General features: G+C 41.1%; 1 protein-coding gene across 13 annotated transcripts; it reads left to right on the forward strand.

Annotated features, from left to right (window-relative positions):
* Window positions 1-16,045: 16,045 nt before the first annotated feature.
* On the forward strand, window positions 16,046-230,003 carry HERC1 (HECT and RLD domain containing E3 ubiquitin protein ligase family member 1). 13 transcript variants are annotated; one of them, XM_037911292.2, is made up of 78 exons: window positions 16,046-16,268; window positions 60,979-61,934; window positions 63,539-63,634; window positions 64,130-64,324; window positions 66,966-67,277; window positions 68,686-68,782; window positions 70,648-70,791; window positions 79,854-79,981; window positions 81,493-81,637; window positions 81,733-81,904; window positions 83,330-83,464; window positions 90,102-90,267; window positions 93,490-93,615; window positions 96,549-96,770; window positions 98,066-98,218; window positions 98,399-98,531; window positions 99,971-100,162; window positions 101,483-101,704; window positions 103,976-104,149; window positions 108,558-108,672; window positions 108,766-108,886; window positions 109,544-109,715; window positions 113,075-113,381; window positions 117,576-117,696; window positions 118,611-118,662; window positions 134,017-134,288; window positions 135,175-135,390; window positions 137,641-137,761; window positions 138,039-138,276; window positions 139,462-139,664; window positions 146,247-146,402; window positions 146,600-146,706; window positions 146,962-147,072; window positions 147,155-147,331; window positions 150,284-150,523; window positions 150,744-150,827; window positions 151,386-151,906; window positions 154,260-155,035; window positions 156,208-156,406; window positions 157,518-157,678; window positions 159,433-159,549; window positions 159,741-159,972; window positions 161,294-161,418; window positions 161,677-161,897; window positions 163,754-164,022; window positions 164,640-164,692; window positions 174,597-174,797; window positions 175,556-175,730; window positions 176,542-176,812; window positions 177,863-178,076; window positions 179,534-179,793; window positions 180,767-180,894; window positions 183,238-183,365; window positions 184,379-184,579; window positions 191,286-191,416; window positions 198,803-199,002; window positions 199,988-200,102; window positions 201,260-201,406; window positions 202,208-202,309; window positions 207,313-207,486; window positions 210,524-210,817; window positions 212,315-212,380; window positions 212,463-212,588; window positions 213,356-213,494; window positions 214,028-214,209; window positions 218,532-218,687; window positions 219,324-219,446; window positions 220,153-220,255; window positions 221,109-221,278; window positions 222,711-222,849; window positions 223,162-223,331; window positions 223,767-223,936; window positions 224,311-224,476; window positions 225,045-225,121; window positions 225,932-226,184; window positions 226,453-226,605; window positions 227,730-228,035; window positions 229,359-230,003. In XM_037911292.2, the coding sequence occupies exons 2-78, from the start codon at window positions 61,005-61,007 to the stop codon at window positions 229,542-229,544; spliced, it is 14,655 nt and encodes a 4,884-aa protein (XP_037767220.1). In that variant the 5' UTR covers window positions 16,046-16,268; window positions 60,979-61,004; the 3' UTR covers window positions 229,545-230,003. The 13 variants fall into 13 exon arrangements, with proteins under 13 accessions (XP_037767220.1, XP_037767225.1, XP_037767221.1 ...); XM_037911297.2 differs by having other exon boundaries at window positions 113,099-113,381; XM_037911293.2 differs by having other exon boundaries at window positions 16,105-16,268; window positions 179,537-179,793.
* Window positions 230,004-243,596: the final 13,593 nt, after the last annotated feature.

Genomic DNA, 243,596 nt, shown 5'->3' on the forward strand with positions numbered 1-243,596 from the left:
TCCTCCAACTGGAGGCACAGGTTAAAAGGGAGCTGAAAAGCACGGGCAGAGGGTGGAGAGGCTGCAGGAAACCAGACAGAAGGTTGAGACTGAGAGGGCCCAACAAGGCAGAGTCTTCTCCAACCACTATCCCCTTTGAAATCCTGCAGAGCCCTGCTCATCTTTTGGTTGAGTGACTCTCTGTTTGGACTATAGGTGCCACACCCCAAATTGAAGGGACAATGGCAAGTAGCCCAGGAAAGTGAATGTGAACTTGAGTAGGGAAGACCCTGCTGGGGTTGCTTCCTACCGGGCCGTGGACTGGGACCCCGCCACCAGACCCTTAAGGGCTGACGCACAGAGGCAGGTGGAAAGCCAAAAACTCCTGGCTTAAGGTCCAAAACAGGCACTTCTACCACCCTGAGAGAGGAACAATGGGCTGGAAGTCAGGTGCGCTAACCCCTAAGCAGCCCAGCCCTCCAAGCCCCATATTACACCATCTTTTTTTTTGTTTTCTCTACCCTCCAGCACCGTCCACCACCACTATGAGTAGGGCCCTACCAAATCCATTGCCGTGAAAAACATGTCACAAACCGTGAAATCTGGTCTTTTGTGTAACTTTATCCTATACTATACAGATTTCACGGGGGAGACCAGTGTTTCTTTCAGACTGGGGATCCTGACCCTAAAAGTGGTCATGGGAGGGGTCGCAGTATTGCCACCCTTACTTCTGCACTGCCTTCAAAGCTTGGTGGCTGGAGAGCGGCGGCTGCTGGCCAGGCACCCAGCTCTGAAAGCAGCACCCCACCAGCAGCAGCGCAGAAGTAAGGGTGGCAATACCATACCATGCCATCCTTACTTCTGCGCTGCTGCTGGTGGCAGCTCTGCCTTCAGGGCTGGGCTACCAGCCAGCAGCCACCATCCTCTAGCCGCCCAGTTCCGAAGGCAGTGCCACCACCAGCAGTAGCGCAGAAGTAAGGGTGGCAATACTGCAACCCCCCTACTATAACTTTGCATCCACCCACAATCAGGACCCCATCAGTTACAACACCGTGAAATTTCAGATTTAAATATCTGAAATCATGACATTTATGATTTTTAAAATCTTATGACCATGAAATTGACCAAAATGTAGCATGTATTTGGTAGGGCCCTATCAATGAGCCTCAGATAAAGGGCTACGTCATAGCACAGGGATGAGTAGTAGGAGGAGTTGCTTCAAGTGCCTTAGGATATTTTCAAACATCAACATACAGGCCCCTCATCTTAATTCCTGATCTTTGCTCGGCTGGCTGGTTATTCAGGCTTGCTACTCTTATTTTGCCTGGACAGGGAAGGACCATTAAGAAATGGCTCACAAGCCCCCCTTTTAAAAAATTAGGCTCTTCCCTTTAATTTCTGAAAGATATTCCGGACGCATCGTAGGGTTTGTTACACTTAAATGTTTTGTCGCTTTAACAAGACATAGCTAAAATGGCAAAAAACCCTAGTGTAGATGCGGTTATACCAGTACAAAGGTGTCTCATACCACCAGTATAGCTTATTTGGTTCCCAAATCAAAATAAGCTATATTGGTATAAGGCATCTTTATACTGGAGTAAATGCATCTGGACTAGGACTCTCCCAGTATAACTATGTTGGCAAACATAATCAACCCTACCCAACAGAGTTATGCTGGCAAGTAAAACTTTTTAAATGTAGGTCAGTCCTTAAACAGGTTGGTATGTCTGAGAGAGTTTGGACTTCACAGCAGGAATATTCTGGTTCACCTTCAATCATGAGTGCAGATTTCAGGGTGCTTTGGGGACAGGGCAGGCATAACAAGGAGAAAAATTGCATTGCTCCATGAATTTGCCTGACAAGCATGTGGTCCCATGGCACATATAAATCCCTGTATCTAAAGGAGACAGTGGAGCCTAATGGAGAAAGTAATACACTTGGATTTAGGAGACCTGGGTTTTTTTTCCCAGCTCTGCTACTGCTGGCCTTCTGGGTGACTTTGGGCAAGTCAATTCCCCTCTCTGTGCCTCAGTTTATCTATCTGCAAAATGATAAAGATTTGTGAAGTACTTTTTCAAGTATTGATTTTTAAAAGGTGGTCATATTTCTGTGTATGTTTTGTGGTTGCTGCAGGGATATATGTCTGTTTAACAGGTACTTCATAGCACTCAATCTGTTACTACGGTGACAAGCATGATACGTGAATTTATATAGCATAGAATACAGGCCATCTCAAATTTACTTGGAATTAGGGAGGGGGTTTCTGGGCCATCTTTAGTACTTTTCTCTTTGTTATACTCTTTTGTATAAATTGGTGTTGTATTGTATGGGCAATGCAGCCTATGGGATAGAGCCCTGGACTGGGACTCAGGAGACCTGGATTAGACCTGCAAGTTACTTTGCCTTTGTGCCTCGGTTTCCCCATCTATAAAATGGAGATCATGATACTACCCTCCTTTTGTAAAGTGCTTTGAGATCTACTGATGAAAAGTGCCCTCTAAGAGCTAGGTATTGTTGTTGTTGGTGTGCATGGCACTTTACAGTCAAGTAAAGAATAACATCGGATAAAAGGGAATGAGGGGAGGGGAAAACAACTCCTTGCTTCCATGATGTGATGCTTCTGCTGTATATACAAACCAAAAGTAAATAGTTCGGCACTAGTCAGTTTGAGACAACAGTTAGAATATAGTGTTCACTTCTAGAGAAGTACCAGAAAGATATTCATGAATTTGAGAGAAGAGAGCAGCAACCAAAATCATTACGGGGCTTGAAGGATCGGGGAAAAAAATAAGTAGAACTTAAAGAAACAGTAGCTGTGGAGCATGAGGGAGCATGACATGACTGTTAACAAATACTTGGTGGATGTAATCACCAAGGACGGAGATGAAGTGTTGCAGGTGTCTCAGGCCTTGAATGGGGTGAATATTTAGGATGAGTATTTAGAAAAACTCTCAAGGGAAATGGAAGAAGCCATACTACTTGGGGCATTTAAGATAGACTGGACAAAGCACTAGAGAATACTGTATGCCCTAAGGTCTAGAAAGCATATGGACTAGATAGTTTAGCAAATCTCTTGTGTCCCTGATTCATGTTGGGTAAGTACCTGGCTGTTGCTGTATAAACTGCTGCTAGTCCCATTCTGAGGAAAGCCTTACATGAAAACTGCATTATCTTGTTCTGCAAAGAAAAAAAAAATCAAGATTACATGAAGATTACTTTTTCTAGTCTAACAAATATTATAATTCATTTTATAAATTGATTTCCACACCATTAAATTCTGACACAGTTGCCTGTATTCTTTCTCTTGATGAAAGAAATTATCCACAGCAACAGGAGCTGGCATGGAAAATTATACATTATATATTAATTTATAAGAAGCTATTAATGTAAAAATCTCAACGCAATTTACAAATGTTAAATGTGAAAACACGCCTCTGAGGCTAGTAGCATTGTACTCGTTTCACTGATGGATAAATGGAGGTACAGAAAGGGCGGCTAACTTGTCCAAGCTCACATAGCATTTCAGTGAAGAGAGAGCCCAGTCCCCTGATTAATACAGGCACAGCAGATCAAAATAATCCAAGATATTCCTTCCCTGCTCTCTGGGGAAAATGAGAACTAGGCCTACTGTGGGACATGCCTGATTACTTTCTTCATTCTTCACTAAACTTCTCACCTCTCTTTAGAATTTTCTTCAGACAAAGTTCAGACAAAATCTAATACGAGAGCTTCTTAGACACTGTCCAAATTCCTCCTTGTTCTTTTGTCCAGTTTCTAAACTCTTCCTTGGTATATTACCATCCTCACTTCTGATCTCACTCTGTGAATCCTTCATTTGTGGCATCACCGTTACTTGGGTTTGAGTATTTGCTAAAACAGACCGTGAAGCATAGAGTGCAAACCTGGATCCAATTCACATTTAATTATTTTGACATCAGTGGGAGTTGTCTCAGGCCTGCAATTATATAGTATTGCCAACACTTGGAGTTTTATCATGAGTCTCATGATATTTGGTTTTTCTTAATGCTCCCACTCCTGGAGCTGGGTGAATATGTGAAAATCTCAGTTTTAATTTAAAAATAAATAAGTAAATAAAACAGTCAACTTCTAGCCATGCTAGTTGCAAAAGAGAAGCTTGAAGACATGACCCAGAGACACTCTGAAGGCTCAAAATCCAGAAGGCAAATAAAAAGTACCTAATGTTTTGAAATTTCATAATTTTTAAACAAACCTTATGACATTTTGGGGGCTGAGTCATGATTTATGCGTGTTTGGGGTTGACAATACTAGTTACTGCAGCTGTGGTTACTGTGCTAATTGGAAAACCAGTTGGGTATGGATCAAGTCAGACTACAGAAATACAGTGAGTGGTATTCTGCTTGCCAGCCTCCCTTGCCAAGCCCAGAGTCCCATCCTTCCCCACTTCCTGTGCCCATCCAGTAAGGGCCTCCTATATTTCATAGATCTATAAGTAGGTAAAATGTTGCATTCAAAATGTGTATTAATATTAAGTATATACTTGCAATTGTTTAATTTCAGTAACTTTCACTCTTATAATTTGGTAAATTTGTCATTTATTTGTATTTAAAAACTAATACTGTAGCTATTTCTCTTTAAATTTCTTGTGCATTGGGTAGAAGAAAATTTTAGGATTAATATTGAAGAAAAACTTCCTATCCGTGAGTTAGTTCTTTGTGTAAAATGATATGTATGTAACAGATCTATCACCGGAATAAGTATTTCACACTGTAGTTGGTTTGTAGGTCTTTTAAACATGCTCAGCATTAGGAGGTGCTGGACGTTGGCAAAAGCTATCATTCTGTACCCAGAACTGCATGCTGGTATGAATTTACTCTGTGCACAAATATCATGGATGGCTACAATGGCCTTGCTCATGAACAGTTCACCTTACTGTGAAATACATCCTGTTGTCTTAGAGTCAGGAGAATGAGTCAGAAGATCAAACTAGTGAGTGATGCAGATGCAGATACATTAGTGCTCCCACTCTTAGCATCCCTGTAAAGGCAGAACTTTATTCCAATGACAGCAATGCTCATTTACCTTAGAGCTACAGGAAGGCAGCTACTGTTTTGATGAGTAATATATTGAAGCTGTAAGTGCTTGGTATTTTTAGCATAGCAACATAATTTTCAGTCAAAGTTTTATAAAGGTATTCAGGCTGGCTATGGTATTATCACTTGGTGCTTACCCTTGCTACTATCCCTTCCAAACCAATCCTGAGATGATGGATTGGCACATCTTCCACATAATACTTCATTCTCTATGCTCCTTGAAATGTTGTCTTATTTCTGTTGTTTAATATAAACTGTAAACTATTTGGCCAGGGAATGTATCTTGCTGTGTTTTTTTTGAAAGTGCCCCATAAACTAACAGCAATGATATTTTCAAAGGTATTTCTTTATTGAAATGAACATACGTTTTCCCAGCATATTCCTGCTACAGCTAGGAGAGTGTTTATTCATACAAATCTAGGCCCTCTTCTTTCAAATGGAGCCATGCAGGGAGACAATTGTGATTTTGATAGGGCTCCAAGAAGATATAAAGATCTGCCCATACTGATCTGATTGCCTGAGTGGGACCACAAACAGTGTGGTACCATGATAACACTCATCCATTTTATGCCACTGTATCAAGGTAAAGAGCAGAAATTTTAGTCATCTTTTTTTCCAGCCTGTAAACCGGTTAGTCATGTATGACACTCTATGGAACTTCCAAAGTCCATTCATGGGGACAGACTGGAGAGAGAATCCAGAGGAGAGCAACAAAAATTATGAACGGTTTAGAAAATGTGACCTGTAAGGAAAGATTTAAAAAACGTGGTATAATTATTCTTAAGCAAAGAAGACTGAGGAGGGACCTGATAACAGAATTCAAAATATGTTGTTCAAGGTTCTTATAAAGAGAACAGTGACCAATTGTTCTCTGTCCACTGAAGACAGGACAAGAAGTAATCAGCTTAATATGCCGCAAGGGTGATCTAGATTAGATATTAGGAAAAACATTCTAATTATAAGGATAGTGACTTATTCCTGTAGGTAACTAATAAGGGAGGTTGTGAAATCCCTATCAATGGATGTTTTAAAAAACAGGTTGAACAAACACATGTCAGGGATGGTCTGGGTTTACTTGTTCCTACGTCAGTGCAAGGGGCTGGACTGGATGACCTCTCAAGGTCCCTTCCAGCCCTATGTTTCTATGATTCAATGTATCATTGGGACCTTTTTTGATTTCCATTCTTTAAAAGTGATTTCTTAGTAATGTCCAATACAATATAATTCCTTTTTATTGCTTTGACATCACTGGGATGTGACAATATGAGCAAAGTTTGCTGGAAAAATAATGCTAGCAAAATCAAAACACACATTTAAATTATTTAAGATCAAAATCGAAAAACTTGTTTATGGTCTCTAATCATGCCTCAGCATGGAGCAGTGGAGAAACACAAAACAGAAACACACACAAGATGTTAAATTCTCTCTCCCTATCTTAATACAATCTAAATTCTATTGTATAAATGTACTATTATTCATCTTCCCTTTGAATACTATATCAGAAAGCATATAACAAAAATCAGAAAGGCCTAAGAATGGGCAATGAAAATGATCAGAGACATGGAAAAATTTCTGTCTGAGAAGAGACTAAAAGGATTAAGGCTGGGTAATTTAAAGAGGTGATGTAATAAGGTTAAAAAAAGCAATTGTATGTTACAGAGCAGGTCACTTCTGTTATCTCACCATTTGTCATTATTACACCAGATTAAGAGGACACCCAATTAAATTAAGAGTACACTTAAAATTGATGGAAATTATAATTTGTATAAAATATGTTGTGGAACTCACTGCCACAAGAGATCTGCCTGGGACCATGGGAAGGGAGGAGGTAGGACTTGGGGTACATGCATTGGTCTAACAGGAATGTTTCCACATGTTAGGGAGTCTCAAGTAGTGGAGTAACAGAGCAGAGTCAAGCTGATGGAAACCAGTCTCTACAATCTCTTTTCCCTTGAAACTTGCATTATTTTACCTTTATAGCCAGGAAATTGGATGGATGGTCTAGGATATCCATGGATAGCCCCAAATGTGTGGGATTTACCTGCTGACACCTGCAGGTTTTAAAGAGTCATACCCCACAGCCATTCTGGAGGAGGATAGGGAAGAAAGCAAATGGCATTGCCCATTCAGCTGTTGAAATTCAGAATTTCCTTGCCCTTATCTGGGATTCTGACATAGAAGAAATTAATTGCCTCTAATCCTTCTATTATTTTTGCTGTGATGTTAATTGGTAGATGAAGGTAGCTAGAGCACTAATCATTTCAATCGTTTTGCCTTTAGGGGACAGAGTATGGCTGTCCAAAAAATATCCTCAAATCACTTGTGGCAAATATGTTGTGTATTATAAATAAATCATTTCTGAAGGAACAAAAGTACAACATTTTCTTTCACTTTAGAATCAGATATTGCTAAAATAAAGTGGCTGATCTTCAAAGACTATTGTGGGTGATGTCAGGGAAAATAAAGAACTTATTCCCCTTATTTACAAAGCTGATTTTAGATTACTAATAATTGGTATTAAATTCTGGAGCTCCCTTTCAAGGACTTGTTTAAAAATACATTTTTATAAATGAGGATGAGGTTTTTCTTTGTCTTGGATTCAAAGTGTTTTTCTCTCTCTCAAAAGTGGCAGTAAAACCTTTGGTTTACAATATTTTGCTCTACCATTGTTCTATTTTGTATTATCTTCATTTTAGTTTCATAACCTTCTAACAATAGATCAATTGTCCCTACTATAAAATGAAGGTAATTTATTTTCCAGGAGAGATTGCAGTCAGAAGTTTCCACATTTTAACAGGCACTGATTGATACTAATTCTGCCTCTGCCCTCTTACTCTGAACAAATATATTAGCCTGCACTATACAGCGTGTGTATATGGCTTCCATGAAAAATCCATGCCTAGATTTGGCAGTGCCTAATTCTCTCCCACCTTTGACTGTTCTCATATCCCAGCAGAAGCTAAATGCAAATCTCTTTTCTCTCTCCAATCTTCCATATTAATCCTGACACTTGGATTATATTTCCTTCCAGCCAGTGTCACACTATATTCAACCATCAAATAGAGGCAGAACACTAAACCTTTGCATGACAGCATCCCACACAAATAAGGATTTAGATATCTGACATGCTGCTGTTCTTCAGGTTTCAGTTACTGTCTCTAGCAAGTGGAGGACCTATATAGCAGATAAATAGCTAGAAGGAGAGGGCCTACAATCCCTTTAATACATGTGTGCACAACTGCAGTTGCAGCTTGCATGAGACACAGGCAACCATGGGCCTTTCATCCCATGTGCTCTGAGATCCCACCACCACTTCCCAGGAGCACAGCTGACCTTGTCAAGGGGCTCAAGGCCAAATTGTGCTGGCAGACTACAACGAAAGGATTAGCAGGATAGGTCTTTCTTCAGAGAGTGCCTCCAAGGTAAGTGGGATGGACTCTCTGGCCATGCTAAAGCGCTTTGAACTGGTGTATGTATTCTTTCTCACCCTGACCAGAGTCCATCCAAAGATTGTCAAGTCAATGAAAACATTGATTCAATTAGTTCTGGAGTGCCTGAGGACGCCCATGGTAGCTTGAGTTAGTGAACAGGCCTATGGACAGTCCAATGTGACTATCAAGGATAGAAGGCTTCTAATTTACGATATGAGCTTTCAGGCTTAGGGCTGGAACTCATGAGCCTGAAGAAGAGCAGCATGTCAGATATTTACTGTGCTGCAATCTAGAAAACTAAGTGGAGTACTCACGAGGGTACTCAGGAATTTGTAAAGCATTCTCTGCTTAGTGTGATAAGATGAAGATAGACCCACTCACAGCTGCAGTCCCTGCCATCTTCAGGATGGATTGTACATGGGTCTGAGCATCTGCTGCATAAAGTACAATCCACAGTAATGGCGTGTTTAGAGGTACCATAGATGCCATCTCCATAGGTGGCCACCCACATATTTCCTGAAGCCATGGACAACATGTGATCACTAAAGTAACCCCTGTTTAGGATTGGAATACTGAATATTCTCGCATGTTGTATCAACCAGGGAAGGTACTAACAAGCTTCAACAGGACTTTATTTTCAAAGTGGAAACCTCTTTACCAAGCTGCTGCTGCACCCTCTGTAGCTTTCTCCCAGCCTCTCAACTCCTGCCCCCTCCTTCCTGTTTCCTGTCCTTTCAGACTCCCAACAGCCAGTGCTCCCAATTCTAATAATTACAAGCAACATCTAAACACCACACACAGTTTCCCCTTTCACCTGATGAGGAGGATTTTGCTATGGTTATTGTCATTAAAGGTTCCATTGTTCAGGGCAGTGCTGTCTTGCAGGGAAACCTACACGACTTTCCCCAGGATGAAGTTGTGCTCAGAACCCTACAAAATTCAAACCAAAAATAACATTTGCTAACTGTCGGAATCAGGAAATTGCCTTTCTTGCTTTTTACCTGAACCATAATCCACTGAAAGCAGAGTAAGCGTTGTTGCCTGGTCATCCACAAAGGACTGTGGGTTATACTGGAAAGAGAGGCAGAATTTAGAGGCTTGAAGAGACAGTTTGTTCTGCACATGGGACCAAGCAAAAGCCAAACAGCATTCCAATTGACCGCCTCTGAGTGCATTAAATAACTGACAAGTGAAAAAGTGGTACCAAAGCCATTTTTAAGGCACATTGAATTTGATGAATGGGATCATCATGGGCAGAAAGAGAAGAAGAGTCTTTGCTAGAGACTTGTGAGGCAGCCAGCTGGATGTTGAGCACATTTCCTCCAAGCAATGCAGAATTGATGTACAAGCCTTGGTTTTTTAGCAGAGATGTATTGCAGGTAGTTATCAGTGCCTGCTGAACTCATGTGCTTTAACTGCTTTGAGAGGTCCCAAATGACTGGTCTGGTATGGAAGGTTGAAAAGAGAGAGGAAAATTTTCCTATTAGATTTGTTTCCTTTGAGATCTTCAATGCCACTCCAATTTCTGTCCCTGTGTAAATTGACAACTCTGTTTACATCATTTTTTCATAGGAATGTTCATGGCATTATTAAAGTCTATTAGCAAAAATCTTTGAGCCCAGTCTTTGAGTACTGCTTTCATAATATTCAACTGAATGCTGAGAAACAATTAGACTATTGTGGAAAGAATTAAGTCATCAAAAAACTTAGTGTCCTGTCTTCATCTGCTGTTTCAGAGGAACTATAGCTCAAATGTCTGGATGGATACCAAAGATCTTGAAGAAAGTAAAATTTCCCTACCTGAATTTTCACTTTTGAAAGCATAAACCCAATGGATTTGCCTCAGTTACTTGAACTGAGACACTTGTATATCAACCAAGATAATCTGTAGCAGCTATTGAAAAAAGAAAAAAAAGGTAACATTGGTTTTTATTTAATTTGGAAGAAAGGATTTTAAATGTGAGCATAAAAATGAGCACACACAGTGCTCTCAGCTGTATAAACAGTTGAGATAAATTAGTCTCTTAGCAGGTAGCTGTTGTAATTGCCACTAACTGTAATAATTTGATTGTACTTTTCACCCCATATATTTCCAAAATGATACATATAGGTTGAAAAATATACAAGAAGTTTTACTCTCTCCCGAAGTGCAGCTACCTCAGATATCAGAGTAACAGCCGTGTTAGTCTGTATTCGCAAAAAGAAAAGGAGGACTTGTGGCACCTTAGAGACTAACCAATTTATTTGAGCATGAGCTTTCGTGAGCTACAGCTCACTTCATCGGATGCATGCTGTGGAAATCGCACAAGACATTTTATACACAGACACCATGAAACAATGCCTCCTCCCACCCCACTCTCCTGCTGGTAATAGCTTATCTAAAGTGATCATCAAGTTGGGCCATTTCCAGCACAAATCCAGGTTTTCTCACCCTCCGCCCTCCCACAAACAAACTCACTCTCTTGCTGGTAATAGCCCATCCAAAGTGACCACTGTCTTCACAATGCATATGATAATCAATGTGGGCCATTTCCTGCAGAAATCCAGGTTCTCTCACCCCCCTCCAAAAACCACACACACAAACTCACTCTCCTGCTGGTAATAGCCTATCCAAAGTGACCACTCTCCCTACAACCTATTTCCCCTTGTTTTTTCCTCCCCCCCCCCGACGTTCTGGTTAAACTTGGATTTATGCTGGAAGTGGCCCACCTTGATTGCCATGCACAGTGTGGGGAGAGTGGTCGGTTTGGATGAGCTATTGCCAGCAGGAGAGTGAGTTTGTGTGTGTGTGTGGTGGGGGGAGGGGGTGAGAAAACCTGGATTTGTGCTGGAAATGGCCCACCTTGATTATCATGCACATTGTAGGGGGAGTGGTCACTTCGGATGAGCTATTACCAGCAGGAGAGTGAGTTTGTGTGAGTATGGGGGTGGGGGAGTGAGAAAACCTGGATTTGTGCTGGAAATGGCCCACTTTGATTTTCATGCAGGTTGTAGGGAGAGTGGTCACTTTGGATAGGCTATTACCAGCAGGAGAGTGAGTTTGTGTGTGTGGTTTTTGGAGGGGGGTGAGAGAACCTGGATTTCTGCAGGAAATGGCCCACATTGATTATCATATGCATTGTGAAGACAGTGGTCACTTTGGATGGGCTATTACCAGCAAGAGAGTGAGTTTGTTTGTGGGAGGGCGGAGGGTGAGAAAACCTGGATTTGTGCTGGAAATGGCCCAACTTGATGATCACTTTAGATAAGCTATTACCAGCAGGAGAGTGGGGTGGGAGGAGGCATTGTTTCATGGTGTCTGTGTATAAAATGTCTTGTGCAATTTCCACAGCATGCATCCGATGAAGTGAGCTGTAGCTCATGAAAGCTCATGCTCAAATAAATTGGTTAGTCTCTAAGGTGCCACAAGTCCTCCTTTTCTTTTTACCTCAGATATGGAATGCAGCAGCTGTTTAACAGTGAACAGCAACACTACACCACAGTGTAGGACTGGAAGTGATGAAGAATAATACATCCAATTGAAACTGTAGGAAGAACATAGCTATATTCTGCCTTCCTCCCCCATAGGAATTTGAGCAGCATACTGGTGGATGCTATGCTTGCAGTTATAAACTGGGCACAATAACCTAGATTTTTTCCTTTGTTTTCCTTGGTCCACAGACTGGTATCTGACAGCAGGAATCTTGGATGGGATTTTTAAAGGAACTGAAGGGAGTTAGATACCTCTGAAAATCCCAGACTACATATTATGTATCTTTTTTTAAATGTATATGCTGAAGCTATAGGAAGAAGCATTTTGAGTTAAGACCAGTGATGTGTTTCCAATTGATTCTTTTCAAATAGCCTTCTTTACTATTAGTTTCTGTATACTTGCTTCCTTCCCTCTCTACCCTTCATATGTTGCTTACCTTCTTAGGCCCCATTTGAGATTGACTTGTATTTCTGCAGATTTTGAAATCAATGGGGGCTCCACGCAGATGCAGTTGTATTCCCATATACACTAAATTGCAGGATTGGAGCCTTAGATTGTAAGTGCTTCAGGGTACGGACTGTGACCTTTTTATGTGCCTTTTGACTGGGGCTTCTGGTGCTACTGCTATATGGGGAGGTGGGTGATGCATTAGCAACTTGTCAGAAGCTTGAGAGTTTGACCAACTTGCTATGTAAGTTTTCGTAGTTTGAAAATATTAAATGTGCACAAGTCTAAATTCCTTGAGAGTTAAAAGGACACTTGGGAACTTAATTTATAGTAATTCACTCATCTGCTAAAAAAGTGTAGCTTCTGACATAGCACTTTTAAATAAAAGAAAAGGAGTACTTGTGGCACCTTAGAGACTAACCAGTTTATTTGAGCATGAGCTTTCGTGAGCTACAGCTCACTTCATCGGATGCATAGCATATCGTGGAAACTGCAGAAGTCTTCTGCAGTTTCCACGATATGCTATGCATCCGATGAAGTGAGCTGTAGCTCACGAAAGCTCATGCTCAAATAAACTGGTTAGTCTCTAAGGTGCCACAAGTACTCCTTTTCTTTTTACGAATACAGACTAACACGGCTGTTACTCTGAAACCTGTCACTTTTAAATAGTATGTCCTGAATGTTTAAAAATGATGTATTTTATCATTTTTCTCTTCTCCCCCTTCCTGCCCCCCCCCACTCCTCTGTTTATGCTTGCTTGGAAAGGTCTTTTCAACTAGAGAGAAACTGATAATGCATGGGGAACAGTGAAGGTGACTACACAAAAAGCTGTCCAGCGCACCAAGGTGCTACTTGTAACTAAAGTGGTTGCAAAAATTTCAAACAGAAATGAGTCTTCTAGTTGATGGCATCTCTTTAACACTATCCTCTGTGGCTGCAATCTGTGGGAGAGTAGTATAATACTAACTATTGCTAATGGAGATTATCGTTCATCCTGAATGAATCAAGAACTGGAGGTTTTTGAGCAGAACATTATGGATTCTATTCCCCCTGCAGACAGACAATCTCATGAAACCAGGGTTAGATTTTAGGATGTAGTAAAGTACTGTAGACTGAATAGGGCATGGGAGCAATGAATTCCTGTGGTTTTTAATCCCAGATTTGCCTCTGGCCCTTAGTTCAGCCTTGCTTTGTCACTTGAAGTGGAACTGTCCCCTGAGGTTAGGAAATGTCCTGCAAAATTTGGGATGGGTGACAACCCTACACCAGACTTGCTTTGTGACCAGTAGTAAGTCCCTTAACCACTCTGTACACCAGTTTTCCCCATCTATGGAAAAGGGGTAGCAGTGAAATTTGTTAATGTGTATAAAGAGCTATGACCATTGTGTGAACATTATATTGAGGGTGAGCAGAGGTGCAGGGGGACACGTGCTGAAGGGAGATGTGCAGCGCACTGAGGTAGGGCAAAGACTTGTGGTGTTTGGGGAGCCTGGAAGGGGTATATGTCACAGTATGATGAGGGTATGAGACCCACGTTATAGTACGTGGAGGGGTCACTGGGGTGAGCATTTTGATGGCTATGGCTGGGGGTGCTGTGACTGAGGCGCTGACTAGCTTTTTGTCTCTGAGGAACTGATTTGGGCCTGCCTTTCTAACTCTGAAACATGTTACAGCAATGTTATACAGTGGAATCTTATAACTTTAACAATGTTGCCATACATATGTTACCAAGACAATAATGTTCAGCAGATTATGAGTTTTCAAAAGATGCCTCACAAGGCATACTTTGTACAAAATGCATCATAGTTTTGTAAAAAGGCTGAACATAGGGGTACATTCTGATCACAGGAGCATAGTGCACATAACAGTAGGGTGCACGATGCATCGTGTGGCAAGGGATGCAGTGGGGAGGAGTGAAGGGGTGCATGTCCACAGTGCAAAGCATAGGTGTAAGGTGCACACTGTGGTGGTGGGGATGTGGCAGGCCACATCGAACAGCAAGGCAAAAGGTGCACACCATGCATGGGGGTCATGGTGGGGTGTGGTGCACATTGTGCTACTGAGCTCCAGGGATGTGACAGATGACATGGGTGCCCGGCGCACACTGTGCATGGGTCGTGTGGGGGGATGTGACAGAGAGCATGACATAGCAGGGCGCGAGGGCCACACTACATGGGGCATAGGGCGGGGTGCCAGGTGCACTGTGCAGTGGGGTGTAGGGGGATGTGGCAGAGGGCATGACACAGCGGGGTACCAGGGACACACTACATGGGGCATAGGGCGGGGTGCCAGGTGCACACTGTGCAGGGGGCATAGGGGGACATGGCAGAGGGCATGGCACAGCGCGGTGCCAGGGACACACTACATGGGGCATAGGGCAGGGTGCCAGGTGCACTGTGCAGTGGGGTGTAGGGGGATGTGGCAGAGGGCACGGCACAGCGCGGTGCCAGGGACACACTACATGGGGCATAGGGCGGGGTGCCAGGTGCACACTGTGCAGGGGGCGTAGGGGGACATGGCAGAGGGCATGGCACAGCGCGGTGCCAGGGACACACTACATGGGGCATAGGGCGGGGTGCCAGGTGCACACTGTGCAGGGGGTGTAGGGGGACATGGCAGAGGGCATGGCACAGCGCGGTGCCAGGGACACACTACATGGGGCATAGGGCAGGGTGCCAGGTGCACACTGTGCTGGGGGGTGTAGGGGGACATGGCAGAGGGCACGGCACAGCGCGGTGCCAGGGACACACTACATGGGGCATAGGGCGGGGTGCCAGGTGCACACTGTGCTGGGGGGTGTAGGGGGACATGGCAGAGGGCATGGCACAGCGCGGTGCCAGGGACACACTACATGGGGCATAGGGCGGGGTGCCAGGTGCACACTGTGCAGGGGGCGTAGGGGGACATGGCAGAGGGCATGGCACAGCGCGGTGCCAGGGACACACTACATGGGGCATAGGGCGGGGTGCCAGGTGCACACTGTGCTGGGGGGTGTAGGGGGACATGGCAGAGGGCACGGCACAGCGCGGTGCCAGGGACACACTACATGGGGCATAGGGCGGGGTGCCAGGTGCACACTGTGCAGGGGGCGTAGGGGGACATGGCAGAGGGCACGGCACAGCGCGGTGCCAGGGACACACTACATGGGGCATAGGGCGGGGTGCCAGGTGCACACTGTGCAGGGGGCGTAGGGGGACATGGCAGAGGGCACGGCACAGCGCGGTGCCAGGGACACACTACATGGGGCATAGGGCGGGGTGCCAGGTGCACTGTGCAGGGGGCGTAGGGGGACATGGCAGAGGGCACGGCACAGCGCGGTGCCAGGGACACACTACATGGGGCATAGGGCGGGGTGCCAGGTGCACTGTGCAGTGGGGTGTAGGGGGATGTGGCAGAGGGCATGACACAGCGCGGTGCCAGGGACACACTACATGGGGCATAGGGCGGGGTGCCAGGTGCACACTGTGCTGGGGGGTCTAGGGGGCTGTGGTGACTGTGGGGCGCTTCGCACAGCGGGAAACAAGCTGCACCTTGCCCTCTGCCGCTCGGCTCGTGGGGGTGTGGCCGGAGCACGTGGAGGCGGAGCGCAGCCTCGGTGCCTGCTACGCGCGGTCCCGCCCAGCAGGCTCAGCGCCGACGCAGAAAGGGTGGGACTGCTAGAGCTGCCCCGCCCCCTGAACTCGAGCAGAGGGAAAGCCGCGACCGGATCTCGCGAGAGTTGTCCGGTAGCCCCGCGAGATCTCACCGCCTCCCTCCCACGTCATGTTTTCTCTTTGACAAGCTGCCGCCGCTGCGGAAAGAACGCGGCTCTGGGCCGGGACTCGCCACCCCCGGACCCCGACCAGCTGCCGCTCCGCCTGGACCCCGGTAACTGACTCCCTCCGCCCCGAGTGCGAGCGGCGCGCGTCCCCGGCCTCGGCGCGTCCCCAGCCGGCAGCAGCGGGGTCGGGAGGGCCGAACCCGGCGAGGCGGGCTGGGAGGGTCGGGGCTCCTCGGCGCCGCTTCCGCAGCAGGGTTCAAAGCCCAACTGACTGCTGCCCCCTGGTCCGGCGGGGGCGGGGTTGCGCCCCCATGGCGCTGTGGGGGGCGCGAGCTGAGCCCCCTTTGGGCGGGGCGGGGCAGGGCAGGGCAGAAGGGTTAAGCTGTGTATGGGGTGGAGTGAAGGGCAGAAAATGAAGCGAAGCCAGATATTCCCCCTTCCGCTCCCCAGTTCCTGGGCCTTAGGGAGGGAAGTTTTCCCTTCAGGACTGGAGGTCTCGTCAAGTCTCTTCTTTTAGACAGTATTAAATATAAGGTACCTTTTTGCTGTATGTTGGAATGAGCTCCACAATTCCTCTAAGTGTGCGCTCATCTCATGGTAACTATGAAATGATTGTAGCATGTGCATTGCCTGTCACATGTATGTAATTCTGTGTTCTGGGCTGTTCTGGCTGTTGTCATAAAATGAAGGCAGAAATTAATCGTGCAGCCTTTTGTTAATGACATGTACGACCTTAAGTGTTGTACACATCTCCCGACCTGTTGTCTGAGTTGTGTAGCACCCTGTGGCTTGTTGGCTGGTTTCCAACTGCAGTAGAGAGAAAGTATTCACATACTTTTATTTCCAAATTATTTTTTTCATGACCTTAGTTGAATGGTGCCCTAATGGCTCATTTTGGCCTGCATGCAGCTTTTTCTATGTTCTCTAAATAGACTGCTTTTGGGGTGTGTTCTAGACATATTTGTCCTCATCTTGCACCCAACTTAGGGGGGAGCAGGGTGTTGAGGTGTAGAGCCTCCTTATCCCTGTTTGACCTGTTCTTTCCTGTGTTGATAATAACATACCTGAGCAGGTTTTCTTTTGCTGGACTGCGTAACTCATGAGTAGGGATATGATTTTGTCTCATAAATTTTGGTTAAATTTCATAGTAGAGGTGCAGGGGAAAAAAATCAAGGAAAGGGTGGAGATTGGGGGCTAGGAGAGAAGAACACTTCCACAGGCAGCTCCTGTATTGCGAGGCTGGGCCAGGTTTCCCCCCTCTGGATGTCCCAATTGGTTGCAGTGTTTATCCTTGAATCCAGTGGCTGTGGAGGTTACCAATCAATAGCAAGGGCTACTCAGTGCCTGGGAACTTGCCCAGTGTAACCTCTGGTCACAACTGCCTCTTGTGATTGACCTTCTCATCAAGCCAGTTTAAATGCCTCTATGTGGCTATAGTAGTATTCCCTGTTAGAAGGTGGGAAATGATTTACTATATTTACAAAGAGCCTACTGTGCATGAGGGTTTTTTTTTTTTTAATACTAGTGATAGGGTACATTGTCTGTGAAGATCTTTCATCCTGAAGGACCTCAGTTCTTTAGGACTCTCTCTATATCATGGAAGTTAGTGTATAAACATAGTTGTAGTATGAAATATTTGAGGCTGGAAATGCAAAAGTTAAGGTTCACAGTAACCTTAACTTGTCTACATTGTACAAACAGTACCTAATCTATCTCTCAAATACACTTGTTCCACACTGAAGTGAATAGGAATAGTGCATATAGGAGGACAGAACTGGAACCCACTGGATCTTAAAGTACAATTAATTACTATTCTAAAATACTGTTTTGGTGTAATGTAGGTGAGTAATGATTGCTATAAAATCTTATTTTTACTTCCTGACTCTGGAGCTGTTTAAAAGTGTGACTGACATTAGCTTATATTTTCATGCATTTCGGGTTTTAGAAGGAGGAAGGAGACTATCTACTGTTTTCTCTGCATACTGCCGTAGTTGGACTACGCAGCTGTAGAAACCCACAATGAAACGGGCACAAAAGCGTACAGTTCTAAACTTAGTAGCAGTTTCATGCTGCACATGAATATTAGTTTGTCAGCCAGTTATAATTGTTAAAAAATTATCACTCTTATGTAACTTAACGTTCCAAAAAAACTCTTACCTTTGGGATAATGGATGAAAAGTTTCAGCAAAAAAGAACCTTTTTTTGTTAGAAAACTCTCAACAGGATTTGAAAATTGATAACTCTACTTGCTGCAGGCTGATAAAAGATAAGGGGGTGGGAGGAACCAGTGAATTGTAGTGTGTCTGATTTGATTAAAAGACCAGTTCCCCTGCTTCCAGTGACTGGATAGAGCAAGGGTAATACAATTCTTACCACGGTTTTGTCCTGGGATCCTGCTTAGGGGCTTCATCTTTTGTGTTGGCTTCTGGTTAGTATGTGTCTGATAAACTTGAAGCCCTTTCTAGCTGTTGGCAGGGAACCCCTTGCTTCGCTTTCCCCAGACTTGGGGTGTGTGTGTATGGCAGGTGTCTCTACTGCTCAACTCTTCTCCTATTCTTTTTGCTGCTACCTTTGGATTTCTGCTACTCCTTTCTGAGTTTCAGTTCTTTGGGTAGCTCCACTACTTTTAGCTTTTCTCAAAAGCAGCAGATTACTTTGACCTCACTTCCTCCAGTTTTATGTGGGCAGATGGGTGTTTCAAGCCTTGATTATGAGCAGGTGAAAACAAGAGATTGGGTGGGGTTTAATATATTAATGATTTGTAAAAGAGGAGTGAACTTGAAGACGACACCAAGTTATTTAGGTTAGTCAAGACTAAAGAACTCCAGAGGGACCTGGAAAACTTAGGTGATGGGCCTTGTGAAGACAGATGAAATCTTATATTGGTAAGTGGAAGGAATATCTTGAATCAGGATGTCAGTAATTCACCCAACATGTACTGGTCTGTGGACTAAACCTACTAGCTGCTGTGAAAAATACTTGGCATTATGCCTTAAGGGTACACCCCCTGCAATTTAAACAAATAAAAAACTCTGTGTAAGCCTGAAAACTTGTCTTTCTTACCAACAGAAGTTGGTCCAATAAAAGATATTACCTCACCCATCTTGTCTCTCTAATATGATCAATACGGCTACAACAGTACTGCATACAAATAAAACAATTGTATATTATCACTAGGGGTGTCAAGCGATTAAAAAAATTAATCACAATTGTGCGATTAATCGCACTGTAAAACAATAATAGAATACCATTTATTTAAATATTTGTGGATGTTTTCTACATTTTCAAATATATTGATTTCAGTTACAACACAGAATACAAAGTGTACAGTGCTCGCTTTATATTTTTTGATTACATGTATTTGCACTGTAGAAAAAACAAAAATATTATTTTTCAATTAACCTAATACAAGTACTGTAGTGCAATCTCTTTATGATAAAAAGTTGAAATTACAAATGTAGAATTATGTACCAAAAAAAAACTGCACTCAAAAACAAAACAGTATAAAACTTTAGAGCCTACAAGTCCAGTCAGTCCTACTTCTTCAGCCAATCGCTCAGACAAACAAGTTTGTTAACATTTTCAGGAGTAAATGTTGCCCACCTCTTGTTTACAATAGTCACCCGAAAGCGAGAACAGGCATTCGCATGGCACTGTAGTAGCTGGCATTGTAAGATATTTACGTGCCAGATGTGTTAAAGATTCATATGTCCCTTCGTACTTCAGCCATCATTCCAGGGGACATGCATCCATGCTGATGATGGGTTCTGCTCAATAACGATTCAGAACAGTGCGGACTGGCACATGTCCATTTTCATTATCTGAGTCAGATGCCACCAGCAGAAGGTTGAGTTTCTTTTCTGATGGTTCAGATTCTGTAGTTTCCGCATCAGAGTGTTGCTCTTTTAAGACTTCTGAAAGTATGCACCACACCTTGTCCCTCTCAGATTTTGGAAGGCACTTCAGATTCTTAAACCTTGGGTTAAGTGCTGTAGCTATCTTTAGAAATCTCACATTGGTACCTTCTTTGTATTTTGTCAAATCTGCAGTGAAAGTGTTCTTAAAATAAACAACATGTGCTTGGTCATCATCCAAGACTGCTATAACAGGAAATATATGGCAGAATGCAGGTAAAACAGAGCAGGGGACATACAATTCTCCTGCAAGGAGTTCAGTCACAAATTTAATGCGTGCTTTCTTTTTTTAACGAGTGCCATCAGCATGGAAGCATATCCTCTGGAATGGTGGCCGAAGCGTAAAGGGGCATATGAATGTTTGGCATAACTGACGCGTAAATACCTTGCAATGCCGGCTACAAAAGTGCCATGTAAGTGCCTGTTCTCACTTTCTGATGACACTGGAAATAAGAAGAGGGCAGCATTATCTCCTGTAAATGTAAACAAATTTGTTTGTTTTAGCTATTGGCTGAATAAAAAGTAGGACTGAGTGAACTTTGTTTTGTGTTTGAGTGCAGTTATGTAACAAATCTACATTTGTAAGTTGCACTTTCATGACAGAGATTGCACTACAGTACTTGTATGAGGTGAATTAAAAAGTACTATTTTATCATTTTTACAGTGCAAGATCTGTCATAAAAATAATATACACTTTGATTTGAATTACAACACAGAATATCTATATCTATCTATATATATGAAAATGTAGAAAAACATCCGAAATATTTAATGAATTTCATTTGGTATTCTATTTAACTGTGATTAAAACCATGATTAATTTTTTTGAGTTAATCGCAAGAGTTATCTGCGATCAATCGACAGCCCTAATTATCACATATTCAGTTATAACATTATCAACTTTGTCTCCTCTTTGTATCTTTCTTCTTCTCCCCCATAATTTCTCCGCTGTACTAATGTTTTCTAACATTTTGGAATCAATTGCTCCCTCTTTTGCCCATCCAGTTGCCCCTCCAGACTCCCATTACCCCACATTTTACCAGACATCTAATATAGAACTAAAATGATATGTAATAAGAAAAATGTTGAGGGGAATGCCTGGGAAAGAAGCCAGAAGCCCAGCAACTGGTAGCAGGTAGGAATCTACTAGGGCAGTGGTTCTCAACGAGGTTACAGGTACCCCTGGAGATACGCAGAGATCTTTCATGGGGTACATCACATCATCTAGATATTTGCCTAATTTTACAACAGGCTAAATAAAAAGCACTAGCAAAGTCAGTACAAACTAAAATTTCATAGAGACAGTGACTTGTTTATACTGCTCTATATACCATACACTGAAATGTAAGTAAGATATTAATATTCCAATTGATTGCTTACTTTCTCATTTTTACCAGATTATAAAATAAATTTTTTTCAGTAATAGTGTGCTTTGACACTTCTGTATTTTTATTTGTGATTTTGTAAGTAAGTTTTAAATTAGGTGTAACTTGGGGTATGCAAGACAAATAAGACTTCTGAAAGGGGTACAGTAGTCTGGAAAGGTTGAGAGACTCTGTACTAGGGTGCTGTCCCTAGACTGTAAATGGTGCTCCTATCACATGCATCAGCCTCTAGGTCAGTTTTCAAACTTTTTGAGCTGAGCCCCCTCTTTGAGTTATGCCCCCCAACCTAAACAAAAAAAGACACATGCAAAAATGTGCTTGATAGCCCATTTATAAACCTAACAGAGACCTTGACACAACTTTAATTGAATTATGTACACTTGTAAATTTTAAATACACAGATACCAGGGTGGATAAAAATCAATTTTTTTAGAAACAAAAAAAATTAGATTTTTTTAAAGGTTTCTTCCTCAAAAAGCATTTATCTAAAGATCGTTTTAATTACGATACATTATAGCTTAAAGATCTCATCATGGAATAGGGATTATAAATTCTAATTCTATTGTATGAGACAATATATTCATGTAATGTTTAAGAAAGGTTTTGTAAATGAGTTCCAATAGTTCATGGATTAGAGACCCAATTTTATGGAGTTCCATGGTCTTCTGTATAGATTATTTAGGTTAATCATTCTACCCAATGGGACTCAGTGCTCGGTCTAGAAGATACCATCAGAGATGCTTAATTTTGCAGTTCTCAAACTGTGGATTTGTGTCTCCAGAGATAACATGCTTGTTAACAGCAAAAATGTTTTTAAATAAAATAGAGAGGTGAGAAATAAGACCTCAACCCTATTGTCCCTCTGCAAATTTGTGTACACAGATTCAATCCCTAACCTCTCTCTAAAAGTGCAAAGTTTCAAAAAGTTCAATGACTAGAAGATTTTGTTGGGGGTGGAATAGATCTGGACAAGGAGAAGAAGTCTGGAGATAAATGTGAGAAGGGACAGGCAGTAGAAACAAAAGTGAAACTGTTTGAGCAGCACATTCCAGAAGTCCTGAGGTCTTTCTGAGTGTAGCCTTCATTGATTTGAGATCTACCATACTATTCTCTCACTAGAATGGAAAACCTATAATGGCAGCAGGCCATAAGAGACCCAGTTTGGGAATATTTTAATGAAGTTCCTCTACCTGCGGTAAGACAGGCATGCGTGAAAAATGCAAACAGTGCAACAAAGAAATGCAAGGCTTGGTTGCCCAAATGAAACAACATCATGAGAAGTGTTCCTTCTCAGGAGGAAGCTGCTTTGAAGATGATGAAAGGAACATGTCTGAACATGCAGGATCTTCAGGTTGGTAAACGTTTTTATTTCATACATTCTTAAGGACTGCCTGTCTTCCTTTCTGGACTATTCTTGAATTCTCATGTTTGAGCAAAAAATATAGTTGTTACTCAATGGTACTGTGGCGGGTTCGGTCACAGAGACCCCCTTGGGACTGTCATCTGACGTGCTGAAACTACCTCTGAGCCCGTTTTCCCTGCCAGCTGGTGACTCCAGAACCCTGTCTTGTTGAGCCAGACATGCTACTCCACTGCAACACAGACCCAGGGTCTGAACCACGCCCCCAAACCTGCAGACGTTAACCAAAACTGCTCAGCAGGTTTCCTATCTCCAGCACCCAACTCCCAATGGGATCCAAACCCCAAATAAATCTGTTTTACTCTGTATAAAGCTTATATAGGGTAAACTCATAAATTGTCCGCCTTCTATAACACTGATAGAGAGAGATGCACAGCTGTTTTCTCCCCCAGGTATTAATCACTTACTCTGGGTTAATTAATAAACAAAAGTGATCTTATTAAGTATATAAAAAAGTATGATTTAAGTGGTGTTAAGTAATAACAGACAGAACAAAGTAAGTTACCAAGCAAAATAAAACAAAACATGCAAGTCTAAGCCTAATACATTAAGAAACTGAATACAGGTAAATCTCAGTCTTAGAGATGTTCCAATAAGCTTCTTTGACAGACTAGACACCTTTCTAGTCTGGGCACAATTCTTTTCCCCTGGTACAGTTCTTGTTAGTTCCAGCTCAGGTGGTAACTAGGGGATTTCTCATGACTGGCAATCTCCTTTGTTCTGTTCCACCCCCTCTTACAGCTTTGGCCCAAGGCGGGAATCTTTTGTCTCTCTGCATCCCCACCCCTCCTTCTAAATGGAAAAACACCAGGTTTAAAATGGATTTCAGTACCAGGTGACATGGTCACACGTCCTGTTAGACCCCAAGCTGCCATTCTTTCCGGCCTAACTCACATAGACACAGGAAGGCTTACAAGTAAACCGAGCCATTTACAACCAATTGTCCTGGTTAATGGGAGCCATCATTAATGGCCCACACTTAGAATAGTTACATTAGGACTTTAGAGTAATACATCATATTTCCAGCTTCAGATACAAGAATGATACATTCATACAAATAGGATGAACACACTCAGTAAACTATAAGCTTTGTATGATACCTTACAAGAGACCTTTTGCATGAAGCATATTCCAGTTACATTATATTCACGCTCATTAGCATATTTTCATAAAACATGTAGTGCAGCATCACAGGTACTATCATTTTAGATCCAGTTGAGATAAAAAAATAAATAGCTGAAATAGGCAGATCTTCCTTTTACAATTTCACCTTTAAAGTAGTACTGAGTGTCAGTGAATGCAATGAGGCATACTAAATGCGCAGTATGGTAATAATAATTAAATAACTGCATTGATTTACTTTGTTTAGGAGAATCCATCCTCAACATACAGGATTCTGAAGACTATCCACCTTCAAGATCACCATTTATTTTCTATAGTTTGAGTTATCTGTCAATGATAGTGTTTCAGTCACATCATATGTGTCACATAGCTACAGTATATCACCTGCAGAAAAAAGAAAAAAAAATCTCCATCATCCAGAAACAATCATAGATAAGTTTGTGATAAGAACCAGCAGATTAGAAAAAGAGGTAATTGATGAAAAAATTGCCTGGTTTGTTTATGCAACAAACTCTCCTTTCCGTATGATTGAGAACCCACACTTAATTAACATGGTTCAGTCATTAAGACCAGGATGCAGTCCACCCAGCAGAGCAGAAGTCGCAGGCAAATTGCTGGATAAAGTGTATGAAAGAGAAATTGAGCAGTGTGCCAAAGGACTAGAAAAATTGTTAACCTGAGTCTTGATGGGTGGAGTAATGTCCACAATGATCCTCTTGTGTGTGCTTGTGTGACAACAGAAGAAGGGAATGTCTTCCTTATAGAAACAATTGATATATCAGGAAATGCACACACAGCAGAATATTTACAAGAAGTAGCAGTAAAAGCTATAACAAACCTTGAAAAAAAATTCAAATGTCTAGTATGCAGCTTGGTCACAGACAATGCTGCAAATGTATCCAAGATGAGAAGAAATTATTTAGAAGAGAGAGAAGAGAGTCACAAGCTAATAACATACAGTTGCAGTGTTCATTTGATGCACCTCCTAGCCAAAGACTTCAGTGTTCCAGAAATAAAGACTAATGTTGAAATTGCAAAATACTTCCGTAACAACCACTTTGCAGCAGCTGCTCTGAAAAAAGAGGGAGGAACCAAGCTAACTCTTTCACAAGACGTGCGATGGAACTCAGTAGTGGACTGTTTTGAGCACTATATCAAGAACTGGCCTAATCTGATGACAGTTTGTGAACAAAATCATGAAAAAATAGATGGCACTGTCACAGCCAAAGTTCTCAAAATTGGGCTTAAGAGAAAGGTTGAACACATACTGAGTACCCTGAAGCCTATTTCTGTAGCCTTGAACAAAATGCAGGGAAATAGCTGTTTTATTGCTGATGCTGTTGAAATTTGGAAGGAACTGAATGCGATCTTAAAAAGAGAAATATGCAATGATGGAGTTAAATTACAAGCATTAAAAAAACAAATGGGACAAGCACCATCTGCAGCTCACTTTCTTGCAGGTATTCTCAATACTTGGTACCAGGGTCAAACCTTCTCCTCTTCAGCTACTGGATGTCGATGTCATAGCCAACTCAACTATCATCCCTCCATAATGCCAACTATAATAAACTTCAGAGCTAAGGGTGAGCCATTCAAGAAATATGTTTGTTGATGATTTAAAGAAAGTCACACCAGTGAACTGGTGGAAGTCACTTAAGCGCTTGGATTCAGAGACTGTTGAAGTGATAATCTCACTTTTAACAGCAGTAGCTTCTTCTGCTGGTGTAGAAATAATATTTTCTTCCTTTGGACTAATTCATTCCAAATTGAGAAATTGTTTGGGACCTGAAAAAGCAGGAAAGCTTGTTTTCCTTTTCCAGGTTATGAACAAACAGGAAAATGAAGGTGAAGATGACTGTTAGCTGTGGAAGCCAATATTTTAAGTTTCTTGTGTTGAGCTGGCTGATGTAGTCGATTTAACTTTTTTAAATATTTCATTTAACTATTTTAGTTCAAAACAATTTTAACAAAAACAAACCTGATTTTAAAAAACTTGAATGTTTAACTCAATTCAAAAAATTATATGCTTGTTTTGTTAAAATGTTATGTTTGCTGTTGAAGAAAAAAATCCAGAACACACAACATTGTTGTTTTAGTTAAATAAAACAGTTTAAATCTCTGTCTGGTGATGTTCTCCTAATACAGCATGCCAAGAAAATCCTCCCAATATTAATGATTAACCTGTTGAATTGGAGATAGTTCACCTCCCAATGACTTCATAAATATCTGTTTCAGTTACCTTTGGTCAGTGGTCCCCAACCTTTCTGTGGGAATAACATATTGCTATTGCATATTGCTATTCCCAGAGGACTGTGGCGGGTGCTGGACACAATGCCGCCGAGAAGCGGCAGTGGCAAGAAGCACTGCCGCCGAAATGCCGGCGAGAAATGGCAACGTTTCTTGGTGGCATTTCGGCGGGCGGTGTCCTGTGGGCGCCCAAAAATGCCCCGGCAGGCGCCATGGCACCCATGGGCACTGTGTTGGGTACCACTGCCTTTGGTAAATGAAATAACGAAACAATCATTCATTTTCTGGTATAGCTGTAAAACTAATCTGAAAAGTTTTCAAAATACTATACATTTTTAAAGTGATTTATGTACCTTCTAAAAATGAAACCTACATCTATCTCTGAGTTGTGAAGAATATGTATTAAGGTTATAACAACCAGCAAGAATGCACTTTTATGTAGAAATCTATGATTAAATTGAGTCTTCCTAACTAGTGATTTAAATCAATCAATTTGATTTAAATCAAATCCACCGTGACAGATATTTACCAATTAATGTGAAGAGTGTGCCTGTTTCTCGGCAGACAGTTTATAAATTTGTGGGGAGATTTTTGAAACTGACACTCTGAGGTTGTCCTCCACTTCCAGGCTCAAACAGTACTTTGTCTTTAGCGCAGCAAGTGCAGAGAGTCTGATTTCGCACAAATAAGATGAACCAAACGGTAAAAGAATTTTGATCGTGCCCTTTTTGACAAAGCTGGATATTTTGAACCAACTTTCAACCCAAAGTCCCCCAAATACTGTTTTTTAAATTAAATGTCCAGTGTCCTATCACTCTGAAGAGCAGTCAGCTTCTCCTGAATGCCATTTGAGAGATGGGACAGGGTCTATGCCTCAGCTAGAAAAGGTTGGAAAATCCAGTCATTCAGGGGTGCATTTCCTTTGGGAAAATATCCAAACTGGCTCTGAGACAAGTCAAGTGATTCTTGATTGGGTTCTCAACACTCAATAGTTCAGATTCTGTTTAGTTAATAGTGTCAGGTAACAACAGGAATGGAACACTTAAACCAGTTTCAATCTTCGTTTTCCAGCGAATGTTTCTCTTGAATGCTGATATCTTGTTGTGCAGGTCAAAAATAGTACTTTCCGCTCCTTGTGATGAGAAATTTAGAGAATTCAGTTTGTCAAAAATATCAGCAAGGTAAACCAAAAGCACAAAACAGTGGGGATCATACAGTGTCTGTGTTGCTGAAATTCAAATCTACTAGAAAAAAATCGGACTTCGTTTCAAGTTCATAAACATGTTGCAACACTTTCCATCCGGGTAGACAACTGACTTCAATGTGAAACAAAAAAAAATCACTTCACTATATCAATATAGTAGAAACAGTACAACCTCCCTCACACTCCCCAGTGTCGGTGCAGTTATATTAGTGTCAAGATTCATTAGACTGACATAGCTTATTCCCCTTCCTGTCTATCAATAAGGGTTTGTCCACATGTGAAAGCTTTTTTTTTTTCCTGTATAAGTTTGTTTCCACACAAGATTTTAAAATTTACCTGTCATCTTATCTATCTTCTTCTTTCCAAGTGACAGAACTATTTTGGAATGAGTTATGCTGGTATAAGGTTCATGTGGACGCATCCCTATTTTGGATTAACTATATACTTCTGGCAATTGTCCCCCTTCTCTACCACGGGACATTGCTTCACATCTGGATCAGTCTCCGTTTACATGTGTGCTCTTTGCTGCGCCAGGGTCACCTTGACTGGATGTTGCCTCTCTGTTTAAATGTTGACACACACCCAGGTTTACCCCTTTTGAGATTCCAGTTTATGGTGAGTTCATACCCCCAGAATCACATACTCATTATAGCAGCCAGGCCCTGTGCCTCTATGTGGTCCTGTTGGGAGGTCTGAGCTTTCTTGCCCTTTTAGGAGAGGGGCATGTCCAGTCGTATCTTAACAGCAGTCACCAGAATATCAAGAGAGGAGTGGCTATTTGAGCAAAGGTGGGAGATGGGTCACTCCTGGGACAAGTCCCAAAGCAAAGGAACTCTAGCAGAATTCTAAAAAATCAGACCAAAACAAAACCTCCAGTAATGCTCTCACTACCTCCACTTATTCTGAGGAACTGGACTAGATTTTTGCTACAGTGGACACAACCAAACCTTGGCATGGTGTTCTGGATAGTTTGGTCACAGCACCAGAAGGCCACATTAAGGAATCATGGACCCCAACTGGGAGATTTCCCCAGATAGCCAAGACCTCTAGCACGCCAAACTCAGAAGCAGCAACGGTGCCAGAGATGTCTCCCAAAACTCAGGCAGAGAGACAGCCTGAAAGTGCTGTGGAGGGGACGACTTCTAATTAGTAGTAGTTGCTGTATTACAATACAACTATATGGAGGAACTAAACAATTTTTGTTCTGGGTACTGGCTGGCCACTGTCTTGTTGGGTGTGCTCCACTTGCTTGGGTTTTATTCTTCCGCCCTGTGTGCTCAAAATGACATGTATGCCAGAGACTTTAAGATTCAAAGTATTGTTTTTCTGAAATATCAAATCTCACACCCACTGACTGAATGTGGTGACCTTCAGATGGCAGTTGTCACGTGCTCTACATATTTTGGGGAACTCTCATGTTGGTAGTCCACCACTGCAACTCCAGGTGAAATCTGTACAGATTTTTAGGAAAGTAGCTAAACCACTGTTGGTTATCCCAGTTCTGCATCAGTGTCCAGTCACAGCACTCAGTGCTAATTGGCTGAGCCCAGACACAGTATTCCAGTGAGTGAAGCTGCTCCAGGAAAATGTCATTCAGAAATAACTGTTCTCTCATCCTACTTCTCCTTTAACAGTTTCCTTGCGATGTTACTATGGCTGTCTCTTAACTCCTCCATAGCAATCCAGCTGTGTAACTGCCAATATATTTAGAGCAGCCTGTTCATATTAATGATTATCAGGATCGACGCATCCAGGAGTTTGAATATAGTGCTGGCTTGCAAAAGCCAGATGAATGATTGGATGACATGAGGAATGAATAATGGGGGTCAAAGAGAGGCCCAAGTCCTGGAATTCCAGCAGGTTCTGGTAGATATCCCAAAACAAACCATGAGAAAAATCCCAGCATGCATAGATCCTGGTGGTGAAACATTACATCATAGGATATCTACCCAGAATGCTGTGTGCATATTTCAGAAAAATGTGGAGTTGTGTGGACTCAGTGATTCAACAGGGAAGTAGCTTATGCTGGCCTAAACAAATCAGTGTGGATGCACTCTTTTGTGATGATACCTATATTGTTAAAGTGGAAAAACACATACCTGTGTATACAGCCCTTAAGCGATACTGGTATAAGGCATCTTTTATGCTGATGTAACTAGCTCCGTGCTGGAGGGGATTGTACTGGTAGAACTATTTTGGTTTTTAAAAAGAATCACATCCCTAATCAAAATTGTTATAATGATACAAAATCTGTGTGTGGACCAGGCCTTAAATCCTCAGCCTGTTTTCCTTTTGGAAGGGGTTGGGGGAGAAGCAGCATTTGCTTTGCTCTCCCCCTCCCCCCTTCCCCCCATTCAGATCTCTGGACTGCTAGAAGTGTAGAGTACACTGTTTTGTCCTTCCTCCTTTCTCATCCTCCTGGCTGCTGCAGGAGGATGTCTTTTTGTTGATCTATCGCTTTTCCAGTCTGTTTTTAAATCTGCTCATAGTTTTAGCAACAAGCGTCAGTGTGAAATTGACCTCATTCTTGTTGTTTTCACTGCTGCTACTGTGGTTCTGAAGGGTAGCACAGAAAACAGATATGATTATTCAGTTTTCAGTTTGCTGTAGCTTGGCAAAACTATGAGCAGCAGTGACGGCACTGGAGCTGTCTGAAGACTATATTTTGCAAAATAGTATTAATCAGTTTACTCTTGGTTCACATTTGGAAAATTATTTTAAGAAAGTTTTTTTTAATGAAAGCATAGGCCTTAGGTATGTGAGAAGTACAACTTTTCTGTGTAGACGTGGCCTTAGATTTTACACAGTTTTTTGACACTTGTAAGGGAAAGATTGCTGCTACTCAAGGGCAAATTGGAGGATGAATTCTTCAGTACTTGATTTGAACTAATCGAACATGTTGTTGGGTTCTGTACTAACAACCATTCAGGAAAAAGACCTGGGTGTCATTCTGGATAGCTAACTACAAACATCTGCTCAAAAATAAGAAATCAGTCCATTAATAATGGCTGGTTGGAGGGGTATATGAGTATGGAACACTCTGCAGCTTTTTTTATAGATAAATATATAACAAATTCCATAACTGATCATATCAGTGTCCTCTGTGTGTCATTTGTCATCTTAGATTGAAAATCCTTGGAGCAGGGACTGCATAACTTTCCATATTGCCACAGGGAGGCCCAAATTCTGATTGGGGGCATTTATGCACTACTGCAGTTTAAAAGTATGTAATTAGGTAGTATAAAGATTAGGATAGAAAATAGCTTTGAAAATATTATACCATCATAAAAACCACTGCTTATTCTCAATGGAATGCTGTATTCAGTTTTTTATACTATCTTAAATATAACATGTAGCATAAAAAGGAGCCCAGAGAGGGCAACCTAAATGATCAGAGGCTTGGAAAGAATTCCATATGAAGAGAATAATAAGATTTTGGACTGTTTAGAGAGAGGAGATTAATAAGAGGGGACATGATTTAAATATATAAAATAATGGTGCCGAAAAAATAAATGGTGTGCTCCCATTTGTCTTGTCTCATCATATAAAAGCAAGCGAATGTTGAATGAAGTGAAAAAGCAACAAATGTAAAACTGACAAAAGGAGCTACTTACAACATAACTAGCTGGTGGAACTTGTTTTGCCACAAGATAGCAATTAGGCCAAGAATTTAGTAAAATCCTAGATAAGGCTTATACGCTCATTGGATAATGGAATCATCCATGGTTATGTTAGTTAAGGTAAGAATATTTTATAAGGAATATAAACTCATGCTTCAGGGCATAAGACAACTATTGACTGAGGTGGGGTGTCAGGAAATTTATTTTCCTTGTGGGCAGGTTATTCCATAATTGTTCACTTTAAGGGTTCTTGCACCTTCTTACCTCTCAGGTACTGGCCATTGTCAGACATGATATTAAATTAAATGAATAACTGGCCTGATCCAATATGGCAGTCTTTGTATTTCACTATCATTAGATGTTACTATTGTATGAAAAAGCTCCTCCAAACCCTGTTAATGTATTAAGATTTCACAGTAAAAATCAGTGGGGGAAATGTTAAAATTTGGGTTTCTATTAGAGCATTTCTGTAGGAATGTTAATATGTCATGTTACACATCTGTATGCTTTTGGGGACGTGAAAGGTGGTAATATGTTCCTTGTTTTTTCCGATTAAATGTATATAGAAATATTATTATAGTCAGAAAAGTGACTACAATTGGCACTTTGTTTTACTCCAGAGAAACTCTGAATTTTGTGCACTTAATGTGATTGTTTGCTTTAGGGATGAAAAAGCAGCTTTTACCAACTTTTACTCCTGTTAGTACTGTAGGGTCACTACAGCTTTGGAAGAATGAGTTGGATTGTTAGTGAATTAACTACATTCTGACTGCAAAATCTTTTACTTGTGATGCAATAGCCAGAAAGAGCCCAGCTTGACTTTCAGGCCCCATCTGCAAAAAATATTTCTCGCTGTTTCAGATACAAATTAAATTCTACTCTTAGCAACAATAAGTGCTGTTATGCACCCTGGCTGCTGCCTGTTTTAAATAAAATGTCCTCTAATCTTGCTCAGAGCATGACTAATGGACATAGCACTTAAAATACTGGCAACGTGGTCTGCACTAGGTAGGACTGCTAATGTTGCCAACACTGATGGAGCTGAACTGATGTGAACTGGAAAAAACTGCATCAATAAATTCACACTGAAGAATTAAACTTTTGAAGAATTTATCTGCTATAGACAAACTCTGATTATAGGTTACAATGCTGGATGTTAGGAAAAATTTCTTATAATGGAACAAAGTTGATACAGACTTCCAGAAGACAACCATAGAATTTAGTCATGCATTTTTCACAGCCACTTTTCAGCATGCATAATTATGCTTTCATGTTAGTATTTCCGGCCTTTGATTTTAACTATACAGCTTTTAATGCTATTACATTAGCAGTTTTTTGCATTTTTATCAAAAATAACTTTAAATGTAGGCAATCTTTTTTATTTTAATCATGTAGCTGTTTGTAGGCTTTGTAATTATCTCACTGAGATGAGATGGTGTGGGAGGGACTCTTCTGTTTGGAAGTGTTCTGCTGGCTTACATTGATGGCTATATTTTGCAATGAAGGGTGTTTGTGTGTGTTTAAGGAAAGCTTAGATTTTGTAACAATGCTGTAGAGAATCTAAAATTGCAGGATCTGTAGTTTTTATAAATTTGTGCAATTCTACTATTTTTTAAAGCAGTTTTTAAAGTTTCCCTTTATCAGGGACTCTTAATAGTTGTATGGAGGCTATCCCAACAGCAGTGCTTGTCCTTGCTTGACCCCTGCGTTGGTCAGACTGGGTTAGAATGAATGTGTAGTGATGTGGGGCTTCATTAAATTATAGCTCTGTTTAAAATCTTAGTAGTTGTCCACTGAGCATACCAGATATTCCGTCCCCAAGTCAAGCAAAGGTGCTACTATTCAGTTTATTTACTTCGGTTCCCAGCCATTGTCTGGTCACATGGTGCTGCCTTCTCCTTGTTTGCAGCTGCCAGATCAATATAAATGAAAGTAAAGATACTTTTATATCTGTTTGCTTTTTCCCTGAACTACTCCTGTAGTTGCCACATGAATGTTATGTCATGTGGAGAGAAGGGAAGTGGCTGTGTTATGAATGAGGGGAGTGTCCTGGGTAGCAACAGATGGAAGGGGAAATGGCCCGCAAAAACACTCTCAGAAACATGGCCCACTCTCTGAAGACATTTGACAATCCCTGTCTTAAAAAATAGAATAAAATGAATAAATTAGAATAAAAGGGAAAGGTAATTAGTGTTGTTCACAAGACAGCACCTGATGGCTTGCATCCACCGTCTCAGAGAAGCAAAATACCTAGGCTGAGCTACAGCAGGCCAGGGAGGGGAAGTTAAGGAACAGCTCCTGTTATGTCTTCACCTCACTCCCTTGGTGCATCTAATCTAGTCACATCAGGGCTTCTCTTTCCACCAATCCCATGTCCATCTCTGGGTCAGGGCAAGAGCTGTAGTTGCACAGGTATAACTCCGTGTGGATACTTAAATTCCTGAATAAGACTGTCGTCTTCTGGTTTGTTTGTTCTGTATTGCTTCTGAAGTGAAGGGACATTCAGGAATGTGTGTGTCCACATAGAGTTATACAAGTATAACTATACTGGCAGAACTATACCAGTATATGTATGCTACTAATGTCCCCTGTGTACACAAGCCCTCAGAGTTCATTTGTCGAGCAGTCTTTCAGTTTTTCATAGACTGTGGTTTAGTGTACACAGCAGTCCTTAAAAATACTTTGCATTATTCCTTTTCCTTGGCTTGTACCCTCCTTGTTTATATGGGCTTTATCCCTTAACATTACTATTTTAGACACAAAGGCATATTTTGTATCAGTACAGAGATAATGATTTTTCAATTACATCTTTGAGAATAGTCATACAAAACTGTCGTGAAAAATTACATGACTACCCTTTGCCTTGATTGATTGGTTGGGGGGAAGTGGGATTTTACTTTCCTGTCAAAAAGTTACTTTTGGAAAGTGAAACTCTGCAAGTCTGGACCAGTTTTAGATACATCTTTTACATTGAACCTGATATTTAACGAAGTTTGGTATTGCTTAATTTCTTTTTGTAAAAATCAACATAACAGACTCCAGAGGGCTTAGAATTTTCTAGTGTGTAACTGTGCTTAACATGAACTGGACAATGACTTTGTTAGACGTATGCAAAACAGTCTTTAGCCTCATACTTGAAAGCAGCTTGCTTGTTTTTTCAGGCTGAATGATGGCTTCATATTTTCCAGACACACACACAAATTTGTCATCTTTCTGTAATATTCAGTTTATATTCTGCAATAAAGATGTCGGCACTGTCTTTGTTAAGGAAGTTTTCACCAGTCTGATTGTCACTATAATTATGATGATGCAAAGGCCTAATGTAGATGCACTGGTGCATGCTTATCTTACTGTATTAAGCTACATGGGTGCAAGTCTGATTTTGGGGCAGTTACACTAATGTGAATTTCCTTAATGTGTGCAAGGCTTTAGAATGAACTCACTCTTCACTTTTCTTTTTCAATGTTTTTTTGTCTTTTTTAGGACCAGAAGAATTATTAGATATAATTTAAAGTCTCTGTGTATTATAACTAGCTGCAGAAGAACTTAGTGTTGTCCTCTGAGAATAACCATTTTACCATTACTAGAAAAATAAGGTTAGCGGTAGAAGAATGCCTGTGTTTTACTATTTGCATACAACTTTTTAAGCAGGGAATCTAGGTTAGTGTTATGTGATTTGTCACAGCTTCGGGGTGACTGCACCTCTTTTCCCCCATATAGTCCACCAAGGACACCCACTCTAGCTGGCACTTCTCTTGAGCAGAGACTGGCATCATACTCCCTCTTGACCCCAGAGTTTTTTCAGACTGCACAGTTCCCTAACTACACTGATATTTCCCAGAAAGCCAGACTGCCTAAAAGGCCAGTGTCTGGGTATAGTCTCTGGAGAGAAAGTAAAGTGCAGTGTATTGCCTGCTTGATAAATTACCATACAGCTCTATAATCAAGCACATTTATTCTTAAGGTGAAAGTATTACAGCGAAAACATATTAAAAACAATAAAAGAACCTAATGCATGCTGGAAAACTTATCAAAGATAACCTCTCATAGGTGTTGATTCTTCAAAACCTGTACTGGGTTTTCACTGTGGTTACAAGTTCATAACTTTGTCAGATTCAGAACCAGAACCCTGGCTGGACAGTTGAGTGTTTTCTTTATACAGCTCTGGCCTTTGATTTCCAGTTTCTGGGAACAGTAACACACAAGACCAACTCCTTGGGGCATAGTTTAAAAAAAGATTGAGCTTTTGCACAACGCAGCAGTTTGTATTAACCTCTCCTTGAGTGAGTGTTCCCCAGGAAATCCACTTCATACTTATTGTTCCAGAAGCCCATTCTTGTCTGGAACATTTTCAGTATAGTCCTTTGAACTCCCAGGCCTCACATCACATCTCTGCCTTAGAGAGGTTACATACAATCCTGGCCCACAATAATATATAATTTTTTTTTTTCATTTAATACAAGGTACCCCAAAGATGATTAAACTTAATTCAATAATGTCTCCCAGTGATATTGCAGGAAATCGTCATATCTGTCGCAGTGATTATCTTAGTTGTAGCACATTATGCTATATCATTATTTTAGCACCTTCCATTCTAGAGGAAAATCACTTCACCTATCAGAAATCCAGCCGCTCCTGGGTAGAATGATGCAGCTATCTTTACATGTGCACAGGGACACGACTTAACAATTTATACAGGAAATGTGAGGTGGTCTTCGGGTATCTGTAAGCTTGAAAGCTTGTCTCTTTCACCAAAAGAATTGGTCCAATAGAACGTATTACCTCCCCCACCTTGTCTCACTCATATTCTGGGAGAGCTGCAACAACATTGCATACTTTATTCAGTTAACACTGTAAAGCTGTGATACTCATTGGATCTATCTGTGGGCTGATTCGAGAATTTTATGACAAGAGGCGGCCTATTTGCATAGAAGGCTGACCAAAAAAAACCCAGAAAACATTCAGCTGTGAATAAAGACCTTGACTGCAAGATAAGTATTAGTGTTTCTGTTTCTTAACAAAGGTTATAAATCAAAATTATTACCCGTGTTTGTGTCAGTCTCTAATGGGAGAGGTGACATCAACCATTTCTGGCAGTGCCCAGGTGAGAAGCTGAACTTCTCTCCCTGTTTTAAAGTTGTAACGACCCAAGAGGGCCTGATGGTTTGCCACCTGAAACTGTAAACTGGGTTGGAATAAATTTTCCTTCCAGACAAGACCAGATGATGCCTCTGTAAGTTTGAGTCCCTCCCGCAGGATTTGGCCCAAGAGTTTAATACTCTGGTACAGGAAGGCAATATGGCGGCTCGGTGCTCCCTGTAAATGGCATGGAATGTGGCGGACTTGGGAGCCAGGGTGGTAGTGTCCGTTGTGATAATGAGGCGCAGCTCCTGGCTTCAAACCACTGGACTCTCCCAGGAGATGCAGACATCCATCCAAATCCTCCCATATAATGGGAACGGTCTGTTCTCTGACCAAACCGATGCGAGGCTGCATGGGCTGAAAGACCAGAGCCACCCTTTGCTCACTGGGCATGCACATGCTTCGGTCGGCGCGTAAGCAGTTCCGGCCGCCTCCACTGCCAAGGACATGGCAGCCTCGTCCAGGATCCACTGGAAGAAGGGACAGAGACACTGACAGGTACCCTTCTCACGAGCAACTCATTCAGGAGGTTGAGAACCTTCTGCGCCTGGGGGAGGTAGAGATGGTCCCTTGGAACATGAAAGGGAAGGGGTTCTACTCATAGATTCATAGATTCATAGATATTTAGGTCAGAAGGGACCATTATGATCATCTAGTCTGACCTCCTGCACAACGCAGGCCACAGAATTTCACCCACCACTCCTACAAAAAAACCTCACACCTATATCTGTGCTATTGAAGTCCTCAAATTGTAGTTTAAAGACCTCAAGGAGCAGAGAATCCTCCAGCAAGTGACCCGTGCCCCATGCTACAGAGGAAGGCGAAAAACCTCCAGGGCCTCTTCCAATCTGCCCTGGAGGAAAATTCCTTCCCGACCCCAAATATGGCGATCAGCTAAACCCTGAGCATATGGGCAAGATTCATCAGCCAGATACTACAGAAAATTCTTTCCCAGGTAACTCAGATCCTACCCCATCTAATATCCCATCACAGGCCATTGGGCCTATTTACCATGAATATTTAATTACCAAAACCATGTTATCCCATCATACCATCTCCTCCATAAACTTATCGAGTTTAATCTTAAAGCAAGATAGATCTTTTGCCCCCACTACTTCCCTCGGAAGGCTATTCCAAAACTTCACTCCTCTGATGGTTAGAAACCTTCGTCTAATTTCTAATCTAAATTTCCTAGTGGCCAGTTTATATCCATTTGTTCTTGTGTCCACATTGGTACTGAGTTTAAATAATTCCTCTCCCTCTCTGGTATTTATCCCTCTGATATATTTATAGAGAGCAATCATATCTCCCCTCAGCCTTCTTTTAGTTAGGCTAAACAAGCCAAGCTCCCTGAGTCTCCTTTCATAAGACAAGTTTTCCATTCCTCGGATCATCCTAGTAGCCCTTCTCTGTACCTGTTCCAGTTTGAATTCATCCTTCTTAAACATGGGAGACCAGAACTGCACACAGTACTCCAAGTGAGGTCTCACCAGTGCCTTATATAACGGTACTAAAACCTCCTTATCCCTACTGGAAATACCTCTCCTGATGCATCCCAAGATGACATTAGCTTTTTTCACAGCCATATCACATTGGCAGCTCATAGTCATCCTATGATCAACCAATACTCCAAGGTCCTTTTCCTCCTCCGTTACTTCTAGTTGATGCGTCCCTAGCTTATAACTAAAATTCTTGTTATTAATCCCTAAATGCATGACCTTACACTTCTCACTATTAAATTTCATCCTATTCCTATTACTCCAGTTTACAAGGTCATCCAGATCCTCCTGTAGGGTATCCCTGTCCTTCTCTAAATTAGCAATACCTCCCAGCTTTGTATCATCTGCAAACTTTATTAGCACACTCCCACTTTTTGTGCCCAGGTCAGTAATAAAAAGATTAAATAAGATTGGTCCCAAAACCGATCCCTGAGGAACTCCACTGGTAACCTCCCTCCAACTTGACAGTTCACCTTTCAGTAGGACCCGTTGTAGTCTCCCCTTTAACCAATTCCCTATCCACCTTTCAATATTCCTATTGATGCCCATCTTATCCAATTTAACTAATAATTCCCCATGTGGCACCGTATCAAACGCCTTACTAAAATCTAAGTAAATTAGATCCACTGCGTTTCCTTTATCTAAAAAATCTGTTACTTTCTCAAAGAAGGAGATCAGGTTGGTTTGGCACGATCTACCTTTTGTAAAACCATGTTGTATTTTGTCCCATTTACCATTGACTTCAATGTCCTTAACTACCTTCTCCTTCAAAATTTTTTCCAAGACCTTGCATACTACAGATGTCAAACTAACAGGCCTATAATTACTTGGATCACTTTTTTTCCCTTTCTTAAAAATAGGAACTATGTTAGCAATCCTCCAATCATACGGTACAACCCCTGAGTTTACAGATTCATTAAAAATTCTTGCTAATGGGCTTGCAATTTCTTGTGCCAATTCTTTTAATATTCTTGGATGAAGATTATCTGGGCCCCCCGATTTAGTCCCATTAAGCTGTTTGAGTTTCGCTTCTACCTCAGATATGGTGATGTCTACCTCCATATCCTCATTCCCATTTATCATGCTACCATTATCCCTAAGATCCTCTTTAGTCTTATTAAAGACTGAGGCAAAGTATTTGTTTAGATATTGGGCCATGCCTAGATTATCCTTGACCTCCACTCCATCCTCAGTTTTTAGCGGTCCCACTTCTTCTTTCTTTGTTTTCTTCCTATTTATATGACTATAGAACCTTTTACTATTGGTTTTAATTCCCTTTGCAAGGTCCAACTCTACTTGACTTTTAGCCTGTCTCACTTTATCCCTACATATTCTCCTGGTACTTCCTAATCCTAAAAGCAAAAGGAGGCCTCAGACCCATTCTGGACCTGCGTCGCCTCAATAAGTCTCTCAAGAAGTTGAAGTTTTGCATGGTTTCACTGGCCTCCATCATCCCCTCCCTGGATTCGGGAGCCTGGTATGCCGCTCTTGACTTACATGATGCTTATTTCCACATTTCCGTATTCCCAAGTCACAGGCATTTCCTCCACTTTATAGTGGGCGGGTGCCATATTCAGTTCACAGTGCTGCCCTTTGGCCTGTCTTTGGCCCCAAGGGTGTTCACAAAATGCATGGTGCCAGTGGCGGCTTGTGACCTGGGGTGCCCAGGGCAGCCCTTACTGGAAATGCCAAGGTCAGGGCAGGTTGCAAAAGGGAGAGCATATACTCCCAAGACTGGTGGATAACACTGAAGTTATTCTCCTCAACCAGTCACAAACTGCTTCTGATCCCCCACACTGGTTATCAAGAAGTAAAAATGAAATCACGCAGCCCACTTTATTGCATTCGAGTTCTCTGGCTCCCAGTCAGCACCTAGGTCCGGTACAGTGAGAAGTTATTTTAAATTCTGTTCACATACACAAAAACGTTCTTCTGACCCCAAAGGGTCAGCCCCATCGCCAGGTCAGTATAGCTTTGGACCTTACTCAAAATATCACACTGCCAGCCAGTCCTTTAGTATCTAAAACTAAAGGTTTATTATAAAGAGAAAAGAAAGAACAAGAGGAGAGATATTAAATGGTAAAACAGTGACATACATACAGAGACTTCAAAGTCTATATATCAGCAGTATTGGTGAGTTTGCTGGCTTGAAAGTCCCTCTGGAATATATCCACAGCTTGGATGGGTCATTAAGTCCTTTGTTCAGAGCTTCAGTTTGTAGCAAAATTCCTCCAAAGGTGAGAAGCAGGATTGAAGACAAAATGGAGACAGTACAGCTGCCTTTTATATTTTGCCATGTGGCCTGTGCTTCCTTTGTTTCAACCACAAGCTGCCCAGCATGTCTTGAAAGCCTTAGAGTTCTGTCCATAGGCATGCCCCTGAATGCCTTGTTGAGTCATAAGGTGTTTCTGCCTTCTCTCAGTGGGTCATTTGTATAGCTGATGATCCTTAATGGGCCGTCAAGCAGGCCAAGCAGTGCTGATTCCAAACTGTCTGGTGGTGTCACCCAGAAGCATAGCACAAGTTTGAAATAGACATACATACATATCTATAACTCCATAATACAAAGGTGATACAAACACATAAATGAGATTATCATATCTGGCAAATTATAACATTTTTGCAGATATCTTACATGGCGCATCTGGCAGAACTCGTTGCAGTTTTACAATATTAATATTCAAATATCCTCAAGTGTCCCCCAGATTCCATACAGTGTCACACGGCTTACCCGAGATGTTGAAGGGTCCAGATTTTCCCGTATCTCGACTGGCTCATCAAAGGCTGGTCTCGCAAGCAGGTGTAGAGGAGCCTCTATCTGGTGAGTTCGACCTACCCTAATCTGGGCCTGTTAATAAACAAAAAAGTCCATATTAACGCCAGTCCAGCTCATAGAATTCATTGGAGTGGTCCTTGACTCCACGCATTATGCACTGACCCAGCAAGCTTGAGACGATGCTGGCTCTGGCAGAGCTGTGCTGCAAGGCACTGACTCTGAGCCCACCTCTGTTGATACCGCTTGTGAGTCACCTAGAATGGAATCAACACAAGAAAGCACTCGAGGAGAACTCAAGTTACCCACCTTTTGTAACTGTTGTTCTTTGAGATGTGTTGCTCACGTCCATTCCATTACTCCATCCTACCCTCCTACCCCTCTGTTGGAATTGTCTGCAAGAAGGAACCAAGCGGCACCAGATATACCAGCGCATGGGCGTGGCACTCAAGGGAAAGCCACGGCCAGCTCTACGGATATCACTAAGGCAAAAATCTCCGGCCACTCATGTGGGCGCGCACACACCTAGAATGGAATGGACATGAGCAATCCATCTTGAAGAACAGTTATAAATGGTGGGTAACTGTTTTTATTCGAGGCTAATTACCCTGATTTGGAAGCAGATCAGTTATTCTGGAATAAAGTCACTCATTGCAGAATAAAATATCCATACAGAAGCATTTTGGAATAGGAGTGCTGGTGTAGTTTCTCTGTGTAGACAAGTGCTCAGGCATTGGTCATACATTCATGAAACCAGTGACTTGTTTTTGTATCTATGAAATAGACAAGCTGGGGTGAATTGGAAAGATGTTCCTCTTTCTGCATGTATGGACTTGAGAGGCTGTGGTGAGGAGGCAGGAAAAGAAGAAATATTTACAGCTTGTTGTTTTACAGCTTGCTTCTCATACTGTTAAAATAACTTTTAATACCAAATGTGTAGTTTTTCAGTGTCTCTTTTCTATTATGTTTGAAATCATATGCTGTTTTTGCTTGATTTTGTGCAAGTGAAGTTTTCTATTTCTATTTAGTACACGTACTGTTAGTGTGCTATTAAACTTGAACTAGAAAGAACGTTAATTTGCACAGTCTGATGCTGAGTTTAAATGTATGTGAGATGCCTGTTTCAGGTAATCCTGTTGCATGCAGCTTAAACATTAAATTGCACTAATATTTTAGTTAGATCTGAATGTTACTTTTTGAAGTAAATTGTAACTCATACAAATGCCAAATATTTTGAGAGCTAGAAAAATAGGATTACATTACGGTGAATCCTTATTAATTTTTAAGCCAGCAGAACTCTTACTGCTTGATTGCTAAAGCCTGCATGTGTTTGTCTCAAAACATGCTAACCATTCACTTTTTTTGTTTTAACTAAAATTTCAAAATTGAAATAGATGGTTAAAAATGCAGTTTACTTTGTTTTGCAGGCAAACACACCAGCATTTGATCGAAGGTCTGCTTTGTCTTGGATATATTCATGACAGTCTAAAAACAAAACTGTTGCTAAATCATTCTGTAGGATACAAAATAAACATGGTTTGCAGAAATACATGTGAAAAGAGGAAATACTATGAATTGTGAGAGTCTAATGTGATACTTTCTGGTTTATTGGACACAAAATGTCTGTCATTTGTTAACTCTTCAGAATAGTCAAAATGACTGACAGGCACATATTCTAGGAAAGTGCAGTCACATGTCTTCTTCCTTTACACTACCAATAGAAGAAGTCCTTGACAGAGTGTGTATGCGTGTTCCAACTTCAGAAGTACTGTTTATGGTGGACTTCTTAGTATTGCTTTTGCTTCTGAGGATAGCCATTTTTTATTCATTCTTAGTGGAGAAGGCGTGAACTGAACCATATAGGTTGGTTGCTCAGTCCTTGCTCTTTAAAACATATAAACAGGAAAATTTAGGGGGTCACTGTTCAAGGTGGAGCTGGGCTGGTGGCTGCACTGAGATTCACCTTGTGAAGCAGACCTATTTCTGATATCACAGAGACTAAAAAGCTCTTATTTACAGTAAAGGACCGTACTACGTTATTGAAAAAAACTTTACCCCTGCTAAAGTGGCATACAGTTGTTTAACAGAAAATTATATCACTAGTTTCTGAAGATATTTTTTTAGTATTAGGGGTTCTGTCAGGTTAAAAAAAAGATCAAAACACTTTCGATAGAAGTGTTCTGTTTTAAGAATTTACTTTTTTGCTGTTTAGATGGTCTATTTTCTTTTCTCTGAGTGGGCAATGAAAGTAAAAAAAAAAAAGTTTCACTGTTGTTTCTATTCGTTTTTTCTAGTAGGTTTCATTTTGAGATTTTCCTGCACAATCCTAGTCCTGCAATGTTTAGGTTTAAATATTTTGGAGGAATTTTTTAAAAAAGAATTCAGTTGATATTTTAATAACAAGTCCTGGAAACGTTTCTCTTAGGACAAGCATATCTCATTCTTTGAGTGATTTTGTCCATGTGGTTTCAACTTTGGTGCACATGTGCCCCATATCTGCGAGATCAGATTATCTTTGGCTAGCAGCGTCCCTGCCTGTGGCCAAAGTGTCTTTGTGTGGCCCCCTTCTCCCCGAAAATACACACACTCCCCCTAAGGGTGGAGCTGTTCAACTGTCCATCAGTTTCTTAACCCTTGTAAATGTCTGCTTCTCATGTGCACTGTGAGATTTTTGGCGTAGGGCTTGGCTACACTTGCAAGTTAGAGTGCATTAAACCAGCCCATGGCGCCGTAACTCCTGAAATGTTCACACTGGCAAGGCATGTAGAGCGCCTGGACTCTACAGCTGGAGCGCTCCTGGTAATCCACCTCCACGAGAAGCATAAAGCTTGTTGCACCCCGGCTGAAATGCCCAGGCATCAGTGTGGACAAGGTGTTGCATTACTGCACTGTGATTGGTCTCCGGAAACATCCCATAATCCCCTTAAGTCAAGTGGCCAGTCTTCTCATTGTTTTGAAATCAGCTGCAGGCATGCAGATATCCTCTTTCAAAGCTCTGTTTCTGACAGCTGGCATGCTTATCTGCCCCAGGACAAAGCAAGCCATTATTGTGGAATGCTGCTGTTGTGAGTGTGTGTGTGTGTGAGAGAGAGAGAGGGTGGGGGAGGAGGGTCTGCTGCTGTCTGAATTTACAAGACAGCATGCTGATACACTCTCAGCCCCCCAAAACACACTCCCTGTCACACTCCACCTCCACCCCTCCCCCATTTGAAAAGCACGTTGTAGCCAATTGCACACTGGGATATCCACCACAATGCACTGCTCTTTGTGGTGTTGCAAGAGCTGCTAATGTGGTCATGCCAGTGCGCTAGCTGTTGACAGTGTAAACACACGGCAGCGTTTTCCCTGCTGTGGTCTCCTAAAGCTGGTTTAACTCCCAGCGCTCTACATCTCCAAGTGTAGCCATGCCCTTAGTGTAGTGTAATTAGTATTAATTAAGTTGACACTGACACTTAGTACGCCGCAGGCTAGTGCAGGATAGATTAACACTCCAGCTTGTTGTAAACAAAATGTTTGTGTAGAGAAGCCCTGTGACTTGCCGCTTGGTCAGTCAGTGAGAGGTCGTGAGTTAGAGAAGACCCCCTTTTGGTACCTGATACTAAAGTCTAAGGCAGCTCATGGAGTACTGTCGAAATCTAAGGACTGTGCTAAACAGTGCACCAAGTATCTGGAGTCTCTGCAGTGACTGTATCCTCAGCTGTAGCTGTACCCCACACCTCTGCACTAGCTACCTGTATGGTGCTTGATGTATCATGCCAACCACCTTGGCATCCAGAAAGTACATACATGATACCAGATGATCTGTAGGTGGACCCTGTACTGGAGTCATTTCTGCAGGAGAGACTTAGGTAGATCATTGTAAAGTCCTCTTCTGTAGAACCTCCATACAGGGCCAGACAGTTGTCCTATACCAGTATCCCCTATGCATAGACAGGGTACACCTGATAAGACTACATCTCCACAGAAGAGGTATACTTCTCCTCTTTGCCCTGCCTTCCTCTTCTGCTGAGCACAGCAGAGACTCCTCACTTGCTTGTCCTATATCTTCCCCTTCAGTAGTTCAGTGGGAATCAGGGAGAGATTCTAGGGAATGATCAGGATTGCAGAGAGATCACCCCACTAGGTATCCCCAATGTGCCCTCCACCACACAATTCCTATCCATATCAGCCTTGGGCATACTGGATCCCTTGGCTGTTGAGTCTTAGTCTAGGAAGCCAGCCTCATCCCGTATGTCCAGGGGTAAGCCTCCTTTGTGTAGCAGGCACATTCAGCCTCTTCAGGAAACTCAGCTGCTCCAACTGCAGCTACCGGTGAGGCAAGAGTAGGAGGGTGGAGACAAACATCATTCTCCAGCGGGAGAAATCAAGTTCTGGCTGCAGCCTCCTAATTTCCCAGTGAGGTGGTAACTGCACCTACATTACCCTTTCGCGATGAATTCAAGACTTTCCAGGATGTAATAAAGTGCATGGCACAGGCCTTATGTGTTTCTCTCAAGATTGTGCAAGAGGAACAACACAAGCCCTTGGACATATTACATTCCACAACAGCAGGGAGACTAGCCATGCCAATAAAATATTGCCTGCTGAACCTTGCCAAGTCCATCTGGCATACACTTGTTTCTGTCTCTGTCACCTCCAATAGAACATAAAGAGGATACTGACTACCTGCAAAGTGATTTGGGCATTTAAACTCTCATCCTGCACCTGGCTCTTTGGTTGTGCAAGCTGTACAGGAGAAGACAAAACAATGAAGTCCTTTGAAATCTACCCCAGAGAAAAGGATCCCAAAATATTGAATCTTTTCAGCCAAGAGGTCTGTTCATCTAGAAGTCTGTAAATGAAGGTTGCTAACTACCAAGTGCTGGTCTGAAAACATGGTTTCTTAAATTAGGACAAATGATCTAATCTTGTTGATGTTTCCCCAGGAACATAAGGGCTTAAATTACTTATGGCAAAGTCCAGCTGACGGCACTATAGGCTATGTCTGAATGTGTCTGTCTGTGGGGAATGACAATGGCCCCTGCAGTAGTTATGAGGAGATTGACTTGGTTCCAGTCATCTGATGTTCCTAGGGAGGTCAAGGGAACAGTGAAGAACCTCTCATTTGAGAGCGGTGACTCTTTCAGCAGTGGTACTGATGAAACCCATAATGCTAAAAGATTCCAAGGCAACCCTTTGCTCCTTAGGACTCTTTGTCACAACTCCTAAAAGGAAGCAGACACAACAGAAAAAATTTCAGGCAGCGCATCTTGATCTAATACTATAGTCAACCACCAAGGAGCACTGAGGAGTTAGAAATTTCAGCAGAGGTGACCCTTTGCTGCCTCCTAAGCTGCCCTACCGTTCAGGGCTTGGAATAGGCAGCAGATTTGATGCAAACGTTGGAAGCTTGCTTGATTACCACAAGATCTTTTCTATTCTAGGGAAATTCTGCGCCACTGCACAATGCAGAATTTGTGCAGAAATTAATGTTGTACGCACAGAATTTCCTTTCCGCTCATTGCTGGGCGGAAGAGCTGCTGGTTGCCACTAGGGGCTGCTGGACCCAGCAGAGCCCAGCTTGCAAATAGAAGACACTGTCGTGAGGTGTGGGAAGGAGCTGGAGGGTTCCCGGCAGCTGGAGTTCTCAGCACATCCTGAAGGAAGGAGGCAGCATGCAGGAAACTGCATACAAGCCTGGGACCCAGCATCAGGTTGTTTCTCCCTCTGGATCTTTGGGCTCTGGGGGTTAGGGGATGCAGGTGTCTGTGCTGGGGGAGCCCACAGGTGGGCTCTGGGGGTGTGGGTGTCTGGCCTTGGGAGACCCGCTGCTGATTCTGAGGGAGCAGGGGTGTGGGTGTCCGGGTTGGGGACAGCGCCCCATGGCTGGGCTCTGAGAGGGGAGGGGGCAGAGAAACAGGAACTGGGTTGTTGTTGGGGTTTCTTTAATTCTTTATTCCTGGGGCAATGTTTGTGCGCATCTGTATTGTTACAGACATACCTGCTGACAGCTTGATTATATCGTATTGTTTTGACAAATAAAATATGCAAAAGTTTTTGTAGAATTTTAAAATATTGTTCACAGAATTTTTAATTTTTTGGCACAGAATTTGCCCCAGAAGTATTCTGTTCTACACCACTTCTTTCCCTCCCTCCTCTAGAAATTTATTTTTTGGTGTCCCTTTTGATTTTCAAGTTTTGGGCTGGGAATACTTGAGCTCGTGTTTCCTTACGATCATGAGCAAGGATATCCTATTCCAACTCCCTCCCCTTTTCCCTGTCCTTTTTCAGGGAGACTTCTCTCAAGATTCTGAAGAATAGTGACAGTAACTTCAGTAGTATCTTCATTAGAGCCTATGGACTGGTTTGCAGCTCTCCACCTGCAAGATGCTTGTTTTCATATCTCCATATATCTGGATTATAGGAAATAGTTGAGATTTCTGATAGGATGGGCTCTTTATAGCTTCAAGGGTTTTCATGAGGTATCTGTCAGTAGTGGCAGCTCATCCAAGGAGATGAGGAATCCAGGCATATTCTTACATAGACTATTGGCTAATTTGAGGAAGATCACCACAACAGGTGACCAGTTCAGTACACACAATCCTGAAAGTCTCTGCATCACAAGGTCTGAAAGTCAGCAGAGAGAAATCCATGCATACTCCATCTCAGCATAGAGTTCATAGTGTTAGCAAGAACCTACCTTCTACTGCAAAGATTTCAGACAATGTTTGGCCTTATCAATCAACTTTGAGACCAGCAAAGAACACTAGTGAGGACTTGTCCTGGACTTCTGGGACACATGGCTTTGTGTACTTACGACACACAGCATACCAGACTTCACCTTGAATCCAGGTGAGGGTGGTCAAAATCAGTGTAGTTACTCAGCAGACACTGTGTGGACATGATGGTCAAGGTTCACAAGAAGTGGTGGACAGAACCACTTCTGGTGTGCAACAGAGCTTCCTTTTCCACATATCTGCTTACAAAGATATTGGTAACAAACGCCTCCTCTCAGGATCAACTGAAATCTGGATCAACTGAAAATTTAGAGACTGTGGTCTCCTCAGGAAGCCTGCTTACACACAAATCTTATAGTGCTCAGAGCCATCCATCTTTCATACAATGCTTTCGTGTCTGTCTTTAGGGATCATCAAGTCAGGTACTGACAGACAACCCCACAACAATGCAGGTACATCAAGAGAAAGGAGGAGTGCAAGATCATTCCCACTTTGTCAGGTGGCCATGTCTGTAGAAGTGGTGTATCCTACATCAGATCTTGCCAGTAGCTCTACAGCTTCTCAGTTTTCAGCACATCTTGGCAGACCAGCTTAGCAGCGGTTTCTGTGAAAACCACAAGTGGTTCCTCAAAGACTCAGGCATATAGAGGATTTTCTGCAAATACAGATTCCCAGAGGTGGATTTGTAGTTTGTTTCAAACAAGTGTCAGACATTTAGCATAAGCCCAGACTCTGACAAACTGTTTGCTCATCCCTAGGACACTGGGATTGATATATGCCTTTCTTCCTATCTCCATGATTCATAGGGTCCTGAGGAAACTGAGGCAAGATACAGGGTGAATGACCATGATAGCCCCAGAGTGGAGCAGGTAGTTCTGGAACTTAGATCTGGTGAACCTATCAGCACAGCTACCGATCTTCTTCCCGTTCTCCCAAATTAGTGTCCCAGGACAATGGTCTGATCCTCCATCTGGACCCAGCATCTTCACACCTGACAGCCTGGATTCTGGCTGGGTGACCTCCATGAAAGTCTGTTCAGAACATTCTACTCCAGAGCAGGAAAAATTAATGAAGACGGTCTTGCAAAGCTAGAAGGAAGAGATTTTCTATCTTATCAGCACCAATTTTCTCCTCTGATAGCACCAGTTTATTCAGTCCTGGACTGTTTGCTAGCCCTAAAGCAATATGCTCAATAGGAGTCCATCAGCTAGAAGAGATTCAGGCTGTTATGCCTGGTTTTCCAATGAAAGTGTTTCATAAGATCTTTCACTTTCAAAGAAAGTGTTTCACTTAGACCTCACCCTAAGTTCCTGCCTAAGGTGGTCTCGAGTTCCATATAAATCAGTCCATTCACCTGCCAATTTTCTTTCCTAAGCCTTTTGCTAACCTGGTGAAGCAAAGCTTAACACACTAGATATAGTGAGAACATTGTCATTTTATTATGATAGAATATAATTGTTTAGAAATACATCTAGGCTGTTCCTGGCTTTCACTGACAGGATCGGGGGCAACTTATATCAACACGGAGTTTATTCAAATGGGTCTGACTGAATAAGAACTTACGAGTTAGCTAGGAAAGATCATCCTAGCCACAGTGGAACTCAGGCAGATGCTTCTGCCTATTTTGGGGAACACTTCCATTTGACATATGTAGAGAAACTATGTGAAACTATCCACATTTGACACTCACTATTCCCTAGTGTGTGCTTCCAGATTGGGTGCAGATTTTGGTAGTGCTGTCCTGCAATCATCATTCAAGTAGGGCTCCTTATATGCCCCTTCAAAGACAACTGTGAGATGTATTTTCCCTCTTGACAGGGACAGAGGTGCGCACACATCCTCCATGAATTTGAACAACAGATAATGTCTATTCTTCTAGGAGTCCCAAAGCTGAAGGGAAAAGAGTAAAGTTTTTCTGGTCCAATGTCACTTCAGACATGTGCTTTCTAACTATCAAAAAGCATCATGAGTTTGGGAACCTCTGCCTCAGATCTACATAGCAGTGGCGGTCAGTCTACCCTACCTATTTGGAAGAGGACAAGTTTGTCAAAGATCCATTCAAAAAGAAATGAGCCCAGGGGAGGTCATGAGCTCAATACCAAAAGCATCTAGGCTGGCGTTGCTTTAGCTTGATTCTCCAAAACTTTGGCAATCTGTACCTCAGAACTTGGCAGATTAGAGTTCCAAGCAATGCATAGTAGCTATCCTGTTTTAATGGCGAAACACTGGAGAATTTTTGGAGCAGGCAAGACACTACCTCCATGGTGGTGATACTGCCACGGTTTTACAGAGTCTTCTCTTTATCTTCCCTTCCTCCTCACCATGAGGCCCTGGTGTACAGGTTCTAGAAGTCTTATCTGTGCTAACATTTCTAGCAAAAGATTAAAGCCAGTGGCGTCCTCCAGGCCATCCAGGATCTGTTGTGGTGTGTCACTAAATATATTTATACACTGCTAAGCAGGGGGAAGAAGTAGGAATGGGAAAGAGCGGGCATTTCCATGCTACATTTTTTTTCTGATTTTTGGGTCCAATGATCACTGTAATGGTAGAGAGTCAGAGGAGAGTGAAGAGTGGTCTCTTACAAAATTGGATTGACAAATTGGACACGAGCTTTCTGGGAAGGGGCACAATGCTGAAGCCTTGATCAGTCTGGGAAACATTGTTCAGAACAGAGAAACTATTCTAAATCATTTTATTTAAACTTTACTGCAGTGAAACTGGCCCAGTTAGGGTTCCGGTTCAGGGAGCAATATGAATTTGTTCACTCCTAATTCACTCCAATACTTCACTTCATACTCCTGGAACCAGGATTAAGAAGCTGCCTTAGAAGGCAGCAGTCAGCACGAACTGGGGACTGTCACCTTTATTCCCTCAAAGTAAACCATCTATCAGGAGGCTCGCATGTGCCTTTGGCAAGGGGCAGTGTTGTAAGGGGAGTGTCCTTGACTTTGGAATTTACTCCTCTTAACTTCACTCCAGTCCTGATAAAGTCTAACTGTCATGTAGCAAACCTTTGCTATTTGTTTTGGCTTTTCTAAGTGACTGTGCTGGACAGGGAGGATTTTGGGATTTGTGGCCTGTCTTTTTATGTTAACATTGAGTCAACCTGAATTTTGCTTTAATGATGGAACTATTCATGCATCTAGTGTTTAAAATAGGCACATTGTGTAAGATTGAAATAACAAAACTCTGAATCATCTTGCTGTGTGAATCTGTAGCCTTAAGGAAATTTTCTTATCACCAGACAATGTTCAATCTACTATCCTGGTTAAATCCTAACCAGCTTTTTTTTAAACGAACAAGGACTGTCTATGTGCACGATTAAAATGTTTGCTGTGCTCCTAGTTATTTAAACTGGTTGGTTAATGATTTTTACAGTGGAAAGTCTTTTTTATTATTTAGCTATAACTGAAGTAGCTGAAGGGATTTTTCTTATTGAAGCCCAAAAGGTGAAAGTTATAAGCATGTGAATATGGGTCAAAGAAGGGGGTTATAAAGGTAACTCCTTTTTTGCAATCATAACTATAAATTTTTTTACTGGTACTGGTTAAAATACTTTTGTTCTTGGAGTTCAGATTTCATTCAACATTGTCAAAGTACTTTGATAAACATTGTCTTTAATATCCCTGTAATTTAGATTATATATAAACTACAACCCAGACATTTGCTAAAGGCCATACAGCAAATATATAGCATGTTTGGCAACAGAACCTAGGAGTCCTAACCTTCAATTTCCTGGTCTGCTTACTGTTTTGTCTTGTTTCACTTTGTAGCTCTCCATTAAATTGTATTGGCAGATTTGAATGATTTCTCTCTACAGTGGTCTCTTGAGTGCTTTATCCAGTTTAATTAAGTACAGACAAGACTCCAGGAAACATGACATAGTATGCTTTTTTTAATCCTAAAATGTTAAGATTTACTGGTCAGGATGCCCTAAAAGTAGGAAGGATTATTAGTCTCATGAACACCTGTTATGCTATATTACTGATGCCTGTAGCTACTTCTCACCGCGGATGTCAACATCTGGTATAATCCTTGAAATATGGTGTAGTCCAGCCAATATTAAACAAAATGTTTTTCATTGAACTTCAATAATCTGACTTTCACCTGGTTTCAGAGCTTGCTTTCTTGGGTAAGGTCATCAAGAAGACAGCAACAATCTACATCTTACCTCTGCTGGTATTCTGGTCCTCACCCAATAGGTTTAAGGCCTGGCTAGGGTACTGAATCGGCACCAGTCACACTAGTAGATGATTTCATAACTATGGGAAGTGGTAAAACAGCAGTTTTGGATCTGTCTGGTGCTATAAGACTGTTTGCTGGCTCTTGCAGGAGTTGACAAATTTTCCTGTAATAGTTTCTTTCTTTCTTCCTAGAGTCATGATAGGAGAGCAGTCTCACCTATGTTTCAAATTGATTCTCCACCCCATTCCTCCACAAAGTTAAACATATATAAAAAGATAACCTAGGGACATGAGGAGAAGCTGTGGACTCAAATGTCAGTATTCAGATGACATAGCTGTGTAGCTTTCACTTCTGAGGCAGACACTAAGTTGACCATCTTCTCTAGTGTCTGGATGAATAACAGGTTATAAATAACTTAAAGAAGTCAGAGTTGACCATGTGTTTATATGGAAATCTTTTGATATAGTTAGGTCCATGTTTTCCACCTCATGGGAGGGTGTCCGTTCCATAGCTATTAGAGAGGGCTGGAATCTCAAAGTCACTTGAATTCAGCCTTACCACCAGCCTGATCAGATTGTAGCAATGGCCAAGAATGGCCTTTATGCCATCCCAAATGTCAAGAAAATTCTGCCTGCTCCTTGTGATCAAAGGAGTGGCTGTTGATGGCTCTGACACTTGAGGCTGGACTACTGCAGTGCTCTCTACTTAGGACTCACAGTAGCAGCCTCACAGAAGCTGCAACTAGTACCAAATCCAGAGACCATCCCTTACATGGAAATGGTAGCAAACATAGAATCATAGAATATCAGGGTTGGAAGGGACCTCAGGAGGTCATCTAGTCCAACCCCCTGCTCAAAGCAGGACCAATCCCCAATCAAATCATTCCAGCCAGGGCTTTGTCAAGCCTGACCTTAAAAACTTCCAAGGAAGGAGATTCTACCACCTCCCTAGGTAACGCATTCCAGTGTTTCACCACCCTCGTAGTGAAAAAGTTTTTTCTAATATCCAACCTAAACCTCCCCCACTGCAACTTGAGACCATTACTCCTTGTCCTGTCATCTGCCATCACTGAGAATAGTCTAGAACCATCCTCTCTGGAACCACCTCTCAGGTAGTTGAAAGCAGCTATCAAATCCCCCCTCATTCTTCTCTTCTGCAGACTAAACAATCCCAGTTCCCTCAGCCTCTCCTCATAAGTCATGTGTTCCAGACCCCTAATCATTTTTGTTGCCCTTCGCTGGACTCTCTCCAATTTATCCACGTCCTTCTTGTAGTGTGGGGCCCAAAACTGGACACAGTACTCCAGATGAGGCCTCACCAATGTCGAATAGAGGGGAACGATCATGTCCCTCGATCTGCTACATTAGTTTTCCATTGAGTGTCTTACCCAAAAGAAGGTTCTGTTGCTCATAATAATTTCAATGGGATGGACATACTTAAGACCACTTCTCTGCATCGCTCCAAGAATATTGTGAACGATGATTGTGCTGCAACTGAGTTTATCCAGACAAGGTTCATTTGAAAATGAGGCTGCTGGTGGAGACCTTTCAGCAGAAATTAGGATGGAATAAAGATGACTTCTTCAGAGCATAATGCAACTCGCATCTTTTTCCAGAAGCCTTTTTTCAATAAGATATCGGCACAAGAGCAGTTGTAGCCCTATGCTTACAGTTCCCATGATTTTACCTCTCCCAGCTGTTAAGAACATGGCAAATGAAGTGGGAATCTTCTGAGGAATGATAAAGGTCATTAGTTACATCAGTGGTTCTCAAACTTTTGTACTGGTTACACCTTTCACATAGCAAGCCGCTGAGTGTGAACCCCCCTTTATAAATTACCGGTAAAACACTTTTTTATATATTTAACACCATTATAAATGGTGGGTGCAAAGTGGGGTTTGGGATGGAAGCTGACAGTTCGCGACCCCCGAATGTAATACCTTGTGACCCTCTGAGGTGTCCCGACCCCCAGTTGAGAACCCTTGAGTTACACAATTACACAAACAGAAAACTGTGCTTGTAGCTAGTAAGCACCTTCTAATTGCTGTCATATAGTATCTTTCTTCTAGGTAATTCATCTGTCTAGAAAGAAACTTAAACTCAAATCAGGATTTAAATTACCACTGGACACAAACACCGGCCCCAGTACAATTCAAAATACCGTATTAATGTACTCTGTGAATTCATAATATAGTTAAATGTAGGGCTGTTGATTGATCGCAGTTCACTCACGCAATTAACTCAAATTAGTTGCGATTAAAAAAATTAATTGCGGTTTTATCGCACAATAGAATACCAATTGAAATTTATAAAATATTTTGGATGTTTTTCTACATTTTCATACATATTGTATTCTGTGTTGTAATTCAAATCAAAGTGTATATTTTTGAGTACAAATATTTGCACTGTAAAAATGATAAACAAAAGAAATAGTATTTTTCAATTTACGTCCTACAAGAACTGTAGTGTAATCTTTGTCGTGAAAGTGCAACTTACAAATGTAGATTTTTTTGTTTCATAACTGCACTCAAAAACAAAACAGTGTAAAACTTCAGAGCCTACAGTTCACTCAGACCTACTTTTTGTTCAGCCAGTCGCTAAGACAAATAAGTTTGTTTACATTTACAAGGAGATACTGCTGCGTGCTGCTTATTTACAATGTCACCTGAAAGTGAGAACAGGCATTTGCATGGCACTTTTGTAGCCAGCATTGCAAGGTATTTACGTGTCAGTTTTATGCTAAACATTCGTATGCCCCTTTATGCTTCGGCCACCATTCCAGAGGACATGCTTCCATGCTGATGATGCTCGTTAAAAAAAGAATGCATGCGTTAAATTTGTGACTGAACTCCTTGCGGGAGAATTATGTCCCCTGCTCTGTTTTACCTGCATTCTGCCATATATTTCATGTTATAGCAGTCTCAGATGATGACACAGCACATGTTTATTTTAAGAACACTTTCACTGCAGATTTGACAAACGCAAAGAAGGTACCAGTGTTAGATTTCTAAAGATAGCTACTGCATTTGACCCATGGTTTAAGAATCTGAGAGGGAAGAGGTGTGGCATGCTTTCAGAAGTCTTAAAAGAGGAACATTCTGATGCGGAAAATACAGAACCTGAACCATCAAAAAAGAAACTCAACCTTCTGCTGGTGGCATCTGACTCGGATAATGAAAATGAACATGCGCCAGTCTGCACTGCTTTGGATCGTTATTGAGCAGAATCCGTCATCAGCATGTCCCCTGGAATGGCGGTTGAAGCATGAAGGGACATATGAATCTTTAGCACATCTGGCACGTAAATATCTTGCAACACCAGCTACTACAGTGCCATGAGTATGCGAGTTCTCATTTTCAGGTGACGTAAACAAGAAGTGGGCAGCATTATCTCCTGCAAATGTTAACAAGCTTGTTTGAGCAATTGGCTGAACAAGGAGTAGGACTGAGTGGACATGCAGGCTCTAAAATTTTACATTGTTTTATTTTTGAATGCAGTTTTTTGTGCATAATTCTACATTTTGTAAATTCGACTTTCATGATAAAGAGATTGCACTACAGTACTTGTATTAATTAGGTGAATTGAAAAATACTGTTGTCTTTTTTACAGTGCAAATACTTGTAATCAAAAATAAATATAAAGTGAGCACTGTACACTTTGTATTCTATGTTGTAATTGAAAACATCTAAAACATTTAAATAAAAGGTATTCTATTATTGTTTAACAGTGTGATTAATCACGCAATTAATTTTTTTAATTGCTTGACAGCCCTAATTGAATGTTTGTCACCTTGTTGGGCCCCTCATCAAAATTTGGCACAAGTGACTAGAAATTAGTTACCATTCAAAGTCTCTATTGATTTGTCTATGTTTAATGACTTGGTTTCGGAGCCTATTTTGTATAACGATGATAGTTTTTGTGGTATGGACAACACTCATTACAGCAAATCTCATAAGGAAAACTAAGAACTCAATTGGTGCAGACCAAATCACTTTTAAGAGGTGGACTCATCAGGACAAGGTCAGACACATTGTACTGAACCTGTTCTGCAGAACATGTTGTGAACCTTTTTGGGATCCCTAAAAGAAATCCCATTCTGAAGCGTATTTATTACTCATTTGAAATGACACCCATTTTACAAGAATAACAGCAGTGCTTTGAAAACTTCTTCCTTTCATATTCAACTTCATGATTAATTTGAAGTAACAGATCATCAGACCTAAAAACATTTTGAGGAAATTGGAGCCCTGGGTCAGCTGTCTTTCTAAGGGTACATTTACACTGCAAAGGCTCCCTTCTCCCAAAAACAGAACAAACAACCCCAATGGCAGCAAGTCTCAGAGCCTGGATCAACTGACTTGGGCTTGAGGGGCTTGTGCTACAGGGCTAAAAATAGTTCCTGCTTGGGCTGGAGGCTGGCCTTTGAAACCTTTTGAGGGGTGTGGGTCTCAGAGCCTGGGATCCAGCCTGAGTGGGAAAATCTATACTGCTCTTTGTAGACTTGTAGCGCAAGCCACTCAAGTCCAAGTCAGTTGACTTAGGCTGTGAAACTTGCTGCTCTGGTGTGTTTTGGTTTGTTTGTTTGTTTTCTTTTTTTTTTTTGTGGGGGGGCACATGGATGTACCCTGACACATTCTTTCTAGCTAAAGTTTTGTTTTTGTCTAACTTTTTCAGTGTTTATATCATTCACATTTAGAGTTAGATTTAGCCCCATTAACTGCCATCTTTCTACTTTCCTGTTAAGAATTTTTCAAAATCGATATTTTTGTCTCCAGAGCCTGAATGTGTCCTCTAAGTCTCCTTATCAATATTATCAGTTTTACACAAATCAAGTCTTCTCTGAATGAAGCCTAAAGCCTGGTATGAGTTCACTGCTCTACCTTTGTAGAGTTCCTTGCAGGATTGAAGTCTGGTTTGAAGATGGCTCTTTATTCGTCTACCCAGGCATTGTGTAGGAGGCATCTTAATTTTATCCATCTAGAACAAATATTGTCATTTCTGATCAGCAGAAAAATTTAAAGGTGCACTGTACTATATAAACAGAGTAAAAGAATGGACCAAAATGAACATTTGAAAACTTTTTTTTTTTTACCTGTTGGCCGTGCATGTGTTGAACCCCTGTAGTGATTTTAGTGACCCAGAAATACATGTGCAGTGGCTGCTTTTTTTTACTTCTGGTTTCTTTAAAAAAAGTGACATAATTTACATTCTGTGCAATGTTTTATGTTTGGACAAAAATTTGTCTTGTGGTTGGCAGGTAATAGTGAAGAATTAAAGAATCTGTCTCACTGCTTTTTAAGGAATGGAGGATGATAGAGTCCTTAATCTAGCTTTAGGCTGCACAACACAGTGCCCGTTCAAATACCAAAATGTGACTAAAATGCAAGTGAATGAATAAAAATAACAGGACAATAAAGAAAACAATGCCGGTGTGCTGCATGTGGTGTTTTGTTTATTTAATTATATATTTTTATATCTATGTCTATATAGAAAATCTTTTAAGCACAGTTGCTCTACACATCTTTCTTCTCCAGAGCTCAACTAGCCCGACTACACTCATAGCCCGAACAGTGCACCATAGGGCCCTTGTTTTATTTCTAATTAACCACTCCTATGAGAAGGACTTACTTTTAAAAAATATCTTTGCCTTCATTTTGGATTGTTTAATCCCAGTCTCTGACAGAGAGCTAGTAAGTTTTCAACCCCAAAAAGAAAAGGGAATATGGTTAGAAAAAACAGATAGAATGTGCATCTCTTGATCCATCTTTCCTGTTCTCAAAGTTTAAAGGAATGTGAGGGTTTGAAAATGGAAGATACAAAACAGTTAATAATGTGGCCTGAAATGCCCTTAGCCCCTCAAAAATTCCCATGTACTTTACTGCCTTCGCATTGCTTGGGTTGTCAAACCTGTGGTCCAGTCTGGGCGCACTCCCAGATTGTCATGGTTTGCTCCTGCCTTTCATTTATGGGGTTGATGAAAATAGAGACCCTGTGCTAAGCTTGGCATTCTTTTCCTTCATCAAGTGATGCCATTAGTATCCTCTAGTTTATCCTTAGGATGAATTTTTATTTGAGGAGATAATGCTTTTAGATTTCTCGCTCACTTCTAATTGCCAAATATTTGTAATTGACCAGAGCATACGGTACTTGATATCCTGAAGGAAATGGCTTTCAGGGGAGAAAAGTGACTGACTGTTCTTCGCCTGGGCACTACTCCACATCTTACTACTGAGGTATCAGTTCGGTCCTGGATTTGGCTGTTAAAATCCTGTTTAAATAACGATCATCACACAGGCAGTGTGTGAAAATCCTTGATCCCTCTTCACTTTATTAGCCTTTGCTTCTCTGTCCAAATTTAACAGAACCACAGTAATGCTAAAGTGCAGGATAAATTGTCTATACCAATGCCTAAGGAAAACTTTGATCATCTGCTTTATCTTTGGGGCTGGTGTCTGGTTGATGACATTGACTCCATCCACCTGTAGTTCACTCACTACTAGTATGCACTGCCAGCGCTTTTGTATAATGGTACAGCCAAACACACTCCATGTGTGGGAAAATTAGGCAGATTTTTCTCCAGTGCCATCTGCAGATGGATTAGGTACTCCTCCTGTGACTCACTGTAGATGATTCGTCTACTGTGCAATTGACAAATCAGTGCTAGAATGTGACTAAAGCACTGTGCAAATTGAAATGTTTGTACAGTGGAGAATATCTGTGAGCTTCTGTAAGATAGTGTAAATTTTAAATCCTGAGTGCACCGGCTGGTAACCGTCACTAGGATCCAGGGCTGTCCTATGCTTGGTCTATTCAAGGTGCTTAGTCAGTTTGTTGACATGTTCTGAAATGTAATGCAAAAGCATGTCATGTCATATCTCTCATGGATATTAAAATAACTGGATTGAACCACTTAATACTTGAATACTCTTACATATCATGGCCCTTGAATCCATTACAGATCATTGCCTCAACCCCTTCTGTCAGTGCTGGTGTCATTAGTTTAGGGATTTTGTTTGGATACTAGTTTGTAGAAGCTGAGCCTTTCATGGGAAGTATGTGCTATTGATACAAACAAGATATTCCCCCAGGTTCCAACAATACATTTTGGCCTTCCTGTGACTGCTGTTCTCTCATCCAACACATCAGCAATCTAATAAGGACTCATTTGTATTTTCCTAATGAAAGCTTTCTAGAATCTTCTTATTTTATAGGGAATATAGTAGACCTGTTTTGTGGTGCACACTTTTATCTGAAGGTTGTTAATGCTCTGCTGTTAGATTATCTTCTTACCAGAATGCTAATAGGAGCTGAGCCATCTTTCAAATAAATTTGGATTTGGACAATTTCACATTGTATAATCAACACGTGTTCACAAATTCCGGAACCTGTTTTCACTTATCAAGGTCTCTTAACTTCTATTATCCTGTCTATCATTAAAGATGTGCAATTATGCTATGTGTGAAATAGCAATGGCTGATGTTTAGAGGAGCAATAAAGAAGTGATAACAATGTTATATTATCTAATATGAAATTACTCTTCTTTAGTTCTGCTGTGCTGAAGAGGGAAGTTATATAGTAAGGAAACCTCTAGAGTTAGAAACAAAAAGCACCATGTTACTATATTTACATTAAGACCCCTCCCCCCAAAAAGACCCAAAAGCAATCCTGATGGAAACTCTGGGAAGGGTGTGTGTGAGAGAGTTTGAGAGTGGAGGTAGGGGGTGGGTGGGAAAGGTTGGAACACATGTAGCAGAGCATGCACCATTCATGGCAGTAATTATTATAGAAGTTTTTTGGGAATCTACAACAGAAACAGTAAAAATGGCAAGGGACTGAGTGGCACAGTATATATTTTCTCTGACTTAGCTGCCATCAATGCAGATTCACAGGTAATTCCTCCTCTGCTTGTCAGGCAGGTGGCAGCCAGTGGGATAGTGTTTAGTACTCATTAGAGTGGTAAACTTATCTCTGAGCTCCAGGTCACTTCCTGCATTTGAAAAGAGTCCAGAACAAATGTGACTAAATTTTTGTATCTGCTTGGGTTGTTTGCTATTTGTTTCTTTTGACAAGAGTCCTTTGAGTCAGTTATATATGTCTTCTGTAGCCCCAAACAGGTATTTTTCCTGCCTTTAGGGAGTTAGTGTGCAAGCTTTCCCGTACACAAAAGGTGTGTGGGGGGGAAGCTACAGAATTACATGCAGTACATATTTATTTGAATATTTAATTTTATTTAGAGTAATGAATCCAGTAATGTGCCCATTTAATACCGTTGAGGTGCTACTGATAAAATCAAAAATACAATCCAGAGAATAAGGCTATGTACACACTACAGCTTACATCAGTATAAGTTGTATGTTGCTCAGGGGTGTGAGTAAGCCATCCCCTTCAGCGATGTAAGTTACATCCACCTAAATGCCGACAGTGCTATGTCGGCAGGAGAGTTTCTTCCGCCAACATAGCTATTGCTGCTTGCAGGGGCTGGAATAATTAAGTCAACAGGAGAGCTCTCTCTCATGGGCTTAGGGCATCTGCACTAGCATTGCTGCAGTGGCACAGCTAGTAAAACTGTAAGCTCTGCAGTGTAGCCACAGCGTAAGTCTGCAAATATGATGAAAGGGCTCTTTGCTCACCCTTACTAATGCATTCACAGCCATTTTGAAAACATTTCTGCAATGATGCCCAGATTCCCACTCTGAAAGGGGACTATTACTTCTAGTGGGACTGCTCATAATAGTAAAGTTTAAGGACATGTATGTTTGCAGGATCAGACCCTTTGTTGTGGCATAGACTATTAGGGATGTCCTCAAATCTGTTTCTTCATTCATTGTAGTAGTGGATGTTGCCACTGCTACCCTGTTTATTGATACTATTTGATTTCAAGAATGTCAAAGGTTTAAAGAATTGGGAAGTCTTTGTGTTTTGGGGAAAATGAATACAGTTGTCATTAATAGTGCGTGCTTCTATATATTGGACTATGATAATATAAAAACTTCTTGTGCACTAAATGTTTTCATTTTCATGCCTTATCCCCACAGTATACATTTTCAGAGGCAGAATGATTTTGTGAATGTAGCATAGAGTTTGTGTATGATCCCATGCAATTCATAGAACCTCTCTTTGCTTCCGTTTTTATATATGTAAAATGGGGATATATTTGTCTTAGAGGGGGGTAATTACTTTGACTCTAAAGTATCTGGATTAAATTTGTTATAAGAGTGAATAACTTGAGCTATAATGGAGATTCTGGCATTTAATTTTTTGTGCAGATTTCTGCCTTTTTGTTAGGGATTATTGATGTGTATTTTCAAATGAGGATCAAAATTAGTCCGCAGAATTTCTGTATATGTTTTTGTATTGCAATTGGTGGGAACTCTGATGGCTATTTAGGTATCTGAACTTGGGTAGAGGTGCCTAAATTTAGGCACAAACAAATGAAAATCCTTAGCTTCATATATGTGTGTGTGTGTGTTTGGTTTTGTTTTTTGTTTTGTTTTGTGTATATATAATATAAAAATGGAGTTGTGTTTAATTGGAGGAACAAGTAATAAGGATGGTTTTGCATATGCCTATAAATCTTTTTTGCATTTCTAGGACTAATGGCAGAAGAATAAACAAAGATGGCAGCTATGGTGCCACCAGTGAAGCTGAAATGGCTTGAACATCTAAACAGTTCCTGGATCACAGAGGACAGTGAATCTATTGCCACTAGGGAGGGAGTTTCTGTCCTGTACTCTAAATTAGTCAGCAATAAGGAAGTAGTGCCCTTGCCCCAACAGGTTCTGTGCCTCAAAGGACCTCAGTTACCAGATTTTGAACGTGAATCCTTATCCAGTGATGAACAGGACCACTACTTGGATGCCCTTCTTAGCAGCCAGCTGGCACTGGCTAAGATGGTGTGTTCAGATTCTCCATTTGCTGGAGCACTTCGAAAACGTCTGCTTGTGTTGCAGCGTGTCTTCTATGCACTTTCTAATAAATATCATGATAAAGGCAAGGTGAAACAGCAACAGCATTCTCCAGAAAGCAGTTCTGGATCAACAGATGTCCATTCTATCAGTGAGCGTCCCAGGTCAAGTACAGATGCTTTAATAGAAATGGGAGTCCGGACTGGACTAAGCTTGCTATTTGCACTACTAAGACAAAGTTGGATGATGCCTGCTTCAGGACCTGGCCTCAGTCTTTGCAATGATGTCATTCATACTGCAATAGAAGTTGTGAGCTCTTTGCCACCCTTATCTCTAGCAAATGAAAGTAAAATTCCACCAATGGGACTTGACTGTTTATCACAAGTAACGACATTTCTTAAAGGAGTAACTATTCCTAACTCTGGGGCAGATACTTTAGGTCGTAGGCTAGCATCTGAGTTGCTTCTTGGTTTAGCTGCCCAGCGTGGTTCTCTGAGATACCTTCTTGAATGGATAGAGATGGCTCTAGGAGCATCAGCAGTAGTAAATGCTATGGAGAAAAACAAAATACAGCAAAGTCCTGAAGGGATGATCAGTTTTGACTGCTTTATGAATATATTAACACAGATGCGGAGATCTTTGGTATGTATCTAAGACTTCTGTTTGGAATTTGATTTTTATTTTGGTTAAATCTTTCATTGTCATTAATTAACAACTTTAAATAAATTCTTACTAATTTGACTCTAAACATATCACCTCAAAACTGAATGGAATATGTATCCATTTTTAGTAGTAGTATAATTGCTTTGAAGGGGTTAGAAATTGGATAGATTATATTCATTAACATCATCTTGTTTGAATGTCTTGTTGCCTACCACTCTCAACCCCCTAAAAAAGACAACTAAACAAGAAATCTGACACTTCTCATGTGACAGTACAGAGTATGAAGAACGTACGAATAATTATCCACTTGCAAATATGTTTTATTCCAAAATAAATATAGTAAAAAGTACAAAACTGGGTTTTAAAGTTTGCTTTCTGTTGGACTCGCTTAGTGTTCAAAGTTGTGTAATATACTTGGTTCACTGTTCAAATTTGTGTACCATGTGACATCCCCACCCTCCTAATTAACCCAGGCGTCTGCTGCTTGTACCTTTGGGAGAAACAGCAAAATTTACAAGCTGTTGTGTAAGTTCTGAACAAGATTGAAATTGATGCAATTCTTGTAAATTTCATTGTGCTGTTGGCACTTCGGGAGTGAGGTTCCTTTCCCCACTCTGGAATATTCTTTAAAGTCTTGAAATCTCGGGGGGATGTGCAGTCAAAAACCTATCAGGCGTAAGCTTAATATGCACAAACTCAAATGGGGGCAGATTTTTCTCTTAAACTGAAAAACAAAAACCTCTGCCCCGCCCATCTGCTAAAAAACCTAAATTATTAAACCTATTTTGAAAGGGATTAAAAGAATGGGAGAATTGTTTTAATTTTTTTTTGGGTGGGGTGGGGCACAGCACAAAACTAATAAATGTACTGCAGAAAATCACTATTGTATATGCACAGTAATACAGTTGGTCATATGGGTATTTTACAGTTTGTGTCAGTTCTATGTTGAAAGGAGGTGAGCTGACCCAGGGATATATTAGGGACTAGTGCTTTATTTAGGAGGATTTGCATCAGATTCTGAATCAAAGCAGACGCTTTAAAATGCTTGTAATAGTGTTTGTCTTTCAGACCTTAGTTATGTGCGATAAATGTACCAGTGAAAGACCAGTGTTTGCATAGAAAACCTCTGCTTATATAAAATTGAAGCTGTCTAATGTGTCTAACTTGTTTTTATGATTAAATATAAAAACATCATTGAAACCATTGGAGGATTTGCATCATACCAAAATAATAGTGTGTGATCTGTGGTTTAAGAGAAAAAGCATTCACCTTAAAAATGCACACAAACAACTACTTTAAAACAGTATTAAGGAAATCAAAACTCAAACTTAAAAATTAACCCACCACTATTTTTGGAGTGGTTAATTAAAAATTAAAAGTCTTATGAATATATTAATTTCCCATGTTATTGTTTAGTTATTCAAAATTAAAACTTGTTTTGGTTATAGACTGATTTCCGAAAACAAATTTGATTTCACTGCACATAGAAGAATAAATGCATCAAAAATATGTTGTGTAATGTGCCGTTGCTGTGTGTACTTCTCTCTTTCTGACAACATCACCAATGTTTTTTAAATTTGTAGGGATCATCTGCTGATCGAAGTCAGTGGAGGGAACCAACTAGAACGCCTGATGGTTTATGCTCTCTCTATGAGGCAGCTTTGTGTTTGTTTGAGGAGGTATGTCTTTTAATGAACTTTGAGTTTAGAGTGAAACAGTGCAAAATACAATTCACTTATTTGTTTAGCTCACATTTTTTAAAAGTGAAATTATTAACTTTGTGGTCCTTCCAAGGATATCCAAGTGTTTTACAAACATTTTATGAATTAAGCCTCACACCTATCCTGTGAAATGGAGGGTGGGGAGGGGGGAGAAATCCCCATTTTACAGAAGGAAGACTGAAGCTAAGATACTTGGCCAAGATCATAATGCAACAAGTCTGTTGGATGGCTGGGCATACAACCCATATATCTCTTGACACCCAGGCCTGCATTTTAACCACCAGATGACTGCTAAAAGTCAGTACTGTGCATTAGGTAGAAAATTGAATTAATCAGAATGATGGGAATGTAAGAATACACATGTTGGTTGGCCAATAGGAAAATGTGTTGAAAGTCAACTAAAATTCTTGTTTAGTTACCTTGTTAGTGTTGTTTTTTATTTTATTGCATTAGGTTTGTCGAATGGCATCAGATTATTCTAGAACATGTGCCAGCCCTGACAGTATACAAACTGGTGATGCTCCCATTGTTTCTGAGACTTGTGAAGTGTATGTTTGGGGTAGTAACAGCAGCCACCAGCTGGTAGAAGGAACACAAGAGAAAATACTTCAGCCCAAACTAGCACCAAGTTTTTCTGATGCACAAACTGTGAGTGATTTTTGTAGTGGTATCTAATGTACTGTAGTCGTAAACTTAAGAAGATGCATATCATTTTTGAAGTTTTTCCAGTTTTTATACTTTAATAAATAAGATATAAAGAGTTTTTTGTGATTTAGTTTTGACTGTCAAGTCCTAATATTTGAAGAGAGAAAAACATCTGGAAATACATCCTAATTCTTTTTGGGTCTGTGAAGAAACATGATTGTTCTCTATAGTAACACTTAAACATGAATCAGTTTTTTCCTAAATGACTGTGAACAGGTGTATAAGTAAATCCTCTAGTTCATTATAAAAGCTGTTTGAAAAGAAGATTATTCTTTGGGTTACTACATTTTTTGTGCTTCACTCTTTACCCCAAAAAAAAAGAAAAAAAAAGTCGCCCTAAAGACCAAAAGATGTTCTAGCTGTTAATATTTATTCTCCATCAATTACTTTCACATCAAGTTTGCTTAGTTTAAAAGTCAAAGCAGGATCTGTCTAACTGCTGATGCAGCAAGCTTGACTAGCTTTTTGTTCTTTCCGTTTTCAGTCATGGATTCTGCTGGCACAACTTAGCACTTCTGTTGATACGTGACACAAAATAGAAAAGTTTGTTCTTTTGCTGCAGTTCTTTTGCTGCTGTGGCTTTGCAATGTTTGTGTAGGTAAAAGCTTGTTTTGGTCACTAGATAAAGATGTGATTATGGTCCAGATTCTGCAGTCAGTTCTGTTGAAGTCAATGGGAATTTTTATATGCCAAAGGACAGTAGGTTCACATCTCTAATAGGGCAGGCTTATGCATCAACATAACTACATTTCAAGCAAATATAATCTACAAAAGAGTAATGTATGTTCTGTGTGTGGTTATTTAAATAATATAGTAAATACCCACACAACATATTTTGTGTGCTGCACAGTTTGTGTGGAAAAGTTCCTTCTTGTGTTCTCCAGGTAATCTTATTCTGCCCAGGAACATTTAATCCTTGGTCTTATTGCCCTTAAATACATATTTCTTCTGTGTTTTGTGTATTGTTAATAGTGAATTCATAATAGTGTATAGAAGGGACAATTTATCATCAGTTACAGTGAAGCATAACCTACTATAAATCTATTCCATTAAGTTGTTTCTTTGTTTTTTAACCCTGGAAGCAGGGATGGCTGAGGCAGCAAAGAAATCCATGTCCATTCATGAATCTGACAGAGCTAAAGGAGGCCCAAATCACCCTCGCTAAACTCATGCCAGAGAAAGTCCCTAGTACCTATGTGTTATTTTACTATTCCTGCTTGATTTAGTTTTGTGTGTTTAAGGTGAGAATTACAACTTAAACAATATGAGTGAAGAGGTGCAAATTACTAGGTAAAATAACTTTATTGGGGTGTATTTATATTATCTATGTAACAAGAAAATAGCTTTATTTTGGAATTTAAGAATGCTTTTAATTTAAGATTTACAGAAGATCAACTTAACCTGCGTTTCCATAGCTTGTTCAAGTCCAAACTCTCCTTAATTTTTAGTTTGCATTATCGCAAAAAGAATGAGGAGTACCTATGTCACTAACAAATTTATTTGGGCATAAGCTTTCGTGGGCTAAAACCCACTTCATCAGATGTATGCAGTGGAAAATACAGTAGGAAGATAGATAGATACGCGCGCACACACACAGAGAACATGAAAAATGTGTGTTGCCATACCAACTCTAAAGACGCTATTCAATTAAGGTGGGCAATTATCAGCAGGAGGGAAAAAAAAACTTTTGTAGTGATAATCAGGATGGCCCATTTCAAACAGTTGACGAGAAGGTGTGAGTAACAGTAGGGGAAAAAATTAGTATGGGGAAATAGTTTTTACGTTGTGTAATGACCCATCCACTCTGTCTTTATTCAAGCCTAATTTAATGGTGTCCAGTTTGCAAATTAATTCCAGTTCTGCAGTTTCTCGTTGGAGTCTGTTTTTGAAGTTTTTTTTGTTGAAGGATTATGACTTTTAGGTCTGTAATTGAGTGACCAGGGAGGTTGAAGTGTTCTCTGACTGGTTTTTGAATGTTATAGTTCTTGATGTCTGATTTGTGTCCATTTATTCTTTTGCGTACAGACTGTCCGGTTTGGCCAATGTACATGGCAGAGGGGCATTGCTGGCACATGATGGCATATATCACATTGGTAGATGTGCAGGTGAATGAGTCTCTGATGGTGTGGCTGATGTGATTAGGTCCTATGATGGTGTCCCTTGAATAGCTATGTGGTCAGAGTTGGCAACGGGCTTTGTTCCAAGGATAAGTTCCTGGGTTAGTGTGGGTTTTTTTTTTTTTGGTGGTGTGTGGTTGCTGGTGAGTATTTGCTTCAGGTTGGGGGGCTGTCTGTAAGCGAGGACTGACCTCGCTTACCAAGATCTCCCTGGTCAGCCAGTTACAGAACTAAAAGTCGCAGTTCTTCAACAAAAAAACTTCAAAAACAGACTCTCTAAGGTTCCACAAGTACTCCTCGTTCTTTTTGCTGATACAGACTAACACAGCTAACACTCTGAAAATTATCACAAAAGGGATCCATGAAGGAATACAGCATTCTGTTAAAAGTACAAACTTTAAGCTTTGCTCTAATGTATTTATCTAATGCATTTCCTTTTGTAATATTTTTACCTTTTTTGCTTATAGATTGAAGCTGGACAATATTGTACTTTTGTCATTTCCACGGATGGTTCTGTCAGAGCCTGTGGTAAAGGCAGCTATGGGCGGCTAGGACTTGGTGACTCCAATAACCAGTCCACACTGAAAAAATTGACTTTTGAGCCTCACAGGTCTATTAAAAAGGTATCCTCTTCAAAAGGATCTGATGGTCACACTTTAGCATTTACCACAGAGGGGGAAGTCTTCAGCTGGGGTGATGGTGACTATGGAAAACTGGGACATGGAAATAGCTCAACACAGAAATATCCCAAACTTATTCAGGGTCCTTTACAAGGAAAGGTATGTTTTATGTAATGGAATGTCTTTTTGTTTTCATGCCTTTTTGTTTTCATGCCTTTTTAATTCAATGCTGTTATTTCCATAAGGGTTCAAATATTTCAATTTATATGCAAGATTACTCTTTTGGGGAGGCTAGAAGGGTAGAAGTTCCCTGTTTCAGCTAAGCACTTAAACATGCACTCAGCTTTAGTCGTGAGTAGTTCCTTTGGTGGTCAGTGGGTCTAACTCATGTGATTAAGTGCTTTGTTGAACTGGTACCTAATTTCAGAAGATTACTGATCTTTTTAGTTACAAGTAATAATTTTAACACAGAATCCTTAACACTGATAGTGCTTTTCCTTTTCAGAGTTCATTAGTTAATCCTCATAACTCCTCGGTGCAGTTGATTAATACTGTATTATTCCCATTTTTTCTAATGAAGAAACTGAGTGAGAGGCTGAATGACTTGTCAAGGCCACAGACGGAGTCAGTTGTAGAGCCAGGAGTAGCACATGGAAGTTTTTCCTGTCAGTTCTCTCTCAGTATTAAATGGCAATACATACCACTTTAAGTGATTTTTTTTTTAAAGTGACTCTCTTGAGATGATTAAGATGAGCCACTCTTACAACTGCCGTACATGTGGGGGGCAGTGGGGTGGAAAGGAACAGGCCCAGTGGTGAGCTGGAGCCGGTTCGCACCTGTTCGCGTGAACTGGTTGTTAAATTTTGAACCGGTTGTTAAAGGGGTGGGCAAACTCCGGCTTGTGGGCCACATGCGACCCGCGGGACCGTCCTGTCCGTCCCGCTTGAGCTCTCGGCTAGGGAGGCTTCCCTGTGAATTTTTACTCACCCGTCGGCACTCTGAGCCTTCAGCGGCAGGTCCTTCACAGTTCCCAGACCCTGAAACAGATTGGTCCATCCAGAAGAAGGTGGTGCAATATTCATAAGAGGGTCTTACAGGGTGGAAGTGAGCCTTTTCATGCTTTACACTATAATAGCTCTTGGTTTGCACCTGTAGGGAATAAGGCAGATGACAGCTGGGTGTGGGTTTTCCTCCCTTTTCTCATTTACTGCTGCCAGACTAGGTTGCCTTGCAGGCATTATTCAGTTTAAATTACTCCTGTTTAAGCTTGCTTGATAAATAAAAGTTGCGGCCACATGGCCAAATTTCAGATTTCTGTCTTTCTTTGTTTCCCCCCTGCCATTTGCAAATGCCTGTTAAATACTAAAAGAGAGTTTGTAACTATAATTTAATGAACAAGATATATTTTATGGGGGCAAAAAAATGGATCTATAATACACTAGTCCAATGTTCTTACTGAAGGCAAACTTTCATAACCCTGTTCCTTGGTGACTCAAAATTCTGTATGATTCTACTACTTGCAACAGCTTCAGTTTTAGAAATGTCGTTTTCTTTGCATGTAATGTAGGTAGTTGTATGCGTGTCAGCTGGATACAGACACAGTGCTGCTGTTACAGAAGATGGAGAATTGTATACTTGGGGTGAAGGAGACTTTGGAAGACTAGGTAATTTCAAAATTCCTTGTATGAAACTGACATGACCTGTTGCTTTTGAAAAGGGCATATGTTCAGTAGTGATCCTACACATTTATTCAGATTTTTTTCCTTGTATATTAGGGTTTCTAAAGTTTTCATATTTACTTTGCAAAATTAACTATTACATGTCTGATTGTTTTCCAAAAGCATGCTTCTCCCAGTGCTCCAAACTGTCCCCTATGCCTTCGTTGGTAACAAAACCCCCATACTTCAAATACTCCAACTTCCTCAACAACTTCTGTAATAATAAAAACACAGAACAAAAAACCTTTGTAGAACATTGCAAAATTAACATGTAGGTCAAGTTTGTCATAAAGTATTTTGGGTTCTTAAGTGGTAGGATTACATACAGAAAGGACCAACTGGAAGTTAGAAATGTTGTGGCCAACTGTATACATACTCATGGGGGAAATGGAGAGGGAAGAAAAGATTTCTGTTTCTTGAGTGAGGATAAGTGTACTGTAGTCATGTTTCTCTTTCCTTTGGTTTGTCTGATTTTGAATTTTCTACTTTTTTATAGTTATTTGGGCTATAACTAGGTGACTGATTTTTTTTCTATTGAACTGTTAATATTAATGGTTTGCTGTATGTAATTGTTTATGGTAAAGAAATTATTATAGATAAAAGTTTACCTCTACTAATTCTTAAAAGTTAAAACGGTAGCACTCCAGGAGTTACCATTTTAAGAAGGATTAATGGTGATTTTCGCGCTTGGTGAGCAAATTAAAATTTGTATGTTCTATGTTAATTTTGTTAAATGGAAAACATACTTTTCTGTGTTTTGAAATTTCACAGTGTATGCAAATAAGTTATTAAAAAAGATTTTTTTCACTGCAATTTTTATCAGGAAAAAGGTGCTCAAATAACAGTATCACTAGAACCTTATTAATTCACTCTGATTAGAGTGATCCATTATGAATTACTGAACTTTGCAAAATAATAAGTGAGAAAACAATTAAAACCAGTATGCTGCATCTAAAACGTATTTCATTCATTTGACTATTTCAGTTTTTGTCCTGTGCCAGATCAGATCTGGGGTAATGTAGCTTTCCTCCCAGCAGGTAGCAAAAGCAGAACGCAGTTGGTACATTTAAGGTTTATTGGATACCAGGTTTCAGTTGTTCCTGTTTCCAGTAGGTGCTGCTCTGAGGATCAGGTCTTTTTGCTGCTAGATTTTAGAAAATCAGTCTCATGTTCAGTCGTATTGCTCTATTTTCTCCAGATAAGGAAGATCATAGCATCTATTTAGTTTATGCTATAGTCCCACAGTCCTCTTGGCTTTCAAAAGTTTACCTGGACCCGAAGTGGGCCGAACATATTCCTGGATTTGCTGTTCTGATTCAGAGATCAGTGTTTCAGGCTACTCATCTTGGGTAGTTCTCTGTTCAGTGGCTTTCTGTGATGCTTACCTGCACACACTGATTTTTTAAGGTCCACATTCAGGGAAGTCACTTACCCTATGAGACCACTACCTTTTGGGCTAGCTACAACCCAGCATTAGAAAGGGTACGTTATCCCCATCTAGCCTAGTTTTGGTGACACAAATCTAATTAGTGGGTAAGAAATTTCCCTAAATTATGATGCTTCATAATGCACTAGTAAACGTTCTGTAGTACATTTTGTAAAAATATTGAAGGGTTGGTAATTTGAGACCTTACTACAGAACTTTTCTATTAAATCGTTGCTGAGAAGTAAGCAGAAACATAAAATTTTTGTGTCAATTACAAGGTGATGAATTAGCAAAGTTCTATTGTGCATTATAATTACAGATGTATCTTAAAATTCATAAACAGGAGGAAGGAAACATATCAAAATACATTTTTTGTTTTTCCAAGGTCATGGTGACAGCAATAGCCGTAACATTCCAACTTTAGTGAAAGACATTAGCAATGTAGGAGAAGTTTCCTGTGGCAGTTCACACACAATAGCGCTATCCAAAGATGGAAGAACAGTATGGTCATTTGGAGGAGGAGATAATGGTATGTAAAAACTAAAATCTTAATAATAATTAACATGGGTCATTTGTGATCTGAAATATGATGAAGTATTTCTACATTTTTGAAAAATCTGTTGCACATCAAATGGACTGAGTTGTTATCCACAGAGGAGCTAAAACTGAGGATTGGTGAGACGCTGAGGTAAAAGGTTGTTTGTAGATGCAAATATCTTGTGAAATTGTGTAAAGATACAGAAAGGAAGATTGTAATTAAGCAGAAGGACTTGTTCAGGGGTGTAAGAGGAGATTTAAGTTCATGTGATAAGTTGAGGCAAGTCCATGAAGAGTTTAAAAAAAAAAAAAAAAAAAAAAAAAAATTGTATGTATTGATTTTTACCATACATTTCAATTATAATGTCTTTTAGCGTGAGAGATTTGTAAAACTACAAGATCTGCATGATTTTACCTGACCTTACTGAAGTAGCATTGTACAGTGATTATAGCACAGGACTGGGTCTCTGAAGTCATAATCCTGGTTGCTGTGTGATCTTGTATAGAGAAATTAAGTAACATGCCCATCAGTTTCCATATATTTAATATACTTATAATGAGATTCACCCATTTTTTTGGGGAAACACATTGGAATTAAGCTACATAAGTTTTTTCTATTATTTTTATTTTATTTTATTTTTTTATTGCTGTGCATGTCAATATGCCTGTGTATGAAAGGTCAGAATCTAATCTGTGATTTGTAGGTGGAATAATTTCTTGTCAGAAGATATAGGGAAACTAAGATGTATTTCACAATCTTCATTATGGGCTTCAAATCCAATTCATTTTGGTGTAACATTCTTCAGTACAAGTATCCTTTATGCATTTACATCCTATGGAAGTGATCACTATTAGCTCAATTACCATTCCATATGATTCCAGCCAGAGTACAGTCCATGTACTTTGACTTCTTTGTTTTATTTGGTAATTCTTAAGACAAAAATGATATAGTGAAGTCAATACACAAATATAAGAATAAGTTTTAATATTAGAACGTAGACTTTGTATAAAAATGGACTAAAAGTTTATCATGTCTGCAAATATGTAGAATGAAATATTTAAAGGTAGTGTAAAGTTTTTTCAAGTTCGTTCACTTTTTCATCTCATGTGACTCCTGAGCCATGAAGTTCTACTTCTGTTTTATTTGTTTTTGTCAAAACTTTTAATGGTTTTTTTTTATATATATTTGGAATAGTTGCTGTCACTACCACATCTCTCAGGAAAAGCCAGAATAAGAGAGACTCATACTCTGCCATCTCCTGTCTTTACAGCTATTTCAGTGCCAGAAGTGCAAATAGGATTCCTCTCTCTATTAAGCTTTTCTGCTTACTCACTGTCTTCGTTAGAGCAGTTGGATTTGTTAAGATTAAAGCTGTTACTTTGCCACCTCCTAGTGCAGTGTATGTGTGTGGAAGGTGAAAAAGCTCAGAGCAGCAGCTCATATTGCCGTCAGTGATTAATAGAGCTAGTTGGGAACTAGAACTTTCATTACATAGGGAATTCTGACCCCGGGGCGGGGGGAGGGGAGGGGAGGAGGAATTGTTCCAAATTGGAATGAAAACCAAAATGTCCTGTAAAATTCAGGAAATTTTCTATGCAAGACCATTGAAATGTTTCATTTTGACTTTAATATTACATTAAAATATTAAATGATACACAATATACACATTGAATATAATATATACATATATTAAAATATTGATTTTAATATATGTATATATTATATTCAAATATAAGTCCAAACAGAATGAATGAAAATGTTTTGATGATGTTGAAATGAAAGGTTTTGTCTCCTTTTTCCTGTAGAAAACTTTGTCAAAATGAACATGTTCCACAAAACATTTTGGTTTTTGTGAAACTGCATATTTTGATGGAAAACTGTTCCTTCAAAAAATGTTCAGCCACCCCTATTGATTAACACATATTCATGGAATTCTTTATATTGCTCTGATTGGTTGGTGCTGGTTAGTGAGTCATGCCCTCCTTAATGCGGAGGGGGGTTCGTAGGGGAGCCTGGATCCTCTCACTCTACTGGGCTCCAATCCAGATCCCTGCAAGGATTACCAAGGGTCTAGCACCTAGGAGCGCCTTAAGTCTGCACTCCCTGGGCCTTTTCCTTATCACCCACTCTGTATAATCCAAGTTCTTCTTTGAGTGCTCGTTCACGTCCATTCCACATTAGGTGTGCGCGCGCTGCGTGCACGAGTGTCAGAAACTTTTTCCCTTAGCGGCTCCTGTCAGGCCGGTGGGCCCCCTGAGTGGCGCCACTGCGCCCCGCATATATATCCCCGCTGGCCTGACCCCCTCCAGTTCCTTCTTACCGTCCATGGTGGTGTTGGAACAACCCCCCCCACCACCCCCTTTCTCTCTCATAGAAGAGCAGTGCCTTAGCCTGAGAATAGCTGTTTTCAGTTCGTTTACATATAGATTGTGAACACTTAAGTGATTAGGTGTTTGGAGGTCTCCAGCACGGGCCGCGGGGCATAACGCAGGCTCACGGCTTCAAGGCTTGCGCCATGTGCCACAAACCTATGCCAGTTAGTGACCCGCACGACTTGTGTCTACGTTGCCTGAGGGACAGACATCAAACTGAAAGGTGTAGGATTTGCAAGGCGTTCAAGCCAAGGACAAGGAAAGAAATAGACTTTCGCCTAACGCAACTGTTGATGGAGGCTGCATTGCAGCCGCCGGGCCCGGAGCACCAAACACTGGCTCAGGCTTCCTTGGTGCATAGTGCCCTGCAGCCGTCTGGAGACCTGGCCCCGGAGCGCCAGGCTAGGCCCCGGCACCGATGGTCCTCCCCGGTGCGGCCCCTGGTGCAGCCTAAAGGAAGGCGTGGTCATTCCCCGCACAGGAGGCTGGCGCCTCCCAAGGCACCAAGCACTGACCAAGAGCGGGAAGGCCGCGGTACCGGCGCTGACGCAGGCGGTCCCAGTGGCACAAGCCCCACTGAGCCCAGACCTAAGTGAGCTCAGTGCAGACGATGGGCTCGAGGGCATAACGGATCAGCCCTCTATGCCTGGCACCTTTTGAGGCCGCAAAGGACTTCATCGAGCTGTCGGCGGCGAGCCCCCTCCCGTATGTGGAGAACCCTCTGGCACCCATGCCTCGGGCGCTGTCGAGGGGTAAGCCGGCAATGGTGTGCCGCTCAAAGACACCGTTCTGGCACCGCTCCCGGAGTTGGTCCCGGTTGAGCTCCGACTCCGCAGACTCGCACTTGCCAGCGGCCCAGAAGGAGGTTGCGGCACCAACAGCGGGTTGACGCAAAGAAGCACCAGGAAGGGCACATCGCTCTCCAGCACTGCCCAGAGACTGGCACCGGGAGGAGTTGAGACAGCCCTCGCCAGAGGTCTTCCGTAGACGGTCCCGGTTCAGGGAACGCTGGTGCTGGTCCCAGTCCCGCTCAGCCAGGAGCCGCTCATTCTCCCATCAGTGCAGATCCTTGGCACTGCCATGGCCTTCGCGATTGCCGTTGCCGCAGTCCGGCGTCAGCTCCAGCCGCTATAGCTACCCACACCAGGGCCCGGACAGCAGGGACCCTCCGGGGAGCTGGCAACCTCAAAGGGGGCCGCCAGGCCATTGGCCCTTCTGGACCCCCTGGGCCTATCAGGAGTGCCAAGGGGCCCCGTCCAGGTCAGGTTACTCGGTGCAGAGGTCCCAGTCCCCGCACAGACGCCAGACGGTGCCAGAGGCAACAGTATCCAGGCCTCCAGCATCCCCCCAGCTTAGACCGGAGAGTCTGGCACCGAGCCCGGTGCTGTCCCATGGACTCCTGCCCCGGCCTGAGCCGGGGGTCCCTGCCACGGGAGATGGGGAGCAGGAGGACCAACCAGAGGGGATTGAGCAGTAACTAACCTCCTTGTCTTCCCCTGATGAGGCGGTGGTGGGTACAGAGGTATCCGGCCCTCCACCAATAGACCATAGAGCCCACCAGGAACTGCTGCGCAGAGATGCCCAAAATTTGGGGTTGCAGGCTGAGGAGACGGTTGAGCAGGAGGACCCCATGGTGGACATTTTGAGCCCCGAAGGGCCATCCAGAATAGTGCTCTCGCTCATTAAGACCATTCAGTCTAACTATAAGACTATATGGCAGACCCCAGCCTCCAGTGCACCAACGGCTAAAGGAGTGGAGCGTAAATACTTTGCCCCAGCTAAGGGCTATGAGTTCCTATTCTGCCACCCGAGTCCATGCTCCCTAGTGGTTTTGGTGGTGAACGAAAGGGAGCGCCATGGACAGCAGGCCCCGGCCCCTAAGGCCAAGGAAGCAAAACGCCTGGACCTTTTTGCTAGAAAGGTGTACTCATCTGGGGGCCTTCAGTTGAGGATTGCTAACCGGCAGGCCATCCTCAACCGGCACAATTTCAACTCCTGGGTGGCAGTGGGGAAGTTTAAGGACAAGCTCCTGCAAGGTTCCCAACAGAAGTTCACGGCCCGGGTGGACGAGGGCAAGGCAGTAGCCAAGACCTCTCTCCAAGCCTCCTTGGATTTGGCAGACGTGGCAGCTAGAACAGTCGCATCAGGGGTGGTCATGAGGCGCTCGGCGTGGTTCCAGGAGTCAGGGCTGCCCCCCGAGGTCCAGAATACGCTCCAGGACCTCCCCCTTCGAAGGGTCCGGGCTCTTCTTGGATCAGAAAGACGCGAGGCTGCATAGCCTCAAGGACTCGCGGGCTACGCTCAAGTCGCTGGGTATGCACACCCTAGCGACCCAGAGGAAGCCCTTTAAGCCGCAGCCTCCCCCTCAGCTCTAGTACCAGCCTCGCCACAGGCGTGAGCCTTACCGTAGGTGAGGCAGGGATAACAGGCGATGGCGCAACAACAATAATAACAGTAATGCGCCGGGCCAGAATCAAGGCCAGCACAAACCCCAGCTGGGCACTAAGCCAGGCTTTTGAAGGTGCGCTTGAGGACAGCGTACCAGACCAGTCACCGGATCCGTCCCTTTGTTTCCTGAACCGCCTGTCCCGTTTCTCCCGTGCGTGGTCCACCATTACGCCGGATCGTTGGGTCTTACGCACGGTGCGGAACGGGTACGCGCTGCAGTTTGCCTCCCCCCACCCCACCCACCCCCCTTCCCCGTCCCTCTTCAAGGACCCCTCTCACAAGCATCTCCTAGAGGAGGAAGTCCGCTCGCTGCTATGGGGGTGGGGGCGGTAGAGGCGGTGCCTCACAGCCTAAGGGGAAAAGGGATCTACTACCGGTACTTTCTCATCCCCAAGGCCAAAGGGGGCCTTCACCCAATCCTAGATCTGCGCGGGCTCAACAAATTCCTGGTCAAGGCCCGGTTCCGCATGGTCTCTCTGGGCACCATCATCCCTTCCCTGGATCCGGGGGACTGGTACGCCGCCCTCCACATGAAGGACGCGTTCTTTCATATCGCCATTTTCCCAGCACATCGGCAGTTCCTACGCTTCACCTTGGGCCGAGAACATTATCAGTTTGTGGTTCTTCCGTTCGGTCTAGCCACGGCCCCAAGGGTGTTCACGGAGTGCATTGCGGTGGTGGCGGCCTTCTTACGAAGGCAGAGAATCCGGGTGTACCCGTACCTCGACGACTGGCTCCTGGTGGGCCGATCTGAGGCAGAGGTACGGGGCCATGTGGAGGTGGCCCTGAGATTGTTCCACGAGCTGGGGCTCCTGGTCAACGTCCCCAAGTCCACGCTCGTACCCACACGGAGAGTGGAATTCATAGGGGCGATCCTGGACTCGGTGCAGGCCGGGGCAAGCCTTCCGGTATCCCGATTCTGGGCTATCCAACAGGCTGTGGCCTCCCTGCGCCAGTTTCCAACAACAACGGCCAGATGCTGCCTGTGGCTGCCGGGCCACATGGCAGCATGCACGCATGTGGTCAGGCATGCCAGCCTGAGACTCAGGTCTCTGCAGGCGTGGCTCGCTCAGGTGTACCGTCCAGGCAGGGACCCCCTGGACTTGGTAGTGACAGCCCCAAGGGATGTGCTGGACTCCCTGCTGTGGTGGCAGTCCCAGCCTGTGGTTTGCAAAGGCATCCCCTTTGCCGCCCCACTTCCGGACCTGACGCTGATGATGGACGCGTCAGACCCGGATGGGGGGCTCACCTGAGGGACCTCATGACTATGGGGTTGTGGTCCGAGGCAGAGCCGTCGCTCCATATCAACATGAAGGAGCTCAGGGTGGTTTGTCTCGCCTGCCAGACCTTTCATGCCACTCTGAGTGGTTGCAGCATGACAGTTCTCACAGACAACACTACTGCCATGTTTTATATAAACAAGCAGGGCAGGGCTCGTTCCTCGCCACTCTGCTCTCCTTTTCTGGGACCTTAGGATGCCTCGAGGTGAATCGCATGGGCTATGCAGTCTCCCGGGAGTGCGGATCGAGCTGGCGGACTCCCTCAGCAGGTCATACTGCATGCACGAGTGAACGCTCTGGGCGGACGTCATGCTTTCGCTCTTCCGCAGGTGGGGGTTTCCCCGGGTAGATCTGTTTGCCATCAGGGCCAATGCCCAGCGCCCGCGGTTCTGCTTGTTCCGGGCCACAGCCCGGGCTCACTTGCGGACACGTTTGCGATCCCGTGGAGAGGGAGCTTGATGTATGCCTTTCCCCTGCTCCCCTTGGTGCACAAGGTCCGGCTCAAGGTGCGCAGGGACAGGGCGGCGGTGATCCTCATCGCCCCAGCCTAGGTCTGCCAACACTGGTACACATCGCTCCTAGAGCTGTTGGTAGACGCCCCAGTAGTCCTGTCCCTACACTGGGACCTAATTACTCAGGACGGCGGGTGGCTTCTCCACCCCGACCTGCAGTCACTGCACCTGACGGCGTGGAGGGTCTGTGGCTAGACGCCCTGGAGAGCCAGTGCTCCCTTCCTGTGCAGCAGATTCTGCTTGGCAGTAGAAAGCCCTCTACCAGGGCGGCCTATGTGGCCAAGTGGAAAAGGTTCTCGTGTTGGTGTGAACCCCAACAGGTGCGGCCGGGCCAGGCTCCGGTGCAGGCCATTCTGGAATACCTCCTGCACCTCAAGCAGCAAGGGCTAACCCCATCCTCAGTCAGAGTGCACCTGGCGGCCATCTCCGCCTTCCATCCGGGGTTCTTGGGGGCTTGGTTTTTTCCCCCCAGTGGTGGGATGGTTCCTTAAAGGGTTGGAGAGGGTGTTTCCGTATTCCCGCCCTCCAGTCCCTCCATGGAACCTTAACCTGGTCCTTTGTAAACTCATGAGACCCCCTTTCGAGCCCCTCGCTACCTGTTCTCTCCTCCACCTTTCCTGGAAGGTGGCGTTTCTGGTTGCCATTACCTCAGCCAGAAGGGTGTCTGAACTGAGGGCCCTCACCTCTGAGCCACCATACACAGTATTTCACAAGGACAAGGTGCTGCTCCGGCCGCACCCCAAGTTCCTCCCTAAGGTGGTGTCCCAATTCCATCTGGGCCAGGACACTTGTCTGCCGGTGTTTTTCCCGAAACCCCATACGGATCCGAGTCACTGCAGCTTGCACACCTTGGATGTGCGTCGAGTGCTGGCGTTCTATTTGGAGCGCACCAAGCCCTTTCGCAAATCCGCACAGTTGTTTGTGGCTGTGGCCGAGAGGTTAAAAGGCCTCCCAGTGTTGGCGCAGCGGATTTCGTCTTGGATTACAAGCTGCATTGGGGCATGCTATGAGCTCGCAGGTGTTCCCGCCCCGGTGGTGACGGCCCACTCGTCCAGGGCGCAGGCGACTTCCACAGTGTTCCTGGCACAGGTCCCCATCCAAGAGATCTGCAGAGCAGCCACCTGGTCTTTGGTGCACACCTTCACGACCCACTATGCGGTCAACCAGCAGGCCAGAGAGGACGTGGCAGTTGGCAGAGCGGTCCTCCGAGCAGTTGTTCCGTGACTCCTACCCTCCTCCAAAGGTAAGCTTGTAATTCACCTAATGTGGAATGGACGTGAACAAGCACTTGAAGAAGAAAAAACGGATACTTACTTTCTCGTAACTGTTCTTCGAGATGTAGTGTTCACATCCATTCCACCACCCGCCCTCCTACCCCTTTGTCGGAGTCGCCGGCAAGAAGGAACTGGAGGGGGTTGGGACGGCGGGGGTATATATGCGGGGCGCAGTGGCGCCACTCGGGGGGGCCCGCTGGCCCAATGGGAGCCGCTAAGGGAAAAAGTTTCCGACGCTCTTGCATGCGGTGCGTGCACATCTAATGTGGAATGGACGTGAACAACACATCTCGAAAAACAACAGTTACGAGAAAGTAAGTAACTGGGTTTTTTTGCACTCTGTGGTGGACCAGTAAAAGAGAAAGATATGGACTGTCCTGTCCTTCGCTCTGTCTGGACACAGCAGTTAGGCTCCTTTTCTCCAGATGAAAGCTCCTGTAGCACCCCTTTGCAGCAGCTCCCAAGGCAGGTCCTTCTCCCTGCCTGTTCAACCCCCTTCTGAACTGTCTGTTTTCCTTTTAAGTTCCCTCCTCCATCTGAAACATGTTCTGCAGTTGCAGCTGGGCTGGGTCGTTTGGGCCTACGGTTGCGCTTTAACTTCAGGTCTAGTGTGGGGTTTATACACCCCGTCACAGCTGCTCTTTCGCAGAAAATGACGTTATGTGAACTGCTGAGGGCAAAGGGCTGAATTCAAAAGAGAAACTTCGAGGAAGAAAAGACAGAAAACCTTAAAATTATGTGAAGGGCTTAAAAACAGACATATTAACGTATGAAGGACTGTTAGAAAACTTCAGAAAAACTTTTCAGGCCATCCTTTAAGTTAAAAAAATATATATATAGTTGGATTTTTGTTTTACTAAACCTGCGAAGGCTTAAGTAAAAGACAGATCACAAAATGAGGAGCTAAGCAACACACTAGTGAAAAAACTCAGTTTAGTATGCTAGGTGTGTGTTCAGTAAACATCTACTACAACCTCTATGCTTCCTTCTACTGAATAGCAATAAAATAATTTAAAAATAAAGCAAAACACTTACCTACCAAAGAGAAACACTGAGGCAAATGTTTTGAAATCTAAAAGGCTTTTGTTTGGGAAGTTAAATCTTCACATAACTGTCATAACTGCAGTTTACTTTTGTCTAATATTACCTTATGTGTCTGTCTGATAGGTAAACTCGGCCATGGTGATACCAATAGAGTATATAAACCTAAAGTTATAGAAGCTTTACAAGGAATGTTCATTCGCAAAGTATGTGCTGGGAGCCAGTCTTCACTTGCCTTGACATCAACAGGACAGGTGGGCAAAAAGATATTTTCACTTGAACGATAGTCTTGCCGTTTGACAAGATGCCTGAGACTTGTTGTTTAAATGTGTGTGGTTATTATTTTGGTTAAAATTATGAAAAGGAATATACGCCTTTGAGACACTTTAAAACCAAAAACAATCTTAAATGTTATACAACAGGTATGTAAAATTTTACTTAGCATAGATGCTCTGTTTAGAGAAATATAATTTAGAGAAGTATAATTTGTTCCAAGCATAGCTGGAAGAAAGACAAGACACCAGGAGTGTGGTTTAACTAGGCCACAAATTTATTAACATATCTAGGATCTATCCCACCATAACTCATCCAGTGCTGTCATCCTTCCTCAAGATCAAAATTGGTACAAGTGGTAACTAATATCATAGTTTATAATTGTAGTTGTCATACATAACAATTATTTCTGTTTTCCAGTAATATACTATAGCTGTAGTATAATATTCAAGTGCCACATTACTTCTTCAGTCTATAGGGAAAAAAATTCCCAAGATTATAATATATATAGAAAAAGAATATATGTTTATCTTTACAGACTAGAACTACAGTTTATAATTTCTATCTGTATATTTAGTATACATTTCTGTATTATAAATGTAAAACACCAAAGGTCCAGTCTTGCAAAGGTTCTCTTTTAAAGGGTAATACAGAAATGTGGAGCTATTATATAGAGTATTTCATAGTCTTAATGAACATTACAGCATATATAGTAATAGGTTTGAATACATTGTTTATATAAATCCATATATGTACTTGGGCCCGGATTCAGCAGTCCATTCCTGTCCATGTCAGATAGTAAAGAAAAGGTCTGTGGTCTCAAGGGTCTTGATAACCAAAGAAAATAATTTTTTAAGGTTTATACATATATTTCAGATAAATTTTGATTGTTGCATTGTTTGCTAAATTTCAACAGCCATATTTGTCCATCACCCTTACTAAAATCTCTCTTAACCCCAGTTACTTAACATGTAATTGCAACTCTTTTAGTATTTGTTTTGATTTGTTTGTAAAGGTATTGTGAGGTGTGATTGAATGAAATTTAAGCCTACAAATGGGAAGGAATTCGGGATTAGATTTACCCACAACAGGATGTTTTATATACCAAATAATGTTGGGACTAAAAACAGGAGAATAATCTTATATAGCTTATGTGTAATGATGATTTTGGAAATTATGGAGGTTTGAGGTCATTTAATTTCTCAAATATTTTTTCTTGTGTTGTATATTGGAGAATGGTTATCCCAAAGAATTTTCCATGGCATAATGTGTATAATTAATTTATGAAGCAGTCAGGAATTTTTATATAAGTGGGTATATCAGAGCCCAGATTTGTACAGAGTGCATAAATACAAGTATACATACATAACTTGCTTGTGAAATTACAGGTATAATTGCAGTAATTACACACACACAGTCTTCTGTAGCTCTGTCTCTTGACAAATACCAATAATATTGTGTTGAAAACCTATATGTATATTTGTGTTTTTAGGTATATGCGTGGGGCTGTGGTGCATGCCTAGGCTGTGGTTCTTCAGAAGCTACTGCTCTTAGACCCAAGCTGATTGAAGAGCTGGCTGCTACAAGAATAGTTGATACTTCAATTGGTGACAGCCATTGTTTGGCACTTTCTCATGGTAAAATAAATATGGTATATAGGGTGTTTATAATCATCTTTGATTAAAAGACACTGAGCCACACATTTTGTTTCCTTCTTTGATTGTCTCTTTAGATAATGAAGTTTATGCTTGGGGTAACAATTCCATGGGACAATGCGGTCAGGGAAATTCCACTGGTCCCATTACTAAACCAAAGAAAGTAAGTGGTTTAGACGGAATAGCAATTCAACAGATTTCAGCTGGCACATCGCATAGCCTTGCCTGGACAGCCCTTCCAAGGGACAGGTAAAATACTACATTTTATAAAAATAACCTGATGTGTGTTAAAATTTTTAATTGTACTTGTTCTTGTTAACAGCATAGTACATCACAGTATTGTAATAGTTCTGTTTATAATGCTTTAAAGATTTTCTGTTTTGGTTTTTTTTATCATTGTGATTTGTGTTTAACAGTTATAACAGATAGGGACACTGTCAATTCAGAAATATTTTCTCTGAAGGCTTTGTACCTACTATTGGACAAAGAACATTTAAGGTTAATAAAACTGAAAAGTTGAAAAATAATTGTTTTTCAAGTTTGTTTATTTTGTGGATATGACAGCACTTTGTGTCAGTTACATTGTTTCCATGTATAATCTACTAGCAAGGAAAAAATTGTCTCAGGTCTTGTGTAAACAAACCTCAAGGATAGACACACTTCAGTATGAGAGGCTTTTTTTAGTTTAACTTAATTGGGAATTGTTATTACTTAACTGAAATAAGCCATTCTAACATCAAAATAAGTATGTCCATGTAGGTGTTTGCTCTGGTTGACCTAAATCAGTTTAAAAATTGTTTGTTAGGCCTTGTCCATGCTTGAAGCTGAAGCAGTTTAATGGAGAAGACCCTGATAAAAAGCAACATAGAAGTAGAAAAATCTTTACAATTTTTTTAAGGATGACAATTTTTTTTTCAAAACCTTCTGTTTTAAAGGGAGCTATAGTGGAAATTGGAATTTCAAAAATTAGTTAATTTCATATAACATCAAATGACTGCATCCCTTCAAACTGTCAGTATTATGCCAAAATTTCTGTAGTTAATTAGTAACTTTCGTGATGCCAAACTAGTTTTGAGAATGTTTTACAGCTCCTCTAAGAATTCAGCTTCAAAAAAAATCCCATGTCCCTATATTTGAGGTACCCATAAAAGCACATATTTTGTTTTAGTTGCTCAGTGTTTGATTCAGAGAGACATTTACAGAAAAGAGAGAAACTAGCTACAAGCATCAGGAAGATTTTCTGCCCCAATCAGTTTATAACTATTTTGTTAGGTCAAGCTATGAGCCAAAACCTTAGAGTTTTAGGCCAGAAGGAACCACCATATCATTTAGTCTGATCTCCTGTATTTCACAGGCCACCAACGCTACTCAGAATCACTGAACCCAACAACCAAACTTAGACCTAAGTATTACAGCCCACAGGAGACTAAACGGTTATGTGCCACAGGCAGAGAATAGGAGGGGCTGAGGTCTCTGCAATGGCAGAGAATTAAGTGAGAGAAAACCAGACAATCCCAGCAAGTGTCCCTGCTGCCAATGAATGCAATGATCGTGTCCTTGACGTGACAACCGTATTAATTTACTGTAACTGTTAGTTAATTATACAGATAGTTGCATGTTTTACATGTACATTTATTTCAGTGTACTTCATGCATTTCTTATGTTTGATTCCAGACAAGTTGTTGCATGGCACAGACCTTATTGTGTAGACCTGGAAGAAAGTACCTTCTCCCATCTCCGCTCCTTTCTTGAGCGGTACTGTGATAAAATTAACAGCGAGATTCCCCCTCTTCCTTTCCCTTCATCAAGGTATCTATACAGTATATACATATTTAGTTTTGTTTGTTTGAATAGGGGTGTATGGTTTTGTTTTTAATAGTAAAGATTTGGGATTTTGGTTTCCTGGATTAAACAGCCTTTGCATTTCAGATATATTTTGTTTTGCAATACAATATTTTTTTCAATGCCAAAAATCAAACTACTTTTCTTTGAGTGATTACACATGTGCATTCCGCTCTTGGGGTGTGTGTACATCCCAAGGACCGTTGTCAAAATTTTTTCCCCCCAGTGGTACACATCAAGCTAGCTTGTGTGCCTTGTGCAGTAGCAAGCCACTGCATACATGTATTCAGGGAGGAGCCGTCCCTGGCCCCCCTCAGTTCCTTCTTACTACCTGTGATGATTGTTTTAATCTGTTGGCTTTGCTTTAACAAGTGCTCTCAGCTGTTTTTTCTTACATGTAATTACATGTTTGTTTAGTCATTAGGGTTAGTATTTGTTGAGTTAATTTATTCTCGGTCCGCCAAGTTTGGGGTTCAATTATTGGTGCCAAGGGATGCATTGGGCACTGGGATTCAAGCCCTGTCTGGAGTGCTTTAAGCCCATGCCAGTGAGAAACTCGCACTCTAGTTTGAAGTGCTAGCATGAGTCTTATATTAGGGATCAGTACGAGATTTGCAAGAACTTCAAGCTTAAGAAAGGTGGAGAGGGTAGGCTGAAGTTTCTTTTGATGGAGGCTGTTCTGAGACCACCTTCAGCGCCTTCTCGGTCAGAGATGGTACCAAGAACTTCAGCATCTGTGAGACGTGCACCAAGTCTGATGCAGACTCTCCATCACCACTGCTCTCCATCACCACTGCCGAGGAAAAAGTAGAAGGCTTCCAAGGACACTGCTGGGAGAGGCAGATCTCTCTGGTCCCTCAGTCTTCCAAGAAAGGGAACAGAGTGTTGAATAGAGTGCAGTTAAAATCAAAGCACTCCTCAACTCATTGATCAGCTGGGTCGGCACCATTGATTGTGGTGTTGAGCTAGGCACTATCAAGTCTAGAGTCCAAAGCAGCATCTTCATCATCTTTGGCACTATCTATATATCTTGTCTACCAGTCAGAGACTGTCCCAGTACCATCTGCACCCTCAAGCTGCAAGAGGCTTGCTGAGCTTATTGGTGCCGGTCTCCCCAGTAGTGCAGGAGATCACTCCTCCTGTAGCGGTAGACCGCTTGACTTCAGCTTCCTCAGTATAGTGCCCATCATCAAGTCAGCTTCCTGCATTCTGGGGCTCTTATTCTTTGGTACTGTAGAGATGTAAGCAAGCAATAATGTCTTGTCTTTGCTTTTCCCTGGACTCCTGGCACCAGTTCCCAGAGCCGACTGGATTGGCCCCTCTGTGGTCAGGAGAAAGCAACTCTTCTGACTTGGAGGTTGACTCTTATGTTTCCCAGGTGCAAAGTGTGTCTTGCCACTCTTCTCCTAGACCAGAGGTCGGCGACCTTTCAGAAGTGGTGTGCCAAGTCTTCATTTATTCACTCTAATTTAAGGTTTTGCGTGCCAGTAATACATTTTAATGTTTTTAGAAGTTCTTTCTATAAGTCTATAATATATAACTAAACTATTGTTGTATGTAAAGTAAATAAGGTTTTTAAAATGTTTAAGAAGCTTCATTTAAAATTAAATTAAAATGCAGAGCCCCCCAGACTGGTGGCCAGGACCCGGGCAGTGTGAGTGCCACTGAAAATCAGCTCGCATGCTGCCTTTGGCACACGTGCAATAGGTTGCCTACCCCTGTCCTAGACCTTACCACTTGGGGTATTTGCAAGACCGTGAAACTGGTGCTGACATGGACATGTGGCCTGTGACACTGGGGTCCAGCACTCTTTCACTGGCCTTTCTGAACTTGTGAGGCAGGGTTTCCTTCCCCTTCTGAATCCTCCCTATGTCAGTCACATTCAGTTTCCTTGGATAGACATGGGAAATCAACTCATCGATCCCCTCCTGAATCTGCTACAGAGTCTGGTACTGAGCAGGAAGAAAGTGTTGAGGAACATCTGTCAGGACAGCTATCCAAGGAGGCACAGCCTAAATCTGGGCTAGCTTCATCCTCCTCTCCAGATGAAGGAGTTTCTTCGGGGGTGTTTTTGCCCCATCCTGATGACTGTGAGGTTCACCAGCAGCTCTTAAAAAGGGGGGCTTTTGGCCATAGATATTCAGGTGGAGGCAGTTAGGGAATCTTCTCACTGCCTCGTCGATGCCTCTGTTGCTCCATCTCAAGTGGCTCTGCCAATTAATGAAGCAATTTTAGAACCTAACAAGGCTCTCTGGCAAACTCTCCTCCCTCCCACAGCAAAGCTAGTGGAGCGTAGGTATTGTGGCCACCTAGGGTTTTGAGCATTTTTATTCCCATGCCCCTCCAGGATGACTGGTTGTCTCGGCTGCCAACGAGAGGGAGTGCTAGGCGAATCCGGCATCTACCCCTAAGTCAAGGGACGCAAAAAAGCTGGACTTGTTGAGAAAAATGTATTCTATGGCAGGGTTATAGCTTAGAATCACCAGCCAACAGGCTTTATTAGGGTGATATGATTTTAAGATCTGTGATGTTATTCTAAAATCTAAGAACAAGTTGCCTGAGGAGACTAAGCAGAAGTTCCTTTCTCTGGTAGATAAAGGGAAGTTGATGGGAAGAACTTCACTGCAGGCTGATTTGGATGCAGCTGACTCGGCTGCTAGGACCATGGCCTCTGCACCATCATCCTGACTGTTAGGAGTCCATGTGTTTCCTTACCTGACTGGCAAGTAAGAGCCTGGTCCAGATCTCAGCTGCTTTCCCGCATTGGCAGTATTCAATCCACTTTTGATGTACTGGGGCTACTAATCAATGCATAGAAATCTGTCCTGCCATCTGTACAAAGAATAGAATTAATTGGGGCAGTCCTGGACTCTACAAAAGCCAGGGCTTTCCTACCGTAGCAGAGGTTCCAAGCTGTGATTTATTGCTCTAGGTCTAAAGGTGCATCCTATCATCAAAGTTTGGAACTGCCTCAAACTTCTAGGTCACGTGGCAGCATGGACTTACGAGATACAGCATGCCAGACTGCACCTCAGACATTTACAGGGTTGGATAGCCTCAGTGTATTCACCAGCCTGTTACCATGCAGACAGTGTGGTTCAAGTATCCCCATGGGGTCTTATCCTCCCTGGACTGGTGGATAGATTCTGCTGATGTTTGCAAGAGAGTTCCCTTTGCCCCTCCACAACTGACGCTCACTTAGGTTGCCTTCAGAGTCAGGGGCGTTGGTCTCCCCGGGATCTGACTCCATATAAATGTTAGGGAGCTCTGTGCCATCCGCCTAGCTTGCATGGCATTCCTTCCACACATCAGGACGTGGAACTTATTGTTGCTCATGGACAACACAGCAACTATGTTTTATGTAAACAAACGAGGAGGGGCCTGATCCACAATGTTATGCCAGGAAGCAATCCTCCTATGGAACTTTTGCATTATCAGTTCCATCAACCCGAAAGCACCTTACCTTCCAGGAGTTCAAAACGCTCTGGCAGACCACCTGACCAGGTTGTTCACAGGCCACCACAAGTCATCTCTCTGACTGGGCATTTCCAGATCCATATTCCAGCAGTGGGGAAGTCCCAAAGTGGGTATGTTTGCAGCAAGAAAAAACAAAAGTCATCTTTTTCCTCCCTGAGGGGGCGTCAGCTGAAAGTCTTACCCAAAGGTAAGCAAGATTCTGCTCGCCTTGTTCTAATAGCCCCTGCATAGCCCCATCAACATTGACTTTCAACCCTATTAGCGATATCAGTCAGACCTCAACTGTTGTTCCTGAGAGAGGTGTATCTTATCTCCCAGCACAACGGTTTCTTTCTTCATCCCAGGCTTCAAGCTCTCTAGCTGATTGTCTTGATTCTTCATGGCTGGCAACTTTGGAACAAGTTTGCTCTAAGGGGATACATGAAGTCCTACTGAATAGCAGGAAGCCTTCACTAGGTCTGCTTACTTTGCTAAATGGAAGAGATTTTATACCTGGTCCCTCAGAGGTGCATTCCTCTAGCTCAAGATATGATTAGCCATGTCTTGGACTATATTTTGTTCTTAAAGGATTTGCTCTTAGTTTGATTAGAGTTCATCTGGGAGTGGTATCCGCTTTCCATCTACCTGTGGATAACGGATCAATTTTTTTCAAACCCCATATCCATCAGGTTTCTGAAGGATTTGTTCAGATTATACCCATAGGTTTATCATATTTCACAGTTGAGCTTAAGTTTAGTACTAGCAAAGTTGATGTTCCCCACCCCCTGAGCTGCTCGCAACTTGTTCTTGTTACACATGTCAGTGAAAGTAGCTTTCCTTGTTGCCATAACCTTGGCTATGAGCTTTAGTGTCAGAGCCTCCCTATACAGTTTTCTTTAGGGACAAGGTTTTGCTTTGGCTTCACCCTAAATTCCTGTCTAAAGTGGTCTCCAAATTGAATTTAAATCAAGAGATTATCTACCAACGTTCTTTCCAAAGTGTCATTCCTGTAAAGGGAAAGAAATGCTTCATACTCTTGATGTTAGAAGAGCTTTGACCTTTTATCAAGACTGGATTAGGTCATTCAGGTCTTCGACTAAACTCTTCTTCATCATTTCAGATAGAGTAAAGGGCCAACCAGTCTCAACTTGGAGGATCTCCGCCTGGATCTCCAGCTGCATTTGTTTATCTTACCAATTGGTTGACATCACACCTCTGAGTAGAGTAATGGCTCACTCAACCAGGTTGCAGGTTAGGGTTCCAATTCTGGATATTTGTAAGGCAGCTACATGGGCATTGCTCCATACATTTGCCTCACTATGCCATATCTCCTCAATCCAGAGAGGATGCCAGGTTTGGACAAGCTGTCCTTTAATCCTTGTTTAAGTAGACTCTGAGCCCCCTGCCAGTTTGAATTGCTTGTGAATCACTACAGTAGGATGGACATGTGCAATTACTCGAAGAAGCAAAACTGGTTTTCAGTAACTGTTCTTCAAAATGCGTTGCACATGTTCATTCCATGACCTGCCTGCCTTCCCCTCTTTATCAGAGTCTTTCTGGTGTGAAGAAACTGAGGAAGGTTGGGGGCAGCGCGCCTCTTTATGCATGCATGCAGTGGCACAAGGCACCAGAGGGCCCTTGCGCTGCCCTGATGGGTACTGCTAAGGGAAAAATCTTTCACAGCTGTGCATGAGGCATGCACAAACCTACAGTTGAATGGACTTGTTCAGCACATCTCAGAGAACAATAGTTAGAGAGTTAGGTAACCATTTTTTTCCTTCCAGAGACAAGGATTCAGACAACTCAATCCATCATTTTAGATCTCAAGACTTACCCAGTCACAACTGTATGGAATTGTATGAGGTGTCTGGGACAAACAGCCTCTTGTACATATATAGTCTGGTATGCCAGATTGCATCTGAGGACTCTACAAGGTTGGCTGGCCTCAGTATTTTTGCTGTGCTGTCACCATCTGACCACTATGGTCAAGGGGCCCCCCCTCACATTTTAGACACTGTAGATTGATGGACAAACCCTGCTAACGTCTGCATAGGAGTTCCATTTGTCCCTCCTCAACCATCGCTAATGCTAGTAATGGATGTATCTGCTGTAGGTTGAGGGGTTTGTCTGGGTTCCTTCACTCACAGGGGATATGGTTCACAAAGGACCTGACTCTTCACATAAATATCAGGGGGTTGGCAGCTATCTGGCTGGCATGTCAGGTTTTCTACCCCATATCAAGGGAAGACGCCTGCTCACTGTCACAGACAACACAGCAGCATTGTTCTGTTTCTACAAACAAGAAGGGGCCTGCTCATCCCTGTTCTGCCAAGATGCAATTTGTTTATGGGATTTTTGCATTGCCAGCTCAATTTATCTCAAAGTCTATTACCTTCTCAGAGTACAGAATGCGTTGGCAGATTATCTAAGCAGGTCATTTACGAGTCACCACGAGTGGTCCCTTTTGATGTAACCAGGTCCATTTTCCAGCTCTGGGGGAGTCCCCAGGTAGACCTGTTTGCAATGAGATACAAGAGGAAATGCCAGCGGTTTTGTTCCCTAGAGGGTCACAGTCTGGGTTCCGTGGCAGATGCTTTCCTGTTGCGCTGGTCCTGTCCCTTTTGGTGAAAGCTGATACCACTTCCATTGGACCCGGATCTGATTTCTCAAAACTCTGGTCGCTTGCGCCATTCAAAGCTGCAGTCATTCAATCTAGCAGCATGGATGCTCCATAGTTAGATTCTAGGGAGCAAATGTGTTCAAAAGAGTTTCAAGATGTGCTATTGAATAGTAGAATACTATCTACTAAGTCTACTTGCCTCTCTAAGTGGAAGTGTTTCTCTAGTTGGTCTGGTTCTGCAGTTTCGCCGATGCATTCTTCAATCCTGCATATCTTGGTCTATCTTTTGTGCCTAAAACGGCAAGGTTTGGCCATTAGCTCAATAAAGGTCCACCTAGCAGCTATCTCGGCCTTCCACCCTTAGGTGGATAACCAATCTGTCTTTTATATTAGAATATCAATAAGATTTTTGAGAGGCCTGGAAAGATTATATTCTCATGTATAAGATCCTGTTCCCCCATGGGACCTAAACTTGTATTGTCAAAGCTGATTTACAGGAAAGATTAACAACAACATTTTGTTTTGCAGAGAACATCACAATTTCCTCAAGTTGTGCCTGAAGTTACTTTCTAATCATCTTGCTCTTGCGTTAGCTGGAGGAGTAGCTACTAGCATTCTTGGAAGGCAGGCAGGCCCACTTCGGAATTTGCTGTTTAGGTTGATGGACTCCTCTGTCCCAGATGAAATACAGGAAGTAAGTAATTTTATTTAATTCACATCCAGTTCTCTTTGATGTATAGTTAAGAAAAGATATTCTGTAAAAATGGTACCTTATTATTACCAATATTTGATTTACTGATTTAAAATCCAGTTTTGAGTTGTAAATTGAGCCAGTTCGATAAATAGTTATTGATAATGAATAGATATCTGAACCTCAGTATAACTTCAGTTGGCTTTTTTATCATACTTATATAGCTATATTATTAGGGCTGTCAGTTAATCACAGTTAACTCACGTGATTAACTCAAAAAAATTAATTGCGATTAATTGCAGTTTTAATCGCACTACTAAACAATAGAATACCAGCTGAAATTTTATTAAATGTTTTTGGATGATGTTCTACATTTTCAAATATATTGATTTCAATTGCAACACAGTATACAAAGTAGACAGTGCTCACTTTATTTTTGATTACAGATATTTGCACTGTAAAAAAACAAATATTTTTCAGTTCACCTCATACAAGTACTGTAGTGCAGTCTCTTTATCATGAAAGTTGAACTTACAAATGTAGAATTATGTACCAAAAAAATAACTGCACTCAAAAACAGAACGATGTAAAACTTTAGAGCCTACAAGTCCACTCAGTCCTACTTCTTCTTCAGCCAATTGCTCAGACAAACAAGTTTGTTAACATTTGCAGGAGTAAATGTTGCCCACCTCTTGTTTACAATAGTCACCCGAAAGCGAGAACAGGCATTCGCATGGCACTGTAGTAGGTGGAGTCACAAGATATTTGTGTGTCAGATGAGCTAAAGATTCATATGTCCCTTCATGTGTCAACCACCATTCCAGGGGACAGGCATCCATGCTGATAAGAGGTTCTGCTCGATAACCAGTCCGCTCTGCTTTGGATGATGCATGTTCATTCTCATCATCTGGGACAGGTGCCACCAACAGAAGGTTGATTTTCTTTTTTGGTAGTTCAGGTTCTGTAGTTTCTGCATCGGAGTGTTCCTCTTTTAAGACTTCTGAAAGCATGCTCTACACCTCATCCCTCTCCGTTTTTTGGAAGGCACTTCAGATTCTTAAACCTTGTGTCGTGTGCTGCACCTATCTTTAGAAATCTCACGTTGGTACCATCTTTGCGTTTTGTCAAATCTGCAGTGAAAGTGTTCTTAAAACGAACAACATGTGCTGGGTCATCATCCGAGACTGCTATAACATGAAATAAATGGCAGAATGCGGGTAAAACAGAGCATGGGACATACAATTCTCCCCCAAGGAGTTCAATCACAAATTTAATTAACACATTATATTTTTAACGAGCGTCATCAGCATGGAAGCATGTCCTCTGGAATGGTGGACGAAGCATGAAGGGACATACGAATGTTTATCATATCTGGCTTGTAAATACCTTGCAATGCCGGCTACAAAAGTGCCATGCAAATGCCTGTTCTCACTTTCAGGTGACATTGTAAATAAGAAGAGGGCAGCATTATCACCCGGAAATGTAAACAAACTTGTTTGTCTTAGCGATTGGTTGAACAAGAAGTAGGACAGTGTGGACTTGTAGGCTCTGTGAAGTTTTACATTGTTTTGTGTCGAGTGCAATTACGTAACACAAAAAATCTACACTTGTAAGTTGCGCTTTCACTACAAAGAGATTGCACTAAAGTACTTGTATGAGGTGAGTTGAAAAATACTATTTTATCATTTTTACAGTGCAAATATTTGTGATAAAAATAATATACACTTTAATTTCAATTACAACACAGATTACTATATATATATATATCCAAAATATTTAATAATTTGCAATTGGTATTCTATTGTTTAACAGTGCGATTAAAACTGATTAACGGACAGCCCTACTTTATATTTAAATTGGTCCTATTATTGTGTAATTTTATTATTGTGTAATTTTTGGAATTTGTCAAGACACTGGTTCTGTAGTTGTACTAGTCTGAAAAAGTGAGGTAGTCTGAATTTTCAGCACTAGCTCATTTTGCAAACTCTTTCCTCTGCTGAAGTTAGCATCTTTTTTGAACAAAAAATTATGTGGAAATAAATCACTCTTGAGTGAGTTGTTAAATTTTGAGACTAAAGTAATTATAAATTACTAAATTTATACTAAATACTAAAGTAATTTTAAATTTTGAGACTAAAGTAATTATAGGGTGGAATTTTAGGCCCGCTTTAGGTGCAGTTTTCAAAGCAGCCTTACTATCCATTAGGGCACTGCTGTGGTTTGAGCCAAGTGTGGGTGGTGCTGTGTAAACTGGTAAAAATAAAGTCTCTGCTCTAAACAGCTTAAAAAGACACAAGTGAAACATGCAGTATGTTAGGATGTGTGTATATTGTCCTACTTCTTAAATACATAAAACTGCTCTTCCAGCCATAGGCCTCTCTTTAGCAGGGACTACCAGTCTTACCAAATTGTGTTAATATTTGGGTGGTTTACTGATGTATTTTGAAAGAACTAGGAAGAAATTAAGTAATTCGCTATTATTTGTGATCAGTTTGGGCTCAATCAGGGTTTGAACAAACATTCCTAGAAAGTAAGAAAAGCTAGTGCACTAACCAAATTTACAAAAACAACAAGGAGTCTGGTGGCACCTTAAAGACTAACCAGTTTATTTGGGCAGAAGCTTTTGTGGGTAAAAAACCCACTTCTTCAGATGCATGGAGTGAAACTTACAGATACAAGCATTTATTATACTGACACATGAAGAGAAGGGAGTTACCTCACAAGTGGAGAACCAGTGTTGACAGGGCCAGTTCAATCAGGGTGGATGTAGTCCACTTCCAATAATTGATGAGTTGGTGTCAATTCCAGGAGAGAGAAAGTTGCTTTTGTAGTGTGCCAGCTACTCCCAGTCCCTATTCAAGCCCAAATTAATGGTGTTAAATTTGCAAATGAATTTTAGTTCTGCAGTTTCTCTTTGAGGTCTGTTTCTGAAGTTTTTTAGTTCAAGTATGGCTACTTTTAAATCCGTTATAGAACGTTCAAGAAGATTGAAGTGTTCTCTTATAGGCTTGTCTGTGTTACCATTCCTGATGTCCGATTTGTGTCCATTTATTCTTTTATGTAGACTGTCTAGTTTGGCCAATATACATGGCAGGCGGGCATTGCTTGCACATGATGGCATCTGTCACGTTAGTAGATGTGCAGGTGAATGAGTCCCTGAGCCATTATGTTGATAGAAAAATTTCAAAATATAAAGTGTTGTCTCCCCCTCTCCTTTCATGTTAGGTTGTAATTGAGACTCTGTCAGTAGGTGCAACTATGCTACTGCCTCCCTTGCGAGAAAGAATGGAATTGCTGCATTCTCTTCTACCCCAAGGCCCTGATAGATGGGAGAGCTTATCAAAGGGGCAGGTAAGGCCTTGTAAAACTATGTCACCCTTTGAAAGTAATTATGTGAACACCTATATTAGAAGATACACCTGGAGCAGTTTGAAGGTCAATTGCTGTTGAGAGCCAATCTAATTAAACAAATCTGAATAAAGTAAATTTAAAAATCGTATGTTGCCGGTGCCCTAAGTCTTTTTTCAAAAATAAGGAAAAGTACTGGAATTAGATCTTGTGGTTCTGTACTAATAATCAGAATACTTGTATAATGCTTTTTATACATAGATTTTACAGCACTTTCCAAAAGTGGATAAGTATTACTGTCCTTTTTTTTACAAATGTGAGCAACTGAGATTAACACAAAAAGGTTGGATGACTTGCCAAGTGTCATCCAACAAGTCAATCGTAGAATCAGGAACAGAATACAAATTTTAACTCACCTGGTGTGTAGTCCAAGAGCCTAAATCTCAGCTGTCCAGTGTGTGTGGATGGCTAGCCTTCCTCATAATGTTTATAACCCAAACCCCAGTGGTAAAGATTCTATACTTCTATTAGTGAAATGAGTGAGCATAAGCTACAGTGGTATCTTGGAGTAGAGTGTGCTTCAGACCAGGTTCTCTGTATACCTTTTCTTCCTTCCTTGTGGGAAAGAAGAAAAGCAGGCCTAGTGATTCACTGCTGGGCAGAGGAGTTACATTTAGCAGTGCTTCATTTGAGGAGTGGAGAATATCCTGTTGAGACATTCCTCTTGCCCACCCAATCATAGAGTGGGAAGAGAGAAGAAGTTAAAGACAGACCTTTGGTTGTTTGTTTTATTTATTTATTACTGTAGTGCCTAGGAGCCTTAGTCATGGACCAGGACCCCATTGTGTTAGGCATGCTACAGACACAGAACAAAAAGACCTTTCCCTGATTTGAAATGGATGGGAACTGTGGGTCTTAAGCATTTGAGCCTTAGGTTTAAAATAACATTGGGCAGCTGTCACATAGGATAATCGCGGCCTTTAAACTTGAGTACTATGGAGTATACAGTGTACTAGAATGATGTCAGAATTATGAGTACGAATTCTAACAAAACTGGAAGATTGTTTCTCAAAGTATAGTACACTAGGGCCAGCACAAACTAAGAACCCTGGTATCTTCATAGATTTATAGATTATGGCCAGAAGGGGCCATTGTGACCATCTAGCCTGACCTCCTGTATAATAGTTAGTAAACTGGAGTTTTTGCTACTCCTTATAATTTAACTTATCCCCTGTTACCTGATAGTGATTACAGTGCATACAAACAAGCAGTGTGGAGCATCTCAGAACAAAGGCATTGGGATAGATTTAAAGGATTTCATAAGTACATCCACATTAGTGTACTTTTGTTAATGCAATTCTCACCTTTAGGTCAAAGGAATTAAAACTTAAGTATGAGATTTGTCCAAAGTTATATGGAAGCATGGTATAAGTTAAGATATTGTACAGTCAGATGAGTGAAGCTTGGCTGGGTTAAATATAGGCAGTTTAATGGGCAGTTTTGGCTTTCAAAAGGCTGCACTGAATCAAGTGAATAATTTATGATAAGGTGGATGTTACAGACAGAATAAACTAAAATGATGGGCATACTGCATGGATACCTTATTTATTGTATAAATTGTACAAAAAGAATTGTACAAAACTCTGTAAAATCCGATTCCAACATTCTGAGATGACACCAAGGATATTTAACAGTGTAACTGTTGGTTATGCCCAGTAATTGTCTGAAACTGATTATACAGTTAGCAAAAGTAGTGTGGTCTACAGATTAAAAGAAGATTCTTACATTCTAAATTGTATGACATGAGCAGTACACAAAAATGTTGTAGTGAAAAATGTTTAAAAACAAAATTCTTCTTTCCTTTACCCATTCTGGCTTTTACAAAACCTTGTGTACTGAGAGAGAAACCACAATACAAAGTTGGAAAAGGTTGACTGTAGGATACGGTGACTCAAAGTTGCTTTTTTCATCTTCTTCCATGAAGTTATGTGCTCTCTTCTGTGGTTTGTAATTGTTCGCTTAAACCTCTAGACCTCACAATTACAATAAATAATACAAATTTACTGAATTTTTTCTGCTTGAGCTTCATTTATACTGTTGTTTTGCTAAGTCATTATGAAGAGCATTGTGAATTTGTTAGCCACAGTTTCTTAAGACTGAGTTGGAAAGGATCTTCTAGTCTGGCATCTGTTCTGTCCCCCTGAATGATGGGAATATTGAGTTAATTCTCTCTAAACTATCCTAGATATCTTTAGAGCAGGGGTGGGCAAACTATGGCTTGCGGGCCACATCCGGCCCTCCAGCCAGTTTAATCCGGCCCTCGAGCTCCCGCTGGGGAGCGGGGTCTGGGGCTTGCCCTGCTCCCGTGCTCCAGCCAGGTAGCGGGGTCGAAGGCTGCTCCACGCGTGTGTGCCGAGGTTCCTGGAAGCAGCATGCTGCTGCTTCCAGAAGCTGCTTGAGGTAAACGCTACCCAGAGCCTGCACCCCGACTCCCCTCCTATGCCCCAGCCCTGATCTCTCTCCCACAACCCAACCCCCTGCCCCAGCCCAAAGCCCCTTCCTGCACCCTGAACTCCTCATTTCTGGCCCTACCCCAGAGCCTGCACCCCCAGCCAGAGCCCGCACCCCCTCCTATACCCCAGCCCCAATTTCATGAGCATTCATGGCCCACCATACAATTTCCATACCCAGATATGGCCCTCGGGCCAAAAAGTTTGCCCATCCCTGCTTTAGACTGTCATCTAGTCCAGTATATTGATTGAGTGCTTATCTTTGAAAATCTGTAGTGAAAGCTAGTCATCAAACTTTGTTAGCAGGTGGTTACATTACCCAAGTGTTTTAATAGTTAAAGCATTAGGAAAAAATTTCTAACTTTTAAAGTTCATTACTTTGTTGTCTAACAAGAACAATTGTTCCTATCTAATTATTTCCTTTAGAGAATGCAATTGGATATTATTCTGACGAGTTTGCAAGATCATACGCATGTAGCCTCACTACTTGGTTATAGTTCACCATCTGATGCAACAGAAGTTTCCTCACTATGTGTTGGCTATGGAAACCTCTCTGATCAAACATATGGTGTCCAGAGCAGCCATCCAGATACTCATCTAGCCGAAATTTTAATGAAGACTCTGCTAAGAAATTTAGGATTTTACACGGTATGTTTAGGGCTGGTCTTTAATTTTTTATAGTAGTAATCAAGTTATTTTTAAAAAATTCTCTTTAGTTTGGGTAAAATAATTATGTTCCTCCTTTAATGTTTGTTCAAGAGACCTGCAACAGGAACCTGCAACCGGCCTCATTTCCCCCCTAAAACAGGACTAAAACTAATTTACTATCCCTAATACTAAGGGTCCGGTATTATTGTTGTAATACTTATTGTTGCATTTGACTTTTGTTTATATATAGTTGCTCCCAGATGTAGGATGGTGCCCCAGACAGATGAAAAGGGTTCATAAATCCTCCCATCAGATTTGTGTGAGCCAGTGGGCTGCTGCTGCACTCTTCTATGCAGCCTATCAGCTGAGAAGCTCCTCTCCCCAAACCCAGAAGTAGGTGGGGGAGAAGAGATGGACAATCCTTGAAAGGTTCTTGGAGTTCTTTCCACTGCTGGCTCAGACAAAGCCTTCCTATGTCTGAGGCTGTGAGGTGGACAGGTGTTTTTAAGGGCCTTCCCTAAAGGGCTTGTCTAGATAGTGCATGCCAAAATGGGGTGTAAATCTACAGTGAATGAGTGTGCTGTGCATTAACTGTCCATATGGACCCTGCTACCACATGGACAGTTAGTGCATGGAATGCTAGCGCTATAGATTTACACCCCAGCTTGCTGTGCACTATCTGTCCATCTAAGACAAGCCCAGAGCAGTTTACATTCAAGTTGAATCCCTACCAAACTTTGTATCTGAAACTTTGCTAACTTCTTTTTCTTTCTGAATTCTTATGTGAAAATTGAACTGGTATTTTTCTTCCCTTCCACTCCAGATTAGACAGTGAAAAATACTAATCATGTTAACATGTTCTTCTAAACCTTTATGTGTCAGCAATCAGCCCAGAACAAATTTTAAAGGTCCAATTGCATATCTCTGGATATTGTGGTTCATGGGGAGATTTTCAAAGACACAAAGATGTGTGGTGTCTAGCTCTTAATGCCTGTCTGTCCTTTGTGCTTTTGAAAATCTCCTTAGAATAGAAATACTTGACTGTATAACAGCAGTCACAGTGACTGCTATAAAAATCTCAATGATTGTGATTTCAGATTGTCCAAATTTATGTAGGCTGGGATTTTCAAAGGAACCCAAGAGAGTAAGGAGCCCAGTTCCCATTGACTTTCTTGGGTTCTTTTGTAAATCCCAGCTGTAAATATTTGGAGGTGAAAGAGTTTCATTTTAAGATACTAAGAGTATTATAATATTTTAAAATGGACAATATGTGATTATTCCTTTTGTCTAATTAGGATCAAGCCTTTGGAGAGTTGGAAAAGAATAGTGATAAGTTTTTACTTGGGACATCATCATCTGAAAACAGCCAACCTGCTCATCTTCATGAGCTGTTGTGTTCACTGCAGAAACAATTGCTGGCTTATTGTCATATCAACAGTGTTAGTGAGGTACGTGGGCTTTTTGGTCATATCTTCTGGAAATGTAACGTTACTCCTCTTCATTGTGTGAGCATCTACGTAGGATAAGATTTGAATAATGTGTATTTGGAAGTTACAATCTAATACATGATGAAACCTTCTAAAATACGTTTGTATTATTTTGTTATAAGTAGTTTCTCTTTTTTCCAGAATTCTAGCAGTGTAGCACTGCTACACAAACACCTCCAGCTTTTGCTGCCTCATGCTACAGATACCTATTCACGTTCTGCAACTCTTCTTAAGGAAAGTTCTTGGAATGGCAGTGTTGGGGAAAAACTAAGAGGTATATATTGCTTAAAAAGGTCAAGTTTAAAGAGGTACCACAAACTTGAAATATACTAATTAAAAAAGAGTTTAAAGTAACTTCAGGTACCACAACTGCTTCTGAGGGCTTGGCTGCACTTGCAAGTTAGAGCACATTAAAGCAGCCCCGGGCACTCTGACTCGCGACGCGTCCACACTGGCAAGGCACATAGAACGCCTGGACTCTGCAGCTGGAGTGCTCCTGGTAATCCACGTCCATGAGAAGCATAAAGTTTGCTGTGCCCCGGCTGAAACGTCCAGGCATCAGTGTGAATGAGACTGGCCTCCAGAAACGTCTCATAATCCCCTGAAGTCAAGTGGCCACTCTTCTCATTGTTTTGGAATCGGCTGCAGGAATGCGGATATCCCCTTTCAAAGCTCCGTTTCTGACATCAGGCATGCTTATCTGCTCCGGGACAAAGCAAGCCATTACTGTGGAATGTTGCTGCTGGTGTGTCTGGGGGGAGGGAATCTGCTACTGTCTGAACTTATAAGACAGCATGCTGACATGCTCTCAGCCCCCCAAAAACCCACACACTCCCTGTCACACTCTCTCCCCCCTCCCCCGCCCTGTTGAAAAGCAGGTTGCAGCAACTTACACACTGGGATAGCTACCACAATGCACTGCTCTTTGTGGTGTTGCAAGAGCTGCTAATGTGGCCATGCCAGTGCGCTTGAATCTGACAGTGTAAACACACGGCTGCATTTTCCCCTGCTGCAGCCTCCGAAGGCTGGTTTAACTCCCAGTGCTCTACATCTGCAAGTGTAGCCATGTTCTCAGCTCACTTGACAATTTTTGTTTACTTAGATTCCAATAAATTTCAAATGTTTTTCTGTCCCTTGTTGCTGTGTGGGGCAAAACCTGACCAAACAGGAAATTGATTAATTGCGCAGATGCAGCAGAAAAAAACAGATGGTACATTTGATAGCACATTGTGCATAAAGTAAACATGAAGATAAAGTTAAGGGGAATTTTTAAATCTTTAACTGCTTTTAGTTATGCTTGTTGTAGTGGTCACAATAGTTAACCAAAGTTCATAAAAATATTTTAGTCAAGTATGATTTTTTTAAGGTGATGTATATTAAACAAAAAACCCAACACAGGTACATTTTGAAAACGTTACAAATTAGGGTTATTTATGCATCATAGTCTCATGTAAACTTGTTAAAAAAATGTGCTTTAGAAAGATATTTTTAAGGTGATCTTCATAGGACATTTTACTATGTCACAGTATGAAGTCATATAGAATAATTAAACTTTTAAGGACAATTGGGGTGTTTTTCTTGCCAAAACCATTTAAATATAAAATGACAGTATTTAATTATTTAATGTTTTAAGACATTTTTGGGTGCTGAATTTAAAAAACAACGTAATTTGTTTAACATAAACACACATTCCCTCCCTTTTCTTCCTTGTAGATGTAATTTATGTATCTGCAGCTGGCAGTATGCTGTGCCAGATTGTTAACTCATTGTTGTTACTGCCTGTGTCAGTGGCCCGGCCTTTATTGAGTTATCTGCTAGATCTATTGCCACCTCTTGATCGCCTTAATAGACTGTTGCCCGCTGCTGCGCTATTAGAAGATCAGGAATTACAGTGGCCACTTCATGGTAAGTTCTTCTTTTTCAGATGAAAAATGTTAAATAGCAAGTTAAAATTAGAATAGGTAAATATGTTCTATAAATTGGAAACTGTGTATTTTGTGTCCCTTTAATCTCAAAATGTCTCAGTACCCCTCCCCTCTAACCTTGAAAATTTATTAAGATACCTTGCTGTAAACTAAGTATTTTGCACTACAAACAAATTGCTTGATCCTGCATGTCTATAATTCCTTTTGACTTCAGTGGGAGTTTCAGGTGCACAAGGAATGTAGGATTAGGGCCAAAATACCTAGTCTGTAATGCATGAACATGTTTTGCTTTTGTTGTAAAATGTTATTCCTCCTGTGCCTTTATATAGTATACTATCCAGATTTTCAAGTATTATTAATGCTTTCTGGTATGGAGTGTGATAAAATTAACTTTAACAGACAAGATTAGCTACTAACTTTTATCTGAATAAATGCTGTCAAATATTTATGCTCCTTCCAAAATAGAAAATGGAGGGAGAAATGGTAGGGGTTTTGGGAAGGGGAATTGTTATAGTTATTTGCAAGCTTTGAATTATTTCCTAATCAGATTATATATGACAATGTTTACCGCTTTTTGGAGAAATGCTGTTTGCAACATGTGACAAAGGTTTTGCTAAAGCAATTTTTTAAATAAATCGTGAGTGAGTGGAATATGGGACAAAGTTGTAAGAAGCAGTGGAATAATATTTTATCAGTTCAACGGACAACTTTATGGAAGGAAATTCAGCCATGTATGGGGTAAAGATGATGATGACATACGGGTACAATATATTTTTAAAAAATTGTCCCAAAACGCACAAAGTGTCTTCACAATAAATATTCCAAAAGTGATTCACAGAGGAATATCTTCTGGACTGTGTTAAGGTGAATAAAATGGCTAAGAGGCAAAAGGAGTTTTCTCACTACTTTGAAATTAGTTACAAAATTGGAAGACCATTATGAAAGTAATAGATTACTAGTGAAACTAAAAAAGGCTTTTTTACCTGCTGTCACCAGACTCGAACCCCAAAATTCTAAAGTGCATAATTGGAAAGATGATAGTAAAACTGAAGTATTTTCAACCATCTTTCTTATACAAGGAAGGTGGGGAAAAAGTAAGTAATTGGTCATATCCAAGAGAATGATAAGATCTAAAATATTTACCTCCCAAAAAGTTACCTGAGGATCTACAGCAATGTACGTATGTCCTTTGGTAGGATTTTGCCAAAGCAATAAATTCTGTCAGATTGAGTTTTGTTCCAGTCTGTTTTTCAGAATAGAAAACTAAATCTATTTTGACTAATTATTTATAATGCTTTAGGTGGACCTGAACTAATTGATCCTGCTGGAGTGCCCTTACCACAGCCTGCCCAGTCTTGGGTATGGCTTGTTGATCTAGAGAGAACTGTAGCTCTGCTTATTGGACGCTGTCTTGGTGGAATGCTTCAGGGATCCCATGTGTCCCCTGAGGAACAGGATACAGCCTATTGGTTGAAAACACCACTGTTCAGTGATGGAGTGGAAATGGACATTCCTCATTTAGGTAGTTTGCTACATTGTTAAATGTAAACTTACTATATGTAGGCTTTTATAATTTTTCATTGCAGTTTAACATTGCCACACTTTCAAGCCTGGCTATTGCCATCCTCACAAACTTTTGGAGATGCTTGAGAAGTAGGCTGTAGGAGATCTAGATCTTTAATTTCCAGCCTTCATGAACTTAAGTATGCACATATTTTAGTTGTCACTTGCCTCCCAGTGATTTTAGCAACATTAGGAATCCTTGTATAGGTGATGCCATTTTAAGTAGAGTATCAGTTACACTTGGTCTAAGCAGGGTTAGGAAACACTGTACTTGGCAGAGCATCTATGTTAGGGCACTCAATATCATAGCAATTGATGGAACGATCTTAACAATGGTGAGAAGCTTTTGGAAAATGCCCTCATAGTAGACAGATATATAAAAGCCTGGTTCTTTCCAAGCCAATTTATGCTTTTGGCCTCCAAATTGAGATTGACCGTAGGATGGTCTTGGCTATGAGAAGTAAGTCTCATCCTGTGGATTGCTAGGAATGGATGGAAAGGAGGAAGAAAAGAATAAAATTTGCAAATAGCTACCATTTTTGTATTCTAAAATATTGGCCTAACTTTTCCACCAGTTAAGCTCTGTCAATTTATTCCTTTTTTGTAGTATATTAAATTGTGTATACCATTTGTAAGATTTGGTTTAATGTGGAATCTTTATATTTCTTTCTTATAAGAAATGATTTCTTTGTTAGGTTTTGCTATACCTCCCTCCCCTTTCTCCTTTAAGGAGATTCTAGCTAAATGAGCATAAATGACATTTCACCAGAACACATATGGTAAATCTTTGGGTTCAGTTCTGAAATGTCTAATCAGATTTAGGAAGATCTGTGCTGTATGGTTTGCCATTTGAACTCTCTGATTTATTTATATCTTAATATGAAAAAGCAGGAAATTAGATATTTATAAGTAAATGTAAACTTCAGCACATCATAGAATCATAGGACTGGAAGGAACCTTGAGAGGTCATCTAGTCCAGTCCCCTGCACTCATGGCAGGACTGAGTATTATCTAGACCATCCTGACAGGTGTTGTCTAACCTGCTGTTAAAAATCTCCAATGAAGGAGATTCCACAACCTCCCTAGGCAATTTATTCCTGTGCTTAATCAGTGTAGGAACTTTGATGTTTATAAACAGAAAAATCAACTATCTCAAGTTTTCTAAGGGAAAAAATAACAAGCTTTCTTTTTTCACCAAGTTGTATCATTTCAACTTGGATGTACTATTTCCCATTTCCATTTGCATTAAACGTTTTTATTTACTGTCAAAAAGGATCATCTTCTTTATACATAATTTGTGAAAGGAAAGTACAGTAACAGCTGTGTTATCTGGCACTTTACCAACCAGAAAGCTCTATAAAGCAGAATTTCTGATCTTAATGGAAAGTCCAGTTTATAATCCACTTGGCACAGGGCCAGCAGGCTCCCTACCTGGCTCTGCGTGGCTCCCTGGAAGTGGTGACGTGTCCCTACTGCTCCTAGGCGGAGGCACGGCTAAGCAGCTCTGCATGCTGCCCCCGCCCCAAGCGCTGGCTGCGCAGCTCCCATTGTCCGGGAACCGCGGTCAGTGGGAGCTGTGGGGATGGCACCTGCGGGCGGAGAGGCAGCTCACAGAACCGCCTAGACACGCCTCCACCTAAGAGCAGCAGGGACATGTCGCCGCTTGTGGGGAGCTGCCCTAGGTGAGTGCCGCCTGGATTTGGCACCCCCCTTCCACATCCCAACCCCTAGCCCTGAGCCCCCTCCCACACCCAAATTCCCTCCCTCATAGTTAACTGGAATTTTTGACCTACCGACTCCCACCATTCCCCCCACCATGCCGGATAACAAAGCTTTTGCTGTAAAGTAAAAACACAGAATACCTATATGACTATACAGCAGTAGGAGAAACACATGCAGAACTACTGTGCAGTTGCTGGGATGGCTGTCACCCTTCTTTCTGGATCTCCCTGTAAAATATATGGAGGAGCAGGAGTCCTGATACTGAGCCATGGCACTGAGTATGGGTGGTGGCCTCTGCACAAAGTGGTAACTTTACAGTTGGGGACAGGGAGATTCCCTGTCCTGAGGAATAGAAAGAGCGGGGATGATAGGGTTTTTCCTTGTGGGTTGATGGTGTGTTCATTGGGATGTCCTTTTTCTACCCCTTCAATAGCTTGCAAAAATCAGTGAATGTACGTGCTTATCAAAATCAGCAGAATCTAAAACCTAAATATTTCCCTTACTTTAGACAAATGCATGAGTTCCCTGTTGGAAGTGGCCCTCTCTGGAAATGAGGAACAGAAGCCATTTGATTATAAGCTGCGACCTGAGATTGGTGTCTTTGTTGATTTGGCCTTGGGTTGTACAAAAGAGCCAGCCCGTAGTCTCTGGCTCAGTATGCAAGACTATGCTGTTAGTAAAGGTAAGAAGATGAAAACAGAAGTAGGAGACTTCTACATATCTTGTAAACCTGGAAGACAACTTTATGTGCAGAATAATGACATTACAGTGCTCAGACTATTAGCTCTATTACCAAGCTACTTGCTTGCTTCAGGCATGCTCAGCCGGACCTTGTGTACTCTGTGACGACAATATGTAAATTCCATGGCAAGATAAATTATGTTGCCATGTCATACCATTCAGTCCAGTCACTACACACTTACACAAACAGACACTTTTTGGCTCATATTTGGAAGTAACCATTGTTATAAAATAAATCTATTTTTTCTGGTAGAACGGGTCAATACAATTTTGATTTCATTTTTTTTAAAGAAAAAACAGCAACAAATACTCAACAAATGTTTCCCACAAAAAATGTACCACTTTTTTTGACTCTTTGTATTGCCTAGCTTACCAGCCTACATTTCTGGCAGCCCTTACTTAGTGTTTGCAAACTGCACTCCATTTCCGGCTCCTGCCAACTAGCTCCGTGGAACAACACATTGAGTATGTGCTGTTATCCTGTAACACACTCTTGTGAGGAAAGCTGGATAATAAGAGGCAATTGCAAGCAGAGGCTTGCTGGGCAGGGGACAGATCAAAATATTGGGCATCTGCTTGCAGCAAAATGGAGAATTTGGTTGAAGGAATGCTGAATTCCATTGTGCCTTGGAAAACTAACAAATTCCTGAGCTGGGAAGTCCATGGCGTTCTGAGATGAATGGGTCACTTTGCACCTCTTAGAGCTATTCTTTCAGGTTGTCTGCAGATTCAGTCAAGCCAGGCTCAGTTCACATTTTCAGGCATTGCAACAATAATGGCTAGAATCATAATTATTTTTAAAAATAAAGGATTTTTGAATCATGAGTCTGCAGCAAGATGTGAATACCATCATTGTGGAAAACGCTGGGCCCTAATCATAAGGTTTGAGATCCAAAAAGATTGCTTTGGCTCCATAAGGATATATAACATCATGAATAGGGTCCATTTTGGTCAATTTCACAGCCAGGGAGTTTTAAAATTAGTCAATTTCACATTTTCAGATGTTTACATCTGAAATTTCACAGTGTTGTAACTGGGGGGTGTCCCAATCCAAAAGGTGGTCGGGGGGTGAGGGTGGTGGGTGTTGCAAGGCTATTGTAGCAGGGTCATGGGATTGCTACCCTTACTTCTGTTCTGCTGCTGGCTGGGGCACTGCCTTCAGAGCTGGGCAGCCAGCAAGGAAGGCTGCTGGCTGGGCACCCAGCTCTAAAGCCAGCACCACCACAGGCAGCAGCCTAGAAGTGAGGTTGCAGGGTATGGCAGGGTGGGTTACCATAGGTTCAGTTTTCCCAGCAATCTCGTGTCCCAGTGGAGGGCTGACAGCTAGAGCCACAGCCTCACTGGATGGAGAGGAAGGGACAGCTCGAGCTGCAGAGCTTCCGGAAGCCTAGAGGGAAATCCTGGAGGTGGGTCTGTCCTGGAGCGGCCCCTGCAGGGGAAGAGGAAGTCTCAGTCCCCAGCTGGCACTTGCAGCTGGAGCCTTGCGCATGGTAGGAGCTGCCTGGCTGGGCTCCAGATTTCATGGGGGAGATCATATTTCACGGTCCGTGATGCGATTTTTCATGGCTGTGAATTTGGTAGGGCCCTAATCATGAAATAGGTTGCTGTTCTATTTAAACTAGTTTCCAAATATACATGGTGAGAGGTTTTTCGCAGGAGTGGGTGGGTGAGATTCTCTGGCCTGCGTTGTGCAGGAGGTCGGACTAGATGATCATAATGGTCCCTTCTGACCTTAATATCTATGAATCTATGTGAACGTTTCCTTTTATGGATTAGTTTTAGTTTTAATATTGAAAGTATGGCTGTGTAAATGTTTGCAAGGGAATTGGAAAAGTTTAAAATGTGGTTTATATATTTTTTGATTCTGTGGCAGTGATCCACTTCTGTGAAAAACACATTCGATTTTGTGGGGTTTGCTTGATGGTAGGGTTGTAGCAAAAACAGGCTATTTTTTTCATGGTCCTCTTTTTCAAGTCAGAAATGAAATTTTTAAAATTATGAATTGTCACGGTTTGATGTGAAAATGGACATTTAATAAAAATGTTGCAAGAAGGTTGATTTTTGGACCTCAAAATGGCCTGCAACAATAATGAAGTTTTTCAAGGGTGGGAATTTCACTCAAAACACATTAACAAGATTTGTGCAATCCTCAGTAAGGCCCTAATTCAGGAAAGCTTCCCTAATAAGGACAGTAATTAAGGACATGAGGTTGATGGGGCTGAAGCACATGCTTAAATTTTAAGTATATATTTAAATGCTATCTTGAATAGGATTGAATTTAAGCACATGCTTAAGTGACTTCCTGAATTAGAGCCTGAAACACTAAAGGGGGCAAGATCATGGCTTGGTGTACATGCACCTGCATGGCCTTCCTGGACCTTGGGTTTGGGTGCATAGAGATACGTGAGCCCACTAACTCTCTTGAGCAGGAATGGAGGGCATGGGTGCAGGCTTGCCCCTTACACACACGTACACGTACATGTGTACGTACGTACGTACGTCAGGGCTAGCAACAGATTACTCTCCATTTCCCCTTGTTTCTCCATCTTTTCTTTTCCAAGGGCAAATGGGAAGCAACAGGGAAGGAATTGTGATTGGCTGGGTCATGATTTCTTCTCTGTGCTGCACCTGGGATGACACGGGTGCATCCCACTACCCTTTTGCAGGGCAGTTTATAAATGCACAATCTAGCCCTAGAGCTTTTAGAAACATGTAAGACTGTAAAGTAGCTGCATTTAGTAAAGTAATAGCTTGTTTTGCAATTATTTTAATAGTAGAATTTTTTATCTACGTACTGAGAGTTTTTTACTGGGTTTGAAATTGCTGTAGCTTCATAAGAACAAGGTCTGTTTTAAAAGAGCCATTATTTTTCCAATAAGTTTTTGAAAAACACCTACAGAGTTTGAATAATGTAGATGCCAAGGGAGGAAGGCTACTTTAAAAAAAAAAAAAAAATACTGATCTGTTTTAGATTGTCACGACTGTAACCGAGCTGGGTGATTTCGAAAATGCAGCAGGAAGGCTCATAAGATAGCTCATGAATTACTAAATCTGTTGTTCAATTTAGTTATTTGGGACTCAAGAGCAAGCTGTCACTCTACTATGAGTATTTAGTAACTTTTGTATTATTCAGGACCCTGTTGTGTTTCAATATTATAAACTTTTAAAAAAATGTATAAATAGGATGGAAAACCTTGTTGTTTTCATTGCCCTTTCCTGGTCATATGGATGTGAGGGAGGGTTAATTTCAGTGCAGTTGAGTAATCTAAAATGAATGTCTTCGAAACCTTGTTTGCTAGTCAGAATCTCCTTTTGTTCAAGCTTTGCTCAATGCAATTTAGTGTCTCTGTAGCAGCCACAATTTTTGCACTGGTAGATCTGAAGATAAGACTAGTGTCCTTAAGCAAAGACTCTTCCTAGTTTAGATTTGGAGTACTCTGATCAGCTTCTGTATTTGTAATTTTCAGTTCAAATTATAAGCAACTCACATAATTTCAATCTTAAACTAAACAGGGTGAGTGAGGTAATATCTTTTATTGGACCAACTTTTGTTTGTGAAAGAGACCAGCTTTTGACCTACACAGAACTCTTGTTTAGATCAGGGAAAGGTACTCAGAATATCACACTAAATACAGAGTGGAACAGATCATTTAGCATAAGTAGTTAACACATTCTGAGACAGACAAGGAGGGTGAAGTAATATCTCTGATTGGACTAACTTCTGCTGGTGAATGGGACAAGCTGTCAAGTTTACAGAGAGCTCTGAAGAAGACTGTTAACAACTCTCCACATCCCCTTGAAGAAGAACTCTGTGTAGCTTGAAAACTTTTCTCTTTCACCAAAAGAAGTTGGTCCAATAAAAGATATCTTTCTAATATCCTGGGACCAACACGGCTACAACAGCACTTTAAACAGTCTTTAGATAAGTTATCCAGAAGTAAAACTGCATCTTCATAATGTTCTAATAGAAAATTTTAAGTAAAGAATAATGAAAGGTGTGGCTGGAAAGCTCCTTTGAAGCATATTTCAAGTCTATCAATATTAGTTTCAGTTAGTTCTTAACATCTCATTTAAGCAAATGATGCTATAATTATTAACATGATTTATTTCAAATTTCATTGGTGTTTCTAAGGATTTTGTTTTAGTCTACCCCTTGTTTGTTGCATTATGTGTTGTGTTAATCAGTACTCTTAGTTTATTTCATGAACACTAAATCCATTTATAAATTGGCAAAAAATTTAGCGGGAGAAAGATTTTACGTAACTTCGTAACTTATGCTGTTTTAAAATGTAGTCAGAATTAGTTTTTGGAAATTCCAGTAAATTTTAATGGTTCATTTTTATTTTCAGATTGGGACAGTGCAACCTTAAGTAACGAGTCACTCTTGGATACTGTGTCTAGATTTGTTCTTTCAGCTCTTTTGAAACACACAAATTTACTTAGTCAAGCTTGTGGTGAGAGCAGGCAAGTAACTTGAAACTATGTTTAAATCTTTATGTACTTTTTTTTTTTTTTTTTTAATGAAACGTATGATTTTTCTATTATGGCTCTTTGTAGATACCAGCCTGGCAAAGCCCTGGCAGAAGTATACCGCTGTGTGTATAAAGTTCGGAGTCGCTTGCTTGCTTGCAAAAACATGGAACTTATTCAAACAAGATCATCCTCAAGAGACAGATGGGTAAGAGTGAAAAATATCTGCTTGATTATAGGATATTGCTGCATATTGTGAGGATATATTTATTAACCAAATACTGTATATACGCTATGGTTTAATGATCACTTTCCAAACGTTTCTTCATTTCCTCAGCAAGAAATTTTGCACTTCATTAAAATGACTTTGTTTAAGTCTTTAAAGCATGTTTACAAATTAAAATGTGGACTATATATAGAGATTTTAGTAGCCCTCAATTTCAGTAAGTTATTATTCATTATTTATTTAGTACCCATTATTTGAATAAGGTGCCTTACAAAGCCTTTAGCTTAGGTAGGACACAGTCTAACTTGGACAAGTTCAGTGCAGGCAATTAAAGGTTGAGACCCAAGTACAGAGGTGGGCAAACTACGGCCCGTGGGCCATATCCGGCCCGTGGGACCATCCTGCCCGGCCCTTGAGCTCCCGTCCATTTGGGGAGGCGCAGCCTTCCCTACCCGGCCCTCCATACAGTTTCAGATGGCCCTCGGGCCAAAAAGTTTGCCCACCCCTGTCCAAGTACATAAAAGTAGATAGCAATTAGTACAATGAGTACAAACTTTTTTGTTTAATATTTTTTCAACATTACAATTTTTCATTTGATGAGAAGTGATTTCACCATGTAACTTAAACAACTTTGTCTAGATGTCAGAAAACCAGGAGTCTGCAGATATTGATCCTCAAGAGCATTCTTTTACTCGGACCATTGATGAAGAAGCTGAAATGGAGGAGCAGGCAGAGAGAGACAGAGAAGAGGGGCATCCAGAACAAGAAGATGAAGAGGAGGAAAGAGAGCATGAAGTCATGACAGCCGGAAGTAAGTAGACATTAAATGTATGAATGCAATTCATGGTTTCTAGAAAGAACAGTACATTTGTTTGACACAGGAAAAATTAAAAATTAATCTAGGAGTTTTTACTTCAGACATCCAAAATGTCGTTGAGTTTATTTGTGTTAAATTTTAGTATATTCATTGCATCAAAAGATAAGAAATATTCTTCACTTTTTAATAAACGTGTTTGCAATATATTTTCTATATGTATGTAGTAATAGATTTTAAATATCTCTTATTCTAGAGTTTGGAATCAAATATATTGTTGCTAACATTGGATTGGTTTGGAATTTACTTATGCTGTTGAATGCCTGCTTAATCAGACCTTGGTAACACTACCAATGTATGTTTTTCAGTACACTTCATATTTGCACCACCACCTGTAAACGTCATGGACTGTCTAGATAATTTGTAATTGTTGATATTTAAATATGGCTTGCAAAGAAACTTGCCAAAATTCCTTCACCTTTGGTAGTTTTTGCTGAATTGGGTCTTGTGCCCAGGCTGAAAGGAATAATCAGCCTGTTAATTAAAAGGTGGTGGTTTTTCCTCCTTTGATGAAGCCCCATCTAGCCATATTCAGGTGGCTAGTTTCTATATCAGTGTGACATTCCCAATGTGCTCTATGTTAGTGAAGTCATTTCAGTTGTGGAAAAATGCAGTAAAGTGAATTTGACTTAAAAAGAAATCAGTCGTGTTTTGTTTTTAAAAATTATTTTGTGTAAGTTTGCAAGGTTTAACAAATGTGTATTATGCACTGTGGAAAATATTAAAAGCTTTGTGAAAATGGATATTTTAAACCCCTCCCCCCCCCAACATTCTCCCACTATTAAGGCATCCATCTCCCCAGCCTTTGCTTAGTCATCACCACATTAGCAGGTTAGGAAGGGGTTAATTTCCTTTAGCGAAGGAGAGGTAGGTTGCTTGTTTCATCCTAGAGAACCTGCTTTGCCTCATGATTGGAACAAGGCAAATATTAAAACAGGAAGAGGAAGTGGTTTGGAGTTTCTCAGTGACATGGAGAAAGGACTTATTCCCCTCTCCTCAGGGAGGAGCCTGCCATGGCTACCCTGACCAAGGGGTAAGGAGAACCTGCATAGCAAATTGCTTAATTTCTGCTCAAGGACTTAACTTTGCTTGAGGGGGGGTCTTGGATAAGACTGTTTTCTACTTTCTGTTGATTTGTAAGGACTGAGAGGCCTGCCAAACATTTGGCAGAAGACTCTTCCCAGTGACCCAAAGCTAACAAAAGCCTAGGTTTGTTTTCCTAGAAACAGGCTGGAGCTATAAAGAGACACCATTTGCTGCCGAACCCAGATCCATAGACCCACCAACAGGGTCTTCCAGCTTGCACTGTAGAAAGATATAGAACTAGATTGGGCCATCATTTCCCTTAGAAGAACCTACTTATTTTTATTTTGCCCCCATAGCACAGGTAAACAGACTAGGATTCTTCTTGGTTTAAAAATTAAAAAAGCCCCGTAATTCCTAGACTTCTCATTAAAAGAACCTTCAAAACATGGAGCTTGGATTATGAAAAGGACTGAGTTTATGGAGGAAAGGGAGACCACAGAGTAGTATTTCCTCTCTGGAGACAAATCTGAGATTTTGGTGTCAATCCACACAGCTCTAGAAATGTGATTAGGAAAGAATGTGAATAGCCAGCTAATCCCAGATGGTTAGGAGAGAGGTCCTGAAAATATTACCAGGTGAAGTAGTTCAAAACCTGCTCTCTCTCTACCTAAATTTCTTTCTTCTGTGGTAAAGGAGCCACAGTACCTTCTGAAGGGGAGGTGGGGAAGTGGATTTATCTCTCCTGAGGAATTTTGAAGCATCCTCAACAGCTTTGACAGCTTCATGTGTATCCACATGCTCTACCCAAACAATATTAGCATGGGCTGATGTACTCCTGAAGATCAGGAAATGTTATGGTCAGGTGGTCTCTCTTTCTGTAAGATAATTCCAGTAGCTGTTTTTGTTTCCGAAGCATTGCTCAGCTCTTTCAGATTTTTTGCCAGAGCTGTGGGTTTCATCTCTCTTACTCAGACATGGTTGTCTTCAATCCTGCTGTGGTGATATTCAGGCAAAAACTCTGCTACTAGCCTCTAAATATTTGGGAGAAAGACTGTTGGAGAATACCTTAGCAAAGTGACCTCTGAGGAGGCAAGTCCAAAAAGAAATTGGCACCTGCCAAATATGCTGGAACTACTACCGGCAATATGGGAGAAGAGTATACTCCTTTTGTGTCTCCCACTGAAACAGAGATATGACTGAAGGGAAAGCCACTTCTCCAGAGGAAATGAACAGACCAAAAATCAAATGACCTCTAGATTTTACAGGCTACCCACTGCCAACACCAGTTCTTCTGTATGACTATATATCCCCCAGATGGATACTGTTACACAAATCCCATTGGTGGGTCTGTGGACCTAGATTTGATTGAAAATTGGAATGTTTATCTTTCTTACTGATGATTTCTTTTCTCCAAGAATTCAGGTACACAGATGTTGACCAACCAGCACTTGTTTTGGTTAGGCTGCAATTTGGTGTGTATTGGAATTTGTGTTGTTTTGGCTAATTTGAGTAGGATGCATGCACTGCAGTAAGTTTCACCAGTTTATTGTAAGAATTAGAAATATTTAGTTGGAAGCATTTTCTCTAATTTTTATGCTCTTCTAAGGGACATAGCTAACCCTGCACTGCCACTGATGGACAGTGTTATAGTCAGAAGCTGCCCTGCTTAAAAAGCCAGTTATTACTTTTACTTGGTAGCAGTTGTTCCTTATTTCCTGAGCCTAACTTTATAATCCCAGGCCATCTTTATACGGTACCATATAAACAAATTCCATTCTCTAGGAGGTTTCAGGGGTTTGTTTGTCATAAGCACAATGCATCCAAGGAATAGCACACTGCCAACGCCTGCTCTGATCATTGTAATACGGGATGTGTTTTTATGTTAAAAAATAAAATGTGAGGTTTTTAAATGTCAGTGTACAAGCTTTCCTGTTTAGTCTGGCTCTTTGAAGGTATTCAACGGAGTGAGAATTCTGATCATTCCCTTTCTTGCTGCACTGCTGAAGGAATTGTTTAGCAGCATGTCAGATTTTACTATTCCCTTCATTTTAAATTTAACATTGTAAATGCTAGACTAAGTAATTAGTCTACGTTTGTTAATTTGTTGTGTAGATTTTTACTTGTTAATGGATCCTTTTTTTACTGTTAGGAAAAAATTGTTATTTTCCACTTGTCAATGCCAATGTTTGGCTTAAACTGAAGATGACTATTTTATTATCATTTAGTTTTGCCTAGAAGTTAAGACCTTGTTTTTGTGTTGCATGTTACAGAAATATTTCAATGTTTCCTATCAGCCCGTGAAGTAGCTCGCAGTCGGGATCGAGATAGGATGAACACTGGAAATGGGACTAGAGCTGATGATCAGCCTCCTCAGTCCCAACAGGAGCGAAGAGTTAGCACAGATCTTCCGGAGGGTCAAGATGTGTACACTGCTGCATGCAACTCTGTGATCCATAGATGTGCCTTGTTGATCTTAGGAGTAAGCCCTGTTATTGAAGAGCTCCAAAAACGAAGGGAGGAAGGACAGTTGCAGCAACCTTCAACTAGTACTCCTGAAGGGATTGGACTCATGACTAGGTGGGATTCATTAACTAATTAAAGTACTTAATTTTCCTCTAGTTCTTTCTTTCCAAAAATATTTATTAAAATTTAGTAGATAACCCTTGAAGATAAGCTGAGGATATGACAACAAAGAAAAAGAACTCAAGGGTTTAGATGAAACAACGCTGATGCTTGGGTTCACAGGAAAAGTGGTGTGTCTCAATTTTTCATAAGAAAAGCCAACATGATACTCATGAACCATACTGGCAACCTAGATATAGTATGATATACTTGACACAGTTTGATTTTTTTGAAATTGAGTATAGGTGTGTGGACTCATAATAAAATCCAGATCATCTAGGATTTAAAATAATTTGATTTGTTGAAAAATTCATATTTTAATTAGTTTGACAAGAGTTTTTGTTTTGTTCTTTTGTTTATATTTGTTGTATCTAGTGGGATTTAACATATAGTGTTGGCTAAAGGTTACACTGCTTACACCCAAAATTTGGGGTTTTAAAAGAAAGTAGTAAGATAGACAGGGCCTAATATAAGTAGAAATGTTTTTCATGATTTAAAAAAAAAAAAACAAATTCAATATTTCCTGGAAAACAAAGCATTTTTTTTAGCCAAATGCATGAAAACCAGAAAGGAAGGCTAACTAGTTTCATTGTCTAAATTGGAGTGAAACAGCATCTGAAGTAAACAGTATAAATTCTGGTAGTCAAGTGTATTTTAAAAAATATTTAATTTTAATAATCTAAGGTATTGCTAGTAACACAGATGTAGTTTTTTTTTAAACTACATCTATCTTGACTTTGTCCTTTTTAACATCTGTCACCCTGTTCAGTAGAGTTATACTAAAAGTCAGTGTGTTTAGCTTTTCTGTGACTGTTTCACATTTAAACTGTATTAAAACTGAAATTTTAATAGAAATTTATAGGGAAGACTTTTTAATTTCAGTTCCATTTTTATTCTTTTTGACTGTTTTCTGGGAGTCCAGGCATTAAAACGGGGGTAGCTATGTCTGGTGGTGGTATCAAAGTGGCTTTCATCTTCAGCATATAGACCTTAGGATTCATTTAATGGGTGGGTCTTAAATGAATATAGTGCCTTTCCTTGTCTGTTGCCATGTCCCCTCCACTAGAAATCTAAGTGTTTCTGCATACTGAACATTACTATGTATAACACTTACTGAAGAGCTCAGGCAAATCAAAAAGAAAAGGAGTACTTGTGGCACCTTAGAGACTAACCAATTTATTTGAGCATAAGCTTTTGTGAGCTACAGCTCACTTCATCGGATGCATACTGTGGAAAATGTAGAAGATCTTTTTATACACACAAAGCATGAAAAAATACCTCCCCCCACCCCACTCTCCTGCTGGTAATAGCTTATCTAAAGTGATCACTCTCCTTACAATGTGTATGATAATCAAGTTGGGCCATTTCCAGCACAAATCCAGGTTTTCTCACCCTCCGCGGCCCCCCCCCCCCCCACAAACTCACTCTCCTGCTGGTAATAGCCCATCCAAAGTGACCACTCTCCCTACAATGTGCATGATAATCAAGTGGGCCATTTCCAGCACAAATCCAGGTTTTCTCACCCCCCCCCTCCCCACACACACAAACTCACTCTCCTGCTGGTAATAGCTCATCTAAACTGACCACTCTCCTTACAATGTGTATGATAATCAAGGTGGGCCATTTCCAGCATAAATCCAAGTTTAACCAGAACGTCGGGGGGGGGGGGGGGGGCAGGAAAAAACAAGGGGAAATAGGCTACCTTGCATAATGACTTAGCCACTCTCAGTCTCTATTTAAGCCTAAATTAATAGTATCCAATTTGCAAATGAATTCCAATTCAGCAGTTTCTCGCTGGACTCTGGATTTGAAGTTTTTGTTGTTGTAAGATAGCGATCTTCATGTCTGTAATTGCGTGATCAGAGAGATTGAAGTGTTCTCCGACTGGTTTATGAATGTTATAATTCTTGACATCTGATTTGTGTCCATTTATTCTTTTACGTAGAGACTGTCCAGTTTGACCAATGTACATGGCAGAGGGGCATTGCTGGCACATGATGGCATATATCACATTGGTGGATGTGCAGGTGAACAAGCCTCTGATAGTGTGGCTGATGTTATTAGGCCCTGTGATGGTGTCCCCTGAATAGATATGTGGGCACAGTTGGCAACGGGCTTTGTTGCAAGGATAGGTTCCTGGGTTAGTGGTTCTGTTGTGTGGTATGTGGTTGTTGGTGAGTATTTGCTTCAGGTTGGGAGGCTGTCTGTAGGCAAGGACTGGCCTGTCTCCCAAGATTTGTGAGAGTGTTGGGTCATCCTTCAGGATAGTTTGTAGATCCTTAATAATGCGTTGGAGGGGTTTTAGTTGTGGGCTGAAGGTGACGGCTAGTGGCGTTCTGTTATTTTCTTTGTTAGGCCTATCCTGTAGTAGGTGACTTCTGGGAATTCTTCTGGCTCTATCAATCTGTTTCTTCCCTTCCGCAGGTGGGTATTGTAGTTGTAAGAATGCTTGATAGAGATCTTGTAGGTGTTTTGTCTCTGTCTGAGGGGTTGGAGCAAATGCGGTTGTATTGCAGAGCTTGGCTGTAGACGATGGATCGTGTGGTGTGGTCAGGGTGAAAGCTGGAGGCATGTAGGTAGGAATAGCGGTCAGTAGGTTTCCGGTATAGGGTGGTGTTTATGTGACCATTGTTTATTAGCACTGTAGTGTCCAGGAAGTGGATCTCTTGTGTGGACTGGACCAGGCTGAGGTTGATGGTGGGATGGAAATTGTTGAAATCATGGTGGAATTCCTCAAGGGCTTCTTTTCCATGGGTCCAGATGATGATGTCATCAATATAGTGCAAGTAGAGTAGGGGCGTTAGGGGACGAGAGCTGAGGAAGCGTTGTTCTAAATCAGCCATAAAAATGTTGGCATACTGTGGGGCCATGCGGGTACCCATAGCAGTGCCGCTGATCTGAAGGTATACATTGTCCCCAGATGTAAAATAGTTATGGGTAAGGACAAAGTCACAAAGTTCAGCCACCAGGTTAGCCGTGACATTATCGGGGATAGTGTTCTTGACGGCTTGTAGTCCATCTTTGTGTGGAATGTTGGTGTAGAGGGCTTCTACATCCGTAGTGGCCAGGATGGTGTTATCAGGAAGATCACCGATGGATTGTAGTTTCCTCAGGAAGTCAGTGGTGTCTCGAAGGTAGCTGGGAGTGCTGGTAGCATAGGGCCTGAGGAGGGAATCTACATAGCCAGACAATCCTGCTGTCAGGGTGCCAATGCCTGAGATGATGGGGCGCCCAGGATTTCCAGGTTTATGGATCTTGGGTAGTAGATAGAATATCCCAGGTCGGAGTTCCAGGGGTGTGTCTGTGCGGATTTGATCTTGTGCTTTTTCAGGAAGTTTCTTGAGCAAATGCTGTAGTTGCTTTTGGTAACTCTCAGTGGGATCATAGTGTAATGGCTTGTAGAAAGTGGTGTTGGAGAGCTGCCTAGCAGCCTCTTGTTCATATTCCGACCTATTCATGATGACGACAGCACCTCCTTTGTCAGCCTTTTTGATTATGATGTCAGAGTTGTTTCTGAGGCTGTGGATGGCATTGTGTTCTGCACGGCTGAGGTTGTGGGGCAAGTGATGCTGCTTTTCCACAATTTCAGCCCGTGCACGTCAGCAGAAGCACTCTATGTAGAAGTCCAGTCTGTTGTTTCGACCTTCAGGAGGAGTCCACCTAGAATCCTTCTTTTTGTAATGTTGGTAGGGAGGCCTCTGTGGATTAGTATGTTGTTCAGAGGTATTTTCAGGCTGCCATCAGATCAGTAACAGTGCTGAGGAGCAATAATGTATGCTAATAGAGGGCATTAGTAAACATTTGCAAGCCCTTTCACATCTTATTCCTGTCCCCTTTTGCTCTTGAGACAATCCTGGTTAGGCTTCTCCCAAATAAAGCTGTTTTGCCAGCTGAATCAATATTTGACTATCAGTGCTTACTTTTGTCTGATATAAACATTAATGGTGATACAGATAGGTAGTATACACACTTCTTATGTTCATATTAAATATACAAAGTTTAGTTTTTGAATATTATACCCTGAAATTAATATTTGTAGCAGAGACTTTGTACAACATCTTATGGCTGCTAATTTACTTTAGTTTTGTATTCTACAAAGAGCATTTGTGAAATAATTTTCTCTTTTATTTGTGTATTTTTTTGAGGCAGGAGTGAAAGTCTTACTGCAGAAAGTCGTTCAACCCATCCTAGTTCAAACTATAGGCTGATCAAATCGAGAAGTGAATCTGATTTATCTCAGCCTGAATCAGATGAAGAGGGTTACTCACTGGTAGGTAAAACTAACTTGATGTTTTATACAGTTTCAGTCTTACATCTATATTTTTTCAGATACGAAAGATATCTTAAACATTGCCATTTTGCTTAGAAGCATTGTGAATTTACGGTGGATATACAGAGGAGCCCACTGCAAACCAACTGCATTTCTATTGGGGAAACAAATGATTGCACAAAAATGAACTTTAAAATTATTATAGGTTAGTTTAGGTTGTCTTTTTGTTGTTCATGAGTAAGGCTACGCTTTAGTCATGGGTATTTTTATTAAAAGTCATGGGCAGTAAACAAAAAGCACTGCCTTGCACCACAATCCCCAGCCCTGAGCCCCCTCACACCCAAATTCCTGCTGCTGGGGGGAGTGGGGAGACTGCCCCAGCAGCAGCCAGTGCGCCTGGCCCAGGGGCTGCTAGAGCTGCTCAGGCAGCCCCCAGGCCAGGCACACCAGCCACTGCAGAAGTCACGGAGGTCAGGGAAAGTCATGGAATCTGTGACCTCCGTGACAAACACGGAGCCTTATTCATGAGCAGCAGTAACATTTACACAGCCAAAGCTATGCACCACAGTTTTTTCCCCCCAAAGGCTTGGAAATCTTGTTATATGAAGAATTGGAGTATTCTGAGGAACATGATTTTAGATTTACATGTACTCATGTGGATCTGAAGTTTAGTTAAGAGTATTTCCCTTTTTTTTTTTTAAGTTTTGGCAGTTAGCGTAATTATTTCTTCTGTAATGTGGGGTGTTCTCTGTCATGTTATTTAAAACTCAGGTTGTTTTAACTAAAATAAAATGCTTTGCTTTATCTCATTTCACTTAGCACTGAAAAGCTTTAAGTACCTAAATCTTGAGGTACTTTTTTGTTGTATAATTAGAAAGAGAAATGAGGTTTTGTATTAATTCTTTTTAATCTAGAGTGGAAGACGAAATGTTGATTTGGATTTTGCATCCTCACATAGAAAGAGGGGTAAGTTTTTATGGTGTAAACTAGTAGATTTTAAACTTGCTTTCAGTGTTTTTAAAGTACTTTTAGATTCACATGAAATAACTTGTTTCTGAAGTATCATATATACGATCTTAGCTCATTAGAATGGTACATGAAAATTTGTTCTTATTTTAAAAAAATTAGAATTTTTAAAGTCTCTTAAATATTACTGTTGATCGTAAATAACCACTCTTTGATCATGTCTTTGTGTGGCAAAGATGTCTGATTGGTAAGTTCTAGAACCCACTGTATATATCTTTTCCTAGTGGGATATTTCTTAGGAGCTAGTCAGAGCTTTTGTATTAATTTAGATGCACTATAGAGGATAAAGGTGTTAGCACAACTCAGTTACTGTCCAACGTTAAATAGTGTTAAACAAGGTCTGGGGATTGATATACAGAGTCCTCAGCCTGCTTAATACCGTGGCAAACACATTATGAAACTCAGACCAAACTTAAGAAATTTATTGATTGAAACACACACAAGGAAAATAAAACGAGGTAAAAAGCATTAGAACTCTGATTGTTTATCCAAAACATACTTAATCAAAACCTATTGAAGTCCTTTCTGGAGACAGTGAATATTGGTTAAAGTCTCTTATGCAGTCTAACAGTCCTTCCTGGTTGAGGAGAAAGTTCTTCTGTTCAGTTCTGAATTGAGAATGATAATCATTATCCTGCCTTAGACAAAACAGACAGACGCAGAAGGGAAAGAATAAATAGGACAGTAAAGATGGGGGAATATGGATTTTGTGGATGATCTCAGGATATTGGGTGCCTGCTCAGTCACGGATGGGATGTTTTGGGCAGGTAGGTTGACCATGACAGCTGCTGCTGTGGACGCTGGCTCACCAGCCTCGTCAGAGACATCATCTGACTGGTCTGGTCAGGTCCCTTTCCTTCCCTGGTCCTCAGGCTGAGCAGAGCTGGATGAACCATCTCATCCCACTGTGCTGGCACTGTGCAGTACAGTTGATTTCAGGATCCAGTTAAAAACTGAGAGAGAGAGAGAGGGATAGAGGTAAGACAGGAGGAAGATAGGGAGCGGAAAGGGGCACCTGAGGGAGGAGAAGACAGCGGGATCTAACGTATCAGGTTGGCATCCTTTCTGGTGCAGTGATCGTGGTCAAGCATCCCCCATAGAATATCAAGGTCTGGCGTCATGGTAACAATCCTTCCACCACAGCAGCAGTGGTGATGAGAAGTTCTTCTCACTGTTCTTTCTGAAAATTATCTTTTTAAGGACTTCAAAAAGGAGTGATGAGTGGTGCTCTTGCTTACCAGTTAAATTCAAAGACTGTGTTAAGATTATATCAGTGAATTAATTTAAACAAAAAGTTTAGTCTTTCTCTCTCCTTTTCATATCTTTTCTTAAACAGTTTTGTATAATAGATCATTGTGACAATTCATGAAACTTTATCCACTTTTCACAAGTTGAGCTTACAATTAGGGTAAATTTGTAGGTCCATTTATTACAACAGAACTTCCAGAGAGTTTTCATTCTACTTTCACTCACTTTCTGAAGCCAGCAAGAAGAAACTGATGGGGGATGTTCAAGTGATGTTCTCTATCCTTATGCTTACAATGGATTTTTGTCATAGAATGCACTTCAGAGCTTTCAGAACTCTAATCCAGAAGATGAAAGGCACTTGATTTGGAAGAGGGTGGGAGGGCAGTTTTCTGTTAACAATATATGTAAGTCCAAGTACCTGGTCCTTCTAGATGATATGATATATCAGTCTGAAGAATCTTAATGGTTTTCTTTCTCAAGACTATCAAAGAGTCATCTTGGAAGTAATGGAGGGAGCAAAGCATATTTCTTGTCTTTAGAGGGGGAGATAGGGATGTATGTGTGACAAGAGTGACCAGCTGATGCTAAAATAATTTGAGTTCAGTGTCTGATCTCTACAAAGGGCTTGGAAACTAACTTTGCAGTTAAGAGGTACGTGGTGTTTGGGCAGGGGTGGGCAAACTTTTTGGCCTGAGGGCCACATCTGGGTATGGCAATTGTATGGCAGGCCATGAATGCTCACAAAATTGGGGGTTGGAGTGCGGGGGGGGGGGGGGGGTGAGGGCTTCAGCTGGGGGTGTGGGCTCTGTGGTGGGTCAAGAAATTAGGAGTTCAATGTGCAGGAAGGGGCTCCGGGCTGGGACCAAGGGGTTCAGAGGGCAGGAGGGGGATCAGGGCTGGGGCAGGGGGTTGGGGCTTGGGAGGGGGTCAGGGGTGCAGGCTCTCGGTGGCGCTTTACCTCAAGCAGCTTCCACAAGCAGTGGCATGTCCCCCCTCTGGCCAGACAGCTCTGCATGCTCTGCACGCTCGCTTGGCTGCCACCTCCATGTAGGAGCCGGAGGGGGGACATGCCACTGCTTCCAGGAGCCATGGTATACACGGAGTGTGGCAAGCCCCTGACCCTGCTCCCTGGAGGGAGCTCGACAACAGGATTAAAATGTCTGAAGGGCTGGATGCAGCCCCTGGGTTTGGGGAGGCTTGAATATTGTGGAGATATTAGGGCAAACTTTAGTAGTCTTCTGGTTAGTTGATAGCTCATTCCTAGTTATGAGGGAGAATATTTAGAGAGGTCATTTGTTAGCATGTGAGCATTAGAGACTAAGTGGGATAAGTCTCATAACTGGAATATTGGCATAGATGGGGATGGCTTGATTAGGAAGGACAGGCAGAAGAAAAAGGGAGTAAAATATATACAAGAATATATACACTTGTTCTGAGGTCCAGAAGGAGGTGAGAGGCAGACCAGTTAAAAGCCTCTGGGTAAAGATAAAAGGGGGAAAACGGGTGATGTCAGGGTAGGGGTCTAACTTTTCAACACCAAATCAAGAAGAGGAGGCGGATGAGGCACTTGTGGAAGAAATAACTGATATATCCAAAACACAAGACCTTGTAGTAATGGGTGACTTTCATTACCCAAACATCTGTTGAAAATTATAAATTATAACCTTTAGCCTCATGGTTAGCATACTCACCCACCGTGTATAAGGCCACTGGTTCAAGTCCCCCTTGCCTGATGGAAGTGTTGCCGGCACCCAGTGCCGAGAGGCAAAACAACAGCAGGGGTTTGTTACCCGGTGTGCTTTACTTAATAATTATAACAGGGTGGAGAAGCAGAAAAATTTATTTGAAGTTTAAAAAAAAAAAAAAAGGTACAGGGAGAATAGAATTGGGGGGAGGGATAGCTCAGTGGTTTGAGCATTGGCCTGCTAAACCCAGGGTTGTGAGTTCAATCCCTGAGGGGGCCATTTAGGGATCGGGGGCAAAAATTGGGGATTGGTCCTGCTTTGAGCAGGGGGTTGGAATAGATGACCTCCTGAGGTCCCTTCCAACCCTGATATTCTATGTTATTCTATGAAAAGTAATATGGCAAAATGCAAAATTTCCAATAAGTTCTTGGAGTGTATTGGGGACAGCTTTTTGTTTCAGAAAGTGGAGAAAGTAGCCAGGGGGACAGCCCTTTTAGACTTCATTCTGACCAACGGGGAGGAATTGGTAATGAAGGTCCTGAAGGTGGAAGGCAATTTGGATGAAAGTGACCATGAAATGATAGATTTCATGGTTTGAAGAAAAGGAAGGAGTGAGAACAGCAGAATAAGGACAGTGAACTTCAAAAAAGCACTCAGAGAACTGGTAGGTAAGATCACATGGGAAGAAAATATAAGGGAAAAAGTTCAGGAGACCTGGTAGTTTGTCAAGGAGATACTATTAAAGGCGTAACTGCAAATTATCCCAATGAGAAGGAAAGATAGGAAGATGCCAATGTGGCTACATCAGGAGTTCTTAAATAACTTGAAAATCAAAAAGGAATCTTACAAAAATTGGAAACATGGATGAATTGTTAAGGAGGGGAGTACAAAAGAATAGCACAAGCTTATAGGGACAAATTTAGAAAGGCTGGGGCACAAAATGAATTACATGTACCAAGGGACATAAATGGCAATAAGAATAGGTTCTTTTAAATACAAAAGAAGCAAGAAAAAGACAACAGAAAGTGTTGGTCCTCTAGTTAGTGGGTAAGGAGAGCTAATAACTGATTACATTAAGATGGCTGAGGTGTTCAGTACCTATTTTGCTTCAGTCTTCACTAAAAAGGTTAATGGTGACCCCGATACTCAACACAATTAATATTAACAACAAGGGGGAAGGAACACAAGCCAGAATTGGGGGAAAATAGCTTAAAGAATATTTAGATAAGTTAGATGTATTCAAGTGAGCAGGGCCAGATGGAATTCATCCTAGAGTACATAAGGAACTAGCTGAAGCAATCTCACAGAAATGTTAGCAATTATTTTGAGAACACATGAAGGACAGTTGAAGTCCTAGAGGACTGGAGAAGGGCAAAAATAATACCTGTCTATAAAAAGGGGAACAAAGATGACTCAGGCAATTATAGTCTGGTCCACCTAACTCTGATGTAGTGTTGGGCCCAGCGCTGGGCTCATAGCGCCAGGGGGGGCAATCTCGGCCCTCAGGCTGTAGTTTGCCCACCTCTGGCCCAGAGGTAGGTGAGGCGGAGAGGGTGGTGTGGCGCGGGGAGCTTGGCGGGCCGCAGGAAATAGCTCCGTGTGCCGCGTGTTTGAGACCCCTGACCTAGAGGATAGTCAGATTATAAGGAATAGCCAGGATGGATTTTTCAAAAACAAATCTTTCCAGACCAACCTAATGTCTTTCTTTGACAGGGTGTCTCGTCTAGGGGAGGGGAGGGGAGCAGTAGATGTTATATATCCTGATTTTAGTAAGGCTTTTCATACAGTTCCACATGGCATTCTCATAAACTAAGGAAGCATAGTCTAAATGAAATTACTATAAGGAGGGTGCATAACTGATTGAAAGACCATATTCTGAGTAGTTATCAATGGTTTGCTGTCATCTGGGAAGGGTGTATCTAGTGGGGTTTTTCAAGGGTCAGTCCTGTGTCCAGTACTATTTTCATTAATGATTTGGCTAATGGAGTGGAGATTATGCTTATAAAATTTGCAGATAACACCAAACTGGCAGAGGTTGCAAGCACTTTGGAGGATAGGATTTGAATTCAAAACGACCTTATCAAACTGGAGAATTGGTCAGAAATCAACAAGGTGAAGTTCAATAAAGACAAGTGCAAAGTACTTCATTTAGGAGGGATAAATCAAATGCACAACTACAAAATGGAGAATAATTGGCTGGGTGGTAGTATTGCTGAAAAGGATCTGGGGGTTGTTGGGGATCATAAATTGACTGTGAGTCAGCAATGTGGTGCAGTTTCAAAGAAGGCTAATATCGTTCTGAGGTCATTAACAGGAGTGTTGTTTGTAAGACATGGGAGGTAATTGTCCCACTCTGCTCAGCACTGGTGAGGCCTTAGCTGGAGTCCTGTGTCCAGTTCTGGGCACCACACTTTAGGAAAAATGTTAACAGAATGGAGAGAGTCCAGAGGAGAGCAACACAAATGATATAAGATTTGGAAAAGGTTAAAAAATTGGGCATGTTTAGTCTTTCGAAAAGAAGACTGAGAGGAGACCTGATAAGTCTTTAAATATGTTAAGGGGTGTTATAAAAAGGACAAGGATCAATTGTTCTCCATATCACCTGAATGTAGGACAAGAAATAATGGGCTTAATCTGCGGCCAGGGATATTTATATTAGATATTAGGAAAAACTTTCTAATTATAACGGTAGTTAAGCTCTGGACTGTGCTTCCTAGGGAGGTTGTGGAATCCCCATCATTGGAGGATTTTAAGAACAGGTTGGACAAACATCTGTCAGGGATAGTCTAGGTTTACTTAATCCTGCCTCAGTATAGAGTGCTGGACATGATGATCTCTCCCGCTGTACATTTCAATGATTCTGTGTTGTTGTTTTAAAACTTGAAGAATCATAGTACAAAGTCTGCCCACCAGAGGCAACAGAAGTCATGTTTTAGTTTGTGACACAGAACTGACTTTCTGTTTTAGATCCATCTTGAATAATTCTAGTTCAGAATGTAAAGAAATGGGTATGGTAAAGATGCTCAAATTATCATGATACATACATTTAATAAATTAAATCTAGTATCGAAATACAAAGTTAGGGAAAGATGTGGCATGACCTTCATCTTATGATTGCTTATACCCTGCCATGCAGACATTCAAAATTAGCTAATTGTATTACAGAATTCTCTGACATCTCTTAATCTAATTTTTGTATACTTTTTATGTTTCTAATAGGATGCAAGGTTTTTTTCGATTCACTAAATTATCAGCCTTCTTAGTACTTAAGGGGCAAATGTCACTAATATATTATGGAAAGCACTTCCGTTTTCATGGAAGTATTCTAAAACTATATTAGAAGAGGCAGCCAAGAGAGGAAGGTAGCATAGTCCTGGAAGAAGAGAGAATTGTCTTGATTAATATGTAAAATGTTAGTGGGTTTTGGAACTATCCCACATTTTAAAACACTTCTCTTTTGTAATGGAAAGTGCTTAACTAAACAAACTGAATTACAGTATCTCTAAAGATAGTTCTTTGAGTGTGTGTCAGTATGGAGGCACATGTGCTCATTTGAGCAAGACTGGGTTTTTTTTGGCTAGCAGTGCCCTCTGAGGCTATACATGGTCCTTGTGCATCCTCGTGCTCCTGTACAAGTGCTTAAAGGATGGGATGGCAACAACCCTCTATCTAAAGAAAGAAAAGGAGTACTTGTGGTACCTTAGAGACTAACCAATTGATTTGAGCATAAGCTTTCGTGAGCTACAGCTCACTTCATCGGATGCATACTGTTGCATCCGATGAAGTGAGCTGTAGCTCACGAAAGCTTATGCTCAGATAAATTGGTTAGTCTCTAAGGTGCCACAAGTACTCCTTTTCTTTTTGTGAATACAGACTAACACGGCTATTATTCTGAAACCCTCTATCTGTTCCCTCTAGCTCCCCTGGCAGTGAGATGGAACCTAGCTGGTGTCTGACCCAGTAGACCTTGGCTTAGGCTAAACTTTTTCAGACCTTTTGAGAATCCTCTGAACAACCTTTATTCTTTAAATTTAATTAACGTAGTCTGTTCTAGCACCTGTTGGATTTAACATCATTGATCAGACTCTCTCCTCCTCCATAGAGACTCCCCTGTGCAAGGACCTTGAAATGGCAAACTATAAACCTGTCGGCTTTAAGTCTTATCCATAATGTGATGAACTTATTCCTCTGAAAGATGGGCACAGTTGCTTGTTCTGTCTGGGAGAATCCCATATGCCAAGCAGGTGCTTCGTCTAGTCTTTTCTCCAAGGATTCACAGGTCACAAGATGCGAGGCTGAAGCTCCACTTTCTGGAGCAGTCCATGAAGATGGCATTTGATCCACAAGAACAAAGCTTGAAGACCCTTCTAACGGTCAAGCTCCCATCATTCCGTGCTCCACTGAACATGACCCCATGCCGACATCAACATCAGCACTGCCTCAGACACTGAAGTTGACACCTCTTTGAAGCAGAGCGCCAAAACAAGCTGCTCCAAGCACCAGGGCAGTAGGTTGAGTAGGAGGTTGATGTCCTCTCATAAAGAGAGGCACAAGAAGGTATCGAGTCAAGACAACCAAGTCCCTCATGCAGTCAAGGTGTTTGACTGTGGTGGCAGCACATCTACGGAAACAGGGAATCCATGTCTACCTCAACCTGGATGACTGACTTATCAGAGGCAAGTCTTGGAAGAAGACCAAAACAGACCTAGATTGTATCCTTTCCCTGTTCTTTCTCTTGGTACCCCTGCTGAACTATGAGAAACGTTCCTTCGTACCACCACAGGCGAGAGAGTTTGTAGGCGCTCTTCTTGACTTCAGAGAAGCAAAAGCATACCTGCCAGAGGACAGATTCTGGGCCTTTCAGTCAGTCGTGCATTACCTATGGACAAGACAGATGACCACGCATGCATATGTATATAAGGCTCCTAGCCAATATGTCCATGTGCAAATATGTGCTGTCACTTGCCAGATTCCACTTGCGGCTGCTAAAATAGCTAAGGACCATCTACTCCCCATCCAGGCATTATACAAACAAATGAATCACACTTCTGCCCCCATTCATGTGGGACCTCAAAAGATGACCGTTGAACTTGAAAAAGGGGGTGCTCTTTTCAGTCTGCTTCCCAGCAACAAAGCTGGTCACAGATGCCTTAGGGACAAATTGAGGCACCTACCTGAACCATCTTCAGATGCAAGGCATATGGTCTCATAATCATATAAAGCTCCATATGAACCTCTTGGAAATAAGAGCCATCCAACTAGCCTGCACTGCTTTCCTACTTGTTCTTTGTAATTCTACTCTGCAGATCTTGATGGACAACACTTCAGCTATGCGCTGTGTAAACAAACGAGGTGCTCAATTATCCATTTATCTGTAAGCAGTTGAGTTATGGGAGTAGTGCCATCAGCACAGAAAGAGGCTGCTAGCTCTACACCTTCCAGTAGTCAGCAATGACCTGGTTCACTTACTGAGCAGAAACATAGTAACTAGACATGAGTGGTCACAGCAGAAATCCATCTAGGCCCAATATTCTGCCAGTGGGGAACCCCCTCCATAGATCTGTTTGCCATAGCAGAAAATGCCATGTGCAGTGACTTCTGCTCCAGAGGCAGAGTGAGCCCAAGCTCCCTTCCAGATGTCTTTTTTTTTTCTTCGATAGTCTCGAGGACTCCTATATGCCTTCCCACCTATTTCCCTGACTCCCGTGATAATATTCAACATCAGATAGGACAAATTTACAGTCATTAAGATAGCTGCCTACTGGCCAAGTCAGTTTTGGCTATTGCATTTCCTGCAGATGTCCAGACTGCCACCCATGCACCTTCTCACCTATTTGGACATTATATCATAGAACCAGGGTCAAATACTGCACTGAAATCCATAGTCTTTACACATGATGGCCTGGATGTTGGCTGCATGAATAGGACTGAAAGAGACTGCTTCTCACAGGTTCAGGAGATTTCTTTTACTAAGCTGGCAACCTTCTGCCAGGTAAATTTACTCCTCAAAGTGGAAAAGATTTCTGTGTGGGCAGCCCAAAACAATACGAATGCAGTAGAGGCCTCAATGCCAAAGGTTCTGGACTAGATGCTGCTCCTGAAGCAGGCAGGACTAGCATTTAGCTGCTTTAGGAAATGTTTACACTGTAGCTGGGAGGTTTGATTCCCAGCACAGGCGGACAAACTCACGTGAGCTCAGGGTGAGCTAGCTTGTTAAAAATGGTAGTGTGGATGTTGTGGCCTCTGATGGCTGCTTGGGCCAGCTGCTCGAGCTAGGACCCACGGGGTTGTGTGGACCTGGTGTTTAGTGGGCTTTGACTTGGGTGGTAGCCCGAACTGCTGCCAATGCCTCAGTGTCCACATTGCTGTATTTACCATGCTATCTTGAGCTAAGCTAGCACAAGTCTGTCTATGTGGGAATCACACCTGCCAGCTGCATTCTAGACATACCCTCAAAGTCCACCTGGCAGTAATATTGGTGTGCTGTGTTCCAAAACGATCACATTCAGTCTTCTGACAAACCGTGGGGTTGAGATTCCTCAAGGGCCTTCTTCAGATCTGCCCTCCAACTAGAGACCTGACTCTCGGGTGGGACCTCCACGTCTTCTTACAGATCATGGAGCCTCCTTTCAGAACATTACCAGATGCTCGATATACCATCTTACCATCAAGATGGTCTTTCTCATCAGTGTGGAGAGTCTGTAAGCTCCTGGCTCTTATGTCTGTATCCATCTTCCAAAGGCAAAAGATGTGATGAAATAACACCCTAAGTTCTTCCCTAAAGTGGTTTCAGAATTACATCGGAATCAGTCTGTTGTCTCACTAGTTTTCTTCCTGAAGCCACACTCTTTGCCAGGAGAAAAGAAGCCTAGTTATCTGGATATTTCCAGGGCCTTGCTCTGTTACTCCAACAGTACCAATCATTTCAGGCTCTCTCCCTCTTTGTGGTCATATCAGGCACATCAAAGGCCAAGCTATTTCATCCCACAGAATCTTGAAATGAATCACATGGCATATTTCCACCTGCTGTCAATTGGCTGGCAAGCTTCTCCTGCGAAACATCAAGGCTCACTCCACCATGGCACAGGCAACATCTTCAGCCTACTTCAGAAATGTGCCAATCTCTTAAATCTGTAAGGCAGCCATGCGGAGCAACACACTGGCTCTTGTTAACATTAGGCACTTGACATGTCTGCAGGTTCCAAGTTTGAAGAGCAGTACTTCAGTCTCTGACTGACGCAGCTGACATTGCTTACTCCCACCACCCAGAGAGGATACTGCTCTCCAGTCACATTTAGTGGAATCTACAGACACACACTTGAAGAACAGTTACTTACCTTACACTAACTGGTTCTTCAAAGCGATTTCAGTGTGGATTTCATGATCCATTCTGTGTCTCTGCTTTTTGGAGTCCTCTAGCAAAGACTTTGGATTGCAAGGGAAGTGAGGTAGGTAGTGGCTGTCCCTCCCTTTATCACTTAGCACAAGGAGACACATGCATGGCCCCAACAGACACTGATTGCCAAAAAGTCCAGCCTTGTGTGCATAAGGTGCACATGCACCTATAGTGGGATCCACACTGGCTACAACATCTTGAAGAACTACAGTTACATAGGGCAATTAACTATTTTTTTTTCTCCTCATTGCGGCTCAAGGGAATTGATTATTGTGACTTGTTTAAGGTCTTGGATTTGTTAATTTTGTTGTTTTGTAGGGAAGAACATTGTTGATTTAGGGGATTGATAATGGAGCTTTAGGACTCTTACTTACCAGTTCGAATGATGAGTTAGTGCACAGAGATGTTAATCTTCTGTTTGGGAAGGAAAAAAAGCAAATGGAACCATGCAGTACCGTAGGAAGTATTTTTTGTTCCTTTTGGTTACACTGTGTTCCTTTTATTTGAAGAGAAACATTTAATCACGTAGCCCCATTTTGGGGATGAGCAAGCTCTTGAGTGGGTTATATCTCTTTAGAAATAGTATATTTCAGATAGTTTTGTTAAATAGTGAGTTACTGAACTGAACTGTCTTTCCCTGCCCAATTCCTCTTTCCCATGAGCTTAACGCTCACTACTTCACATGGTCAGATTTAATGTGTGAACATTGCTCCCAATCATCACCAGCAACATAGTTAGTGAGCAGTGCAAGAGTTGCTAAAAAAAAAAAAGTTTGCCCTTCTTGGTGGTTCTGTAGGTGGGTGTGGAAGGAAAGCTTTGCTTTTTCACCTACATGAACCTCAAGTTCTTGTTAGATCCAAAAATGCAAGCAGGGACTGAGTGGCTAATTTTCCATTCCCCATTTCTTCAGATGCTCCACCTGAGCAGTAGCATGACAACAAGGCCCCTTCTTCAGTTCTAGGATCCTTTGGAGCTCTTAGACCCACCCATTACTACTCAGATTCTAGAAAGCCACTATCAGCTTCCACCCCAGCAAGGTAGAAATCCCTCCAGAAATCTTCTCTAAAATGCTTTTGGCCATTGGAGATGGAGACGAGCGATTAGCATCTTCCCTGGACCTCCCTTCTCTTCTCTTCTCCTCTCCTCTCTTCTGTCTGTTATTAATTCATCATCTTCAGTCTTGCCAGACCGGAGAGAGCCCCCAACACTGATGTAGCTCAGTAGGCAGCACACTGTCTGCATTCTTTGTTCTTATCCCTCTGATCTTTTCCCCAGTTCCTTTAGGGCAGAAAAGAGTGAGTGTTAATGCATCTAAATGGTCGTTTGGGCAAGAAAACACCAGATTCTGCATATACATTTGTAGTAAATACACATGTAGTAAATGCACACACATTTAGACATGGAATCACACATACATTTTTGTGGGCAAACAAAACCAAGAGTCGCTGTCTCAATCTGTTATGAGTTGGTATGTTGCACAAATGTCTGTCATGAGGTGATATATTACACAGATGTTCTTTAAGTACAGTGTAGTGCTTGCCTCTTAAATTTCTAGTAACTTGAATGATAACCAACAGGACACAATAGTGCAGATATCTTACATCTAAAATATCTACTGTTGTAGTAATTTAAATATTTTTCTGTACCTGTAGTAGTGAGTGTAGTTCTGAATTTTTGAATTAAATGATTGACTCTTAAGTATGAATATATATATATATATATAATATATATATATATATAATATATATATATATATATATATATATATATATATATATATATATATATATATAAGCATATAGATATAAATGCAACAGAAGAGGAAACAAAATCAAAAATTGTGATGCAGAGAACTTACAAGGTTTGTGCTGCCTAGATGATATACACTAATGAATATTGTTACCAAGAAAATGCTTTCTTCAGAGTTTGCTTGTTGATGTTTTTCATGCATGGATGAAATGCAGATAGATCAATTAAATTTGAGCCAGGGTAATATGAAGAAAGAGATTTTATAAATGTTGTCTTTTGTATCAAATGTCTCCTTTTGTCTTCTGATTCTTATGTGGTAGTGTATTTACTCCTTTTTGGCCAGTTGAGCCCCAGAAAAAAGAAGAGCTTCAAGCAAGTACATGATGGCATGTTTATTTTTTTTTTCCTCTATAGCTTCCCTACATATTTTATGTTTTATAAAGTATGTATTGCAGCTGTGCCACATTCATTTTGAAAACTCCATTATTAAAAGCTAGCTTATAAGGACAAGTAAACGTTCAGTCATTTTTCATGTAAGCTTCAAGATTATTGCTCTGTGGATTTTTTTTAAGTGTAACTGTATTTACATGATCTGAAATGCTCTATAAGAAATCCTTAGTGTAACTGTGTAGGTTCTCAGAATGTCATCACTATCTCCCAGCTAAGCTAATGCAGAGTGAAATATTTCACTTTAAAATACTTTAAACATTTTTCTCAGAACATGTGTGTTTTTTTTTTTTGGTTCATTCTTGCTTTATATATGCTAACTTTTGAAAAAATTGTTTTGTTCCAAACTTATCCTATTTTAATATTACATGCATTTAAAAAAATCTGGCTGTATTCATCTGGAATCCTTCTTCGTATTCATTAATTTCATTTTGCTTCTCAGAGTCCTTGATTTTTCTCATCCTCTTACACACTTCTTTTTTTTCAATAATGGCAGTTAAATTTTTTAATTGGTTTTGAAATTTTTCCCTCTGTATCAATGTTTTTATGTTGTGGCTCAGTAATATCAACTGTTTTCTTCAAAAAAAAAAAAAATTTCTATTAACGAAATTTAAAATTCACTTAATATTTTGTCAGACCTTGATGATAGGGTAGCATAGTTTTAATAAACTGGTTTTTTCCACTGCTTTTTCTCTACCAACCCTTTGATGTTTGAAGCCATGGGATGAGAGTCTGTGCTGTGCTTTTAAAGGTTCAATGCAGAACTCACAGTTTGGTGTGAAGGGGAACTAAGATGCCTTTAAGCCAGCTTTGTGCCTTCCTGATCCTGGGTTGCAGTAGGAGGTTGGAGAGGCCTTTAGTGTAACTTAGGCAGCCCAGGGGAGGCCTCTTGACCTTAGAGTGGGCTACCCTGGTGGCCATAGCAGTGTCCGGAATTTCTACAGTGCTGTGGCTTTGCCTCCAGCATGCCGTCTCTTCTTGGGCTTGCAAGGGAGGGCTCAAAAGGCAGTCTCATGGTTGTTTTCATCAGTCCTTGTGCCCACAGCATCCTTCCTTGGTCAGGATCAGGGATTTTAGGGTCCATTTACCCCACTCTGGCCCTTTCGCTTGTTGTAAAGGGGCTGGAGCAGAAGTGTGGATCTCACTTGTGGTTTCCACATATAACTGAGACTAATACTTATGCTAATTGTGGTCACTTTTAGATGCTCTGATAATCTAAATAAGTTGTGGCTAAGCCATATTATGTACCACATTTGGAAAAGGAAATATTTGAAACCTAAGATGTAGTTGTGGTCAGTTGTGTAAGTGAAAATTTGGATTGTTTTGAAAAGATTGAATTTTCTGATTTAGAATTTGTATAACTGAGTTTTAAACCCCATCCCCTGCAAATAGTGTTTTAAAACAGAAATGCTGGTGTAGTTTTGTCACAGTTGTGTGAATGCACAATTAACTTAATTTAGCAATAAGGATATGACTCTTTAAATTATGTTTGTGGTTTCAGGCTCACAAGAGACATTAATACTGAATGATGCCAAGGTAGCTGACTTAGTATAAACTAAACTCTTTAGACTTTTTAAAATAAGTATATCAAATAAAATCTAAGTTAGTACCATTTTCTGGGTATCTCTTTGTCTGTCTCCATTCATTGTCTGTCTGTATAGATTGTAAGCTCCTTGGAGTAGGAGCTGTTTTTTGTTTATATCTTGTATTGCACCAAGCACACTAGTGACACTTAGCAAAAAAAATAATAATAAAATACTGATTACCAAAGCTAAAGTTATAGGGCGAAATGCCTGAGCAACTGTGACTTCATTTACTTAGTGGAGTTGTACCCACTTTTGCCAGAGGGGCATTTCACCCATAATCTTGTAAACTTCTTCTGCAATGGAAAATGACCCACTGCTGATGAGTACCAGGAACTTCTGCAAGACATGGTTTAACTACAGATGTAGACCAGGACCAGACAGCACTTCATTGATCATGGTTTGGTTTGAAACTAAACCATGTTCCACACTGATTCAGCTTTTTGGGGGCATTTGTCTTCATTGGGTAGATATCCTAGTGTAGATGTAGTCACATACAGTTATTACAGGAAATATCAAGAAGTATTTCAAAGTGAATTTCATGAAATCAAAATTATAGTTTGTAGAAATAACATATATGTAATTATTTTATTGCATTTAAAATACACCACCCACTGACACATAATCATGACAAAGTAAATGTTCTGTATAAGAGTGAAGTATTTTTGTTGGTTTACTTCACTCATGAATTTGGTAAATATTTCATCCAAAACAGGCTATAAACCACTATGTCGTTTTGCCTATAGAAAAGATATAATAGCTTGAGTAAAATAAAATCTTGTTTTACAATCAGATCTTATAAGAAATACCTTCGTGTACAATTTCTTTCGTTGCAGATCTTTTCTTCACCACTGTTTTGCCATTTAGCTGCATAGCATTTTTATTCAGTGTTCTAGCTTTAAGCTAAATGGTTTGAGTGGCTTTGCCTTTTCTTTTTTTCCTGCGGCAGGGTGTTGCTATACTGCTTAAAGGATATGTAGTAATAGAAATGTGGCCTTCCCTTTAGTTTATTATACTGCTATCCTTTAACTGAGGTGTTTTGCTCTAATTTCTTAATGCATGGTATAATTAAACATAAATGCCCATTTCCCACCTATTTGAACAGCAACAGCTCAGTCTTCACCTACTGTCAAAATGCAATGTTCTATTGAATTGGAATTTATGAAATTTTATATTTTATATTTAGGAGCAATGCACAGTCAAGTGGAACCTCTAAGTGACTCATGGGCTCGACTAAAACACAGCAGAGATTGGTTGTACAGCTCCTCTTACTCATTTGTTGAATCTGATTTTGATCTTTCAAAATCCCTTGGAGTTCATACTTTGATTGAAAATGTTGTCAGTTTTGTAAGTGGAGATGTAGGAAACTCACCAGGTTTTAAGGAGCCAGAGGAAAGTATGTCCACTAGCCCCCAGGCTTCAGTTATTGCAATGGAACAGCAGCAGCTGAGGGCTGAGGTAAGTTATAGTTACTATATAGTTATTATTTTTATATTCCTTGTGTACTAAACTTCAGATGGATCTTAACTTCAGAATGAATCAATATGATGGGGCTGACTCTTAAACTTCTACTGGAAAATGTTTTGAACCACAAAGCATATTTTATTCATATTTTCTCCCTTTTTTGTTACAAACTTGAACTGAAACTGCTGCTTGTTTCAGTATTTTTTAAATATATAGTAGGCTGAACTTTAAGAGCATTCTTTTCACTTAACATGTTTGAGAGAAGAGAAAGAAGTACTTTCTGGAATTCATAAAAATTATGTAAGATGCTGTTCTGTAAACTTGAAATATTTCAGACTTGAAGAAAATTATCTCAGGTGTGGTAAATTTATCAATGTTGAAAACAAACAAGTTAGGATATTTAAAGGTTTCAGCGGAAGCTTGAAAACGCTAAATCTTTGACTTTCTTAAAACTCTGATACCTTTAAACTGTAGCTGTCACTATACTGCTCCTGGAGCCTAAAGTTCTTAAGCATCATGTTTGGCTTGTGGAGCTTAGATTAGAAACATTTTAGCTGTGACCCAGGGATCAGGAGGCATCAGGGTCAACAGCTCAGAATTTTTCTTACAAAACCAACAAAAAAAAAATCCTACCTCAGGAAATTTAAATGTAAAAACCACAAGAGTTTTATCCCCATGATATATAATGCAAACAAAACCCTTCCATGATTTAATGGCCATATTACTCACAGTTGACTACCTGCTGTTTTATTTATGATTTACAGGTAATCTCGTTATCAATTCTTAAGATATTTCAATTATTAAATACTTCAATTAACAGTCCTTGTTATATAAAATCTGAAGTAAATCAGTTTTTTTCATTTTTTTTTTTTCTTTTAAGCTTCGTTTGGAAGCACTTCATCAGATCCTAGTATTGCTGTCAGGGATGGAGGAGAAAGGTAGCGCCCCATTAATGGGAAGCCGTCAAGGGCCAGCATTTCAGTCTTCCTCACTGCTTACTTCTGTTAGACTACAGTTTCTAGCTGGATGCTTTGGTTTGGGCACTGTTGGCCATGCAGGAGCCAAAGGGGAGAGTGTCCGATTGCATCACTATCAGGTATGAAATGTACTTACATAGCTTGAAAAAATAGGTTCTTGACTAAATTTTTTCATTCAATAAAGCTGTTTTAATATACAGACACTTGTGATTCAGAAAGTTTTAATTTGAAGATGTTAATGACTCTTATTTTAGTCTGTATCAAAGACGGTAGGAGAACAAACTAGAATTATGTTCACTTTAGGATATTCACTGTATATTTTATATCTTGAACAATATTTATTTGGAGCCCCAAACTCTTCCCTATGTAGAAACCATTTTTAAGGAGGACAGTGTTTTTTCTCTGATACAGTTTAAAACAATGACAAACATTAAGAGCACTCCTGTGAATGTTCTTATCTGATTGTCTCCTGCACCAAATACGAGAGGAAATTCAAACTTGGCCACAATGTTCTGTGGCATGTCTGTATAGCCTTCCCCCCCCGGCCCCTCCAGATTCTCTGTTTCCTGTGGTGCAAGCAGAAGGGTGGTTCAGCAATGCCACCTTATTCCTTGCAATCCCAGCTTTCAAAATTGATTTTGTTGCAGCAGCAAACAGGATTTCTTCCTTGTGCTCCCATCCTCACATTCTCCGCTATTCTTTAGGGGGCTAACATTTCCAGTGCTTTGATCTCTGAATTGGACCATTCACCAGGCTGCTCTGTTTGTTCCCCCTTCTCAAGTCATAGTAAAGCAGTCTGAAGCAAGCCAAAGGGAAAGAGATGCTCTTTCTGTGAGGAGACCCTCACAGGAACCACAGAAAGGGAGCTCTGCCATGATCACTCCCAGTTCAGTCTCTTGCTGTTCCAGGGGAAGGCGCTCAAAGTTTGGACAGCTTGTGGAGGGCTCTGCATTCCCCCCACATCACGCCCCTCCTCCTACACACCAGCTGAGACTCTTCTTGAGATACATCCGCAAGGGTGGGTGAATCTTTAGCTTTTGGGACTCAGCAAACCAGTCATCATCGCTGATCAAAGATCTTCAGGGGTAAGCCTAAAAATGATCCCAAATCTCCCAGGTCAATCCACCACTAAAGAGGAAAACTCTAGAGCAGTATTTCAGTTTAAGTGGGTAATTAAGTCACTTTGGTAAGGAATCTAGAATGATAGCATCACTGCACTTTTCTTCTTCCCAAGAGAAAGTTCTGGAATCTCTTAGGAATATCCGGTTTCAGAGTAGCAGCCGTGTTAATCTGTATCTGCAAAAAGAACAGGAGTACGTGTAGCACGTTAGAGACTAACATTTATTAGAGCATAAGCTTTCGTGGGCTACAGCCGACTTCATTGGATACATAGAATGGAACATATAATAAGATATATACATACAGAGACGGTGGAAGCTGCCGTACAAACTGTAAGAGGCTAATTAATTAGCCTCTGTGTGTGTGTGTATATATATATCTTCTTACTATATGTTCCATTCTATGCATCCGATGAAGTGGACTGTAGCCCACGAAAGCTTATGCTCTAATAAATTTGTTAGTCTCTACGGTTCCACAAGTACTCCTGTTCTTTTTAGGAATATCCCTGTACGCTTCCCCTCTAGATTATATTTTGTACGGTGAAGAGTGCTCCGGTGCTGTTGATCACAGGAGATAAGACAGCATGGATATTGTGGAGACTCAAGCTTCTGCACATCCCCTTACCAACTGCAAGAGATGCCCAAAACATCAAACCATTTTGGCGGAGGTTTCCTTCGGGCAATAGAGCTCTCTACCTCCAGGTGAAAGATCAAACAAACCTAACCTTTCACTGAAATACAAGTAGCCCGGTCCTTGAATTTAGGAGAAAATGCTGTTGTCTTCAAATAACAAAAGTGAAATTAATCTGTTTTAAACTGCATCAGTGAGAAAAGCCTATTGAGGAAGTTGTAGTTTCCACATACGCAAATTAAACAAGAGGCTGTGTCATACAATTAGAGTTGTCAGTGAAACTCAGTTTAATACTACCAGACCTCCTTCTTGCTTGTGTATGTATTACAATAATAATAATTTGCACTTACATATCATTCTGTATCTGAGGATGTTAAAAGCACTTTGTAAACATTAATGACTCATTTTTGTAAGATAGGGGAAGTATTACTGTTGTTTTACAGGTGAGGAAACTGAGGCAAACAGTATTACTGCTGTTTTACAGGTGAGGAAACTGAGGCAGAACTCCAGGTCTCCAGAGCCCTAGTTCTGTGTTTTAATCACTAGTCTATGCTTTCTGTTCCAATAGTTGAAAAATTAAAATGTGTACGATTATTACAGTACTTATTTGTTTGACTCAGGATGGTATCAGAGCAGCCAAGAGAAATATTCAGATTGAAATCCAAGTGGCTGTGCACAAGATTTACCAGCAATTATCTGCTACGTTGGAGAGAGCTCTGCAAGCAAATAAGCACCACATAGGTAAGTGGAGAACACGTTTGAGAACATGTGGAATCATGCGAGGGGGTCACAATGGAACACCAAAAGGACCTGTACGTTATATACAGTGGGATTACAAAAGATGAATAAAAATAAAAAATCACCTTACTGCACATGCTGAATTTGTTGAGGGCATAACTAGTGGGCTTTCATTCTGGCACGTTCCTCAAGCATTACATTTTTGTTGATAAAGACCTAGCTATTGTTTCTGAGTTATTTAACTACTTTGATTCAAAAGCATTTTTTATTTTTATTTTAGAAGCACAACAGCGCCTCCTGTTGGTAACTGTCTTTGCTCTAAGTGTACACTATCAGCCTGTTGATGTCTCCTTGGCCATTTCCACTGGTCTACTCAATGTACTATCACAGTTGTGTGGCACAGACACAATGCTGGGACAGCCACTGCAATTGTTGCCCAAAACTGGTATTTCTCAACTCAGCACTGCTTTGAAAGTGGCTAGTACAAGGTTACTTCAAATCCTTGCCATTACCACAGGGTAAGAATTGAAGACTTTTTTTCCTAGATGATAATTCACCGGTAGTTCTTTGAACAGTGCCTTTTTAAAAATAACAAAAAAATGTTTTCAGAAGAATGTCTATTTGATGGAAGAACAGTGTTCAGAAGCACACTAGCTTAAAAAAAAGAGGAAGATTTGACAAAAATGTTAAACAAGTATTAATCAAATCAATGTGTACCCTTCTGATAAAATAGCATAACTAGCTGATATATAAGGATTTGAGTTTGGGTTCACTATCCTGTGCCTACAAGGGTTGTAAGCTTGATCTTCCTGTATCCTCCTCATTTGTCCCTGCTTGGTCTTGTCATGGATCCCCTCACTCCAGCTGATGAAGCTTTATGTAGCTCTCTTTGGAGGTCATTTATGCTATTCTGATGCATAATCCCCTCCATTGTTGTTACCAAGAGGGAGACTCCATGCTTCTTCACAGGGTCTAACAGATTTCCTTGAGTGCTGCTAACATTTGCTGCTGGACATGAGAACAAGGGACCAGCCTTATTCTTACTGAGTTAATTTAAGTGCATAACTAATAAAGAAAAAAAACATAGGGGAAGAAAATAAGGGTTTCTGATTTTGATCAAGAGTATTAATATTCAGTATGTATCACTTCTATTTAAATGTTTATAAAGTGTAAACACTCAGCTGCTGTCCGTCATTAAGAAGTGCTGTTGTGGGGCTGTGGTGGTGATGTGATTTTATGCACTAAAGGGTTGATCCAGCACCCACTGAAGTCAATGGAAAGGCTCCCACTATGTTTAGTGGTTTTACGATTGAACTGTAATCACCTTAATTTCTTAAAACTGGGGTTCAGATCCTAGTTTGTCATAAATGAAAATGAGTTAGCTGGTCTCATCTAATCCTCATTTGCCACACTATGAAACGTTAAGTAATTTAACATCACTAACAGTTTTTGCTAAAATGAGACTGAGGACTGGAATATCAGAGTGCTAAAGTTAGTGGTGAGGTGCATTGCAGAATGAGTAGGAAAGCAATTGGGGAAGTGCCCAACTACACTGTAACTGATTACAGCCTGTGCTACGTTAGTGCCTCATTTTCATGTGCACTGAATGTGTGCATAATGAGAGTTTTGTAATGTACGTGTCTTAAAATGATTTTGACTTGGAATAGCTCTGAAATGTTTTAATCTTTATATTTTTCACAAAGAACTTATGCTGATAAATTGAGCCCCAAAGTGGTCCAGTCTTTGCTGGATCTGCTATGCAGTCAGTTGAAGAACCTGTTATCACAAGCTGGCGTGATGCTTATGACTTCCTTTGGAGAAGGCGAAGGTGAGGAAGATGAGGAGGAGGAGGAAGAAGAAAAAAAATTAGATTCAAACGGAGATAATGAGAAGAAAGACTTCAGAGGTACCATGTTTACACCATTTTTGTTATATTAGAATTAATCTTTTCTTAAAAAAAAAAAAAAAAGAGGGGGTTGGAGGGGGGACAATAAAAGCCTAACTCTCCACTGTTTTGCCTTTTGTGTAGTTTTTTCCTCCTGTGCAGAATAGAATAAAATGCTACTGAATAAGAATTCTCCACTCACATAAGTGTTACACCTACTTGGTGCATATGTAAAGGACTAAACAAGGTGCAAGGTGGTGGAGAATCAGGCCCATTTCCTCCATTTCCATATTTAGGGAGAGAATATTGTTCCCCTCCAGCAAATATGATTGTTATAGTGGTTGTGTTTTGCACAATTGTAATTTAAGGAGCCGAATTTCCCATAATATAGGCAGAATTCTTCTCTGGGTTCCTCTCTGGTTATCGCTATCACATAGTCCGCATTCAAAATTTTCTATAGCTATCAACCTATTTCATATTCTGCAGCGAGTGCAGAGTGATTTGATGTCAAAAAACTTAGCCTAACCTTTATATTCAAGGGTCTATAGTTGTCTTTAAGAAAAAAGCTCCTCTAGTATAAAAGTAGTCAAATAATGTCTTGTCCCTTAAGGAACCTATTTTGTATAATATGATATGAAAATATTTAATTTCTACGGAAATTGTGTGTTTTAAAAAAAAGTTTACGGAATTTTACTTACTTTTAGATGTGTGTTAGGCAGGGCTTTGGAGCAGAGCCCGGAGCTAGAGTGCGGAGTAATGGAGCTGCAGGTTTTTGCCTGGAGCTGGAGCGGAGCCGGAGCACAGAAAATCTTGACTGCTCCACTGCTCCAGGTTTTTTTTTTTTTTTTTTTTTCATTTTCAATCCAAAATGAATGATATTTACAAGAAAGTCCTAAAGGTGCCAAAAAGTTTCAGATTGTATAACAATTGATATTAATATCTACTTTACCACTTTACGTGATATGTCACAGTTATTCTCAGTTCGGCTGAAATCGAGATTTAATGTACAGATACAAAATTACAAAGTTTTTTGGAGATATGGTTTATTAAAGAATCAGATAATTATGAGACATTCGGCAACACTTCAGACTGCTCCCACCCTTGTGCCATGGTTAGGCGAGTACGTACTCGCGTAGATTAGTTAGTTAGATTAGTATGTGTTGATACTTCTTTTGTAAGGGTTGATCAACGAGACGCGTTGAGTGCTGCGATTACGGAAAAGTGTGACGCAAGACGCAACATTTAAGATATCACAAACAGGTATATTGCAAAAAAGATAATGTTTTTGTTTATTGATATATTAACATATCGCAAGAGGTATTAACCACTTAAGATCATTTCTCACACGGGCTCCCGTTACCGGTACATTTGTTCATTTGTACATGCTCCCGTATCACTCTGGCGGACTTATTTTATATGTCATCTGTTCAACAGTCGTTTGATAGCGTTGTTTGTAATTTTAAATTTACTGAAAAAGTCGTGTGCAGCAGGCATATAAATATACAGTAAACATTTTTGCATAAATTAGGTGTGATTTTTGTGATATATCCAGAGTGATTGGAAAATGTCCAACACAACTTTGGTAATTTTAAGAAAAAACTTTTCTGTGAACACATGTCCTAAAATTCTTCCTAAGAGAGCTACAGTCCCTTCAAGGAGGTGATGAAAAGTTAATTTCTGATTAATATCTCAAAAACGCTTTAATATAAAGTAATGAAATTATGTCTGTGTCTTAGCGTTAGTATGTGCTACCATATTACATTATCCAAAATTATTTAAACCATAGGCATCCTGAACTGGCGGTTGGTCATATTTATTTCATATTTCAAGAAAAGCTTGTCGTAGACTGCGCCTGGCTACGAGTGGTAATATTATGTTGCATAATAAGTTAATAATTTTTGGTTATTTATTATTATGTTTAAAATTTATGGTTCCAAAGTTGAAAAATAAGTAATAAGTAAAATTGTTTGTATCATTCTAAGCATCTAAGCAGATTAAAATTTTTAAATAGTTTTCTCGGAAACGGTTAATTATACAAAATAAATTAAGAGTACCATTTTAATGCATGTTTCAGCATTAAATCATATTCCAGGGTCATATCTGTTAAATAGTCAAAGATTTAAAAAATATTAAATAAGATTGGCCCATTCCACCAAGTTTAGTTTAAATAATTTTATTTGAATGATGTTGTATGATAGAACATTGGAAATAAACTTTATCGGGAAAGCGGATTCAAATTGCAAGCACAGTCCTTTTAGTAAAGAGAGCAAATTTTCGGAAATATATTTTTCCTTCATCAGGCTGGAAACGTTATACAAAATAATACCTGTTATATGCTCTATCTTATATAATCTATTCAGGCTGATGAAGCAAAAACACATTTCCGAAAATTTGCTCTCTTTACTAAAAGGACTGTGCTTGCAATTTGAATCCGCTTTCCCGTTAAAGTTTATTTTCAACCTTGTAACATGTAGCCTCGTTATTTCCCAACAATTAATGTTGTAGAACAGTGATAGCATGAACTAACGCTATGGCACATACCAAATTTTATTGATATATCTATATTAAAGAGTTGAGATATCAATTAAAAACTTGGAAAATATTTTAAATATTTTTACTGAAAAATTTCATAAGAAAAACTAACTTGCAATTTATAAATACAAATTTATATTAATTATGTATATTAAAAATACTTCATTAAAACTGCAAGAAACGTGTTAAAATATTAAAATATACTTTAATAATAATTTTGTGTAAAAGGAAAATGTGATCATTTTTGTCCAGAAAATCCAAAATAAATTCAAAGTACCTTAAGTGGTTCAGATATCACAAGTAGGTATATTATAAAAAAATAATGATTTTGTTCATTGCTTTTCGAAGATCATAACAAGAAACATATTTGGATGCGGTAGGAGCACAAGAAGATTTGGCCATGGCTTCAACAAAAAAAATCAAATCTGCCCCCCATGATTGATAGCTGATTTACGGAAAAGGATTTATGGAAAAGGATGCCTTTACTTTTGAATTTGAAAAGCCCAAATTTGGGCTTTTGGGAAAAGCAAAGAGGAAATCGGCAACATGCAAGGTAGAAAAGGAGGTGAATAGCGAGCTCAAACCATGTAGCTTCAAGACAAGTGAAGCAAGTGCCATGAAAAGTTTCAACCTTTGGCAGCATGGAAAACGTAACCATCCTGAAAACTATGCGGCTCTGGTTACAAAAAAGGACCAGGAAGATGAGGCAAAACAGAAAGCTGACGCAGTAAACGACGTTCCTCTGGCTCTTTGAAAACTCCTGGAGAAAAGATTTTTTTGCGGAGCTTCATCAGAAAAGAAACCCAAAATTGAGCAAACAAAACTTAACTCATATTTAAAGTCCTCAAAGTTTACAGTCACCACGGATGCCAGTACTTTCCATGAAGGGCTGATGGAAATGGTTTGCTTGAGTTTAACACCGCTCACTACCTTCAGGCTAAAGAACAAAGGATTCCAAAAAGTTGCAGGTGAAATGGGTCTGCAGATTGGCGTTTCGACAGGGCACAATGCAATTCGTCATTTAGTTGTCAGCACAGCTGAGTCTGGTCGTGAAGAGCTCAAGAAAGCTTTGGAGCAAAAATTGTGCTACCTGAAAATGGATGCGGCAACCCGTGGAAACAGAAATTTCCTTGCAATCAATGCTCAGTACTACAAAGAAGGAAAAGATAAAGCTGTGGTAAAAACCTTGGACATAATCGATACTGAAGGGCGTCATAATTCTTCGTACATGAAAAGTCAAGTAAAAGCTATTTTAGAAAAATTTGGGATCAGTGAAATGCAAGTGCTGAGCATCTGCATTGACAATGCAGCAAACATGACGTGTGCCATCAAAAATTTCAGCGAGGACAATGAAACCATTTCTACCTCTGAGAACAGGGATGTGGACAGAACTGAAGCTATTTTGCCTGATGAAGGAACTAAAGGAATGGATGAAATTGAACTCAACATGGATGCTGCTGCGCAATGGGTTAATGACCCTAGCCTCATACTTCCAACATGGCTTCATGAGGATGACTCAGAAGTACAACTGATGAGGTGTGGTATTCACTCTCTTCAGTTGGCAATCTGGGATGGACTGAACAAAGAACATGCGAAGAAATTTCTGGCAAAAATTCGACAAGTATTCAAAGTGTTCTGCTTGATCTGCATGGGGTAACTCAATCATTGGATACTGTGACTCACTGGGGTTCAACATTTGTGATGATTGATCGGCTTCTCGTTTTTCAGTCTTACCGTGAACAAGTGGCTGCTGCTGGAACAAGAGAACTCAAGTTAACAAAAGCTGAATGGGACGAAGTGAAGAACCTGCGAAACCTCTTGAAAAAGCCAAACCAAACAACCGTGAATCTTCAAGCTGTCGATGTAACCCCGGGAGTTTTAATGAAGGAATGGCGAAAACTGCCAAAATTCTTGCAAGTAAATGGGGGATAAATTGCAGAAGGAATTCTGTCCTCCACGCAGAAACGCGAAGAGAAACTTTTTGACAGTATTCATTTCATTGCTGGAGTTTATGTTGACCCACGGTATCAGATTCTTCTTACCTCAAGGGACATACCAATGGCAAAGGAAGGGCTCCTTGATATTGCTCGACAACTTGAAAAACAAAATCTATTGCTACATTTGAACTCGGCGAAAGAGGTTGAAGAAAACGAAACACAACAAAAGGAGTCATTAACAATCAAATTTGCGGTTTTGGAAAGTTCACATCCTTCAGAAATAGCGGGCTGTTCTCAAACTTCCGTCTCCACTCTGAACTTGTTCGAGACGTCTTCAGTCATCACAGGGAAATGGAGAAGATGATGCCTTCGAAAAGGAATTGGATAAACAACAAAGATGCAGACGAGTTTCTGCGATTCATAATTATAATGAAGCATTATTCGAGAGAAACTTTCGGGAAGATTGTGAGGCGATAGAGCCTATTGGTAGGCTAAAAGTTGTCTGTGTTTGAGGCCATTCACAGCTACTCACACCACATTCAGGCTGCCTGTAGAATTGCTTCGAGCATGCCAACAACTCAAGCTAGTGTAGAGCGACTGTTTTCGGCTTTAAAGTTAATTTTAAATGATTTGCGGCAGGCTATGAAAGACGACTTGATTGCTGCAATAATTTTTTACAGAATGAATTAGGAATGATTCTAGTTTGTATAATTGTTGATGACATTTAAATTGTTTTAAAAGTCTGAATAAAAATGTTTTTTCAAAATTACAGTATGCACTTTATTTAGTTAAAAATTAATTTGAGTTGGGGAGCGGAGCTGGAGCAGTCACTATTGGTGCCGGAGCGGAGCAATTCAAAAATTTGATTGCTCCAAATCCCTGGTGTTAGGTCATATGACTACTCACAGGAGTTTGTTTTTTTAGTAGTAGTTTTGTACCTGATAGATTCATAGCATGGACTAGTACTGTTGGGTGTGTTTTAACATAGAAAACAATTTTAATGTTTTCATTTTTAAAAGTCACCAACTAGTTAAGATAGTAGTATCAGCTTCGGAAAAAGACAGGAAACAAAGGAGGACTTAGTGTTTTGGATCAAAAATCCATTTAAAAGGGAAAAAAGAGCCACTAAGACAACTGATTAAATTTTATGTATGGCTACATTTATAAATGGCTAATCAATTATTACAGATTGTTATAGAGTCCAATAGGTCAATAGATTGCTAATAATCTTAAAACCATCCATAACATCTTCTAGTCAAGAGTCTAACCTGCTTAAAACACTTATTAATCATTTATAAACACTTTGTGAATATACCCTTAATATAAAATGTCCAGATAATTAAACTGCTACAAACAACTTGCAAATACTAAAATTTTTGTGCCTGATTTTTAAGTAAGGTAGGTGTGCCATTGTTTGCACATAGCTGATTATGGTCATCTATATGCCAAGTACTCTGTGCAGTTATGGTAAACTTGCGTATAGCTGTATACCTAATTTATTTTTTTTAAAATAGTCTCTCTGTGTTCCATAAGGCACATGTGGCTGATTTTGAGTTCAGTAGAACCTCAGAGTTACGAACACCAGAATTACGAACTGACCAGTCAACCACACACCTCATTTGGAACCAGAAGTACATGGGCAGCAGTAGAGACCAAAAGTAAAAGGCAAATGTAGTACTGGGTAAAATGTAAACTACTTTAAAAAAAATGAAGGGGAAAACAGCTTTTTTCTTCTGCATAGTAAAGTTTAAAAGCTGTATTAAGTCAATGTTCAGTTGTAAACTTTTGAAAGAACAACCATAATGTTTTGTTCAGAGTTAGGAACGTTTCCATTATGAACAACCTCCATTCCCGAGGTGTTTGTAACTCTGAGGTTCTACTGTAGTTATGATCTGCCAGATGCATGCTGATGCACGTTTTACAATCTTACAGGATAGCCAAGGTTGGTGGCATTCTGTTGTGAGCTCTCACTGTTCTCAAAAACAAAGTAAGCCTGGAACCCCAACTAAGTGTCTGTGAATTTTCTGACATTTTTCATGACCTAAATATTGTGTATATGTAGGCTGTTTAGTGCAGATATATCAATCAATTCATTGCTTAGAATTTTTAGCAATAACTTTATTTTACTCTTCAGCTGCACTCCGAAAGCAACATGCAGCAGAACTGCACCTGGGAGACTTTTTAGTCTTTCTTCGAAGAGTTGTTTCTTCAAAAGCCATTCAGTCAAAAATGGCTTCTCCCAAATGGACAGAGGTGCTTCTTAATATTGCATCTCAAAAGTGTTGTTCAGGTATGATCTATTCAAAATGGATTCTCTCTGTGTCTGTATGTATATGTATGTGTGTGCTGTTTCTAACATACGTTACACTTATTCAGCGCTCAGTTAAAAAAATTAATTGATTTTAGTAAATTTATGATTGTGATCATTATTGTAGTTTTACTCAATGTGTTTTAGTGGTTGTCAGTAACATACTTTTCCTCTTGAAGGAGTACCCCTAGTGGGCAACCTAAGGACCAGACTCCTTGCACTTCATGTACTAGAAGCTGTGTTGCCTGCTTGTGAATCTGGTGTTGAAGATGATCAGATGGCTCAGGTTTATATATTTTTAAATAAACATTTTAAGTTGTTGTTTTCTGCAGCAAATCTCATACAATAAAAATTTAAATTAAGCCGTGCTTGTTAGATTTTCAGAATTTTGGCCACCCGATGCTCACTGTATTTACTTATCTATGAATGATCACTACAGATCTTAAACTAGTTACAAAATAGACCAAAATGGTTTAAACCTATTATTTGTTTTTACAAGTTTGGGATTTAAAGTGATTTGAAGTATGTTCTAATACAACAGGTTGTTGAACGATTGTTCTCACTTCTGTCTGACTGCATGTGGGAGACACCGATCGCTCAGGCTAAATATGCAATTCAAATAAAAGAGAGAGAACAAGAAATGAAGCTGCAGGTAATAGTCCTTTTTAAAATTTTCGTTAGATACTTCTGGGTTATATAATTATGAGGTGTTTATTTTGTTCCATTTCTGATAGAAGCAGGGAGAAACTGAAGAAGAGGATGAGAATCTTCCTATACAGGAAGTGTCCTTTGATCCTGAGAAAGCTCAATGCTGCATAGTAGAGAATGGGCAGATTTTAACTCATGGCAGTGGAGGTAAAGGATATGGACTAGCATCCACAGGAGTCACTTCTGGGTGTTATCAGTGGAAGGTATATGGAATTAAAAGCATTATTTTAATTTTGTCTTCAGTTCTTTCTTTGCTTCAGAAAAATACTTTTTTATAAATAAATATTCAAGAACATGCTGTACTACAGAAGAAGCAAAACCTAGTGATTAAAGGACTATTCTCTATCTAAAATAAACTGCACAATGCTGTATTTTGAGTGCTCCTGTTTATGGTGTCACTGGAGCAGATCTCTTAGTTGCTGCTTCAAAACAAGAACAGATGGCTATGAAGTCCTTTGTTTTTTTCATTGTTGATGGTAGTTTCCTTTTAAATCCACAGTCAGTATAAAAGTCATAAATTTAAAACAGACTTGCAAAATTCTCTTTCCCCATTGCAATTAATTTTTTTAGTTCTTTTTTTTTGGGGGGGGGGGAAGCAGTGGGGAAGGATGAATTAATTTGTTGTTTATTTATTATCAATCATCATGGTAAAAGGGGGAGTAGATCTTGTATCTGGCCTAGTAAATTTTCGTGGCTTTTTTTTGCAAAACTGTGTACTATAAATCCCGTTTTTAGGGTAATTAGACCGAATGTTTTGAAATTGTATTTTGGAGTAAGGCTAGATTTTGGGATTTGGAATGTGGATCTATCCCCTTTCTCCAAGATGTATCTTCTCTGATAGTGGAGACCTTTGTGGCAGCCACAGCAAAGTTGGATTATCCCATTCTTTGCTCTTGCCAAAATCTTGTCTAAAAATCACCTGCACATAAAAGAAAATGATCTGTTAAAATCCAGTCTGGGCCCATCAGTCAATGTACTCTCTCCAACATCCTTACCCCAGTCTCTGGTGTCATTCTTCTATTTGATAATGTGTCAGTGAATAGCATAAATTATTCTTCATGCTCTTCATTTCAGAAGAACCTTTTTACTGCCCTAGACATCTTAGGCCACAATTACCTCACTCAGTATGAACTGACTTTATCCTTGCATTTCAAAGGTCTGTTTCCAGGATCAAGTTCCTAATCAGTCTAAAATTCACCCTTGCAGTTTTACCTCTTATGCTTAATTTTACTAACCCTTTGAAGTTTTCCCCTCCACACTGTTCAAAAGAGCTAGATTTAATTTGCATTCTGTTAATTGTGTGAACACACAGGATGATGCTAATCAGTGGCATCCTGGTATCAGGTGGAGTGCACCTGATTTTTGTTTCACTCTTCTGTCAAATTTCTTCAACAATAGAGGTTGCCAACTCAGAAGACATGCTGTCCCCAAACTGAGTTCCGCTGCTGCTAACTGCTGCCCGAAGGCCCTTTCCTCTGATGAAGATCCTATGAATTCTTCTGTTCTTCCTGCCTGTTAACCAGCTGTATGCCACCTGCAGACTGTTGAATACTTTACTGAATTTCTCTCATCTTAGTCTAAGATCCATCTCAAGACATTTGGAAGGGACTGATTTGTTACCAAAATACTTGCATGATGCCTTTCTTTATACACATTGGGCCAGATAATAGTAGCGTTGCTCATAATTAGGAGTACCTTAATCTGCAAATAGTCCATTTTGAAATCAATAGAACAACACACACCATGTAAGCATCAGGTCTCGGAATCTTGACACTGGGCCCTATTAGTGGCAGTGGCTGTGCTAACCTGACCCATTTAGCATTTTGGCTAAAATTCTGGTTCTGAATCCTTTCTCTGTGCACTCCTCCTAATGAACCTCTTTCAAGTGTCCATCTGTTTTTAATCCTTATTATCACACATTCTCGTGATAATTGTCAGATGTCTGAGATTAACAGCCCTTGTATACAGGCTCTCCAAACTTAGTTTATCACTAGGTTGTCCTCCATATTGTGCCACCTTCTGTTCATCAGTGCCTACTGATTTTCCCTATGAAGGATTTGTCCTCTTCAACAAGACTGATATACCTCCTCTTTCCTAATATTGGATGAACCATAAAATCCTATGTAAACAGAACTAGCTTTAAAAAAGAAAAAAAAAACTGATTACTTTTCTCATTAATTTTGAATGGACAAAAAAAAGGGAGAAGGCCAAAACATGTTAGCCAAAGATGATTGCTCAAGGCCTGCCCTGTCTTACCCAGGTCAAGGTCTATGTCACAAGAAGCTCTGCCAGCTTTTGGATGAGAAAGGCAAAGCTTTACTAAATCAGTTATGAAAATTTATTGTGTAGGCCTCCACACTCACTTTCACTAGATTTTACAGATATATGTAGGCTAATGCAAATGCACTACGTAGCTTCTGTTTTCGACAAATAAGGCTGCACTACCGTCTGAAGGGAATACTAATCACCAGCCTGTGTAGATCTGAATTTCTCCACTCAGAGAATGCATACATTTTCTCTTGGGTAAATGACACTTCTCAGTTAGACAAGGTAATTCTCTAACAAATCATCCAGAGTAGTTCTGTTACAAACCTAGTTACATATGGAGTTATATTTTTTGTTTTGTTTCTGTATTCTTTCTCTCTGAGGATAGTATATTGTAGCTTGTGCTTTTCTGGATAAATCATTGACTTTAAACATGAGTGAAACTAATTTGTTTTGCTGACTAACATTACTTCAACTATATCTTACCTCCTAACTTGTAAGGTACATATATACTTCTTAAATTGAAAGTGCGCCGGAATTTGGTTTATGTCTGGAAAAGTTAACATGAACTTTTGAGACATCTGTTGGTGTCCAAATACTCAATACTAATGGTTGCTAGTAGACCAGGATAAGTCACTCATTAGAAACTGACCTTGCAATTGGAAAAATATAATTTTTGAGGCAAGAAAAGTGCGTTCAACCAATGTGTTAAAGGTATTAATTTATGAAAATTTTGCTATTTTACATGTAATATATTTAAAACTCTCCTTAAATTCTTATACTAAGGGTATATTCTCCTCACTCCTTGAATATAATAATTCCTATGCTCAGTATTATACTGGAATGTTGAATTATGCCATGGTATTAATTTTTTTTTTTAATCCTTCTAGTTCTATATTGTGAAGGAAAATCGAGGCAATGAAGGCACATGCGTAGGAGTGTCTCGCTGGCCAGTACATGACTTTAACCATCGCACTACCTCAGATATGTGGCTGTATAGAGCCTACAGTGGTAACCTGTATCATAATGGGGAACAGACTTTGACTCTGTCCAGTTTTACCCAAGGAGACTTCATCACATGTGTATTAGATATGGAAGCTAGAACCATTTCCTTTGGTAAAAATGGAGAGGTATTTAACTGTTTTCTGTGTTTCTTTTTTCTTTAATATTTTCATGTTGTAACTTTGACTGTAAACATTTGGTAACTTACACATGATTCTAAAACCACAAAAAAGTTAGTTTTATTACTTGTAAAGATTATTAAAAGGTAAAAATAATTATTTAAAATTGTCTAGTTCTAAAAACCTGTTGTTTTAAAAGTTTCTATTCCTTGTCTTATTTTTTAACTAGGAGCCAAAACTAGCTTTTGAAGATGTGGATGCAGCAGAATTATACCCTTGTGTAATGTTCTATAGCAGTAACCCAGGAGAAAAGGTAACTGAAATTTATATCTGCATAACAATAAGAGATCATACGGGATTATTTTTTGCTTCTTGTCCTACTATATGGAAATGTTGACTGCTTTTTAACTGGTCTGTAGAAAGAACTCCACTGATTGTTCGTTATGCTGTATGAATTTTGGGTCACTACTACACTACCAGAAAAATATGTAGTAGACCTTAGTTAAATTCCTACATTTTACAATCTATTGATAGACCTGTACTTTGTCCTACAAGACTCTGAATCTTGTACCCAGATGTCTGTCAGTAGAATTGGAACAAATTCCAGTATTAGGAATATTTTGGACTACCTACGGTTCTTTTCTTAGAAGCCATGAATTTATTTAGTTCTTGCATTTCACAGTTCTTTTGGAGTTTGTTGTAAAGGTGCAGGTGAGTTTTCTCTTCAATACCAAGAAAATATGATAGACACAAAAAGACAAAAATGTTAGAGTTTTCAATTCAGCTGGAAAGACTATGGAATTAGAATAAGCTTTATAAACACAGGTTGAGAGCATAACTTTGATTTTTTATTTTTCTTTTAAACACTAAGGTGAAAATTTGTGATATGCAGATGCGTGGCACACCAAGAGATTTGCTACCTGGTGACCCTATCTGTAGTCCTGTTGCTGCAGTGCTCGCAGAGGCCACTATCCAACTTATCCGCATTCTTCATCGTGCAGACCGTTGGACACACTGCATCAATAAGAAAATGATGGAACGGCTGCACAAAATCAAAATGTGCCTTAAAGAAGCAGGTCAAAAACTGAAGAAAAGTCGTTCGGTCCAAAGCCGAGATGAGAATGACATGAGAGAGGAGAAAGAGAATAAAGAAGAGGAGAAAAATAAACACAGTAGACATGGTCTTGCTGACCTCCCGGAACTTCAGCTTAAGACTCTCTGTGTAGAGGTGTGGCCTGTGCTTGCAGTAATTGGTGGAGTTGATGCTGGTCTTAGAGTTGGAGGCCGATGTGTACACAAGCAAACTGGGCGTCATGCCACCTTACTTGGAGTAGTCAAAGAGGGCAGTACGTCTGCTAAGGTCCAGTGGGATGAAGCAGAGATTACTATCAGGTATAGTGCGTTCAGTTATTCTTTGAACTAGTTAGCAAAAAGAAAAGTGGCACCTTAGAGACTAATTTATTTGAGCATAAGCTTTTGTGAGCTACAGCATCCGATGAAGTGAGCTGTAGCTCACGAAAGCTTATGCTCAGATAAATTTGTTAGTCTCTAAGGTGCCACAAGTCCTCCTTTTTTAGTAACTTTTAAGTTTAAAGTAGATGCTTGGGCATTCAGCTTGTCAAATCAACTTCCAAGAATTCTGATTTGAAAAACAACTCAGTTGAACTTTGAATTTAGAGAAATAAAATATCTGTCTTGTATATCCAGTATATAATTGTCATTTGGAAAACTGGAATTCATCTACGTGATTTGGTAGTTTTTAAACTGAGTTTTGACTCTAAATTTCCTAATTTGAGGACATCCACATGCTTGTGAGCTACATTTGACGTAAGTGTTGCTTATGTTTGAAATTTATATATATAGGCTTATTAATATGTTATCTTTCGAATTTTTATGACAACTTCTTGGACACAAACTTTTATTGACTAGCTTGCATTTTTGCTTTAGATAATGAGCTAGGTTGCCTCTGCAAGTGGCGGGAAACTCTGTTTTGGTTTATCAGAATTAGGAAGTGATAGCTCTGCTACATTGTCTTCTCCTGCTTGGGTCACTGTGGAAATTGCTCCATGGGTCTTGAGGAGTCAAGGCCAGCAGGTGGGATGATTCTCCCTTCTCAAAGTGGTGGATAGCCACATCTAAGTTAATGCCGCTTTGAAGCAGCATTTACTTATGCTCTGGTCTGCCTTCAATGGCTAAAGAACTAACACTACATTTATCCCTTCATCAAACTGGGAGTTTCCTTTCCAGCAGATCCTATGAATCTGCAGGGCTGGGTGACTGTACCTCTGCCTTCTTTACAGACATTCGAGTGTCTCCATCTATGGGAGGCACATCTGAAGAGAATTCTGTGAGGAGAACTTCATGGACTCTTCTTGCTCTCCTATATTTGTGAATTGGCTGAGTGTTCTCTGCAGAAAATTAGATTTCCCTATATTCATAGTTTCTTGGAGATAGCTTGATTTCCAGTCTTCTAAATAAATTCATCACCACTGATTTCTTTTGACTCTGGGCATAATTAAATTTTAAAAGTTTAATTCTTCTTTGAGATGAATGGTGGCTGTTCACACCTCTTAGAGCTGTTGTGTTAGCCTGTCTGCAGACTAATGCCATGTGCATGCACAAAAGTTGTGCCAGTTTAACTAAATCAATTTCACTTAATTTGGTTACCAAATTAAATCAGATGTAAGCAGATTTGAGTGAGTCCATAGAAGGGGATTGTACCAATTTTAAAATCTATTTAAACTGGTGTGATATTCATTAATATATAGACAAGGTCTCCGTAACACAACACTTGTAATGGTTATTGTTTAGAATGTTTTAATCTCTAGAAGGGTTAGAAACGGAAGCCTGCTTTTTTAAAAAAAAAAAAAAAAAAAATTAAGAAAGTCTAAATGCTGAAGAAAATATTGAGGATATCAAAAACTGTAGGGAAGATTCTGAATTGTAAATCTGCGGGATGTGTGGAAAATATATGCCTGCAGGTTTCTTCTGTTTGCCCTGTTTATGATGGAGGCAGAGACTCGTATGGCAATATTTAATATAAGGGTCTGTCACCAGGGGTAGGAGCTCTTACATACATGGTATGCCTCAGTTGAATGGTCATTGTTAAGATGCAGGAATGGATGTTGTTGACCTATTTAAAAAAGAAACTGGTAGACTCATATTCAGTGATGGAATTGCTCCCTGCATTGCTAGTGATGCTTTTGCTTCTGGTTATCGTTTTTGTGCATCTTGGCAATAAAAAGACAAGTAGTAGAGTGAAATTGATAAAACATTGGCAACAGCTTTAAGTTAACATTGCAAAAGTTCAGAAGTTTTCATGGTTAAATCTTTGCCTGTGTGTCCTTCATAAACTAAAGATAAAATTTCGCTCAAACCAATTACCAGACGCTTAAATTATAATTATAAGAAATTATATTGTAAATGTCTTAAAACATTTAAAATAATGCAGTAGAAACTTGTCATTACCTAAGTGATGGATTATATGAAGTTTTTAGAAATTAACATTCATTGTTGAAAATGTGTGCATGTCTCACTGCCTTTATGTTGAGTATCATATATCCCCGTTTTCTGATCATAACCTCATTTCTTTCCCTTGTTTACATTTAATTTTTAGACTGTCTGTTCATTTAAATTATTTTATTAAGTATATTTTACGTCTTATTTTGCCTACATTATTTCCTGTACTTTCCTCTTGTCTATCCCTCACTTGCTTCTTCCTGTGTCATTCTGATCTTTATTAAAGCTTCCCAACTTTTTGGTCGCCTAGTGATACTCCACTGTATAATCTGGAGCCCTGTGAACCACTGCCTTTTGATGTTGCAAGATTCCGTGGACTGACAGCTACTGTGTTGCTGGACCTTACCTATCTGACTGGTATTCATGAAGACACGGGAAAACAAAGTGCCAAGAGACATGAGAAAAAACACAGGCATGAGACTGAGGATAAAGGGGACATTGAACAGAAAACAGAGGGGGATGCTGGATCAGATATGCGATCACTACCAAGTGCTGATGATATCAAAGGACCTATCACTACATGTTCCAAGTCAGAAAACGAAATAGCTTCCTTCTCTTTAGAACCAACACTACTAGGTATGGAGTCCCAGCATCAACCCATAGAAGGAAAAAGAAAGAATCATGAACACATACCAAGAAATCATGATGTAGTACAGTCAGAAATCAGAGCAGTACAGTTATCCTATCTTTACCTTGGTGCTATGAAATCACTTAGTGCTCTTCTTAGTTGTAGTAAATATGCTGAGTTACTACTGATACCAAAAGTCCTTGCAGAAAATGGTCACAATTCTGATTGTGCTAGTTCTCCAGTTGTTCATGAAGATGTTGAAATGCGTGCTGCATTGCAGTTCCTGATGCGACACATGGTGAAAAGGGCAGTCATGCGTTCACCAATAAAGAGAGCTCTAGGACTAGCAGATTTGGAACGAGCACAAGCCATGATCTACAAGTTAGTGGTTCATGGGCTGTTGGAGGACCAGTTTGGTGGCAAAATTAAACAAGGTACTTTTTTAAAGTTATGATAATATATAGATTTGTAAAGTTAATTAGAGCTAACTTAAAATTACCTAGAATATGGACATAGATAACATATAGGCTTATATTTCTGCAGCGATTGACATTTGTGGTAATCCAAACCAACAAAATTAAGAATGGTAGCAAATCCTATCAATTCTGTAGAATTTATGGACATTGGTGATTCAAACCCCCCCCCCTTTATTTGCATAGCTTATTAAAATAGAGATTGATATTTAGGGTACACTTTCAGAGCTATATGCAGGAGGAATGCACATCACTGTAGTGAGAAAAAATAGATTTATATTTTGTGTTTATACCCAACTTTGAAAGATAGATTCTCCCTTTCTGTATTATATTGTGAAACAGGTCTACCTGATTTTAGCATGGCTGACCATGGTTGTGGTCAGTGCGGATGAAGAATAAATGTGTTGAACATAATCCACCAATGATGTTTAAACCCTCAGTGAGCAGAGTTTTTTGGAATTAGCTGATGTGATGCTGACTTTGAAGAGACAAGGAGATAATACAAATAGTGTTGCTCTTCGTCTTAGAATCTCTGTATACATGTAGTGTGACATTGTCGGAACTTCAGGGAAGCTACTTGTCACACTCTCCCAGTCATAGCCAATTAAATAGCAGATTTTGAACCTCTTTGTTTTATTTATAAAAGAACAAATAAATGAAAAATGGCAAAGATCCAACTGGCTCAGATGTAAAAACTTCTTAAATAGTCTAGATTTTTTTGCTGCAGGAAACTATACGGTTTATTTTACATAGTATTTTTTGTAAATAACTGTTTCCACACCAGAGATTACATGTCTTAATCTCTTAAACCTGATCTCTCAGACAAAAGGGAAAGTTACAATCTAAGTGCTGTAGTTTAGCATCTATAATAAGATCTAATGAAGAAAGGAGCTTTTGCTCTCCTCTCTAACCATCTTTAAAAAAAACTTTTCATCATTATGAGAATAACATGAGTTGGCCAACATATTTTCCTTAGTCAGCAAGATATTGGGCAGAAATATTTTTGTAAACTGTGCATGTGGATGTATGTATATTTATAAACACCACTACACAAAATTTAAGGCTAGGTAGAGCCACTCATTCATTCTGTAGCATTACCTTAATGTTCCTGTAACATCCTTTTTGCATTGCAGAAGTAGACCAGCAAGCAGAAGAAAGTGAACAAGCTCAGCAGGCCCAAACACCAGTTACTACCAGTCCTTCTGCTTCTAGTACTACATCTTTCATGAGCAGCTCTCTGGAGGATACTACTACTGCTACTACCCCAGTAACAGATACTGAAACAGTGCCAGCTTCAGAATCACCGGGAGTTATGCCTCTTAGTCTTCTTAGGTAGAGTGCTTGACTTTAAAAAAAAAAAAAAAAAAAAAAAAAAAAGTACATTTGACTGTTTTTTTTCTACTAGCTCAAGTGGGTCGTTTTGATATACTACTACTTAGTGTCTTTGTCCTGTTGGGTGGCTTTTTCAAATTTCTGTTACTTTTATTCTCCATCATGAATTGTTTCTACAGAGATAGGCTATATGTCTCTCACCATATCTCAGAAAACACTGGACTTTTAGTAGTAGTAAAGCTGCTCAGGGGCACTTGTACACTTAGGATCTTAATGTTCCAGAACTGGAAGCTATTAAAAATACCTTCCCTATATCCTTCCTCATACCCTTCCTCATGTCCTGGTTTTTGTTTGTTGGGTTGTTTTTTAAAAGGCTGCCAACACTTAACATTTTAATTAATTACTGTTGATTCTGGCGCTAGATTAGACTTTGGTTCAAGAGAGTTTTCCTTCAGATCCTATGTATTGAAAGTCTCCTCGGTTGTCATAGTGAGATACTCCTAGTTAATCTCCTACAGGGTAGATCTGCTATTCATGATGAAGAAGGAAAGCTTCTTTTCATTAAATGGAATTCAGTTTTGAGTTATTGCTTCTGCAGATCCATACCGATCTTCCCTCTTCTTAGGACTCTTTAGGGGCTGTTTTGAGGCAGCTAGGAACAGAGGACTAGTACAGTGGGAGGCCTCACATTCTGGAACATTCAGCTCCTAAAGGACATATCCTCTGGCCAGAATAGCTGGCTTGGACACTGAGCAGATGTTCTGGGAAATTGGAAGGAAGAGTACTTCTGATGATGAATCTCCTAATCTAGCCCATACCCTGCCTTTACCCACTCCTGTGTGCTGTTGTGCAGAGGCACGCTGCAAAACTGAGCTGCCCTGCCACAGCGTGTAGGGATTGTGTTGTCCCTGCAGAGCCCTTCCCACCAGAATAATGCCCCCTAACCTTATATGAAACTGCACTGGGTTCTGCTGTCAAGGTAGCATGGGCTACCTTTAAGTGCCCACCCTCTCTCTAACTAGGTTAGTACTAGCTGATGGTAGGCATAGTGCAAGACTTCCACAGTGTGGAGATGTAGTGTAGTTTAAATACATTTTTTCTTTTTTGAAAGGCAAATGTTCTCAAGTTACCCAACCACTACAGTACTTCCAACACGACGTGCACAAACTCCTCCAATATCCTCCTTACCAACATCTCCTTCTGATGAAGTGGGAAGGAGGCAAAGTCTGACCTCTCCTGATTCCCAGTCCACAAGACCTGCCAATCGTACAGGTATACTTGTAAGCAACAAATAACTTAGTAGGAAATACAGGAGTTTCCTAAATTTAAGTATGTTCAGTGTAAGCTTTTAAGGCATCATTAACTAATTTGAAGTCTACATTTTGATAAAATTTAAGTGTGCATGTCATAACTAAAATCTTATGGTAGAGATCTTAGTACTAAAAGCCAGCAACTGACTGCTAGGGAAAAAAAAGTTAAAATTGGTGCTTATAAGTGGCTGAATAGATTGCGTACTGGTAGCATGTACAAGAATGAACAGGTGGTATTAACAACTATGATAAATAACTCTAGAATATTATTTTAGTTTCTTTTTGGTCTTTACTTACAGAGTTGCTTAACAGAACAGACTTCAAGAGTGATCCATCACAACCAAGAATATATCACTTATAGCACTAGAATGAATTGATTTGTTTTCTGATATCCATCATTACTGTATATTTCTGAAATATAGTCTCTCTAGTTAATCCTGCCTGTGAGCTACAGGGGCAAGCTTCTATTTTGAGTAATATATAAAAAGTTGAAACTGAATAGAGTAATTAAATAGCACCATTTTTTCTGACTATTTTCCTCTTATCTGAGGAATGATCATATCCAGTTGGAAGCACCATTATTAGAATTTCTACATTGCATCAGTAAATCCCTACTCCTGCTGATGTCAGAGTTATCATTGACATCACTCAGTAAAATGTTCACCTGATAATGTAGTAATAATAATATAATAAGAGAAAGTCAGCTCATATGTTTGAGTGACTAACATGAAAACTAAATCAACATCTCTCCTCTAGAATTGATGCTCAGTGTTGAGGGGGAGAGACTTTTTTCAAATTCCAGAATGATGCAGGATAGAGGTATACAATTTATGTTTTCCTCCTTCATAACATCTTTATTAATCCACAGTTCTGGTTGTCTCCTTTCTGTAGTGCTATTTTTGGCAACTCAGACTGTTGCTTAGCAACTTGTCTGCTCAGCCACTAGACTGCCTCATTTTTTTTCTTTCCAGATGCTTTGCCTCCAGCATTAGGATTAGGTGGCAGCAAGTTCTCTTGCTACTTTAGTGCTTTCAGACATTAATCCTCACCTTTATGGCAAGTAATGTGTAAATCTTTTTTTTTTTCTTCTAAGCTCTGGGGCAGCAGTTCTTGGAGAGATGTTGGCCTTTTCAAGGATATAATAATCCTTCTCCGTTGGTGATTTTTTTTCTTTTGAAAGATTCTTGTACAGGAAGATAGAACACACCCTTCAAAGAGACTTTGAAGTATCCTCAGCAGCTATGCAAGTGTGTCTAGCTGCTAATTATGGCAAAATATCTTGGTGTGATCTCCTGAAGGTTGTTGATCCTCTGAACCAAGTCCAGTCAAGCTGAACTTAGTCCAGTCTATCTAAGAGTAGCGTGGTAGGGTTTCAACTGGATGTAAAGAAATAAATTAATTCAAAATGTTGAAATTGCATTGACCTTAATTGATCAAGTAAATGTTTACCTAGTCTTGGAAACCATCATCTGGCCAATTAAAGGAAGAGGAACTCTCTCTGGTTTTATTATGGAAAGGAGATGATCCAGAGCTGCAAATTAGTGAAGATGTTAGAAGGAAAGTTCTCAGGGAACAAATTTTCTTTAATTCTTAATCGTCAACTAATAATGGAATAAATGGTTAAAGAAGCCTAATAAAATGCAAAAGACCGAAGAAAGGCAAAAGAATATCAATAACTTATGCAACCATCGGTTAACTTTTTTCTTTTTCTCTTAGCTTTGTCAGATCCAAGTAGTCGGCTTTCAACTTCTCCTCCTCCACCTGCCATTGCTGTTCCATTGTTAGAAATGGGATTCTCTCTCAGACAGATTGCAAAAGCTATGGAAGCCACAGGTGATCTGTTTGTTGAATAATACCTATTACACTTGAAAACACAGTTTAATAAGAAACAGGTTTTTTTTAATGGAACACTGTATGCTATAAGCTTTGAACTCACAAATGCCATGGCGAATTATGGAAAGAGTAAATGGATTTTTTTCATCAACAGTGATATAAAATTATGAGGTAAGATTTTTTCTTTTCAGGTGCAAGAGGAGAAGCGGATGCTCAGAATATCACAGTACTGGCCATGTGGATGATAGAGCATCCTGGGAATGAAGAAGATGAAGAGCCCCAGTCAGAAGGAACTGCAGATTCACATCATGGGACAATAGTTTCTGGAAGCAGTGGAAAATCTAGTGACCAATGTTATTTACAATCCCCAGGAGATATCCCTTCAGCTGATGCCACTGAAATGGAGGAAGGTTTCAGTGAAAGGTAAAATGTAGTTCTTTTCTGATTGCATAAATCCTGCTGCTGCTATTTCAGCAATTTGATAGTTGCCAGAAGAAGACTCCAAAATACCACTATGAATTAATTTTCTAAAGTTGTATATGCGTAGAAGTGGAGTTGTCAGTAAATTAGTTTTTGTATATGTTTGTTTACAGTATTGTGTTTATTAAGAAAAAAGTAAACTGAATATATCCCCCTCCAAGATAACTAAACCATATGATATTAATGGTCTGACTACAATGAAAAGAAATTTCATTGGATATTTAGTTTATTAATTTTTTTTAAAATGCAGAGCTCATGCACGTTTTCTCATTGAGCTTTATAATGCGACTGCATTCCTTACTTTCACTTCCTTTTTAAGTTATGGCTCACTCCTGAGGGGAGGGATAGTGTTAATACCTGTCAGTCAAAAGCACTTTCAGTTGTGCTGATTATGCTAAATTAGGTGGTGACTTTATGATGAAGAGATACATCAATCAGGAACTAAACTAAAGCCAATAATCTTAATCACATTCTTGACCTCAGGCAGATTTAAACTCTGTTCTCTAGAAAGGAAAGAATAGTGTTTTGTTTTATATTGATATTTATCTCATAAGAACAATTCTGTCCTTTAAAAAGTAGATACTGCAAATTGTGAGGGGGAAAAACATTTTATATAGAAACAATTGTGCCTGTGTCATAAATCTTAAGCCATTCAGATTTTTATTAGGAAGTATTTTGCGTGAAAACCGTGTCATTTTGTCTCAGAGTTTATCGCGTTTGGTTGCTTAATCCTGATTAGATATTTGACCCTGCGTGTCACAATTACTGGTTCTAGAGATAATTATGATGTCACAGAGACTTAACTTCAGGTGAAGAATAAATTTTAGGAGTCACACATTTAAAGATTACTTTTCCATATATATATCCTTTTGTCGAAAAGGGAGAGTGACTGAGGAGATAAACAGATGTTGATATTTCTGTTGTTTCCCCGTTTATTCTATAGTAGTGTGCAGAATGTAAAATGAATACTTTTCTGAGGTTCCTGCAATATCTAGGCCCCACAGAGTAAGTGAAGGAAGACACATCAGCCTTCTTGTGTTCCTTTGCTGATGTAATACCTGCATGCAACTCCTTCTCACTATTAATGGAGGTTATAGTATAAATATGCACAGACACAAGATGATAAATTTCTGAAGTTCCTTTTTTGGAGGGAGAGAATTGAATTTACTATCATCAGTGTTTTCACTTTTTTTTTTTTTTTTTGGTAAGATCCATGCAAAATGTTTTTTGGCTTACCTGTTGAATATTCAAACTGTTTTCCCAGTCCTGATAATATGGATCATGCAGAGAATGCTGCTTCTGGAAGTGGACCCCCCTCAAGAGGTCGGTCAGCAGTAACAAGAAGACACAAATTTGACTTAGCTGCCCGAACGTTGCTAGCACGTGCTGGTAAGTGCACTAAAATGGTTCGAATATCTTTTGTTCATTTGGTAAATTTGTGAGAAGAAGGTATTTAGCATCTAATATGGAACTTTAAAAATATCAATCCTGTTTATATATATTTCAGTATATATTTAGCTTAATTTATTTTATACAGTAATGAATAAATAATATATTAATTTTACTAGTAGTATTTTTTAAAAGCTTTTGAATAGGTTATCTTTTTAATTACATGCAAAGTAAAGAATGTTTTCTCTTTGATTTGAGCGGGATTATACCGCTCAGTACAGGCTCACAGAAATCAGAGTCGGAGAGAGGGAATATCTTTGCAGCAAGATCCAGGAGCCTTATATGACTTCAACTTGGATGAAGAGTTAGAAATTGACCTTGATGATGAAGCAATGGAAGCAATGTTTGGACAGGATCTGGCCACTGATAATGATATTCTGGGAATGTGGATCCCAGAGGTATTGGATTGGCCTACCTGGGTGTGTGTGACTGCAGCTGGGGCTGCTTTGACTTACTTACTGCTTTTTGCAAAATCATATTTTAAAATTAAAATAACACATTGCATTAATAGCTTTCTGCTTGGACATAATGAGTTTCTAAACCATAATGGTGCTTAAAGCTACTTTGATGTCTGTCGCCTCACTTTAATGAGAAGACAGCAGTACATAACTAATTTATTCGTTTGATTCTTGCTGTGTTCATCTGCACAAACTTCATTAGTTTCTTCCCTAAGAAAAGGGATAAGTGGTACATTAGCTAAATTATTTTGATCATGACATCCAATCTTAGAAAACAAACACCTGTACTAGATTGCTAAATTTATGTGGGATAAAGCAGTATAAGGATAAAACAATTGCTAACCATTCTTCAGTTAGAACAAACAAAGGAAACAAGTGAAACTGATAGGAGACACTGTCCAGTGAAATGGAATAAAGTTCCCATTCATCATTCAGTTGTATCTTCTTTATAGCAATGAAAGTTTGTATTCTGTATTTAGAGGGAACCATTAGTTCAGACTAGCTTTTTTTCCTTCATTGTAGTCGTATTGTCTTTCATTGTAGTCATATGAAGAGGATTGAGAGCCTTTGTTTTTTTTTGTGACAGTGTCCTATAATACTATTACTACATCTAGGTTTTGCAAAAGTTGATATGGTTGGCTCGATTCTCCTGTCACCTGTGTAACTCCATTGACTTCAGTGGAGTTAGTCCTGTTTTACAGCAGTGTTATTTACAGGTGAATTAGGCTTGCTATCTTAGTATGACTGTGTTCAGTGTTGTTATGCATGTTACAGTGGGTTCTGTTAAAAAGTTACTATTACTATCTCACATACAGTATTTGCCTTTGTTGTGGTATTTTCAGTGTTCCCTATAATTAGAATGGGATTGGTAAATTTAATAACTGCAGCTTCCTTAGACGTTGTGTATGCAGCTTTGTTGGCTGATTTCACAAATTAGTATGCTCAGTCGAAACTTGTGGGGGGTTTTGTAACACGCCGTTACCTGATTTGCACATTCAGACAATATGAACATATTTGCATGTGCAGTTTCAAAGGCAGAATTTGAAAATTTGGCCATGTGAATTTAAGTTCCTGGTAAGTCTGTTTAAATAGAGATTCTTGACAGTAGTACCAGCTTGTGGTAGAATTGCCATCTTAGATCAGTGAGTTCCAAATTCAGACACCTTAGTGTACAGTATGTGTTGACTTGAGCATTAATCAGTGTCACTCACTGAATGTAGTAGCCAACAGTCTGAAAAGTTGTTAAATGTTTTCCGTTCTGTATCTAGACTTTGTCAAGTTTTAAGGAAGAAATGAATAACTCATAAAGATAGTCTTTGGTGGGCTGAAGCAGAATGATTCTTGAGGACTGGATTGTAAGGAGTTTAGAGACAGAAATTCTAATAATGTGACCGATTGGGACAGATTTCCTCCCCCCCCCCCCCTTTTTTTTTTTTTTTAAATCATCCTTTCTGTACTTTGTGAAAGCATAAAATGAAAGATCAACTACTTATACTTGTTTTGAAGAACAAGTTATTACACATGAGAAGGTCGGGATAGCTAAACTGGGCTTGATCAGGGTGAGAGAGTGCACAAGTATAAGATTTTTTTTTTTTATGGGAATGTTGTACTATAATCAAAAAGGAAGACACCTGCCACCTTCCCCCACACACAATAACTTAGCCATCTCTGGTCTGCTTCTAAGTAAAACCTACAGCACAAATACTGTCATGCATGCTTAACAGACATAGAAAAAACCACTTAACAAAAATAGAAGTACTCTTATGAGCATAATTATTCTATATCTAGTAATTTCATATGAAAATTATATTATACAGCATGTTTGTGAGTCTGAAGACAGAGAAGAAGTGGTAGTTTGTGAACTGTGTGAATCCAGTGTTGTCAGCTTCAATCAACACATGAAAAGAAATCACCCTGGTTGTGGCCGTAGTGCAAATCGACAAGGCTATCGTAGCAATGGTTCCTATGTGGATGGATGGTTCGGTGGTGAATGTGGAAGTGGAAATCCCTACTACCTGTTGTGTGGCAGCTGCAGAGAGAAATATTTGGCCTTGAAAAGTAAATCCAAGACATCAACATCAGAAAGGTACAGAAGAAAATTGTGGTGGGAGGTTTCATTAGGTTTGGGAAATTTCATTAGGAGGGAAAATTGAAAACGTCCATCAGTGTATGTATCTTAAGAAGCGTTTGATTTGCCAGCTTTACAGTTTGTACCAGTATTGTTGGTGGTAACTGAGATTAAAAATCTTTCTATGATCACACCTTTTGTGGAAAGGGAAAATTAAATCCTTTTATCTTTTAATAATTTTCCAAAATACATATAATAAACAACTCCTTGGAGCCTAGATTCAAGCCCTGTTAAATTCATTTTACTAAGAAACAAGTAAGTAGTTTGATCTGCCCAGCAGCTTTAAAAATGAAGCTATTACAATATTTTTTAGGAATACTAGCACTGGATCCTTCTTTCAATATCACAAAATGGATTTTTTTGAAGGATGTACGTATAAGGCTCCCACTCTTAACAGGCCTTTTATTAAAAATAGACTATTGTTCCTGAGTAGCAATCCTCAGAAAACCTTTTACATATTACCTAACTGTAATATAGTTTTATTTTTAAATATAAATATGTGTATATCGTTGTTCTTTTGAGGCGTTTTTTTACTTAGTATGCTCTTAATAAAATATTCTTGTTGTTTGGTGCAGGTACAAAGGCCAGGCTCCTGATTTAATAGGCAAGCAAGACAGTGTCTATGAAGGTATTTCTTTACTCTGAATTTTTGAAGATACATGTTACTTTTATGAAATGAGATGTTTGTCGGCAGTGTACACAAGTCCGTGCCTACCTCACATCCCAATATTGGTGCCACTGAGGCTCCCATTCCCTCTAGTACTGTATCCAGGGTACCAGCTAAGAAGACCATGTTGCATACTGAGAAGCTGTCTAGAGCGGCACGAGCACTGGGCTTAGGGCCTCCCAAGTCCAGAGCCAAGGTGCAGTCCTCATTGTTACTGTCTTCTGTAGCGTGAAGCAAACGCTGTACTCATTACACTTTGGTACAGTCTTCAATATGACCTGACATTCTGACACCTGAGGAACCCAATCCAGAGTCCCTGGTACAGTCCTGGCTCCTATCTCATGAAGACCTGCAAATCCTTAAAGAGCCCAAATCACCAGTACTCTACACTGGTACCAGCATACCTCCAAGAGCCTACTTGCCATCCATATTCATCTTTGCTGACTCGCCCACTGCTACCAACACAGTCTCCATGCAACCTCTTTGAGGGTACTGAGCTTTACTTCTAGCTGGTAGTGATACAACATTCTCTGGCACTGCCTCACCATCCTCTCTTTCAAATATCTGTACCGATGCAAGTACAGGTTTCTTCCAGGGGCCTGGTGCTGATATGATAACTGGGTACTGGCACTACTTACCCCTCCTCCCCCAAGTGGATGCAGGGGATGATCCCTCATTTGACTCAAAAACAATCTGTACAAGGTTCCTCCCCCTTCCAGCCTTCTTCTTTTGAGGTTACCACTGAAGGGGAGGCTCTTAGGAGGAAGCACACCTGACTATGCTGGCAAGGTCAGCCTTGGAGTCCTGCCTCTTTCCCTTATGCCGCACACCCGTGGGCTTAGTGCAACCTGTGGGCTCCTTATGGCAACCCTTTTTACAGGGTACCCTCTCCAAAGAGGACTTGTCAGGAGCTTTAGCTGATGGCCTAAGGCCCTGCCCCACAGATACATCTCTCAGAGGAGGAACCAACAGAAGAGTAAGAAACTCCACCTTGTCACAAATCCTCCTCCTTACCATATGAGGCTGCCATGACTCTCCAATTTTCTTACGCTGATGACTTTTAAGGTTTTCCAAGACCTTATAAAAAGGGTAGCAGACCTTGCCCATCAACGATGCTTTGCTTAACCTAGCATGCACAGCGTAGCAAACCCCAGCTACTGTCCCATTCCCTTGTAAATGAGCTGACAAAAGGTACTACATCCCATCCCATCAAGAGGCTCGGAGTATATTTTTCCTTCCACTCTCCTCTCCTCTCTCTCTCTGGTTGTTGCAGCTGTTAACAAACAGAAAAGGTAACACTGATCCCGTTCAATACCATCCGATAAGGAGCTAAAGCAGTTCGACCTTCTGGGTCACAAGAGCTACTCCTCGGCCTCCTTGCAGTTCAGAGTAGCTAGTTATCAAGCCCTGATAGCAAAATATGACTTCACAGTCTATTCAGAACTCTCATCTTTTATTGAACATCTGCCCCAGGAGGAGAGAGAACAATTTCAGGCCCTCGTTATAGAAGGCCAGACAGTTTCCAAGGGGTCTCTCCAGGCCTTACTTGATGCTGCTGACACAGCTTCATGTTCCATGACTATGACAGTATTCATGCATTGAGCTTCCTGGCTGCAGTCTTCTGGCCTCCTCCAGGAAGCACAAAAAACTGTCAAGGATCTTCCCTTTGAGGGGCCTTAGTTGTTTAGTGATTCCGTGGATGGGTCCCTTCATTCTCTTACAGACTCCTGGGTAACACTACAGTCTTTGGACATCTGTACAGCTGCAACGAAAAGAAAATATAGCAAATTGCAGACATCTCAACAGTGTTGCCCAGTCCACTATCAGACCAGCTGAACCCCTCCCCACTGCCCGAGGCAAAAGCCCAGACTTACGCCCTCTTCTTAGCAACCTCTCAGTCGGTGACATCCTCAAAATGCCTGTTTTGACCCATTGGTTGAGAGTCACAAACTGTCTACCCCAGATCATACACTGCTCCTGGCCCCCCCGACCCGTATGGGGATCATCTCTCCCATTTCCTTCCTTCCTGGGAGCTCATCAGCTCAGATCCTAGAAGAGATTTCTACAGATTATTCTATCCTGTTCAGCTCCTTACACTTCTGTCCCCATCCCTCTTCAGGGACCTCTCTCACAAAGACCACTTAAGACCCCCTTCTTGGCTCCTTTGGAGAGTCCCACCCAGGTCCTTCCCTGGTCCTGGGTCTTTCTCTTCTAAGGGGAGGTTGTCTCTATTATAGCACGTGCTGCTTGCAACTTGCAGTCACCTGTCATGTGCTCCCTGAGCTCAGTCCTTTCAGCCTTAAAGGGAAGAGCCTTGGAGCAGGGTCTGGGGAAGCTCATGTGCATCTTCCAAGACCAGCACCCAGGGGCAGATTCAGCTTCTACCAGGTGCTGAGTTCTCTGGGTGTGTAAGTTAGCATGTTTCCATTCCACAAGGTGAGTGACAAAGGTGGAGGAGGGCAGCAGCACGTTAATTGACTTCTCTGTCAATCCCAGAGTGAAATGATCAGTCTTTTCTATCACTAAAATCATACTTTTAAATTATTCTTTTTATATATTTATATATATCCCCTGAAAAGGGAAAAGAGTAAACACGGCCCTATAATTGCACAAAGCCCACAACCACATTCATAATACTTTGTAATGAATACGAGGGCAAGGCATTCCCAGTGACTGCCTCTGGAACTCACTCCCTTTGAATATATATCTGAGCATGAGTCTGGAAATTTTTATTGCATTATTTAAAACCCAACTCTTGGTGTAGGCTTTTCACTAACTGCAGCATTTGGAATCTTCTGGCACTAAATCTGCTGGTTCTTCTTGGAGGAGTGTCCCTGTGGGTGCTCCGCTTTAGGCGCCCTGTGCTTCTAATCAGAGATTTGTAGTAGCAGTGCCCCAGTTGGTCGCATGCGCAGCAGCCATCTTACGCCTCTCTGAGGGGTTACCCCATGCGCACAGCCAACCATCGCACAGTTCCTTCTCTACCACCCTTGGCTTTGGTTGGAACAACAGCAGTGCCCTCAACAGCTTTAGCTCTTTCTTATTATTTTAGTTTTTTCCAACTAGTACCCTTTGTTTATTAATTTCTCTCTAAAATGTCTTTCCCATTTACCAAAAAAAAAAAAGAGGAGAGGATTTTTTCCCCTTTTTTCCCCGCTTCTGGCAGGCAGTTGCCTACCAAGATAGGAATTAGAATAGGACTAACCCATTCCATCTCGAGCATAGCCTCTCAGACATGCCTGGCTCTCCAGGTTTCAAATGCCGTCTCACCTGTAGACTTTCCATACTAGTCTCAGACGGCCACGCGCAGTGTTTGTAGCCTTGGAGAAACACATATAACTCAAAAGTGTCCTCACTGCAAAAAACTGACAGCTAGGACAAGGAAGGCTAGGGATCTCCAGTTGAAACTTCTCATGATGGAAAAATCCCTCAGACCAGCCTCTGACCCTGAGTCCAGGACACGTCCTGGCCAGCACTCGCCTACAGGTGCCTCTGACGGGGATCTTCTCGAAAACAGCTACTAAGGACCCTGCTCCTAAAAAAGCCACAAAAAAGTGGTTTCACTCTTCACCACAGCGAGACTTGCCTCATTAAAAGCCATCTCCGACTGCAGAATTTTCCTTGGTACCGACGGCACTGAGAGAGTCAGACCACGAGGCGCCGGGACCAGCCGGTACCGAGACATCCTGAGGAGCTAAAGACCCTGTGCGGTCTAGCTCTCATGGAGGCACACAGAACAAAACTAAGCCTCCTCGCTCGGCACCGGGGAAGCCTACGAAAACCCAGGCACCAAGCCGTGCAATGGCGCCACCTGTCACACCAATACAATGCAGCAAGCCTACGGTACCGACAATACTACCTCTGATTCCCAGCCAGAGTGTGCCTGCAACTTCGGTACCAAGCCTTCTGGTGCCGCAACAATTCATCAGACAGGCGGGCCTGCTTGTTTCTTCTACTCTGGGGACTCTGCTTTTTGGCACCCACGGCACCCCAGCCGGAATGGGACTAAGCCTGACTGCTACCCCCACTGGCTTAGCCCCTCCTCTTTCCAGCAATGAGGAGGAGGAAGTGGAGGCAGAAATGTACACCCCATGCCACTCCTCACCCAAACCTGGACCACCATGGCACCAAACATCCCTCGATGTGGGAGGCTGGAAAGGTCCACAATGAGTGCCACCCCGCATGGCACTCCCACCCAACTGGTCATACTGGGACCCATGTACATTATACAGGGCACAGGACATCAGGCCCCCCCCACCTATCCAGGTGCAGATCACCAACACGATCACCTTTACCACCGGCTCCAGCATCTACAGAAATGCTGGAGGAGGAAGTGGAAGAACCTGAGGAGGCGCCTGAGGGTGATACCCTCCCATCTACTCACATTTCGTCCTTGTCACCAGACGAAACAATAATGCCACCATCTCCCACGTTGGGTGATGACTTCAAATCATTTCAGGAGTTGTTGAAACAAGTAGCTGACTCCCTTGACATATCACTGACAGAGCTACCTGAGACACAGCATAAACTGACTGATATACTCCAAGCCTTTCCAGCAGCCAGAGTTGCACTGCCCATCAATGCAGCCATTATGGACCTGGCTAAAATTGTCTGGCAGATGCCAACCACAGCCCCGCCTTCCTGTTAAAGATCTGAGGAGCTGAGTTTCTGTTCGCCCATCCTACTCTAAACTCATTAGTGGTAGAAGCTGTTAACTAAAGGGGGAAGCAACATCAGTCTAAAACCACCCTTTACAATAAAGTCTGGAAAAGGCTAGACCTTTTCGGGAGGAAAGCCTACTCATCGGCTACCCTCCAATTCCGCCCAGCAAACTACTTGGCCAATACACACACAACACGTTTTTGCGGATGTCAACCTTTGACCGTCTCCCAGCAGACAAAAAAGAGCAATGCAAGGCCAGTATTACAGAGGGTTCCCTCATTGCCAGAGCTGCCCTGCAGGCTTCTCTTGATTCGGCTGACACAGCAGCACGATCCATCGCCCCATCCATAGTCATGCGTAAGGCTTCCTGGTTCCATCTTTCTGGGTTTCCCAGAGAAGTTCAGGCCACTGTAGAGGACCTCCGTTTCAAAGGTCAAAAACTGTTTGCAGAGAGCACGGACGAGTCCTTACACGCTTTGAAGGACTCCCGGGTGACTCTAAAGACACTCAGAATCTACGTTCCTGCAAACAAAAAGAAACGGGGCAGATTCTATAACCAACGGTTCCGAACTGCCCCATGCGTCCAGCCTCAAAGACACTACAACCGCAGATGAGGCATCAACAACCACAAGATCAGTCATCTACGTCTCAACTATCCACTTCAAGACAAGTGTTTTGAAGTGTAGTTCAAGGACACGAGAACCCCACATTCTCCAATCCCAGAGTTACATCTAACCTCCAGCCCATTTGGAGACCCGCCTTTCACCATTCTGCCCAGTTTGGCAAACCATCACCATGGACAAATGTGTTCTGGAAATTATTCAGAAGGGCTATTCCATTCCCTTTACTTCTATTCCATCTACCCACCCCCTCTTCCCCATCCCTCTTCAGGGACCCCTCTCACGAGCACCTGCTGGAACAGGAAATAAAACATCTCCTCCAATTAGGTGCTGTGGAACCCATGCCAGCTCAACAGAGGGGCAGAGGGTTCTATTCCCATTACTTTCTCACCCAGAAGGAAACAGACTTCTCGACATGCGAAAGCTGAACAAGTTTGTAAGAACACAACGCTTCAAGATGGTGACTTTGACAGCTATAATTCCGGCATTGGAGAAAGGAGATTGGCTCTCAGCCCTCAACCTACAAGATGCCTACTTTCATGTCATGATTCACTCAGAAACAGAGCACAAAGTACTCCGCTTTGGCCTCTCCACTGCCCCAAGGGTGTTTTCCAAAATTCAGAGTAACAGCCGTGTTAGTCTGTATTTGCAAAAAGAAAAGGAGTACTTGTGGCACCTTAGCGACTAACCAATTTATTTGAGCATAAGCTTTCGTGAGCTACAGCTCACTTCATCGGATGCATACTGTGGAAAATGTAGAAGATCTTTTTATACACACAAAGCATGAAAAAATACCTCCCCCACCCCACTCTCCTGCTGGTAATAGCTTGTCTAAAGTGATCACTCTCCTTACAATGTGTATGATAATCAAGTTGGGCTATTTCCAGCACAAATCCAGGTCCCCGTCCCCCCCCCCCCCCACACACACACACAAACCCACTCTCCTGTTGGTAATAGCCGTCACCTTCAGCCCCCAACTAAAACCCCTCCAACGCATTATTAAGGATCTACAACCTATCCTGAAGGATGACCCAACACTCTCACAAATCTTGGGAGACAGGCCAGTCCTTGCCTACAGACAGCCCCCCAACCTGAAGCAAATACTCACCACCAACAGCATACCACACAACAGAACCACTAACCAAGGAACCTATCCTTGCAACAAAGCCCGTTGCCAAATGTGCCCACATATCTATTCAGGGGACACCATCACAGGGCTTAATAACATCAGCCACACTATCAGAGGCTCGTTCACCTGCACATCCACCAATGTGATATATGCCATCATGTGCCAGCAATGCCCCTCTGCCATGTACATTGGTCAAACTGGACAGTCTCTACGTAAAAGAATAAATGGACACAAATCAGATGTCAAGAATTATAACATTCATAAACCAGTTGGAGAACACTTCAATCTCTCTGGTCACGCGATTACAGACATGAAAGTTGCGATATTACAATGTTCTTGTTAAACCCTGGATTTGTGCTGGAAATGGCCCAACTTGATTATCATACACATTGTAAGGAGAGTGATCACTTTAGATCACTTTAGATAAGCTATTACCAGCAGGAGAGTGGGGTGAGTTATTTTTTCATGCTTTGTGTGTATAAAAAGATCTTCTACATTTTCCACAGTATGCATCCGATGAAGTGAGCTGTAGCTCACGAAAGCTTATGCTCAAATAAATTGGTTAGTCTCTAAGGTGCCACAAGTACTCCTTTTGTTTTTTCCAAGATTCTCGCTGTTGCAGCAGCGCATCTTCGCAGGCAGGATGTGATCATCTTTCCCTACCTAGATGACTACCTCCGTAAAAGCACCAACACACCAGCAGCAGTCGACACCATATGAACAACTGTAGTCCGGTTTACAGACCTAGGGTTTCAAATCAATCTTCAAAAATCCACTCTGACACCGACCCAACAGTTGGAGTTTAGAGGGGCACACCTCAACTGCCGCACAGTAATAGCATGCCTACCACAGCAACGCTTCCTGACCTTAACAAACCTAATTACAACTGTCAGACACAGCCCACAAATGTACGCCAGAACGTGCCTACAACTCCTTGGGCACATGGCTGCTACGACGTTTGTCGTGAAACATGCCAGGCTCCACATGAGATGCCTACGTGCCTGGCTCCGTACTGTATACATTCCACACAGACACTCCATCAACAGACGTCTTACAATGCCCAGCAGGGTAAAGGACTCGCTCCGATGGTGGACACAACATACAAATGTTTACTCGGGTGTCCCCTTCCAACAAAAACCCCCAACAATAACACTCACCACAGACACCTCTCTGGTGGGATGGGGAGCACACTTGGGAGACAGTACCATTCAAGGTCGCTGGTCTCCAGAGGAATCCAATCTCCACATAAATCTACTAGAGCTAAGAGTGGTCCAAAACACCTGCCAACGCTTTCTCCCTCTGATCCGCGACAGGACTGTACAGATTCTTAGGGACAACTTGGCGACTGTTTTATGTAAATCGCCAAGGAGGGGCCTGATCTTACCCCCTCTGTGCAGAAGCAGTTTGCCACTCGCACTGGTGCATCTCCAACAACATAGACCTCATAGCATCTTACCTGCCCGTACCCCAGAATGTAATATCAGACGACCTAAGCAGGACAAACCCACGATTGGGAAATGGATCCCAGAATAATAATTATATTCAGACAATGCAGATTCCCCACAATAGATCTTTGCAATCTTTGCCCGCGATATTGCTCACCAGCCAGATTGGGCCACAATTCCCTGGGAGACACCTTTCTTATGAAATGGGAGGCCCCACTAACGTATGCCTTTCCCCACAATCCCTCTATTGCACCATGTCCTCCAAAAGATCAAGCAAGACAGGTCCAGGATCATCCTTATTGCACCAACATGGCCCAGACAGACATGGTTTCTATACCTGAAACAGACGGCGGTGAGACCACCTAGAACCCCTCCCCTTGTGCCTCATCTATTGACACAGGACGCAGGTCACCTTTGTCACCCCAACATCTTGGTACTCCATCTCAAGGCCGTCTGTGCTCACCCACTGACTAACGCTTTCTCAAGGCATCGTGAACACTTACCCCACATTACAGGACCCAATCCCCATGTGGGACCTCAATCTCGTTCTCCATGCCCTCATGGGCAAGCCCTTTGAACCACTAGTGACCTGCTCACTGTTACATCTCTCCATGAAGGTCGCCTTCCTCTTAGCCATCATGTCAGCAAGAAGTGTGGGAGAGCTGGGTGTCCTAATGGCACATCCACCTTATATCGTATTCCTCAAAGACCAAGTAATCTTGCAACCACATCCCAAGTTCATACCCAAGGTTGCTTCCCCCTTCCACCTCAACCAGCCCGTTTACTTATCTGTATTTTTCCACAAACTGCATGCCGACAGCAGGGAGGCCCCCCTCCACATACTGGACGACTGCAGAGCACTAGCTTTCTATATAGAAAAAACAAAAACATTTAAAAAAATCATCCAGACTGTTCCTGTCTACAACAGAACGTTCTCAGGGTCAAAGGATCTCCAAGCAGAGTCTATTGAAATGGATGTCTACATGTATCCAATTATGTTACCAAAATTATAATATGCACGCTCCATGTGGACTTCGCACACACTCCACTAGGGCACTATCCACATCTGTAGCATTTCTCAATAATGTACCCATCATGGACATTTGTAAAGCAGCTAGCTGGGCATCAGCCCATACCTTTTACCACACACTATGCATTAGAGCAACAATCAGCTACAGATGTGCAGTGTAGACTATCGGTCCTCTTCACTGCACATAAATCAACTCTGAAGCCCTGCCCCTCCATTGAGGGGCAGTCACCTAAAGTGGAGCACCCACAGTGGCACTCCTCGAACAAGAACAGAAAGTTACTCACCTTGTGCAATAATTGAGGTTCTTCAAGATGATTTTCCCTGTGGGTACTCCACCACCCCCTCCCCCCCGCCCACTTCAGTGTTTCACCTTGATCCTCTGGGGTAGAGAAGGAATAAGGGGACGGTTGGCTGCACACATGGAGTAACTGCTCGGAGCAGCGCCGCCAACTGCGGGATTGCTACTACAAATCTCTGCATAGAAGCATAGGGCTCCAAGACACCTAAAGTGGAGCACCCACAGGGACAACCATCTCGAAGAACCTCAGTTACTGCACAAGGTGAGTAACCTTCCCTTTGAGTTTCCCATTTATGTTCTTGAAAGGATATAAAGGATAACTAGTTAGTTTGATGCTGCAAGTAGTCACATAACATATGCCACTTGCTTTTGAGAAATGTTATCCATACAACTTCTTTATACAAGAAATACAGAAATTGTACAAATGTAGCAATTTTAGATTTTTTTTATTTCAGTTGTACTATATCGATACAAGTTTCTAAAGATGAGGGTTGTTTTTAATAAAAATTAGGTTGCGGATTGCAATTCATATTTTTATGACACTAGGCCTAGGTTCTTAAATCCGTTGAAATTATTTAAATGCACAAGCATGCTGTTACTTAAAGTGCATCCCATTATTGCACAGTTGATAGCACTAGTTTAGATTTTGTGCCTAACCCTTGTTTATTTCTCCAACCTTAGAAGACTGGGATATGTTGGATGTTGATGAAGATGAAAAGCTGACAGGAGAAGAGGAATTTGAATTACTGGCTGGACCCCTGGGATTAAATGATCGCCGTATTGTACCTGAGGCAGTTCAGTTCCCTGACAGCGATCCACTGGGAGCATCAGTTGCAATGGTCACAGCCACCAATAGTATGGAGGAGACTTTGATGCAGATAGGTAAATTTGAGCAAAGGAGATGCATTATGTTCTGCTTTACCCTGTGATTTAAACCCCATGTGCCGCAGAGAGGAGGAGTGAGAAACTGGGGAATCTATTAATTTGTTTTCCCATTTAGACAGAATGCTTTCTCATAATCAGGAGGGAGGCAACAGCACTTGGCAAACAAGTGTAATTTAAAGTACAGACATTTTGTTTTCTTTGGTGTGTGCTTATAGGGGCAGTTATGATATCATGGGTCGGTCAGTCTGCCCAGCCTCCCAACATCAGGAAATGCGGCAGGCCTTAATTTTTCTTATTTTTTTAGAGAAGCTGTGGTGATGGAGGGACAAGACACTTTATACTGACAAAAGACTAAAACCTGTGATTTTCGGTTAACACTATGGCCCCAGTCCTTCAATGGGCTTCACTAGCATGGTCCCTGAACCCTTAGGGAAGTTACAGTAACTTAAACTCACAAGAGGCCGTGCTAGGAAATCAGATTGTAGTAGTTAGGTCTGTCTGTAGCCCAGTTTTGAAGGGGCTTTGTAATGCATTTTGGCTGTTGTCAAATTGTTCCCAATCTGCTGAAAATTAAAAAAGGATAAATTCGGTGTAGAACTTTAGGAGTATACAAACAATACTTAGTTTTTATAAGGACTCACAAACTGAAATCTGCAAAATTTATATTAATTTGTATATAGTAGTTTTGTGTTTAATAGCACACTATAATTTTCCCTTTTTGTTTAACACTAATTCAAAACATGATTACGTTTAAGGCTGTCATGGCTCCATAGAAAAAAGTTCTTCTGGCAGGATAACCCTGGGGGAGCAAGCTGCTGCTCTAGTAAATCCACATGACCGTGTTATGGCACTAAGAAGAGTGACAGCAGCAGCCCAAGTGCTTCTTGCAAGAACCATGGTTATGAGAGCACTTTCGCTATTGTCTGTCAGGTTTGTGACATTCTTTATTTCCTCTGGGTTTAATTATCAACTTGTATTTGCTAGGGATTCAGTTTTGTTATCTGGTGGGGCCCGTATTACTCATTTTAAATAATTTAGTGCTGTTTTTATGAGGAGGGCTTTCTTTTGAGTCCCATCTCTTACCCCAGTCTGCCATGCCTCTTCACTTTCCTTCCCTAAAAGACACTTCTTCCTTTATATATCATGGTTATATGATATATAAGAGGACCCAACTGAGATTAGTGCCCAATTGTGCTGCACATTGTAGAAACACATAGTATAAGATGTTAGAATTTCTAAAGCTAAATCAGTAAAGGAAGGGTGGTCTTGTGGTTATGGCACTTGATATGGAGTGAAGAGATCAGGTTTAAATACTTGCCTCTGTACAGGGGTCTTGTATGCCCTCACACCACAGCATGGGGGTATTTAGGATGCAGATGCGGATGTGAAGAAGCTACTTAGTTTCCACTATTGAGCATACTTATCTCTGTGGTTAACTGTAAGCATGAGTAGTCCCTTCTTCTGAAGTGGAACTGCACACATTCTTAAAGTTTAGCACATTGGTATTTGCAAGGTCAGAACTCTTCCTCAGTTCCCCATCTGTAAACTGGGGGTAATACTTCCTTTCTCCTACCCTTTTCTAGGGAAATAATTTCCCATTAATCAAGCAAGCAGTATTCTATTTATTAATGACATTTAGTAATAGTTACATTGTATGCAAGATGAAATTTCCTATTATGTACCTAACATTAAAAAAACAACACCCTAAACTAAAGCATTTTTTTTTTTTCATTTTTGACAGTGGGTCCAGCTGTAGTCTTGCGGCTGGTCTTGAGTCCTTGGGTTTAACAGATATCCGAACTTTGGTTCGATTAATGTGCCTGGCTGCAGCAGGGAGAGCAGGCCTCTCCACAAGTCCATCCACTATGTCCAGTTCTACAGAGCGTTCTAGAGGAGTACATAGTAAAACAAGCAAGCCTATATCTTGCTTGGCGTACCTGAGTACAGCTGTAGGCTGTTTGGCATCAAATACTCCTAGTGCTGCAAAACTGCTGGTACAGTTGTGTACGCAGGTAGGATTGTTATTTCTATACAAACATTTGCTTAAAACACTGGTATTTTACACTTGAAATTTTTGTATATGAGTCGAAGTGGTAAATTTTGTGAGAAATGATTTACATAAAGAAGGCACTAATATACCAAGGATATTGTATACTCCACCATACCATGTGCAACTGGATGTGAAAATTATTTTGATTAGAAAGGACTGCTTGAAAAATGTAGCTGAAACTTGTTCATGTTTATCACCTTTCTTTTTATAAAAGAATCAAGATGAAAGTAAAATGGAAGAGATTATTCCCTTTGGAGTTTTCCCTCATGCTTTATCACAAGTTTGTTTTATTGTTGGTAACTTCATGTATCTTTATTTGGGTGCTAGGAATGTATATCTGCCAAGGAAAACATGAATCTGTTGGGGTTCTTTTTAAATTGCTGCTGCTTAAACAGGTCACCCTAAAAGGGAACAATCTTTGGTTACACAAAATACCTACATTTTATTAAGTCAACTATACCCAGCGCTGTACATTCAAGTTTGAAAAAAGTAAAAAAAAGTGGATATATGTAGGAAGGTGTCATGTATATCTATAACCTCGGTAGCACACAAGCTCATTATTGATTTGCTTTTACTGACTGTGAAGTGTGTGCAAGTGAAGGACTTATAACTACCCTGAGATGGAGTAATTGATTTTATTACATATCTTGTTTTTGCTTCTCCTACCCACAACTTTCTAAACTTTCAAAATTCTCCAATAGATTAAATTCCCTAGCTGACATTGATGACAATAACAACACATTAAATTCTTTGTCCCTGAACCTGCAAGCAACAAACAACCTGTTTCACACTGGCACAGGAGTCCATTCAGTCCAATCAGCTTGTGGGATACAGGTCATGAATTCTGTTTTGTATGTAATATTTGCATAATTAGAGGATGTTGGTTAGCCAATGATAATCTCTACAAATAAACTGAAGTTCTTGAAAAATCTATACATTTTAGATTTTATTTTTGTTTGACTAAAAACATTTGGATACATTTAATTTTTTCACTTGATTGCCTTTCTCTTAGAACTTGATTTCTGCTGCGACTGGTGTAAATTTGACTACAGTTGATGATCCAATTCAAAGAAAATTTTTGCCAAGCTTTCTGCGAGGAATTGCAGAAGAAAACAAGCTTGTAACATCACCGAACTTTGTGGTAACTCAGGCACTTGTAGCATTGTTGGCAGACAAAGGGGCTAAATTGAGGCCGAACTATGATAAAGCAGAAATTGAAAAGAAAGGTATTTTTTGTATTTAAAAAAAAAGTTTGTCAATATAATTCACAGAAGTCTGCACTTTCTCATTTATATTCCCAGACAGATTTGTTAAAGTGGAGTTAAGCTTGAGAGCACATAAGAAAAATATGGTTTGTTTGTTTTTTCAAAAACCCTGCAAGAGTTTTGTAATTGTCAATAAAAATCACCATTATAAACCCAGGAAATTCATCAGATTGGAACTTGAATTTACCTTAATTTTTAAAAAATAGATTAATTTAAAAAATCCAGTTTATGGTGGAGCACCCTTTAAATGGTATGTCCTGAATTTTTAAATTATTTTAAGAGGTTTCTGCTCCCTGTTGATGTTTACAAGAGTAAAACTGTTTATATACAGGACACTGCGAAACTGCTTATACATAAATTGCTGTCAAATTCACAAAATAAATTAAAGATTAGATGTTTTTTCACTATTGATTTCAAAGAGAGTAATCTTAGGTGTTACTTAACTATAGTAGATGCAAAATTTTCAGGCAGAAATGTGATTATCAAGTTGCTGGTTGTTCCTTGGAAAGAAACCCAAATATTTGAAAGTATGAAAATCCATAGTTTAGGCATTCAGTTCTAACTCTGCCCCTATAGTTAGGCAGTGAAGTGGGGGGGGGGGGGGGAAGCCCTTTGGAGATTTTATTCATGTCAAAACTTCATGTCTGTAGGGACCACAGAAAGTAAAATGCTTCACTCTTAATCACAGTGATTGCTCCAGCTCTAGCCTTTTTTATGGGCATACATAGTCCACAGTAAAAGATATACTTTACTAATTCCTGATTAGACAGATAGCATACCTAAAGCAATCATTACCCACTCTTCATTACTATTCCACATGCCACCAATCACAGAAGTGTCATTAGGCACAGAACTAAGGATCTAACCCTCCTAAACATAGATGCATAAAATTATGGCACTTACATGAAAGAACAAAAGTTAATGTGGTGGTTAGCATCATACCTGAATAATCATCAGAGACATTTATTTACCAATTAGTTATAAAACCAATGGTGTATGGTTCATATTCTTATGGAGTCTCATTGACTGCCAGTGAGGCTCCACGTGGGTGCAGACGTTTATGCTAATAGATCCCAATGCAGGACTGGGGCCTTAAAAAGCTTGGTGTTTTAGGATGAAATCCTGGCCCAATTATGTCAATTGGAGTTCCCCATTGACTCTAATGAGGACAGTATTTTGCCATCAATCTAAAGGGCTTCTGAAGGGTTTTGTGGAAAAAAGATTAGAGGTTGGCTGGTTTTCAGTCTGTATCAGAACAGTTTTTCCAAATTTAAGATGGCTCTGTGGTATTTTTAGTAAAGAAAAAAAACATCTTTTTGCAGAAATTTTGTTCTTTCTAGCAATTGTGTGTAATATTTTATTGGCTTGTTTAATACTATCAATATTCATTTGGGCATCATCTTATTGTTTTGTTTAAGCAGGTTTAATTGCCCATTTGTATGCCCATCCTCCCTGTGATCCTTCTGCTGTAGGCCCTCTGGAGCTGGCTAATGCATTAGCAGCTTGCTGCCTTTCCTCAAGGTTGTCTTCACAACATAGGCAGTGGGCTGCACAGCAGCTTGTGCGAACTCTTGCAGCACATGACCGAGACAACCAAATTAGTCCTCAGACCCTTGCTGATATGGGTGGAGATCTACGAAAATGCTCCTTCATAAAACTGGAGGCTCATCAGAACAGGGTAAGTATTGTTCCTCCCAAAATAGATTTTTTTAATGTATAATTTGTTCTTTTATTGACCTTTTTCTTTAGAACACAGAAAAAATGCAAGTAATTAAATAACCATATAAGCAAAGCAACAGACTGCTGGTATTTTATAGAAAAAGTATTTTCCTACAAAAGATAAATAAAATTTTGTAGTGATAAATACTGATTGGGACAACATCTTATGCCATAAAACATTTAACCTGTTGCTGCTGTGCAGCTTACTTTTATCAAAGATTTTGGCCTTCTGCTACTAATTCTGTTGTTGTAGCTACAAATCTTTTAAAATTAAGATTTAACATTGCTTAATCCCTCTTTTTACAAAAGAAATGAGTGGGAGGAGGATCACAGTAAGTTATATCCCCAAAAATGACAAATTAAATGAGCTGGGAGTGGGGTGGGGAATGAGGGTAACTACATTTCAAATTCCTTATTCTAGTGTCAGCTTCAATAATTAAGGCACTGATCTGGCAAAAATGGCTTTGCATGAGCAGCATCTTGTTGACATCACTATCTGCCAACATAGAGGCAGTTGCAGAAATGAGACCTTTTGCATCTGTCGGATTCATTAAACTGATTTAAAAAAATAAACACACAAAGTCAACTGAATTATTACAAGTCTTTTCTTATACATTTGTTTTAAAAGTACACATGTATTAATTTGTTTTGCCATAATAGATAATCTGTCTCGTTTACTATTCTGTTTGACAGTGGCCTATGGAAGATGATTCATGTGCAGTACCCCTAATAATGCTCCTAACTATGCAATACTGTACGATGAAAGGAAATTTCTTCTTGGGCACTGTTGGATTCTGTTTAGTATAATTGATTTAAATAATACAGCTAATGCTTTGTCCAAATCAGGCAAACTTAATGAGTTGCATGAGATGAATATGTCTACCCTTAAATTTTAAACTCTGGTTTTACACTTGTTAATTTAATTTCTGCAGGTGATGACATGTGTTTGGTGCAATAAAAAGGGACTTTTGGCAACTAGTGGGAATGATGGGACTATAAGAGTGTGGAATGTAACAAAGAAGCAATATTCATTGCAGCAAACATGTGTATTCAACAAATTGTAAGTTGTTTATTTATGGAAGTCAGTTATTAATTGATCCACAATGGCAATCATGTGGGGATTCCCATGGGCACAGGAAACTGCCTGAGCGTAGGATGCTCTTATTCTTCTTCGGGATGTTTACTGTATTTAAAATAACAAAAATGATTAAAAGTAAATGATTTAAAACTGAAAAGAGAACCTAAAATTGAAGGTGGAGGTAGTAATCCAGGTAAGGGGATTAAATTTTTTTTTTCTTGACCTGAAAATGTTTTTTATGTATTATTTTATAATAAATTTACCAAAGAACAAAGATCAGTGAGCAAAATATAAGCTTAAAGAGGGACTTCATACTGAGGGTAGCTTACAAATATATTGACTTAAATGTACTTTTGAATGAATTTAATTGTTTTCCAACTGCTGTGTGACCTTGAGCAAGTCCCTGGACTTCTTAAATGCTTATTCTTCCTTATCTGTAAAGTTGGGGTATATCAAATTATATTTGCCTGCTTCATAGGGATGTTAAGAAGCCTAATGAAGGGCCTGATTCCCATTCACTCAGTGGGAGTCTTTCCTTTGATTTCAAAGTGCATTAGATATGGCCCAAAAATATGTTTATACTGTACTAAGTATTAAGGTAATTTTGGGGTTAATTGTGGGAATAGAATTCAGGACACATGGGCTTGCATTCCACTGCTTATTTCTCTAGGCCATTTGGCCTTGCAGGAAGTGGTACTCCCTTCTCCTTATGGCATTTACGTATTTTAGGTACCTGTATGTGCTGATTGCAAGTTTCTTGAAGTATGTATTTGTTTTGGGCTTTAGCAGACTTGCATTAGAGCTGTCTCCTGAGGAGTTTTTTACACACACACACACACGCTTTTGTGCAGTTCAGAAATTTCATCTCTCTAGCATGGACTTCTTAAGCTCTGTAAAAGATGGCTTGCAGAATTAAGAATTTTGCAGAGCTCATAATACACACACAAACTGTTTTTCAAAAACTAAATAATTCACCAAGCAACTCTCCAAAACTGGTAAATGAAACCAGTTCCAGACAAAGCCGATTAAAACAAACTGGATGTTTCTTGGCCAAGCTTTTTTGGCATTGTGATGAGCCAAAAAAAATGAAGTGTCTACAATTGCCAATTCCAGCCAAGGAGTGATTAATAGAAGTTAGTGGGGAGGGTCAGTGATGGTTTAAGCCATCATTTCACTGTCTTATCTTGGTGTCGTTGTGCTACTGAGCTGTTCCTTCAGCATAAATTAGAACAGCCTGAGTAGTACTGCAATTTACACTGGCTGTCAGTGGCCCCAACAAGCTGATATGATATCTGAGGGGTGGGGATACCATGATTGCACGCCCTGCACTTGTCACAGAGAATTGGAGGTCATAAGAGCTGCTATAGCAGCTCTGCACTCTAAAGAATCCTGTTAAGCTAAGGTGATCATAGAATCATAGGACTAGAAGAGACCTTGAGAGTTAATCTAGTCCAGTCCCCTGCACTCATGGCAGGACTAAGTATTATCTAGACCATCCCTGACAGGTGTTTGGAGATTTTTAAGAGCAGGGTAAACAATGATGAGGATTCCACAACCTCCCTGGGCAATTTATTCCATTGCTTAACTACCCTGACAGGAAGTTTTTCCTAATGTCCAACCTAAATTGCCATTGCTGCAATTTAAGCCCATTGCTTCTTGTCCTGTCCTCATAGGTTAAGGAGAACAATTTTCCTTCCTTCTCCTTTTAAGAACCTTTTATGTACTTGAAAACTGTTACGTTTCCTCTGTCTTCTCTTCTCCATACTAAATAAACCCAATTTTTTCAGTCTTCTCTCATAGGTCATGTTTTCTAGACCTTTAATCAGTGATCCTACTGTGGTTGGCTAAACTGGCTTTAAAATAGCTTTACTCTAGTTGAGCCGTGCGAAGCTGCCCCAGTGTGGGGTAGAATTGGGGCCAGAAATCGAGGAGAGAGTACCTCTTCTGACTTTTTTTGTTCTTAGACCTCTTAACTTCCCTGTTCGGTTTTCCTGAGACTTCCCGGAAAACTCTACTTTGGCGTAAGATAAAGTTTGTGATGTTTCAGGCAGGCTGGTTTAGTTTGACAATGTCAGAGGTAGTCAGAATTAGGACTATTATAGAAAGCTAGCTGCAACATTTAACTACAGAGAGAGTCTGTCTAATAACTTTACCAGGGGATGAAGTGGAATGAAAAATTGAGGGGAAAAAATGCTTTGGTTCTATATCTGCAGTAACAGCAAGGGGAGTACAGAAAATGACTCAGATCTTTAATAGATTAAACTTTTTCTCATTTTTTCCAGTTGGAAATGCCTACTTTAAGTGCACTGTTTTATTTTATTGTAGAGAAGGTGATTCAGAAGAAAGTCTGGGGTCACCCAGTGACCCTAGCTTGTCTCTCATCTGCTGGAGCATCAGTGGCAAGTATCTGGCTGGAGCTTTGGAAAAAACGGTGAACATATGGCAAGTCAATGGTATGATGCACGTGGGTTTTTTTGTTTTTGTTTTTTTAATAGTTTAACCTGTGTCTATGACAGCTATTTAAAAACTCCTGAGAAATGGCTCTTTTGTATTGGTAGGTGTTTTTGCAGATTTAATTGCCAATTAATATGCCTACTGTCCTTCATTAGGTGCTCTGAACCCAGCTAATTCACTAGCACCTTAATGCCTTTTTTTCAACATTTGTTACAACATAGGCATTGGAAACTCAGTAGTTAACATGAATCCTTCTAGCCTATCATTGAACCAGAAAAGAGTCATTGAAATTTGTGCTGGGCTTTAGACTTGCCTACTACAGTAGCAGTCATTGCTTATAAATACTATTCTTTTTATAGGGTGTAAAATATATTTGACATTTAAACAAGGTATCTCTAAAAGTTCGTATAAATAGTTCTTTAGAAAGCAGTTCAAAAAGGTTCCAACATTTTCCTTCCATAGGTGCACCAGAATGCTCAAAATGGTACGTTCGAGACTAACTCTGAAAGGAGAAGAGCATTAATCCTTTAGACAGCTGTAGGATCTCTATCTAACTCCTTATGTTTGCAAAAATCACTAGTTACAGTTTTTGACAATCTTGGATGTTTCCACAGAGAACTGTTCCTATGTGCTTGACACACGCTTGGTTCAGTGTATTGTTTCATTTATATGGTTACTGGCACTTCATCATTGTCTGAATGCTGCAGTCTTTCATAAAATTTCACTTCCTTCTTCTGTGAATTACTTTTTCTGGAGTAATTTGTTTGAAGATTAGTTCTATATGTGGTGCTGTTAGAGACATTATATTGATTTTTTTTTTCATGGCAAGTTAGTAACCAGTTACTTTGTAATCACATACCATATGTCAGCTTAAAGGATTTTAAGGATCATCAGTAGTATATGTCCCAGTTGTATACATAGTTTTTCAGCGTTGTCCTCTGAAAGGTACTCTTTGGTCTTTTAATGTGAAGTAAAATGAAGTACTATAGTAACAGATTTTTGTGGGTTTTAGGAGGAAAAGGATTATTAGACCTTCAGCCACACTGGGTATCTGCTCTAGCTTGGCCAGAAGAAGGGCCAACTGCAACATGGACAGGAGACGCTCCAGAAGTATTATTAGTAGGTCGTATGGATGGATCTCTTGGTCTTATTGAAGTTATAGATGTTTCAACCATGCATCGATTAGAACTGGAGCATTGCTACAGAAAGGATGGTAGGTGACTGTGCTGATATTTCTAAAGAAAACTTGTAAGTTACATACTTAAAATTTTTTGCCATCTGTATTGAAAATGCGGAGTGTACTTCAGTTTTATGAAGAACTGTCCACACAGATTCCAGTTCTAGTACACCTGTGCCCCATAAACACAAGATTGGATTCTTTTTGGCCAACAGTGTCTGTTAGAGCTGTGTCTGCACCCTGGATTCTCTTGCCTCATCCCCAGCTCCCCATCCCACAGGCATAAAAAGTGTAGCAGGCTCAGCTTTCCCTCGGTTTCTTCTTATTGTCCGCGGCATCAAGTTGGTACCCCTTTAGTGTCCACTTTGGTCAGGCAATACCAACCAAAGATTTTCTAAATAGGTATCTAATTATATTAAATACAACACCCATAGAGATTAGAGCCCATTCCACCTGGTCTCAGAACGGTGTATGCCATACTATCTTGTGTATGATGTTGGACAGTACTTCATAATGCACTACCTTACCATGAGGGAAGAGACTTCTTCCTGACCTCAGCTGGTGACCAGTTAATGCCCTAAAGCATGATGCTTGATGTTACTGATGTACATGGAGCAGGGATTCCTGATTTCTGTTCCGAACTCTGACACTGACTCTGTGTGATGTCTGGCAAGTCACTTAACCTCTGCATGCCTCAGTTTATCTCTGTTAAATGGGGATTTTAATACACATCACACAGGAAATTGTGTGGCTTAATCAATTAACATATAAAGTGCTAGAATATCCGTTCATATAGGGTGCAGCATTAAAGTCCAAAATCTAACGTTGCCCAGCATCCCTGTCAGAAATGTGCAGGGCAACTACACGGGGATTAGTCCACCTTTCATCCAGCATTATTCGTCAGTTGAGGCCTCAAGATCTGATGCCCTCTTGGGCAGTGATATTCTGCAGTCATTATTTAAATAGGACTCCTAACATCCACCTTCTGATGTGGTCAGAGCTTGCAAGTCATTAGAAGTGAAATCCATGTGGACAATCATTCAGAGAAAAAACAGCAACTGTCATTTTTCAAGATGTGCTGTCCACGTATATTCTATGCCTCACGCTCCTTCCCTGCTACTCTGGAGTCTAAGGCCATCTGGACCCCATATTGGCAAAGGAACTGAGGGACAGTTGGCCCATTCTGTTCTTTATGCCCTCGAGTGGGAGGGCATGAGGGCATCCAGAGTGCAGGCACAGCACCAGTGCACACTACTGGTCAAAAGAATATCATCTTGTGTGCATGGGATGCATGCATACTAGAAGTGGAACCTATGTGGACTACACATCTTGAAGATCTACAGTTGCTGTAGAATAGGTAACCATTTTCATTCTTTTAATGCCTAAACTTCCAACAGGGATTTTATTACAACTACAAATGGTGCTTCTTCAAAGGGGCATTTAAAAAAACAATGCAGTTGTAATTGTTAAATTGCTATGCGAGCAATGTAGGATTCAAGACTCCCTTGCCTAACCGTTACAGGTTGGATGTGTGAAGAAAGATATATGTATCCTCTCTGATCTTATCTACATTAGCGATTTTTTTTGTGGGGGGGAGGAACAATCTTACTGTAACTGGTGCACCTCCATTTGTGACTGTGAAATCATAAGAGACTTCCAAAAAGGAAACACAGACTTTGTGAAAAAAGCATAGAAGTAATCAGGGCTAGAACAGGAAAGCTATTTGCCTCCCTCTTTAAGATAGACTGTTAGCAAATGCATGAATTAAAAAAAAAAAAAAAAAAAAGAGGAGGCAAAATCATATGAAGAGTGCCTTGAATAAAAGGCATGCAGTGGAAAGTTCATGGTTTCTAGCCGTAAGTACTGTGGCATGATTTGTGACTGAAATTCTTTGGTCATTAACTTATTCAAAGTAGAAAAGGACTGTCTATTTTGAATCCCACTTAAAATGTAGAAGAAGGAAAAAAAGAAGTGGCAATACTATATTAAATAAACCTTGAAGAGTAGCTGGGTAAATATGTAGGTTATGCTCATCCTATTGAAATGTATATTTAGAATTGCATTTATCTCTAAACTACTACAAAAAGCTTTTACGGTACTGTCTCCTATAAAATAGGTCTGTTGATAGAAATGTATAACTACAGTGGTACTTAGATATTTAAGGTGATAGGCATAGAATAGAAAACATAAAGTAAACAGCTATATTAACATTCATTAAGCGGTAATTTTGTCATGTCATTTTTGTTTTCTGAAAGTAATTACGATACAAAAACTTCTTCGAGTGCTTGCTCCTGTCGATTCCATTCTAGGTGTGTGCACGCCCACGTGCGCGATTGTCAAAGATTTTTGCCTTAGCGGTATCCATAGGGTCGGCTTTGGCTCCCCATGGAGTTCCATGCTCATGTGTCGGTATATCAGGCACCACTGGCCTTACGTCCTCTCAGTTCCTTCTTACTGCTCGTGGTGGTGAGAGCGCTTTTCCTCGCATAGCAAAGTCTAGCTGTTTCGTACATTCTGACTTTGAGCCTTAGGGCCTTGTAAATAGTTTGTTTACAGTAGTTAGTGTTAAGTGTAGTTAGAAGTTAGAGTCCCATCAGGGACTTCGCCCAAAGTGGGGCATGCCCCAGTCTCCCGAGTTTAAGCCCTACTCGGACTGCAACAGGCCTATGCCTGTTATTGACCAACAGAGCAGCTGCCTCAAGGGCTTGGGGGAATCACATGTGAAGGACAAGTGTTGTATCTGTAAAAACTTTTGACCCAGGACCCAGAAAGAGTGCGATATCTGTTTGAGGGCTCTCCTCAGGGAGGCTGTTCTCCCGACTGGCTTCCAAGACATCCCGGCTGGACTCTACCCCTGATACCTTGGCCTCTGTGCATAGTGCACGCCCGGCACCAGGCTTTGCCCAGCACCGCTCTCCATCGCCAGTGCCCAAAAAGAAGACCCAGAAATATGGCTCCCCAGCATTGGGCAGAAAAGGACATGGGCGATCAGGCAAAGGACCCAGTTCGGGCTGCTCATCCACACTGGAGCCACATGGATATGCCTCCCTGTTCGGGCTCTTAGCCCCCCGCAAAGGATCCACCACTGACTCCCGGGAGCGGTAGGGGACCCAGACTTGTGGCGGGCCCAGCCAGTATGAAATGCAGGGCCACTGGTTGCGGGATGATCTGGCCCTGTATATCAATGTCGGGGAGCTCAGAGCGGATCGCCTGACCTGCCAGGCTTTCTTGCCCCACCTGAAGGGCAAGGTGGTGCAGGTCTTGACATACAATACTGCTGCAATGTATTACATCAACAGGCAGGGCGGAGCCAGGTTGTTGGCCCTTTGCCAAGAACTTCTCCACCTTTTGGACTTTTGTGTGTGGCATGCTGTTCATCTGGTAGCCACACACCTGCCCGGGACCAGGAACGTATTAGCAGATCACCTCAGCAGGACCTTCTCATCTGGCCACACGGGTTGCTCCATCTAGAGCAGGGGTTGGCTTTTAGAAGTGGTGTGCCGAGTCTTCATTTATTCACTTTAATTTAAGGTTTTGCATGCCAATAATACATTTTAACATCTTTTAGAGGGTCTCTCTCTGTAAGTCTATATATTATGTAACTAAACTATTGTCGTATGTAAACAAGGTTTTCAAAATGCTTAAGAAGCGTCATTTAAAATGAAATTAAAACGCCGCCGGCCCGCTCAGCCCATTTCCAGCCTGGGGTTCCGTTCACCTAGGCCGGCAGCGGGTTGAGCTGGGCCTGCGGCCAGGACCCCGTCTGGCAAGGGGCAGGCAGCCAGAACCCCAGACTGGCAGTGGGCTGAGCGAGGCCGTCGGCTGGGACTCCAGACCGGCAGTGGGCTGAGCAGCTCAGCCCACTACCACTCAGCCCGCTGTCGGTCTGGGGTTCTGTCCGCCGGCTCCTGCCAGCCAGGGTCCTGGCTGCCGGCCCCGCTCAGCCTGCTGCCGGTCTGGGATCCCGGCCCTGCCCACATAGAGTGGGTACCTACCTTCTCTCTGGTTCTAGCCATTCTCTTCCTCTCTCTGCACTGAGATGAGGGTGGGAGTGTGCTGACAACAGGACTGGGGGTGAAGGAGCTGGCTGGGGTGCAGGGTCTGGCCAAGAGCTAGAATGAGGGAGTGGGCTCAGGGTTGGGGCAGGAGGTTTGGGTGTGGAGCGCTTACCTGGGCAGCTCCCATTTGGTGCGAGGGGTGAAGGTGGGAATGCGGGGGGGGGTGCAGGAGCTCCCGTTTGGTGCTCAGGTTGGGAGTGGGGATGTGGGGGGTGCAAGAGTCAGGGCATAGGGTGTGGGGGGGGTGTGAGGAGGGTGCAGGAGTCGGGGCAGAAGGCTGGGGGGGCTCGGTATGTGTGGGGGGTGCCGGAGTCAGGGCTGGGGTTGTGCAGGGGTCAGGGCACAGGGCTGCAGGGGTCAGGGCAGGGGGCTGAGTGTGTGTGAGGAGGGGTCAGGGCAGAGGGCTGGGGGTGTGGGCTGGAGTCGTGGGGGTTCTCCCATCCCCCTGCCCTGAGCGGCTCACAGCAGGGAGCTGGAGGGGATATGCCCTGATTCCACCCCCCTTCCCCAAGGTCCCCGGAGCAGAGAGAGGCGCTGTGGCTCCTCTTTTAGCCCTCCCACTCCGTAGCAAGGGCCATCAGCTCATCGGCTGCAGGGAGGAAGAGGAGGAGGGGCAGGAAGCGTGGGGGGAGGGGGAAGCTTGCATGCCCTGCACAGAGAGCGCGGGGGGGTGGAAAAGAGCGGGCCAGACAAGGCAGGATTTTTAGTGGCATGCGGCTGTCTGCCTGGGTCCGGCAGGCAGCAGCGTGCCATTAAAAATTGGCTCACGTGCCATAGGTTGCCAACCCCTGATCTAGAGGCAGTCAGTACAATCTTCCAGAGATGGGGAATTCCCCCGGTGGACCTGTTTGTGTCCAGGCAGAACAGGAAATGCCATGTGTTCTGTTTGTTCCAGGGGATGGACCGGGGCTCCATGTCAATGTGTTTCTCCTCCCGTGGTTGGGGGCCCTAATGTATGCCTTCCCACCAGTGCCATTGATTCACAGAGTCCTCGTGAAGCTCAAACAGGACAGGATGAAGATTATCCTAATACCCCCTGCATGACCTCGCCAGTACTGGTTCAGCACGCTGCTGGACCTTTCAGTAGCCGCGTCGCTGCAGCTACCCCTCTGGCTGGATCTGCTGTCCCAGAACAATGGCCGTCTTCTGCACCCAAACCTGTCGGCACTGACACTCGACTGCATGGCTAATCGCGGACGAACGGGAATGTTTGGCCCGGGTTCAGCAGGTCTTGTTGGGTAGCAGAAAACCCTCCACCAGAGCAACTTACTTGGCCAAGTGGAAAAGGTTCAGGTGCTGGGGCTCAGAACGGCGTATCTGAGCCTCACAGGCCTCTGTGCAGGAGATCCTGGATTATCTTCTGCACCTCAAACTCCAAGGTTTGTCCGCATCCTTGATCATGGTCCACCTGGCCACTATTTCGGCTTTCCACCCTCCGTTGTAAGACAGGTCTGTCTTTGTTCACAACATGATGGCCCAGTTTTTGAAAGGTCTGGAGCGTTTCTACCTGCATGTCCGGGATCCCTTCCCTCCCTCGGACCTGAATCTCATGCTGTCGAGGCTCAGGTGGGCCTCCCTTCAAGCCTCTGGCTTCCTGCTCTCTCCTGCTTCTGTCCTGGAAGGTTTTGTTCCTGGTTGCAGTAACGTCAGTGTGGAGGGGGTCTGAGATAAGGGCGTTTACTTAAGAACCGCTCTATACGGTATTCTACAAGGATAAGGTCCAGCTGCGTCCGGACCCAGCATGTCTGCCCAAGGTAGTTTCCCAGTTTCAGACTGGCTGGGACATATACTTACCTGTCTTCTTTCCAAAGCCTCATATGTCAGATGAGGAACGCAGGCTGCATGCCCTGGACGTTAGGAGGGCACTGGCTTTCTACATAGATAGAACAAAGCCATCCTGTAAATCAACACAGTTGTTTATTATGGTGGCAGACAGAATGAGATGTCGCCCAGTGTCTGCTCAAAGGATTTCGCCCTGGATCACTGCCTGCATCCGCTACTGCTGTGAGCTGGCAACAGTGCCTCTGCCGGCTATCGTGACGGCTCACTCGACTAGGGCACAAGTGTCAGCAGCAGCCTTCCTGGCGCAGGCACCAATCCAAGAGATCTGTAGGGCCGCTACCTGGTCATCTGTCCACATGCTCGCGTCTCATTATGCACTTAGCCAGCAGGCTCGAGATGACGCTGGTTTTGGCAGAGCAGTGCTTCAAGCTGCATAACTGTGAACTCCGAGCCCACCTCCAAGGATATTTGAGTCACCTAGAATGGAATCGACATGAGCAAGCACTCAAAGAAGAAAAAACGGTTACCTACCTTTTTGTAACTGTTCTTCGAGATGTGTTGCTCATGTCCATTCCATTACCCCGCCCTTCTGCCCCTCTGTCGGAGTTGCCGGCAAGAAGGAACTGAGAGGGCATCAGGTCGGCGGCACCTGATATACCAATACATGAGTGCGGCACTCAAGGATGTGCCACAGCTGACCCTACAGATACCGCTAAGGCAAAAATCTCCGACAGCGACGCACATGGGCGTGCACCTAGAATGGAATGGACATGAGCAACACATCTCAAAGAACAACAGTTACGAAAAGGTAAGTAACCTCTTTCTCTGAGCTAAATGCAATGGGAATTGAACAGTATAGCTTGTAATTTAATATATTTTATTTGTGCTTATTGTTCCAATAGTGTCTGTCACATGTCTTGCCTGGTTCAGTGAAGACAGACCATTTGCAGTTGGCTATTCAGATGGAAAATTGCTGATAGGTACGAAGGAGCCGCTTGAAAAAGGAGGAATTGTTCTAGTTGATGCACATAAGGTAGAGTTTTGATTTTCTTGAAAACTAATTCATACTCTCCTAGTTTCCCAAAGAGAATTCAGGATTTAAACTATAGTCTTCATTTCAAAATTGTGTATAAAAATGACTTAAAAGATAATAGCCCATTTTTTAAAGAAAGCCACCTGTTCCCGATGATAGACATCCAGTCTGATATACATTTTAAACTGAAGTAAATTTAGAGGCCAAAAGAAGTTAAGGTAATTTGCAGGCGCGCGCACACAGGTGTGCAACAAGAGTTCTTCCAGTAGGGTTCTTCAAATGTATGTTGTTTATACTGTAACTGAAGTGCATTTCAAGATTTGCTGTGCACTTCTGAACTAAAAAAAGATGTAGTTTCTATGAACAATTTGACAAATTAAAAGTAATTTTAGATACTAGCCTGCTAAATTTTCTTACTTAAAATGTATCATTTATTTTATAGATAGGGTTTTTTTGCCCGAACTAAAAAAGTTGTTATGAAATGTAAAAGATGTTTCTCAAAATACGCCGGCATTGCACCTTATGTCCCTGTTCTGGCCAATATATGGCAGTCCAGTTTATTATTATTTATTAATCCATAAATAATTTGCAAAGAGACTTCCCCCACAGTGAAAGGCTGATGTAAGCAGACCCAGTGTTGTTCCACTCACAAGTCCCATTGTATGGAGCATGCCAAGCACAGGAATAGGCAAGTTGGAAGCAGGAAGGGAAATAATCTGCAGTGCAACCCATAAAATAGCCTGCAAATGGCTGCCATAAATTACAGATTACTGGGCTGTTCTAACGTATGCCAGGATCCATTTTGGCTCTGACAGCAGGCTGGAATCCAAGAATGAAAAGGTGGCATAAATTCACCTTTGCTCCATCTTCTGGGATGCACCTTTTGTGCTGCATCTTTCAGGAAGCACAGTGCAGAATCTGGCCCATTATCTACAGATTCAGGTAAGGACTTTAAGTGTCACTGGAGTACTTTCATATTACAACTTCATAACTAAAAAGTTGCGTAAAGCCTCACAGGATACTTTGAAAAACATTTTGTAGAAAGAGAATTCTGCTTATTGTGTACTTTCTGTGAATCTTTCCCCATATTCATTATTATTAGTAATGATCCTGTTTTCACGAAACTTTTTTTCTTCGAGTGCTTGTTCATGTCAATTCCAGTCAGGTGTGTGCGTGCGCATGTGCACAGTAGCTGGAAGATTTTTCCCCTAGCTGCATCTGGGGGGTCGGCCTGGGCACCCCCTGGAGTCGCGCCCATTAAAGTGCTCTGTCGCCCCCTCAGTTCCTTCTTACTGCCAGTGACGGTAGCTGGAACTTCCCCTTGCTTTTGCATCGGCAAGCAGCTTAGCAGTACTTTTGGTTTTCGCTGTAGATAGTTAGTTCTAGTTGGTTAGTATAGTGTAGTTAGTTCACTTAAAATTTTCAGTTACGGGGAGTGTCATCCCCCATCCTCCCCATTTTTGTCTCCCCCCTTATTTGTCACTGGGGCATGCCGCGATCCCCAGGCTTCAAGACTTGCCAGGACTGCGCGAAGCGCATGCCTAAAAGTGACCCCTCACACTTCCTGTTTACGGTGTCTGGGCGAGGGTCACCAAAAAGACTGCTGCAAGATCTGTCAGGAATTCCGACTGAGAACTCTTAAAGAGAAGGAGCAGTGGCTTAAAATCCTCCTCATGGAGGCAGCTCTCCAACTTCGGTTGGACCCGGTGCCGGAGATCCCGCTCCCAGTATGTCATCTTCAGTGCGGAGCACTCCGGTGCTGTCTTCAGTCAAAGAGAGACACCGACAAGGAGGCTCAGCACTGTCATGGAGCCTTTCGGGGGCACTCCAGCCTTCGGCACTGGTCCCAATCACCAGTGCAGAAGAAGAGGATGGAAAGAGGCCGATCCCCCTTGGCAAAATCTAGGGATCAGCCATCAGTGGCACCTCAGTTGGGCCTTGACTCCGAGGCTCAGAGTGGAGCTACGTGAATTCCTGCCCAAGTGAGGCAGTCGAGTCTAGGCCCACCGCGCTCGCCAAACCCCTTGGAGCACCTGCCACTCCTGTCCACCCCAGAGGCTTTTGAGGCAGCGCAGGACCTGCTGAGACTCACAGCGCCGTTCTCGTCCCCGAGGCAGAAAGATGTGCCAGCACTGTAGGCTTCATCCCAGCACCCCATTCAGTCAAAGGGAAGGTCGGCCACGATGTCACGCCAATCCCCGTCACCTCGGCACCCCCTCGACACCAGCGCCTCCATCCAGGGAGCGCAGTCGGTCCCCAAGCTCCCAACACTACGTCGAGATGTGCAGCGCCACCCTGGTCCTCCTATTCTGAAACATCAGAGTCGGAGTCAAACTCGTACCTTTCTGACTATAGCAGGAGCAGAGGGTCCCACCCAGTGCAGTGGCCCTCACAATGGCAGAACCCGGCTCAGTGGCCTTTTGGACTCTGGGGGCTTTCCATCAAGGCCAGGGTCAGAGCCAAGGATCCCGCTCGGGAGCTGCATCAGTGGCATCCGCAACGGTTGTTCCGCCACGACCAGCGACTGAGCCATTATCTCCAGTGTCAATGCTGGAGGCCGTGTCACTGTTACCAACAACGACAATGCCCTTGACAACGCCTTTAGCACCGGAGTGCTGCTGCTGTGGCGCCAGCTGCACCTTCGGCACTGACGACGGCACCGACATCGTTGTCTAAGCCGGCTGCGACAGCATCCATGAAGATGCCAGAGTAGATGCTAGGTGTCTGTACCAGCAACGGCGTGGGACCCAACATCGGCACCAATACCCATGCCCTTCGTGGGACTGGGCCAACCGACCACAGTCCCCCTGGGGTCACGAGATCCCTCAGGTGGGGATGGTAGAGAGTCTCCAGTGGCCTCCTCCTCCTCTTCACCAGATGAGACGCTGGCGGGCACTTCCATAGCCCCAGCTCTGGAAGACTCCAGGGTGTTACAGCAGTTGCTGCGCCGGGTCACCAGGATCTGGGCATTAAGGCGGAAGAAGTAGATGATGAAGGCCCTATGGCTGATATCCTGGCCCCCTCGCGCCCTTCCCATATTGCCTTCCCATTTATAAAGACAATTATGGATATGACTAATACCCTGTGGCAGACCCAGGTCTCGCTGCCACCCACTGCCAAGCGTAACAAACGCCAGTACTTTGTGCCCTGCAGGAATTATGAACGCCTATATTCCCACCCCCAGCCTGACTCTTTGGTGGTGGATGCTGCTAACCAGCAGGAGAGGCAAGGCTTTCAGGGCCCTTCTCCCAAGAATAGGGATGCTAAAAAACTAGACCTATTCGCGCAAAAGGTATACTCAACGGGGGGACTACAACTCCGAACAGCCAACCAGCAGGCCATCATCAGCCGGTACTCCTACAATACCTGCTCGGCGATGGCTAAATTCACAGAGTTCCTCCCCTCGGATTCCCATGCCAAATTTTCGGCTTTGGTCAAGGAGACTGATCTCCAGGGCATCGCTGCAGGCGGCACTTGATGGAGCAGATGCTGCCACCAGGGTTATGGCCACAGGAGTAGCCATGAGAAGGTGCTCATAGCTCCAAGTTTCTGGTCTCCCCTATGAGGTCCAGCAGACCATACAAGACCTGCCTTTTGAGGGTGAGACTCTTTTTTCGGAGAAAATGGACACAAATCTAAACAGCCTAAAGGACTCCAGAGCCACCCTCAAGTCCCTGGGCCTCTGTACACTGTCAACGCAGCAGAGACACTTCCGTCCACAGCCTCCTCAGTTGTTCGGTCACCAGAACCACCAGGACGGGTCCAGAAGGAGAAACAGGACTGGCCAGGAGAAGGCCGCGTCAACCCTCTGGCCAGGGCTTGGGACAACCCAAGGCACCTTCAGTGCCCAAACTGATCTTTTGAAGGCACGGTCGAGGACGGTGTACCACACCAAAGACTAGATCCACCCCACCTTACCTTCTCATCCCAACTATCTCCTTTCTACCGTGCATGGTCCTGTATCACCTCGGACCGCTGGGTGCTCCGCAGGTTAGAGAGGGGATACTCCATCCAATTCTGTGCCCTCCTGTCCTTCCCCGCCCCTCTTCAGGGACCCTTCTCATGAGCAACTCCTTATCCAAGAGATATAGTCGCTCCTATTGCTAGGGGCAGTGGAGGAGGTTCCCCAGGAGCACAGGGGCGAGAGCTTTTATTCCCGGTATTTCTTAATACCGAAAGCCAAAGGTGGCCTCAGGCCAATCCTGAACCTGCGAGAACTCAATAAGTTCGTAAAGAAACTGTTTCCACATGGTCTCGTTGACCTCCGTCATCCCCTCACTGGATCCAGCAGACTGGTATGCCACCCTCGACTTGAAGGATGCTTACTTTCATATTGCAATCACTCAGCCACACAGGAAGTACCTCAGGTTTGTGGTGAACAATACCCACTACCAATTTACAGTTCTTCCGTTCGGCCTGTCAGCAGTACCTCAAGTCTTCACCAGTGCATGGCAGTTGTCACTGTGTTCCTGCGCTGGCACTAGGTACAGGTATTTCCATACCTGGGTGACTGGCTGATCAAGGATCACTTCAGGACCCAAGTGGAAACGCAAGTCAAATTCTTAAGGGCCACCTTTGACAACCTGGGTCTCCTTCTAAACGAAGCAAAATTGACTCTGTGCCCTCTTCAGAGGATAGAGTTTATAGGGGCAGTACTGGACTCGATCCAAGCCAGGGCATACTGCAGGAAGCGAAGTTCCAGGCCCTGACCAGTATCATTGGAGGTCTCAGACAGTTTACCACCACCACAGCAAGAAAATGCCTGGGATACATGGCTGTCTGCACCTGCATGGTGCAGCATGCCAGACTCAGGCTCTGACTGCACCAGTCATGGTTAGCATCGACCTGGACAGGATCGTGACCCTGCCTCGTCCAGTCCTCAGCTCTCTCCTGTGGTGTCTTAACTGTCAGGAAGTGTGCTCCGGGGTCCCCTTCGCCAGTCCACAGCCATCTTTTTTGCTAGTGCTGGACGAATCAGACTTGGGCTCGGAAGCACATCTAGGAGACCACAGGACTCGGGGTCTCTGGACTCAGGCAGATCTGGCTCTCCACCTCAACGTCAGAGAGCTGAGAGCGGTGTGCCTGGTGTGCCAGACCTTCCAGGCATACTTAACGGACAACGTGTATCAGTTACGATGGACAACACCACGGCAATGTTCTATATCAACAAACGAGAGCGTATCCGCTCCTCTCCCCTGTGCCAGGAAGCCCTCCTGCTGTAGAACATTCAGTACACCTACAAGTGTCGTACCGCCCCAGGGTACAGAACAAGCTGGTGGACCACCTCTGCAGGGCCTTTCCCGGCCACGAATGGTCCCTTCACCTGGACGTTGCAAATTCAGTGTTCCAGAGGTGGGGATTTCCCCAGATAGACTTATTTGCCACATGACGCAACAGGAAGTGCCAGCAGTTCTGCTCCTTCCAAAATCACAGCCTGGGCTCCAGTGTGGACACGTTTCTCCTCCCATGGGGAGGTTGTCTCCTATATGCCTTTCCACCCCTACCGCTCGTTCACAAGATACTCCTCAAGATCCGGAGGGAACGAGCTCAGGTCATATTGATAGCTCCAGCTGGCGCTGCCAGCACTGGTACACATCTCTTAGACATGTCCATGGAAGCTCCAGTCACCCTGCCACTCTTCCCGGACCTTCTGACACAAGATCACGGTCGTCTCCGACACCTGAACCTCGGGTCTCTGCACCTCACGGCTTGGAAGCTCCATGGTTGAACCTGGTGGAGCTTTCCTGTTCAGAACAGGTTAGACAAGTCCTCCTTGGCAGCAGAAAACCCTCTACGAGAGCCACATACCTTGCCAAGTGGAAGAGATTTTCAATCTGGTCAGCACAGCGCCATTTGTTCCTGATGCTAGCCTCAGTGCTGCTTATTCTGGACGACCTCCTCCATTTGAAGCAGCAGGGGCTTTCAGTGTCGTCAATAAGGGTTCACTTGGCCGCCATCTCGGCCTTCCACCCGGGCGCGGAGGGCCATTCTGTCTTTGCTAACCCGATGGTCAGCCAGTTTCTAAAAGGTCTTGACAGGCTATACCCTCACATCTGGCAGCCTGTCCTGGCTTGGGACCCTAACCTGGTCCTTCGTAGACTCATGGGATTGTTCTTTGAACCCTCGGCATCGTGCTCCCTGCTCAACCTCTTTTACAAGGTCGCATTCCTGGTGGTGTTAACCTCGGCCAGGAGGGTGTCTGAACTTAAAGCCGTAACATCAGAGCACTCATACACCGTGTTCTATAAGGACAAGGTTCAGTTCAGACCTCATCCTGCCTTCCTACTGAAGGTTGTATCACAGTTTCACATCAACCAGGACATCTTTCTCCTGATATTCTACCCAAAGCTGTGTTCCAGCAGCAGGGAGCAGAGACTTCACTCAGCGAATGTCCGTAGGGTGCTAGCCTTCTACATCGAGAGAATGAAGCCATTCAGAAAGTCGGTCCAGTTATTCGTGGCAGTGGTGGACAGAATGAAAGGTCTGCCTATATCGTCGCAATGAATTTCGTCATGGATCACGTCCTGCATTCGGGAGTGCTACAGCCTGGCAGGGGTTCCTGCACCTCCAATCACTGCGCACTCCACCAGGGTGCAGGCTTCATCAACAGCGTTCCTGGCTCAGGTTCCCACACAAGAAATCTGCAGAGCGGCTACGTGGTCCTCCATTCATACTTTTACCACACACTATGCAATTACCCAGCAGGCCAGAGACGATGTGGCCTTCGGATGAGCAGTGCTCCAGTCAGTGGACAACTCCGACCCCACCTCCGGAACTTGGGCTTTTCAGTCACCTGACTGGAATTGACATGAAGAAGCACTCGAAGAAGAAAAAACGGTTACTCACCTTCTCGTAACTGTTGTTCTTCTAGATGTGTTGTTCATGTACATTCCAATATCCACCCTCCTACCCCTCTGTCGGAGTAGCTGGCAAGAATGAACTGAGAGGGTGGTGGGTCAGCAGGGCCCTCTATTGGGCGCCATGAAGATGCAACTGCAGGGGGCACCCAGGCCGACCCCATGGATGCTGCTAGGGGGAAAATCTTCCGGCTACTGTGCACGTGCGCGCACACACACCTGATTGGAATGGACATGAACAACACATCTCGAAGAGTTACGAGAAGGTGAGTAACTGTTTTTTTTTTCTCGCTCTCGTAGAACTGTGATAACCACCAGGTATGACTTCATTTCTGTTATAAATTGCTGCATCAAATCATCAACATAGTTCCTTTTTTGTGGTTTATTTTTTGTATATGAAGTTCAAGTGCTTAATACTTTTGTGTTGGATGGAAGTTTAGTTGGATTTGTGTGATGTTCATATTTGTAAGTCATATTATGAAGACACTGAATGTTGTAATCTTTTTGATTGTTTGTTTGAATCCTTTAGGACACCATTGTTAGTGTGAAGTGGGATCCACCTGGTAAGATTCTTATGACGTGTTCCAAAGAAGAAATGGTGAAACTCTGGAGATATATGGGGGGATGCTGGAGGCGTTTGCATTCACTCTCCCATCCAGCTATTGTGAATAGTATTACCTGGTGCAACCTTCCAGGGAAAGGACCCAAGTTGCAGCTGTTACTGGCTACGTATGTTAACATTTTTGCTTTAATACTTCCTGTGTAGTCTTTGTACTTTGTATTAATACTTATAGCAATTTGGATTTATGTAGCATCTTTCATCCTAAACAAAAAAACAACAAAATTCAACAAGCTGTTCATTGTAGGCATTGTAGAACACTTGTTCAGCACTGACTTAAATACAAAAAGTTCCCATTACTGAATCACCAACAGCTTTTCCCCTCCACCTAGGCTTTTCTCTGGAGGGATCTGCACCAAGTACTGACCAGGGCTGATCTTAGTTAATTAACTTGAATTTGTCACAATGAAACGTAATGTGGTATGTTTGCAGGTTATTGGAAACATCAGTTAATCATTGTTGTGGAAAGTGCCAGTTATGTCCATAGTTGCAAATGCTTCCTGTGCTGATAAATATTCCTGGGACCTATACATTCTGATTGCACAATGATTGCAAGGGAGTATTAGGTAAAATATGCAAATATTTAATGTGAAAAATAAGGTGAAAACCTATGGAGGATATTCCTAAATATTTTGAGCAGGAATAAAAAAAAATCACTGTCAATATGCATATTTTATGTAAAAATAAAAAAAGTGAATTAAATAATATAGTAAAATTTCAAACAGTACAATGAAAAAGAAGTTTTTCCTTTTTCCAGTCTGCCTCAACTTTCCTTTTATATTGGAGATACTACTTCACTAACTTCCGTTTAAACGAAGTGGTACGAACAAAATAGTTTTGGCAAAAATTAATATTAAGAAAGAGTTAAACAAAGAAAAATGAACTTTTTCAATGAGTATTACTCCTAAATCTGTATACAACTTTTAAAAAATTATCTGCCGCCCTTGGACTTTGTTTTTAAGCAGATTACCTTTCTTAATCTTGCTCTAAATGTATATCATAACAGACTGACATACTTTTAGGACATTTGTTGATTGGTGCTGTATGTTAATAACTTTACTTTGTTTTCATGTGATTTATTCTAACTTTCTTCAGAGGATGCCAGAATGGCTTAGTGTGTGTTTGGAGTGTTCCCCAAGACATGCTGAGCGTGTTGCAGTCCAGCTCAAGTAGTGCAGAAGGATGGTGGGAACAGGAAACAAGTGGCAAGGTAAAGACAGTTTAGCAAATGTTAGGAAATCTTAACCTGGTTGTATCCATGGTTTTTTCTACGATAATAGGAAAGGATGGGAGCAAGATATTTAAATATCTGCATGGATGGAGAGGGAGAAGAGAGAAATATTTAAAAACAAATTAGTTTAAAAAAGTTACATTTATTTTAATTTGTCTGTGCTTATGCACATGGAGGTGTTTCCAAGGCAGGAAATGGTTCTTGCTCACATGCTCAGGGTCTTGCTCACGTGCTCAGTAATTTTCCCCGGGTCAGATTGGCAGTGACCTTGTGGGGGTTTTCGCCCTTCTCTGTAGCATTAGAGTACAGGTCGCTTGCCAGGATTATCTGGGTGTACTTCCCTTAATCAGTTCCCTGCCATTGCAGGTACTTTGGGCATTGGTGCACCTTGGTCCCTTCTATTCCCTGCCTAATAGTATTATTTCCTGGGTAGTTTAATTCTTTAGTCTAATTTTGTATGTTGAGTTTCGTGTGTGGTTGCTGGGTGCTGTCGGTGACCTGTTGTCAGACTAGATGGTCTGGTGGTCCATTATGGTCTTAAGGTCTATGACTCTAAATGGGAGGTCAAGGTTTAAAAACAACTTATTTGCAAGAGCTATTGATCTTGGCTAAAACTTGGTAATGCTATCTAGTTCTTTTAAAATTATTCAGTTATTTCCAAAAGAGAAAACTAAAATAATATTGAAAGTTTCTTAGCATATAAATTCGCCTTGACTTAATTTTAACTAAAATGTTTTTTTAAATGGTAAGACCCAGCCGTAATGTGGTCTTGAATGCTTATGGTATTTCGAAGAGGAAAATATAGATGGTAATAAGTTAAAGGCATCCTTATAAAACATGACTAAAATAATTACAAATAAAACTAAGGTCTCTTAAGTAAATATGCATTTAGATATATTTACTTAGAGTGCAACATCACTGTAGGTGCTCATAGTCTGTTGTATCAGCTTGAATAATTCTATAAGCCCTTTTCTTTTTATGGTGCCTTATTCTTCTTTCCCTGATAAAATAAAAGTAGTTGAACCAAGAAAATCTATACACTGGTTGCAAAAAAGTCTAAATCTGAAACACTCTTCTATTCACAATTTTCTATAAATGTAATCCAGGATATGTCATAATGATGAAATAATTTGCAGGATGGATACAGAAAAGCAGTAGATGCCAAGTGCATTTATCAACTGAGAGGACATATTACTCCTGTTCGGACTTTGGCCTTCAGCTCTGATGGACTGGTATTAGTGTCTGGTGGGCTCGGTGGGCTCATGAACATTTGGTCTTTACGGGTAAGGTTGTCTTTGAGTTATATTTAAGATTACTCAAAGATTATGTCATGGATGTCACAGAATTCATGGATTCTAGAGTGGCTGCGGCACCCAGAGGGCCCTCGCAGCTTGGGCTTTCCTCTCCCACACTTGGTCTTCAGTCATCCCCCCGTCAGCTCTCCCCCCACGTTATTTTTAGTAAAAGTCACGGACAGGTCAGGGGCTCCTGTGAATTTTTGTTTATTACCTGTCCATGACTTTTACTAATAATAACCGTGATGAAAGCTTAGTTATATTTCTTAAAGTTTGTTAAAATAGGTATGTTTAAGATCAAAAGCTAAAGGATAATTTTATGTCCTTTGTAGTTTTCTTTAATAAATACTTTATAAAATTAGGGGAAGCGTAGTCATGAATAATGAATACAAGATTTGGGGTAAAATACCTGAAATCTAATCCTGGCTCTGCAACTGATTATGTGCCTGGTCAAGTCATTTATGACCTCAGGTCTTTAGCCAGTTTGTGCTTTTGTTTCTCCCCTCTGAAAAAAGGGAATAATACTTGCTTTCTTCACTGGCTGTTGAGACTGTGTAAAACACTTAGAAGGTGTTATATCAATGCTCATTTTAACTTTTAATAATATATTTTGGAAAACGCATATGCCTTTTTGACTATTGCATAGGAATTTTAGTTCAAAGGGTTTAAAATACTTTAAACAAGCATTAATTGAAATGTTTGGGGGGGTGTTTATTTAGAGTACTACAGGATGATAAATTCAAATGTTTAACTAAATATGTGTATTGATCAAAACATTTCTTGTTTTAGGATGGCTCTGTATTACAAAGTGTTGTGATTGGTTCTGGAGCTATTCAGACTGCAGTATGGATCCCTGATGTTGGAGTAGCTGCTTGCTCGAATAGATCAAAGGTATTATTGTATATTAAAGTGCTGTTCTTTTGAGTTAAATTTGTGAGTAGTAAGGGAAGGTTCTTATTACAAAAAGAAGCCCATTTACCCAAACCTTTCTTTCTAACAAACTGCTAGCATATTTCTCTCCCTGTTCTGCTTAGTCCATGTTATCCACACGCATTTGCTGTCAAATAAGGAGCTTGAGTAATTAAAGTTCTGCTGTACATAGTTTGTCTGTTTACATGCAGAATACATTGTTTTGACTCTCAACTGCCATCTTATCTTTTAAAAAGAGTTAAAAAACTTTTGTTTAGATTTCAGACTTCATGTATGAAAAAGAGAGAAGTGGGGAAATCAATTTAAAAAAATATGCACCCTGGTGAATGCTTTGTCATTTTGAAATTTATTGCATGTAACAAATGTCACCCCTCTTTATGGCAGAGATGTGAAATGTGTGTCATAGAAGAAATATCTGCTTCAGAAGGTTAAAATAGTCTTTGTGGTTGAAAATGTAAAATTTAGCATTGTACAGTACCTTTCTTTAGTGTCCTATTGCAACTAGAGCTGGGTGATTTTTTTTCTTTTTGGCCTATAGTGAAATTTGAAAAATGCAATTTTCAGTTGGCCAAATCTATTTGTGAATTTGCCAAATAGTTCTTGTCAAAAAAAATATTAATTTTTTTTCAGGACTGAGGCACCAGTCACAAAAGATGGGTTGGAAGTAGCGGTTTCTCCCTTTTGATTTTTAGCCCAGTGTTAGAACACTCACCTAGAATGTGGGAGACCCGAAGTAAATTCCCACTCTGGCTAATATGGATTTGAACTTGGGTCTTCCACATTGGAGGAAAGTGCCCTACCCACTGGACTATGAGATGATATGGTGTGGGACTCTCTCTGTTGTTGAAGCTGTTCCACTGTGTATAAATAATTAAATACTAATTGTAACAGGGAAATGAACTTGAGTCTTCCACTTCGCAAGTGAGTCCTCTAACCACCAGTCTATAGAGTCATTCTTTCGTGCTCTCTCTGGCCTAATGACTAATTACTTATGCAAAATGGAACAGCTTCAAAGGAGAGACTGGGAAAGATCCACCGCAGAATATTTTACAGACCAGGGCTTAGGTCTAAGTAAACATATATCCATCAGTCAAAGATACACCTTCATCATGGGACCTTTACCTAGTCCTTACTCAGTTTATAAAGGTTTCCTTTGAACATCTGAATGAATATTCACAGTTTTACCTGTTAATCTAAACAGTATTTGTTATAGCCATAACATCTGCCAGAAGAGTAAGCAAACTTCAAGCCACAATGACTGATCCCACTACTCACTATTTTCCACAAGGACAAAGTGATTTTTCCACCCCTACCTGTAATTCTTATTCTAGGTGGTAACCAATTTTCATCTCATCCAATCAGTTAATCTGCCAGTATTCTTTCCTAGATCCTGTGCTCATTCAGGCAAAGCAAAGCTTCAAACACTAGATCAGGGATTGGCAACCTTTCAGAAGTGTGTGCCAAGTCTTCATTTATTCACTTTAATTTAAGCTTTTGCATGCCAGTAATACATTTTAACGTTTTTTAGAAGGTCTCTCTCTATTAGTATAGCTAAACTATTGTCATATGTAAAGTAAACAAGGTTTTCAAAATGTTTAAGAAGCTTCGTTTAAAATGAAATTAAAATGCTGATCTTACGCCGCCGGCCCGCTCAGCCCGCTGCCAGCCTGGGGTTCCGTTCACCTAAGCCGGCAGTAGGCGGAGCGGGGCCTGCGGCCAGGACCCCGGCTGGCAAGGGGCCAGCAGCCAGAACCCCAGACCGGCAGCGGGCTGAGCGGGGCCTGCGGCCGGGATCCCAGACCGGCAGTGGGCTGAGCGGATCAGTACATTGCCACTCAGCCCGCTGCCGGTCTGGGATCCCCGGTCCTGCCCACATAGAGTGGGTACCTACCTTCTCTCTGGTTCTAGCCCATTCTCTTCCTCTATCTCTGCACTGAGCTGAGGGTGGGAGTGCACTGAGCACAGGGCTGGGGGTGAAGGAGTAGGCTGGGTGTTGGGGTGTAAGGCCTGGCCAGGAGCTAGAATGAGGGAGGGCACTCAGGATTGTGGCAGGAGGTTTGGGTGTGGAGTGCTTACCTGGGCAGCTCCGATTTGGTTCAAGGGGTGCAGGTGGGAATGTGGGGGTGTGTGTGCAGGAGCTCTCGTTTGGTGCTCATGGTGGAGGTGGAAATGTGTGGGGTGCAAGAGTCAGGACATGAGGTGGAGGGGATGGGTATGTGTGGGGGGTGCAGGAGTCAGGGCAGAGGGCTGGGAGCATGAGGGGTGTGCAGGAGTCAGGGCATGGGGTGTGGGGGGGCTGGGTATGTGTGGCGGGGGCTGGAGTCAGGGCTGGGGTCATGGGGGGGTGCAGGGGTCAGGGCAGAGGGCTGGGTGTGTGTGAGGGGGGTGCACAGGAGTCAGGGCAGAGGGCTGGGGGTGTGGGCTAGGGCCATGGGGGTGCTCCCAGCCCCCTGCCCAGAGCGGCTCATGGCAGGGGGCTTGTCAAGGTTCCTTCCCCACTCTGAACTCTAGGGTACAGATGTGGGGACCTGCATGAAAACCTCCTAAGCTTACTTTTACCAGCTTAGGTTAAAACTTCCCCAAGGTACAAACTATTTTACCTTTTGCCCTTGGACTTTCGCTCCCACCACCAAACGTCTAACACCGGTTACTGGGAACGAGTCCGTTTGGAAATGTCTTTCCCCCCAAAATCCTCCCAAATCTTACACCCCCTTTCCTGGGGAAGGTTTGATAAAAATCCTCACCAATTTGCATAGGTGACCACAGACCCAAACCCTTGGATCTTAAGAACAATGAAAAAGCATTCAGTTTCTTAAAAGAAGAATTTTAATAGAAAAAAAAGTAAAAAGAATCACCTCTGTAAAATCAGGATGGTAAATACCTTACAGGGTAATTAGATTCAAAACATAGAGAATCCCTCTCGGCAAAACCTTAAGTTACAAAAAGACACAAAAACAGGAATATCCATTCCATTCAGCACAGCTTATTCTCTCAGCCATTTAAAGAAATCATAATCTAACGCATATCTAGCTAGATTACTTACTAAATTCTAAGACTCCATTCCTGTTCTGTCCCCGGCAAAAGCATCACACAGACCGAGAGAGAGGCTTTGTTTCTCCCTCTCCCCCAGCTTTTGAAAGTATCTTGTCTCCTCATTGGTCATTTTGGACAGGTGCCAGCGAGGTTATCCTAGCTTCTTAACCCTTTACAAGTGAAAGGGTTTTTCCTCTGGCCAGGAGGGATTTTAAAGGTGTTTACCCTTCCCTTTATATTTATGACAGGGCTGGAGGGTATACGCCCTGATTCCACCCCCCTTCCCCAAGGCCCTGTCCCCACCTCTTCTCCACCTCCTCCCCGGAGCAGCGAGCGTGCTGCGGCTCTGCTTCTCCCCCTCCCTCGCAAGGGCCATCAGCTGATCGGCGGCAGGGAGGGAGAGGAGGAGGGGCAGGAACCCAGCACGCTGGGGGAAGAGGTAGGGGAGGGGAGACCTTGCCTGCCCTGCAGCAGCAACCGCGGGCCAAGCTTCTTCACCGTGCCCCTGCAGGGGGCGGAGAAGAGCGGGCCAGGGTGGGCAGGATTTTTAATGGCATGCTGCTGCCTGCCAGGGTCCCGGCCTGGGTTCGGCAGCGGGCTGAGTGGGGCTGGCGGCTGTGACCCGGCAGGCAGCACTGTGCCATTAAAAATCGGCTCGCGTGCCATCTTTGGCACACGTGCCATAGGTTCCCGACCCCTGCACTAGATGCTAAAAGGGCTTTAGCTTTCTATCTAAATATAACCAAAGAGTTTAGAATGTCACCAGATCAGTTTTCTTATGCACAAAATAATAAAGGACAGGCATTTACTTCGCAAAGACTATCTAAGTGGCTTAGGCAATGCATTGAAAAGAGCTAAAAATTAGCCTCTGTCCCTCTCCCAGCAGGGATTAGATCCCATTCCACAAGGGCAAAGGCGGCCTCCATGGCATGCTGCTTTAGGTATATTCCCATTGCAGAAATTTGCAGAGCTGCGACATGCAGCTTTATTCTTATGTTAACAAAACATTATGCATCCTGGTCAGATGCTCAGTTTGGTAAAGTGGTTCTTCAATCACTGTTTAATTAGAAAACCCCATCCCATCTTCCTTGGAAGACAGTTCTATTTATCAAACTATCGAATGTGCTGAGGTGATTCGAAGAAGAAATGGAGGTTACTCACCTGTAAGTGGTACTGATGAGTAACCTTCATTTTTCATTGGCTTATAATTTTACCAAATTTTAACCATTTGGGCTGAAATTTTATATGCTGGGTGTTTTTACGTACTACTAGATACACCCTCCCAGTCTGACAGTGAACTATTGAAACTACTTTCAGTATAGTATTTCATCCAGGTGTGCACCCACTTCATACTAATTTCACCTAGACCACATTTCCCTAGTTTGTGTATGAAAATGTCATGTGGGACTGAGTCAAAAACCTTACTAAAATCAATATGTACTGCTTTCCCCCAGCCAATAGACCAGTAACCCTGTCAAAGAAGGAGATTTGTTCTTGATATATTTTTCCCTAGCCTAGTTTTTGGAACCATTTTGGTTGAAATTTTTCAAAAAATTTCATCTTGAGGATGACACCCAGCATAAAAAACCTCGGCTCAAACATCTAGAGTTTAGAAAAGGTATAAGAAACTGAAAATGGTTTTATAATGAGAAATATCAGGCAACCTTAATAATAATAGGTGCTACCAACCCATTTTATAATGCTGTCTAAGAGCAATTATTTAAAGTGTTGTATAAATACAGAGATGATAAAGGTACATAATTTTTCATTCAATTCAGCATTGTCACTTACTCACACTGATACTTTTAGGTGTTGAGCAGTGTTGGGACAAAGACAATTAGTGAGAGTAGTCAGATTGATCTGAATAAGCATATTTCCTCTGTTTAATTTCTGGTATATAAAATGTATCTGGTGATTGTATTGTTGAACAGGATGTGTTGGTGGTGAATTGCACATCAGAGTGGATATCTTCCAATCACGTCCTTGCAACATGTAGGACTGCACTGAAACAACAGGGAGTTTTAGGATTAAATATGGCCCCTTGCATGAGGGCTTTCTTGGAACGTTTGCCAATAATGCTTCAGGAACAGTATGCCTATGAAAAGGTAAGAATAGTTGAATGCGGAACATCAAATACTGACATATGTAACATGAGATGTCTGTCTTGAATTTCAACTATCTTAAACTTTTGACGGTCAACCCAAGAAACCTTTGTTGAGATTCAGTCCCACCTTTGGACATCAGATTTATAGTTTCTCTTTTGAGTACTCTAGCATAACTACATTGTCCTGATGTTGGGCTGTTTCTGATCTTCCTCTTGTTTTGTCACCTACTACAAGATCCTTGGCTCTTGTGGCCTTATATAGGTGTTTCAGCTATCCTAGAAGTTTCTTCTTTAACTCACTTTGACCTCACCGCTACACATGAACTGCTGTATTGCTTTAACTGCAGCACTTGGATAAAGCAGCCTCAAACTGACGCTTTATCAGGTTGCCTTCCCCGCCCCTCCTCCTCCCCTCTCCCGACCACACACATTCCCTTAAAACCAATCAACCAAAAAAAAAAACAACCAGGAAGTTAGGCTTTTCTCACCTTTGTTTGTTTTAATTTTCTGTGGTATCCACATGTTTTTTCAAAACATCGTTTTGAGACCTAATTTGAATGACCTTAAACATGGTGTTAAACTTGTCCTGATTACTTTGCATCCTCCTCTAAAATAAGAAATGATAAGGCTAGGAGATTGCTCTCATGTCTCAGAAAACAATTTGTTGCATATATATGAACATTTTCCTTTGTGCAAAATCCACTCAGAATCTCATCATTTTAGCTTCTTTATGACTGTAAGGGCTGGTATACAAATAATCTTCACAAAATCTCTTGCAAGGCCTTGTTATGAATTATAGCCAGTGTTTCCTTTTTAATACAGGAATTTACAGATTTCTCTGGAAGTGTTTATTTAGATTTGCAGTTCTGGTGCTGGTATTAATATCTGCACCTCTTCAGTGGAATTAACATATGGTCCTGATGCAAATAAATGTGATTTTGCCTACTGAACTACTCCATTAGCACTTTCCATGCCCTTACTCTCTCTCCCATTTATTCAGTTGTATAGCTGGAGGTATTTCACAGAAATCACTGTGTGCCTTAACACTACCGAGCAGTCAATAGAATAAATGTCCTAAAGAATTTTAGAAATTATAAAAATTGTGAACTAACCTTCCTGAGTTGGGCACCGATATACCAAGAAGGACATAGGATCCTGTGTATACTTCCCAGAAAACCAGTTGTGAGGAAAGAAAGTATCTCTACTCAAACAAGTAGGAGAGAGAGACACTATTCTGCTTAGTCTCTTCAAAAATAAACCAGCTGGCTTAACTAAAAAACAAGGATTCTGATCCTATTGGCATTGCCAGTCCTGTGTCATGTCCCTCCCATCAGTGTGAGCAGTATAAATGATGGGGGCAGTGTAGATAGAATTTGTTGTTACACACTGAAATCTAGATTTGTTCCATCTGTTGACATCTGTTGTTGACGCAAGACAATGTCAGGATTGCCAGACAAATTGGATACTGGATTCAGGCTATTTTGATTTCCTGAACTGTAACCAGACAATCCTACAAGACATCCATCACTTACTTTAATTGCCTTTTCTCTGGCTTGACTCTAATATAGTTCTTCACAATGGCTAACTAAGACACTCCATCTTTAGAACATGTGGACTCTGAAACTGTCATATTTGATCATATGTCTGAATCATATTTGTAAAGTCCTTTTTCTGTCTACTACAGAATCTCTGCCAGAATAGTTATAGGAAACTCTGCAAAACTTATCTGACATTTTCTTTTATCAGTCTTCTTTTGTAATGACCTTTAATAACAAAGCCTCATTGCAGATTCCCATACAAACTAGGTTGCTGCTTTACTTCTATCAGTAAGCAATTTGGAGTAGGGATGTAAATAATGTGTAAAAATAATAACCATGTAACCGATTAAAATTCTGTTAGTTAAACGGTTAACTGGGGCGCTAGGGATGTGGGGGGTGCTGCACTACCACCACATTTTAGGCAGGACTCTACTGCCGGACCCGCCTCCGGGGCTCTGCTCAGGGTGGTAGCCAGGACCCTGGGCGGAGTTTAATAGTTAACAGAAACCGATAAGCATCAAGTTTATCAGTTAACTGGTTAAACTTTTACATCCCTAATTTGGAGTCCAAGGTACATTTTTTCCATTTAGACCTATCCTGTTCTCTCTAGCTGGTACAGTAAGCACTCCATGTAGCGGGCAGCTAAGTCTGCTACATATCCTTTTCCCGAATACATCTCCAAATTCTGTCCACTCATTTGAGGCCTTTAAACCTAGGAGCACAGAGATATGTCACAAGTACTTTATTTTGCTGGTATTCTGATGCATTCCCTCATCTGTTTATGGCTACAGCATCCGTCACCATCAACAGTTTTCTTAATCTCTGTTCATCATGTGTTGTAATGCCATAGTAACCTCTTTCCTTCAGGTTATTTTCATTCAGGCATGTAATAGTGCTCACTTCTCCACTTCTGCTTTTCGTTCTTCAGAATTTCCCAACCGAAGAGAAACAAAATCATGTTTGAAAGCTGGATTTTGTGTCTTCCTTAACATGGAAAAGAAAATGAAGAGAAAATTATTGTAGGCTTTTCAGAGAATTATTTAAACTGTTTATAAATTACATCAAATTATTGTAAATTTGCTGTTTAGGTTAAGAAATTATTCTAGTCAATACTGTATTCTACTTAAAAAGAAGAAAGGGGAAAAAAAGAGAGAAAGAAAAACCAAATTAAAAAAAATGTTTTTATATTGTAATATATTTGAGTGATGTACCTTGTCTAAAAAATGGTAATTTCTGATAATATGCTGAAGTGCATTTGCTAGTGAAATCATTTTAATGTGTTTGCAGTATTTCTGTTTCAAATACCGAACGAGAGTGAAGTCTGGTACTTTGACAAATGGTCCCGGTTCATTGTGCGGAAATGAATGAAAATTATTGGAAAGGGGTTTTTCTGGGAAATATTTTTTCTATAGAAAGAGCTTTGAAGAATTACTATTTCTGAAGTGATGAAAGTATGCCTCTAGCTTCATATGTTGACCTTCCATTTTTTTTTCCCTCTAGCCCCATGTGGTCTGTGGAGATCAGCTTGTTCATAGCCCTTATATGCAGTGCCTGGCTTCACTTGCTGTGGGGCTTCACCTCGATCAGCTTTTGTGTAATCCACCAATACCGCCTCATCACCAGAACTGCCTCCCCGATCCCTCAGCTTGGAATCCTACAGAGTGGGCCTGGTTAGAATGTTTTTCAACTACTATAAAAGCTGCTGAAGCTCTGGCCAAAGGAGCACAGTTTCCAGAATCCTTTACTGTTCCAGATCTGGAGCCTGTGCCAGAGGATGAGCTTATACTTCTAATGGTAATATGCACTTCATTCTGCCAATTATTAAGTATATGTATAGAATGCACTATATTGTGCAGATAACATCTGTAATAATTACCTAAAAAAATTAAAAAGTTTGTAAAGAGTAAATTGTTATGCTTTACTTAATGGAAATACCAAGAGAGTGCACAGACTTTATTTTAATTGATATAAAATGAGGCAATTGGTGCCATATAAACATATGTAATAGAACTAATAGTGTGAAAGTGGCATCTTCCTTGTTTAGCAGATCTGCTCCCTCTGTGTCTATTCAGAGTCATATCTACTTGCTTTACTAACTACAGTCAGTTTTTGTTATATTGTCTTAGCCTGCAGAGTTGACACAGGGAAAAGTGAGCTGGACTAATTCTGGTTCACAAATCAACTGAATTAACAAAGTTCCATTTGCAGAACCTCTATTATGGTTACATAAACCAGTAAGAATTTGGCTTGACTATGACATTCCAAGGGGAGCTTGCAGGGCTGACAATTCATTCATTTTTTAACATGTAGACAGAGTAAATTTTATATGGAGTCATTGAAATGCAATGGCACCCTATTATGACATCTTTAAAGTAGTTTTTCAGAGTAGTCCTACACTTTAACTATATTGGCACTACCAAAATGCCAATATAATGGGCTATGACAGGTGAACCTAAAGTAGAAACTTTGTATTTATTGGATTTTATCAGTAAGTATGTATAATTTTGCAAATAAATACTTTCACTTATGTACTCCTAAAATTGAGGCTACATAGGGAAAACATAATTATGGCTCTTCCTAGTTGCTTTCCTTGCTATATACCTATTGACCCCACATATACCTTCGAACCTTAGTTTTAAATACTCATATAGATTATCACAGTGATCAGGAAGGATTCCCTTCTGTGTACAAGAGCACTATGGGGTTTTGCCTTTTTCTGAAGCATTGGGCATATACCAGTGCAAGATGCATGCTATTAGACTTGGCAGGTTGTTGGTCCAAATCTGCAAGGAAGATTTTATTTTTTCTATACATTTCTTGAATCCATTGTCACATCTTCCTTCACTAGGCTGTTTTGAGTGGCACACTTAGCTTGTTTTCCACTGCAGCAGTTAAAAGCAACCCTTTTTACCATAAGTAGTTTTAGACACTCATGAGTCCAAATTTTTTCTTATGATAACAATATTAAATGTTAGATTCCAGTATTAAGAAAAATAGGTGTACCCCAAGGACAACAATGATACATTAAAGTTTACATGAGTAATACTGAATATGAATGAATTTATAAAAATAAATTGTACATAAATTTTGCTTTAGTCACAGTTAAAACTATTTTACATTTATGTTCAAAAGCTGTTTGTTGTTCAGTAGTAGACCTGAATAACCGTTTTTCATCTAGGAAAAGGCTTGCCATTTCCAAGTGACTGTTTAAAGGGAAATCAAGATTATTAACTGAAAGAATAATGCACAAATGGTGGGCTGACCCTAATATACCTGTTTTTAATCATTCAGGATAACAGTAAATGGATTAATGGTATGGATGAGCAGATTATGTCTTGGGCAACATCAAGGCCTGAGGTTAGTAAAATTGATTATTTTAAATTTAAAATACTAAAATTATCAATATAATTTTCAAGTGCTCCTTTATGCTCTTTCATAGGATTGGCACCTTGGTGGCAAATGTGATGTGTATCTGTGGGGAGCAGGGCGCCATGGGCAGCTAGCAGAAGCTGGTAGAAATGTCATGATACCAGTAGCAGCACCTTCATTCTCACAGGCTCAACAGGTAACAGTGTTAGGAGAGATTTACATTTTATTCTTCACAAATTGCCTTATTTTCAGTTGTTAGTTACAAAATATCTATCAATATCCCTTTTGGACTCAGTGCTAATTTTCCAGAAAACAAAAGAACTCCGAAATGTATAAGGTACTTTCCCCCCAGTCAGAATTTTTATTAGATTTGCTCTAGTTTTTGTCAAATTCACACCAAGAAACTGGCAAAATCATTTCTTAGGATTAGAGTGAGTACAGTGTAAAAAAATATTTGCACAGTTTTGATATAATCCATGTCGCAAGATTGCTTTCTGAAATAATGTGGTGCTGGAGCACAGGGTGAAATAATGAGACAACCAAATTGCTGCAAGAAATACATTGAGAATCTCACTGGAGAACATACTACCAGACCAAATAGTTTTGCAAAGAAAGGGAAAGTCTTTGTAGCTAAATCATAAAGAGAGCTTTTTGTGTGTGGTACCATTTTTAGATCTTCAGGGGCCACCTTCATCCAAAACACTGAATGAAGGAATTTTATTGTGATGTGAAATGTGGTAAAACCCCCTTAGTTTAAAACATATTTTTCTGCTAAATTCAGAATAAGTGAAGTAACAGTTAGGTGATTAAATTAAGAAATATGTTGGTGGTTGTCCCGAACCTGATGTTTTCAGCTTTGTAGTCTCAATTCAGGTTATAAATAAAGACAAAGTTAGCACATTTTGGTTCATGGTTTGTGATGTAATTGCATTAAAAAAAACCCTAATTTCTTTCTTTAACCAGGTTATTTGTGGTCAGAACTGTACTTTTGTCATTCAAGCTAACGGTACAGTTTTGGCTTGTGGAGAAGGGAGTTATGGCCGATTGGGACAAGGAAATTCTGATGACCTTCATGTGTTAACTGTTATTTCAGCACTTCAAGGTAAAATTATCTTAATTCTTTTGAGTTGTTCTATTAGTGAAGCAGAAGTTGATATTTCAAAAACTAAAAGGACAATTGTCTAAGTCTTTACACAGATTTACTGAATAAAATAATGTACTTTACTCTCTTTAATAAAAATCTTATATTCATATTAATTTGAACAGATAAACACATGTATGAGTCTCTTTTGATGCATTTATTCAAGCCTACTTAATGTTTTTAAACTTTATTATTTATCATTTTAAGTAGGACTGAAAAAGGAAATACATTTATGTAACTGAACACCTACCCAAACTTAATAGACTAGCACAGTAGAATTAGATAATTATTAAGAACATAATATTTGTTATTGCAGCAGTTCAAGCATAAGTTATATCTTAAAGTAAAGGAAGACTGTATACAGGGTTGTATATACAGAGCTGATTCCATTCACTAGCTTGTAATTGTTATTATTGTGGACTATTTTGTACAATGCAAAATAATTGAATTTATATTTCTAACTTATTCTGATATTGTTTTTCATTTTGTTTAAGGTTTTGTTGTAACACAACTAGTGACCTCTTGTGGATCTGATGGACATTCCATGGCTTTGACAGAAAGTGGTGAGGTCTTTAGCTGGGGAGATGGAGATTATGGTAAACTGGGCCATGGGAACAGTGACAGACAGCGCAGACCCAGGCAAATAGAGGCCTTACAAGGAGAAGAAGTGGCACAGGTTCAAGAACAAATTTATTATTCACTTATTAAATGTAGACATAATAGTTGCTGCTAAGAACATTAGCTAGGGCTCATTAATAAATGCTGGTAGGCAACTGGATGGTTCACACAGGGATTGACAGTGGAATGTGGAGCCTTTCTCTTCAATGTCACAAAATTGACTTAAGCACAGGTAAGTAATGAATAAAAGTCATCATCAGCTGATGGTTCTCTGGCCATTGTGAAATGAGTTGGTGGTTTCAGTCAAGTTCCCAGCTAACAGTGTCAACAGCACACAACATCTCTCTCTCTGTGTGTGTGTGTGTGTGTGTGTGTGTGTGTGTGTGTGTGTGTGAAAGTTTAGGTGGACTAGTAGAGTAGTGTTGGTGAAGCTTCCATTGCTCCTGTCTGTGCTGCACCTCTTTCAGTCTCTAGGTCACCTGCCAGTATTTAGCCATAGATGGAGGTTAGCATTCCCAAGCAATCTGACTCCAAGAAGACCCAATCCTGGCACACTGGGCGCTAACGGAGCGCTCAAAGAACATAACGCTGTTGCAGAGAAGCTAAGTGAATGCTTTGCATTGGTCTTCATTGCAGAAGATGTGAGGGAGATTCCCACACCTGAGCCATTCTGAGGAACTGTTCCAGATTGAGGGGTCTCTAGAGGAGGTTTTGGAACAAATTGATAAATTAAACAGTAATAAGTCACCAGGACCAGACCACAGAGTTCTGAAAGAACTCAAATATGAAATTGCATTACTGTTAACTGTGATATGTAACTTGCCGCTTAAATCAGCCTCTGTACCAGATGACTGGCAGATAGCTAATGTGGTGCCCATTTTTATAAAAGAGTCCAAAGGTGATCCAGGCAATTACAGGCCAGAAAGCCTGACTTCAGTACCAGGCAAATTGGTGTAATCTATAGTAAAGAACAGAATTATCAGACACAGAGGTGAATGCAATGTGTTGGAAAGAGGAAACTCGGCTTTTGTAAAGGGAAATCATGCCTCGCCACACTATTAGAATTATTTAACAGTGTCAGCGCATGTGGACGGTGGTGATCCAGTGAATATAGTATACTTGGATTTTCAGAAAGCATTTGACAAGGTCCCTCACCAGAAGCTCTTAAGCAAAGGGCGTCATGGGATAAAAAGGAAGGTCCTCTAATGTATCAGTAACTGGTTAAAAGATAGGAAAGAAAGAGTAGGAATAAACAATTTTCACAGTGGAGAGAGGTAAATAGCAGGGTTCCCAGGGATCTGTACTGGGACCAGTGCTGTTCATCATATTAATAAACAATCTGGAAAAAGGGGTAAATAGTAAGGAGGCAAAGTTTGCAGACAATACAAAATTCCTCAAGATAAGTCCAAAGCAGACTGAAAGAGTTACAAAGGGATTGCACAAAGCTGGGTGACTGGGCAACAAAATGGCAGATAAAATTTAGTGTTGATAAATGCAAAGGAATGCACACTGGGAAAACATAATCCCAACTATACAAACAAAATAATCGGATCTAAATTAATGGTCATCACTCAAGGAAGAGATCTTGGAGACACCGTGGATTGTTTTCTAAAAATATCTGCTCACTGTGCAGCAGCAATCAAAAAAACTATCAGAATGTTAGGAACATTTAGGAAATGGGTAAATAATAAGATGGAAAATATCATAGTACCACTGTATAAATCCATGCTGTGTCCACACCTTCAATACTGCGTGGAAAAAGTATAGAAAAGGGCTACCAAAATTATTAGGGATATGGAACAGCTACCATACAAGCAAAGATTTAAAAGACTATGACTCTTCACCTTGGAAAAAATATAACTGAGGGGGGGGATATGATCATGGTCTATAAAATCATGAGAGAGTGCATGGATAAAGTGAATAGGGAACTGCTGTTTACCCCTTCTCACAAGAACCAGGGGTCACCCAATTAAATTAATAGGCAGAAGGTTTAATACAAACAAAAGGAAGTACTGCTTCACACAACACACAGTCAACCTGTGAAACTCATTGTTGCGACTGTTGTGAAGGCCAAAAGTATAAAGGGGTTCAAAAAAGAATTAGATAAATTCATGGAGGATAGGTCCATCTGTGTCTGATAGCCAAGACAGTCAGGGACGCAGTCCCATGCCCTAGGTGTCCATGAACCTCTGACCACTAGAATCTGGGCTAAATGACAAGGGATGAATCACTAGATAAATTTCCCTGTTCTGTTCACTCCCTCTGAAGAATCTGGCACTTACCACAGTTGTAAGACAGGATACTGTGCTAGATAGGTCATTATTCTGATCCAGTATGGCGTTCTTATGTCAAACTAGTTTTTTTCACTAGCTCTAAATTCGCTTAAATGGTGAAATACAGTACTAGTACTGACGTGTATTGTAAAAATATACCAAAAAGTGCCTGTCTTTGGCTGTTGGTGTCTTTAACCAAAATTAAAAGCAAAGCCAGCAGCTAGTCTGCACACACACACAAACAATAACAAATTAATATAAATCAATCCCAATAATAATTTTATTGCCACACAAATATCGGCCCCTTTTCATGCCCTTCACTTCTCAAAAGCCTAGGTAGATAAACAAGGTTGCAGCATGACCTGGAGGTCAAGAAATTCAGATTGTTTCAGACCAAGTTGGGGAGTTGGTTCCAAAATTGAGGACGCTTTGTGAAGAATGCACTGAGGCAGCTCCCTCTTCTATACAAGAGGACTGCAGCCCAAACATCTATGCTGATTGCAACTGTGCAATATATCTATATTGACTTGAATAATTGACAGTACATACTTTTAATCTCAATTACCATCATATATGCTATCGTTTGGTTCAGTTTCAGTTTGAAGATGTTAGTAAATATGACTGACATACTTTGTTGACTGTCTTAAGGCAACCACTGTATCTTCATGCTTAGCTGCATCTGTGTTCAAATATTAAAACACTACAAAGTTGTTTTTGTCTGCATTCGCCATGGACAAATAGGACATCATTGATTTTTCCATATATTTGCAATATAAAATAATTTTGTGCATCTAAGTGGTAGTGACTGGCTAAAGATTACTACTATAGTTTTACATCTCTAAAATAAGAACAGTTTTGCTGAAGATACCTTGAGAAAAATACCGTATTTTTAACATTATGCTTAGTTTTGGAAAAACTGTACATTTCCTGTAGTTAATATTGCACATTTTACAAATTTCAAATAAATGTTCAAAACATTCTGCATTCAAACATGTTGTAACATGTAGGCAGTTATTAATTTTTAAGTAGTTGATACTTATATGAACAGGAACAATATTGTAAACAGAGGGGGAGGCATTTTATCTTTCATATCATGGTTCATTAGAAAACTTTTCTATCTTTATATTTTTGGTGTAACCAGGGGATGAGCTGACTTATCAGACATAGTGTACGTGGTGATCTCATATTTTATGCACTGTATTGTGACGTTCTTTGACAAACATGGGATAATGGAGTCTAAATTCTTTACTGACAGAGAGAGAATTCCTTTCTTCACTGTTGATAAGGCCCTTCATTTTAAGTCTTTACTGATTTTTACTAAAAAAATCCTTGAGTTTTACAAAAGCTATTATTTGTTTTTTACTGGTTTTCATCCAAATTTTGAACCACTGAAAATACTGATTATATTAAGAAAATCTGATACATTACACTAGGTACATCTGTGCTTTTTTTCTGTCCTATCATCCCCCAATATTTACCCAGAAAACTCTGAAGTTAATTTTTTGCTCCGATTTTCACCCTTTTTAAAAAAAAAAATTGTAATTAACACTCATAAATTCCTGGGAAATTTTAAAATAAAAACTGAAACAAAGGTCTTTGCTATAAGTAATTCTTTTGAGACTAAGATGGGGAACAGAAGACAGAGGTGGGGAATTTACACAGTATTTAATTGACCTGGTAATGTAATACTAGAAAGCAAGGCAAATCATTTAGCACACTTTTTTAAAGAATTAAATAATCACAGAAATATGAATAAGAATCCCAGCTAGGTGTGCTGGTACAAATTAAAGCAAGTGAACTCAAACTCCTTTCTTTACTGTGCAAACAGATTATTGGGAGGGTTGTGGGGAAAACTCTTCTGTCTTTGGTTATGATTTGATTCCCTGTGTCATCCTATATTCAGACTTTTTAATTGTTTTATGACATTGTTATTGAAATACAAGAAGAGTCTAAAACAGTTAATTTATTCAGTTAGTCTAGTTTTTAATTATCCTGTTAAACTGTAATGAATGACTAGGTCTGCATTCAGAAGGTTCTGTTCTCCTCTTTCTTGAATTGTATGGTGCTAATATTCCATTTTAAAATTCATATTAATTCTGGCTTCTAGATGTCATGTGGCTTTAAACACTCAGCGGTGGTGACAGCAGATGGCAAACTGTTTACGTTTGGAAATGGTGACTATGGTCGACTGGGTCTAGGAAACACTTCCAACAAGAAACTTCCTGAAAGAGTGACAGCACTGGAGGGTTATCAGATTGGACAGGCATGGTTTATCTAGTGTTACTTACATGAAATTATGTAACAAAATGTATTTTGTTAGTAACTGTTGCGCTTGAGGATGTTCAGTTGCTATGATCCTTAGTAGTGTCAGTTTAAAAATTCTCTTTATAACTTTTGTTGGTTTTTACTGCCTCTGCATTTTTAATACACTCAGAACACTCTCAAATATCTAACCATAATAATCTCTCATATATTTTTTTATTGAATAATCTGATCCTTTTGCTGAAATGGTGTGTCCCTATTTTGCAACATTTATAAACATTGAATTGTGAAAAAGAGAGTGATAAAATTAGGGTTTGTTGTTTTAGCCCTAACCATTAGTGAATTAATGTTTAAAGCGCTCCAGTGAGGATATATAATTTGAAAGCTGTTCTATAGTTTGGGTGAGGGAAGAACTGTCTAAAGAATGTTATGTAAGGGTGTCAGTGTATAAACCCTACCACATTTCTTTAGTATAAAATTTTAAACAAAGGTTTTAACATTTTTTCCTAAATATTTAGAAAAGGGTTTCGGGGGGAGGGAGGGTTGTTTTGTTGGTTTTTTTTTCAGAATATGGCATTTTATTTTTTGATTCAGTAAGTTGATGAAAAACTAATTAAAACTGTATTACACTTACCAGGTGGCCTGTGGACTAAACCATACTGTAGTTGTGTCCACAGATGGCTCAATGGTGTGGGCTTTTGGAGATGGAGATTATGGAAAACTTGGTCTGGGAAATTCCACAGCAAAATCCTCACCACAGGTTAGAATTCATACTGAAATTATCCTTTGAATAATTGCTTAGTGTCTGTAAATGTGTGTTTGCAAATTTTCAACTTCTTATTTTATTTCATTTTTTATGTGATGTAAATTTTCAAAAAGGCATAAGTAACTTTCAGTGGAACTTAACTGCTTTTGAAAAGTTTACTATGTCAAAATATTGACTAATACAGTTACATGAATCACTAGCTGGTATTTTTACAACACTGGTATCTGAGGGTTGGGTTTTCAAAGGAGCCTGTGGGAATGAGGCACCCAACTTCCATTGAAAATTCCCACTTGAGTGCTTAGAGTGCAAACAATTATCCATTGTTTTGTTAAACTGAAACTAATAATTGCCACAATGGTCTCTCTAAACCATAGCAACCACCCTTCTGCAGCTCTAGAAATAGTAAAAACCTGAAGGCTAGCTTGAAGGAGAGAAATGTTTACCTTAGTATAGAGATGCACTCAGACTCATTTAATGTGGAATAATGTGTTAATGGAATGAAATTTTACAAGAAATTAGTGTCTTTGTTTAATACGTTCAAGTTTAATACAAGAACCACACTAAAGCTATAACATACAGATGGTCTTTCTGAGAATTTTAAACCACTTTTTGGGAGGAGGTGGAAATAGAGGAGTTTTTTGTCTGCTTTCCATTCGTATACTCGTAGTACAGTATTTAGCTCTTTCTTTCCTGTTCACAGAAGGTGGATATTCTTTGCGGAATTGGAATAAAAAGAGTTGCCTGTGGAACGCAGTTTTCTGTGGCACTGACGAAAGGCGGCCATGTATATACTTTTGGACAAGGTCAGTTGCCCATATGGAGGGATTTCTGTATTGTAGGCTTTCATATGTTTAAAGATATATAGAAGCCAATAATTTTAGATTATTGACCCCTACCATATGGTACCTACCCAACTATACAGTACATAAGCGATCATTTATAGGCTTGGCAATTATTACTGTATAATTCCCACCACTGTTGCATAACCAGTAATATAATCATTAAAAGTAAAAAGGAAGAATATTAAATGTAAAATATATGAAATCATAATACGGTGTTACTCTATAGATTTGTGTAAATGTGACCACCTGAGACCAACTATTTTTTGACGCATTCTTAAAGTCCAAATTAATAGCTGTGTATCTATTTTTAAAGGAAGACAAACTTAATGTAGGTTTCATAGTAGCACTAACCTCATTTACCTATAACCTTTCATTTCTTTTTCCTGAATCTTGATTAAATTTGATATGAACAGAGGTAATGGATTATATCCATGTTCAATTACTGTCATTAACCCTGCACTTACAGAGGCTGTGTAGAAATCTATAGAATTGAGGCACCAAGTGAAATTAGTTAAATGTTTATTAATTTACCCCCTTGTGGAATCAATCTGAATCACAAAATCACCATACAGTCTAGCACCAAAAAGTGTGATTGGCTTTATCAGGCTTAAAACACAAATAGCAGGAACTTCAGATCAGTACTGAGGGATACTGACAAAGCTTTTCAGGGGAGTAAGTGCCCACTAGGTCTGTCTCTAGCCAATGCCATTAGTATCCCACACGAATGCTATCTGTCTCTCCCCATAATAAAATGAACCCTTAGAAAGGACTGGGGTATTTATGTACTACATGAGAATTTTTTGTACAATTTTAGATCGGCTGATTGGCTTGCCTGAGGGCCGAGCTCGAAATCACAACAGACCACAACAAGTTCCAGTGCTGTCAGGAATCTTCATTGAAGATATAGCTGTAGGAGCAGAGCATACACTAGCTTTATCATCATCTGGTGATGTGTATGCCTGGGGTAGCAACTCGGAAGGACAGGTGTGTACAATATCATGTTTATTTCAGGTGTTCATAAGAATAAGTAAAGCTTCCTAGATGCATTTGGAATCTTTTAGTGAAGAGTAAGTAAAGAAAAATACAATGCAGTATTGGCACTCTTCCCCTCTCCCCAAATTAAAAATGTTATAATCGAGATGATTGAAAATATGGTGAAAATGTCACACATTTTTTGAATTTTTTTTACTAATTTCTCAATTTGATCTAATTTTTTTAAACATAAAACTTTTACAACCAATTTGAAACTTGAAAACAAACTAAAAATTTCATCAATTTTTTTTCCATTTGCAAAAATCTAAATTCCAACAAAAAAGGTCAAATTTGAACATTTTGACCAGCTATAGTTATCAGCAAATTTTCGTGGTCTGTTGCAGTAGTTATTGGCCTGTTTTGGCGTATGACCCAAAAAATGTCCCATGACCCCCCGGTTTCTGTCAAACCATTGCAGATTCATGGGATTTTTGGATTTGGGTTATGGGATGGCATTTTGACCATTTTGTGGGTTGCAGATTTAAGCAGGAGGCTCGAAGTGTGTGAAACTGGTGTTCCGAGGATAGTGGAGGGATTGGTACGTCGGCATTGTTGGGGTGAGCAGGCTATTTTGAATTAATCCCTAAAGGGAAAGCTTTGGGCTTTCTCTGTAGTGAAAGTATTGTATTTTTATGGAAGGTAAACATTCTTTGGTTTAAAAAAATATATAGTCTGGATTCTAAAAGACTGTTAGTTCTATATGTCTTCCGCTGCAACATCAATGATTTATAACTTTTATACAGTTATTTATATCTTTTGGTTTTAGAATATGAAATTCAAATGGGATTCAGTAGGAAAAGCTAATACATGCAATAAATGTTTGTCTTTTACAGAGGATACATTTTAAAAGCCTATTGTGGGAATTTATATATTAGAACCAAAAAAACCCCAACTTTAATTGGCAAACAAAGTAATAATAGAACACAAATAATAATCATTATTAAACAAACAGTCATTGAGCCATTGAATCACAAAATGTATATATTTTTTTTATTCTGCAAAATACTATGTACAAAGTTGGTCACAAATCATAAGCATTAGTCATTCTAAAAGCTTTCAGGTATGTAGGTCACATTTATGGGGAATAGCTTATCCTTTTTGTATTTAAATGTTGTCATTGTATTCATGAAATGTGATTTAGCAGATGTAGGCAGCTATTTTCTTTAATCATAGGTATAATATTATATTAGAGGAATATAGCTAGTAAATGCTATATCACATTCTCTAGTAAAAGCATATGTTGAGAGAGTCATCTTACCAGTTTTCATCCCCTATTCCTTTTGAACATCTGCTTAGAGAATTTTGCAAATAATAAAGCTAATTTTTGGTCCCGTTAGTAGAACCTCATGATGCATCCTTTTTTAATTCTCCTGTAAATTGCTAGCTTGGACTGGGCCATACCAACCATGTCAGAGAACCAACCTTAATAACTGTTCTACAAGGAAAGAATATTCGACAGATCTCAGCAGGACGTTGTCACAGTGCTGCATGGACTGCCCCACCTGTCCCACCAAGAGCTCCAGGTGAAGAATAGATGATTGCTTGTATTATAATTTTATTCTGCTTTTATGAGCTTTTAGTGCATGTCCTCGTACACAGTATTATACAGCAAGAACCTATTAAAATTTGTATGCAGTGTTGTTGTAGCTGTGTCAGTCCCAGGATATCATTCGAGAGACAAGGTGGGTGAGGTAATATCTTTTATTGTCTATTAAAATTTTGTTTCACTGTAAGCCCAAAACTGCTTCCACTGTAGCCCACAGGAATTTTGCCATTAGCTTAAAGAGGAGCACGATCAGGCAGTTCACGAAATAATTTCTTGTTTTCTGTGGTAGGTGTGTCAGTGCCTTTACAGCTTGGTTTACCTGATGCCATTCCACCACAGTATGGGGCACTGAAGGAAGTGAGCATTCATACAGTGAGAGCGAGACTCAGACTGCTGTACCATTTTTCAGACCTCATGTACTCTTCTTGGAGATTACTTAATCTCAGCCCCAATAACCAGGTAAAACATTATTTTGAAAAGAGTTAACAAATTTATTTTTGTGCCTTGTCACCAAAGTGTTCTCCCCCAAAATCCAATTCTGGTAATAGTGCTCTCTTGTCTTTGTGTCTGTAGAATAAAACCTTAATTAAATCAATCTCTCCCCAAAATACTTTTAATAAAGTCTGATTTATGTGAATCTTGACATTTCAGTATCTTAATGTCATAAACCCATTAGCCTAACATCTATAACTGGTGAGAAACATTTTGTAAGATTCTGGTAAGACTAAAATCCTTTTTCCTGTTATTCTTTTTGTATATTTTCATTAATTTCTGAACTATTATGAGGAAAGTTCAGGTAGTATTTAATTATGGAGATTCTTATTCCAGAAGTATTGGAATTAATATGAATAAATGAAAGCATTTTATGTTTATGAATATGCTGCTGTATTACAGAACAGCACATCTCATTACAATGCTGGAACATGGGGAATAGTCCAAGGACAGCTAAGACCCTTATTGGCACCAAGAGTCTACACACTTCCCATGGTACGCTCCATAGGAAAAACCATGGTTCAGGGGAAAAACTACGGGCCTCAAATTACTGTAAAAAGAATATCGACCAGGTCAGTATTGGCTCCTTTGTGTTTGTGAAAGATTTGATGTCAAGCCCTAAGTCAACCCACACAATGGGTTAATACATGGTATAGGGATGTGATTTCTAAAGCACGCTAATATATTGTGCATTAATTGGTCTATGTAGACCCTGCTATAATGTACCAAAAGCTCTCTCTCATGCTCTTTCTGTTAAAGTGCACTCTGGAACCTCTAGTGCGCACCACGAAGGCTCTGTTTGGACCGATTAACACACAACATTTTAGTGTGCTTTAGAAATCAGCCCTGTAGTGCACATTACCCTACTGTGTAGACAAGCCTTTAGAGTATACAAAAGTGATCTTTCTATGAACTACATTTTCTGTCACTTTCTTTTTCATTGAAGAGGTCGGAAATGTAAGCCTATTTTTGTACAAATAGCAAGACAAGTGGTAAAGCTGAATGCTTCAGACCTTCGCCTACCTTCCCGTGCCTGGAAAGTGAAATTGGTTGGAGAAGGAGCTGATGACGCCGGGGGGGTGTTTGATGACACTATTACAGAAATGTGCCAGGTATGACAATTGTTTTAAATATCCTAAAGCACATGATTTGTTTTTCAATTCCTATGACCACTTCCTGTTATGCAGCACTTTGGCCCAAATCTTCTCATCTGATTCCCAGCCTGTGTACTAGTGTGTGCACTGGGTACCTGCATGAAGGAAACAAATCCTTCTCCTTGGACCATACCTTCGAGTGGCAGCAGTTCTGAAGCTACACCAGGGCCACCATGCATCTTCCACAACGTGGGAGGAGGACAGCAGATCTTGCATAGCATGTTAACTCTTGATGATGGTGCCATTAAATGCTGTTACTATAGTATGTACATAGGTATTCTGTGCTAGCCTCAGAAATGCAGCAAAATCAATTTAAATAAAATACCATCACAAATGAGACACAGATTTCTGGTTCTTAGATTATTCTGTTGTTTTCTTCTAGTTTTATCATGGTAAAAATATTTACCATGTGCTGATTTCCTAAAAAATAAAATTCAAAATACTACTACTGGCAAAATTATCATTAAGATAATACAGTGTGCTGAACTATAATATTTAAGAAGCACTTTATATTTTTGTTTTTAAGGAACTTGAAACTGGTGTGGTAGACCTGCTTATTCCTTCCCCAAATGCTACTGCTGAAGTAGGCTACAATAGGGATAGGTAAGTTGGACAGCATTTCATCTTACTACAGGATATTAGCTGACAAAATGGAAGAAAGAACTTCCTGTAACAGCTGTTTGACAAATGTTGAGACTTCTTGATTGCTCCTTCTTCTTTGAGGCTTCTTGATTGCTCCATCTACACTTTTCTTTTTCACCCTTATATGTAGGGGTTATTTCAAGGTGAGGGAAAGTGCAAGGCCAGGTAATGGTTCCCAAGAGGTAGCTCTACAGCTAGGTTTGCTGGAGCATAAATTAAAGCAACACTGAAGGTGCTCTAGCTCAGTGGTTCTCAACCACCTCGAAGCAGGGCCAGCGTGAGACTCGCATGGGGCTGCCTGGGGCCCTGAGCCCTGACACCCTAGGGCTGAAGCCAAAGCCTGAGCAACTTAGCTTTGCAGGGGCCCCTGTGGCATGGGGCCCCAAGCAATTGCCCTGCTTGCTACTCCCTAATGCCAGCCCTGATTTTTATATGCAGAAACCAGTTGTTGTGGCACAGGTGGGCCGTAGAGTTCTTATAGTATGTTGAGGGGCCTCAGAAAAAAAAAGTTGAGAACCCCTGATATAGCTTGTGGCTGGAGCCAGTTTGGCTCTGGCAACTTTCAGGATTTGGGAAGAAAGGGCAGAAAGATCACATCAATTTACCTATTCTCCCCTTCTCCAGATTTGCAGAACACTGCTATGGTGAACTTGGGGATCTTGCATATAGATCTTGCATCCCTGCATATAGCTGTCTTTTAACTTGAAGCAATATGAAGAAGTGAGAGGTTGGTTTTACTGAAGCCTTTACATTGTTTCTGTTTTCTTTTAGGTTTCTTTTTAACTCTTCAGCATGTTTAGATGAACATTTGATGCAGTTTAAGTTCTTAGGCATTCTGATGGGCGTGGCTATTCGTACCAAGAAGCCTTTAGATCTTCATTTGGCCCCAATGGTTTGGAAGCAACTTTGTTGTATCCCACTTACTTTGGAAGATTTAGAGGAGGTGGACTTGCTGTATGTGCAGACCCTCAACAGCATTCTTCACATTGAAGACAGTGGGATTACTGAAGAAAATTTCCATGAGGTAAGCTATGGAAATATACTTCCTCCCTCTCCCCCACAAATCTTCTGAATCCAGTTGTTTTTATAGACTGACCTTAATTACAATGCACTAATTTAAAAAAAATACTGAGGTGGCATTTATACTTTAAGGTAACAGACCCCTCATAACTGCCTCTGATGGATATAACTATGAATATCAGATTATTGCTAAGTGACTTACGGAAATTTTTAATTCAGTTCTTTACCCAAATATCTTATCCTGCACAATACTTTTTCTTTTCTGTTAATAGATGATTCCTCTAGATTCCTTTGTAGGCCAAAGTGCTGATGGTAAAATGGTTCCCATAATTCCTGGTGGGAACAGTATCCCACTTACCTTTTCAAACAGGAAAGAATATGTGGAGAGGGCAATTGAGTACAGACTTCATGAAATTGACCGCCAGGTGAGAATCTCACTGAACTTGACCTATTCTGTTAACTGGATGGTGACCATCACAATATGCCAAAAATAACAAAGGTTTTGGTTTACACATTTATTGGATTTTTCCTCTGTGTTTTTTCAAATAATTTGTGAATCATTTTTAAATTAAATCTGATTCACATCTCAGGTGTTACCTAGCTGTCTAGAATGTCAAGAAAGACCACAAGAGTACTGAAAAACTGAGGACTTGCTTTATATTCATCTGAATTGTCCCACTGAGATCATTTAAACTGACTGGGAAACTAAACAGGGATCACACAGAAAGCTCAGCACCTTTAACCCTGCATTTACAGCAGCACATAATCTGGCACATGTCATTGGGAAGTAATAATATTTGTTTAACTTATTAATGGACTGTGGATATATTTTTACTTAATATTTACCTTACCTGCTTTTGACTAGTAACTGTAAACACTTCAATAAGTGGATTGAAAAAGTAAGTAGTAATCTATGTAAATACTTTTGTATCATCTGCTGAAATGCTATTTTGTGACTTATACAGTAGCATTATGTAAATCAGATGAGAGCGTTGTGTCTTAATACAGCAACATTACATTAGGGAACTAATTTTCCTCTTTCTCCAAAGATAGATGCACACAAGGTCACATGGCTGTTCCACTTTAGGGCAGTAGCCCTCTCAATACTGACCCCAAGACCTTAAGTCTTTCAGATCAAAGATAGACTTTTTTTTTAAAAATATGGTTTCATCCCAGTCCTAGCAGTATGCTGGCAACAAAGTTTTTGGTTTAGCGGACGCTCATTTGTGTTGATAACTCTACCACTTTTTTAGATGGTTTTATCTGAGGTTTTTTTCTTAGCATGAAAGTGCTATAAAATCATTTTGGTCAAAGATAATTCTCTGCAACACATCAACAATTTTTGAGGGGGAATGTTATCCTTTGAAGGGAGCCATATGCATTACTATGTGGTATTTTTGTTGTTAGGCAGTGCCTTAAACTGTACCCTTAGCCTGTTCATCCACATGTGTATTCATTCTCAAAGTCTTAGCTTTGCATACAGATTGTGTGCTAAGGATCCAAAATAAGTGTAATGACTCTTTTAGTAACTATTCTTTTTGTGTTAAAGGTGGCTGCTGTGAGAGAAGGAATGTCTTGGATTGTTCCAGTTCCCTTGTTGTCTCTTCTGACTGCTAAGCAATTGGAACAGATGGTTTGTGGAATGCCAGAAATCTCAGTTGAGGTCCTGAAGAAAGTTGTGCGGTACAGAGAGGTTGATGAACAGCATCAGTTAGTTCAGTGGTTCTGGCATACCCTTGAAGAGTTTTCAAATGAGGAAAGAGTCCTTTTCATGAGGTTTGTGTCAGGAAGATCTCGACTGCCAGCAAACACTGCTGATATCTCTCAGCGATTCCAAATAATGAAGGTTGATAGGGTAAGATGCTATTTTCTTAATATGTTGTTCATTTCTGTCCACTTTAATCAATCCTTTGGCAAAAAGAGCGAAGTTTCACTAACATTAAGCCCGGAGGAATGGAATGAGCTTCTGACTGCTAGAGCCATGGGATTTAATTATATGATATGATAGTGCCTAACATTATAATAAATATGATAGTGCCTAACATTGCATGAATTATAGCGTAATTCACTCAGGACTTTGAACATATAAAGTGTAAATGTAATTATTAGGTGGAGTTTAGGCTGGTGTCTAAACAACATGGTGTGAATTATTGTACCATATTTAATCTACAGTAATTTTCTACTACAGTACATTTTCTGATTTAGTATTTTAAAGATTAAAAAAAACAAACCCTAATGAAGTCTTGTTCCATCTCTATGAAAGCGTTCTCAGTATACTACATTATAGAATGACTTGAGAAAATGGAAAATAGAAATGGAGCTGCTAAAACTGTTGGCATGTTAATTGCCACCAAATATCACCCTCTTACCCATGTGGAAACCCACTAGATTCAGACACTACCCCAAGAAACACAGTTGCAGCTCACTGGCTTCTAATGCATCGGTTGAAAACTGACTGCAGCTGTTTCTTAAGATTTAGAACAAATAAAGCTACCTTATGGATATATCTTCATGAAAATTAAGTATTCACATTACAATTGCAACACTCCTCCTCTGTATTATCATAATAAGAAAAGAACCTTAAAAGGGATATCATGATATTTTGAAAACTAGATAGCAAGTAGACACTGATACTGTTTTGCTGCTCCTAATAATTAAACTCTGCACTTTAATTTCTGTTTAGAAAATAACTTTCTTAATCTTGCATTTAAAAGGTTTGTTTTTTTGGTTTTTTTTTTTTACTTTTAAATTTGGAATAATTGTAATATGTCTGCCTGCATGCCCCTTGTTGTTTCAATTGGATACAAAAATTTTACTGCTTGGTCTAAATTATTATTTAATATATTGCAGTAGACAAACACCTGGAAGTTCCACTCTTAAAATAGATGCATGTCATTGGTGGTTGAAATCATTTATTGAGTGGACGGTAGTGGTGGTGTGTTAATTATTTTGGGCTGAACATTTTTATAAAAATGTAAGATGGTACTAGTCTTGTCTTTTTGTTCAGAGGAATTCTTTACTGCTTGTTGGGCTTGATTAATGAGACCTTATTGTGGGAGAGAGAGGCGTGCTTTTTTTAAAGTTTGTTTTTTGGAGCAGGGAAAAATAGTGAATTTGCTACACCTTTTAATTTCCTTTGCAGTCTTAACCATGTCCTACTTTTTGTCCGTTTCCACAGCCTTATGACAGCTTGCCTACCTCACAGACTTGTTTCTTTCAACTGAGGCTTCCACCATACTCCAGTCAACTAATCATGGCAGAGCGTCTGCGGTATGCAATCAATAATTGCAGGTCTATAGATATGGACAATTACATGCTCTCACGCAATGTGGACAATGCAGAGGGCTCAGACACAGATTATTAACTTTCTGTGAACAAAATCATCTTCTTTTTATTACGGATAGTGCCCTAAGTCCAATTCAATGTTGACACAATTTTATGGTAACCATAGATGTTTTAGGAGCATAAACAGACATTAATAAGCAGTGGCCACATTTTAGTTACTCTAAATGTAACAACAAATTAGATGTTTTTATTTTTTGGTGATTGTTTAAAAAAAGGGGGAGGGGGGGGAAGTGCAGTCAGTAAGTTTTTTCCATATTTTGGTCACTTTTGATAATTTTGCATGGAGCCATTTTGGTTCATTTTTTGTTGGGAATGGTACATTTGTAAGCCCTCCCAGTGAACATGAAGAGTTGTACATTGTGTATAATTGTTCATTAGCAAGGACAGTTTTACATGAATAGTCCTATATTTATTTTGTTTTAATTTGAATTGCCTGTGCAGGGTTCCTTATGCGGAGAAAATAAAGCAAATACAGGAATGAGTGGGGTTTTTTTTGTGTTTTCAACTGTTTACAGGGTTTATTCAGCATTTATAAATTTAGACTTTTAAACTTCTCAGTTAGCAAATCTGTAAGGATGTTTGAAATAGTGTCAGATAGCTTATTTGCAGATGAAGAGCCATTGTACATGTGGTTACTGTGCATTGCATGTTGAACAGTATACCAGCATTTTAATAACATTGCAACATTGACTTACATCTTGTCTATTCACAGTTTTGTCAACAAAAGTCAGCTTTTGTTGACAAGAGTGGAGGTGTACACACTGAAATGCTCCTCCCACCGATACAACTCCCCTGCTATACCGACATAATAAAGCCACCTCCACAAGTGACATAGAGCTTTTTGCAACGTAGTTAGAGCGACGCAGCGTCAGTGTAGACACCTCACTTGGTTATGTTGCCCTAACTGGCCTCCAGGAGGTGTCCCATGATGCTTATCATGACCGCTCTGGTCAGCAGCTTGAACTCTGCTGCCCTGAAGGTACACAGGTATGCACCCCTCTCCCCTTTTAAAGCCCAGGAATTTTTGAAATTCCTCTTCCTGTTTGCTCACCATGCACAGTTCCCACAGCATGTTCCCAGCTGATCGTGCCAGCTTTACGCAGCAGACACGTTCCTGCGTGGAGCACACCAGAGCTGTTGGATCTGCTAAGTATATGGGGAGAGGAGGCTCTGCAGTTGCACCTTTGCACCAGCCGTAGGAATTTTGATACCTACGAGCTGATTGCTAGTGGCATACAGGAGAAGCAGCATGAAAGGAACATGCAGCAGTGTCATGCTAAAATCGAGAGGTTGAGGCAGGCATATCAGAAGGCAAAGGAGGCCAGCCGTTACTTCGGTGTGGTGCCGAAAACGTGCCATCCTCGGCGGCGACCCCACCTTGACCGCCAAGAGCTCCATCGATACTTCTGGGGGACTGGAGGCAGCAGACTCAACCCCAGTGAAGAAGTGCTGGATGCGGAGATGGCGCTGGATGACGATGTGGAGCACATGGCAGGGTCGTCTGGTGATGCAGCGAGTCAGGACCTCGTTTCCACTCTTGAGGGGTGTAGCCAGTCCCAGCACTCCAGCTCTAGCACACAGGATGCAGGAGAAGGGAGCTCCGGTAAGGGCTCATTTTGCTTTGATACTTCACGGTGAGAGGAGATTGAGCTCTCCTATGCTTTGTTATATGGTAGAGGAGGGATAATGGACTGAAATTAACAACAGAGCCTGTCCATCTACACAGTGGGGCCACGGCAGAAAAGTTTGTTAATGTACCCGGGGATGTCTCTGGAATCCTCCATAATGATCTCTAGGAAACTTTCCTGTAGGTCAGTAGTTCTCAAATTTTTGTACTGGTGACCCCTTTCACAAAGCAAGCTTCTGAGTGCAACCCTCCCCCCTTATAAATTAAAAACACTTTTTTATATATTTAACACCATTAGAAAAGCTGGATGCAAAGCAGTGTTTGGGCTGGAGGCGGACAGCTCGCAACCCCCCATGTAATAACCTTCGACCCCCTGAGGGGTCCCAGCTGCCAGTTTGAGAACCCCTGCTGTAGGTATTCTGCAATCCTGTGCCGAAGGTTCCTTGGGGGAGAGCTGCCTTGTTTCTTCCCCCACTGTAGGAAACTTTGCTGCACCACCTGGCAATTATTTCTGCAGGGACCAGAGCAGCACACAGGGGAGCAGCATATGGAGCCGGTCTGAAGCCACATGCATGCAGGAGATGCTCCCTTGCATCCTGGGTTACCTTTAGGAGCGAGATACTGGGTTCGATTACCCTAGCTTATGGAAAACGGTACCAATATTCAGAATAAGCTCCCTAGCCATTTATAGTAACCACCCTTTGTCCCTTCTTCCTCTTTGCCCATTGCCCACCTCCACCCCCGTGAACTCATCATAATTGGGACTCTCAGCAACCTGTGTGCTAGACCAGGGGCAATGAGAAAGAGGTGTGTATAACTTTTGTGATTCACAACTGTGAGCACGCTCATCGTTTTCTTTTAATTGTTTCTTTGCCTTCTGCAGATGTGCCCTTGAGAACATACTCTTCCACACCAGCAGAGCACCTCCATCAGATAAGGGGGCAACCCATGAGGAGTAAGGAGGATATGTTTTGCGAAGTATTGCAGTCAACAGATGCAGCACGTAGCGAAACAAGAGCATGGAGGGCGACAGTTAATGAAAGCCTGAGGCTGGATAGCCAGGAAAAGACACGGGCAGGAGTGGATGCTAAAACTCCTGGAGGACCAGACAGATGTTGAGGCCTGTCATTAGCCTGCAATCAGAGCAAATCTGTGCCCGACTCCCTTTCAGCCACTACAGTACTCCAGTCCATGCCCTCCCCAAACTCCCGAGCCACATTCATCACGTGTTCTTGGTCCCTAACAGTACCCCAGGCACGCCACGCCTGGGGACTGGTTTTCCAATGAAAACTGGAATTGCACCCAGCTGTGAGAGCCCTAACCATGAGACACTTCCTCATTTTCATATCCCTTTTGTCCAAAGTTTGTGTTTTACCCCCTTATTAAACTTGAGTCTTTGTTTGTGACATACATACATCGCTCAGTGCTAACATTGAAACACAGTGACTACAGGTAAGAATATTAGCTCCTTGCAATTAACCCGTTCGTGAAGCAAGGATTACAGGGCATGGCAGGAAGCAGGGCTGTCCTTACCCATATGCAAACTATGCAGCTGCGTAGGGCACCAGGAAATTTGGGGCACCAAATTGCCCCAAATTTCCTGGTGCCCTACTCAGCTGCGTGCTGCTCCAGCGGCCAGTCCGATCCCCTGGTGGCTGAGCCGGCCAGGAAAGTTGCTCCCGCCCTGCACCCACTCCACCCTTTCCCCATGGCCCCCCGCCCCTGCTCCACCCCTGCCCCGCCCCCACTCCACCCCTTCCCCAAAGTCCCTGCTCCACATGGAAGTGTAGCGACCCAGCCCCAACCCGCTCTGCCAGCTCATGCTGGGAGGTCGTTCCCCTCCAAGCCCACTCCTGCCCCCCACAGACCTTGGGCGTAGCACCCCTCTCCCACCGCCCCATGGAGGCCTGGGGCCAGCTCCCCCCGCAGGGGGTCTGCTAGGGTACCACAATGCCTAGGGACAGCCCTGGCAGGAAGTAAACATTGCCTGGCTGAACACATCACATACAGACACATTACTGGGAATCATTGTCAAAATGCTCCTTCAAAGCCTCCCTGATTCAAAGTCTCACTGTGCCCCTCTAGTTGCCCTTGTATCTGGCTGCTCAAAATCAGCAGCCAGCCAATCAGCCTCAGTGGCCCACCCCTGGAGAAACTTTTCCCCGCTTTGATTCACAAATAATTTAGGGAGTACAGCATGCCGCGGTGACCATCAGAATATCTTCCTCACTGAGGTCTAACCGGCCAAAAAGCTGCCTTGCTGTTTGGGTTCCCAGAGTAAGGCTTCATGAGCCACGGGAGCAAGGGTGGTCTCCAAGGATCGCTGTGGGCGTTTGCACATCCCGCACAGGAATCTTCTGGTCTGGAAAGAAAGTCCCAGCGTGCAGCTTTCTGTACAGTCCAGTGTTCCGAGAGATGCGTGCACCTTCCCTAACAACCCCACGTTGATGTCTGTGAAACGTCCCTGGTGATCCACCAGCACCTGCAAGACAATGGAGACGTAGCCCTTTCGGTTGATGTACTCTGTCACAAGATGGTCGGGGGCCAAAATTGGGATATGTGTTCCAGCTATCGCCCCGCCTCAGTTAGGGAATCCCATTGTTTCAAAGCCATCAGTTATTTCCTGGACGTTACCAAGAGTCACAGTCCTTCATAGCAGGAGGCGATTAATGGCCCGCCACACTTGCATCACTGCAGCCCCCACGGTGGACTTTCCAAATCCAAACTGATTCGTAACTGACCAGTAGCATTCTGGAGTTGCCAGCTTCCACTCAGCAATCGCCACTTGCTTTTCTACGGTGAGGGCAGCTCTCATTCTGGTGTCCCTGCACTGCAGCCCTGGGGCGAGCTCTGCTCACAGTTGCGCATCCGAAAGTTCTGCAGCTGCTGCTCATCGACCCGTATATGCATCACGATGCGATCCCACCATTCAGTGTGTGTTTCCCGAGCCCAGTGTCGAAGGTCCACCATGGCAAGCTGGTCCGTGAATGCTAGCAGCAATCTTTAATTATTTGTTTCCATGGCAGACAGCAGGGCAGGCACTACCGATTTATTCTCCGTTTCACAGCTCATGAAATACTGCATGACCAGCTGTGTTGCGTTCATAATGCTCATCCCCAGAATGGTCAGCAGCTCAGTGTTCATGCTGCCAGGCAGAGGGGGCGGGCACACAGTTCACAAGGTCTGTTGAAAAACAGTGAGAAATGAAGTAGTAAGCCCATTGAATGATGGAATGGAAAGAACTGCATCACAGGACAGCGAGCACATCCCCAAGATGCACTGCATCCATTCCTAGAGCTCCCAGCAACAGAGGTGACGAGTTGCACAGTGGGATAGCTGCCACGATGCAGTGCTCTCTCTGTCGATGCAAGAGCAATAACTGTGGACACGCTCAGCCAACACGAGGATTGTTGTGTGGATGTGCTCCACCGATGTTGTTAAAGCGACTTATGATCATCGACAAAACTTAAGTCTGCTTAACTCTGCAGTGTAGACGTGGCCTGACTGCGGTGTATCTGTACTTTTCAGCTGTACTTCAGTATAACTAAAAGCTTTGCTTCACTCTCTGATAGTTCATTTCCACGTTGCTTCTCATTTTAAAAGCTTTGCTTCCCCTACAAAATAGTTTTTGTTGACCGTGCCAAGCCATTGCCAGCTTTTGAGACATTGAGATTAGCTTTTAAAATTATCTCTCAAAAAATATTAGAGAACGGTATATCAAAGAGCTGTGATAGTTGGTCTGGGCAGGGGACAAAGAATAAATAACTGTCAGTGTCAATTGTAGTGGTGGAGCTGCAGATTTTAAAAGGTATGCATTTTATATTTTATTCTGTTTGCTTTTAACACTAGTAAATTACATATTTCTGGGCTTGTCTTGTTACAGTAACAATTGGATTACATCAGCAGTATTTGGATTGTATGCGGTAATGTGCATATTTGATGGAATAGTAATGTTCTATAGAAAATATTATCTTCATGTTGTGATTGAAGAAAGGTTTTAAAAGTAGAGAATTCCCACTGAATCTCAGCACCACAACAAAATTGTTCCAAGGGACTAAAGTTGCCATCTTGCCGGTCTTTTTCACTCAGACAAAAGAGATCAGAAACTAGAACTACGGTAGAACACCAGAGTTACAAACTGACCAGTTAACCCCACACCTCATTTGGAAGCGGAAGTACACAGGCAGCAAGAGAGACATCCCCCTGCCCCCAAAAGCAAGTCCAGTCCAGTACTGTGTTAAATGTAAACTACTAAAAAAAAAAAAAGGAGGGGGAGGGGAGCAGCATTTTTCTTCTGCATAGTAAAGTTTCAAAGTTGTATTAAGTCAATGTTCAGTTGTAAACTTTTGAAAGAACAACCATAACCTTTTGTTCAGAGTTACGAACAACCTCCATTCCCGAGGTGTTCGTAACTCTGAGGTTCTACTGTATAGCAGAAACAAGAAGATAATTTTTATGGGATGTTTCACTGTTTGGTTCATCTGCAGTGGTGATATTTGGGGAAGGCAACTGAGGGCAAAGTATGGTGATTTGAAGTGAACTGTGTTATTTCTGAGACGGTTGTTTAATAGTCCTTTCACCTTCACTGCTCCACCGTAACACGTTATTTCAGATACACTTAAACTCTTTATCAGATTGAGTTTTGACTTTGACATTTTTTCATCACCTATTATTTTTATAATCACATTGCTTGTGCATTCCTTTAAACTCATGAGCTGGTTTTCATTCTGTCCCTCAGATATCTGAGTGAGACGAGACTGGGCCCATGAAAGAAACCACTTGAATGTTCGCAAAAAGAAAAGGAGTACTTGTGGCACCTTAGAGACTAACTAATTTATTTGAGCATAAGCTTTCGTGAGCTACAGCTCACTTCATCGGATGCATACTGTGGAAAATACAGAAGATGTTTACAAGTACTCCTTTTCTTTTTGCGAATACAGACTAACACGGCTGTTACTCTGAAACCTGTCACTTGAATGTTAACACACCTCACAGCTAATATTGCAATGCCACTCACCCAAATTTGGCCTAGCAACCCCCCTGCGGGGGAGGAGGGGACAGCGGGAGCCAAACCTGAGCAGCACTACCATCCTGTGCACTGAAGGTCAGGTCGTAGCACCAGAAGTGGGGAGCCAAGCCCAGCCAGCCTCTTCCCAGACATGGGTTTTGTGGGTCAAAGTGGGACAGTCCCATGAAAGCCGGGACTGTTGGGATGTTTATTGTTTTTCATTTTTATCTGCTGCTTGTTAATCTATCCTGCAAATTGTTAAGGCCTAACCTTTCCCTTACATCTCAGCTGACATTTCAGTAGGCATCTTGATTTACAAGGTTGTTGCTTCTTGAAATTTGGGGGTTTTAGTTTTCCTTGTGCTTTTATTTATTTTGGGGGGGAGACTGTTGTTCTGTCTTTCACTTGGTGTTTCTGATATTCTTTTCTCCTTCATTGTTTTTCAATTGGCAACCACACCTAGGAAGAATTGCTCTGGGATTACCTCTGAGTAATCAGATAACTGGCCAGCCTTGTTGAAACAGGTAGGCAGGCCTGTCAGACAGACAATAAACAGCCTGTCCTCTGCAGAAAGGAGTTAGGCTGGCCTTTTCCTTTTGGATAGAACCCCTTGATTGTCTGGAGCAAGTGAAAACAGTGCTGGGTAGTTTGGGAAGGGAGAGAAAATTTAATCTGACTAAATGGCTCTGCTGTATAGTATCTAGTCTTGCTGTAGCCGTGTCAGTCCCAGGATATTAGACAAGATGGGTGAGGGTAATGTCTTGTATTGGACCAACTTCTGTTGGTGAGAGAGACTAGCTTTTGAGCTTATACAGAGCTCTTCTTCAGATCTGGGAAACTTACTCAGCATAAGTAGTTAACACATTTCAAGGACCGTTCAAGGTGAAGAGGTCCGTTAACATCCCTTCAGTCATAGGTAAGGCTACAATTCTGTCACGGATTCTGTGACTTTCCAAGACCCATGATTTCTTCTGGGGCAGGGCTGGAGCAGCTGTCAGCTCTGGGGCCAACAGAACAGCTGACCAGCGGTCAGCACCAGGGCTGCTGGAGCAGTGGCTGGGGTTGGGTCAGCCCCCGTGGGGTAGAGCAGCAGCAATCAGCCCCTGCTGCAGGAGCAGCAGCAGGTCTGGAGTAGCTGCAAGCCCCAGCAGCACTCTGTCTCCCCGGCTCTGCCCTACCCTGGATATTTTTAGTAAAAGTCAGGGACAGGGCATGGGCTTCTGTGAATTTTTGTATATTGCCTGTGACCTGTCCCTGACTTTTACTAAAAATAACCGTGACAAAATCTTAGCCTTAGTTATAGGGAGGCAAGGAAGTGGGGAGGGAGGGAGCAACTACTTGTGCTAAAAAATCTGTTCCATCTTGTATTTAGTTGTGACACTCTGAGAAAGTTTCCCAGAACTGAAGAAGAGCTCTGTGTAAGCTCAAAAGCTTGTCTCTCTCACCAACAGAAGTTGTTCCAGTACAAGATATTAGCTCATCCACTTGGTCTTTCTACTATATAGTGGTGGATGAAATGTGTGTCCGTCACAGGAGTCTGGTACGGGCTAGAAGTGGGCTTGTCATTTGTTGTTCATGCCATCTCTTTCCTGAAGGATAGAAGGGGGCAGTAGATTCCCTGACGTTTGACTCACTGTGTAGTTCAGTCCTTTGACGGGTAATGAAGTTAACTACAAAAAGCATCAGTACTGGTAAGTAAACATTTTCTTCATGCTACAGGAGCTAAACCAATCAGTTCAATATTTCAGTACATTCTGAGTGTTTTTTAAAGTATGTGGACTCCTTCTCTGACTTTTATAATCTGAAAATCCATGATACTGTAATGTTCAAGGTGGTCTAGTTGCCACATGTTCAAATTCCAGATAAACTATATTATCACAGTGACTATCTGAAGGGTCAACTGGACATTGCTTACCCCTCTTACATAATAGAACTGCAAGTTTTGGAAACTAATTGACCTTTTCACTGTTGGCATTTGAGTCAGTTTTTGTGCAGCAGTGTTAGTTTGTGCTGCTATTCATTCTGCACTTCATTGGGAACGTGTGCCACGTGAAATAGCACAGAAGATGCCCCCTGCCATATATACTTGGGAAGTTAGTTAGCACTGAAATACTAGACCAGAGAGAGAAATGTTTTGATTATTATCAAGAACATTTTGAAAGAACTCTAAAGGTTTTGCACCTGCCCAAACCTTGCGTGTTCTTCTATCCCTGCAGAATAGTTCATGTAAAATGTAACTAATGCATAGATTATTCCTAACTAACTTGCTGTGACTATTGTTTTCTGCGGCCACCTTGTGGCCAAAATTATTTTGTCATGGAGAAGTTCATACATAGAAGGGAAAAAATATGATAACGCTTACTTAGAGAAATAGGTAACCAGAATAAACAAGATAATGTTGAGACTTTTAGTACAGCTATATCAAGAAGGCATTTGTTCAGAATCCCCCTTATTGTTTGGGCCACAGGCAAAGGTTAAGAGCAAAAGAAAATGGTCACTATTGGCATAACTAGCATATGTGTGGATATGTGTAGTTTTGAAGCTGTTTTTTTAAAATTGTTAAATTTGAAGTAAGGAAGATTTCTAGTGTCTGTGTTTTTTCTAGAAACCCTACATGAGTAGCCAATGTGCTACATAAAGTGTTCGTTAACCAAATGTCAGACGGCATCTAATTTACACTTTGTTTTGGTTTATAAGTATAGTTAAAGCTTTGTTTGTATATTTCTGCTCAAGGTGAGAATTGTCTGGCCTTTCCATCTTTCACACTGCAGCTATTTTGTACAGCCCAGCAATCGCCTCGTATAAGTATCAATTTAGGATTACTGCCTGTCCTTTTATTGTCTGGGATCATCCCAGTTTTGTTGCTTAGGTTGCTGGATGTTGATGGGTGCTATTCGAGTTTTTGAGGCCATTGCAATAAGAAAACATTATGGAGTCACACTGTTGCAATGTCTTTAAGTTGTCAACGTGCAGTAGTATTTGAAATTCTTTTCTTGGTCTGTTGTGAGATTCTCTTACATGGTGAGTCCTCTTGATGGCCATTGACACTGATGAGATCTTCCTCATGAATTATAACTCACTGCTCCTAGGGTTCTCTAGGGCTGTGTGTTACTTCTTCATTGCCCCTCCCTTAACTTGCATTTATACTATTTTGTTGAACAAGATGTAATTAAATTAAAGGAAAACTAAAAATAAATGCAGTAAGTAAGTTAATATTCAAAACTGTAGAAATCCCCATTCCGCTTTCTGTATCACCAAATAAGAACCATTTCATTTTCTCCACAGCTGGTTGCACATTTATTGCAGTGGAAAAGATGAGCCTGTTGATACAGTACGTAAAGTCTGGTTTTACTGGGATTGTGTGAAACCTACCTTACATCAGAAAATAGATTTGGAAAACATGCAACCTCCTTGCAATAAGAATCAGCTTCAAGGAGAACTCAGATAACATGATGTGGTTCATTCTATTCAAACACTAAGCAAAGAAGAAAACACTTGAATTGAAATAAATCTTAATTTCAAGACTATCTGGGCAACTGGGATAAAGTAATGTATGTGTTCTATTCTCCCATGCCTAGAGCAATAATAAGAGTTCTCGCTGTGTAGCCAGAAAAACAAGGATCAACAATAGCACAAAAAGAACAAGTTTTTCTTTGAGGATTTGTCTATGTGGATCCCACTTCTGGGGCACACACCTCAGGATTGGGATCCACATGGACAAAGAATCCCAGTAACTCTACAGTAAGTAAACTGTTCTTTTTGGTAACAAGTTCTGAGTTGAATGTGCCTTCTAGATGCTGATGAATAAAAGGTGTCAATCAGGAGCTTTGCCATTGAAATGCCAACTTTTTCCAACGGTTAACAAATTGTGGTATTTGAGGTACCACAGTTACATCCTGTTCTGAATGTAGGGGGAAGCTGTGGTATATTAGATATCAACACGTGGTAACCTTTGGCAAATGTTCCCTTTTTTAAAATGGCAATCACTTTATTTGGTGTATCTTGATTCCATGTGAGAAATGCTAGTCTCTGTGATTGATTATTTGCCAGTTATACAGTGGAGCATGAGAGAGAGGCAATGGAGTAATTATCACAATTAAATATACAGAGATACACACATACATACATGCACACTGCATATGTATAAATATTCTATAAATATAAAGAAGCCACAGGAGTTGTTGCTGCTTCAGTAGTGCTGTTGCTTTCTCATTCGTACAAACTAGTTAATTCTTGTATTATAGTGTATATAGTTTTCTGTTAGTGTTAGTAAATCCATTAGCTATAGTTAGAGACTTTGTAGGTCCTGAACAGGACTTTGCCTTGGGATGGGGCAAGCCCCAGTCCCCAGGCTTTAAGCCCTGTGATCGCTGAAAGTCCTTCAAGCCAAGAACTAAGAAGGAGTGAGATATTCGTTTAAGAGCGCTCCTCATGGAGTCGGCCCTCACCCCGGCACTGGAGCAATGCTCCGACTCGGCGCCAAGCACCATGACTTCGGTATGCAGTGCCCGACCTGCTAGAGTTGGCAAGAGTCCCTCCGCCGCTGATCATCAGAGCCCACTCGACTAGAGCACAGGCATCTTCGGCAGCTTGCCTGGCACACTTCCCGATCCAGGACATTTGTCAAGCTGTAATGTGGTCCTTGGTGCACACAGCCCACTTTGCCATCCCTCAGCAGGCCAGGGATGACGCTGGGTTTGGCAGAGCTGCGTGGCAGTCTACACGTCCATGAACTCCTACCCACCTCCGAGGGATATTGCGTTGGAGTCACCTAAGTTGAATGGACATGAGCAAGCACTCGAAGTTACCTTTTTCCGTAACTGGTGTTCTTTGAGATGTGTTGTTCATGTCCTTTCCACAACCCGCCCTCCTTCCCCACAGTTGGTGTTTCCAGCTAGAAGGAACTGAGAGTGGGTGGCGCCCTATAAACCGCGGCATGTGCACGCCACTCCAGGGGGCACCGGAGCAGGTCCCTTACAGATACTGCTGTGGGAAAAACTTCCAGCACCGGTGCATGTGGCGAGCACACACACCTAAGTTGAATGGACATGAGCAACACATCTCGAAGAATACCAGTTATGGAAAAAGGTAACTGTCTTTTCTCTTGTTTACAGCATTTCTGCTAATACATCCCAGAATGATGTTCGCTTTTTTTGCAACTGTTGACTCATATTTAGCTTGTGATCCACTATGACCCCCAGATCGCTTTCCACGGTACTCCTTCCTCGGCAGTCATTTCCCATTTTGTACGTGCACAACTGATTGTTCCTTCCTGATTGGAGTACTTTGCATTTGTCCTCATTGAATTTCATCCTATTTACTTCAGACCATTTCAACAGTTTGTCCAGATCATTTTGAATTCTAATTCTATCCTCCAATGCACTTGCAACCCCTCCCAGCTTGGTATCGTCCACAAACTTTATTATCTGCTTTACTTTTGAAGAAAGCTCAGGCATTCCTACTTGACATAAGCTTTTAAAGGAAAGTCTTACAATAGATATATTTCATAATGCATTAGGTGGGGGGTCCAGTTGTTCACTTGGTGTTTGGTGTACTGATGACATTCAGACTAATTTTTGCGGTTGTATTGTTTGTTAGTGTTTTGAGATGCTTTTTGTATTAAATGGAAATGAAAGGCAGGCGTGTGTATATACATATATGTAATATAGGCTGCTAGCTTCTCATCTTTGAATAAGTGTGGATTTTGAATTAGTTTGTGGTGATATCCTGGTTTTCATTTGTACAAATCACTGTCTCCATACAGTTTACTGGACTAATCTTTGCAGTCTTGAGATAATCAGGATGTTGAAAGGAGACCTGAGCTTCATTGGCAGAGCTGTGCTAGGGAAGCTTGGACAGACCTGCACCACTACAGTTGAGGAGACAAGACCAGACTTGTCGGTTGCCAAGGAAGATGTTTTACTCCCCCTTCAGGAACACAGGACTAGCACCTTGGCCAAGCTTTCACACCAAAAGCTACTAGCACTGTTTTACAGCTCTTGGGAGAGAGGTCTGCCATCATTCTGCAGCATATTCAATATCCCAAGGAAAAACCCTGGTACACATTAGAACCTGCCAGAGCTGTTAAGATCTACCTGGCAAGAACTCCGGCGTCTAGGACTCTTTGTTCTGACCCTCCCAAGAGCAAGAGAGTGACCAAAGTACAGCATTAAATAGGAGCATAAAGCTGTTTGTAAGCAATATGATTTACTTCAGCACCTAGAATAGTGGGGCCCAACCTTTAAACTGTACTGCAATATAAATGTAAATAATAGAGAAAAATCTTACCAGGAGGATCAAGTAAGACCACATTCTGTGTGATGCACAGAAAAGCCGTTCGTATCCTACAAAAAAAATCTGCAAGGCAGCAGCTTGCTCATCTTGTCACTCGTTTGCTAGACACTAGGTGAAGCAAATGGACACTGCTTTTGGTAGGAGGGTCTTGGATACTGTAGTAGCACCATGAGCCTTTGAAAGATATCACTCACACCTGGATTTGGGAGGATTGGGGAGGGGAGAGGAGGAAAAGATGATTTTGCTATTCTAAGGATTTCTCTTCTGTGACTACACAATGCTCTTCATTCTAACCCACCCTATACTTAAAAGGACAAAGTTACTATGCTCAGTAGACGGCTTTAATCAGGAGAAGCTAATGATTAGTTAGTTATCTGATAAAGTAGAGCTATTTTTTCCCACTTCAAAGCATACTGACTGGATTATGTTTCCAAGTGGGAAGTCCAGCCTCCTTCCTTGTGATCCAAGTCTAGTCTTATAGAAAAAGATAAATGATGAGGTATTAATTTTATCCATCCATCATTATCATAAGCACAAAGTTCTTAAGAGGTTTATGGTGGGTGGGGAGAGAAAATCTGAGGCAAACAGGTACAGGTGTGGGATTATTTGCAACTGGTGTGTGGTATTGATATAATTCTTTTGGAATATAACATTTCTTGACAAATTTGAAGTTTCAATAGCCTTAGATAAGTTATCTCCAGTATTGCCATGTTCCTGGTTATGTTTAGTATGAAGTATAACTATAATTACAAGTTCTGAGGGAATGTTACCCAAGGCAAAAGTTGAAGGCTTTTAATGGCAACCGCTGTATGCTGGACTTGTGCAATAAACTGAGCATCAGGAAGATTAAGGTTAGCTTATCTTTACCCAGATGTACAGAGAGGTGGACATAAGTCTTGAAACCTTGCAAGATACAAGCCCCGGATGTTTAAGAATCTGACCTATATTACAATGTATTTTGTCGAAGGCAGTGGTTCTCAAACTTTTTTTTCAAGGACCACTTGAAAATTGCTGAGGGTCTCGGCAGATCACTTAATGATCTTTCCAAATGTTGTTTGTACCATTAGCTAAACTATTGTAAAGCACTTTGGATAAAAGTGCTATATAAAAAAAACCTTAATAATAATTAAGGTTTTTTTTGT

Source organism: Chelonia mydas, chromosome 10 (assembly GCF_015237465.2).
Source record: "Chelonia mydas isolate rCheMyd1 chromosome 10, rCheMyd1.pri.v2, whole genome shotgun sequence".
In the NCBI taxonomy this organism is placed as follows: Eukaryota; Metazoa; Chordata; order Testudines; family Cheloniidae; genus Chelonia; species Chelonia mydas.

Excerpts from the sequence above, each read along its gene's own strand:
- HERC1 (XM_037911292.2), top strand. The coding sequence starts at position 61,005 with ATGGCAGCTATGGTGCCACCAGTGAAGCTGAAATGGCTTGAACATCTA. Across the intron at positions 90,268-93,489 it reads TCCCAGATGAAATACAGGAA|GTTGTAATTGAGACTCTGTC; the intron begins GTAAGTAATTTT and ends CTTTCATGTTAG. Across the intron at positions 214,210-218,531 it reads AAGGAGAAGAAGTGGCACAG|ATGTCATGTGGCTTTAAACA; the intron begins GTTCAAGAACAA and ends TCTGGCTTCTAG.